General features: G+C 43.2%; 1 protein-coding gene across 1 annotated transcript; it reads right to left on the bottom strand.

Annotated features, from left to right (window-relative positions):
* Positions 1-271,799: 271,799 nt before the first annotated feature.
* LOC141102531 (uncharacterized) lies at positions 271,800-274,062 on the bottom strand. Its single transcript, XM_073591460.1, has 2 exons — positions 273,050-274,062; positions 271,800-272,942 (listed from the first exon to the last, which is right to left on the bottom strand). Exons 1-2 carry the CDS (start codon positions 273,933-273,935, stop codon positions 272,896-272,898), a joined length of 933 nt encoding a protein of 310 aa, XP_073447561.1. The 5' UTR covers positions 273,936-274,062; the 3' UTR covers positions 271,800-272,895.
* Positions 274,063-288,358: the final 14,296 nt, after the last annotated feature.

Raw genomic sequence — 288,358 nt, forward strand, 5'->3', positions numbered from 1 at the left:
TGCAGGTCCTCCTCCTCCTTCTCCTCCAGATCCTACTAGTCCTCCTCCTCCTCCAGGTCCTACTTCTCCTCCTGCCACATCTCCAACAGCAGAGCCACAGCGTGGAAGGAAGCATGGAAGGAAGACCAGAGAGTGATGACCCTTGATCCAGTCTGGTCTGGCAAAAGATGCAGCCTCTTGTGGTACCACAGCCTGGGGACATACATGTCATCTGCTGCTTTCCGGATCTCTGGGACTTCTGAACCAGACTGCACTTCCTTACATATGGACTCCTCAGGCCACTAATTTTGATGTTCAAGAATTGATGTCTGCCCTGGGGGTCAAAGGCTTCGCTAATTTCTGCTGTTTATCCAGCGTTGCCTCCCTCTTTGTTTGGTTCTGAGCCCTTAATAAAGGAATTTTGGTTTGAATTATACTTGCCTATGTGTGTTTTACTTCAAAAAGGACAGTTTGTTTGTGAGGATTCAGGTACATTTCAAAAATACAATGTGAAATTAACAAGGAACACAAACACCAAACAATCTCCTTGAACTTCAATAATAAAAGATATCAATGGTGTTGTGGTAACTTGACACACAAAACACACACAAAAATATTCTGGAGTAAAACTAAAAATAACATTAAACAAAGATCAGCCTTTGAAAAAATACAAACATAAAATCTAAAAAAAAAAATGGCTTTAAATAAAAAAAAAAATTATTTATGTCAGATGTGACAAATAACAATATATTCAGGTAATCCCAATAAAAATAAATAAATAAGTTTGTGAGAAGTGTGTGTGAATAGCAAAACTACTTAATTCTTCTCACATTATAAAAAAGAAGAGAGTGCGCTGTATTAAACCATTTTTAACATTGCAGCGTGATGAAAGTGCTGTATCCATTGCGAACGCTAATTTTACCAGACCGAGCTGTTCCGTGTCGGAATTTTTTCTGAGCATGCGTGGCACTTTGTGCGTCGGAACAGGCCACACACGGTCAGGATTGATGCGATCGGATTTTGTTGTCGGAAAATTTTATAGCCTGCTCTCAAACTTTGTGTGTCGGAAAATCCGATGGAAAATGTCCGATGGAGCCCACACACGGTCGGAATTTCCGTCAACACGCTCCGATCGGACATGTTCCATCGGAAAATCCGACCGTGTGTACGGGGCATTAGGCTTGCATTCCCAGTATGTGGAAAAGCACTTCACCTCCAACAGTGAGACAATGATTTGCCAAAGCAGACGATATAGAAGAAATTGAGGATCTTTCAGCAGCCATTAGGGGCAGAACCTCAAATGTGGTGTGTGGACTGACTTTAAATACTCCTCCAACTACAACCAGTGGCTGTAAGTGGCCCCCCTTCCTCATGTAGTTCTGGGTTCACGTGTTTCGCTGTCTTGTTATGTAGAAGTGTAGGTGAGGTGCCCAGTGGGATCGGTCTTTTCTGTTTCTATATTTTTATTGAAGGTTTTCACAAAAAACAACATTGACAATAACGATTCTGAGCAATACACAATTTCCACCATATAGAATACTCATATATCAACCATAGAAAAAGTTTACCTGGTTATTCAAACAAGAAAAATCTCGAACAGTATCGGTCAAGCCCTTATAACTTACAAAGAGGCTACTGATATGAAGATAACTCAATATGGCAAATCATTGGCATAAGATCAATGTGGATTGCTGGAGCTCAGAATTAGCCTTCCGCTTATGGAAAAGAAGGTTCTCTCCTCCAAAGAGAAGGGGACGTTCTATTTTTTGTTACTGGAATTGGATTAGAATTGCGTTCTGGCGTGCGTCACCTGAAGGTATATTAGTCAGGTATAGTCCGGGGATCAGTAATCAAGTATCAAATCCACGGACCCCAGACTTTTTTGAACACTTTCATTTTGTCATTTAGAACTGCCGAAAGTCTATCATTGATCATAAGCCAGGATAGCTTATGCTTGAGCTGGTCAAATGGGATGACAGCCAACTTCCAGTTTCTAGCTATAGTGATTTTAGCAGAGACAAAAAAAAAAGTGAGGAGTTGTCCCTGGTTTTTCGAAGCTTCATCCACCTTGCAACCCAACAGGGCATGTTTTGGAGATTTGGATAGATTGATTTGAGTGAGGGTAAAAATAAAATGATATACTCTAATTCAGAATCACCTCACTTTGGGGCATTGCCACTATATGTGTTATAATTTTCCTTCCTGACCACAGCCTCAAAAACACTTGGGAGAAGCTACCGGGTAGGGATGAGCTTCGTGTTCGAGTCAAACTCATGTTTGACTCGAACATCGTGTGTTCGGTCGTTTGCCGAATTACGAACGATATGGGCCGTTCGTGCCAAATTCGAGTGGCGCATCAAGGCCCATAATTCTTTCAAATGTTTTTATTAAGATTTTTTATAGGAGTACAATAGAGATAGAGTAGTAATAATATGCATGAACTCTACATACAAACCATGTAAAGTCGATGACAGTATTTAGTGAACCATCATTTAAACATTAAACGTGAACTTTTAACAGAACATGGGGCAGATATGCCTCTATATCTTTAATAATGGTAGCGGAAACACTTCCCCTCACCCCTAACGGGATCAAACTGTGAGTGGGATAGCCAACTTCATGATACAGAGACATAACACATTGTTCTAAAGCTGGATTCTGTAATATGGGTGGGTATAGAGGTGAAAATATAAATGTATGGGGCACTAACAACAAATTTTTAACAAAGAGGGGAATAAAGAGAGAAAAAAAAGAAAAAAAAAGGGTGTTACCAATGCTTCACTCAGGTATAACAGTATTCAGTATATGAGTTGTGGTACCAATTTGTAGCTGTAACTACTGTAGTATTAAGGTGTTAGGTCATTAGCTGCTTCTGGGTGACAGAACCAAGCTTGCAATTTTAGTTTAAATTGGGGCGATTTAAGTTTTTTGAATGCCAGTAATTTTTCGTATTGGCATTGTTTATTGATCCTCGTGCATATTTCTCTTCTAGTTGGTAGGTCAGAAGTTTTCCATTTACACGCTAAAGCTGTCCTGGCTGTGAATAATACATGGGCAATTACTGTTTTAATTGTGAAAGGGTAGGAATCTAGGCCTATGTTTAATAGTGCTAGCTCCGGGGTAAGTGATTTATACTGGCCTTTGATTTCGCTGATGATTCTAGCTATAATTTCCCAGAAGGAAACTATGTGAGGGCATTTCCATAGGACATGGAATATGTTCCCTATACAGTTACAATTTCTCCAACAATATTTTGAGGATTCCTTAAATATTTTTGACAGTCTGTACGGTGTCAAATACCACCTATGATATATTTTTTGAAAATGTTCCCAATGCTCCACACAGGCAGTCATACTAAAGCTCATTTGAATAACTTTCAGCCATTGTTGTAGAAGAAAGAAATTCCACAAATCAATTTGTTCGACCTCCCTTGGAGGAAATCCCAAATAGAGCTTGGAATTTCTATACATTCCATACACTTGATAGTTGAGTGATAGTGTCTAATCTGCATTGACCTATAGGTATCAGTGGGTAGGCTGCTGAGGTATAAAGTATTTGTGAAGTTTATACCTCGTTTAAGGCAGTCTCTCGCAGCAAAGTCTTTAATTAGCCATTCGTATGTTTTAACCGGGATATTTAGTTTGTATGTATTTTCTGTGTACTTTTTGCGGGAGAGTAAAGTACGCCATGCTTTCAAAGTGGCTACAATTGTGGGGTGGCGAACCAAAGAGAGTACTTGGGGGGACATAAGAGAAGCTGATAAAATTGCAAGGGCATCCTAATGTTTCATATAACTCAATTCCATGTCATCCCATAGTATGTCCTCAGTCGGTTTTAGCCAATTTTTAGCTTGGTCTAGTAATGCTGCATTATAGTAGCCCTGCAAATCTGGTAAACCAATACCACCATTTGCTCTCACCAACTGTAGTGATGAGAGGGCAATTCTCAGAGTTTTACCTTGCCAAATAAAGTTCCGTAAGATGGAGTTGCATTTTGTGAAGAATGGGCTAGGAATAGGGATTGGGAGTGTTCTAAACAGGTAGAGTATCTTGGGAAGTACCTGCATTTTAAGGCAGCTGTTCTACCCACCCAAGACAATTGAGATTTGCTCATCCGTTTCACATCATCAGAGATGTTGGACAATAGAGGATTAAAGTTAGTTATATAGAGCAGGCCAATGGGATAAGTAAGTTGGATGCCTAAATATGTGATTGAATTAGCTCCCCATGTAAATGAGAACTCACTTTTTATTTGATTTTTTTGGCATTGAGACAATCCCATGTCCAGTATTTGACACTTATTAGAATTGATCTTGTAGTAGGAGGCTTTCCCAAATTCCTCAATTAGTTGCTGGGTTCTATGTAGGGAATTGAGGGGATTTGTAAGGGACAAAATGATATCGTCTGCGAACAGGCCTATTTTGTGTTCATTGCAGCCCACTCGCAGTCCCTGAATCAGAGGATCTCTCCTGATGGCTTCAGCAAAGGGTTCGATGGCAAGGGAGAATATAATTGGAGAGAGGGGGCACCCCTGCCTTGTTCCATTCGAAAGATGGAATGATCCAGATAGGGTACTGTCGACATATACTCTCACTGAAGGGTTTTTATATAATGTCATAATAGCGGAAAATATGGACCCAGACAGCCCGAATTTAGTTAGCACATGCGACAGATATTCCCAATGTACTCTGTTGAATGCCTTCTCCGCATCCAAAGCAAGGAGAAGAGAAGGCACTCGACAAGTCTCAGCGTGGTGTATTAGGTTGATCATTCTACGTGTACCATCTGGAGCTTGACTCCCCCTCACAAACCCTACTTGTTCCGGCCCTAATAGGAGTGGAGTTAAATCCAAAAGTCTGTTAGCAAGCAGTTTGGAATATATTTCACTTCAAAACCGGCCACTGTATATAAACGTCCTGGACTTTGGGGGGTGATATCTGAATGATGCCTGTAGCTGCAGACATCATTCAGATACCATTATTTTCAGCCGGCAATTCTGTGCATGATAAGAATGATCATAGTGCAGTTCCACCGCTTGATCGTTCTTATAGGCGACGGGAGGGGACAACCCCCCTCCCACCGCCATCCGGTGTTTCTCCGGTCTCTCCCGTGCCATTGGGAGCCCGGAGAATGAATCGGCCGGTGCCAGATGAGGATGATAGAGATTTCTGGTGACCAGATGGTCACCAGTCATCTCTATGACCGTCGGAGGCCCGGGAGCGATGTTATGACGTCACTCCCGGGTACCCTGAAATAACCGAAGCCGCGATCGCGGCTGTCAGCATGAGATCGGAAAAATTTTTTTTCCTGATCTCATGCTTTCCAGCCTGGAGGAGAGATGTGGGGTCTTATTGACCCCACATCTCTCCATAAAGAGGACCTGTCACATAGATTCCTATTACAAGGGATGTTTACATTCCTTGTAATAGGAATAAAAGTAATAAAAAAAAATGTAAAAAAAAGTGTAAAAATAAAAAAAATTAAGTAAAATAAAAAATAAAATAATAAAAAAAAATTTAAAACGCTCCTGTCCCTGGTAGCTCGTGCTCAGAAGCGAACGCACATGTAAGTCCCGCCCACATATGTAAACGGCGCTCAAACCACACATGTGAGGTATTGCCGCGTGCGTTAGAGCGTGTGCAATAATTCTAGTACTAGACCTCCTCTGTAACGCTAAACTGGTAACCTGTAATGAATTTTAAAGTGTCGCCTATGCAGATTTTTAAGTTATGAAGTTTAGCGCCATTCCATGATTGTGCGCAATTTTAAAGTGTGACATGTTAGGTATCTATTTACTCGGCGTAACATCATCTTTCATATTATACAAAAAATAATAATGGGCTAACTTTACTGTTTTGTTATTTTTTAATGCATAACAAAAAGGCGTTTGAAAAATTATTGCACAAATATTGTGCGAGATAAAAAGTTGCAATGAGCGCCATTTTATTCCCTAGGGTGTCTGCTAAAAAAACATATATAATGTTTGGGGGTTCTGAGTAATTTTCTAGCAAAAAAATGATGATTTTTACATGAAGGAGAGAAATGCCAGAATAGGCCCAGTATTGTGGTGGTTAAATCAGAATTTAGCACCGATATGGGCCTGAAATTTTGTGGATGGTCTGGCTCTTTTCCAGGTTTGGGGAGAGGTACAATAACAGCTTCTAACATTTCTCTTGGGAAGTTACTTGTGATGTCAGCTTGGTTGTATAATTCAAACAAATAAGGGTTTAAAATTGGATTAAGGACTCCAATTAAAGTCCATCCATTCCTGGTGATTTACCTAGCGGGAGAGATGTAATAACATTTATAATTTCTTGCCTTTCTATAGGGCGGTTAAGATGGTTCAGTGAGGCATCATCAAGTACAGGTAAATGTATTTTTTTTAGGAACTTGGATATTACCTCAGTGTTGGGTTGGGGGGTGTCATGATCTTCTTTTAGATTGTACAATCCTGCATAATAATCCCTGAATGTTTGGGCTATACCGGAAGGGTCAAGGGCGTATTTGCCTGTTTTGTGGTCACACAATCGGGTAATTTTTTCCCTAGCTCTTTTTTGTTTTAGTTGCTGGGCCATTCTTTTCCATGTTTTATTATTTTGTGAGTAGGCTGTGAGTTTGAGGCCCTTGATATATTTATCATGTTCAGATATCGAAACTATTCTGACCTCCTCTCTAAGAATTACAAGGCGGGACAGTAATGTATGATGGGGAGATTGTTTGTCTTGAGCTTCCACAGATGCTATATCAGCCAGTAGATTAGAGATGTGTAAATTCCTCTTTTTCCTTTCCCTGGAGGCCATCTGAATTAGCACTCCCCTAACAAAGGCCTTATGTGTACACCAGAGATTGAAGATACTACCAGAGGATTCTGAGTTGAAAGAGAAGAATTCCTCCAATTGTGTCCCCAACTCCCTAACACATTCTGGGTGAGACCAATATGTAAGTGTTATTTCTCCATAGCGGCCTATGTGTACCAGTGCCCTTTTCTGCGATTTCTAGCGAAATAGGGGCATGGTCGGACCATGTGATGTTGAAAATATGTGTCCCTGTTACCTTACTTAGAAGAGTTCTATCTGTAATAAAGCAGTCAATTCTCGAATATGTGTTATAGGGATGGGAGAAAAAGGTGTAGTCTCTTTCTGTGGTATGTTGATATCGCCACGGGTCATGTAGGTCCTCCTGCATCAGGAATTGTTGAAGGCCTGGTTTCCTTGCCGAATTTCTGGTGGTAGTGTCTATGTCGGGGTCCATGGGAATGTTGAAATCACTGCAAAGTAAAAAGTGTCCTTTTTGAATTAAGTGAGCTTTGGCCAAGATCCGTCTGATGAACCGTAATTGGTGCTTGTTGGGAGTGTAAATATTGACAAGGGTGTATAGCACTCCATTGAGTTCTGCAACCAGAATTATATATCTACCTTCTTCATCTGACACTGAAGTATGAAACTTGAAAGATAATGAATCTCTCACTGCTATCATAACTCCTCTTTTATTTTTCTTGAAATTAACTTGGTAAACATGACGGAAGTGCTTGTGGGTGCAGCTGGGTGATTTTGTAGACAGGAAGTGAGATTCTTGTACACATAATATATCGCAGTGATAGCGTCCTGCTTCCTTCCAAAGTGCCCGTCTCTTGTAAGGGCTATTAAGACCTTTCGTATTCAACGATAATAACTTAAGTACCATTGAAGATAGGTGAAATGCAGGCGAACTATTTTTCTTCTGTAAGCATATGTTGCAGGCATGAGGTAAAGCAAAAAACGTTCAAAGGTAAAGCAAAAATGTTCAACCGAACAGGATCATAGTATGCAATATGTTGGCGGGTAATCAGGGGCTGCTGTTGTGCAGAAAGCAGAATGGCCCTAACCTGAACATTCAAGAATGCGTCGCTAGGTCCGAGATGTCATCTTCATCTTGTGGAAGGAGACCCTAAGATTTCACCAGCTCCAAACCTTCGGCTAGGGTGGTTACTAGCCAGGTTTTGCTATTCTTTTCAATGGACAGCTTTGTCGGGAATTTCCATTTATAGATAATATTGTTATTCCACAAGATTTTGGTAATGGTGAGGAGATTTTTGCGGGCTTGAATAGTTGCCTGTGATAGATCTATAAATAACGATATTACCGAATAAGGTTCCGGTAAGGAGTCACGTTTGCGGGAGAAGTACATGAGCTGATCCTTAATATGGAAATAATGGATTTAGTCGCTGGGAGCAATTCTGCTATCATTTTCTGCGGATAGGGACGGAGTTCCGCTGGGGGGACTGATTCCAGAATGCCTCTAAATTTCACATTGTTCCGGCGGGAACGGTCTTCGATGTCAGCCATTTTGATTTTCAGGATACGAATTTCTTCTGTTAGATCTTCATGGGCATCGACTACTTCATTGTGTGCTAAGGCATAGTCATTCATTTTGTTCTCCAATTGATCCACTCTATCTCCAATAACTGCTATGTCCCTTTTGTGCCTCATAAAAGTAGTCATATCATGCTGCAGTGCTCCACGGAGGGTAATTAGCATGTCTTTTAAGGCAGAGTCCAAGATAGGCTGGCCCATTGTGGGGAAAGCATCCAGCTTCTCACTGAAGCCTTTTACTATCATCTTGAGTGACCTTATCTAGGGAGACATCATTAACTGTGTCTCCCTTCTCTGTCAGCTTCCTTCTCTGTTTTACAGGGCTGTTGAACGTGGATTGGGGAGAGCGGATTCCAGTGACAGCAGATGAAGGATCGTGCTGATATGAGGTAATCTGCGCTGCTCCTTCTGTCCCCGTTGTGCTCTGTGAGAGAGCCGGTGTGCCGGCGCCATCTTGTGGGATATGAGCGCCTGCTAGCCTGTAGAAATCCGTTAGCCTACGGGCCCCTCACGTTCCTTTCTTTTCCCCCTTATGCCTCCCCTACCTCTCTGGCTTTCCATCTGCTGTCGGGTGATTATTTCAGGGTCTCGCCGTTGCCGTGAGTAGCCTGTCAGATCCTGTTGAGCCGGAGCTTGGTCACAGTGCAGCCATCTCTTCAGGCTGCCGGCCACGCCCCCAAGGCCCATAATTCACTGCAGCATCGCAGTGAATTGCTTGCTGATAATTGGCCAAGCCTGCACTATGACCCGCATGCTTGGCCAATCACAGCGCCGTCTGAACAGAGAGCCGTAATTGGCCAAAGCCAAGGAGGCTTTGGCCAATTATGGCTCAGGGGGTTTAGTACATGCCCCACACTATATAAGGCCACCTGCACGGCGGCCCTGTGTAGTGTGTTCCGGCGTTCAGAGATAGAGAGAGAGAGAGACAGACAGTGTCATTTGATTTAAGTTAGATAGAGTAGGCAGGTCGAGTCAGTTAGCTACAGTGTATTGTGTATATATATATGCATCCCAGGTGTTGTATATATGTAGCGCTAACCCCCAAAGGAGCTGCTGAAATAAATTGGGTTGTTGCCATCACCCCTTACCTGTAGTTTCACCACATCAGGAACCTAGAGTCCATGTTGAGCTTTGTATCCACCAATGTACGCACCAGTCACTTTAGTATTTTTTTCAGTGCTTTAATGAAAGAACTTGAAAGAAGTAGTAGTGAAGAGGTAGAAAAGGAGTTGAAGGAAAATACCTTTGTCAGATCATTGAGGGATTGTAGATCTTAGAAACGATTATACCCTCAGTCCAAAGATGTTTGCCCACCCGGATAGGTCTCTCTCACTGACCTAGCAGCCAGAATGGAGCACGAACAAAAAGTCTCTGCCACAGACTTTAAAGGAACAAAATTACTATACGATCCTCTGCCAAAGGATGTAGTATTAGATGAACAGTTCTCTGCCACAGGACGTAATGGTTTTAGATGAACAGCGACACAGTACCAGAACCTTTAAGCCGACCCGGCAGTACTGTGCGGTAAGTTAGGATGCATCCTCCAGTTGAGTTACCAGGCCCCTCTTGAGACCAGCCTTCCACACAGTCCTCTCCAAGATGAGTCCTCCCCTGGATCTTCTCAATTGCTCGGCTTCTTCCTGCAGGACAGACAGCACAGGACCACTTCTAAACCAGCGGGCCCCCGACGACCTCTGGGCCCACTTATAGTAAAGCAGCCTTGGGCCAGCATGGCCCCGAGACTGAAAGGAAGCCATCACATACCTTTAGGCCAGGAGGGCCAGCAGGTAAAAGAGAACCAAAAATGGCGCCTGCCCCTTAAGTACTCTCTCCCAGAATGCATAGCAGTGGACCACCTCTGCCGAGTTGCTTCTGAGAAAGAAGAGCACTCAATACACTTCAGCCTGTTGCTTTTCAACACTGACCTGTGGTGACAACGACACCTACAGGCGACAGCATGAAACTGCACACAACACAGCCAATGCTGGAACAGAAGCTAATTTAGCCATAGATTGACCTACAGTATAGCAACCTGCAGCCAGGTGCTTGTGTAGGCTCATTGAAGTATTTCCAGCTACTGTACTGTGTACCCTGCACAGTCTGACCTACAGTATAGCAACCTGCAGCCAGGTGCTTGTGTAGGCTTATTGAAGTATTTCCAGCTACTTTACTGTGTACCCTGCACAGTCTCAACTACAGTATAGCAACCTGCAGCCAGGTGCTTGTGTAGGCTCATTGAAGTATTTCCAGCTACTTTACTGTGTACCCTGCACAGTCTGACCTACAGTATAGCAACCTGCAGCTAGGTGCTTGTGTAGGCTCATTGAAGTATTTCCAGCTACTGTACTGTGTACCCTGCACAGTCTGACCTACAGTATAGCAACCTGCAGCCAGGTGCTTGTGTAGGCTCATTGAAGTATTTCCAGCTACTTTACTGTGTACCCTGTACAGTCTCACCTACAGTATAGCAACCTGCAGCCAGGTGCTTGTGTAGGCTCATTGAAGTATTTCCAGCTACTTTACTGTGTACCCTGCACAGTCTCACCTACAGTATAGCAACCTGCAGCCAGGTGCTTGTGTAGGCTCATTGAAGTATTTCCAGCTACTTTACTGTTTACCCTGTACAGTCTCACCTACAGTATAGCAACCTGCAGCCAGGTGCTTGTGTAGGCTCATTGAAGTATTTCCAGCTACTTTACTGTTTACCCTGCACAGTCTGACCTACAGTATAGCAACCTGCAGCCAGGTGCTTGTGTGGGCTCATTGAAGTATTTCCAGCTACTTTACTGTGTACCCTGCACAGTCTGACCTACAGTATAGCAACCTACAGCCATGTGCTTGTGTAGGCTCATTGAAGTATTTCCAGCTACTTTACTGTGTACCTTGCACAGTCTCACCTACAGTATAGCAACCTGCAGCCAGGTGCTTGTGTAGTCTCATTGAGGTATTTTCAGCTACTGTACTGTGCACCCTGCACAGTCTGACCTACAGTATAGCAACCTGCAGCCAGGTACTTGTGTAGGCTCATTGAAGTATTTCCAGCTACTGTACTGTGTACCCTGCACAGTCTGACCTACAGTATAGCAACCTGCATCCAGGTGCTTGTGTAGGCTCATTGAAGTATTTCCAGCTACTTTACTGTGTACCCTGCACAGTCTGACCTACAGTATAGCAAGCTGCAGCCAGGTGCTTGTGTAGGCTCATTGAAGTATTTCCAGCTACTTTACTGTGTACCCTGCACAGTCTGACCTACAGTATAGCAACCTGCAGCCAGGTGCTTGTGTAGGCTCATTAAAATATTTCCAGCTACTTTACTGTTTACCCTGCACAGTCTGACCTACAGTATAGCAACCTGCAGCCAGTTACTTGTGTAGGCTCATTGAAGTATTTCCAGCTACTTTACTGTGTACCCTGCACAGTCTGACCTAAAGTATAGCAACCTGCAGCCAGGTGCTTGTGTAGGCTCATTGAAGTATTTCCAGCTACTTTACTGTGTACCATGCACCGTCTGTCCTACAGTATAGCAACCTGCAGCCAGGTGCTTGTGTAGGCTCATTGAAGTATTTCCAGCCACTTTACTGTTTACCCTGTACAGTCTGAAATACAGTATAGCAAACTGCAGCCAGGTGCTTGTGTAGGCTCATTGAAATATTTCCAGTTACTGTACTGTGTACCCTGCACAGTCTCACCTACAGTATCGCTACCTGCAGCCAGGTGCTTGTGTAGGCTCTTGACGTATTTCCAGTTACTGTACTGTGTACCCCGCACAGTCTCACCTACAGTATCGCTACCTGCAGCCAGGTGCTTGTGTAGGCTCTTGACGTATTTCCAGTTACTGTACTGTGTACCCTGCACAGTTGCACCTACAGTATAGCTACCTGAAGACAAGTGCAGGGGTTATCATACTAATAATACTACAGGCAGGCAGTTGATTCTGGCAGCAGTATAATCGGTATATATATATATATATATATATATATATATATCTATCCCAGTTTTGTGCAGCTCACTGCAGGCCAATAGTATGTCTGGAAGGCCAACAAGGAGAGGCAGACAGTCACAAGCCAATAAAAGAGGGCAAGCAGGCTCTGTGTCTAGAGGCAACAGTGCTGGTCATGAACACGGTGCATCCTCTTCAGCACGTGGCCGTGGGACACGCTTGGCCTTTTTTTTGGCAGCTGGCTGTGTTGAGCCGCAACATGCGGAAGACTTGGTCGAGTGGATGACCAAGCCGTCCTCATCCTCCTCATCCTCTCTCACCCAGGCTCAGGGCACTTTGTCTGGCAAAGCAGCTGCCAACACGGCCTCTTCCCTCAGCTCAATGGACTGCGACTCCTTCCCTAGCCGCACCATGTCCTCCTGAGGAGTCCCTCGAACTGTTTGACCACAGTGTTGGGTACATGCTCCAGGAGGATGCCCAGCGTTTTGAAGGCTCTGATGATGATACTGAGCTAGATGAAGGCAGTAACGTGAGCTAGGACAGAGGAGGTGCCCAAGAAGGACAGCAATCTGGCAGTCATGTTCCCCCTGCTGCAGCATACTGCCAGGTTTGCTCCAGTGATGAGGAGGGAGGGGATGATGAGGTCACTGACTCAACGTGGGTGCCTGATAGGAGAGAGGAGGAGGAGGCACATCACCAACGAGGCAGGATGCCCTCCAGGGGCCAGCCTAAGGGCAGCACACTGACTGCATCACACCTCAGAGCTCCGCATGTGCAGGGCGCTGCTGTCTCTGCACATTATTCCGAAAGTTCTTTGGTGTGGGCCTTTTTTGAGATGAGTGCATCAGATTGCACCGCTGCTATTTGCAACATATGTCTCAACCGTATCTCGCGTGGCCAAAACATCTCCCGCTTGGGCACCACATGCTTGACCAGACATATGTTGACCTGCCATGCAGTTCGTTGGCAAGCGTACCTAAAAGACCCACACCAAAGAACAAAGAGGACCTCTCCTTGCTCCTCATCAGCTGGGATCTCCAACCCCACTATACCTTCAGTCCTCTCTGAAACCTACACTGAGAGGAATGAAGGTGTAGAATTAGGTGTGTCTCAGCCAAGTACTTGCGACCAATCTGCTATCGGTACACCGACATCAGATTGTACCAGGCAAATTTCCCTGCCCCAGCTGCTGCACCGCAGAAAGAAGTTCGCTCCCAGCCATCCACATGCCCAGCGGTTGAATGCTAGCTTGGCAAAATTGCTAGCACTTCAACTGCTACCTTTTCAGTTGGTAGACTCTGCCCCCTTCCATGAGTTTGTGGAATGTGCGGTTCCTCAGTGGCAGGTTCCCAAATGCCACTTTTTCTCACGGAAGGCGATTCTGGCTCTCTACCAGCATGTGGAAGGCAATGTCTTGGCCTCGCTGGACAGGGCAGTCAGCGGTAAGGTGCATATTACCGCTGACTCATGGTCCAACATGCATGGATAGGGACCTTACCTAAGTTTCACGGCGCATTGGGTGACTCTGCTGGCAGCTGGGAAGGATGCAGTACAAGGTACAGTAGTGTTGGAGGTTGTTCTGCCTCAACGCCTCCAAAATGCCACTACTGGTGATTCTGACACACTTATCTCCTCCACCCCCTCCTCTTCTTCTTCCTCCATGGCCTCTTCCTGTGCTTTGTCCTTGGAACCAGCGGTGCTCTGTAGGCGTTCAAGGGGCTACGCAAGTATGCAGGCCAAAAGATGACATGCGGTGCTTAAGCAGGTGTGCTTGGGGGACAGCACACTGGGGCAGAGGTTCTGTCAGCTCTGCAGGGGCAGGGCAGGTTCAGAGGTGGTTGGAGCCACACCAACTTAAGGCAGGAATGGTGGTTTGCGACAATGGCACCAACCTCCTCTCCGCCCTCCGACAGGGACAAATGACCCATGTGCCCTGTTTGGCTCATGTCCTTAATTTGGTGGTGCAGCGGTTCTTGGGCAGGTACCAGGGCTTACAGGATGTCCTGAGGCAGGCCAGGAAAGTCTGTGTGCATTTCCGCCGGTCATATAATGCCAGTGCTCGGCTGGCAGACCTCCAAAAGGAATTTAACCTGCCCAAGAACCGCCTAATCTGTGACATGCCCACCAGGTGGAACTCAACGTTGGCCATGCTGCATCGGCTGCACATGCAGCAGAGGGCCATCAATGAGTACCTGTGTGACTATGGCACCAGGACAGGGTCAAGGGAGCTTGTTTTTTTTTTCCCCACGCCAGTGGGCCATGATCAGGGATGCATGCACTGTCCTGTCACCATTTGAGGAGGCCACGAGGATGGTGAGCAGTGACAGTGCATGCATCAGTGACACTGTCCCCGTTGTCCACCTGTTGGAGCACAGGCTGCGTGGAATAATGGACAGGGCACTTGAAGCAGAACAGAGGCAGGAAGAGGAGGACTTCCTTAGCTCTCAAGGCCCCCTTTATCTAGACAGTGTTCCTACGTACCCGCTAATCACACAGGAAGAGGAGGAGGAGGAGGAGGATTGTGTCAGCATGGAGGTGGAGCCTGGCACTCAGCATCAGTCTTTAAGAGATCATTTACAGTCCCAAGAAACCCATGGACTTGTATGTGGCTGGGAGGAGGTGGCTGAGGATCATGTCGTCCTTAGTGACCCAGAGGACTCCGGACTGAATGCCTCAGCAAACCTATGCTGCATGGCCTCCCTGATCCTGCAAAGCCTGCGGAAGGATCCTCGTATTCGTGGAATCAAGGAGAGGGATCAATACTGGCTGGCAACCCTCCTTGATCCACGTTACAAGGGTAAGGTTGCGGACCTTATCTTGCCATCACAGAGGGAGCAGAGGATGAAACATCTTTGGGAGGCCTTGCAGAAAGGTCTGCGCAACGCATTCCCAGAGACTGGGAGGTTACAAACTCCTGTTCCTGGACAACGTGTTTCTGAGGCTTCGGTCAGTCAAAGAAGGAGCGGTGGAGAAGGTGGCCGTCTGACCGATGCGTTCAGACAATTTTTTAGTCCGCAGCCCCAAGGTATGATCAGTTCCAGCAACCATCACCAGCGTCTGTTTTACATGGTGCAGGAATACCTAGGGGCAAGATCTGACTTGGACACCTTTCCCACCTAAAATCCTCTTGGTTACTGGGTCTTGAGGATGGATCACTGGCCAGAGCTTGCACAGTATGCAATTGAGCTACTGGCCTGTCCTGCATCCAGCGTTCTTTCGGAATGCACATTCAGTGCTGCTGGAGGCTTTGTAACCGATCACAGGGTTCGTCTGTGCACCGACTCGGTCGATCGACTGACCTTCATAAAAATGAATCAATCTTGGATCACCACCAGCTACCAAGCACCTGATGCTGATGTAACCGAATATTTTTTTTTGAAATGTCAGATACCTTCAAAGACTGCCTATGCTGATGCTGAGTAACTATCCTGTTATGCTGAATAATTATCCTCTTCCTCCTCAATGTTTATGCTGATAGCTTGTAAGAACATTTTTGGTTCTGGGCGGCACCACCAGTGCCTAAGGCCCAATTTTTCAGCCCCTGTTTAACAGGGGCGTGTAATTACAATTTTTGATACAATTCTTTGCAGCAGGGCTAGTTCCTGTGCTCCAATTAGAGAATCTGTGAGGGGTTGCAGTGGTGTGGCACCAGCACCAGTGTCTAAGGCCCAATTTTTCAGCCCCTGTTTAACAGGGGCGTGCAATTACAATTTTTGATGCAATTATTTGCAGCAGGGCTAGTTCCTGCGCTCCAACTAGAGTATCTGTAAGGGGTTGCAGTGTTGTGGCACCAGCACCAGTGCCTAAGGCACAATTTTTCTGCCCCTCTTCAACAGGGACATGTAATTAGAATTCTTGATCTAATATTTTACCGCAGGGCCCATTTCTGCGCCCACCAAGAGTAACCGTGAGGACTTATGCCCCATACACACGGTCGGATTTTCCGATGGAAAATGTGTGATAGGACCTTGTTGTCGGAAATTCCGACCGTGTGTAGGCTCCATCACACATTTTCCATCGGATTTTCCGACACACAAAGTTTGAGAGCAGGATATAAAATTTTCCGACAACAAAATCCGTTGTCGGAAATTCCGATCGTGTGTACACAAATCCGACGGACAAAGTGCCATGCATGCTCAGAATAAATAAAGAGATGAAAGCTATTGGCCACTGCCCCGTTTATAGTCCCGACGTACGTGTTTTACGTCACCGCGTTTAGAGCGATCGGATTTTCCGACAACTTTGTGTGACCGCGTGTATGCAAGACAAGTTTGAGCCAACATCCGTCGGAAAAAATCCTAGGATTTTGTTGTCAGAATGTCCGAACAAAGTCCGACTGTGTGTACGGGGCATTACAGTGTTGTGGCACCAGCACCACCACCACCAAAGGCCCAATTTTTCTGGCCCTGTTCAACAGGGGCATGTAATTACAATTCTTGATATAATATTTCACAGCAGGGCCCGTTCCTGCGCCCACCAAGAGTAACTGTGAGGACTTACAGTGTTGTGGCACCAGCACCACCACCACCACCATCACCAAAGGCCCAATTTTTCTGCCCCTGTTCAACAGGGGCATGCAATTACAATTCTTGATCTAATATTTCATAGCAGGGCCCTGTGAGGGCTTACAGTGTTGTGGCAACACCAACACCTAAGGCCCAAATTTCTGCTGAGTATATAGGGCAGGCCCCTACTTTCAAACATCCAACTTACAAACGACTCCTACTTGCAAACAGAAGGAGACAACAGGAAGCGAGATGAAATCTACCCCTAGGAAGGGAAATTCTCTCCTGTAAGAGTTAATATGGGAAAAACGTTTCTCCTTTCCACTGATGCTTATCACCAATCCTTTTTTCACTAAAAACCCCAAATTTTCAAAAAACATTTGTCATTGGGACAAAAAGTTAGGTGAAATCTTCTGAAGAGGAGCACAGACAGCAAAACAAATGTCACAGGGGTGATAACCCTTCCCTATGTTTTCCAAAAAGCTTAAAATAGATTTTTGGCTGGAGCTAAACACGTTAAAAATGTACCAGTTCAAAATTACAAACAGATTCTACTTAAAGTGGGGTTCCACCCAAAAAAACAAAAATACCTGAAAAATTCTAAAAAAAAAAACCCACAAAATTTGGATATTTTTTTTTTTTTTACTTACCTCTAAATGCCTGTTACTAAGTGGTCCCTCGTAGTCTGCCTCTTCCTTTGCCTGGGCTGGTGACATCACTTCCCCCTCGGCACAGGAAGGGCTCGGCTCTGCTCCCTCCCTCCTGTCAATCATCTGGGACCCATTACAGGTCCCAGGTGATTGAGCGGCCAATCACGGCATGCGGCGCCACTCGCGCATGCGCAGTGGGTGCCAGGCTGTGAAGCCACAGCCCGGCGCCCACAGTTGAAATGCCGGCGCCGACAAGAGGAGGGGGGGACGAGCGGGGATTCGATCCCCCGCATCGCTGGACCCAGGGACAGGTAAGTCTCCAATTAAAAGTCAGCAGCTGCAGTATTTGTAGCTGCTGACTTTTAATTTTTTTTTTTTTTTTTTAATGGACCCCCTGGGTGGAACTCCTCTTTAACAACAAACCTACAGTCCCTGTCTTGTTTGCACCGCCTGTATACTGCTGTTCAGAGTATATAGGGCCTGGTGGCCCCACACCTTTCCTTTTTTTAATTTGGGTGCGGGGTTCCCCTTAATATCCATACAAGACCCAAAGGGCCTGGTAATGGACTGGGGGGTACCCATGCCGTTTGTCTCACTGATTTTCATCCATATTGCCAGGACCCGACATTACATTAAAGCCCCCCAGGTACGATATTTAAAGGAATACTTCACTTTTTTTTTTTTTTACTTTAAGCATCATTAAAATCACTGTTTCAGAAAAAACGTCAGTTTTTAAAACTTTTTTTTGCATTGATCTATGTCCCCTGGGGAAGGACTGGGGTCCCCAAACCCTTTTTAGGACAATACCATGCAAATTAGCCTTTAAAATTAGCACTTTTGATTTTGAACGTTCGAGTCCCATAGACGTCAATGGGGTTCTAACGTTCGTGCAAATTTTCTGTCCGTTCGCAGGTTCTGGTGTGAACCAAACCGGGGGGGTGTTCGGCTCATCCCTACTCCCGGGGCATAAGTAGCCAATCTGGCCAGCACCATGTACCATCTCAAGAGTACCTTATAGTATGCGTCTTTCTTTTGCTATATATGTACAAACTGCCTTACGATATTGTTGGTTGGTATTTGTCATGCCTTTCGGACTTATTTATTAACATGTTAATGCAATTATTATTCTGTTCTTTCCTTTCTTAAATAAAGAATGATAAAAAGTAACAAGCCCCCTTAAAATGAATTAACATTTATGTGTGGAATTTATTGTAATTTTTACATAAAGTTCTGTAGGGCTCTGTAAATTTAAGAAGTGTTTAAATTATTTAATTGGCATGAGCAAGGAACATTGGAAAAAATCTGTTCTTTCATTAGAATGAATAATACAAAAGCTATAGGAAAGAAAGGGAGGAAGGAAGCCACAGGTGTTTAAGCATCCATGGTATCGTCACAGCTGCACAACTGATGATCCTATTTTTTTCTTGAGTTTTTTCAGATCCTCACAAGCTTTGCCATATGAACAGAGGCTCTCATTTCTAGATGTTATCTCTTCCATTAAGAATACTGGACTTTGGCCTGAAGTGTGTGAACTTCTCATTAGGGAGGGCAATCCTCTCACAGCTCTCCATTATTTTACTGTGAATCTCTGGTGATTGGCGCCATAGTATGACTTAATAATTATTAAGCTCTATAGTGTAGCTAAGTGCTTTTTACAAGCTAGATGAAATCATGAGTTTTTAGCAAAATAATAAAAGATAATTGACTGAAAACAGATAAATGGGAAGCCCATTTGCTTTCTATTTGCTATGCAAAATAAGACAATTCCGAGAGAGTACAGTTTTGGCCTTGACAGAAAACATTTCTTTTATTAACGGAAAAAAACTGGGTTTGCAGCTGCCTCAATGCTTTGGGCTTTTGGATTGTAAAACAGGCCTCATTTTTTACCTTGCATGCACAGCTTCGGCTATTACACTGTATATGGGTGATTGATCTCTTTAATAAAACAAAGTTCTTTAGCAAGGAAGCGGTGATAAAGGGAAACAAATGGACTTGTTTGTCCGGCGCCTCTGTGCTTACGGTAACACAATGGTATCGAGGCTGCTGCTTTAACTGATAAGTCAGATAAAACCCATTAATCCCGAATCCCTTCTGGATAGGCTTAAGAAACATTTGCTTAAGGAATTTTTGGATATGCATTTCATTTATTATGTTGATAAGTTGAATATTGCATCCGTTATTTTGTTTATGAACTTGGATTTAATGTAGTTTGATACATTCTGTGCTTTACTTTAGCATTTTGCCACCTCATATTTAATACAAGAATATACATCTGGCTTGGTATGCACTAGCTGGCAAAATGAGTCCCTAAGTTCTAATAGCATTTCTGATGGCTGACATACACTGCTAATGCTTCCTGGGAAAAAAACAACTTTTGTCAGCCCTGTGACACCTTGTTTTTTTTTGCTACCTGAATTGGGTATTTCTCTGTTATGTTTTTTTCCATAATGGAATTATTAAAAGAGTAAAGGTAACACAGGTGTTTATTTACTAAAACAAAAGAGTGCAAAATCTGGTGCAGTTGTACATGGTAGCCAATCAGCTTCTAAATTTAGTTTATTCAATTAAGCTTTGACAATAAAACCTGGAAGCTGATTGGCTACCATGCACAGCTGCACCAGATTTTGCACTCTCCGGTTTTAGTAAATCAACCCCCACAATCTCATAACAGATTTTACATCCTCATATGCAATCACTTCACCTATAATAGCTTCTATATCATTAATGTTTAAAGAGGGTCTGTGTAGCCGAATGTACATGGGCTAAACCATTAGCAATCTTCCTATCACTTTTTGGTAGACACTAATGTGACTCTATCTGCTTACTCTCATCCAGATGAGGCTGCCATAATAACGACTCACCATGGGGTGCACACCCTAGGGGCCACACAGCGGCATGATCTGCCACTTTCTGTGTCCTCACAGTGGAAGACAGATCATTGTACCGGAACAGCCCTGGTACCATGTGATTGCTATGACCAATCACATCGATCACATGTCAATAGTATACAGTGTTTTTCATTTAGCCAGCACTGTGTAGTGCTGTACCCTATGCTAATACTCCACTAATGTATGGTAGCATTGGTCATCACAGCCCTTCTGTTTCCAGGCAATGCTGTGCCCCAACTTCCCAATGCAAATGCAGTGAGCCGGCTGCATGAGAGGTATTTTCCGTACTTTATGTCCTCTGTGGTACCCCTACCCAACGAACCCCCCAAAGAAGATGTTGTGTCTGTAGGAAACGCAGATACAGGCGTGACACCCGCTTTTATTGTCCCTCCTGTCCTGACCAACCTGGTCTCTGCATCGGTGAATTGGTGAATTGGGTCAGTGGACCAATATGACTGTAACTCACTCATTTTAGTTTAGTCAACAACATTTTAGTTATGCCCATGAGGAGGGATAGGCCCAGGAAGGTTTTTAATTCGGAAACCGTAATAGGTTTCCAATCTCTGGCAAGGGTCAACTGGGGATTAGCGGCGATGAATTAACCAGCATACAAATTGCTTTGGTCCACAATAGATCTATAGAGATCTTCCATGAAAAACAGCGAATAAAAATCAAGTGACGTTTCCACCTGAATTCCCGGGTTGGCCAGGTAATGGGGGAAGTGTGGGTGCTGCAGAAATGGTGGGCTCCCAATTAGGATTGGCAAATGCAGCAGGAAGGGCACTATGGGCTTGATGGGCCTGTGTTTGTCTTCTTGGCGGCTGTGGGACACTACTTGTGCTAGCCACCGCAACAGCTTAAACTGCACTTATGGGACTCGCCACATCACCACATGATACTGCAGTGCTGGTTTGACTATGACCAGGGTGTACTAGACCGCTGGTGCTTGCCAGTTCACCAGAAGTATGAGTGGCACTAGTACTGGCTCTCTTCTCCATACGAGAACCCTGCGGTTCTTGCACCTCAACAACAGCAGAAGAACGGGGTCGGGTACGCCTGACCTTGGCAGGGACCACTACTCCATTGTCAGAGCTATCTGTCAGGGTGCGCTGCTGTCTACAGGATCGTATTCTAAGCCTGAATCTGACAGATGGGTGACTTCCTCTTCACTCTCATCTGTCATGCTCAGAAATGTGTAGGCCTCTTCACTAGTGTACCTTCGATTGGATATTGTTGCCTCTAAATTTACTGGTACAACTAGTGAGACTCACAGGAAAAAAGAGCACCTGACTGTCAGCGACTGCTTCAAACACTACCAAAAAAATTGTTAGCATTCACAGGGATCAGGCCTGACTCTGCGAACTCTGCAGTTATGTGTTTAGTGTTTGTAAGTGACAGTGATCGATTGATACTGCACTTGGGTGGGCTGGGCTGGGCGGAGGGGCTAAACGCAGCTGCTAGCAGGTATCTGGGCTGATCCCGATAACGCTGCATTTTTGGTAACCCTAAACTACTGGGGTACTAATATAGTTCTGATCAGATCAAAGATATTGATCCGTTCAGACACTATACTACTAAGGGAGGTGTATGGTGCATGCGTGGGTGTTAGTGCTACTGGCACTAACCCTAACTGACGCTAAAACCTAACTGATGTCACCCGTCAGGTGATCAGGGGGTTAAACCTTTATTAGGTAACATATGGCGGGTGCCCCGACGCTATAAATAAATAACTAACTAACCAGCGTCACCTGTGACACTAATACGGTGATCACTGGTGACAGGGGGTGAAAGGGTTAACTGGGGGTGATCAAGGGGTTAAAACCTTTATTCAGTAATATATGGGGGTACCCTGACACTATAAAAGACTGACGGTAAAACTAGCAAACTAACTGGCTAACCCATGACACTAATACGGCGATCAGAATATAGATCTATACACTGTATTAGCATGAGGTCACAAGGAAGTACAAAATATAAATTTTAATTGATCAAGGTTAAAATGGGTGATGTACAATACATAAAAATATATACTGGATGCAGGTACAAATATATGCAATTGAGTAACAACAGTTGACAACCACCATTGATCTGTTGAAAATATGATGAAAACATCATATGTCATGTCATCATATTTTCAACAGATGAATGGTGGTTGTCAACTGTTGTTACTCAATTGCATATATTTGTACCTGCATCCAGTATATATTTTTATGGATTGTACTGTACATCACCTATTTTAACCTTGATCAATTAAAATTTATATTTTGTACTTCCTTGTGACCTCATAGTTATTCACTGCCCCTTAAAAGCCCCATTTAGAGGAATTTCTTTGGATTTATCTAATTATATTTTAGGTATGTGGGTCAGTGCAGCCTTCTGTTCTGTGATCATTTAGCACCACTTATAGATTTATACACTGTATTAGTAACACTGGTGACAGGGGTAAAAGGGTTGACTGGGGGGGCAATCAAGGGGTTAAACCTTTATTAGGGGGGTTTAGGGGGGTACCCTAGACCATACGGGGCCTACTACTAACTGCCCTAAAACTTATTAGTCACAAATGACACCAATGCAGTGATCAGTGAAAACTGCACTTGGTGACACTGTGACAGGGAGTGAAGGGGTTAACTGGGGAGAGGGCACGATCGGGGGTGATTGGGGGGTGACAAGTGTACCTACGTGTACTGGTGTTAGTGTAGTGTTGTGCAGCTCACGGTAAGATGTTCTCTCTTCTCTCTCTGGAACTGATGTCACCCATCAGGTGATCAGGGGGTTAAACCTTTATTAGGTAACATGTGGCGGGTGCCCTGACGCTATAAATAACTAACTAACCAGCGTCACCTGTGACACTAATACGGTGATCACTGGTGACAGGGGGTGAAAGGGTTAACTGGGGGTGATCAAGGGGTTAAAACCTTTATTCAGTAATATATGGGGGTACCCTGACACTATAAAAGACTGACGGTAAAACTAGCAAACTAACTGGCTAACCCATGACACTAATACGGCGATCAGAATATAGATCTATACACTGTATTAGCATGAGGTCACAAGGAAGTACAAAATATAAATTTTAATTGATCAAGGTTAAAATGGGTGATGTACAATACATAAAAATATATACTGGATGCAGGTACAAATATATGCAATTGAGTAACAACAGTTGACAACCACCATTGTTCTGTTGAAAATATGATGACAACAACAGAGATACCCAGAGATATGGGTATCTCTGTTGTTGTCATCATATTTTCAACAGATGAATGGTGGTTGTCAACTGTTGTTACTCAATTGCATATATTTGTACCTGCATCCAGTATATATTTTTATGTATTGTACTGTACATCACCTATTTTAACCTTGATCAATTAAAATTTATATTTTGTACTTTCTTGTGACCTCATAGTTATTCACTGCCCCTTAAAAGCCCCATTTAGAGGAATTTCTTTGGATTTATCTAATTATATTTTAGGTATGTGGGTCAGTGCAGCCTTCTGTTCTGTGATCATTTAGCACCACTTATAGAATTATACACTTTATTAGTAACACTGGTGACAGGGGTAAAAGGGTTAACTGGGGGGGCGATCAAGGGGTTAAACCTTTATTAGGGGGGTTTAGGGGGGTACCCTAGAGCAAACGGGGCCTACTACTAACTGCCCTAAAACTTATTAGTCACAAATGACACCAATGCAGTGATCAGTGAAAACTGCACTTGGTGACACTGTGACAGGGAGTGAAGGGGTTAACTGGGGGGGGCACGATCGGGGGTGATTGGGGGGTGACAAGTGTACCTACGTGTACTGGTGTTAGTGTAGTGTTGTGCAGCTCACGGTAAGATGTTCTCTCTCCTCTCTCTGGAACGAACAGAGTTCCACGAGGGGAGATTACATACTTTCCTCTGGTTTACACTTACAGGCAGAGGACAGTCTCTCATTCGCCAGAACCAATCACAAGGTCCAGGGCAGAAATCATTGGCCTGGAGACTGATCGGTTCTGAAGCAAATCAGATTGCGGCGGGTGCGGCGGGTGCGTTTGCGCCCACTAAGCGACAGCGTGCCCGATGTATACCTACGACGATTTGCCCAGGAGAGCCGACCTGCCGCTGTATAATGGCAGCGGCTGCTCGGCTACTGGTTAAATAGGATTGGTCCCAGGACAGAACACTGGGGGACCCCACTTTCCACACCGGACCAATCCGAGTACTCCCCATTTATCACTACCCTCTGAACTTGCCCCTGTAGCCAGTTTTCAATCCATGTACTCACCCTTTGATGCATGCTGACATACCTTAGTTTGTACAGTAAAGGTTTATGGGGAACTGTATCAAATGCCTTTGCAAAATCCAGATACACCATGTCTACGGGCCTTCTTTTAGCTAGATGGCAGCTCACCTCCTCATAGAAGGTTAATAAATTGTTTTGGCAAGAACGATTCTTCATGAATCCATGCTGATTACTGCTAATGATACTGTTCTCATTATAAAAATCTTGTATATAGTCCCTTTTCATCCCCTTCAAGAGCTTGCAAACTATTGACGTTAGGCTACCTGGTCTGCAATTCCTGAGAATATATCTTGGTCCCTTTTTTAAATATTTGTGCTACGTTGACTTTTCTCCAATCTTCTGGTACCATACCAGTCAGTAGACTGTTCTTAAAAATAAGGAACAATGGTCTGGCAATTACTTGACTGAGTTCCTTAAGGACCCTCGGGTGCAAGCCATTTGGTCCTAGTGACTTATTAATGTTACGTTTTTCAAGTCTATTCCTAATTCTATCCTTTGTTAGCCATGAAGGTGCTTCCTGTGATGTTTCATGAGGATAAACTTTGCAGTTTTGGTTACTGAAGCCTCCCTTTTTCCTCGTGAAGACTGAGGAGAAGAATACATTCAATACCTTTGAGTAACTGGCATTCAAAGTGTGACAGTACTGAAAGCTAAGAATTGGCCTGAGCAGTGGTCAAGGTAGGTTCAGTCAGACAAAGTGATATTGTGGGTAGAAAAGCATATGTAATTGAAAGTGTATTTATTTGTTTTTTAAATGATCCTTTGAAGCTTATTGAGATTTATGTGCATCTGTGAGACTGACACTTGTGACACAGTAATAAGGAGTATTTTGTGACTACAAGAACCATGGCATAGGTGAGGTGTATACAGAAACAAGGCTCAGGTTCTATTTTAATATTCTTCCTTAAGCCACTCCCACTGGTAGATGCAACCTGACCATGACCAACATTTAAAATGCTGCGCTAAGCACCCCGCAGGACTTGTTTTTCTGCTCCATCTCAGGGTCGCCCAGGTCTTTTATAATCATAGTCATGCTCACATTTGGGTTGATTTACTAATGGAAAATAGACTGTGCTCCTTGCAAATGCAGTTGCCCCAGAGCTTAGTAAATGAGGGGTGGCTCTGCTGACTTCCATAGTCCAATCATGTGCAAGCAAAAATGCTGTTTTTTTATTTTCCTTGCAGGTGATTGGGTATTCTTTGTAAAGTAAAGCTTTACCTCATAGCCTCACATTCTATTTGTCTTTAGTAAATCTCCCCATTATGTCATGCTGTTTTGACTTTTTCATTGTAAATATGCACAGCTAACTTGTTATGGTTATTGTTAATGTTACCATATTGTTATCAATTATTTTCTAATAGGAGTTTCTGTCATATTTCAGGTCATCAGTAAAAATGCACTCTGTCTGTAAATGTTCTATGTTTTGCCAGTAAAAAAAAAAGTTGTGGGGGCTTGGCAACCCTGATATTTGCTATGTGGCCCCACTTGGAGCTTCACAGCTTTTCCTCCAACAAACATCCTGCCAAATCCTCTTTTTAGTGCCCATGTGTACCTAGTCCTATTCTCTCATATGATGAGTCATCATCATGGCAGCCTCATCTGGATGAGAATAAGCAGATAGAGTCACCTTATGCCCTGTACACATGACCGGTTTTGCCGTTGGAATAAACTCTGAAGGTTTTTCCAACGGAGTTCCGACGGAATTCCGCTCAAGCTGTCTTGCATACATACGGTCACACCAAATTCAGAAAGTCCAGAACGTGGTGACGTACAACACGTATGACGGGACTAGAAAATGGAGGTTCAATAGCCAGTAGCCAATAGCTTCCGTCTCGTACTTGCTTCAGAGCATGCATAGTTTTTGGTGCGTCAGAACAGCATACAGAAAAGCGGTTTTCCCGATAGTAATTTGTTCCGTTGGAAAAATATAGAACATGTTCTTTATCTAAGTCCATCAGAATTTTTGACAGAAAAAGTCCGATGGGGCATACACACGGTCGGAATATATGATGAAAAGCTCCCATCGGATTCTTTCTCTCAGAAATTCCGCTCGAGTGTACGCGGCATTAGTGTCAAAATATAGTTGAACTCAGGCACACAAATTTATGAGGTGACATACTGTGAGTTCTGGAAGCTAAGAGCCCAAAGCTGAATTGTAGAAGCAGCTTAGATATACCAGCTGCACATAAGCCCCCTTCACATGTAAGAACATGAGTAGCTTAAAGGGGTTTAACCCCATTTTCTTCTTTAACAAAATTTGCCTGACCTTGGTTTATCTTAGAGGCAAAAAAATATTTTCCTATATATTAGAATAGGTCAACGACCAGGTGCCAAGCTGCACCTCCAAAACTTTAGTGTGATATAATATGACTGGCTGGTGTTTAAAGTCTTAAATTAAATGTAATCATCAGAAGTAAAAATGCAATCCCCTTTCTAAAGTAATAGTCATTATGATATTTGATTCCAGGTCAGTGTGCTACTACCCTTGTAATACAATTAAAACAATCATATTTGACCAATATTATCTGATACAGTTTCCTAAATGCGTCTATGCCAGTTTCTAAAAACATTTTTTCTTGTATTATAGATCAAACATCATTAATGTTTAACAGAAAGAAAATCAATGAAATGAGTTATTTTTGTGCCTTAGTGCATTTGGCAGTGTACTCCTGTAGCAAGTCCGGCAAACAGTGAGAATTCCATCATACTAAACCTGCCAAGCCTCATTCAATTCCACCCAGTAATAGCACTTTAATAACAACCAAATATGTTTTATGGGCAATGTTGATAACTAAATGTTTATCCCTTACATGGAAATTCAGATAATTGGAATTTCTCTTAGCCTCAATACAGTTGTGACCACAGGAGAATACCTTGATCCAGGAGATTAATTTGCTTATTTTTCAGAAGATGTCGGCTGTATGTTTAATACTCTGTATTTGTATTATGGACTCCAGTTCCTGAAAGTCTGAAGGTATTTCTTTCTTGAATGAATGAGGAGATAAGCAATTGAATTTGAAAGATACTTTATGCAACAGAAAAGCAATTTTGTTCCCGGTCTTTTGAGATCAAGCAGCATGTAGACATTGAATGCTAAATATATTCCTTTAACGCTAGCTTGCTCCGAGTCCCCTGCTCTTGGAAAGTTGTTTGTAGAGACCTTCACTACATATGCGCACAGGAGGAGCTGGTACTGAAGTACTGCAAAAAATGTTTTATTTGAGAACATTCAATGGCTTATAATTTTAAAAAACATGTTAAAAAAACAGTACCTCTTATCAAGTTAATAAGCAATGAAGCTATTGAAAAATAGCTACTAGAAATATAATTCACTAAGTACACATCAATAATGGGCTATTTTCTGTTTGTATTTGCTAAAGAGAATAGGCAAATAGGATAGTCAATTGTTATGCAGCGTACACACGAGCGGACTTTTTGGCTGGATTGGTCCGACGGACCGAATCCGGCAGACAATCTGACCGTGTGTGGGCTGCATTGGACTTCCGACGGACCGTTTCGGTCGGAAATCCGACAGACTTTAGATTTGAAACCTGCTTCAAATCTTTAAGTCGTATCTCAGCAGGACTCAGCTCCTGACGGAAAGCCCGTTCATCTGTATGCTGGTCTGACGGATCAGATACGACGCAAGGGCAGGGTACTACATCTCGCGCTCGCTGCAAGGGTAAAAACATGGCGGATAGTGGAGGAGCCGGCAGAAGAACCGGACACCGGGAGAAGAGGTCGAACACTGGGAGAAGAGGCCGGAGAGCGGGAGAAGAACTGAACACCGGGAGAATAGGCCGGAGAGAGCGGCGAAGTCAGAAGAAGACCCCCGAAGTCGGAAGAAGACCCCCGGAGCTGTCTAATAAATTACTTTAAAAACCTGTGTAGTGTGTTTTTTTATTGACACTTTTTTCCCCCAGGTGAATGGGTAGGGGTACGATGTACCCCATACTCATTCACATAGGGTGGGGGGCTGGGATCTGTGGGCCCCTTATTAAAGGGGGCTCCCGGATTCCGATAAGCCCCCCCGCCTGCAGACCCCGACAACCAACGGCCAGGGTTGTCGGGAAGAGGCCCTTGTCCTCATCAACATGGGGACAAGGTGCTTTGGGGGGCCGCAGGGTGCCCCCCTCCCCCAAAGCACCCATCCCCCCATGTTGAGGGCATGCGGCCTGGTACAGTTCAGGAGGGGGATCCCCTTTTTTCGGCATAGGGGGTTCCCCTAAAAATCTATACCAGACCTAAGGGCCTGGTATGCCCTGCGACGGGGCTCGCAAGGTGTCAATCTCGCTGATAAAAGCGGCGAGATTGACTTCCTTTTCTAGTCCCGTCGTACCCGAGTCACGTTCAAAATGAACGGACTTGTTCGTGTATGGGCAAGTCCATTCATTCGGAAAGTCCGTTGTAACTCTGTCGGGAAGAGTCCTGTCATGTGTAGGAAAGTCCGTCCGTAGTCCGGTCGTCCGTTCATAAAAAAAGTCAGTCGGAAGTCTGTCAAAAATCTGTCGGAATGTCCGTCGGACCAGTCCGGTCGGAAAGTCCGCCCGTGTGTACGCCCCATAAGAATTATTACAGTGACAAGACTTTTTTTGGTACTCACCCTGCCCTAATCTCTGAGCTCAGAACTAACAATCACTCCCCGTTAACAACATGCTTATATACTTTATGGCCAATAGCCTGTACATACCTGATCTTCACTCCTATAAGAGCTTGTGAGACATCCCACTCCTAAATTATGGGAAAATTCATCTAAAAGGTATTCATTATTGGGATTAGGACAGAGCACTCAAGTTACTCTACACCAGGGGTTGGGTACCTTTGGGAGGTGGAGATCTACCTGAACAACATGAAAGAGATCAAACATTACTGGGGTCCAGTGCTTTTTTAAGAAATCAACTATTAAGGCCTTACTAAACAATAAGGAAAACATAGAAAAATATAGTAAAACAAAACATCGCTGTAAAAATATAAACTTAGCCTACCTAAAAGTGGGCAGTAGTGCAGTGGACGATGTCAGTGTTTTTTTATTACTTTATATTTTTATTATTTTCTACAATTTTTAGAGGCCCCCACTGAGGGGGGGGGGCTTTGGTGAAATATTAAGGGTCTAAACGGACCCTTGATGTCTCACTTTTAAGACAGAGAAAGGGACAGAGGGCAGAGATTCCCCAGCTTTAGGTGCACTGAACAGTGAATGAATGGGAAGTGCTCTGTGCTGAGCGGCCTCCTGTTCATTCATGAACACTATCCTTCAGTTGTGAATAAACACAGTAAGTTATCGGTACTGGTCACTGATTGTATGCATTCAGAAAAGGAAGGGGACTGTAAATGGCATATTTACCAGCCTCTTCCCTGCTCTCCACAGCAGACAGTGGGAGAAGAAGAAAGCTGGCAGTGTTGTGGGGAGGGAAGACAGGGAAGAACACAGGGGGGCAGGGCAACAGAAGAAAGAAGAACGTGGATGGGAGGGGCAGCGGGGGTGACATTTACTAAAACCGATGGTTGTATTTTCCTCCATGTGCCAGCTGAATGCCAGCTTCTCTTCCTCTCCCCCCTGCTGGCATTCAGCTGCTGCAAGGAGGAAAATACAGTTCTAGTAAATGCTATCCCCCTGCCCCTCCTCTCTAGGTTTTGGGGTTGACAACCGAGGGGTGCAATCTATCCATCACCTGTCCGACATTGATGGGTAGATTGCGATTGATGGGTAGCCAATCCCCGATCTACACCATACTTGCCAAACTTTGGGTGCAATTTTAAAAAAATGGTGCAAACACAATCTTGCACCACTCTTTTAAACATAAAAAATGGAACAGATGCTTCTTCTTATTTCCAAAGGGCACAAGACCTTTTGTTAGTTAGGAGCGACCAGTTCTCTGTTCTACTGTGTCTGTAACAGGCAGAACAGAGAACATGAGAGCTGGAGCTGCCATCCGCACCCTCCACTTAGCTCAGAGCCGGAGGGAGAAGCATAAGGATTATTAAAGTGATTGTAAAGGCTCATTTTTCTTAAAATAACAAACAGGTTATACTTACCTCCTCTGTGCAGTTGGATTTGCACAGAGCAGCCTGGATCCTCCTCTTCTCAGGTCCCTCTTCTGCTCTCTTGGCTCCTCCTTCTGGTGGGTGCCCCCTCAGCCAGCAGCTTGCTACAGGGGGCACCCAAGCCAAGTCAGAGCTCTGTGTATCCATTCAGACATGAAGCCCCGACTTGGCCCGCCCCCTCTCTCCCTTGATTGGCTGACTGATTTTGATTGACAGCCGCTGGAGCCAATGGCGCCGCTGCTGTGTCTCAGCCAATCAGGAGGAGTGTCTGGGACAGCTAAGACACTCATGGACAACGCTGCAGAAATAAGGGGCTTAGGTAAGTGATTAGGGAGTTCTGCCACACACAGAAGTTTTTTTATCTTAATGTATAGAATGTATCACTTTGAAGGGGTGAGAGTGTATCCATCAGATGATCTATATGTGATGTTAATTATGTAAATTTATGTGTAAAGTCAATAGGTACCTTTTGGGGTCCCTATATGGATGTATTGTTGATTATTAGAAGGCAAACTTGATTGTATTCCTCTCTGTTTTATTGGTAATGTATTAAAAACAAGGTCCTACAAAAGCTACAGAAGAAGCCATGTTTGTGGTGAAACATGTAGAGGCAATCACACTTTTGTACTTTGACCATTGGGTTGTTTTGGCCCAAATTTTTAAAATAGATTTATACTATCTGTGTAATAAAAGTTCTATATTTTTTGTAAACTTTGATTGATTTTCTTGCACCCTAAAACTCCATTTTCTGCTCTCTGGGTATACACTTTTCTGTCATATTTAAAGGAGGTGGTGTGTTTATTAGAATCTCCAAGCTCCAATACTAATTTGATACAATGTAATGAGAAGATTTACACTGACCACCAATGTAACTGAGATATTTAGCCTCCGTTCACATTTGTGTGTCGAGAATGCGTGCCAAATCGCTTTCCTGACACCACAGAAACCTGTTGCCCTTTAGCAGATACACAACAGTGCCATTAATTGTTATTGACAACCTCACGCATCTGCTGACAAGTGCTGTGGCACCGTGTGATTTTGAAAAAAAGTTTGGGACTTTCTTCCGCATTTGTAGTGCATAGAGCAGCTCATTGAAATGAACGGGCTGCCCTACACATGACCTCCATCTTTATCCACACTGTCACTACACCTTTGCATCCTAAAACCCATGCTAACCTCTGCACCCCAAACCTCCCCCATCCTCTCCACTCTAATCCACCTCCCCCATAACTCTACCTGCCTCCTCTGCTCATCTTGGCACCCACCTTCCTTACCTCCATACATTCCCTCCTTGCTTACCTGTGCACCCCATACTGTAGTTCCTTCTCTGCCTACCTCTACCCACCCCACACTACCCTCCCCCCCACTAATTTGCTTACCTTTGCAGAACAGGCTGATGGTAGGCTTAATGACCACATTTGTAGCCAGGACTTTCAAGCATGCCCCTTTATCTCCCCAGTGGGCAGCATTCAGTATAGGTGATGGTGGACATGACTTCGGGGGACATCATATACATATGAAAACTGCCTCTATTTACATATGAATGCTGAAGGTATTTACATATCAATGCCAGTATTTACAAGTAAACACAGGGTCTGCAGCATTAGTAACAGAATTTTACACTTATATTTCGGGACACGGCACAGGACAAAAACCTCAAGGGATGAGGGAATTTAAACTTGGATAATTGGCAAGTATGAGGCAGCTGCTTTGGGCCCCACAACAATGACAGGGCCCAGGGCAGCTGCCCCTTTTGCCCTGCCTTAAAGATGGCACTGCTTAATTCTGCTCCCTCCAGACAACTGCTGCAAGGATGGGCACCAAATGGTCAAGCACTTACACTTGGCTCATGTAGTGTGATCACCACACGAGCAGAGAGAGGGAGGTGAGCTGTTTTCTGACAGCTCACATCCTGTATGACAAGTTTTGTATATGGCAAACTGCTGTATTCCCTCTGTTATTAGGCACAGACCTGTGCTAGTTTCTATTTCCCTCTGAAATAGAAATTGGTGTTAATAGTGTAGATAGACTTGCTACAGGTCCATCTGCTTAATTAATGTGGCGAGCACCACTCCTGACAGCTTAGTTATTTCACCAGATTGTCTTTATGGATCCAGATTTGTGTACAGGAGCACAGTAATGCTGGAACAAAAAAGGGCCTTTTACAAAATATTGACACATGGTTGTAGGGGGACAATTTTCTAATATGCCTTTGTATGCTATAGCATGAACAATATTCTGAACTGGAAACATCCGAGCTCAAAAATTTAGAGGAGTGTCCATGTAGATTCAGCTATATAGGTAAGCATTGTGGTTTCCACAATCATTAGTCCATATAGTGTATTGTTTCTCAATACATACATACATGCATGCAAAGCCACCAACAAGCGTGTTTTAATACCTTCAATACTATTGCTCATTGACAAGGGATTTGCAGAAGTAAGTCACTGATAAGTATATGTAGGTAGCTGCTAAACTTTTGTTATAGCGAGCAAAGCTGTGCAATTTTAGCAATTGCACTGCAGTACAGCTGGTTTATTGGGGAGCTGCTTGGATCCCATATTCCTGCCCTAATGAGGGCATGTGTGTACTTTGATGCCTAGAATTCAACATGTTTCTGTATACATACTGTTTTACTTTATGGTTCACAGAGATCCAATTGGTCTAAAAAGCATCTAACATTGTCAAGTGCAGATCATAGCATTTTTTAAATTTAACTAAAGGCAACACTTTTTTAAAATTTTTTTATTATAGTTTTGGATAGTGTCCTTTTTACTATTATTATTGACATTGAAAGTACACTTTTTTTCAAAATTTTGGGTTGACCCCCCCAAAAGTAATAGAGGGGAAATCTTCCAATGGGGACATTAATTCTAGTGACTTGGGGGACTCCAAGGGATTCCCTAAATTTGTAGGGCTTTCCTCTTACTTTTGACTAAGAGACAGAAAGTGAAGGTAAATCTGTCCAGTGGGACACGTGACAAAAAAAAACTGATAAGGGTTATAAGTCTCCCCTACACTATCCAAAATGAAAAAAAAAAGTTTTGCCTATAGTTCTACTTTGTTTATAACAAAAACTGTAATTATTCATTTGAATACACCAGACTTAGCATTTCACATTTTACGAAACTACAGTTTTATATCTTTAACTTCAAATATACTTTCAAAAGGATCAAGGACTTATGCACCATAAGGAAAGGTTCATCTCACGTATAAAAGATTGGAAGGCCTGTGGGGAAAGTATAGAGTAGAGGTAGGTACACCAACCTAAAAAACTCTGCGGGAGGAGCCATCCCCTGAAAATGTGTGGCTCCTGTTTGTAAAAAAAAATCACTACAGCACTCCTTTAAGTCATCCCCACAACCACTAGGTCAGGGTTGCGGGGAAGAAACAGAACGTGACTACACATATCACTCAAGGTGGATTAACTCATACTCCAGAATCAATATCTTTCTGGTAGATAAGTGGTTACTGCAGCAGGTGTCTAGCTCTATCATTGCCGACATCACGTGGTCAGACCATGCGGCTGTCACCATCACAATCTCAGAGCAAGATATCTGTCGCCCTACCATATTATGGCACTGCAACAACAACTTAGTCACTGACCCAAACACTAATGACGTGCTCAATCAACATCTCAAAGATTCCTTTGCTACCAACGACATACCAGACGTTAACATTTTTTCCCTTTGGAGTACGCACAAAGCATATATATGTGGCACTTTAATACAGCTAGGCGCCCGTGTCAATCGACTTAAATCCCTCAACCTGCATTGGGTGTTGAACACAATGCGTGACCTGGAGCAACAGAACAAGGCCAACCCAGACGTATAAAGAGCATCCAAAATAACCAAACTTTGCATGGAACTCCGATCCATGTTACAAGACAACCACAACTTCATGCCTCGTCGACTCAATTGACAGTATTACATGTTTCACAATTAAGCAGGGAAATTCCTTGCCTCCAGGCTTAAACTTTGCAGACTTAAGGCTGAAATCCCGTATCTTATTCATCACTCTACTAAACATAAACTGACCAATCCCCAAAATATTGCAGATGCGTTTGCGGACTATTACGGATCACTCTATAACTTAAAAAATGACCCAATTACACCACAACCTTCGACTGCTGCAATCTCTTCATTTCTGGACAAACTAAACCTGCCCTCCTGCCTACCTCAGACCTTACTGACCTTAACCGTCCTCTGTCTACATCCAAAATACAACGTGTTAATCTACACCTAGTGGAAAATCCACTGGCCCTGATGGGTTTACTAACGAATATTATTGAAATTTCAGCCCTATCTTAACTCCCTACCTGACAACCATGTTCAACACTGCTACACTTCAAGCAGCCTTCCCCACAGAGATGTTGAAGGCACATGTTATCACACTCCCTAAACCAGGAAAAAGGCCAGACTCTCCTGACAATTTTCAACCCATCTCTCTGCTAAATGCAGATATCAAATAATATGCTAACATTTTGGCACAACGACTAAAAGGAGTGATACCTAATCTGATACAACCAGATCAGATGGGGTTTTTCCCAGGCAGGCACACATCTGGTGCAACTAGGGGAATGATAAATGTTGTTCACATAGCTGAAAAAGGTTGAGCGCCTTCTCTGCTGCTCTCTATAGACACAGAAAAGGCATTTGACCGCGTGCATTGGGGTTACATGTCGCTTGTTTTACACAAATCAAGGTACAATTCTATATGCTATTCTAGCATTGTATTCATCCTGGTTGGCTCAAGTGTATACGGCAAACTTATTATTTAAACTTTTTTTTAATAACAAACGGCACTAGACAGGGATTCCCACTCCCACCAACAACTTTTAACCTGATAATTGAATCGCTGGCTGAGAGACACCGCTCAGACCCGCTAGTAGCGGGATTTTTTTTCCGAGATAGACATCATGTCATCAACCTGTTTACAGATGATATAATACTAATGCTAACAAACCCCCTAACTTCTCTCCCCCTTCTCTTCTCTCTAATGAGCGTAGCTAGATGTCATACTATAAAGTTAATCATACCAAATCTCTTATACTGGACCTAGGGATTCCCAAATCCATAGGCTCAAAACGTAAAAATACCTTGCCGTATACATGGGCTGAGAAAGGTATATCATATCTCAGATTACAATAACTCCTGAATGTACATACTTAGAGGATGCAAATTACAAACCTCTACTGACTAAACTTGAAAAGGAACTTAAGACGTTTGCTAAGGTCGAAATCACATGGGAGGGTAGACTGGAAACTAATAAAATGCATATTCTCCCTCAAATTCTTTACATTTTCATATCTCTCCACATACCCATAAAACAAATATACAGTATATGAAAGCCTTTACTTCTCTTTTGAGAAACTTCATCTGGCAAGGGAAAAATGCTCAATACTCACATGCCTCTTTAACAAAACACAGAACAGTTGTCGGCATGGGTATGTTAAATTGGAATGATTACTACATAGTGGTGCAAGCAGATCACTTAAGAAACTGGTTCAACTCATCAGCCAAACCGCTGTTTAGATGTTGAGAGAAGTCCTAATAACTCCTCCAATCTCTGCTCCCTACTCTATGCTGATTTGTGGAAGCCATTACATCTTTTCAGCCTGGAGAGTGGTCATAAACCTAAAACCTATCATCCCAACAACGCCAACATCACTATCCTACAATCCACTCAACACTTTAGAACATCTCATTCCAGATTTACCTATTAAGGATTGGGACCAATACGGTACTCATTGAGGATATCTTAAAGCGTGGCTTACCTAGCTCTCCTGAAGCTATTATTGCCCAATTTATTCTCCCGCTATCTGCCTACTTTACAGCATGTTTTTTTGTGAATTGAATATTCCTGAGCTAAATACTGCATGAGTTATTTTAACATAAACACTCATGTGGTATTTTACTCTCTGTGAATTGAGCCCAAAGAGAAAGTTCACTAGGTCCAGCTGATGTGCTCTGTCTATAAATCCATCTTATCCAAGCTGAGCCTTGATCCTTTTAGATCAATAGTTTTGCCAATACAAAATTACATCCTATTCGTTTAACTCAGTTCAAACTTTTTAACTGAATGTTACTTTGGTTGGTCAAAGAGTAGCTTTGCTTGTGTTCATACATTTTTAAATATATACAGCATGTTAATCGTAAATACATACATTATTATTATACAGGTTTTATATAGCGCCAACAGTTTGCACTGCGCTTTACAACATGAGGGTAGACATTACAGTGACATTACAATTTGATACAAGAGGAATCAGAGGGCCCTGCTCGTTAGAGCTTACAATCTAAAAAGGAAAGGTCAATTGATACAAAAGGTAATAGCTGTGTGGGGATGAGCTGATGGAGGAAGTAAAATAGAGTTAGTTAGAAGCAGGATAGGCTTATTTGAATATCTATTTATTTTTTAATTTTGATGTGACTGAGATATTTAAAAAAATTAACTTACAAAAATGTTACCAGCATAATAATAACATTCTAGGTATGTGTAGTAAACAAGCAAACAACTTCCCAGTGCTACCAATTTAGAAACTCGTTTTTCCGACAGACTTACACTAAGGGAATGGCAAGTAAAATATAAATGATTTCTACTTACAAAATAGAACTGGGAGATCTCCTAAGTTTGTGCAAAGAAAAATAATGACAAAGAGCTGGGAGTAGTCAGCAGTGACTGAACCTATGGGAGGGAAAGAGGCATCTGATGGCTATTTCAAAAGGATTTCAAACCTGCAGACAAGGGAGCATCTGGCCTTGAGCAGACTTTTTTCCTTTTCTCTGCGTCTTCATAACCCAAAATAGATGACAAGTAGTATAGGGGAAAAATTAATCACGCTAGTGTATTTAAAAAGCTACACGTGTCTGTAAGCTAATTACCAATTCTGTCAATCAATCCCAAGCCTTAAGGGCCAATAGAGGGAGAGAGGGAGAGAAGCAAAGCCTTGCCTGTGCACCTGCTACTTATCCCATTGATGGACACTGATGAGAAAAACAATCTCTTGTTTAATTTTCAGCATTATACAGTGTATCGTCTTGCCAGGAAGAACATACTGCCTTTTGGAGCCAAGAAGCCTTTGTTGACACTTTATAATGCCACAGGCCAAGAAAATAGTAAACAGAACAAAGGCCCAAGTTGACATATAATATGTTAAACATCACTCTCTTATTCATGACAATAAAATACTCTGAGTTAAGGGAAATATTGTAATTATTATATATTATTTATATCAAATGTGTTCAGCCTATTTTCATACGAGAAATTGGAAGTAAATACATTGGAATGTATTTTCTAGAAGTAAATACATTTTCAAAGTTGTGAATTATAATATCTGGAGATGAATGGAATATACTCCAGTCAAGTTGGTGTGTTCAATATACACACATTATCACATGTACTAATTAGTGAATTTTAGTGGTAATTTTATTTTTTCCTATTGGATATACATATTCAAATGTGTCCAGTCTACAGAGAATAATACACATCATATCTCAGAGGATATCTAGTTAGTGTTTTTGCATATGAAGTTACATTCTTAATGAGGTGCAGCACTGGAACACTACTCTGAAGCATACTATGAATGTTGTTCTTTGATGTTCTTTTTGGAGTATTTATTTGCGCTGCAAAATATTATATGCTGTATGGTTGTAAAGTTTGTTGGAAAGCACTGATTGTCTAACACTGAGAAGAGTAAGGCTGGGTTCACACTTGTGCAAATTGGATGCAGATTTCCCTGCATCCAATTCGCATGACAGGAGTGTGAACCCGCCTCGTAATGGAGCCGGTTCACACACCTCCGGGGTGGCTGCAGTCCTCAATCAGGTGCGAATTCAGGCAAAAATTCATACCTGGTTTGCACCTGAATCAGTGAACAGGGCTGCATCGGACCCCATGCTGTGAGCTACAGCTGCAGCTTATGTGAACCCAGCCTAAGGGAATGTTGTTTGTACATTACAATGTATGCTGAGTTTTTCACAATTGAGTCTATATGCTGAAACCCCTTTGTAGTAATTTTCTTAAAGAGATAAACACACAATTTTTTTTTTTTTATCTCTGCACTTATTTCAGGTTTGATGATGGGAACCATTATTCATGAGCTGGCTTTATTGTCTTTTACCTGTAGTAACATCTGCACTGCTGTCATTCCTGTGTTGGCTGTCTGGTACCTAGGAAAAAAGGAGCACAGACACTTTTAACATATTATTAGTTTTGTCATCATGCCATAACATTTATTTGCAATATTTATTAACTGCTCTTATATAAAAAATTAGTATGTTAGATTTAATGTATACACGTAGAGCACCAAAAAGCAAAGGTCTGCTGTATACTTTGAAGGAGATGGAGGATTACACCTGCATCATTACATCACCCATTGTCAAAGTCCTGCTGGTGGCCTGCAAAGTATCTCCACTTTGTTCTGGGTAAAAAAGCAGACAATTTACCAGGCCCAAGTATTATCATATGAGTGTTGGTGGTGTCTAAGCCTATGCAAATTCTGATTTTCATAAAATCGGTGTTAGCGTTTGCACGGGATATTTTGGAGGTTTCTGTTCTTTAAAGGATATTACAGTAAAGCTAAGGGTATGATCCAGCACCTTTTGATTCCTTATATGCAGCACTGTTTTTAGATTAGTAAATTTTGGGCAGTACAATTGATTTGTTAGGATAATTATATGCATTATCGAAATGCCTAAGGAGCATAGGCAATTATTCTTGCCTCCTCCTCAGAACTGTGATTGGTACTTTCTTTACAGAGGTGACAAACAAACACCACATACAACAACATGGATGCCTCTGAAAGGTTCAAATACTAAGAATTTTATTTCCAATAAAAAATATGTTACGCCAGAATTTAATTTTTCTGATATGTGCCTGCTGTACCATGTACTTGTATGAAAAATTCCATTGAGTGAAATCCTTGTTGCTCCTGCCAGTCTCTCTGCTTTCCTATTAAAAACTGACCATACTAAGCAGGTATTTCCTCCAATGATCAGACTTTTCCAGATACCCCCCCCCCGCACAGCCTTTCACTGGGAAGTTCAGTGTACTGTTGCTCCTCCTCTCCCAGCTCTTATGCAGCTGAGAACAGAGGGAATGTGATCATTTATAAAAAAAGGTGAAAAGAGGTGTTTATAATGTGTGTGTATATATATATATATATATATATATATATATATATAAATAAAACATTTTGTCTCTCATTTCTAGATTTCTAGGTTGTTTTACAAGACGTTTTCTTCCACCACTGCATTTGGAAATCATATCTGGATCCATCTTTGCAAATGGCAGTGACTATATAATATTTGGCCAATGTATGCAATTATTTTTGTTAGTGATAGTTTTTTAAGAGCTATATTTCTTGGGTATATGGGTCAGGGATAAATTGCTGCCAATATAGGTTTTGGCAGGGCAGCCAGGGGTGGCACACAGCCATTCACTCATCACATTACCAACTATCAAACTGTCAGTAACACATTCCTGTACTAGACTACTGCCTGCCAGTGTAACCAATCCAGATTGTTTTTGTGACTGGTTGTTTGTGTATTTTCTTTTGGAGGAATAGTGTAACTTGTGTTTATAGTTTAGTCATTTGGGTCTGCATCCATAAGACAGACCTGCTAGACATGCCAATTTTCCATACTCTTCCAGTCGTCGGTTTTAGGTGAAAAAGAATAGAAAAACTGTCTCTCTGCATCTTCTCATTGAATGCTTTCTGCAGCTATGATGTAAAAACATTTGGCCTAAGAGGGCAGATTATACACTATCTTACCCTTCACTCCAATTTATCCCAAAGGTGTTCTATCGAGTTAAGGTGCAGGCCAGTCAATTTATACCCCTGTACAGACCTTTGTATTTGTGTCCTGGTTATCTGAGTTCATTATCTGCACTGACCTTTGATTTTGTTTCAGGCCACATGAGCCTGCTGCCTGCCCTGATCCTGGAATTGTTTCTGATTAACCGAGTCTGCTGCAGGACCTGACCTCTGACTTTTACCTTTCCTACTGTGTCCACAGCCAGCTCTGTCCTCTAGACTGTCACTGCATTGTATCTTAATTCTCCAGACCTACTTCCTGGTACCTTCTTGTATTTGGGTGAACCTGGAGATCGCAACCTGGTTTAAGGATGCAGCCAAGCCCATCTCCCCATCAAGATCTCTGGTGAATACTGGCTGGTTCCTTAGACTTTGCAACCTGGGGAAACCCATGTCACTTGCTTTTACGAGGGACCATTCAGCATGGCTCCAACTCTGCAGGTGCAATTCCCAGGTATGATCTACCCTGTGGTGTCCTGCTTTACTGTGAACTGGCTGTCAGAGTACACTTCTTGGGTATACCTACCATCTCTTTTTGGTATCCTTTAAAGTGTAGCTAGAGGGTCTACATCTGTAGATCCATAAATTTGACAGTTCTTCTATCAACACTTCATCGTAATGCATAACAGAGTGATGATATAGTATGTTCATTGTGGCCAAGAATTCAAGATCAACTCATTCAGTGGGGAGTTGATGAAATCCTCTCATTTACACTGGAAAAATATTCAGTTGTAATCTAACCATTTTTATTATGGTCATTTTTGATATGGCAAAGGCTGAATACGTATAATATTTCAGATAAATTGACAGCATAAAATTAATCAATTGTGCATAAGCCACTCCATACTTTCCAGCTTGAAAGCTTAGCTAAAGTATCTAAATCTCATTTTAGCATATGCACTTTGCAGTGACGTGTTTGAAAAGATAATGGAGGATAAAGAGGGATTTGTGATCATCATGATAAAATGCTTAACTGCTGCATATATCCAGGGGAAATGGCCAATCTATTCCTAGAAGCTTTCAGCATTTAAATATCTCCTCCAAAACGACTTAGGGGGGTTAAAGCAGAACTCCGAGGGTGGTTGCATTTGCTTAACATTCAGAACTTTCTCAGATGAATTATTGCAGTCAATTCTCTTAGGTATTTCAGAAACCATTTCTGTAATAGTTTCGGCTATTAAGTGTAATTGAAGTTTTGTTTGTATGTTCCATTTTGCATCCATCTGAAAATAGTAAAGAGTTGGGAAGGCAGAGATGCTGTTAATTAACTTTGAATTGCATTGGGTAAATTGGAAGTGAAACTTGATTGATAATTAGTTGCACAATTAAAAGGTTACTGTAAACCAAGTGTTTAATTCAGGGAGAGTTACAGCCTAGGGCAAAGGATACAGACTACGCAGCAGTTCATATCCTCAAGGGATCATATTAGTAAAGTATAAGTTAAACATGCAGGCATGATCCGGACACCCTCAGAAACCACAGTAGGTCAATGTTTCCATAAACATAAATGCTTGGCTGGGCATTTCATGTTACACTTTTGGATAATAAGGTGGACTAGAAGTCAAAGTTATCTCATTAGAACAATCCTGATTGAAACAGTTTTACTCTATTGTCCATTGAGGGACACAGCTTTATCGATAATAAGCAATCATGATAAATGGACACTAGGCACATATAAACCAAAGACCAGCCCCCTAGGGGCTTTGACTTTCCCCCACTTCATTTCCTTTCTATCTATATTTTTTCCTTGAATTGGAATATTTTCTTTTAACAGGCCTAATATTAGAAATCTGAGTTTTCTCCAGAGGTTTTCCCTGTTCATTAGTATTTTGGTGTATAGGTCCCTCTTTTTTAGTCTCCTTCCTCTCCTCCTCTCTCCTTCCCTTCTTTTTTTTTCCATTGCTTCTTTTCATACCCTTCCTTTCCTTTTTCCATTACGTTTTATCTTATCCTTTCATCTTTCCCTTCCTTTTTCCATTGCTTCTTTTCTTATCCTTTCATCCTTTTCTACTATCCTTCCTTTCTTCCTTCTTTCTTCCTTCCTCCTTTTCCACTTTCTTTGCTTTTGCTTTTTATTTCTTTTGTTTTCTTCTGCTCTGTGACATCACTACTTCCTTTTAGAGAATCCCGAACATTAATTATTACCATGGTTGCATAAAAGATAAATGTTAGCATCATATCTATAGAGTATCATTGCTATCTGCTGTTTGAAAAATGAAAGTACCTTGTATATCAATATACAGTATCTCACAAAAGTGAGTACATACCTCTTATTTTTGTAAATATTTTATTATATCTTTTCATGTGACAACACTGAAGAAATTACACTTTGCTAAAATGTAAAGTAGTGAGTGTACATCTCGTACATCCCTGTGTGACCACCATTATTTTCCAGCACTATCTTAACCCTCTTGGGCATGGAGTTCACCAGAGCTTCACAGGTTGCCACTGGAGTCCTCTTCCACTCCTCCATGATGATATCATGGAACTGGTGGATGTTAGAGACCTTGCACTCCTCCACCTTCCATTTGAGGATGCCCCACAGATGCTCAATAGGGTTTAGGTCTTGAGACATGCTTGGCCAGTCCATCACCTTTACCCTCAGCTTCTTTAGCTAAGCAGTGGTCATCTTGGAGGTATGTTTGGGGTCGTTATCATGTTGGAATGCTGCCCTGTGGCCCTGTCTCTGAAGGGAGGGGATCATGCTCTGCTTCAGTATGTCACAGTACATGTTGGCATTTATGGTTCCCTCAAGGAACTGTAGCTCCCCAGTGGCGGCAGCACATTTGCAGCCCCAGTTTATGACACTCCCACCACCATGCTTGACTGTAGGTAAGACACGCTTGTCTTTGTACTCCTCGCCTGGTTGCCAACACACACGCTTGACACAATCTGAACAAAATAAGTTTATCTTGGTCTCATCAGACCGCAGGACATGGTTCCAGTAATCCATGTCCTTAGTCTGCTTGTCTTTATCAAACTGTTTGTGGGCTTTCTTGTGCATAATTTTTAGAAGAGGCTTCCTTCTGGGATGACAGCTATGCAGACCAATTTGATTTAGTGTGCAGCATATGATCTGAGCACTGACAGGCTGACCCCCCACCCCTTCAAACTCTGCAGCAATGCTGGCAGCACTCATATGTCTATTTCTCAAAGACAACCTCTGGATACGAGGCTCAGCATGTGCACTCAACTTCTTTGGTCGACCATGGTGAGGCCTGTTCTGAGTGAAACCTGTCCTGTTAAACCGCTGTATGGTCTTGGCCACCATGCTGCAGATCAGTTTAAGGGTCTTGGCAATCTTCTTATAGCCTAGGCCATTTTTATGTAGAGCAACAATTCTTTTTTTCAGATCCTCTGAGAGTTTTTTGCCATGAGGTGCCATATTGTAGTTCCAGTGACCAGTGTGGGAGAGTGAGAGCGATAGCACCAAATTTAACACACCTGCTCCCCATTCACACCTGAGACCTTGTAATACTAATGAGTCACATAACACAGGGAGGGAAAATGGCTGAGTGGGCCCAATTTGGACATTTTCACTTATGGGTGTACTCACTTTTGTTGCCAGCGGTTTAGACATTAATGGATGTGTGTTGAGTTATTTTGGGGGGACAGCAAATTTACACTATTGTACAAGCTGTTCACTCAATACTTTACATTGTAGCAAAGTGTTATTTCTTCAGTGTTGTCACATGAAAAGATATAATAAAATATTTACAAAAATGTGAGGGATGTACTCACTTTTGTGAGATACTGTATATACAGTATCTGTCTATATCAGTTTATAATCTCTAAGTTAGGGATACTTTCTTATGTTAAGGTTTTATTTAAAGTGATAAAAATGTGCTCTGACATCTTGTATTACTTCCTTAGTCCATCTCCTTGCTCCAGCATATTTTATGTCAGCGTATTAGAGTGCTAATAATAACATTACAAGACACTTGGAAGAGATCTAATTTAGCATGTGTAAGTGATGACTTGGCTGTCATGGTCTATTTTCCATGCAAGTAAGCAATGGATTCTTGGGGTAGAAATTTAATATCAGGTCAGATCCTCAAACTTTATATCAGTTTAAGTATAATAGACAATTCCTTTTAACAGTGCCAATTAAACAGTTTGCCTGCCAGATGCTATTTTCAAGTACCACTTACAGGCTAGGTTTTAATTAGAGAACATGGCCACACCACTTACTGACAGGTAAGAGAAATTTGTCTAATCTTGGAAAGAAACTCAGAGAAAAACTTATTTCATCTCTCAATATATGTATATATATTAGGTGCACAAAGGTCAACATGGAAGAGAGTGTAATAACGTTTACACTAATGTAAGGCTGACCTGAGAAAGATGTGCTATCCCTTACTGAAAAGTTGGTAAAAAAAAAGTTATTATATTTTCCCTATTTTCATCTGATTGACACTCTCTGTCTCTGTCTCTCTCTTCCTCTTTCTCTCTCTCTCTCTATTTATAAACAGTATATACAGTATATTATTTAGTCAAAAATCGTGAGCTCTCTTAGCTTCAGTGCTACATACTGTACGTAAAGCCCAGATAATACAAACATAAAATTATAGTACAGACATAGAAACATCTTAATGTGAGTACAGTCTGGCCAAGATTTTGGACAAATATTTGTCCTTTTACCAAAAGACCAGATGACTGTTCTCTCACCCTTCCTCGTTCAGCATAGCATGTGCTGTGGGTAAAGAGCAAGGCAACACCAGTGGCAAAACAAATAGTATAGTCAGTGGCGTAACTAGAAACCTCAGGGCCCCGGTGCAAGAAATCATGAAGGCCCCCCCCGAAAAGCATAATTTTGATACTATATTTTTTCCACTGGTACTGGAGGGGGTGGTACTGGAGGAGGGGTGGTGGTAGTCCTGGATGGGGGGGTACTGGAGGGGGGGTGGTGGTGGTACTGGAGGGGGGGTGGTACTGGAGGGGGGTGGTGGTGGTACTGGAGGGGGGTGGCAGTGGTACTGGAGGTGGGGTGGTGGTGGTACTGGAGGGGGGGTGGTTGTGGTGGTATTGGAGGGGGGGTGGTACTGGAGGGGTGTGGTAGTGGTACTGGAGGGGGCGGTGGTGGTATTGGAGGGGGGTGGTACTGGAGGGGGGGTGATACTGGAGGGGGGTGGTGGTGGTACTGGAGGGGGGTGGTAGTGGTACTGGAGGGGGGTGGTGGTGGTACTGGAGGGGGGTGGTGGTGGTACTGGAGGGGGGGTGGTACTGGAGGGGGGTGGTGGTGGTAATGGAGGGAGTGGTAGTGGTACTGGAGGGGGGTGGTGGTGGTACTGGAGGGGGGTGGTAGTGGTACTGGAGGGGGGGGTGGTACTGGAGGGGGGTAGTGGTGGTATTGGAGAGGGGGTGGTACTGGAGGGGAGGTGGTATTGGTGGGGGGTGTTACTGGAGGGGGGTGGTGGTGGTACTGGAGGGGTTATGGTGGTGGTACTGGAGGGGGGTGGTACTGGAGGAGGGTGGTGGTGGTACTGGAGGGGGGGTGGTACTGGAGGGGGGATGGTGGTGGTACTGGAGGGGGTGGTACTGGAGGGGGGTGGTGGTGGTACTGGAGGGGGGGTGGTACTGCAAGGGGGTGGTACTGGAGGGGGGGTGGTGGTACTGCAGGGGGGGTGGTACTGGAGGGGGGGTGGTGGTGGTACTGGACGGGGGATGGTACTGGAGGGGGGTGGTGTTACTGGAGGGGGGTGGTACTTGAGTGGGGGTGGTACTGGAGGGGGGTGGTGGTGGTACTGGAGGGGGGGTGGTACTGGAGGGGTGGTGGTGGTGGTACTGGAGGGGGGGTGGTGGTACTGGAGGGGGACCTCTTACTAATACCATCCCCCCACCACCACCAGTGATCTCATCCCTATCCCCCCACCCCATCACCTCTGTTGTAGAGGTGATGGGGGGTGGGGGGATAGGGATGAGATCAGTGGTGGTGGTGGGGGATGGGATCAGTAAGAGGCAGAGCCACAGAGGTGGTGGAGGTTGGGATCAATCGATTGCAGTGCAAAATGGTGACTTACCGCCAATCAATCGATCGATTCCCCCTCCTCAGAGATTATTCTTCATGTCATGGCGTGCCTCCTCCAGGAATCCCTTGCTTGCCTCAGGTCCTCAGGTAGGTACTCCACACACTGCGCAGTCGCAGAGGGGAGAGCTCCTCCCCCGCCTTTACTGGATTGGTCTGCTGAGTTTTTTCAGTGTCCGCCCCGCCTCCCTTAGAGTCTCTCTGTTTCTGGATAGGCGGGGACGGAGCCCACAAACTCAGCGTTTCTCTCACTGTCTCTCCCCTTGGCGTAGCGGGTGAAAACCCCCCTCCCCACGGCATGAACCTGACAGTGAGACTGACACACACCCTGGACAGTAAGGTGGGCCCCTTATGCGGCGGGTGGGCGGGTGGCCGGTGGGCCCCCTGAAGTGGTGGAGAACTACAGGGCCCAGTCGCACCTGCGACTGTTGCGACCCTTATAATTCCGCCACTGAGTATAGTTTATAAACTCCTTTTTCACTGTACCACACTACAAAAAAAAAAATTGAATAACATTTCACAGCATGCACCAATGTGGCTATCTCAGACTTGAGATCTGATGATTCTGCTTCTTTGCATAATCTGGGGGTGGCGATGGTGTCCACTTTGGCAACTTGACCCAACGAGCTGGTAATCCTTTCCATCAGCTGAGTCTTAAAGAATTCAACCTCTGGGTTGCCACCATCTACACTGGCCACTCTGACATCTACTTCCAACTTCTTGTTTTCCAACATGGCCTCCTCTTCCTGCACAATCTGGATCAGATCTGGATGTGTCAAAATGTCCCAATCTTGCTGTGTTCTCAGTAGAAAGGGTCCAAAGGCTAGGCACCCTGCACTTAGAGCTCATGCTTGATAAAGTGTAACTGCAGTATACTGACAGTATCCCGGTCACAAGGTGGAAACTGAGATTGTTCAACAAGGAATAAACGTGACCCAGGTTCAAGCAAGTGTGAGCAAAAGAAAAGCAATGCTATCTGCGTGCAGTGTCCTTGTTTCCTGCAAATGGTCAAGTGCCCTCTCACCTAAACGAATGTCCTGGAACAGGTAGGCTCTTCAGGTAACCCGAATGGTCACCTCACACTGGAACGTCTCATGCTGTTGGTGCAGGTGCGCCTGGATATGCACCTGAGATCCCCTCTCAGGCTAGATATCTGGGACCAGCCCTGGATGCCTGTAACAAATGCGGTGGACTGACCTGGGAGGCAACACCTCTTCCGTAGGTCCAGTCTCTTCTCCCGTCTCGTGGTGACAGTCTCTCCTCAGGTAGACAAGATGGTGTCCTAAGCTCTATGCTCTTCCAGAGCATGCTGGACCTTGTAGTTCCACCCCCATGGGATAGCTTTGGGGCCATTTTGGTTGGGGACTACATTTCCCAGAATTCTTAGCAGCTGTTGGAGCCTCTCCTATAACTGGCCCTCTCTTCCTGTCAATGAAGATGCAGGGGATGGAGCAGAGCGGGCAGCTACCTCTGCGAGCACCTCTTGCAATAACATTGAGTCACTGAGGAAAGGGAGGGGGGAGAAATCCCCCAAAGGAGCTGACAGGCGCGCTCTCCCTCTCTGGAGAGCCTGTCAGTGTAAGTCCCTGCGGGCGGTCAGCGGGAATTGTGGGCTCGCAGGGCACCCGCTACACATACTGTATATATATTGTATTTAATAATAATTATAGTCTAAATACAATTTATGCCCTAACGGTGGGACTTCGAAGGCACAGAGTGGTAACAACAATTTATAAAAAATAGAATTTTAATAGTATCAAAAATAGTAAGTACATATAGAAATGACAATATACAATTGAAAATGTCTATATGTACCTACTATTTTTGATACTATTAAAATTCTATTTTTTTATAAATTGTTGTCACCACTCTGTGCCTTCAAAGTTTGATTAGAATTATAGTCAGGACACTGGAGGCATAGGTGCATGGAAAAACTTATTGCCATAGCCAGCTCGTCTTCCACAATGCAGGAGGAAGGGCAGGCACCAACAAATGTAGGGTGGAAATTCTAAAGCTATAGTCTACCTGTCCTTCCCTAAATCAGGACTGTCCTCCTCCCCCAAAAAATGACAAACAAGCATAAAGGGGAAGGTAGAGGTGCTGCCACATGGAGGTAGTAGGCACTGAACAGAGCATTGCTAATTTGACCTCTCTCTCCTCCTTCCCAACTCCTCCACCTCCTCCTATTGCTTCTCCTCCTCCTCCTTTTGCTACTCCTCCTCCTACTCTTTCCGCTCATCCACTTCCACCTCTTCACGGTGGTGAATGGTTTTCCATTTTCTTTACAAATAAATATGTGAAAAGCGTGGCGTGCATTTGTATTCAGCTCCTTTTACTTTGATAACTAAACTAAAATCTAGTGGAACCAATTGCCGTCAGAAGTTACCTAATTAGTAGAGTCCACCTGTGTGTAATTTAGTATAAATACAGATGTTCTGTGAGGCCCTCAGAGGTTTGTTAGAGAACCTTATGTTGCGTCACACGGCCGGACTTCCAGACAGAAAAAGTCCAATGGGAGCTTTCGGCAGACATTCCGACCGTGTGTATGCCCCATCGGACTTTTTCTGTCGGCATTTCCGACTGACTCAGATATAGAACATGTTCTAAATCTTTCCGTCGGAAATGCCTGATGGAGTTTAGCCCGTTGGCAAGTCCGGCCGTGTGTACGCGGCATTAGTGAACAAACAGCATCATGAAGGCCAAGGAACACACTAGACAGTTCAGGGATAAAGTTGTGGAGAAGTGTAAAGCAGGGTTAGATTATAAAAAAAATTCCAAGCTTTGAACATCTCACGGAGCGCTGTTCAATCCATCATCTGAAAATGGAAAGAGTATAGCACAACTGCAAACCTACCAAGACATGGCTGTCCACCTAAACTGACAGGCTGGGCAAGGAGAGCATTAATCAGAGAAGCAGCCAAGAGGCCCATGGTAACTCTGGAGGAGCTGCAGAGATCCACAGCTCAGGTGGGAGAATCTGTCCACAGGACAACTATTAGTTGTGCACCCCACAAATCAGGCCTTTATGGAAGAGTTACATAGTTAGTCAGGTTGAAAAAAGACACAAGTCCATCTAGTTCAACCAAATAAAAAAAATACAATCCCATATACACAATCCTTCACCCACAGTTGATCCAGAGGAAGGCAAAAAACCCCAGAAAAGCATACTCCAATTTAATACAGCAGGGGGAAAAGTTCCTTTCCGATCCGCCAAGAGGCAATCAGATTTTCCCTGGATCTACTTTACCTATAAATTTCAGTACCCAGGTACATTGGGGGTCATTTACTATAGAGCTGTGGCGCTAATTAGCGCTAATTAGCACTAATAGCGCTAATTAACACTAATTCGCGCTAATTAGCGATAATTAGCGCTAAAACGGTATTCACTATAGCGCTGGTGAGAAAATACTCCCAAAATCGAATTTACTATAGTTCCCTGAAACCAAATAGTGCCCAAACCCTTACTCTGCTAAAACCTGGAGTACTGCACATGGAAATAATGTTTAGAGCATGATATAATTGCCTAAATGGTACTGAAATATGCAGTATATTATTTAAAGATTATCTGCTTATAAACTGTGTGAAAAAGTGATTTCTAGTTCTGGACAACTAGGTGCCAACACAACTGAGCATGCTCAGACCTGAAAATAACTCTCATTTTAACTCAAGTGTCTTTTTTAGCCGGCGCTATAGTAAATACCAAAATGAGAGCTAATTAGAGAGCATTTTTAAAAAATGAAAATCTGCTCTATATTAGTCAAAATTAAATATTAGCCATTGATTTTAATGGAACAATTCTAACTTTCACAAAAAACCTTTTAATGTTGAGATGAAATGTATCTTTCTGTGAAATAAAATTTCCTTTGCAACATTGTTGCTTCTATTTAAAATATTTTGATTTTAAGAATACTAGAATGTGGAATGTTTTGATGTTTTGGTAAAATATATTTTTCTCTGTCACTTTCACTTGTTACTCTCAATCTCACAACAATCTTTACCCCAAACTCACACAGGTGTCTTTATAATCTACAAACAATACCATTGCTGATGCAAATTTAAAATGAATCACAATTTTTTGTGCTTTTTATTATTTCCAAATATTCATAATTTGAGCCCAAAAAATGTGATATGTGTACCAACATCAGAAATCAAAATGTAATTCCCCAACATTTGAGGGTCATATTCTACTCTCACCCACAAAAAAACACCAAATATCACAGAATAAATCAAGAAGAATAACTCTTGAGTAATGTAATTCCATCACTTTTATGTCCAAAGAAATGCAGTATTTATGAGTTTTTATGTGTATTTATGTGTAGTTATGTGTAGTTATGTGTAGGAGATTCTCACATGTGGCAGCTCTGTGGCTTAGAGGTTAGAACTTCTGCTTAGTATCCCTGAGTGTATGGGTTCAATTCCCAACCATGTTGCTTCATGTAGAGAAGTTGTCTCATCTCCCAGCTCCTAGTCCAAATGTAGTATTTATGTGTAGGAGGGTTCCACCACCATTGTAGGTCTTTCCCAGATACACTATTTAGCCAAAAGTATTGGGACACCAGTCTTTACACACACATGAACTTTAATGGCAGCCCAGTCTTAGTCCATAGGGTTCAAAATTGATTTGGCCCACCCTTTGCAGCTAGAACAGCTTCTGGGAAGGCTCTCCACAAGGTTTAGTGTGCCTATGGGAATGTTTGATCATTCTTCCACAAGTGCATTTGTGAGGCCAGGCACTGATGTTGGATGAGAAGGCCTGGCTCACAGTCTCTACTCTAATTCAGCCAAAGGGTGTTCTATTGGGTTGAGGCCAGGACTCTGTGCAGGCCAGTCTAGTTTCTCCACCCCAAACTTGCTCATACATGTCTTTATGGACCTTGCTTTGTGCACTGATGTGCAGTCATGTTGGAACAGGAAGGGGCTTTCCCCAAACTGTTCCCACAAAGTCGGGAGCATGAAATTGTCCAAAATGTCTTGGTATGCTGACACCTTAAGAGTTCCCTTAACTGGAACTAAGAGGCCAAGCCCAACCCCTGAAAAACAACCCCACATCATAATCCCCCTCCACCAAATTATTTGGACCAGTGCACAAAGCAAGGTCCATAAAGACATGGATGAGGGAGTTTGGGGTGGAGGAACTTGACTGGCCTGGACAGAGTCCTGACCTCAACACAACAGAACACCTTGGGGATGAATTAGAGAGGAGACTGTAGGTCAGGCCTTCTCGTCCAACATCAGTGCCTGACCTCACAAATGCACTTGGAAGAATGGTCAAACATTCCCATAGACACACTCCTAAACCTTGTGGACAAGAAGAGTTGAAGCTGTTATAGCTGCAAAGGGTGGGCCAAATGAGTTTTGAACCCAATACTAATACTGGTATGCCATTATAGTTCATGTGCGTTTAAAGGCAGGCATCCCAATACTTAGGCCAATATATTGTATATTGCTTGTGACACTGAACATGGCTATGGACTGAGGGCTGGTTCACACCACATAGATGCAGAGAACATGGTTGGGGCTGCCTTGTGGCTAAGTGGGTAGCAGTTCTGTCTAGCAGCACCAGGGATGTTGGTTCAATTCCCCAATATGCTAATCCTTGTGTTGAAGTTTATATGTTCTCCCTGTGTGGGTTTCTCATCACAATCCAAAGACATGCTGGCATTTTATTTGTCTCCTGTCGAAATAGGTTCTAATGTAAGAAAGTTAATTTTGGACTTTAGATTGGAAGCTCATTGCAGCCAGGGGCTGATGCTAATGTTTATTAGCACTAATCATGCCCAGGGACTTGGACATTTCAAATTTTAGGGTTTACACTGCATGGGTACATATGCTTAGAAAACTGTTGCTTTGTTTATGTGGATGCAAATGGACTTTGATCTTTGTCCTGTAGTTGGATATTTGATGCACATAGTTAAGAGCCAACACAGTTGCGCATACTATTATGTGTTCCTGCTCATCAGGTGCAATCACTTTAGACATACATGAAGAGACAGATTGAAAGATACTGGTGGGCATGTACTTCTATTGGGTGTGTCAGTGTGCTAACAATACAACCTCTCTTATATAAAGGCCTGCAGTAGGAGGGCTTGTTTGGCCTGAGAAGGTCAGGTTTTTTGCTGTGATTTGTGGGGGAGAAGGAATGATATTGGGAGATTTGATGAAATGCTTGTGCATTTTTTCAATCAGAAGTGGGTTTATGTGGCCATGCTGTCAATGTTGTGCGTGTATTGTTCCTGTCTGATCATGTAAACATCGTTTGGAAGCATCTGCTGACCTACTCTTTTTGATCTCGTGTAATCGTGTACACCGAAATGCAGCTTCCAGCAGAACATGGTCACCAATGTATGTATGTGTGGATTGTGGACTGGTGATGGGTGTTTTGAATAAGTCTTTTAATATTATGTTGGAATGCTTTGTAGGAATGACTGTTAAGTATGTTTCTATAATCTTACAGATAAAAATGTGATGTGTTGCCTGTTTACACTGAAATGAAAGCTGTGTCCACTCTAAGGTTTTGTCAAATTTTAGATTGTAAGCTCCTATGAGCAGGGCCCTTAAAATCCCATTGCTAAATGTAGCACCATATATCCTGTCCAAATTTTTTTGAAGCTAGTAAATGTAATTTTTTTTTTTCTGCTGGTAAAATAAAAGTATATTATTGAGCTTTGTTGTGGTGTTTTTTTTCTTCTTTTTTCTCTTTAGTTTTTGTGGGTGGTGGTTTTGGGAAAGTGCAATATCTCTTATATTTTATTTCAATATGTATTTGTGCACCAAAAAACAAATCTCTTTACCCTGGTTCACATTGATGCTACATTGAAATCGCGCTACTTCACTTGAAGTAGCACGATTTCAAAGTAGCAAGGTCAGGGTGATTTCAGTTGCTACTTGATAGACATCTGTGAGGCTTCATACACAAATGTCTATTGAAGTCGCACCTGAAATCGGCAAAAGTAGTGCAGGAACTACTTTAGCCAAGTGGTTGCATCGATTGGAACAGTGCCATTGCTGCCAATAGTCATGCGATTTGATCTCTCAAATCGCTCCAATGTAAATCTAGGCTTCTGAACACCTGTAAGTTAATGATAAAGGTGGAATCTTTATATATAACAGCTGTGGAGAATTGCAGGTAATTAATTCAGCTGGTGGATAGGCAGTGTTGTATGTGTCAGCTTTAGTTCACATTGGTGTGATCTGACATTTCAAAGCGGTGAAAATTGCACTGTTTTGCGAACTTTGGGGTGCAATTTGTATTGATATCAGTGCAGAAACCCGCACAGATGTCTCTGAAATTCCCCCTGCAGTCGGTACTGACATGCAGGAATGAAAGTGTGTGATTTCAGCTGAACGATTTCCTCCCGCTGCTAACCCAGGGACACCATTTCTTATCGAACGCCTTTAAATCTCATAAGTAGAAATACAAATTTGCATATCTGCAAATAAACAAAAATAATAAAATTCTAACAGTGGTTGCAATCAAATATTCACAGCAGCGATCAAAAGAGTGTTCCGCCGCTTGATTGTTCTTACGGGAGGCAAGAGGGGACATCTCCCGCCACCCTCCGGTGCTTGTACTGACTCACCTCTACGATCGGTGAGTCAGTCACAGGATCCGCCAGCCCCGGATGTTTACCATAGAGATTTCCGGCGGACCAGATGGAGTCTCTCTGATCGTTCGGAGGCCGGGCGAGATATTATGACGTCACGCCCGGCCTCTGTATTAAAAAAAAGGCGCAGCTTCGGCTGGGAAGCGGAGATCATTTTTTTTATTTCAGGCTTCTAAGCCTAGAGGTGAGATGTGGGGTCTTATTGACCCTACATCTCACTGTAAAGAGCACCTGTCATGTTTATTCCTATTACAAGGGATGTTTAAATTCCTTGTAATAGAAACCAAAATGATCAAAAAAATTTTTTGGGGAAAAAAAGTGTCAAGCTAAAATAAAAAAAGTAAAATTAACAATAAAAAAAAAATTTAAAGCGCCCCTGGCCCCGTGAGCTCGCATGCAGAAGTGAATGCATACATCAGTCCCGCCCACATATGAAAATGGTGTTCAAACCACACATGTGAGGTGTCGCCGCAAACGCTAGAGTGAGAGCAATAACTTTGGTCCTAGACCTACTCTGTATGTACCCAGTAAAAATTTTTAAAGCGTCACCTAAGGGGATTTTTAAATAGCGAAGTTTGGCACCATTCCACGAGCGTGTGCAATTTTGAAGCATGACATGTTGGGTATCTATTTACTCGGTGTAACTTCATCTTTCATATTATGCAAAAACATTGGGCTAACTTTTTTTTTTTAAAGCCCAAAACTGTTTTTTTTTCGAAAAATTGCTGCGCAAATACTGTGCTAGATAAAAAGTTGCAGTGCCCGCCATTGTATTCTCTAGGGTCTCTGCTAAAAAAACATATATAATGTTTGGGGGGTTTTATGTAATTTTATAGCCAAAAAATTATGATTTTTACATGTAGGAGAGAAATGTCAGAATTGGCCTGGTAGGCAAGTGGTTAAAGTCTATGGGACATGAACATGAATAATCAAAAGTGCTAATTTTAAAGGTTAATATGCAAGTTATTGTCATAAAAAAGTGTTTGGGGACCTGGGTCCTGCCCCAGGGGACGTGTATCAATGCAAAAAAGTTTTAAAAATGGCTGTTTTTTGGGAGCAGTGATTTTAAAGTGCTTAAAGTGAAACAATAAAAGTGTAATATTCCTTTAAATTTCGTACCTGGGGGTGTCTATAGTATGCCCGTAAAGGGGCGCATGTTTCCTGTGTTTAGAACAGTCTGACAGCAAAATGACATTTCAAAGGAAAAAAGTCATTTAAAACTACTCGCGGCTAATAATGAATTGCCGGTCCGACAATACACATAAAAGTTCATTGATAAAAACAGCATGGGAATTCCCCACAGGGGAACCCTGAACCAACATTTAAAAAAAAATGGCGTGGGGGTTCCCCTCAATTCCATACCAGGCCCTTCAGGTCTGGTATGGATATTAAGGGGAACCCAGGCCAAAATTTTTTAAAAAATGGCGTGGGGTCCCTCTCAAAATCTATACCAGACCCTTCAGGTCTGGTATGGATTTTAAGGGGAACCCCGCACCAAAATTTAAAAAAAAAATGGCGTGGGGTCCCCCTAAGAATCCATACCAGACCCTTATCCGAGCATGCAACCTGGCAGGCCGCAGGAAAAGAAGGGGGACGAGAGAGCGCCCCCCCGAACCGTACCAGGCCACATGCCCTCAACATTGGGAGGGTGCTTTGGGGTAGCCCCCCCAAAACACCTTGTCCCCATGTTGATGGGGACAAGGGCCTCATCCCCACAACCCTTGCCCGGTGGTTGTGGGGGTGTGCGGGCGGGGGGCTTATCAGAATCTGGAAGCCCCCTTTAACAAGGGGACCCCCAGATCCCAGCCCTCCCCCCCTGTGTGAAATGGTAAGGGCCTACCATTTCACAAAAAAAATGTCAAAAATGTTAAAAATGACGAGACAGTTTTTGACAATTCCTTTATTTAAATGCTTCTTCTTTCTTCTATCTTCTTTCTTCTATCTTCCTTTGGTTTCTTCCTCAATCTACTTCTTCTTCTGGTTCTTCTGGATCTTCCTTGCGGTGTTCTCGTCCGGCATCTCCTCCGCGGTGTCTTCTTCTTTTCATCTTCTTCTCCGGGCTGCTCTGCATCCATGATGGCATGGAGGGCGGCTCCCACTGTGTGACGCTTCTCCTCTTCTGACGGTTCTTAAATAAGGAGGGCGGGGCCACCCGGTGACCCCGCCCCCTCTGACGCACGGGGACTTGACGGGGACTTCCCTGCGGCATTCCCCGTGACGTCAGAGGGGGCGGGGTCACCCATTATGTAACGGGGTGGCCCCGCCCTTCGTTATTTAAGAACCGTCAGAAGAGGAGAAGTGTCACACAGCGGGAGCCTCCCACCATGCTGGATGCGGAGCGGCCCAGAGAAGAAGATGAAGAGAAGAAGACAACGTGGAGGAGATGCCGCACGAGAACACCGGAGGAAGAACCAGAAGAACCAGAAGAAGAAGAAGATGGAGGAAGAAACCGAAGGAAGATAGAAGAAAGAAGATAGAAGAAAGAAGAAGCATTTAAATAAAGGAATTGTCAAAAACTGTCTCGTCATTTTTAACATTTTTGACAGTTTTTGTGTGAAATGGTAGGGGTACTTTTGTACCCCCTTACCATTTCACACAGGGGGGAGGGCTGGGATCTGGAGGTCCCCTTGTTAAAGGGGGCTTCCAGATTCCGATAAGCCCCCTGCCCGCAGACCCCCACAACCACCGGTCACGGGTTGTGGGGATGAGGCCCTTGTCCTCATCAACATGGGGACAAAGTGTTTTGGGGGGCTACCCCAAAGCAACCTCCCAATGTTGAGGGCATGTGGCTTGGTACGGTTCAGGAGGGGGGGCTGCTCTCTTGTCCCCCCTCTTTTCCTGCGGACTGCCAGGTTGCGTGCTCGGATAAGGGTCTGGTATGGATTTTTGGGGGGACCCCACGCCATTTTTAAAAAAATTTTGGCGCGGGGTTCCCCTTAAAATCCATACCAGACCTGAAGGGTCTGGTATAGATTTTGAGGGGGACCCCACGCCATTTTTTTTTTTACATTTTGGCCGGGGTTCCCCTTAATATCCATACCAGACCTGAAGGGCTTGGTATGGAATTTAGGGGGACCCCCCACGTCATTTTTTTTTAATTTTGGTTCGGGGTTCCCCTGTGGGGAATTCCCATGCCGTTTTTATCAATGAACTTTTATGTGTATTGTCGGACCAGCAATTCATTAATAGCTGCGAGTAGTTTTAAATGACTTTTTTCCTTTGAAATGTCATTTTGCTGTCAGACTGTTCTAAACACGGGAAACATGCGCCCCTTTACAGGCATACTATAGACACCCCCCAGGTACGAAATTTAAAGGAATATTACACTTTTATTGTTTCACTCAAAGCATTATTAAAATCACTGCTCCCGAAAAAACGGCCGTTTTAAAAAAAAATTTTGGCATCCATGTCCCCTGGGGCAGGACCCAGGTCTCCAAACACTTTTTATGGCAAATAACTTGCATATAAGCCTTCAGTGAGAACTTTGGATTTTGCAGGTTTGAGCCCCATTGACTTCCACTATTCCAGCATATGTGATCTGACTGGCATTATTGCCGCAATAGCGCTGCTTTCCATTTGCATTAGCGCTGACTTTCTGAGAGTTGAAGCCTTTTGGCCTTTTTTGACAGTTATTTATTGGTACTGCAGGAGAATTTTTTGGCGCTATAGTAAATGACTCCCATAATGTACATTTAGGATAGAATCCAGGCCTTTTTTAAAGCAATCTACTGAGTTGGCCAGAACCACCTCTGGAGGGAGTCTATTCAACATTTTCACAGCTCTTACTGTGAAGAAACCTTTCCTTATCTGGAGATTAAATCTTTTTTCCTCTAGACGTGAAGCGTGCCCCCTCACCCTCTGTGATGACCTTAAAGTGAATAACTCAACACCAAGTTCACTATATGGACCACTTATGTATTTGTACATGTTGATCATATGCCCCCTTAATCTCCTCTTCTCAAGAGAGAATAAATGCAGTTCCTCTAATCTTTCCTCATAGCTGAGCACCTCTATCAGTTTGGCTGCCCTTCCCTGCACTTTCTCCAGTTCCCTGATATCCTTTTTGAGAACTGGTGCCCAAAACTGAATTGCATATTCCAGATGAGGACTTACTAATGATTTGAACAGGGCAAAATGATATCTCGCTCTGGGGAGTCAATACCACTCTTAATACAAGAAAGGACTTTGCTTGCTTTGGAAACCACAGCTTGGCATTGCATGCTATTATTGAGCTTATGATCTACCAAAACCCCCAGATCCTTCTCCACTATGGATTCCCCCAGTTGTACTTCCCCTTGTATGATGCATGCATATTCTTAGCCCCCAAGTGCATAACTTTACATTTATGAACAATAAACCTTACATCATTTGTTACTTAGTTGCTCAATTAGACAGTGCATTGAGGTCAGCTTGTAAATTGGAGACATCCTGTAAGGACGTTATTCCACTGCATAGCTTTGTGTCATCTGCAAAGACAGAAATGGTACTTTTAATCCCAGACCCTATATCATTTATAAAGATATTAAAAAGTAAGGGTCCCAACACTGAACCTTGGGGTACACCACTGATAACCTTAGACCATTCAGAGTAAGAATCATTAACCACTACTCTCTGAATTTGTTTTTTAGCCAGTTTTCTATCCATTTGCAAATTGATCTTTCCAAGCCTTTCGACTTTACCTTACACATTAGTTGTGTGTGGGGAACTGTGTCAAATGCTTTTGCAAAATCCAAGTATACCATGTCAACAGTTACCCCTCTGTCCAAGGTTTTACTTACCACCTCATAAAAATAAATCAGGTTTGTTTGACAACTTCTGTCTTTCAGGAATCCATGCTGTCTGTTGCTTAAAAGAACTCGTCTATGTGGTCTTTTATTAAACTCTCCAGTATCTTCCAGACTATAGAAGTTAAACTAATAGGTCTATAGTTACTTGGTAAAGACTTTTATCCCTTTTTAAATATGGGCACCACATTGGCCCTACACCAATCCAGTGGTACCATTGTAGTCATTAACGAGTCCCTACAAATGAGAAACAATGGCTTTGAAATGACAGAGCACAATTCTTTTAGGACCCGTGGGTGTATGCCATCTGGTCCAGGTGCTTTATCCACCTTTATTCTGTCTAAATATTTCTGGACCATATCACTTTTAAGCCATTTTGGATCATTTGGGGCTGTGTCAATACTATCCCCATTATGGACATGAGCTCCCCCGTGCTCCTTTGTATACAAAGCTGAGCTGAAGAAAGTACCGTATTTATCGGCGTATAACACACATTTTTTCCCCCGTAAAATCAGGGGGGAATCGTGTGTGCGTTTTTTGCATCCTCGATTTCCTTTTTGCATATTCTGTTATATTCTTTGTAGCATTTAAATGATGATAGTGTTCCTTCATTTTTATATTTTTTTAAAGTTATTTTCTTATTATTTATAGCCATTTTAACTTTGGCCGTGAGCCTCATAGATTTTATTTTTAGCTTTTTAAACTCATGGGAATATACTTTACAGTGAGTTTGCATACAGTCTTTTTAAAGAATTCCCGTTTCTGTTCTGTGTCCATTGATGCCAATATTCCCTCCCAGGCTAAGTCGTGGAGAGCAGCCCTCATCCTTGGAAAATTTGCTCTGTTAAAGTCAAGTGTTTTTATCTTTCCTGTATGTGTTTGTTGCTTACAGCTAACATTAAATTAAATGTTATAGTCACTGCTACCCAGATGTTCTTTTATATGAATATTAGTAATAAGCTCTGCATGGTTTGAGATTACCAGGTCCAGTAAAGCGTCATTCCTAGATGGGGGCCTCAATAAACTGGACCATATTAATTGTTTTGTAATAGGTTTATAAATGTTTGCCCTTCAAATGTCCCAGCAGTGCCATTACTCCAGTCAATTTCCAGGTAGTTAAAATCCCCCGATATTGTTACTGTCCCAGCCCTTGCAGCCCTTTCCATCTGTGCAAGGAGCTGAGTCTCCACCTCCTCATTAACACTGGGAGGTTGTAATAAGAGAGGCAAGAAGAAAGCCATTTTTGAAAGAAAGCCATAAGAAGTCCTGTTTGCAGTTTGCAAGAAGCCATGTGGGGGGCACAGCAAACATGGGAAAGAATGTACTCTGGTCAGCTGAGACCAAAATTTAACTCTTTGGCCTAAAAGCAAAACCCTATGTGTGGCGGAAAACTAACACTGCACATCACCCTGAACACGCCTTCCCCACCGTGAAACATGGTGGTGGCAACATCATGTTGTGGATATGCTTTTCTTCAACAGGGAGAGGGAAGGTGGTCAGAGTTGATGGAAATATGGATGGAGCCAAATGCAGGGAAATCTTAAAATAAAACCTGTTAGAGTCTGCAAAAGACTTGAGAATGGGGCGGAGGTTTACCTTCCAGCAGGACAAAGACCCTAAACATACAGCCAGCGCTACAATGAAATGTTTTAGATCAAAGCATGTTCAAGTGCTAGAATTGCCCAGTCAAAAACCAGACCTAAATCCAATTGAGAATCTGTGGCAGGACTTTGCTGTTTACAGTGGCTGTCTATCCAGTCTAACAGAGCTTGAGCTATTTTACAAAGAAGAATTGGCAAAAATCTCACTCTTTAGATGTGCAAAGCTGGTAAGAGACATATCCAAAAATACTTGCCGCTGTAATTGCAGCAAAAGGTGGTTTTACAAACTATTGACTCGAAGGGCTGAATACAAATGCACGCCACATTTTTCAGATATTTGTAAAAAAAATTTGAAAACGATTTATCATTTTCCTTCCACTTCACAATTATGTGCCACTTTGTGTTGGTCTATCACATAAAATCCCAATTATATACATTTACGTTTTTGGCTGTAACATAGCAAAATGTGGAAAATTTCAAGGGGTGTGAATACATTTTCACGGCACTGTACATACACGCTAACAATATATCCAAGACTTTCAAGGCTTTACAACATATAATAGCGGCAACTGGAAAAAGTCACATACTACAGATATGAAGGTAGATGGTTTCAAATCTGCCTAGCAGCAAAAATGTGCTTTTTGGTTTTCCTTGTGTTTGATTACTCTTACTAAGTTGTACTCTAAAATAGAAATATATAAGAAGATACTTTTGTTAATATATGCTACCTAAAAGATAGTTTTGGAATAATAGTAAAGGAGATGTAATTGTGTCATTTCTGACAAGTTATTCTGACACCAGAGATAAAATGGTGATGAGGGAGGGAGCTCAGCACACATCTTGGCTATTCAGAACAGAGCTATGCATCCTTCCTTCGTTCCTGTGCCAAGGGGTGTGTGTCTCTTTCCTCCAATCAGCTCTCACACATTGTACAAGAGCTCTAAGGGCTTGCTCACACTTGACTAAATTTCTAACGCTTAACAAATGCTCCTACAGCGTTAGTATGGGCTATGACTGGCATTTTACAAGCATTAATGAAGAGTTAAAAGTGCTCCCCAAATGCCCTATGGGAAGTTTTGAAGCATTTCATGAGCATTAAGGCGCATTAAAACTGCTCCACAAACACCTATTCCATTACAGGGAACAAACTAATCTTAACACCCCACAACTGCCTGCCAGAGCGTTTGCGAAGCACTACCATAGACTTGAATGGGTGGCGTTGAAAGGCTTCAAACGCCTCCCGACTGAATTTTGAAGGAACAAGACGCTAATGCTTCATGTTTTGATTGTGTGACCAGCAATGTGTGCTGTCCGTTGTATCATTTGCATAGGCATTTGAGGGGCATGTTTAATGCCTCTCAAACGCCTGCTTTTCATGCCAGGGTGAATTTACCCTAACTGCAGCTCCCTGCCCCCTCTTCTGTGCTCCAGACAGATGAAGAAGGATATTATCTAAATTTAGCACTTTTGATAGGAAAAAAAGGAAAGACTGCAGATAAACTAGTAAAACTTATGTAGGAGAAGTTGTTTTATCTCTGTGTATCATCTGAGGCTATTCACTTTACTGGGTATAACTGAGGGTTTACAACCACTTTATTCAACAGTCATTTTCAGTATTTTAAAATTTTCAGCTTTTAATAAAATATTGCCTGGCAAACCTGTCATTAAGATCTTGTTCTCCTATATTTTCATTCTGTCACACAGCTTCTGATGGAAACCCGCAAGTGTCAAATTCAACACACTTTATCCAGACATGGTCCATTGTTGTCACCTTAAGGAAGCGCTCCCTAAGAAATGTCATGCAACTATCACTGGAGTGCATGCACTAACTGTAAATGCAACAAAGGATTAAAAAGGTTAAATTAAGTATTCTCTTTAAAAAATGAAAATTGTTTATGATACATAGCACTTTGGAAAGCTAAATCCCATTCAAATAGGGTTTGCATCTACATTAAGCTATTATAACTGTATTATATATTGTATATGAAGTCCACTCGCTCCATTCATAGATAGATTTTCATTCATAGCAGCTGTAGTGCTTCTATAAATCGTGGAGCCACATGGAAGGGGTGGGAATAGTTGGGCTTTTTTGATGACAGCTCCTTAGTTCTATTAACCCCTGTTGCTCCAGATGATTATGGCAGCAGGGGTGGGGTGGGGGTCTTTGATGGATGAAGATTACAAGGAATCCAGGTGCCAACTGCACAAGGAACACATCAGACTAGTAAGGCAGCCCATAGATTAGTCTGTTTTTTCATTCAACCACTTGGTTAAATTAAAAAAAACTGACTCAATTCCCCCATCCACAAACTCAATGTGAATGAGGGAATCCTCTCCCCTGAGCTATTGTATTCTGACAGTGGGGAGACTTCCCCACTGTCCGAATCCACTAATCAGAGTTGAAGGCTGTAGCCTACAGCTCTGATTGAGTGGGGAAAAATCCGACAGGGAAGTTGTACAGAAGTCAATTGGTAGATTAACTTCTGTACAACCTCCCTGCCCATACATGGATCTAAATTCATCTAGTTCCTGCTGAACCAGCTGAATTTTGGATCCATGCATGGCCGGCTTTAGTCAAGCCTCTTGTGCCGATTTTGTTTTGGTTTTTTTTTCCGATTTTGTCTAAACTTAAACATTATTAATCAATATATTGTTATCTTTTAAATGACAGACCTGAACACTATAGGTTAGGACAAGCATTGCCCTGACAGGGAGACAGGGAGAAGGTACAGTAGCCACATTCTGTATTTGAAAGCCTGTTATCCACAATATGTTTCAGGGAATTTAATCGCATTACAAGATATTTTATTACAAGCCAAATCTGCCTTGTCAGTTAATTCTTTCCAACTTTTCCTTTCTTATCAGTTTTTCCTATTTACAATTTCAGTGTAATTATCAAAGCTTAAACCCCTATCTCAGAGAAGGGGCTACATAATAGTACTACCTTATCTCCTGCATCCCTTTAAGATGCAGAGAGCTTACTTCTGTGACTTAGGAAAACTAATAAAGTCTTTAGTTTTATACATGGGTTTTGCAATACTTGCCTAGCTGAATAGAGGCTGCTGCTTTAGAGTCTTATCAGTGTTGGATTTAGCAGCAGTTTGAACTCAGGTGTTGAGAGATATGAGTCCTACAGACACGGAAATTAACTTATATCCCATTACATGCTAGACAGTGTTTTCAAAATTTCTTGGCCAGGGAAAAATACATTCTTAATAAAACTGAACAATAAGATAACACATACCAGGCAATCTAAGAAATGGCAACTGTAAAAGGAGGCTTGCACTTTGCTATTGTTGCAGTTTGTCTTAGGTGTTTTAGGAGAAAAACAAGCTTAATATTATCTGGTATATTAAAATGTGATCTATAGCTATTTAAGCAGGTACCCTCCTTCAGTTTTTCTGTTTAATCACACGTGTGACATTGCATTTGCTCAGTAAATTTGGAACCAAAAAATCCTATTTACTCTTAGAGAGATGCAGAATGATAACAGTGTTTGATATACATTGTAAAATTATACCGTGAAGACTACAGCAGCAATCTCTTTCACTTGTAGATTGATGCTGAGTTGCACTAAATGCATCCTATGGATACCTGAACTATTAAAACTGTGCTAAAAAAAGGCAAGCAGAGGGCATAGTCACTTGGGTTGCCTTTGTGCTTTGTCTGCCTGCTTGATCTTTCCCCATTACTGACTTACTATGCTTTGTTTTTCATGTGTGTGTGTGTGTGTGTGTGTGTGTGTGTGTGTAGTATGTGTGTGTGTGTGTGTGTGTGGGCATCTTACTAGAGGGAGCCCTTTGCTTCCGCATCTCGGCGACCACAACATGGAGAACAGTGAGAAGCACAGTAGTGACACCACCAAATATTACTCCAGATTTCTTGAGCCTAGCAGTCATAGGCAGCAATGCATTGTATCTCATACTGTATATGTACAGTTATAAGGCTGTAGGCACATGAGTGGCTAGCTGCACTTACATATTAGGAAGTACACTGCTATTTTCAGGAGGAATTCCAGAAAAAAAAATTCTTTGGTTAGGCACATTTAACATTTCTTGATGTTCCCTATAGCAGATTTTCACTTTACAGCAGACAAGAGCAGTTAGGGAAGATGTACGGTTGGTGAGGTGGGAGAACCATGATGGATTTTTCTGAAAACATGTCTGTGAAGTCTGTCCCAGATAGCAAGGATAACTTTATGGCAGTGTTGAATTGTAAGTCTGTTAACTTGCTGCACATTTTCACTGGCAAGTTGTACACTTGCAGAGCACTTGAAGCACAAGTTCTAGTTGACACTTTCCCAATTTGTAGCAAATTTGCATGGCAAGTCTCTAGCAATAGCAAAGTTACAGTGGTGAGTCTACAGCAAGAGCTCTGTAAGTCTATAGCATGCAAATTCAGCCATACTGACCCTTGTGGTGGGGTGACTTATGCAAAACATAACTGAACCAGAACTTGCAGCAGACTTGCAGAATGTTTGCAAAGAAAGTTGATCTGGAGTCAAGCAATGCATACTTGCTGTAATTGTGCAACAAACTTGTGAAGCCTGCCAAGTCTAGCAATCGCTTAGCAAGTCATTTTCAAACATGCAGCACAATTGCTTGCTATCTGGGGTGTAGCAACATGGAAGGGAAGAAATAGCAAGTTTGGCCATACTTGGCATGCCTTAAGCGGAACAATCCTTAGACAAAGAAATAATATCACCTGAGGCCCAGTCTATGGGTTATGTTACTTAAGCTAAGGGTAAACCAGGCTGAGAGCATAAGCAGGGGAAGCAATCAAGCATAGATTTTTGGTGTAGGGCCCTGGTGGTAAATGTAATGAGAGAAGTGCTCAGGATGCTGATGCCCAAGGACAAAGGAGAACTGTCTATTCTATGACAGTGAAGGAATAGGTCAAGGGGGCTAGAGGAATCTAGAAACATAGAACAAGCACCTTATCAATGATAATGCTAGCAGAACTGGGATCTATAAGGGCAGATAGATAATGGAAAAGAGATTTAACATGTGAGGCATCCTGGAAAAAATAGTTTGTTCTGACCTGGGCCTAACAAAGAATTGTCTAGAAGGGCGGTCAAAGACTCCTTTACATGATGGTGTTTCCCAGCTTGTTGGGACAGTTCGAGATGAGATGGATATTTCCTCCTTAGTATAAATAGAGTCTCTGCATTTTTCTTAGACGTTTTTCTTTGTGAGATGAGCAGGGCTGAGGACCTCGGGTTAGTCTGTGGTATAAATAGGAAGAGATGACTTAGTGTAAAGGACATTATTCAAAATGATTGAAATGATCTTTTCTGTAGGTATCAGTTCACCCAAATGGCTATCTGCATGGCTTCATTAAGGGTTTTGGGCGTGGGGTGATGAATCAGGAAATCTTAAAAGAATCCGCTAATGCTACCCTGAACTGACTTCTCAAGGTGGGGATGTTCCATCCAGATTCAGGTGCCCAACAAAGGAATTCATAATAATTTCACTCAGCATCTCCCTTGCTGTAGAGACCTGTGGTTAGAGTCTGCTGTTTTGGTACTGTCTGGGTAATTTTAAAGTGCTAAAGATCCTTAAATAACTTAAAGCAGAGCTCCACCCAAAAGGGGAAGCTCCGTTTGTTCGCATCTTCTCCCCCTCCACTGCCACATTTTTTAGGGGGGAGCGGATTCCTGTCAAATCCAGCTACCCACTTCCACTTCAGGGTAAGATTACCGCACAATGATCGTGGCACTCTACAAAATTTTCGGCCCCTCCTCCTTCCCTCCTGCTGTCTTCTGGGAGACTCACAGGTCCCAGAAGACAGCGAGACCATTTAGAAAGCGCAGCGTGACTCACGCATGCGCAGTAGAAAACAGGCTGTGAAGCCGGGAGGCTTTACTTTTGGTTTCTCTTGTTGAAGATGCTGGTGCATGTACCCACAACCGATGGATGAATCGGCTAGGGGTGCAGATATCGCGGTATACCTTAAGGTAAGTGTCCTTAATGTAAAAGCCAGAAACTACCGCGGCACTCTACAAAATGCCCCTCCTCCTTCCCTCTTGCTGTCTTCTGGGAGACTCACAGGTCCCAGAAGACAGCAGGACCATTCAGAAAGCGAAGCGCGACTCACGCATGCGCAGTAGGAAACAGGCTGTGAAGCTGGGAGGCTTCACTTCCAGTTTCCCTTAGTGAAGATGCTGGTGCCTGCACCCACAACCAATGGATGAATCGGCTAGGGGTGCCGACATCGTGGGATACCTTAAGGTAAGTGTCCACTTCAATACCGCACATAGTCAAATGACATCCTTTTCCGGGCTCCCGTTTATAGAGGGCCCGGAGAAAGAATCGTCCAGGGCCGGATGATGATGATAGAGATTTCCAGTGACCAGATGGTCACCAGTCATCTCTATGACCGTCGGAGGCCCGATGTAAACAAAGCCGTGATTGCAGCTGTCAGCATGAGATCTGTGAATTTTTTTTCTCGATCTCATGCTTTCCAGCCTTCCAGCCTGGAGGAGAGATGCGGGGTCAATAAGAGGACCTGTCACAATAGATTCCTATTACAAGGGATGTTTACATTCCTTGTAATAGGAATACAAGTGATCAAAAAAAAAAAAAAATGTAAAAAAAAGTGTAAAAATAAAAAAAATTAAGTAAAATTAAAAAAATAAAAAAAACTATTTTTAAAATGCCCCTGTCCCCGGTAGCTTGCGCTCAGAAGCAAACGCACACACAAGTCCCGTCCACATATGTATATGCTGTTCAAACCACACATGTGAGGTATCGCCGCGTGCGTTAGAGTGTGTGCAACAATTCTAGCACTAGACCTCCTCTGTAACTCTAAACTGGTAACCTGTAAAAATGTTCAAAGCGTCGCCTATGGAGATTTTTAACCTCTTCAGATCCGCGCTATTGCCAAATGACGGCAACAGCGCGAATCTACATTGCCGGGACGACGTCTATTGAGGTCATCCCATGCACGAGCGGCCTGTGCGCCCATTGCAGGGCACGCGCGGCGCGCTCGGTGATCAGTGAGTCTATGAGACTCGCCTGATCACAGATCAGAGTAAGGGGTCGGCGCCCACAGTGCCACCCATCAGCGCCCACATCAGTACAACAACAGTGCTGCACATCAGTGCCACCTATCAGTGCCCATCAGTGTCACCTACCAGTGCCCATAAGTGCCCATCAGTGCCCCCATCAGTGCCGCCCATCAGTGCCCCCCATCAGTGGTACCTATCAGTGCCCATCCGTGCCACCCATCCGTGCCACCCATCTGTGCCACCCATCAGCGCCCATCAGTAGCCATCAGTGCCGCCTTATCTGTGCCCATCAGTACCGCCTTATCTGTCCCCATCAGTGCTGCCTTAACTGTGCCTATCAGTGCCACCTTATCTGTGCCTATCAGTGCCACCTTAACTGTGCCTATCCGTGCCCATCAGTGCAGCCTATCAGAGCCCACCAGTGCCTCCTCATCAGCGCATATCAATGAAGGAGAAACATTACCTGTTTGCAAAATTTTATAACAAACTATGAAACATGATTTTTTTTTTCAAAATTTTCCATCTTTTTTTGTTTGTTTAGCAAAAAATAAAAATCCCAGCTGTGATTAAATTCCACCAAAAGAAAGCTCTATTTGTGGGACAAAAAATAAAAATTTCATTTGGATACAGTGTTGTATGACCGCGCAATTGTCATTCAAAGTGCGACAGCGCTGAAAGCTGAAAATTGGTCTGGGCAGGAGGGGGGTTTAAGTGCCCAGTAAGCAAGTGGTTAAGTACCGAAGTTTGGCTCCATTCCATTAGTGTGCGCAATTTTAAAGTGTGACATGTTAGGCATCTATTTACTCGGCGTAACATCATCTTTCACATTATACAAAAAATGGGGCTAACTTTACTGTTTTGTTATTTTTTATTTCACTTTTTTTTTTCCAAAAAAAAGGCGTTAGAAAAATTATTGCGCAAATACCATGCGAGTTAAAAAGTTGCAATGACCGCCATTAATTCCTTAGGGTGTCTGCTAAAAAAATATATATAATGTTTGGAGGTTCTGAGTAATTTTCTTGCAAGAAAATGATGATTTTTACATGTAGGAGAGAAGTGCCAGAATAGGCCCGGTATTGAAGTGGTTAATGTAAAAGTCAGAAGCTACAGTATTTTTTTTTTTTTTACTCTTCTTTAACTACTGATGAAATAGCAGGATCAGTAGGGGGCAAGCTGAAAAACAAATATGTATCACTGCTAGCTCCTAGACATTCATATAATGCTGATGTAGCACTCTCCTAGTTAGGTGCTAGGATTAGATAAGTTAGTAATAGTTGTGTTTTTGACAGTTAAATTTAGTTGCCACACTGTAGTCCCTGTGGCTGCATTTATTTGGTAGGCAAAAGCGGATTCATGCACTCGTGCATGAGTATGCTGTTCCTTCAGAGTGCATGCTGGAGTATGCCATTCCTAAAAGGTGCACGCTTAGGAGATATTAATATTACCTACAAGTAAGCTTTATTATAAGCTTACCTGTAGGTAAAAGCAAAATTCCAGGGTTTATTATCACTTTAAAGCCATAGTAAAAACCAGCACTTATATGGACTTGCTAGATCTCAAACAAAGAAAGAGGCCTACGTTGAAACTACAGCTTGGAACTGTTGACATAGTTCGAGAAGTGTTAGTGGTCACCCTAGAAACAGTCAGGCAGGTGGATCTGTTTTTTTTCTGAGAAATGTGCAAGGATAAGTCCTGATTTTGTTGTGTTAGTTTGCACAATCCCTTTATGAATAATTGGGCCAGTGTCGCATCTTTAACAGTCACCTGTAAGTGGTATTGGACTCGTGATACAAATTCGATATATGTGGCGCTACTTCCGCCTAACAACAAGTAAATATAAGCGATAGTGCATAAATATCATAAATCAGTAAATAATAATTATATAATCCACCAAAGAACGAATTAAACTCTTAAAGAGTGTGGTGCGATTCCACTAAAATGCAAAAAAAGTGCAAAAAAATTCATATAAATCCGTGACTCAAAAATGAGTGTACTAGATATACATAAATTAAAAGGATGTGCAATAATGTATAAATAGCATAAATAACTACATAAATACATAAAATAAAGAACAGAGTGAGCTCATAAACAGTAAAGTGCAGTTGCGCTAAATAATATCAATATATGAATTAAACTCTTAAAGAGTGTAGTGCGATTCCACCAAAATGCATAAAAAATGTGCAAAAAAAGTCCATATAAATCCATGACTCAAAAATGAGTGTAGTAGATGAACATAGATTAAACGAATGTGCAATAATGCATAGGTAACATAAATACATATATAGATTCATAAAATGGAAAATATAGTGAGCTCATAAACAATCAAGTGCAGTTGCACTCAATTGCATAAATAAATGTGCAAAAATATATGTGCAGAATAAAATGTAATAAATGTCCAGATATTAATAAATAAGTGATGAGTATAGTCCAAACACCATGTAATGTAGCTCCCAATATTAGCGAGGTAAAATCTTCTGATCGTATAGGAAAGTGCAAGTGCAGTGAGCAATTACTGGGGTGACGAGTGTTTAAAATAGCGGTGTGCTTCCAATCAGACTCCGGAGTGCGACACCTATTTCCCCCAGCCTCTCACCTTTAGCAGCGGCCCCCAATGGGCCAAGTCGAGCGTCAACCAACAAGTGGTAAGGATATCCAAAGAAATAGCAACTTCCGGTAGTGGTCATGGCACTTGGGGACATCCGATATCTAGCCAGCAATTGCACTCTCCCACATTCAGTAGATATAAGCAGAAGGATGGTAAAAAAGAAAAGATGGCTCCATAGTGTAGTGATTAGGTTTTATTGAAAAAAAAGCAAGTAGTGACTTACATTTAAAAACGATATAAGCAGCAGTAGAAGCGAAAGCTTCCGGGTTCGGCCATTCCCGGAAGCAGCGGCACCTGGCTCCTCACTGACGCGTTGTGTCACAACACACGTGACTTTCTCAAAGGGTAAAGGAGTCAGGTGTCGGCCAGCCAGTTTATACACTCTCAGCCGCTGTCATAGTAACAGCGGATACACAAATAGGTTAAAAACAATATGAATAATACAGACAGCATAATCGATCTATGTAGATAAAAAATATTAGGTAATGACCAGTTAATTTAATAATCAATCATAAAATGTAGGTTTAAAATAAGAAATATAAAACACAATCCATCCAAAACCGAGGCGCCATCTAGTGGAAGGAATTACTAAGACGGATGGATTGTGTTTTATATTTCTTATTTACCTGACTCCTTTACCCTTTGTGAAAGTCACGGAAAGTCAGGAAGTGAGGCAGAGCAGCTCAGTGTGTCCCCCGCACTCGCCCCCACCCCTTCTCCGGTCATGGTCAGTGTTCCCCTCTGCTCGCCCCCGCCCCTTCTCCGGTCACAGTCAGTGTCCCCCCCCGCTTGCCCCCGCCATTTCTCTGGTCAGCAGGGCTAAGATAAGAGACACAGAGTGGGCTGTGATTGTTCTCCTTCCCCCTTCTCCTGTCAGCAGCAGAGAAGGGTGGATTGATAAAGCAGTGGCTGGACCGGAGGAGCTTACAGAGGGGGACACTGTGAGTTACAGAAATCAGTTTGCAGTAACTTCTAGCAACCAATGGGTGAGTAGTGATGATGGTGTGCAGTAACTTCTAGCAACCAATGGGTGAGTAGTGATGGTGTGCAGTAACTTCTATGGTGTGCAGTAACTTCTAGTAACTTCTAGCAACTTCTAGCAACCCAATCAGTGAGCGGTAATGATGTGCAGTAACCTCTAGCAACCCAATCAGTGAACAGTAATGGTGTGCAGTAATCTTTAGCAACCCAATCAGTGAGTGGTGATGGTGTGCAGTAACCTCTAGCAACCCAATCAGTGAGCGGTGATGGTGTGCAGTAATCTTTAGCAACCAAATCAGTGAGCGGTAATGGTGTGCAGTAACTTCTAGCAACACAATCAGTGAGTGGTGATGGTGTGCAGTAACATCTAGCAACCCAATCAGTGAGTGGTAATGTGTGCAGTAACTTCTAGCAACCCAATCAGTGAGTGGTAATGGTGTGCAGTAACCACTAGCAACCCAATTAGTGAGTGGTAATGGTGTGCAGTAGCCATTACTTGGAGGTGCCATACTAAGCTATCCTAAAATATGGTGTAGGTAAACAACATAAGGTTGTTCCTGGGGGTAAATCATATGAGGTGCTGTTAAGGAAATATGGGGGGGTGGAATGAGTTTTATGTGAGAGGTAGATGGTTTTTTGAATTACTACTTTATTAATGTGAATACTGAAATTATGTAGAGATTGAATTTCCCATGTAGACTCCATCCACTCTTAACAATAGAAATCCCCTTAAGAATTGCAGGGTGGAAAATAATTACTGTTTGCATTGATCCCTTGATTTATTTATATTATGTTTGGTGACTAGACTTTCAGGGGGGAATGTACCTAATGTCTGAATTGATGCCCTAATTTATTATATAATGTTTGGTGACAGTTTCCTGTTTATGGGCCTGTGTGGTCTCTGAGCATCCCTACTATGTCCCTCTGAATGATCGGCTTCTTTGATAAATCTTGAATGGTTCTTAGTCAAAAGATGGTGTTTAAACATGTACAGTAAGTTGATTGACAAATTGTAATAATTTATGATATACTAAATTGTGTATATATCTTCAATGATGTTGTTCTGTATACCAGATGTAGTACACTATCCCTAAAGAAAATAAATGCTTGTAACAAATCTGAAACACGTTAGATTTCCTAGTATATAGACTCAAATGTCAATCAAATTTGTATGATTAAAAAAATTGAGCGTCAACCTGTGACGAAACGCGTCTGGAGGAGGATACGTGCTGACGTCACCACGTTGTTGTACTAGGAGGACGGTTTTCTATTGCAGCCGGACGGCTCTGTTTTATAGCGTGATTTTACCTTCATTCTAATGTAAGTGCAATACTGTTTTTTAACAAATCATGTTTAAGCGGTATTATGCTATGGTTGGTCTTTTTCTTATACCCCGCTGAGATACTGAGGCCCATTGGAGATCCACGGCAGTACCGTCAGAAGAGGAGACGCCGTCACACAGCGGGAGCCTCCCTCCATGCCAGCATGGATGCGGAGCGGCACGGAGAAGAAGATGAAGAAGATAAGAAGAGAAGAAGAGAAGAAAAGAAGAAAATGAAGAAGAAGATGAAGAAGAGAAGAAGATGAAGAGAAGAGCGGGAGCCTCCCCCCATGCCATGGGTGCGGAGCGGCCCGAGGAGAAGAAGATAGAAGACGCCGCGGAGGAGATGCTGCACGAGAACGCCGGAGGAAGAACCAGAAGAACCAGGAGAACCAGAAGAAGAAGAAGAAGATGAAGGAAGATAGAAGAAAGAAGAAAGAAGAAGCATTTAAATAAAGGAATTGTCAAAAACTGTCTCTTGTCATTTTTAACATTTTTTGACAGTTTTTTAGTGAAATGGTAGGGATAATTTTGTACCCCCTTACCATTTCACACAGGGGGGCCAGGATCTGGGGGTCCCCTTGTTAAAGGGGGCTTCCAGATTCCGATAAGCCCCCCGCCCGCAGACCCCCACAACCATCGGCCAGGGTTGTGGGGATGAGGCCCTTGTCCTCATCAACATGGGGACAAGGTGTTTTGGGGGGCTACCCCAAAGCACCCTCCCAATGTTGAGGGCATGTGGCCTGGTACGGTTCAGGAGGGGGGACACTCTCTCGTCCCCCCCTCTTTTCCTGCGGCCTGCCAGGTTGCGTGCCTGGATAAGGGTCTGGTATGGATTTTTGGGGGGACCCCGCAACGTTTTTTTTTTTTTTGGCGCGGGGTTCCCCTTAAAATCCATACCAGACCTGAAGGGTCTGGTATGGAATTTAGGGGGGCCCCCACGTCATTTTTTTTTTTTCATTTTGGCCGGGGTTCCCCTTAATATCCATACCAGACCTGAAGGGCCTGGTGTGGAATTTAGGGGGACCCCCCCGTCATTTTTTTTTAAAATTTTGGTTCGGGGTACCCCTGTGGGGAATTCCCATGCCGTTTTTATCAATGAACTTCTATGTGTATTGTCGGACCGGCAATGCAATAGCCACGAGTAGTTTTAAATGGCTTTTTTCCTTTGAAATGTAATCTTGCTGTCAGACTGTTCTAAACACGGGAAACATGCGCCCCTTTTCAGGCATACTATAGACACCCCCCAGCTACGAAATTTAAAGGGATATTACACTTTTATTGTTTGACTTTAAGCATTATTAAAATCACTGCTCCTGAAAAAACGGCTGTTTTTAAAACTTTTTTTTGCATTGATCCATGTCCCCTGGGGCAGGACCCAGGTCCCCAAACACTTTTTATGACAATAACTTGCACATAAGCCTTTAAAATTAGCACTTATGATTTCTCCCATAGACTTTAAAAGGGTGTTCCGCGGCATTCGAATTTGCCGCGAACACCCCAAATTGTTCGCTGTTCGGCGAACTTGCGAACAGCCAATGTTCAAGTCGAACATGAGTTCGACTCGAACTCGAAGCTCATCCCTAGAGGTAACCAATCCAATTTAAATTGTCATATTGTGCTTTGTTTGCCATTTAAGTGTGCCTCTGCTCTTGGGGCCATTCCCAGGTTTGGAATACCCTGAGAGCAGTTTGAATATAGTATTGGTAGCTATATTGCTCTTAATCTCAGTTATTGCTCTCTATTTGATTGAATATATACAGTTAGTGTTTGGTATTCTTCCACAGAAATATTGTAGTAAAGACAATTTCTGTATTTTATCATAATGTGTGTGTTTCTCACTGTTCATTGCACTTACACTATTGCCAGGTGTGCCAGAGGGGGTTGAGGCTGTTACTGGGGTTGAGAGGCAGTGTAACGGACTGAACTAACTTAAGCAGCCCCTGTGGGGGTATCGCTACAAATATGTAAACAAAAATTGATCTTTTATTTAAAGAATCAAATTTTGGTTGCTCTTAAATTCCCATTAGAGGAAAATACAGTTGTAGTTTTGTGCAATAGTAAGGGATGGTATCAACCCCCACCAATTAGTAAATAGACAAACAATTTGGCCACTCCTCTGTTATGGAGAAGAAAAGAGGGACAGAGTCTTGTAGTACTATCCTATTTCTGTTGTCTTGATACAGGAGGGTAAGCGAGCACTGTCATCCTAGGACTAGATGTGTGTTACTGGCAGAATTACCAAGTGACCATAAACGAAAAGAAGCCTGAAGAAGGAAAACAAATGTAACCACCACATCTAAGGGCTGGTCGGCTTCAGCATATATTACATTTTTGTTTTAGGGTTTACATACATTTTCAAACATATCCAAACGCAAGCCTCAGGCTCGGTTCATACTGCCGCGACTTGGGATAGGGCTTGTGAGACCCCAAGTAGCGTGACAAATGAAATCACATTTTAGTCAATGAGAGCTGTCTTAATTAGCACTACTGAAGTCGCTTTGAATTTATAAAAGGTTCCAGCAGTGGCGGTCCGTCCATTAGGGGCGCCGCCCCCCCATCCACACGTCTGGCCCCCTGATCTACATGCAGGGCGCCGGACACATGAATTCCAATCAGGGTTTTTTTTTTTTTGAAGCACGTGATTAGAGCCAGAGGCCGTCTGTAACGAGCCCCTGCTTGCTCGGTTCCACTCTCCCGACACTCCTCTGTGGCTATTGAATCAGATTGCAGATCGCAACGTCTGATGGTTCGGTCATCTGATGCTCTGGGAATCGAACTACAGCTATGTGCCATTGGAATCCAGTTGTGATAGCTCAGAACAAACACCAGGCAGGCTGTATGTAAGTTCAAACAGGAATCTCACTTTTATTGATGCACACAACACATTTTATACCCAACAGCCACTTTCCTATTGGTCAATTGTAAAGTACACTCTAGTCTTCACTCAGGTCCTCTTGTCCATGCAAATGAGGACTTGAAACAGGGTCAGCAGAGATTGGTCCGATAGCTTGAATAGGAGGACTGATATGTGTAATGACACAGAGAAGCCCCAGGGGGTAATTAAAGTACATAAACAAATGGTCAAACACAGAACAATGCCTTCCTTTCAGACCATGGAGCCATCTGGAGGGGGTTAGCCTTAAGACAGGGCAGAAGACCCCCCACTGTGTAATAGAATCAAAGGAGAAATACTTCAGTATTCCAGGCTTCATAAAAATCCAGTATTCCAAGGTTCATGACAATACTCCCCCCTGGGAAACAGTCCAACAGCCACAGTGGGAACCCGAACGGGTCAACTCGAGGATGTTGGAAAAGTAGCCTTAAGGTTCCAACAGTATGAATCGGTCACTCTATGTAATATGGCAAATACAGGGTTCCCAGAGTCTGTGTCTCTTGGGGGGATATGGACCTGAATCCAAAGTAACACCACCTCAAGGGTCCTCAGGCATACAGCTCACAAAGAGCACTGTTCCCCCAAATGCCAGGGCCCCCGATCGGTCAGCAAGAGGCTAGCATTCAGTCCCCTCCAAAAGCCTCTGCCCTGGCTAGGTCTGTCACATTTCTCCCTTGTCAGCAGATGACTAACACAGGAGGAGACCCCAGACGGATTTACTCTGAAGTTAGTCCATAGTTCCAGTCCCCTAATACCTGTACCCACACAGTACCCCAAACAAATTGTTCCAAACAGAGCATTGCTTACCCAGCCAACCTCTGCCTCTCTCAGAGAACATGCCCACCACTGGGGACAGGCCTGGACTGGCCCTTCTCCCTGGAGTCCTTTCAGCCGCTGGAGAGAAGACAGGGTGACTGGGCTCACTCCATCATGCTGTTGGGGATCTGGGCCGACTACCCAGCATCTCTGGGGTATACAATTGGGGACTGAAGTCCCATCCACTTTTAGTAGGTGAACATCCAACAGTGCTTGCAAAGCATGGCTGACAGCCTCCTGTCTCAGTGTCACACAATTTTCTGGGATTGTGTCAGTGGAGACCAAAGTCCCATCCACTATCACAGGAACTCCCTCTTCTGTTAGTTGAGGGCAGAGGCCAGCAGCACTCTGCCCTGTTGCCAGCACTTCTGCTGGGGATTCCACATCCTCCGCTCTGGCTAACCATTGGGGCAGGAGGCTGGCTTCCTCAACTCCCAAACTGTGTAACTGCCATTGGGGAGGTGAGCCAGCTGCTTCCTTTTCCATTCCCTCATCTAGCTGTTGGGACGATATTTCTGTGGTACTGTTTCCCAGGTGCACGGATCTTTGCTGGGGAGGAAAGACCGCTTGCTCCACCCTGGCCAACTGTTGGGGAGGCACGACGAACACCTCCTCTCCCTTCTCCCCCTGTATCCTGATCTGCTGCTGGGAAGTGACCACCTTCTTTTCACCCTGAGCCTCTGGAACTGCCACAGATGTGGGGCAGAGGTCTTGGACCCTCTGTCCAGTGGCCAGCGCTTCAGCTGGGGAAGTTCCTTCTGACTCCACAGATACTGCTGTTGGTGCTGGGCAGAGCACAGTGAAGTTTGGCCCTAATAACAGCTCTTCTTCTGCTGGAGGCTCACAAGGTTGTTCTTCCTCAGCAGAAAAGTCTATCAAATTCCCTGTCTCTGCAACTGGTGTCTGGGGATAAAGGTTCACCCTCTCCTGTCCGTGGGACCCAGAAGATGCTATCAGTGACGGGCAGAGGTTAGCAGAGCTCTGCCCTGTTGTCAGCACTTCAGCTTTGGGGATAGCGATCTCCAGATTTTCCACTGCCGGTTCTCTGGCATTCTGCTGGACAGGCACATTCCTCCATCCTAGATCATCCAACGCAGAAACAGGTTCATCAAGGTCAGTCAGCACTTGCTCCATCTGCCATAAGACCTCCGCGTCCATAGCTGCAGGGGCAGGTTGGCAAAGCACACTGTTACTCTGCCACATTGTCAACTCTTCAGCCAGGATTTCAGAGTTGTCAACTGGTATTTCCTGATAGTCCCAGGCAAAGGGAGCCCCACCCTGCTGCTGAGCAGAGTCTAGCAGCTGTCTGTAGGCAATCTCCAGCTCCCAATCCTGAACGGCCAGAAACTCCAAATCTTCCTGTGCCCAGTGCACTTCCGAGACATTCAGTCTTCACTCTCTGTGCTCCATTATTTCCTCCAAATGCCACTCTCCATCACTCCCAAAGTCAGGGTCCCTGGACAGCCTCCAGTACAACAATCCCAGGCCATCGTAGTCAAAGCCTTCTGTGGGGCTGTCATCCGCTGTCCACGGGCACACTTGGGCTACATACCACTGGAGGGCTCTGTAGCTCTCGTCCAACCGCATTTCTGCCCTGATCAGCCTGCTTAATTCAGCTGTCCACTTCTGGTTCAGTTGTTCCCCCAATAACAGAATTCGTACTTCATACTGTGACCAGTACCTTACATGGATGGAGGGGAGAACTTTTTCCTGGTGTCGCTGCTCATGGGCTAGTGCTTCCTTCCAGAGTTCGCAGCTGATAGAATCAAACCATTCCAGCAGGACCTGCTCTCATACTGGTCCTCTGTGCTGTATCTGCATCTCTCGCAACCTCCTTCTGAATTCCTCTTCCATGACGACGTATCTGTACCTCTCCTCTCCTGCTCTCCGGACCTTGGATCCAGGTGATGGTTTGGATGTGTTCACAGCAAGGAAGCATGATCCCACCGGTCCCTCTACGGCTCTCAAGTAAATCTTTCAGTGTGGCTCTCCTGCAGGCTGCATAGCTGGTCATTCACTGTGGTAGTTTGGAGTGTCCCAGTAACTGGAGAGCAAATCCCACTGCTGCCACCAATGTAACGAGTCCCTGCTCACTCGGTTCCACTCTCCCGACACTCCTCTGTGGCTATTGAATCAGATTGCAGATCGCAACGTCTGATGGTTCGGTCATCTGATGCTCCAGGAATCGAACTACAGCTATGTGCCGTTGGAATTCAGTTGTGATAGCTCAGAACAAACACCAGGCAGGCTGTATGTAAGTTCAAACAGGAATCTCACTTTTATTGATGCACACAACACACTTTTATACACAGCAGTTTTAACACCCCGCCCCCAACAACCACTTTCCTATTGGTCAATTGTAAAGTACACTCTAGTCTTCACTCAGGTCCTCTTGTCTATGCAAATGAGGACTTGAAACAGGGTCAGCAGAGATTGGTCCGATAGCTTGAATAGGAGGACTGATATGTGTAATGACACAGAGAAACCCCAGGGGGTAATTAAAGTACATAAACAAACGGTCAAACACAGAACAATCCCTTCCTTTCAGACCATGGAGCCGTCTGGAGGGGGTTATCCTTAAGACAGGGCAGAAGACCCCCCACTGTGTAATAGAATCAAAGGAGAAATACTTCAGTATTCCAAGCTTCATGACAATCCAGTATTCCAAGGTTCTTGACACCGTCCCTGACCCGAACGACCGGGTTCCTCTACTACTTTAAGACGAAATCTATCTGACTTTTGCCCATGGACATCAATGGCAGTTGTCTTCAAATGATACCCTCATCTTAATTAAAGTGATTTAGATCTGACATTATAGGAAGATTACCCAGGCATTCTCTGAAGTTGCTTCAAAGGCGCATTAAGTCGTACAGAAGTCATACTGAAGTTGCCTTGCAAAGTCGCACTGTAAGTTGCTTGACTTTTAGGTCACGGCAGTGAAAACTGAGCCTTAAGGGCCGTACACACGATCGGACTTTGTGACAACAAACATGCGAATTAGCTGTTTTGGAGCAACATCTGCCCGTGTGTATGCTCCATTGGACAAACTTTTTCAGTTTCCATCTGACTTTTGTTGGCTGTGTGAACGGACAAACTTTCCGGCAACGAAAGTCCATTGGAGCAAAGTCCGATCGTGTGTACACAAGGCCATCAGACTTTTGTACAATTTACAGTACGCAGCCGTGAGAATGTTTCCAGCGTGATCGGATTGCGCTGGTTGTCCGCGGCAGGGTACTGTACATCTCGCGCTAGCTGCAATAGGAAAAACACATTTTCCTACTGCGGCGGGCACGAGAGGGAATTCCCCTCTGGAGAATACCAAGCCCTTCGGTCTGGTATGGGTATTAAGGGTAACCCTCTACGCGAAAAATTAGCGTGGGGATCCCCCAAAATCCATACCAGACCCTTATCCGAGCACGCAGCCTGGCCGGTCAGGAAAGGGGGTGGGGACGAGCGAGCGCCCCCCCTCCTGAGCCGTACCAGGCCGCATGCCCTCAACATGGGGGTGTGGGTGTTTTGGGGGAGGGGGGCGCCCTGCGGTCCCCCCCACACCAAAGCACCTTGTCCCCATGTTGATGAGGACAAGGGCCTCTTCTCGACAACCCTGGCCGTTGGTTGTCGGGGTCTGCGGGCGGGGGGCTTATCGGAATCCGGGAGCCCCCTTTATTAAGAGGGCCCCCAGATGCCGGCCCCCACCCTATATGAATGAGTATGGGGTACATCGTACCCCTACCCATTCACCTAGGGAAAAAAGTGTCAATAAAAAACATAGTACACAGGTTTTTAAAGTAATTTATTAGGCAGCTCCGGGGTCTTCTTCCGACTTCGGGGGTCCTTTCCGACTTCAGGGGTCCTCTTCCGACGTCGGGGGTCTCTCCGGCGTCTTCTCCCGGTGTCCGTATCTTCTGCCGGCTCCACCGCTATCTTCTTCCGCTCTTTTGCCAGCGGTGGCCCGGACTTCTGGATCGTCTTCTTCCCACTTCTCTTCCAGAGATGTTGACACGACGCTCTCTCCAGCTGGAATGCTCTCTGAGCTCTCGGCAACGGACTTATATAGGCGGTGACCCGCCCCCCTATGACATCACAGTCCCGGGGCATGCTGGGACTGTGAGGTCATAAGGGGGCTTAGTCATAGGATGACATGACCACACCCCCTTATGACCTCACAGTCCCAGCATGCCCCGAGACTGTGATGTCATAGGGGGCGGGGTCACCGCCTATATAAGTCTGTTGCGGAGCGCTCAGAGAGCATTCCAGCTGGAGAGAGCTTCGTGTCAACATCTCTGGAAGAGAAGAGGGAAGAAGACGATCCAGAAGTCCGGGCCACCGCTGGCAAAAGAGCGGCAGAAGATAGCGGTGGAGCCGGCAGAAGATGTGGACACCGGGAGAAGACGCCGGAGAGACCCCCGAAGTCGGAAGAGGACCCCCGAAGTCGGAAGAGGATCCCCGAAGTCAGAAAGGACCCCCGAAGTCTGAAGAAGACCCCGGAGCTGCCTAATAAATTACTTTAAAAACCCATGTACTGTGTTTTTTATTGACACTTTTTTCCCTAGGTGAATGGGTAGGGGTACGATGTACCCCTACCCATTCACATAGGGTAGGGGGCCGGGATCTGGAGGCCCCCTTATTAAAGGGGGCTCCTGGATTCCGATAAGCCCCCCGTCCACAGACCCCGACAACCAACGGCCAGGGTTGTCGGGAAGAGGCCCTTGTCCTCATCAACATGGGGACAAGGTGCTTTAGGGTGGGGGGGGCCCGCAGGGCGCCCCCCTCCCCCAAAGCACCCACCCCCCCATGTTGAGGGCATGCGGCCTGGTATGGCTCAGGAGGGGGGTGCTCGCTCGTCCCCACCCCCTTTCCTGACCGGCAAAGCTGCGTGCTCGGATAAGGGTCTGATATGGATCCTGGGGGACCCCCACACCGTTTTTTCGGCGTAGGGGGTTCCCCTTAAAATCCATACCAGATCTAAGGGCCTGGTATGCCCCTGGAGGAAACGCATGATGGTTTTTTATTTAAAATTTGGCGTGGAGTTCCCCCTCAAGATTCATACCAAACACAGTGCCTGGTATTGGTGGGGATCCAAATCGGATCCCCGCACCAGTGTGAACCCGGCTCGCAAGGTGTCAATCTCGCCAATAAAAGTGTCGAGATTGACACAATATCAGACAATAATAAAGAAGTTGACCAAAGGGTGGCGGTAAAGAGCTGAAAAACCACGTGATTTGGTGAAAGTTGGCTGGAAAAGTCCTGTCTGTATGCAAGACAAACTTTTGGGCAACGCCCTTTGTACAAAAATCCAAGGGAAAGTTTGTACAAAGTCCTATCGTGTGTATGGGGCTTTAGATGTGGTGTTTGCTTGGGATTTTTCCTTTTATTTTCAGGTGATTATCCTGCCTTCTTCTCTGTGATATAGAGGGGCGAGGTTCTGAAGTCCTCAGGGGTTAGTAGGAACAGTGTAAAAAAGAAAGATATCAGCTGACAAGGGTTTACATACCCTTTAATAATGTTGCAGTCTGATCACTGGAAAAAAGGAATACATTCATCCTTTCTGAAGAGGACTAATGACATCACTTGAGCCTAGGCAAAGCCGATTAACAGAAGCTCAGTTACTGCTCGAGAATGATAAAAGGTAGAGCCTTTTTGTAAAAACTGAAAAAAAAAGCTTTTGCTATATAGTGTGACATGTCAGGAATTTATTCATATAGACTTATGAAGTTACTAAACAGGTCCACTTGAGACAGAACTTAGTATTTCTCTGTTTTCAAGATAGCTGTTGAATATTTATTACATGTTAATGCTAGCACAATGAATATTAAATGAGGATGATAGTAAAAGGTCACTTAACATGTAAACTGTTTAACAGAGAGAGCGACCTTTTACAACATTACAAGAGCTCATTGTTTACCATATAAATATGATTAAATGTAATGTGATGATTATATCCCAAGCAAATAATGCACTCTTCAAATAACTTGCTGAACAATTTGCTAATTTTGCTGTACTTTTGTTGTTACTAAAGCTAAGATCATAGAGACTACTTTTATTGAGGGGTTTTGCTAAACAGCTAGATTGTGCATTGGCTTTTAAATCCATTACTGGCACAATAATATAGCCCTCCTTTTTGTATCAAATTTCTTGCTAATATACATAGCAGTTAAGATAAAGGGATATATTCTTAAAAATATTTGTTGTATAAATGTCTCCAGCATTTGTTCAGCTGTCACAAAATAATCCTATATACTACTCAATATCTTTATTTCCTATGATCGTTAGCTCCATCTACAACCCCTGCCAAAAAAGTATGGAATCACCACTCTTGGAAAATGTTCATTCTATTGCTTAATTGTGTAGAAAAAAAAATGAATCACAGACATGCCTCAAAACTATTTTCATTTACCATTACAACCACCTGGCTTTAAGAAACACTTAAAAAAAAGAAAAAAAAAGAAAACTGTAGTCAATTGCAACTGTTTTTGCAGATCAAGCAGAGAAAAAAAATATGGAATCACTCAATTTTGAGGAAAATATTATGGAATTAAATATTATGGAATTATGAAAAAAAACAAACACTGCAGTACACCACTAGTATTTTGTTGCACCACCTCTGGCTTTTATAACAGCTTGAATTCTCTGAGGCATGGATTTAACTATCGACAAACAGTATTCTTTAACAATCCGGCTCTCTTCTTGCAGTTGCCAGATTAGCTTTGCAGGTTGGGGCCTTGTCATGGACCATTTACTTTCATTTCCACCATAGATTTTCAATTAAATTGAGGTCCGGACTATTTGCAGGCCATGCCATTGACATCACATGTCTTTCTTGAAGGAATGTTTTCATGACTTTTGCCCTATGGTAAGATACATTACCATCCTGAAAAATGAATCAATATAAACTTGTGCATTTTTGAAGATATAACGACTGTCTTCGCCCCTGTACCTCTACCTGACATGCAACCCCATATCATCAAAAACTGCAAAAATTTTCATGTTTTCTTCAGGCAGTCGCCTTCATACATATCATTGGAACCACACCAAACAAAACTTCCAGCATCATCATCCTGCCCAGTGCAGATTCCTGATTCATCGCTGAATGTCACCTTCATCCAATCATCCACAGTCCATGAATGCTTTTCTTCAGCCCACTGTAACCTTTTTTTTTTTTTTTTTTCAGTTTTTTTCTGTTAATAATGGTTTTCGCTTGGCTTTTCTGTATGTAAATCCCATTTCCTTTGGCCGATGTCTTACAGTTCGGTCACAGACATTGACTCCAGTTTCTGACCATTTGTTCCTCATTTGTTTTGTGAATTTTCTGTTTCCAGGGCATATTGTAGCCATAATGCAATATTTTCCTTAAATAGGGAAAATACCACATTACGGCCACTAGGTGAAGCCGATGATCTTAGGAAAAACATTCAAACGAATATTTACGTTGGCAGAATGGCACAGACAGGCAAATGGGCGTACAGTGTGTAACATGAACAATCTGCGCTACCCCCAATCAATTGTGATATCAGAAAAATCTGTTATCAAAAAAGGGTGAACAAACCTAAAATTGTGATAACCTAAAAGTGCTGCAACCTGAAAAAACCTGAATATTCGGTTTTAACAAAAAATATAAATAAAATCAGGTGCGCTACCTGTGTCAAACACACTCATAATAAAGTCAACATATGAAATTGACATACAAACATAGCTATACTCTGGAAATGAAAATGTGAGTAAAAATAAAAAAATAAAATAAATCATGTGCAAAGTCCATCAGGAGGCTAATTAGCGTCCATATTAAGTGATCCCCAGCGATGTGCACTTTCATTGAAACAAAATCTTTCCTTCAGATACGGAATGTAGTCTTCATTAACTGTTTTCATAATCCAAGTAATGATAGAAAAAGCAGCTTACCAAATATGTAGGACCCCTATTACAGAGATCTTAAGGGCTCAGATATGCCAGATTTTACGAGCAGAAATGAGCAGGAACAGCTGTGGTGACGTCAGATCCATAGCTCCACCCGACGCTGCGTTTCTCCGTATGAGGCATTGACTGGGAGAGGAGACTTTAAAGTTGTATCTAGCTTAAGAAATTGAAGGTACGTCCCTTTAAATTTGCCACTGTGTGGTCGCGTGCGTGCCACCGGCGGCACGCACGTGACCCTGCCACGAGCTCCGTGAGCGTGATCGCGGGTCCCGCGGACTCGATGTCCACGGGGATACCCGCGATCGTCTCACTGAGAGGAAGAATGGGGAAATGCTAATGTAAACAAGCATTTCCCCGTTCTGCATAATGACACTGACCCTGATCACAGCTCCCTGTGATCGGGAGCGGTGATCAGTGTCGTGTCACACGTAGCCCATCCCCCTACAGTTAGAATCACTCCCTATGACCCTCTTAACCCCTGCAGTGCCCCCTCCTGGTTAACCCCTTCACTACCAGTCACATTTACACAGTAATCAATGCATTTCTAATCGCACTGATCGCTGTATAAATGTGGATGGTCCCAAAATAGTGCCAAAAATGTCCGACCTGTCCGCCATAATGTCGCAGTCACCATAAAAATTGCTGAACACCGCCATTAATAGTAAAAAAAAATTATTAACAAAAAGGCCATAAAACTATCCCCTATTTTGTAGACGCTATAACTTTTGCGCAAACCAATCAATAAACGCTTATTGCGATTTTTTTTACCAAAAATATGTAGAAGAATATGTATCAGTCCAAACTGAGGAAAAAAATTTTTTTTATATATTTTTTGGGGATATTTATTATAGCAAAAAGTAAAAAATAATGCGTTTTTTTCAAAATTGTCGCTTTTTTTGTTTAAAGCGCAAAAAATAAAAGCTGCAGAGGTGATCAAATACCACCAGAAGAAAGCTCTATTGGTGGGAAAAAAAAGATGTCAATTTTGTTTGGAAGTCCCACGACCGCGCAATTGTCAGTTAAAGTGACGTAGTGCTGAATCGCAAAAAGGGCTCTGGTCTTTGGCCAGCCAAATGGTCCGGGACTTAAGTGGTTAACAAATGCTTGAGACATTTGCACAGCATTTTTAAAAATAAATATTGTTGAATACACTTAAGAGATCTGCTTAAAGTTTAACTAAAGGCAAAACTTTGTTTAGTTTTGGATGGAATGCAGAGAGTTTAGAACCCCTGTCAGATTTTATTGCTGTCTGTGCCTCCCGTTAGGTGAAAGTAAAAGAAGATTTCAAAATTTGGGCTGCCCCAGAAAAGTATTAGAGGGGAAATCTACCAATGGTGACACTAATTCTGGTGGCCTCGGGATCCCTAAAGAATTCCCCTAATTTGCTGAGATTTCCTCTCATTTCCTGTTTTGCTATGGGACACAAATTGCAAAAAAAAATCTGACATGGGTTATCAACCTCCCTTACTCGTTCTAAAATTTAAAAATAAAAGTTTTGCCTATAGTTCTACTTCAATTTCTTAAGCTAGATATGACTTTAAAGTATAACGAAAGGCAAAACTTTTTTTTTTAGTTTTGGTTAGATTGGGGATTTGAATGTTTGCCAGTTTTTATTGGTGTCTGTCTAAACCTTTGGGTAAAAACTTCTGGGAGGTTTAGTACCCGAGGTTATCTTTGAACATCTTTAGTAATTTTTGGCCACTTTTTGTCATATGCAAATTCTTTAAGTATTTTCACTGTGAGTTATTTTTACCTTTATATCTATAACTTTTTCCACATATGTGTTTATTTTATTCATATTATTATTTTATATATATTATATACATACACATTGTTTTATCTTCTGTACAGCCCTGAGGAAGGGGGAGTCCTTCATGCCTCGAAACACTTTAGCTTTGTTCTATCATTTGTACTCTCAGTAAAGCGGTTTAATTCACAACTACTTACTATTTACTTCTTTTGATCACTATGGGAGTGACCACTAGGCCGCACCCTGAGGTAGCAGCCCAGGTCAACAACAGGGCTCACCATCTCCACAAAACAGCCGGGCATCAATCTCTGGAAAGGAACCTTTCATTTTCGGCCCATTTGACATTTCACCCACAACCAATGACCAACCAAGTCAGTCCAGCACAATCTCTACCCTTCAAAAACATGCTCTGGATGTAAGGATGGCAAGGAACAGTCTGCTCCCTGATAGGGTAACAGAGTATCAAGTAAGTAAAACTGTTTCTCCTAGACAAAATGAGCACTGTTTGCACTGTACTCTTGCAGTGCAGGCCCAGCCCCACTGCAAGGGATTTTTTTTCTGCTTGGAGTTGGGCTTTAAGCTCAGCATACATCTTAAACTCTGATTCTACAACCTCTGTACAGTCTGCTTTTTAGCTACCAAAAATATGTAACAGGAGGACCGCCTAACCTATCTAATGAATTTGTATCAAGTCAGGTAAGCTCTTGCACTACATAGTTGTTGGTAGATTGTTGGAAGGAGAACATACACTCATATTATAACATGTACGGTAAACTTTAGATTTACCAAAACAATATCATATGAGGCCATACCTAAACTATCCAACCAATTGCTGTTACATTGGGCAGGCCCTGGCACTACTTAATTTTTTGTAGCTCTAAAGAAGTTTGGACAGTCAGAGTATAACAATGTGATTAAAGAATCTGATTTTAACCTCTCTGCTCAAATATGATGTACCCATAAGCTTGGGCTCTCTGAAAATGGTTCACCCTAGATGTTGGATTCTTGAAAGATAATGTTTTTGAAGAGAGAATTTGTTTCCTTTCAGTCTGTCCCTGTCTTGTTGAAACTATGTAGGGAACCTTCTGAGCAGGTTTGAAGAGGGGCAGACTAATTCAGTTTTGCTACTAAATTTCACATTGAGATATGATATTATAAACAGACTTCAGAAATAAATATGAAATATTCCCATTTATTCAAGTTAATTAAAAAAGACAAATATATATATATATACATATATATATATATATATATATATATATATATATATATATATATATATATATATATATATATATATATATATATATATATATATATATATATATACATACATATATATATATATACATACATATATATATATATACATACATATATATATATACATACATATATATATATATATATATATATATATATATATATATATATATATATATATATATACACACATATATCTATATATATATATACCTACATATGTATATATATATATATATATATATATATATATATAAGCTCTGAATATAATAAAGAAAACGTAGCAAAAAAAAATATCCCCTGTAAAGTGAAGTGCCATAGAATGACAAGAAATGTAACAAAATAAAAAAACGGTCTGTCATGTTCCCAAATGTACAACATGTGTTTTCATTAATATAAAAGAATACGTTTGCATCATTTAGCAAAATGTTGATTTAAAATGTAAATAATCAACCTCTCAACAAGAGCCTGCCCTGTAATTCAAGGAGTGCTCGAAAGACAAATTATGCAGTCAAATGCAACCACTTTATGGACCTGTGCCAGGGACTTATTAGACTGCATTTATTGTAGACCTGGATACACTGCCAGTGAACAACACCTCCTGGAGGTCTCAGGACATTGCTAGTGAAACCAGGCATTCTATTTAAAAAGCAAATAGAGCTGCCTCGTGTTTTTAGCTTTCCTTACATGAGCTTAATATGCTCTGCTGAGCTCAGTGCGTATTTGGGCAAAGCTGACTAATGAACCCAGTCAACATGTTTGTACAGGAGACAAATTTAGCTGCTTTGATTTTGCAAGCATCCGTTTGCTACTACATAAATCATTTTGTTCTCGATATTTCTTCCACAAAAAACACAAAAATAAATATATAAATGAGAAATGCAGGGTGAATATGTCACATATCATGGATGTTTTTACATAATAAGGGTATAGAAAACCAGGAAAAATAACGTTCAATGCAGTTTCAGAATATTTTAAGGTATTAGGAGTTCTGGTCTGAAGAAAAACATTTCTATAATTTCTACTGTTCAGAGTTGCTTAGCCTTCCAAATATTAACTGTTAAAGGGAAACTGTAATGTTTATGGCCAATTTTAATTTATTTTTCTTACATTTGTTAATGTTTAATATCAGTGTTTTGCTTTCCTTCTCTTTATTCCCTCTTCTGTTTCCACTATCATTATTTTCCTCTTTTCATGCATATTCTCTCTGGCCTCCACTTGCTTTTTTCTACTCTGAGGTCTCCACTCTTCTCCTCCAATGTGCCTGCTTTTCACTGTGCAACTTTCCAGTCTCCTCCTACCCTGAACATCAGGGCCGGTGTCTTGTCAAATACAGTCCCCTATCCAGAAGTGTCCGCCCTGTACTGCGCAGGCGCAGTACGGGGGACAAACGAGACGCCGAAAGTCTCCGAAGTTCAACAGCTGATCGTCAGCTGTACACGGCGCCTGCGCATTTATTCTTACCCTATGTCCAGGATCATTCCCTACTATCCAAGTGGACATAGAGTTAGAATAAATAGTTGCCGAGCTCAGCGAGGCCGTGCCCGAAGCGTGGCGAGCGAAGCGAGCCCGCAAGGGGCCCTCTTACACAGCCATCGCTAACAGGTGCCCGAGCGCCGTGTACAGCTGATGGTCAGCTGATCAACTTCGGACATTTTCGGCATCTCCTGCTCCTCCGTACTGCGCAGGCGCTGCGCCTGCGCAGTACGGGGCGGACACTATCTGATAGGAGGACACTATATGTCAGAACACCGGTACAAGGCAGGGGCGGAGAGGGCACGTGCCCTGGGCGGTACCATTTGGTATAGGGGGGGCGCAGCTGTGCGCTCCTGCATGATCCTCCCTTCCCTTCCCTCAGCACACAACTACACTTTTACTCCCCTACGGAGGAGTCCCGTTGTCTCTGCCAGCGCCGTGACGTCACTCACGGACGGAGGCGAGGTGGGAGGACGCAGAGAGGAGCGCAGGGAGGCGGGAGCTGAGAGCTGAGAGCTGAGCTGTGTCGTGTCGGCGCGCTGTCTGTCTCAAGCGGAGCCGAGCTGAGGAGCTGCTGCCTGGCTGGATTCAATCTGGAAGGTAGAAGAGCGCAGTGCCAGTGTTCTGACTCAGATATTTAGCAGTGGTGGTCACTGGTCATTAACCTCGCCTCTTCCCCTCCCCCCAATCCAGACATTTATTAATCTGTTTTTTAGTGTTTACTTACACAAGTTCAGACTCATAACTTCTGAGTCTGAACTTGTGTAAGTAAACACTAAAAAACAGATTAATAAATGGCTGGATTGGGGGGAGGGGAGGAGGCGAGGTTAATGACCAGTGACCCCCACTGCTGAATACTCCACAATACTGTGCAATACTCTGCAATACCCCACAATACTGTGCAATACTCTGCAATACCCCACAACACTGTGCAATACTCTGCAATACCCCCACAATACTCTGCAATACCCCACAATACTGTGCAATACTCTGCAATACCCCACAACACTGTGCAATACTCTGCAATACTCTGCAATACTCCACAATACTCCACAATACTCTGCAATACTCCACAATACTCTGCAATACCCCACAATACTGTGCAATACTCTGCAATACCCCACAACACTGTGCAATACTCTGCAATACCCCCACAATACTCTGCAATACCCCACAATACTGTGCAATACTCTGCAATACCCCACAACACTGTGCAATATTCTGCAATACTCCATAATACTCTGCAATACTCCACAATACTCTGCAATACCCCACAATACTGTGCAATACTCTGCAATACCCCACAACACTGTGCAATACTCTGCAATACCCCCACAATACTGTGCAATACTCTGCAATACCCCACAACACTGTGCAATACTCTGCAATACCCCCACAATACTGTGCAATACTCTGCAATACCCCACAATACTGTGCAATACTCTGCAATGCCCCACAATACTGTGCAATACTCTGCAATGCTCTATAATACCCCGAAATACTCTGCAATACCCCACAACACTGTGCCATACTCTGCAATACCCCGCAATACTCTGCAATACCCCGCAGTACTCTGCAATACCCCGCAATACTTTGCAATACTCTGCAATAGCCTCCAATACTCTGCAATACCCCGCAACACTGTGCAATACTCTGCAATACCCCGCAATACCCTGCAATACCCCGCAATACTTTGCAATACTCTGCAATAGCCCCCAATACTCTGCAATACCCCACAATACTGTACAATACTCTGCAATACCCTGAAATACTCTGCAATACCCCACAATACTGTGCAATACTCTGCAATACCCCACAATACTGTACAATACTCTGCAATACCCTGAAATACTCTGCAATACCCCACAATACTGTGCAATACTCTGCAATACCCCACAATACTGTGCAATACTCTGCAATACCCTGAAATACTCTGCAATACCCCGCAACACTGTGCAATACTCTGCAATACTCCACAATACTGTGCAATACTCTGCAATACCCCGCAACACTGTGCAATACTCTGCAATACCCCCACAATACTGTGCAATACTCTGCAATACCCCACAATACTGTGCAATACTCTGCAATACCCCGCAATACTGTGCAATGCTCTGCAATGACGACATTGATTCTTTATTAAAACCGGGGGGGGGGGCGCAGTTTGCCATCTTCGCCCTGGGCACCAAATGGCCTTGTCCCAGCACTGCTGAACATACTCTTCAGTCCCCACTAGGGATGAGCCGAACACCCCCCGGTTTGGTTCACATCCAGAACATGTGAATGGACCAAAAGTTTGCGAAAACATTTGAACACTGTTAAAGTCTATGGGACTCGAATGTGAGAAAACAAAAGTGCGATTTTTAAAGGCTAATATGCAGGTTATTGTCCTAAAAAGGGTTTGGGGGCCCGGGTCCTGCCCCAGGGGACATGTATCAATGCAAAAGAAAGTTTTAAAAATGGCCGTTTTTTCGGGAGCAGTGATTTTAATGATGTTTAAAGTGAAAAAATAAAAGTGAAATATTCCTTTAAATATCGTACCTGGGGGGTGTCTATAGTATGCCTGTAAAGTGGCGCGTGTTTCCTGTGTTTAGAACACAAAATGACATTTCTAAAGGAATAAAAGTAATTTAAAACTGCTTATGGCTGTAATATAATGTCGGGTCCTGGCAATATGAATGAAAATTATTGAGAAAAATGGCATGGGTAACCCCCCAGCCCATTACCAGGCCCTTTGGGTCTTGTATGGATGTTAAGGGGAACACTGCACCCAAATTAAAAAAAAAGAAAAGGCGTGGGGGCCCCGGGCCCTATATACTCTGAACAGCAGTATACAGGCGGTCCCCAGGTTACAAACAAGATATGGACTGTAGGTTTGTTCTTAAGTTGAATCTGTTTGCAATTTGGAACAGGTATATTTTTTAAGTGTAGCTCCAGCCAAAAAATCTATTTTTAAGCTTTTTGGATAACATAGGGAAGGGTTATCATCACCCCTGTAACATTTGTTTTGCTGTCTGTGCCCCTGTTCAGAAGATTTCACCTCACTTTCTGTCCCAATGACAATTGTTTTTTTTAAATTTCGGGTTTTTAGGGAAACAAGGATTAGTGATAAAGCTTTAGTGGAGACACCTTTTTTCCCATTATAACTCTTACAGGAGAGAATTTCCCTTCCTAGGGGTAGATTTCCTCTCGTATAAAAAGAAGAAGCAAAAAATACTCTTGCGCACAGGTGTATTGGCTAAAAAGTCCCGAGGGTTCAAGAAGAACTATGGATTTCGGCCTTGCTGCTCTCAAAGAATGGGATTGTCCTAGTGTTAAATGAAAAGAAGAAAAAGAGCGCACCAGCCTAGTGCATTATCCTTGACAGATTTATTAATTAAAAACAAGATAAAAACTACTCACAAAGGTCGAAGAAAAAAATCGCATGGTATATGGCACAGAGGCAATTATTCCAGTGGTAGCAGTTTTCCAGGTCCCAGGAAGGAGGCATACGGACTACTGCTGGCTAACGCGTTTCGAAGGTTACCCTTCTTCATCAGAGCCTTAGTAGTGTTGGTCTCATGCTGGCTTTTTATACACATGTCAAACTAAACCAGACTGGTCGGGTTGGTTCTAGGGCTCCTCCCTTAATTGATGGGCGGTCCTTTAGGGAGGGTGGGTCTTGGCTTGGTTGTCATTATTAAAGGGCCATAGTATATTGATTTATTTATTTAATTGGTTTTTATTATTATTATTATTGTTAATGAATTTTGTTGTGTATACTAGAATTTGGGTTATAGTTATGATTTCTAGTCCCTAATTCTAGCTCTAGTATTAATTTAAAATTGAAATTAAAATTGAACTTTAGTTTTTTCCTTGTCAAAAGAAGTTTATTGAGTATACAATGTTATAAAGATACATAAAGTAAGTTTACAAGGATCTATAAAGTAAGCTCATTGTTTTACAGTAGGGTTTATATAGGTAAATATCATGAAATTTCAAATATTAAACATTGGGTTCACGTAAACCTAAATTAAAGATATATATCATTTCCTTAGTTACTTTTGTAGGTATTTAAATGATTTATAAATGACCTGCTATACATATTGTTTACAAGTAGAGTGTATATAGGTCAAATAAATTCTGATAATGAGCTTTAATCGTAAGGTGGAGAAAAGGAAAGAGAAAGAAGAAAAAGGGTTGAAAGGTAGAGGTATGGTCCACAAGGTTGTCCCGCTCGTCAGTTTATTATTCTTTTTAGTTCTCTTTGAAGCCTTAGAATGGGTGTCTCTGTAAGTCATTTAATCTGTTACCATGGCAACAGGACAGAGTCATTGAAGTTTGACAGGAACTGTTGTTTTATCCAAGGATGCCAAAGTTTTTCAAATTTTGGAATTTGGTTTTGATCGATGGCTACCATCTTAGCATGGGACATTGTATTATTCATTCTGTGAATTGTTTCTGCTAGTACCAATGTAGGAGATTTCTATGCCTTGGCCACTGTTTGTTTTGCAGCCGTTATTAGTTGGATCATAAGTTTGAATTGAGAGAGTGTTAACCATTCCGGTTTTAGATTAAGTAAAGTTAAATATGGATCTGGTTGTATTATTTTTTAAAATATTTTAGATGCAATCACGAAGACTTCCTTCCAGAAGGTTTGGATTACTGGGCACGTCCACCATATGTGTAAATATGTGCCTATTTCTGGGCATCCTCGAAAACAAAGAGCTGAGGTATTAGGTGAATATTTTGCCACTCTAGCGGGTACAAGGTACCAGCGAGTTAGGACTTTATAATTTGTCTCCAGTGCTAAGATGTTGGGTGAAGATGACTTAGATGTGAGCCATATGTTAGACCAGTCCGTGTCTTCTAAAGTTCGTCCCAGGTCCTCCTCCCACCTCTGAACGTAAGAGGGTCTATTAAGATTTGCTACTCCATATAATTGATTATAAAGTGATGAAATTGTACCTTTAGCAAATGAATCTTTTGTACAGATTGATTCAAAAATGGATAATTGGGATAATGGTGTATCCCCCTTTAGGAATGGTGTATAGAAATTTTTGATTTGGAGATATCTAAATATCTCAGAGTTTGGTAGATCATATTTTTCTCTAAGCGATGGGAATGAAAGGAATGATTTAGATGCTATGAAGTCATTTAGTGTCTGAATGCCTGATGTTGTCCAAGCTTTAAAAGAATTTGGGTAGATCCATGCCGGATAAAAGGCCGGATTTCTGATAAAAGAAAGGAGAGGATTGTGTGGAGATTGTAACTGATATTTGGTTTTTAGTTTATCCCAGAGAGATAAGAAGTGTTTAGTTATGGGATTATGAATTTTAAAGCGGTCTTTAGGATCAAGCCATAATAAATTTGATATTAATAGAGGGTCATTTTCTGAAGCCTCTATAAATACCCATAATGGGATTTCCTGTTTTGCATGGTATTTGGACAGACTGGCCAAATGTGCTGCTCTGTAGTAGTTAGTAAAATTAGGGTATCCCAGGCCTCCTTTATTTTTGGGAAGATGTAGTGTGTGTATACGTGGTTTAGAAGAGCCCCATATAAACGAAGTTGCTCTTTTTTGTACTATTCTCAATAAATAGGAAGGAATTGGAATAGGGAGGACTCTGAATAGATAAAGCAATTTGGGTAGAATAGTCATTTTGATTGCATTAATCTTCCCTATCCAGGATAAAGGAAGTTGCGACCATTGTTTTATTAGATTTGTGATCTGTCTTAATACAGGAGGATAATTGGTTGAGAATAAGTCAGAATGAGATGCTGTTAAATGAATTCCAAGATATGGGATTGATTTTTCTGCCCATGTGAATGGGAGTGCAGCCCTAGCCGGGATCAATTCCATGTTTGTGAGTGAAATATTAAGCACTAGGCATTTCTTAGGATTAATCATAAGGCCGGATAGGGCTGCAAATCCATCAAGAGCTGGTATTAAGTTAGGACCAGAGACCTGTGGTGATGATAGAAAAAGTAATATATCGTCTGCAAATATACATAATTTGTGTGTAATACCTCCTACTTCAATGCCAGTTATAGTTTGGTTTGTTCTGATGTATTAGGCCATGGGTTCGAGTATAAGGGCAAATAATAAGGGAGATAATGGGCAACCCTGTCGGGTACCTCTTTCGATATTAAAGGCTTCAGATTTGTATCCAGCATATTTTATATAGGCTTTGGGTTTATTATATAATGCTTTGATCCATGTTAAAAAGTGGGGTCCAAAACCCCATTTTTGTAATGAATATTGCATATATTGCCAGGATACTGTGTCAAATGCCCTCTTAATATCGAGAGATAGAAAACATAAAGGGATTTTCCGTTTTTTAGCAATATGTGCCAATAACACTGCCCTGCGTATATTATCGCCTGCCTGTCTATTTGGCATGAAGCCTACTTGATCTCTATGTATTAATTTTCCTATAATGCTATTGAGGCGTTTTGCTATTATTTTTGCTAATAATTTAATATCGAGGTTTAACAGAGAGATAGGCCAATAATTCACACAGGAAGTATCATCAGAAAGGGGTTTTGGGATCATACAAACAATTGCCATTAGTGTTTCTTGCCGAAAAGAATGTCCATCTAGAAGTTTGTTAAAAGTGTCAGTGAGAATGGGAGAGAGTATTTCTGAGAATGTTTTATAGTATAAAGCCGAGTAGCCATCTGGGCCTGGTCTTTTGTTAAGTTTTAGGGCTTTTATGGCGTTAGCAACTTCATCTATAGTTATAGGCTCATCCAAACTGCTTTTTTGATGCTGAGATAACTCAGGTAAGGTTATTTTTGAGAAGAAGGATTCAGCCTCTGTAGGATTAAATTCATTGTTTGTCTTGTATAAAGTTGCGAGATGTGAGTGAAATTTATGGACTATTTTAACTGGATTACAAGTGTAAACATTTTTTGATAATTTCAAACGTATTGGTTTGAAAGATTTGTTAGTTGAATTTAATGCCCGAGCCAAATATGTACCTGGTTTGTTTGTATTCATGTAGAAATTGTGTTTGGAGCGTTTGAGGGATTTATCAACTGACTCAGTGAGAAATAGATCGTATTCCAATCTAGATTTTTCCAGATGAGATTTTGTACTCTGAGATGGATTATCTTGAAATGATATGTAGGCTGCATTAAAATTGAGTTCTAGTTTTTTTGCTAGATTTTTGCGTTCCCGTTTAAATAGTGCCATTTGTCTTTGTATTGTACCACGCAAGACAGGCTTATGAGCTTCCCACAGTGTTATTGGGGAGGTGTCTGTTGTATTATTAATTGATATGTATTCCTTTAAAGCTTGTTCAATGGCCATCTGATGTAGTGGGTGTTTGAGCATTATGTCCGGTAAGTACCACGTTGGGTCATGCGCTTTTGGTATGGCTGAGGCTATAGTAGTGTATACTGCATTATGGTCAGACCACGGAATCGGAATTATATCTGATGCAATAATTTCTGGTATCATTCCTATTGTTAGAAAAATATGATCTATTCTGGTGAAGGTTTGATGAGGGTGCGAGAAATAAGTGAATTTCTTTTTCATTGGGTTACTTTCTCTCCACGAATCTACCAGATTGTATTTGGAAAGAAGTTGAGAAAAAGGTAATCTAGAGGTTATTTTGGATGGTGTAAAAGGTGATTTATCTAGAAATGGGAGGAGGACCTGGTTCGAATCCCCACACATTATCACTGTTCCTATTTTGTGTGTATTAATCACTTGTAATATATGTGAGAGGAATGGTGTAGGTTGTTTGTTAGGAGCGTAGTAGGAAATCACCGTGATTGCTGTATCCATTATATAACCCATGAGTATCAGGTATCTACCTTCTGGGTCTTTAATTTCTGATGATAAGGTGAACGGTGTGGATCGGTGAAATGCAATTAGAGTTCCCCTTTGCTTGGTACAGGCAGAAGCCGTGTAAATTTGTTGATAAAAAGGAGAAATATAAGAAAAATAATTTTCCCCATGGGGCTTTAAAACAGCAATGCACATAATGAAAGGAAGTTCTTAATAGATGTATAAAAAGTTTTATCCAATATCATGGTTTGAAGTACAGTATAGAGAATCATCTGGTACAGTAACACACATCTTATTCCCCAGTGCAGTAACAAACACATATTAATACACATAATTAGGTTACATAATGTTACATAAATAGCAAGCCCCGACGCGTTTCGACCTGTATATGGTCTCTTCAGGGGGACAGTTGTATCTAAAAAAGAATTACATAAATTAAATTCAAATAGATAAATATATATATTATTGTGCATCACTTGGATTAAACCAAGATAATGAGTCTTTACCGCTAAATGGTGGAATGGGTGTTCTCTAGTCCAGGATATGTGCTGAGGGCCAATGGAAACACCGGAGGGCTCGGGGGGCCACCCTCACTCTCCCAGGAGAGCCAGCCTCAAGGGGCTTACAAGGAGCCACACTTAGCGCGCCCCCCGGGAGGGGGGGGGAAGGGGAGATGAGGGGGAGGAGCCCACACCTGCAACAGAAACCCAAGAATAGCCATGTATTAATTAGAGGAAGTTTGATAATTAACTTGGTAATGTACTGAGTGTTTCCAATTTGTCTATGTGGAGACTGGCGTTGGATAGGATTTTTACTATGTAAATATATTGAAATGTTAATTCCATTCCATAAATGTAATCGATAAGATTAAATGATCGTGTGATCCAACAATGCAGTGGTATGGTAGGTCTATTATACTATTGTAATGGATAGGTAAATAAGAAAGATAGAATGGGTGAAAAAGAGGGAAAAAGATGTGTGTGTGAAAAAAAAAAAAAACAAAAAAAAAAAAACACAGCAACAACGATAGCCTAAATGGAGAGGAGTGCATTGTGTGGTGGAGAATGGTGTGAATGAGGTGGTGCATGGTGTGGTAACATGACATGGTGCTTGCTGGGTGCCTACTGTGTGAAAACAAAAATGAAAAGTAAACTAAAAAAAGTCTAAAAATAAGTGAAAAGCCAATCAAAATGTGAAAGTGTGTATGTAAGATGGTGGAGAGTGCTGTGTGGAATGAAGGTGAAATAACAAAAAGTTTACCTTATCAGTTGTATAAATCGTGTAGGCTGGAGGTAATGTTGGACTTGTTGATAGGTTCAATGTGATAAGCTTGGTGGCGATCATGCAAAAATAAGGGCTCTAGTGTAGAAAGAACCTGGCAGCAGTAGCATTCATCCTGGCCTGTAGGAGATCATGATCTGATTATCAGGCCTCCAGTCTCCCTTTATATCCAAATTCAGGCAAATGGGATAATCATGTGCAGGTGCAAACCCCCCACCCACACCGCCCCCAAGAAAAAAAAAAAAAAAAACCCGGAGGGATTGGCGCTGGAACCGCTGATGGAGCGGCCCCTGTGTGGCTCCCTCGGCGTCCCGGAAGGCCTACAGGCCCCGACCACTGTCGTCATCTCCGCCGCAATGCGCGTGACATCATGACGTTGTGCGCAAGCCGGGCCCTTACAGGCATGCGCACTCCGTCAAACGTCCGGAGATGAACACGGGACGCCGCCGGCAGGATAGAGCTCACCTTAACTGCAGCGGTGAGCAAAAAAGGGGGCACGCAAAGGAATTCGCATGCCCCCCCCTTTTCCTGCCGGGAAGCCGCGAGGGGTCAGACTCACCCCAAGAAGGGAGAGGAGGCACCACCAACTCCCGCCAGTCCCCTCCCCACTTTGACTCATTAGAGATAAGACATGGGCTGTGTGTTTCCTGCACATTGTTAATCAATTGTTCCCACTCGGTCAACTTTTAACAATCCCATGCATGAGGGGGAATCTAACTTAGACCCCCACACTGCATGATATTCAATTGCCTTATATGGCAATTGTTGACAAACTTTATTTATATTCTATCTATTTTCATACTGACATTCGATGCAGGAACGTGGGGACCAACACACAGCCCATGTAAAAAATGTAAAAAATGTTAAAAATGCAAAATAAACAAAAAACATACCAGACCATCAACATTTGCTGTGTGCTATGTTGGTGATCCCATGAAGTCAGTCATTCATGTCCTACTGACACCATCCCCAGTGTTTTTGTTTTTGTTTTGAGGGCCATTTTTTGGACTGGCGGGTGTTGGTGGTGCCTCCTCTCCCTTCTTGGGGTGAGTCTGACCCCTCGCGGCTTCCCGGCAGGAAAAGGGGGGGGGCATGCGAATTCCTTTGCGTGCCCCCTTTTTTGCTCACCGCTGCAGTTAAGGTGAGCTCTATCCTGCCGGCGGCGTCCCGTGTTCATCTCCGGACGTTTGACGGAGTGCGCATGCCTGTAAGGGCCCGGCTTGCGCACAACGTCATGACGTCACGTGCATTGCAGCGGAGATGACGACAGTGGTCGGGGCCTGTAGGCCTTCCGGGACGCCGAGGGAGCCACACAGGGGCCGCTCCATCAGCGGTTCCAGCGCCAATCCCTCCGGGTTTTTTTTTTTTTTTTCTTGGGGGCGGTGTGGGTGGGGGGTTTGCACCTGCACATGATTATCCCATTTGCCTGAATTTGGATATAAAGGGAGACTGGAGGCCTGATAATCAGATCATGATCTCCTACAGGCCAGAATGAATGCTACTGCTGCCAGGTTCTTTCTACACTAGAGCCCTTATTTTTGCATGATCGCCACCAAGCTTATCACATTGAACCTATCAACAAGTCCAACATTACCTCCAGCCCACACGATTTATACAACTGATAAGGTAAACTTTTTGTTATTTCACCTTCATTCCACACAGCACTCTCCACCATCTTACATACACACTTTCACATTTTGATTGGCTTTTCACTTATTTTTAGACTTTTTTTAGTTTACTTTTCATTTTTGTTTTCACATAGTAGGCACCCAGCAAGCACCATGTCATGTTACCACACCATGCACCACCTCATTCACACCATTCTCCACCACACAATGCACTCCTCTCCATTTAGGCTATCGTTGTTGCTGTGTTTTTTTTTTTTTTTCACACACACATCTTTTTCCCTCTTTTTCACCCATTCTATCTTTCTTATTTACCTATCCATTACAATAGTATAATAGACCTACCATACCACTGCATTGTTGGATCACACGATCATTTAATCTTATCGATTACATTTATGGAATGGAATTAACATTTCAATATATTTACATAGTAAAAATCCTATCCAACGCCAGTCTCCACATAGACAAATTGGAAACACTCAGTACATTACCAAGTTAATTATCAAACTTCCTCTAATTAATACATGGCTATTCTTGGGTTTCTGTTGCAGGTGTGGGCTCCTCCCCCTCATCTCCCCTTCCCCCCCCCACCCGGGGGGCGCGCTAAGTGTGGCTCCTTGTAAGCCCCTTGAGGCTGGCTCTCCTGGGAGAGTGAGGGTGGCCCCCCGAGCCCTCCGGTGTTTCCATTGGCCCTCAGCACATATCCTGGACTAGAGAACACCCATTCCACCATTTAGCGGTAAAGACTCATTATCTTGGTTTAATCCAAGTGATGCACAATAATATATATATTTATCTATTTGAATTTAATTTATGTAATTCTTTTTTAGATACAACTGTCCCCCTGAAGAGACCATATACAGGTCGAAACGCGTCGGGGCTTGCTATTTATGTAACATTATGTAACCTAATTATGTGTATTAATATGTGTTTGTTACTGCACTGGGGAATAAGATGTGTGTTACTGTACCAGATGATTCTCTATACTGTACTTCAAACCATGATATTGGATAAAACTTTTTATACATCTATTAAGAACTTCCTTTCATTATGTGCATTGCTGTTTTAAAGCCCCATGGGGAAAATTATTTTTCTTTAATCCAATTCCGGGGTGCGCAGCCTTTCTTATCTCTTTTATGTGTGTCTTCCTTTTTTCATATTTCAATTTTGGGTGGTTAAACACCCCTCCCCACCTTGACACATTAGAGATAAGACATGGGCTGTGTGTTTCCTTCTCTTCACGTATCCTGCACATTGTTAATCAATTGTTCCCACTCGGTCAACTTTTAACAATCCCATGCATGAGGGGGAATCTAACTTAGACCCCCACACTGCATGATATTCAATTGCCTTATATGGCAATTGTTGACAAACTTTATTTATATTCTATCTATTTTCATACTGACATTCGATGCAGGAACGTGGGGACCTGGAACCAACACACAGCCCATGTAAAAAATGTAAAAAATGTTAAAAATGCAAAATAAACAAAAAACATACCAGACCATCAACATTTGCTGTGTGCTATGTTGGTGATCCCATGAAGTCAGTCATTCATGTCCTACTGACACCATCCCCAGTATTTTTGTTTTTGTTTTGAGGGCCATTTTTTGGACTGGCGGGTGTTGGTGGTGCCTCCTCTCCCTTCTTGGGGTGAGTCTGACCCCTCGCGGCTTCCCGGCAGGAAAAGGGGGGGGGGCATGCGAATTCCTTTGCGTGCCCCCTTTTTTGCTCACCGCTACAGTTAAGGTGAGCTCTATCCTGCCAGCGGCGTCCCGTGTTCATCTCCGGACGTTTGACGGAGTGCGCATGCCTGTAAGGGCCCGGCTTGCGCACAACGTCATGACGTCACGTGCATTGCGGCGGAGATGACGACAGTGGTCGGGGCCTGTAGGCCTTCCGGGACGCCGAGGGAGCCACACAGGGGCCGCTCCATCAGCGGTTCCAGCGCCAATCCCTCCGGGTTTTTTTTTTTTTTTTTTTTTTCTTGGGGGCGGTGTGGGTGGGGGGTTTGCACCTGCACATGATTATCCCATTTGCCTGAATTTGGATATAAAGGGAGACTGGAGGCCTGATAATCAGATCATGATCTCCTACAGGCCAGGATGAATGCTACTGCTGCCAGGTTCTTTCTACACTAGAGCCCTTATTTTTGCATGATCGCCACCAAGCTTATCACATTGAACCTATCAACAAGTCCAACATTACCTCCAGCCTACACGATTTATACAACTGATAAGGTAAACTTTTTGTTATTTCACCTTCATTCCACACAGCACTCTCCACCATCTTACATACACACTTTCACATTTTGATTGGCTTTTCACTTATTTTTAGACTTTTTTTAGTTTACTTTTCATTTTTGTTTTCACACAGTAGGCACCCAGCAAGCACCATGTCATGTTACCACACCATGCACCACCTCATTCACACCATTCTCCACCACACAATGCACTCCTCTCCATTTAGGCTATCGTTGTTGCTGTGTTTTTTTTTTTTTTTTCACACACACATCTTTTTCCCTCTTTTTCACCCATTCTATCTTTCTTATTTACCTATCCATTACAATAGTATAATAGACCTACCATACCACTGCATTGTTGGATCACACGATCATTTAATCTTATCGATTACATTTATGGAATGGAATTAACATTTCAATATATTTACATAGTAAAAATCCTATCCAACGCCAGTCTCCACATAGACAAATTGGAAACACTCAGTACATTACCAAGTTAATTATCAAACTTCCTCTAATTAATACATGGCTATTCTTGGGTTTCTGTTGCAGGTGTGGGCTCCTCCCCCTCATCTCCCCTCCCCCCCCCTCCCGGGGGGCGCGCTAAGTGTGGCTCCTTGTAAGCCCCTTGAGGCTGGCTCTCCTGGGAGAGTGAGGGTGGCCCCCCGAGCCCTCCGGTGTTTCCATTGGCCCTCAGCACATATCCTGGACTAGAGAACACCCATTCCACCATTTAGCGGTAAAGACTCATTATCTTGGTTTAATCCAAGTGATGCACAATAATATATATATATTTATCTATTTGAATTTAATTTATGTATTTCTTTTTTAGATACAACTGTCCCCCTGAAGAGACCATATACAGGTCGAAACGCGTCGGGGCTTGCTATTTATGTAACATTATGTAACCTAATTATGTGTATTAATATGTGTTTGTTACTGCACTGGGGAATAAGATGTGTGTTACTGTACCAGATGATTCTCTATACTGTACTTCAAACCATGATATTGGATAAAACTTTTTATACATCTATTAAGAACTTCCTTTCATTATGTGCATTGCTGTTTTAAAGCCCCATGGGGAAAATTATTTTTCTTTAATCCAATTCCGGGGTGCGCAGCCTTTCTTATCTCTTTTATGTGTGTCTTCCTTTTTTCATAAAAGGAGAAATATATTTTGAAGTAGAATCTTTGGTGAAGTGTGTTTCTTGGAGGCATACTATGTGAGCCTTCTTGTTATGGAAAGTACGGAAGGCTTTGGTCCTTTTTTGAGGGACATTTATTCCCTGAACATTCAGGGAAAGTATATTCAGTGGTGCCATGGCAATAGATCAAATAGTTTTGACTTACTTTTTGTTATGCAGAGCTGACTGCGCAGATCAACCTGTGTGGACTGAAGAGATGAATAGATGGAAAAGAAACCCGTGAATTCTGGAGTTGAACTTTAGTTTTTAAGTTTTTTAAGTTTTTGAGTTTTTAAGTTTTTAAGTTTTAAGTTTCTTGACTTCTCAAATATTTTTATATATATGCATGTGTATGATCTGAAGTACAAACACCCCATAACAGGTAGGCTGAAAGGATAATGCCAATGGTTATCTATAGACAAGCCAAGGCATCCCAGAGGATCTGCTCATCTCCCCTCTCATCAATACATTACTAATAATAGAGAAAGCTGGACAATGTTTAGGAGTTTAAAATCAGGGATGTACCTTATGGTGTATGGATCAGATGGCATCTCCTCTGCTCAAGTGCGTTGTCTCTGTGGGGGCTGTGACTGTGTGGGCTTCCATTGCTGACAGGACCTGGCCAGTAGCACGTTCCTGTGCCCTGTAGGACCTGGTGGAACGCACGCCGCTACTTTACTTCCGGGTTGCGGTCCACAGGGCGGAAGTGCGGTCGTGATGTCATATCCCGTGCGCCCTTCGGCGCACGAGAATGACTCAATATGGTAAACAGTGGCCTCCATTTTGCCGTAGGCATAGATAGAGGTCAAAGTCAGACAGAAACCGTCTGACTTTAGGCTAGAAGGAGATGGACTGATGAAAATGAATATATGTATACAATACACGAAAAAAATTAATAATAATAATAATAATAATAAGGGAATTGAAAGGGACCAGGGGAGGAGAGGATAAACTAGATGGCCCCAATGCTTGACATGGTAGTCTAAAAAGGGACTAAGTGGAAAAGGGGGGGGGCTGTTATAGAATCAGGTCTAGAACAGTAGCTAGAAGGTGGCAGTGTTCAGAACATATGTATTTAGAAGCCAGCAGGAGATACACTAGAACTGATACTAAAAGGTAGTAATATAAAATACATATATATATATATATATATATATATATATATATATATATATAGAGAGAGAGAGAGAGAGAAAAGAAAACCCTATACACATCCATCTCATATACATATACGTGCATACAGTGATTATTTAAAAAACAATATTGTTAAAATTAAATCCGTATCAAAGTACATAGATCTTTGTACTTTTATACGGATTTAATTTTAACAATATTGTTTTTTAAATAATCATTGTATGCACATATATGTATATGAGATGGATGTGTATAGGGTTTTCTTTTATATATATATATATATATATATATATATGTATTTTATATTACTACCTTTTAGTATCAATTCTAGTGTATCTCCTGCTGGCTTCTAAATACATATGTTCTGAACACTGCCACCTTCTAGCTACTGTTCTAGACCTGATTCTATAACAGCCCCCCCCCCCCCCCTTTTTCACTTAGTCCCTTTTTAGACTACCATGTCAAGCATTGGGGCCATCTAATTTATCCTCTCCTCCCCTGGTCCCTTTCAATTCCCTTATTATTATTAATTTTTTTCGTGTATTGTATACATATATTCATTTTCATCAGTCCATCTCCTTCTAGCCTAAAGTCAGACGGTTTTTGTCTGACTTTGGCCTCTATCTATGCCTACAGCAAAATGGAGGCCACTGTTTACCATATTGAGTCATTCTCGTGCGCCGAAGGGCGCACGGGATATGACATCACGACCGCACTTCCGCCCTGTGGACCGCAACCCAGAAGTAAAGTAGCGGCGTGCGTTCCACCAGGTCCTACAGGGCACAGGAACGTGCTACTGGCCAGGACCTGTCAGCAATGGAAGCCCACACAGTCACATCCCCCACAGAGACAACGCACTCGAGCAGAGGAGATGCCATCTGATCCATACACCATAAGGTACATCCCTGATTTTAAACTCCTAAACATTGTCCAGCGTTCTCTGTTATTAGTAATGTATTGATGAGAGGGGAGATGAGCAGATCCTCTGGGATGCCTTGGCTTGTCTATAGATAACCATTGGCATTATCCTTTCAGCCTACCTGTTATGGGATGTTTGTACTTCAGATCATACACATGCATATATATAAAAATATTTGAGAAGTCAAGAAACTTAAAACTTAAAAACTTAAAAACTCAAAAACTTAAAAAACTTAAAAACTAAAGTTCAATTTTAATTTCAATTTTAAATTAATACTAGAGCTAGAATTAGGGACTAGAAATCATAACTATAACCCAAATTGTAGGTTACACAACAAAATTCATTAACAATAATAATAATAATAAAAACCAATTAAATAAATAAATAAATCAATATACTATGGCCCTTTAATAATGACAACCAAGCCAAGACCCACCCTCCCTAAAGGACCGCCCATCAATTAAGGGAGGAGCCCTAGAACCAACCCGACCAGTCTGGTTTAGTTTGACATGTGTATAAAAAGCCAGCATGAGACCAACACTACTAAGGCTCTGATGAAGAAGGGTAACCTTCGAAACGCGTTAGCCAGCAGTAGTCCGTATGCCTCCTTCCTGGGACCTGGAAAACTGCTACCACTGGAATAATTGCCTCTGTGCCATATACCATGCGATTTTTTTCTTCGACCTTTGTGAGTAGTTTTTATCTTGTTTTTAATTAATAAACCTGTCAAGGATAATGCACTAGGCTGGTGCGCTCTTTTTCTTCTTTTCATGTAGATTTCCTCTCACTTCACTTCACTCATTTCACTTCTCCCTCTGTTTGTAAGTAGGAGTTGTTTGTAAGTCAGATGCTTGAAAGTAGGGGACAGCCTGTATATACTAAACAACCTGCCCTATATACTCTGCAGAAATTTGGGCCTTAGGTGTTGGTGGTACCAGAACAATGTAAGCCCTCACAGTTACTCTTGGTGGGCACTGGAACGGGCCCTGCTGTGAAATACTATATCAAGAATTGTAATTACATGCCCCTGTTGATCAGGGTCAGAAAAATTGGGCCTTTGGTGGTGGTGTGGTGGTGTTGCCACAACACTTAACCCCTCACAGATTCTGTTGTTGAGCGCAAGAACGAGCCCTGCTGTGAAATATTAGATCAAAAATTGTAATTACGCACCCCTGTTAAACAGGGGCAGAATAATTGGGCCTTAGGCACTGGTGCCACAACATTACAACCCCTCACAGATACTCTAGCTGAGCACAGGAACGAGCCCTGCTGCAAAAATATTACAGCAAAAATTGTAATTACACGCCCCTGTTAAACAGGGGCAGAAAAATGGGCTTTAGGCACTGGTGCTGGTGCCACAACACTGCAACCCCTCACAGATACTCTAGTTGAGTGCGGGAATGTGCCCTGCTGCGAAATATTACAGCAAAAATTGTAATTACACCAGCCCCTGTTAAACAGGGGCAGAAAAATTGGGCTTTAGGCACTGGTGGTAGTGCCCAGAACCAAAAACGTTCTTAGAAGCTATCAACATGAACATTGAGGAGGAATAGGATAGTCACTCAGCATAACAGGATAGTCACTCAGAGTCAGCATAGGCAGTCTTCAAGGGATCTCACATTCATAAAAAAATGAAAAATTTACATCAGCATTAGGTGCTTGGTTGGTAGCTCATGATCCAAGACTGATTCATTTTTATGAAGGTGAGCCGATCAACTGAGTCTGTGGACAGGCGCACTCTGTGATCGGTTACAAAGCCTCCAGCAGCACTGAATGTGCGTTCAGATAGAACGCTGGATGCAGGACAGGCCAGTAGCTCAATTGCATACTGTGCAAGCTCTGGCCAGTGATCCATCCTCAAGACCCAGTAACCAAGTGAATTTTCGGTTGGAAGGGTCTCCAAGTCTGATCTTGCCCCAAGGTATTCCTGCACCATGTAAATCAGATGCTGGCTAAGGTTGCTGGAACTGATCAGACCTTGGGTCTGTGGACTAAAAAATTGTCTGAACGCATCGGCCAGATGGCCACCTTCTCCACCGCTCCTTCTGTGACTGACCGAAGCCTCAGCAACAAGTTGTCCAGGAGGACCTGGAAGTTGTAACCTCCCAGGCTCTGGAAACGCATTGCACAAACCTTTTTGCAAGGCCTCCCAGAGATGTTTCATCCTCTGCTCCCTCTGCGAAGGCTGGATAAGTTCTGCAACCTTACCCTTGTAACGTGGATCAAGAAGGGTTGCCAGCCAGTACTGATCCCTCTCCTTGATACCACGAATCAGAGGGTCCTTTCAGAGACTTTGCAGGATCAGGGAGGCTATGCAGTGTAGGTTTGCTGAGGGATTCGGTCCGGAGACCTCTGGGTCACTAAGGACAACATGATCCGCAGCTACCTCCTCGCAGCCACGTACAAGTCCATGGGTTTCTGGGGACTGAAAACGATCCCTTGAAGACTGCTGCTGAGTGCTAGGCTCCACCTCCATGCTGACACAATCCTCCTCCTCTTCCTGTGTGATAGGTGGGCCTAATACTGTCTGGATAAAGGGGGCCTTGAGAGGTAAGGAAGTCCTCATCTTCCTCTCTCTGTTCTGCCTCAAGTGCCCTGTCCATTATTCCACACAGCGTGTGCTCCAACAGGAAGACAAGAGGGACAGTATCACTGATGCATGCACTGTCACTGCTCACCATCCTCGTGGCCTCCTCAAATGGTGACAGGACAGTCTATGTTCTGTCTCTGGGACAGACAGCTAAACCTTCTTATCCTAATAACTTCAGATACCATATTTCTTTGATCTCAGTTTTTAGAACAAGCCAGGTAAAACTACAAAATAACAGAAATAGACCTCAATAAGTATAATATTGCATACAATACAGCATACATTGCATAAACAACGATATACAGTAGGGATGAGCCGAACACCCCCCGGTTCGGTTCGCACCAGAACCTGTGAACGGACAGAAAATTCGCACGAACGTTAGAACCCCATTGACGTCTATGGGACTCGAACGTTTGAAATCAAAAGTGCTCATTTTAAAGGCTAATTTGCATGGTATTGTCCTAAAAAGGGTTTGGGGACCCGGGTCCTACCCCAGGGGACATGTATCAATGCAAAAAAAACTTTTAAAAACGGCCGTTTTTTTGGGAGCAGTGATTTTAATGATGCTCGAAGTAAAAAAAAAAAAGTGAAATATTCCTTTAAATATCATACCTGGGGTGTGTCTATGGTATGCCTGTAAAATAGCGCGTGTTTCCCGTGTTTAGAACAGTCCCTGCACAAAATGTCATTTTTAAAGGAAAAAATCTCATTTAAAACTGCTTGCGGGTTTAATGTAATGTCAGGTCCTGGCAATATGGATGAAAATCAGTGAGACAAACGGCATGGGTACCCCCCAGTCCATTACCAGGCCCTTTGGGTCTTGTATGGATATTAAGGGGAACCCCGCGCCCAAATTAAAATAAGGAAAGGTGTGGGGCCAGGCCCTATATACTCTGAACAGCAGTATACAGGCGGTGCAAACAAGACAGGGACTGTAGATTTGTTGTTAAGTAGAATCTGTTTGTAATTTTGAACGGGTACATTTTTAACGTGTTTAGCTCCAGCCAAAAAATCTTTTTTAAGCTTTTTGGAAAACATAGGGAAGGGTTATCACCCCTGTGACATTTGTTTTGCTGTCTTTCCTCCACTTCAGAAGATTTCACCTCACTTTTTGTCCCAATGACAAATGTTTTTTGAAAATTTGGGTTTTTTTGTGGAACAAAGATTGGAAAGCATCAGTGGAAAAGAGAAATGTTTTTCCCATATTAACTCTTACAGGAGAGAATTTCCCTTCCTAGGGGTAGATTTTATCTCACTTCCTGTTGTCTCCTTCCGTTTGCAAGTAGGAGTCATTTGTAAGTTAGATGTTTGAAAGTAGGGGCCTGCTCTATATACTCAGCAGAAATTTGGGCTTTAGGTGTTGTTGTGGCCACAACACTGTAAGCCCTCACAGGGCCCTGCTGTGAAATATTAGATCAAGAATAGTAAATACATGCCCCTGTTGAACAAGGGCAGAAAAATTGGGCCTTTGGTGGTGGTGGTGCTGGTGCCACAACACTGTAAGTCCTCACTCGCTCTTGGTGGGTGCAGAAATGGGCCCTGCTGTGAAATATTAGATCAAGAATTGTAATTACATGCCCCTGTTGAACAAGGGCAGAAAAATTGGGCCTTTGGTGGTGGTGCTGGTGCCACAACACTGTAAGTCCTCACTCGCTCTTGGTGGGTGCAGAAATGGGCCCTGCTGTGAAATATTAGATCAAGAACAGGGGCTGAAAAATTAGGCCTTAGGCACTGGTGCTGGTGCCACAACACTGCAACCCCTCACAGATACTCTAGTTGGAATGCAGAAATGAGCCCTGCTGCAAAGTATTGCATCAAAAATTGTAATTACAGGCCCCTGTTAAACAGGGCCTGAAAAATTGGGCCTTAGGCACTGGTGCTGGTGCCACAACACTGCAACCCCTCGCAGATACTCTAGTTTAGGGATGAGCTTCGAGTTCGAGTCGAACTCATGTTCGACTCGAACATTGGCTGTTCGCAAGTTCGCCGAACAGTGAACAATTTGGGGTGTTCGCGGCAAATTCGAATGCCGCGGAACACCCTTTAAAAGTCTATGGGAGAAATCAAAAGTGCTAATTTTAAAGGCTAATATGCAAGATATTGTCATAAAAAGTGTTTGGGGACCTGGGTCCTGCCCCAGGGGACATGGATCAATGCAAAAAAAAGTTTTAAAAACGGCCGTTTTTTCAGGAGCAGTGATTTTAATAATGCTTAAAGTCAATCAATAAAAGTGTAATATCCCTTTAAATTTCGTACCTGGGGGGTGTCTATAGTATGCCTGTAAAGGGGCGCATGTTTCCTGTGTTTAGAACAGTCTGACAGCAAAATGACATTTTGAAGGAAAAAACTCATTTAAAACTACCCGCGGCTATTGCATTGCCGACAATACACATAGAAGTTCATTGATAAAAACGGCATGGGAATTCCCCAAAGGGGAACCCCGAACCAAAATTAAAAAAAAAAAATGACGTGGGGTTCCCCCTAAATTCCATACCAGACCCTCAACATTGGGAGGGTGCTTTGGGGTGGCCCCCCAAAACACCTTGTCCCCATGTTGATGAGTACAAGGGCCTCATCCCCACAACCCTGGCCGGTGGTTGTGGGGGTCTGCGGGCGGGGGGCTTATCGGAATCTGGAAGCCCCCTTTAACAAGGTGACCCCCAGATCCCGGCCCCCCCCCTGTGTGAAATGGTAAGGGGGTACTTATACCCCTACCATTTCACGAAAAAAGTGTCAAAAATGTTAAAAATGACAAGAGACAGTTTTTGACAATTCCTTTATTTAAATGCTTCTTCTTTCTTCTATCTTCACAGGGGGGTGTTCGGCTCATCCCTACTCTAGTTGTAACGCAGAAACGAGCCCTGCTGCAAAGTATTGCATGAAAAATTGTAATTACACGCCCCTGTTAAACAGGGGCTGAAAAATTGGGCCTTAGGCACTGGTGGTGGTGCCCAGAACCAAAAATGTTCTTACAAGCTATCAGCGTGATGATTGAGGAGGAAGAGGATAATTACTCAGGGATAGTCACTCAGTATCAGCATAGGCAGTCTTTGAAGGGATCTGAGATTTCAAAAAAAATTATTTGGTTACATCAGCATCAGGTGCTTGGTAGCTGGTGGTGATCCAAGACTGATTCATTTTTATGAAGGTCAGTCGATCGACCGAGTCGGTGGACAGACGCACCCTGTGATCGGTTACAAAGCCTCCAGCAGCACTGAATGTGTGTTCTGAAAGAACGCTGGATGCAGGACAGGCCAGTAGCTCAATTGCATACTGTGCAAGCTCTGGCCAGTGATCCATCCTCAAGACCCAGTAACCCAGAGGATTTTCGGTGGGAAAGGTGTCCAAGTCAGATCTTGCCCCAAGGTATTCCTGCACCATGTAAAACAGACGCTGGCGATGGTTGCTGGAACCGATCATACCTTGGGGCTGCAGACCAAAAAATTGTCTGAACGCATCGGTCAGACGGCCACCTTCTCCACCGCTCCTTCTTTGACTGACCGAAGCCTCAGCAACACGTTGTCCAGAAAAAGGAGCTTGTAACCTCCCAGTCTCTGGGAACGCGTTGCACAGACCTTTCTGCAAGGCCTCCCGAAGATGTTTCATCCTCTGCTCCCTCTGCGATGGCAAGATAAGGTCCGCAACCTTACCCTTGTAACGTGGATCAAGGAGGGTTGCCAGCCAGTATTGGTCCTTCTCCTTGATACCACGAATACGAGGATCCTTCCGCAGGCTTTGCAGGATCAGGGAGGCCATGCAGCATAGGTTTGCTGAGGCATTCGGTCCGGAGTCCTCTGGGTCACTAAGGACGACATGGTCCGCAGCCACCTCCTCCCAGCCACGTACAAGTCCATGTGTTTCTTGGGACTGATCCCTTAAAGACTGCTGCTGATGCTGAGTGCCAGGCTCCACCTCCATACTGACACAATCTTCCTCCTCCTCCTCTTCCTGCGTGATCGGCGGGCACGCAGGAACACTGTCTGGATAAGGGGGCCTTGAGAGCTAAGGAAGTCCTCCTCTTCCTGCCTCTGTTCTGCCTCAAGTGCCCTGTCCATTATTTCACGCAGCGTGTGCTCCAACAGGTGGACAAGGGGGACAGTGTCACTGATGCATGCACTGTCACTGCTCACCATCCTCGTGGCCTCCTCAAATGGTGACAGGACAGTGCATGCATCCCTGATCATGGCCCACTGGCATGGGGAAAAAAAAACAAGCTCCCCTGACCCTGTCCTGGTGCCATAGTCGCACAGGTACTCTGATGGCCCTCTGCTGCGTGTGCAGCTGCGGCAGCATGGCCAACGTTGAGCTCCACCTGGTGGGCATGTCACAGATTAGGCGGTTCTTGGGCAGGTTAAACTCCTTTTGGAGGTCTGTCAGCCGAGCACTGGCATTATATGACCGGTGGAAATGCACACAGACTTTCCTGGCCTGCCTCAGGACATCCTGTAAGCCCGGGTACCTGCCCAAGAACCACTGCACTACCAAGTTAAGGAGGTGAGCCAAACAGGGCACATGGGTCATTTTGTCCCTGTTGGAGGGCAGAGAGGAGGTTGGTGCCATTGTCGCAAACCACCATTCCTGCCTTAAGTTGGCGTGGCGTCAACCACCTCTGAACCTGCCCCTGCAGAGCTGACAGAACCTCTGCCCCAGTGTGGCTCCTGTCCCCCAAGCACACCAGCTCAAGCACCGCATGGCATCTTTTGGCCTGCGTACTTGCGTAGCCCCTTGAACGGCTACGGAGCACCGCTGGTTCCGAGGACAAAGCACAGGAAGAGGCCATGGAGGAAGAAGAAGAGGCGGGGGTGGAGGAGAGAGGTGTGTCACAATCATTAGCATTTTGGAGGCGTGGTGGCAGAACAACCTCCAACACTACTGCACCTTGTCCTGCATCCTTCCCAGCTGCCAGCAGAGTCACCCAATGCGCCGCGAAACTTAGGTAACGTCCCTGTCCATGCCTGCTGGACCATGAGTCAGCGGTAATATGCACCTTACCACTGACCGCCCTGTCCAGCGAGGCATGGACATTGCCTTCCACATGCCGGTAGAGAGCCGGAATCGCCTTCCGTGAGAAAAAGTGGCGTTTGGGTACCACGGAAGGGGGCAGAGTCTACCAACTGAAAAGGCAGCAGTTGAAGTGCTGGCAATTTTGCCAAGCTAGCATTCAACCGCTGGGCATGTGGATGGCTGGGAGCAAACTTCTTTCAGCGGTGCAGCAGCTGGGGCAGGGAAATTTGCCTGGTACAATCTGACGTCGGTGTACCAAAAGCAGATTGCCGACAAGTACTTGGCTGTGACACACCTAATTCTACACCTTCATTCCTCTCAGTGCAGGTCTCAGAGAGGACTGAATGTATAGTGGGGTTGGAGATCTCAGCTGATGAGGAGCAAGGAGAGGTCCTCTTTGTTCTTTGGTGTGGGTCTTTTAGATACGCTTGCCAACGAACTGCATGGCAGGTCAACATATGTCTGGTCAAGCATGTGGTACCCAAGCGGGAGATGTTTTGGCCACGCGAGATACGCTTGAGACATATGTTGCAAATAGCAGCGGTGCGATCTGATGCACTCGTCTCAAAAAAGGCCCACACCAAAGAACTTTTTGATTACGCGCAGAGACTGCAGCGCCCTGCACATGTGGAGCTTTGGGGTGTGATGCAGTCAAGGTGCTGCCCTTAGGCTGGCCCCTGGAGGGCATCCTGCCTCGTTGGTGATGTGCCGCCTCCTCCTCCTCCTCCTCCTCCTCCTCTCTCCTATAAGGCACCCACGTTGAGTCAGTGACCTCATCATCCCCTCCCTCCTCATCACTGGAGCAAACCTGGCAGTATGCTGCAGCAGGGGGAGCATGACTGTCAGATTGCTGTCCTTCTTGGGCACCCCCTCTGTCCGTGCTCAAGTTACTGCCTTCATCGAGCTCAGTATCATCATCAGAGCCTTCCAAACGCTGGGCATCCTCCTGGAGCATGTACCCAACACTGTGGTCAAACAGTTTGAGGGACTCCTCAGGAGGACATGGTGGGGCTAGGGAAGGAGTCACTGATGACATTGAGCCAAGGGAAGAAGCCGCTGCTTTGCCAGACAAAGTACCCTGGGCATGGGTGAGAGAGGATGAGGAGGATGAGGACGGCTTGGTCATCCACTCGACCAAGTCTTCCGCATGTTGCGGCTCAATGCAGCCAGCTGCCGAAAAAAAGGCCAAGCGTGTCCCACGGCCACGTGCTGATGCGGATGCACCGTCTCCACGACCAGCACTAGACATAGAGCCTGCTTGCCCTCTCTTATTGGCTTGTGACTGTCTGCCTCTCCTTCTTGGCCTTCCAGACATACTAATGGCCTGTAGCTGCACTAAGCTGGGATATATATATATATATATGTATGTACTGATACTGCAGCTAGCAAAATCAACTGCCTGCCTGTAGTATGAGAACACCACCAACCTTCTACAGGTAGCTTTAGCTGAACACTGTGCAGAGCTCGCAAAAAACTAACTTGTAGCTTTTTTAGCTGCCTGCGGTAGTGATAGGATCAGGAAAACACCACCGACCTTCTACGGGTAGCTTTAGCTGAACACTGTGCAGAGCTCACAAAAAAATAACTTGTAGGTTTAGCTGGACACTGTGAGGAGGACGCACCACACTAACTTGTAGTTTTAGCTGAACACTGTGAGCAGGACGCACCGCACTAACTTGTAGGTTTAGCTGAACACTGTGAGGTGGACGCACCGCACTAACTTGTAGTTTTAGCTGAACACTGTGAGGTGGACGCACCACACTAACTTGTAGTTTTAGCTGAACACTGTGAGCAGGACGCACAGCACTAATTTGTAGTTTTAGCTGAACACTGTGAGCAGGACGCACCGCACTAACTTGTAGGTTTAGCTGAACACTGTGAGCAGGACGCACCCCACTAACTTGTAGGTTTAGCTGAACACTGTGAGCAGGACGCACCCCACTAACTTGTAGTTTTAGCTGAACACTGTGAGCAGGACGCACTGCACTAACTGTAAATAGTCTAGCTGCCTGACTGTGGTACTAATAGGATCAAAAGAACACCAGAAGGTGGACGCACCGCACTAACTTGTAGTTTTAGCTGAACACTGTGAGCAGGACGCACCGCACTAACTTGTAGGTTTAGCTGAACACTGTGAGCAGGACGCACCGCACTAACTTCTAGGTTTAGCTGAACACTGTGAGGTGGACGCACCACACTAACTTGTAGTTTTAGCTGAACACTGTGAGCAGGACGCACAGCACTAACTTGTAGTTTTAGCTAAACACTGTGAGCAGGACGCACCCCGCTAACTTGTAGGTTTAGCTTAACACTGTGAGCAGGACGCACCCCACTAACTTGTAGTTTTAGCTGAACACTGTGAGCAGGACGCACTGCACTAACTGTAAATAGTCTAGCTGCCTGACTGTGGTACTAATAGGATCAAAAGAACACCAGCAATTTTCTTCAGGTAGCTGTAAATACTGTAACAAGACAAGCCTGCCTGTCAGTAAGAAGATAACAGGAACGGATCTAGCTAAACTGAATACAGTGTGTATATATATGCAACACCTGGGATGCATATATATATACACAATACACTGTAAGTGCAGCTAACTGACTGACTGTTCTGCCTAATCTATCTAACTCAAATCAAATGACACTGTCTGTCTCTCTCTCTCTCTCTCTATCTATGAACGCCAGAACACACACTACACAGGGCCGCCGTGCAGGCGGCCTTATATAGTGTGGGGCGTGTACTAAATCCCCTGTGCCATAATTGGCCAAAGCCTCCTTGGCTTTGGCCAATTACGGCTCTCTGTTCAGACGGCGCTGTGATTGGCCAAGCATGCGGGTCATAGTGCATGCTTGGCCAATCATCAGCCAGCAATGCACTGCGATGCCGCAGTGAATTATGGGCCGTGACGCGTCACACGAATTTGGCGCGAACGGCCCATATTGTTCGCAATTCGGCGAACGGGCGAACAGACGATGTTCGAGTCGAACATGGGTTTGACTCGAACATGAAGCTCATCCCTAATATACAGTACAAGATGAGATAATAAAAACTTACTTTTTAAGTTCTCTAAGGGGTGATGACAATAGATTGAGAAAGACATGACTTGCTTCCTGCAATGTGTTGAAAAGAATGGTGGCTGGTTCACTTCCTGTTAAGATTCTACGCAGAATTCCCTGCTTGCTGACAACTTCCTTAATTACACATACAATAAAACAATAAAACAGAACTGCAGCAATACCAAAAAGGAACGCTAGATGGAGCCTGCACACCACATATGATTGTCTTAAGTAAATTACACATTTTGCATGTAAATTTAACAACACAGGTACAAATATGGTACAAATAATCAGCAAGACATCTGGTGGACAGAACACTCCCCGCCTGACATCAAGTGATGTCACTAACAGAGTCCTCCGTAGAGAGCAACAGAATAAGTTTGGTCACTGGTCTCAAGAATACTTTAACCTCATTCTGTTGAAAGATCTTGACCTCGACCTTACAGACGTGATTATCCTTGCTTGGCAGTATTTTGGTGATCAAACCTAAAGGCCACATATTCCTTAGTGCCTGGCAATCTAACCATAACCAGGTTTAAGATTAGGCTTTACAGTGTGCCACTTTCTCCTTACTTGTAGAGTAGATATATATTGTTTCCTCCACCGGTTCCAGAAGGTATTGGCAAGGGTTTGTACTTGTCTCCATTGACGTTTGTAAAGGTCCTTCTCACAAAACTCTCCAGCTGGAGCACCGGCAAGATTAGTCTTTTGAGTAAGTAACATGGCAGGTGTGAGGACCACTGGATCTTCAGAGTCACTTGAAATGGATGTCAAAGGTCTGGCGTTAATGATAGCTGTAACCTCTGCCATAAATATCACTAAACATTCGTGAGTAAGCCTTGCAGAAAGATAGAGTAAAGAATTCTGCGGGCTATGCCTATCATCCTCTCCCAAACACCTCCCATGTGAGAAGAGTGGGGTGAGTTGAAGATCCACGAGCAGTCTTGTTCACTAAAGTATCTTTCTACTCTAGGAACGTCCAAATTAGAAGGAATTTGAAGTTCTTTTACTGCAGCACAAATTTCCAACCTGGGTATGGTGTGTTCGGGAAGTGGTGCAAGTTTTGCTTTCTCCATTAGGAACCCTATGTGACATTGTCCTTTAGTGTCTATGGTTTTCAGGTAAGCTACAGCAGCAATTGCTTTAACAGAAGCATCCGAAAACACACAAAGTCTTTGCATCTGAACGTCAGCAGATGACAGAGGAGCAAATGGTCGTGGAATTTTAAGGTTGGATAGAGCTGTTAGTGACTCCTTCCACTCTAGCCATAGTTTCTTCTTGTCAGTGGGGAGATGGTGGCCCCAATCTAGCGACTCACAGGTTAAGTCTCTCAGTAGTGCTTTGCCCTGGATGGTGACAGGTGCTGCAAAGCCTAAGGGATCATACAGGCTGTTTATGGTAGACAGGACACCTCTACGGGTAAAGGGTTTTGTCTTTTGTGTTTACTTGGAAAGTACACGTGTCAGATCTTAAGTCCCAAAGCAAACCAAGGCTGCCTTGCATGGGAAGTGAGTCTGTGCCTAGATCTAAGTCCTTTAACTCATTAGAATGATCTTGGATAGGAAAGACTTCTAAAACTTCTCTACTGTTGGAAGCAATCTTGTGGAGTCTTAAGTTGGAACACGCAAGCATTGCCTGAGTTCTTTTGAGGAGACTGATTGCGGCTTCATTTGTGGGTAGTGATTTCAAGCAATCGTCTACATAGAAATCCTTGTCCACAAACTGTCTGACATCTGACCCATACTCTGACTCTCCCACTCTAGCAGAATGTCTGAGGCCATATATAGCAACTGCAGGGGAAGGGCTGTTGCCAAATATGTGCACCCTCATGTGGTATTCTGTGATGTCTCCAGAGGGGTTGTTGTCCCTGACAGTGCTGGGACAAGGCCATCTGGTGCCCAGGGCGAAGATGGCAAACTGCGCCCCCCCCCCCCCGGTATAAAGCAAAAGCCAGTGTCCTTTCAAAACCAGAAAACACATAAAACAATACAACACTACAATACAACAATACAATACTGTAGCTGCAGCACTGTCGCAGTATATGTGGTAGCGGGAGCTGAAGGGGGCTGGTGGTGGCAGGAGGTGACGGTAGTGGAAGGAGCTGGAGGGGGCTGGTGGTGGCAGGAGCTGGTTGGGGCAGGAGGTGATGGGGGCAGGAGCTCCTGTCACCACCAGCTCCTGCCCCCATCACCTCCTGCCCCAACCAACTTCTGCCACCACCAGCCCCCTCCAGCTCCTACCACCATCACAAGCTCCTGCCACAAGCTCTTCCTGCCCCCACCAGTTCCTACCACCATCACCAGTTCCTGCCACAAGCTCTTCCTGCCCCCACCAGCTCCTGCCACCACTAGCCCCCTCCAGCTCCTGCCACCACCGTCACCTCCTTCCACCACCAGCTCCTCCTGCTACCTCCTGCTCCTGCCACCATCACCAGCTCCTGCCACCAGCTCCTCCTGCCACCATCAGCTCCTCCTGCCACCACCGTTACCTCCTGCCACCACCGTCACCTCCTGCCACCAACAGCCCCCTCCAGCTTCTGCCACCACTGTCACCTCCTGCCACCACCGTCACCTCCTGCCACCGCCAACTTCTCCTGTCACCTCCTGCCACCACCAGCTCCTGCCACCAGCTCATCCTGCCACCACTGTCACCTCCTGCCCCAACCAGCTCCTACCACCACTACCAGCTCCTGCCACCAGCTCCTCCTGCCACTACTGTCACCTCCTGCCCCAACCAGCTCCTGTCACAAGCTCTTCCTGCCCCCACCAGCTCCTGCCACCTCCTGCCACCATCACCAGCTCCTGCCACAAGCTCCTCCTGCCACCGCCAGTTCCTCCTGTCACCACCAGCTCCTGCCACCTCCTGCCCCCACCAGCATCACCAGCTCCTGCCACAAACTCTTCCTGCCCCCACCAGCTCCTGCCACCTCCTGCTCCCACCAACTCCGGCCACCATCACAAGCTCCTGCCACAAGCTCTTCCTGCCCCCACCAGCTCCTGTCACAAGCTCTTCCTGCCCCCACCAGCTTCTGCCACCATCACCAGCTCCTGCCACAAGCTCCTCCTGCCACTAGCCAGTTCCCCCTGTCATTACCAGCTCCTGCCACCTCCTGCCCCCACCACCATCACCAGCTCCTACCACAAGCTCTTCCTGCCCCCACCAGCTCCTGCCACCATCCCCAGCTCCTGCCACAAGCTCCTCCTGCCATCACCAGTTCCTCCTGTCACCACCAGCTCCTGCCACCTCCTGTCCCACCGCCATCATCAGCTCCAGCCACAAGCTCTTCCTGCCCCCACCAACTCCTGCCACCATCACCAGCTCCTGCCACAAGATCCTCCTGCCACCGCCAGTTCCTCCTGTCACCACCAGCTCCTGCCACCTCCTGCCCCCACCACCATCACCTGCAACTGCCACAAGCTCTTCCTGCCCCCACCAACTCCTGCCACCATCACCAGCTCCTACCACAAGCTCCTCCTGCCACCACCAGTTCCTTCTGTCACCACCAGCTCCTGCCACCTCCTGCCCCCACCACCATCTCCTGCCACAAGCTCTTCCTGCCCCCACCAGCTCCTGCCACCTCCTGCCCCAACCAACTCCTGCCACCATCACCAGCTCCTGCCACAAGCTCTTCCTGCCCCCACCAGCTCCTGCCACAAGCTCTTCCTGCCCTCACCAGATCCTGCCACCTCCTGCCACCATCACCAGCTTCTGCCACAAGCTCATCCTGCCACCGTCAGTTCCTCCTGTCACCACCAGCTCCTGCCACCTTCTGCCCACACCACCATCACCAGCTCCTGCCACAAGCTCTTCCTGCCCCCACCAGCTCCTGCCACTTCCTGCCTCCACTAACTCCTGCCACCATCACCAGCTCCTGCCACAAGCTCTTCCTGCCCCCACCAGCTCCTGCCACCTCCTGCCCCCACCAACTCCTGCCACCATCACCAGCTCCTGCCACAATCTCCTCCTGCCCCATCACCTAATGTATTTATTACCTTAAAGCAAGGGAGTCTAAGAATGCAGGCTTGTCCTGAGCTGGTCCATTTGTGCTGTGGATGCCTGGGCAGCTGCTTGGCTGTTACTGAATTGTCTGGGCAGACCACCGCCGGTACCACGAAGGCAAGACACCTCCATTCCGCGTCCGCCTGCTCAGCTACTGTATTTTCAAAGGCTGGCACGCCTGGCGGGATGTGCCATGACATCACTCGCATTGCCACCAGTAGCGTGCCATACAGCTTCTGTCAAATCCGCCCCCTGGGCCCGGGCGGAATACAGGATCGGATCAGCTCGACAGCTCAGCTCGGGAGTCGGGTGTGACAGACCTAGCCGGGAGAGAGACTTTTGGAGGGGACTGAATGCTCGTCTCTTGCCGATCGATCGTGGACCCTGGCATTTGGGGGAACGGTGCTCTTTGTGAGCTATATGCCTGGGGACCCTTGAGGTGGTATTACTGTGGATTCAGGTCCTGGTCCCCCAGGACACACAGACTCTGGGGACCCTGTGTATGCCATATGGGAAATGGTGACTTGGAGGGTATGTCTTGGATTGCTTAAAATGGGACAGTAATATTTATCCCCAATATCTCCCAGGATATATATGTAAAGACTATTATTGGTTTGTTTGATTTTGAACTCAGCATGTTAATTGAGTGAGCTGATCACACTAGCCTCCAGGACTGGCTAGGAGACGAACAGTCTACTCCTACTATAAGTGTTGATGACTAGGCTGAGGAGGGGGGAGAACACTGTTTGTATTGTTAATTGTAATTAGCTCCTGCTATTGTGAAAATGTTCTGTGGTTGTACTTATGATAATGTATAATGTACTGTGTGAAGCTCGGTGACCACAAGTCTGGGCAAATGGTCATGTTAGTAAACTAGCTCATGTTAATTAGGTTAATTAGGTTACAGGTGTATTGTTAGAGTAATATGAGCAGGAGGTATACACCTCCTCTTATACTGTATAAAAGAGCCTGTATTCCTGTCAATTCCTGTCAAGCCTGTATTCCTGTATTCCTGTCAATAAGGGAGATTCCTGGTTGAACTTACATACAGCCTGCCTGGTGTTTGTTCTGAGCTACACAACTGGATTAGAACGGCACATAGCTGTAGTTCTAGTCCCGGAGCATCGGATGACCGAATCATCAGATGTTGCGATCTGCAGTATGATTCTATAGCCGCAGAGGAGTGTCGGGAGAGTGGAACCGAGCGAGCATGGGTTTGTTACATCGGGCAGCTTGCCGGAACTTCAAAGCCGACCCAGTCACGGCTGTTATTTACGGGCACGTTTGTCCTATCATGTCGTAACAAGAAAGTGCCTTGTTTTTACGGGCGGTTGGCAACACTGGTTTAACAGCACACTGCCAGCACTGCGCCCCCTTCCTACAATAAATTGCCCTGCCCAGGGCATCCGCCCACCCCTTGTAGCGGCCCTGGTCCCTGAACCAGAGAAACCTCAGAAAGTTACAGTGTTCTTCTTTAACAAGAAAGCAATAAAACATTTGCTGTATGTCTACCATGAATGCGACTGAATCCTTGCGAAAGCGAAGAAGTACTCCTAATAGTCTGTTGTTAAGGTCAGGGCCAGAGAAAAGGACATCATCTAGAGAGACACCCTCATATTTGGCGCTGGAATCGAACACCACTCTAATCTGCCCTGGCTTCTTAGGGTGATAGACCCCAAATATAGGTAAGTACCAGCATTCCTCTGAGTCTTTGAGGTTTGGGGCTATCTCAATATGACCATTCTGGAATATTTTCTCCATGAAGAAAAAGAAATGTTCTTTCATCTCTGGTTTCCTTTGAAGATTGTGTCTTAGGGAAGTGAGACGTTTATATGCTAGTTCTCTGTTGTTAGGCAAACGTCGTCTTTGTGGTCTAAAGGGAAGAGGTGCAACCTAGCTATTAGTCCCGTCTTTTTCCATACTCCTTTCCATGACTTCTAAGAAGAGCCTATCCTCAATGGACATTGCTACCTGGTTGTATTCCTTTGTTCTCCTGAACACTGTGCTTCCTAAGTCGCTTTGGTCGTCCTCATAGGTATTGCTGTCACAGAGGGTACTTATGAAGGGAAGAGGTACAGGGTTGTTGTGTGGTAGCTCCTTTATGATTTTGACAGGGTTGGAAAAGAGAAGTTCAACCATTCTTGAGGGTACTAGTGAGCAGGTTATTAACAGATGCAGGTTTGTGTGCACCTCCCAGGCAATAATGACCCACCTATAATGACCCACCCGAGATCCAGTTTTTGGGCATATGGGGCATTTTTAGGACCATTGATCAGTTTTCTTACTTTGTGGACTTGCAAGATATCCCTCCCTAGGAGTAAGATTATCTGAGCCTGATCATCTAGTTCTGGTATGAGATGTGCTATGTGATTCAAGTGAGTCTGGTGAGCTGCTGTGTCTGATGTGGGAATCTCTGATCTGTTGTCTGGCATCTGGTTGCACTCTATTATGGTTGGTAAGGGTAGGCATGTCTTACCATCCATAGATTCAATTTGTAGGCTGTCAGCTCTTCTCCCCGCCGTTTCCACTGTACCTGCACAAGTCCTAAGAGAGTAAGAACTGCTGGGGCCTTTAAGGTTTAGAATGTCAAAAAACATAGATCTAGCTAGTGATTTGTTACTCTGATCATCCAAGATGACATAGAGCTTGACTGCTTTGTCCCTGCGTTCTTTGGGTAAACTCTCAGGAGACAGATTTTAGAGCAGGATCTGCCACCTGTACTTCCTTTGCAGACTTCAGTGCACTTTGAAGTGATTGCTATGCTTGTCTGTCTACAAAGTCCACAAACTCACTAAAGGGTGGAAAAGGCACATTGTTTTCATTTGTAGTTACAGCCATGAGTAATCCATCTTTCGTGTAACTCATAAGGAAGTTTTTGTGCTAAGGAGTTAATACCTCTAGCAGAGTCAAGATAAAAAAGGCCAGGTAAGTCTCCTTCTGCTTTAGCAACTTGTAACTCCATACACAGGTCACTGAATTCTCTGAGTTTTTGGTAACCTCTGTTAGGTATTTTTGGGAAGTCTTCTATTCTTTTAAACAGTGTACTCTCTATAGCCTCTGGTGAGCCATAACATCTATCCAGTCTGTTCCAGAAGTTTGCAAGGCCTATCTCAGGGTGGTTTATGTTAATGTCTCTGATCCTTTTAGCATGTTCAACAGAATCATTGCCAAGCCACTTTATGATGAGGTCTATCTGGTCCCTGCAGGATAGATCTAGACCTTGAATGGCACTCTGGAAAGAGGATCGCCACGCCCTGTAGTGTTGGGGGCGATCAATGAATTTGACAAGTCTTTGGGCAACGTCTTGTTGCTGCTTTATTTGATGTGACTCACTGACGTCATGTTTAATTTCTTGTTGTGGGATGCTGCTTGGGTCCCAGTGCTGGTAGACATAATCTGACGTGCGTTGTGAAGAATCTTGTTGGTTCTCCTCTAGACCAGGTATGCTACTGCCCACTCTTGGCTCATCGTAGACGGCTGCTTCTAAAGCTTCTTCTTCTGCAATGGCGGTGGCAGTGTCTCTTTCTACTGCCAGCTTCTCCATGTTAGCTTCTAAGATAGCTTGCTGCAATTTCAGAGATACTTCCTGCTAGGCTAGCTCTTCCTCCAGGCGTATTCTTTTCTTCTCTCTCTTGTTCCATGCATACTCGTTCTTGCTCTCTCTCTTGTTCCATGCATACTCTCTCTTGCTCTCTCTCTTGTTCCATGCGTACTCTTTCTTGCTCCAAGCGTACTCTTTCCTTCTCTCTCTCTTGATCCAAGCGTACTCTTTCTTGCTCCAAGCGTACTCTTTCCTTCTCTCTCTCTTGCTCCAAGAGTACTCTTTCCTTCTCTCTCTCTCTCTCTTGTTCCTGTCTCGCCTTTTCTGAATCAAGGTGGGCCTTTTCTTTTTTCATCTGCAACTCTTGGTCTGCGAATGCAGCCCTGGCTTTTGCTGCTTCGGCTTTTGAACGGGCGATAGCTGCTGCATTTGCGACAGATGACTTAGATGAGCTTGCTCATAAACGTGTTTTGTAAAAAGATGTCCCACTGTGAGACATGGCTGCGGGGAAGAAGCTGTCTTGCTGTATAGAAACCGTTCTAGTGTCGATGCTGCTTGACAGAGCGTGTTTCTGTGTAGCGTGGCTGCTTGCTTCGCCTGCCGCAGGCCTGTTCCTTTAAGGCTTCTGACTGTATGAATACTGCGTAGCCCCGGGCTGTACAGACTTCTGAAGTCAGCTTATCTTCCTTCAGAGGTCAGCTTACAAATTTCACTGTTCTGTCTCTGGGACAGATAGCTAAACCTTCTTATCCTAATAACTTCAGATACCATATTTCTTTGATCTCAGTTTTATTAGAACAAGCCAGGGGAAACTACAAAATAACAGAAATAGACCTCAATAAGTATAATATTGGCCAAGCATGCGGGTCATAGTGCATGCTTGGCCAATCATCAGCCAGCAATGCACTGCGATGCCGCAGTGAATTATGGGCCGTGACGCGCCACACAAATTTGGCGCGAACAGCCCATATTGTTCGCAATTCGGCGAACGGGCGAACAGACGATGTTCGAGTCGAACATGGGTTCGACTCGAACATGAAGCTCATCCCTAATATACAGTACAAGATGAGATAATAAAAACTTACTTTTTAAGTTCACTAAGGGGTGATGACGATAGATTGAGAAAGACATGATTTGCTTTCTGCAATGTGTTGAAAAGAATGGTGGCCGGTTCACTTCCTGTTAAGATTCTACCCAGAATTCCCTGCTTGCTGACAACTTCCTTAATTACACATACAATAAAACAATAAAACAGAACTGCAGCAATACCAAAAAGGAACGCTAGATGGAGCCTGCACACCACATATGATTATCTTAAATAAATTACACATTTTGCATGTAAATTTAACAACACAAGTACAAATAAGGTACAAATAATCAGCAAGACATCTGGTGGACAGAACAGTGTATGCATCCTTGATCATTAGCCACTGCGTGGCGAAAAAAAGCCAAGCTCCCCTGACCCTGTCCTGGTGCCATACTCGCACAGGTACTCATTGATGGCCCCCTGCTGCATGTGCAGCCGCTGCAGCATTGCCAACGTTGAGTTCCACCTGGTGGGCTTGTCACAGATGAGGCGGTTCTTGAGCAGGTTGCATTCCTTTTGAAGGTCAGCCAGCCGAGCACTGGCATTAAATGACTGGCGGAAATGCCCACAGACTTTCCTGGCCTGCCTCAGGAGATCCTGTAAGCACGGGTACCTGCACAAGAACCGCTGCACCACCAAATTAAGGACGTGAGGCAAACAGGGAACATGGGTCAAGTGTCCTTGTCGGAGGGAGGAGAGGAGGTTGGTGCCATTGTCGCAAACCACTATTCCTGGCTGAAGCTGGCGTGGCGTCAACCACCTCTGAACCTGCCCCTGCAGAGCTGCCAGAATCTCTGCCCCAGTGTGGCTCCTGTCCCCTAAGCAGACCAACTCAAGCGCCTCATGGCATCTTTTTTGCCTGAGTGCTTGCGTAGCCCCTAGAACGCCTACGGAGCACCACTGGTTCTGAGGACAAATCTGCACAGCAAGAGGCCATAGAGGAAGAAGAAGAGGAGGGGGTGGAGGAGAGAGGTGTGGCAGAATCACTACTACCAGCATTTTGGAGGCATGGTGGCAGAACAGGCTCCAACATTACTGCACCCTGTCCTGCATCCTTCCCAGCTGCCAGCAGAGTTACCCAGTGGGCCGAGAAAGAAAGGTAACGTTTCTGTCCATGCCTGCTGGACCATGAGTCAGCGGTAATATGCACCTTACCGCTGACCTCCCTGTCCAATGAGGCCAAGACATTGCCTTCCACATGCTGTTAGAGAGCCAGGATGGCCTTCCGAGAAAAAAAAATGGCATTTGTGAACCTGCCACTGAGGTACGGCACATTCCACAAATTCACAAAAGGGGGCAGAGTCTACCAGCTGAAAAAGCAGCAGTTGGAGTGCTAGCAATTTAGCCAAACTAGGATTCAGCCACTGAGCATGTGGATGGCTGGGACCGAAATTTCTTTCCACGGTTTAGCAACTGAGGTAGGGAAATGTGCCTGCTACAATTGGATTTAGGTGTACTGCTAGCAGATTGCCCGCAAGTGCTTGGGACACCTAATTCTACACCTTCATTCCCCTCAGTGCAGGTCTTTGAGAGGACTGATGGTATAGTGGAGTTGGAGATCCCAGCTGATGGGGAGCAAGGAGAGGTCCACCTTGTTCTTTGGTGTGGGTCTTTTAAGTACTGTTGCCAATGGACTGCATGGGAACTTGACATATGTCTGGTCAAGCATGGGGTGCCCAAGCGGCTGCTGTTTTGGCCATGCTTGATACACTTCAGACATATGTTGCAAACAGCAATGGTGCAATCTGCTGCACACGTCTCAAAAAAGGCCCACACCAAAGAACTTTTGAAAAAACATGCAGAGTCAGCAGCACCCTGCTCATACGGAGCTCCTCGGTGTGATGAAGTCGGTTGGCTATCCTTAAGCTATCCCCTGGAGGGCATCCTGCCTCATTGGAGATGTGCCTCCTCCTACTCCTCCTCCTCCTCTCTTCTATCAGCCACCCACATAGAGTCAGTGACCTCATCATCCCCTCCCTCCTCGCCACTGGGGCAAACTTGGCAGTATGCTGTAGCTGGGGGAACATGACTGCCAGTTTCTTGTCCTTCTTGGGCACCCCCTCTCTCTGGGCTCATGTTACTGCCTTCATCCTCAACCTGGGTACCATCATCGGAGCCTTTAAAATGCTGTGCATCCTCCTGCAGCATGTACCCGACACTGTGGTCGAACAGTTCGGGGGACTCCTCGGGACATGATGGTGGGGCTAGGGAAAGAGTGACTGATGCTGTTGAGCCAATGGAATAGGCCGCTTTGGCAGCTGCATTGGCAGCCAGACTTTTCTTAGCCTGGGTGACAGACAATGAGGAGGATGAGGACGGTTTGTGATCCACTCTACCAACTCTTCAACACGGCCAGCTGTCGAGAAAAAGGACAAGCGTGCCCCACGAGGATGCACCGTGTCCACTACCAGCACTGTTGGCTGTAGACACAGAGCCTGATTGCCCTCTTTTAGTGGCCTGTGAGCATCTGCCTATCCTTGGTGGCCTTCCAGACATGCTGTAAAATTGGATTAGCAAAACACCACCTGAAGTTTACTAGAAAAATTACACCAGGAATGGCCTGCAGTCAGGTGTAGGCTTGGCTAGACTAGAATGCAGTGGGTATATATGTAGGAGACTGTATACATATTTTATGCACCGCAGATCACTGAATCACCTGCCTGCCTGCCTGAAAGGGTTGTTCAATACGTACACCAGGAATGGCCTGTAGTCAGCTATAGGCTTGGCTAGACTAGAATGCAGTGGATATATATGTAGGAGACTGTATATATATCTTTATGCACTGCAGATTACTGAATCATCTGCCTGGCCTGCCTGCCTGAAAGTGTTTTTGAATACGTACACCAGGAATGGCCTGTAGTCAGGTATAGGCTTGGCTAGACAAGAATGCAGTGGATATATATGTAGGAGACTGTATATATATCTTTATGCACTGCAGATCACTAAATCACCTGCCTGGCCTGCCTGCCTGAAAGTGTCTTTGAATATGTACACCAGGAATGGCCTGCAGTCAGATATAGGCTTGGCTAGACTGGAATGCAGTGGATATATATATATGCTTGTGTATATATATTTAATGCACTGCAGATCACTGAATCACTTGCCTGCCTGCCTGAAAGTGTATTTGAAAACGTACACCAGCAATTGCCTGCAGTCAGATATAGGCTTGGCTAAACTGAAATGCAGTGGATATATATGTTGGATACTGTATATATATTAATGCACTGCAGGTCACTGAATCACTTGCCTGCCTGAAAGTATATTTGAAAATGTACACCAGCAATGGCCTGCAGTCAGATATAGGCTTGGCTATACTGGAATGCAGTGGATATATATATGTTGGAGACTGTATATGTATTTAATGCATTGCAGATCACTAAATCACTTGCCTGCCTGCCTGCCTGCCTGAAAGTGTATTTGAAAATGTATACCAGCAATGGCCTGCAGTCAGATATAGGCTTGGCTAGACTAGAATGCAGTGGATATATATGTAGGAGACAGTATATATATTTTATGCACTGCAGCTCACTGAATAACCTGCCTGGCCTGCCTGCCTGAAAGTGTATTTGAATACGTACACCAGGAATGGCCTGCAGTCAGTTCTAGCTACACAGAATACAGTGTATATATATATATATATATAATATATATACTGTATATATATATATATATATATATATACACAGTATATACTAAATAAACTGCAGCTAACTGAATCAACTGCTTGCCTGAAGTATATTAGAAACAGTACACCAGGAACGGTCTGCAGTGAGATCTAGCTAAACTGGATACAGTGTATATATACATATAAATAAATAAATATATATATATATATATATATATATATATATATATATATATATATATATATATATATACACACACAAAACCGGGATATATATATATATATACTAAATGCACTGCAGCTAACTGAATAAACTGCCTGCTCAAAGTAAATGAAATGACACTTTCTCTCTCTCTATCTCTCTCTCCACCAAGAACACACTACACAAGGCCGACGTGCAGGCGGCCTTATATAGTGTGGGTCGTGGACTTAATCCCCTGAGCCATAATTGGCCAAAGGCACCCCGCCTTTGGCCAATTAAGGCTCTCTTTGCTGACGGCGCTGTGATTGGTCAAAGCATGCGGGTCATAGTGCATGCTTGGCCAATCATCAGCCAGCAATGCACTGCGATGATGCAGTGCATTATGAGGCATGACATGCCGCTCGAATTTGGCGCAAACGCCCCATAATGTTCGATCTTCGTCAAACGATTGAACAGCCGATGTTCGAGTTGAACTCATGTTCGACTCGAACAGAAAGCTCATCCCTAGTCCCCACTCTCTATCTCCTCCATTACACCCAGTTTTTTCTCTCTTTCGCCTCCTGCTTTAAAGCTAATATTCTCCTCCTCTGGGCCCAATTTCTAGTCCACTCTTTTCAGCACACTCTCTCTCTCTCTTTCTCCTCCACTGCACTCAGTGTTTTCTGTCATCCATCTGCACTTTCAAACCTACTTTCCTTCCTCTCTGGGCCCAGTTTCCAGTCTCCTCCTGTTTTGGGCACACTCTCCAGTCTGCTCTCTCTTTCTCCTCCACTGCACCCAGTGTTTTCTGTCATCCGTTTCCTCTTGCAAACCTACTTTCCTCCTTCTCTGGGCCCAGTCTCCAGCCTCCTCTTGCTCTGGGGATACTCTACGGTCTGCACTCTCTGCCTTTTCCACTGCACTTAGTATTTTCTATCATCCGTCTCCGTAACCACTGTCCTTCTCCTTCTTTGTGTCTAACTATTTAGTCTCATTAATCTCTGTGGCTACTTTGTAATCTATTCCTCCTATATTAAACTCCTAAATTTTCTTACTTTATAAACTACACTATTTCCCAATATGTAGTTCATGAAGCTGCACTGCAGAAGATTCAGAATTTTTTTCACATATCTACTCCAACATAAGTCTGGGGATGAATGATCAAAAAATAACAAATATATTTAAAGCAGAACTCCAGCTTTTCCTCCCCAAAACAACAGATGCAATGTGCATGTAAATGAATCACAACCCCAGTGTCATATTGTGTGTAACTTACCTCATTTATCTGTATACAGCAGGTTTCTGTGTCTGTGATGTCACTCCTCCTGGCTGAATTTCAAAGTTCTCTGACCTCCTGTTTCCTTCCTTTACCAGTTCTGATACTACATGTCCCATGATCCTTTGAGTCTCTGTAGTTTTAGGGCGGGCTATGGGAGTTGCTTGTACCAGTTCTGGGAGTTGATATGGGTGGGTCCTAGGGTTACTGTGGGTGTTCTTCATGTGGCCTTCATGTGGGTGGTGAAAAAACAGTATTGGAATTCTGCTCTCACCAATCACACTCCATTCCTCTCTGCAGTGAACACAGTGCTGTACAGCAGGAAGTGTAACCTTACAAAGCATCTCTTGGCAAAGAAATGTGCTATTCTAGCTACAAAGGGCACACAAATATAAGACTGATCACATGATCATGGTTTTTCTGCTATGATCTCAGAGAAACAGCAATTTTTCATTGTTGAAGGCATGATTTGTAATGTGTGTATATAGTGTTTGCACACACAACACACACACACACAAAACTCTATTTAGTCACACAGAAATCTTTGCTTGTTGTACACCAGTGTTAATTTTGTCGACTAAAACGACTAAAATATTTTAGTTGACTAAATGAATACTATTTTAGTTGACTAAAATACGACTAAAACTAAAACAATTGAGATGACTAAAATATGACTAAAACTAAAATGACATTTTAGTCAAAAGACTAAAATGAGACTAAAACTAAATTGAAATTTGACTTCAAAATGAACACTGGTCTGTAGTGCATGTTCATACCTCAATACCTTAAATAATAACATATGAGATTTTTCACTCCAGCAGTATATAATGAGTTTGGAAATTGTGGAGAAATGTTACAATTTAATTACACCCATTAGATTTTAGATGACTAAAATGAGTTTGAGTTGACTAAAATGTACTGGAGATTTAGTCGACTAAATACAACTAAAACTAAAACAATTGCAGAAGACTAAAATAGGACTAAAACTAAAATGCCATTTTAGTCCTAAAACTAAATCAAAATGTGCTGCCAAAATTAACACTGTTGTACACACACTAAAATTATTGCGAGCAGAAATGTTCACTCCTACACAAAGTGTGAACAGGGCCTTAGATGCAAGAGATCACTACCATACTAGAATCATTTCAGGCTTAGGGCTTGTTTAAATTGATGGTGTAAAATGTAGCAATTCTAATGATTGGAGCCACACTGCAATTCAGCACAATGTGCCTGTTTGCAGTACACTACAGTACGGAAGCATTTAGGGGGTTAAAATAGGTGATGAAGAGGTGATACAACTCCTTCTCGCCGCCTGTCAAATCTTCTCTGAATAGTGATCCGAATGCAGATCCCTTTTCAGTCTGCAAAGTAGGTGTAAATGTGTAATTCCTGTGTTGCAGCATGCTAAAGAATAATGACTTACTGCAAGACTACAGAGGTAGGGTTATGGGAGGGTAATATGAAGGTATTCACTTCACACATATATAAATGAATTAGGAGGGAGGGAGAGGTCTGAGGGGTGGGACTCTCCCTGCTCACACTGGTTGGCATATTTAACTGGGAATTGATGTCTTTTTTTCCCCACAAATAGAGCTTTCCCTTGGTGGTATTTGATTGCCTCTGCATTTTTTATTTTTTGAGCTATAAACAAAAGAAGAGCGACAAATTTGAAAAAAACACAATGGGGGTTATTTACTAAAGGCAAATCCACTTTGCACTGCAAGTGCACTTGAAAGTGCACTAAAAGTGCACTTGGAAGTAAAGTCACTGTAGATCTGAGGGGGACATGCAAGGAAAATAAAAAACAGCATTTTAGCTTGCACATGACTGGATGATAAAATCAGCAGAGCTTCCCCTCATTTCAGATCTACCCCTTAGATTTAGAGTGACTGCACTGCCAAGTGCACTTGCAGTGCAAAGTGGATTTGACTTTCGTAAATAACCCCCAATATCTTTTACTTTTTGCTATAAAAAATATCCCACATTTAAAAAAAACAAAAAAACAATTTTTTCCCTCAGTTTAGGCCGATATGTATTCTTATACATATTTTTGGTAAAAAAAAAAAATAAGCGTATATTGTTTGGTTTGTGCAAAAGTTATAGCGTCTACAAAATAGGGGATAGATTTATGGCATTTTTATTATTATTATTTTTTTACTAGTAATGGCGGCGATCTTTATCAGGACTGCGATATTGCGGGGGACAAATTGAACACTTTTGACACATTTTTGGGACCATTTACAATTATACAGTGATCAGTGCTATAAAAATGCACTGATTACTGTATAAATGTCACTGGCAGGGAAGGGGTTAACACTAGGAGTCGATCAAGGGGGTAGCTGTGTTCCCTAGGTGTGTTCAAACTGTAGGGGGATGGGACTTTCAAGGAGGAGAGAGAGATCGGTGTTCATACTTAGTATGAACTTAGCATGAACACACTCCCCTGAAAGAACTGGGATCTGTGTGTTTACACACACAGATCCCGATTCTCGCTCTGTTCGGTGGTATGAGCGCACCCCTAATGGCCAAAAGGGACGTAAGGTAAAGTAAAATGTGACGTACAGTAAAACTGCGGCGCCTGGTCGGCAAGCGGTTAATAATGCTTAAAGTAATGCTTAATGCTTAAAGTGAAACAATAAAAATGAAATATTCCTTTAAATATCGTGCATGGGGGGGTCCCCTTAGTCTGCCTGTAAAGTGGCGCATCTGTCTCATGTGTTTTACTGTGCCACAGCAAAATGACATTTTGCTCGTGGCTGTAATGTATTGCCGTATCCCTGCAATATAAATAAAAAAATTAAGGAAACCCTTTGGGTCTGATATGGATTTTAAGAGGAACTCCATGCCAATTTTTTTTTATAAAATGGCATGGGGTCCCCCCAAAATCCATATCAGACCCTTATCTGAGCAAACAGCCTGGCAGGCCAGGAAGGGGGGTACAAGTGAGCAACCCCCCTCCTGAATCATACCAGGCAGCTTTCCCTCAACATGGGGAGGGTGCTTTGGGGTCCCCCCAAAGCACCTTGTCCCCATGTTGATGGGGACAAGGGCCTCATCCCCACAACCCTGGCCATTGGTTCTGGGGGTCTGCGGGCAGGGGGGCTTATCGGAATCTGGAAGCCCCCTTTAACAAGAGGGTTCCCTGATTCCGCCCCCTCATGTAAATGGGTAAGGGCAGGGCCACCTGCTGATGTAACCAGATGACCCTGCCCCCCTCTGACGGCACATGACATGACGTGACCCCACCCTTGCCTATATAACAGCTGTCACAGCAAAAAGACAGGACGCCTCCCATGGAGGCAGAGTATTTTTTTTTTTAGAGTCAGTCGGCGCCGTGATTAAAGATGGATGGATATCGCGGAACACTTTCTTTTTCTTTTTTAATAAAGGGATTGTCAAAAACTGTGTATTGTGGTTTTTACTTTCTGACACTTTTTTTGGTGAATGGGTACAATGTACCACTACCCATTCACAGGGGGGGCTGGGATCTGGGGGCCCCCTTGTCAAAGGGGGCTTCCTGATTCCGATAAGCCCCCCACCTGCAGACCATCACAACCACCGGGCCAAGGTTGTGGGGATTAGGCCCTTGTCCCTATCGCACCAAAACACCCTCCCCATGTTGAGGGCAAGTGGCCTGGTATGGTTCAGGAGGGGGGCACTCCCTCGTCCCCCCCATCCAGACCTGCTAGCTTGCTTGCTTGGATAACGGTCTGGTATGGATTTTGGGGGGTCCCCACGCTATTTTTTTTTAAATTGTGGAGTGGAGTTCCTCTTAAAATCTATGTTAGATCCAAAGGGCCTGGTATGGACTGGGGGGGTACCCATGCTGTTTTTTCTTAATTCTGTCATAGGGTTCCTCTTAACCACTTCAATAGACTGTGTATATATATATATATATACTACACTGACTGCACTGTATATATATATATATATATATATATTACAATGCCTGCACTGTATTTATAGTCTACACTGACTGCAGAGTATATATATATATATATATATATATATATATATATATATATAATTACACTGCCAGACTGTATATACAGTCAGGTCCATAAATAGGGGGACATCGACTAAATTCTAATCTTTTTGGCTCTATACACCACCACAATGGATTTGAAATGAAACAAACAAGATGTGCTTTAACTGCAGACTTTCAGCTTTAATTTGAGGGCATTTACATCCAAATCAGGTGAACGTTGTAGGAATTACAACAGTTTGTATATGTGCCTCCCACTTTTTAAGGGACCAAAAGTAATGGGACAGATTAATAGGACAGATTAAGTAATGGGAAAGATTAACAATCATCCATCAAACTTTCACTTTTTAATACTTGGTTGCAAATCCTTTGCAGTCAATTACAACCTGAAGTCTGGAATGCATAGACATCACCAGACGCTGGGTTTCATCCCTGGTGATGCTCTGCCAGGCCTCTACTTCAACTGTCTTCAGTTCCTGCTTGTTCTTGGGGCATTTCCCTTCAGTTTTGTCTTCAGCAAGTGAAATGCATGCTCAATCGGATTCAGGTCAGATGATTGACTTGGCCATTGCATAACATTTCACTTATTTCCCTTAAAAAAACTCTTTGGTTGCTTTTGCAGTATGCTTTGGGTCATTGTCCATCTGCACTGTGAAGCGCCGTCCAATGAGTTCTGAAGCATTTTTATGAATATGAGCAGATAATATTGCCCGAAACACTTCAGAATTCATCCCTGCTGCTTTTGTCAGCAGTCACATCATCAATAAATACAAGAGAACCAGTTCCATTGGCAGCCATACATGCCCACACCATGACACTACCACCACCATGTTTCACTGATGAGGTGGTATGCTTTGGATCATGAGCAGTTCCTTTCCTTCTCCATACTCTTCTCTTCCCATCACTCTGGTACAAGTTGATCTTGGTCTCATCTGTCCATAGGATGTTGTTCCAGAACTGTGAAAGCTTTTTTAGATGTTGTTTGGCAAACTCTAATCTGGCCTTCCTGTTTTTGAGGCTCACCAATGGTTTACATCTTGTGGTGAACCTTCTGTATTCACTCTGGGGAAGTCTTCTCTTGTTTGTTGACTTTGACACACATACACTTACCTTCTGGAGAGTGTTCTTGATCTGGCCAACTGTTGTGAAGGGTGTTTTCTTCACCAGGGAAAGAATTCTAAGGTCATCCACCACAGTTGTTTTCTGTGGTCTTCCGGGTCTTTTGGCGTTGCTAAGCTCACCGGCGCCTTCTTTCTTTTTAAGGATGTTCCAAACAGTTGATTTGGCCACACCTAATGTTTTTGATATCTCTCTGATGGGTTTGTTTTGTTTTTTTCAGCCTAATGATGGCTTGCTTCACTGATAAAGAATATATAAAACACAAAGCGCTGTGATGCTAAATAGCTAATAATTACACATAAAACCAAGTGAGGCTGCTATCAAAAGAGAGTGTTTTCAGAGACACTTAAAAAGAATAAATAATGATATTTGAAGCGCTTCATAATGTGCATAAAAATGAATATATATGAATAAAAATAAATAAATAAATATAAATACTCAAATAAATCCAGAGGTGAGTAAAATTTCCTAAAAAATCCAGCAATCAAAATAGTGTAAAAAAATTAGTGCCACCAAATGTGTAAAAAAATCCACATAAAAAATCAACATAAAAATAAATATATAGGGATGTATTCAGAAGGTTCAATTATACAAGTGTAGAATCCGATTGGTATAAAGCTTTGATCCGGTCCCACTAGCAAAGCTGTTTAAAAACACTTGCTTAATTAAGGTGCTCTTTGACATTTATAGTAACAATGTTTCTTTTGCTTCTGTTCACAACCAATGTGAGAATCATAAACAGATCTCATTTAACAGGCAGATAAGAGAAAAAAACAATCATTGTGCAATAGTTAGGATACCAAGGTACACAGGCAAACTTCAATCCACTCACGTGTGCCTTATAATGATAAGGCATATGCAGGTTTTACTATAGCAGTCAGCCGCCTTAGACAGGAGCAGATTCACTGCAGTACACTGTGTGATACTGCTGATCTGCACAGAGCGTCCTTGGCTCCTCCCACGCATTGCATCACAGCACGTGACTTTTTCAAGGAAGACTTTTTCCTTGAAAAAGTCACGTGACTGTGATGCACCCGCGATTACCGGTAACACAGCAGGACCGTGGATCTGTGTGTGTAAACACACAGATCCACGGTCCTGTCAGAGGAGAGGAGACCGATGGTGTGTTCCCAGTACAGGGGAACACCGATCGGTCTCCTCCCCTAGTGAGTCCCCGCCCCCTACAGTTAGAATCACTCCCCTAGCAACACAGTTAACCCCTCCATCACCACCCAGTGTTAACCCCTTCACTGCCTGTCACATTTATACAGTAATCAATGCATTTTTATAGCACGGATCGCTGTATAAATGTGAATGGTCCCAAATATGTGTCAAAAGTGTCCGATGTGTCCGCCGCAATATCGCAGTCACAATAAAAATCGCAGATCGCCGCCATTACTAGTAAAAAAATAAAAAAAAATAAAAATGTTATAAAACTATCCCCTATTTTGTAGACACTATAACTTTTGCGCAAACCAATCTATATACGCTTATTGCGATTTTTTTTTTTACCAAAAATATGTACAAGAATACATATCAGCCTAAACTGAGAAAAAATTTGTTTTAAAGAAAAAAAAATTGGATATTTATTATCGCAAAAGGTAAAAATTATTGTGTTTTTTTTAAAACTTGTCACTCTTCTTTTGTTTATAGCGCAAAAAATAAAAACCTCAGAGGTGATCAAATACCACTAAAAGAAAGCTCTATTTGTGGGGAAAAAATTATAACAATTTCATTTGGGTCGAGTGTTGTATGACCGCGAAATTGTCATTCAAATTGCGACAGCGCTGAAAGCTGAAAAATGGCTTGGGCAGGAAGGGGGCGAAAATGCACAGTATTGAGGTGGTTAAACAGCTTTGCTAGTGGGACCGGATCAAAGCTTTATACCAATCGGATTCTACACTTGTATAATTGAACCTTCTGAATACATCCCTATATATTTATTTTTATGTTGATTTTTTATGTGGATTTTTTTACACATTTGGTGGCACTAATTTTTTTACACTATTTTGATTGCTGGATTTTTTAGGAAATTTTACTCGCCGCTGGATTTATTTGAGTATTTATATTTATTTATTTATTTTTATTCATATATATTCATTTTTATGCACATTGTGAAGCGCTTCAAATATCATTATTTATTTTTGCTTCACTGATAGTGACAGCTCTTTGGATCTCATATTAAGATTTGACAGCAACAGATTCCAAATGCAAATAGCACACTTGAAATGAACTCTGGACCTTTTATCTGCTCCTTTTAAATGGGATAATGAGGGAATAACACACACCTGGCCATGAAACAGCTGAGCAGCAAATTGTCCCATTACTTTTGGTCCCTTAAAAAGTGGGAGGCACATATACAAACTGTTGTAATTCCTACACCGTTCGCCTGATTTGGATGCAAATACCCTCAAATTAAAGCTGAAAGTCTGCACATCTTGCTAGTTTCATTACAAATCCATTGTGGTAGTGTATAGAGCCAAAAAGATTAGAATTGTGTCTATATCCCAATATTTATTGACCTGACTGTATATATATCTATATCTATCTATATATATATATATATATATATCTATATACATTCTATATTTATTTATATATATATATATATATATATATATATATATATATATATATATATATATATATATATATATATATATATAGTGTGGGGCATGGACTTAGCCCCCTGAGCCATGAATGGCTAAAGGCACCCTGCCTTTGAACAATCAATTCTCTTTCAGCAGAGCGTGCTGTCATTGGCCAAAGCATGCAAGTCAGATGCATGCTTTGGCTAATCATCAGACTTCACTGCACTGCTATCTCGCAGTGCATTATGGGGCATTCCACAGTGCTCAAATTTGCCTTGAACGCCCCATAATGTTCAAGATTTGCTGAATGGACAAACACCCGATGTTTGACTCGAACGTCAGGCTCATCCCTACACATTAGTATCAACATTAATAGCCAGTCATTCTACCAGCATGTGGTATTATTGTCTGGGGAAAGCAGACCACTTAAGAGGAAAACACACATAAATAGGATCACTGATAAAGACACCAATACAATCTAGACCACGCTTAAACATAATGTGGACCTTTTTTACCTGAAAAACAATCATCAGTCACACTATTTAAATCTATGAACCTGTTACTAAAGGTTGCCTTATGCCGCGTACACACGAGTGGACTTTACAGCGGACTTGGTCCAGCTGACTTTTCTACGGACTTTCCTAATGAACGGACTTGCCTACACACAATCAACCAAAGTCCGACGGATTCGTACGTGATGACGTACGACTGGACTAAAACAAGGAAGTTCATAGCCAGTAGCCAATAGCTGCCCTAGCGTCGGTTTTTGTCCATCGGACTAGCATACAAACGAGCGGACTTTTCGACCGGACTCGAGTCCGTCGGAAAGATTTGAAACATGTTTCATTTCTAGGTCCGTCGAACTTTTGGGAAAAAAGTCAGCTGGAGCCCACACACGATCGAATTGTCCGCCGGACTCCGGTCCGCCGGACCAAGTCTGCCGTAAAGTCCACTCGTGTGTACGCGGCATAAAAGTACTCAAAAACAATTTTTTTCCAGAACTTCTGCTCCCCAGCTGATTTTCTTAGACATTGGTGACATAGCCAGCGCCTTCCAATCACCTTCTGGGAATACAACATCACCAGTGTCTTTCTGGCCTCTCATTGTACCTGCAAGATCCTCAAAGATTTCTGGAACTCATTCTAGAGGTGTTTCTACCTTTTTCGTGAATAATGAATGCACAAGATCTGGCAGGCAATTTAACGGAGGGTTGGCTCTGAGAATCAGGAAAACAAAGCTGTCCACTCATGACACTAAAGAGGATGGTGGTGTGGAATTCTGGAGCACTGGGTGGGATTAAAGGTGGACTACATGAAAAGAAAGCAGAGGGGAGGAAGGCAGAAAGACTGAACAAATCTGCATAACTGGATTCTAACATGAGGATCTGTGCATGGATAGTCCTGTGTCTCGGTGCAGGAACACACGTAATCACATTCGTCTTGCGATGTGCTTGTAGGCGTGTGTGTAAGTGAGATATTTTTGGCTCTACTTATGAGAGTAGTAATTTTGCCTTCAGATGTTTCTGATCCTGGCTTGTTTCTGATCTGCTCTCATCAGTGACCCACATCCCCTGTCATATCTAGCTGCTTGTTGACAGCATTTCCAAGTTCCACCATTCATGTTATTTTTTTAATCCCTCTGCTTCCTGTTCTTCAACCCAGGGGTGCTTGGACTGGCTCAGTTAAAGAGGCTGTCCTTGTCATCTCAGGCTTCCCATCTAGGTATGTGACAACAAGTATAAAATCTAATTTATCTGGCTAACAAGACTTTAATGGGATGGATTAGGCATGGGGAGGATGTCTGCTTTTAAAATAATGATCTGCACAGAGGCAGTAAGAAGACATACAGTACGTTGCACAGGTTAACTGAAGGCTAAACCTCATTTGGGAGTTTTTGGACTATGTTCTATGAACCTCTCTGGCAGTGCTTTTGGGAATCGTAAATTCAACTGGGACACCATTTGAAAAACATACCCAGGCAGTTGCACTTCCTACCTTAAAGTAATTACTTTTTTTTACAGGAAGCTGAAAAATATTAGATCTACTGGCAGCATCAGCAGGTAATAAAACTATGGTATTGGGGGTTCTTTAAAACAAAAAACATTGTGTTAATTCAATTAACAGACTGCATCATAATGTATATACCATTTTTGATTTTGCCCAAAGGTCCATTTTAGGGGACAAGCAATCAGAATCATTTAGCCCCTGATATAGTACTGTGACTGCATACTGTATGTACAAGGAGGTTTAAGGCATAAACAGACATCTTTCACCTGCTAAATATACAGAGTCCATGCAGTTGTTGCCCTTGATGGCAACACAGGACTCTGTGCTGCAAAGTTTAAATGTTAATCACTTAACAACTTACCATAGTCCACTTTATATAGGATTCAAGTGCAAGTCTGAGTATATGAACATAACCAGAAAAATGTATGTTCCTTCTTGATCCTCAAACATATTAAAATGAGTTGTTGCTAGCTAACCAGTGTAAAACATTTATGCATTTGTTTTCAGTGTCAGTCTATTTCTTCATATAAAATATTTCCATCACATAGGTCTGCTGGAATAACCCATGATGAATAAAGCCAAGCATTTCAATTCAGTAGTTAACATTTTAACATCCATTTTGCCCATTACTGTTCAGTATATTAATGCACATATCCATTTAAAATATGATGTTTAGATTTTCATTGAAGCTTTGGGAACAATCAAGGCAGCAATGCACATTTTGTCTATGAACCACACAGTAAATTGATTTGCACTAGTTCATATTTGTTTCACTGCCTTGAATTTCAAATCAACAATGAAGTCTTATTTTTAAGAAATGGCATATGCGCTGCAGGGATGAATTGATATTGTAGCAGAGCCCTTGGCATGTTGTTGTTGTAGGGCCAGCATCTATCAGAGAAGGTGTTAAAGCATTGTCATTCCCTTTACATTCAAATAAATGCATTTGATTGAGTGCTGGGGTCAAGTCATACATCTGTTTCACACTTCTTATGACTTCTTTTGAAAGAAAACTTATCTTATGCAACTTCAAAACAATCTACGGTTTACTGATTCTAAAGAATTATAGAAGCAAAAATGTATAACTGCAACATTTTAGATGCCTGTTACACTGTAATGCTTTAGACAATGGTTTTGGGAGTATAATGAAATAGCAATTATAAGAAAAATTGAAGTATGAAATTAGATAAGAGCAGCAGCCTAAAATCAAACAATTAAGTTTAAAAAGTACCATCACAAAAAAAAATGAATGGTCACTGATTTTGTCTATTATAGTATATTTTATCGCCATCCATCCCTTGATTCAAGAAATGTTCTCACCAGGCATGTAACTGCTTTAGTTGAAGTGTGCAGCGTAACTTTCTGAAAATGCAGTCTTACCCAAAGACTTATTCGTCCATCGCTCCATCAATCCATGTATACATACCTAAACCTGCTTAAAATTGTGGGAGAAGTAAGCTGGGACTTTGTTCTTTCCAGCCATGGACTTCCTGTGCATTTTCAGACATACCAATACCAGCTTGTTGTTATGATCCTGTGAGTATGTTCTGAGTTTTTATCAGGCTTACTTTCCAGTTGGAGTTGATGGTAGAGCTTGCAGTGGCCTGTCAGAAAGTATTTGTATACGATAGCCAAATCATGTCAACTGGCATTGAGAGTAATGCCCTGTACACATGGTTGGACATTGATCGGACATTCCGACAACAAAATCCATGGATTTTTTCCGACGGATGTTGGCTCAAACTTGTCTTGCATACACACGGTCGCACAAAGTTGTCAGAATTTCCGAATGCCAAGAACGCGGTGACGTACACCACGTACTACCAGACTATAAAAGGGCAGTTCATTACCAAGCGCGGCACCCTTTGGGCTCCTTTTGCTAATCTCATGTTAGTAAAAGTTTGGTGAGAGACAATTCACACTTTTTCAGACTCGTGGTTTTCAGATCGTATTTCTGCTGTTCGGTTTGTGCTTGTGGGTTTGTATCTGGTCTTCAGTGTGTGCAGCAAGTACCATTGATTTATCATTGTGTTCTTGTCCGTTCGTTACTGATTTTCAGGTCGCTCTTCACAGGCCTTGCTGTTCTTCAGTGCGTTCTGTTACTTCGTTCTGAGCAGCCGACCGTTTTCTAGCCATGTTGCGTGTACGTACTCATCGTAGAGTTCGTGCTGTGTGGGGGCTTTGTGCTGGGGTCCTTACTTTGACACAAAAATAAGTCCATGAACAGGGCGAGGAGGAGTTCATGGACCAAGAATTGGTTGTTCCAGCGTGACCAATTCTGTCACATGCCTTTGCTCCGTGAGATCCGTGAGAATAATCCTGACGATTTCAGGAACTTTCTCCTGGATGACGGACCCCGTATTTCACTGTTTGTTGGCTTTGCTGACCCCTTATATTAGCAGGCAGGATACCTGCATGAGGCAAGCCATCACTGCGGAGCAGAGGCTAGTCGCCACCCTGCGGTACTTGGCAACGGGGAGAAGCCAAAGCACAATCACATGTGCATTTATAAAAGGTTTTTAAAACCAACATGTTTGTTGTATAACAATTTTTTAGGTGACATTAAAAGTACAAATTTCCTTTTAAGGTAAAACAGGCATGTTTAAAACCAACAAGAAATACACAACTCTGGAACTTACAAAGTTCAACTTTTATAGAAATTGAAGGCAATATCAGACTTGAGTATTTATATACTGTGTTTGATATTGCGTTCAGCAGATGGCGTGAAGTCACCCCTGGAAAAGCCAAATTTTGAAGATGCACACAAATTGCCGAATGTCAACATGTGCTAGCTTCCATCATGGGGGATTGATGGACGTGTTTTGTGGGTGCAACCCCTTCCTCTCAGCTACTTTATTATTGATGAAGGGGTTGCACCCCCAAAACGCGTATATTGATCTCCCGTGATTGCAGATAGCACATGTTGACACACTGTGTGCATCTTCAAAATTTGGCTTTTCTAAGATATGTCAAAAATTTGTCAGAAAAACAAAGCAGAAATAAATTAGGGATTTCGAGGGGTTTTACACTCTCCCTAAAACATCAATCATGTTCTTCATTTTGTTTTGAACATCACTGATGTTTTGCTTGATGTTTTCCAAGTCCCTATTACACCCCATGATCTCCCCGATCAGGATCTGGGCACTTTTACTGGCGAAATGACCTTCATCCACAACATCACGATCACCTAAAAATAGATAAAAAAAAACCACCATGTATTATAAATATGCCGGCATCCATCTCTTACCTGAGCCTGTGATCGCAGACACTCACCTGTTGTGGTGACTATTTCCACCACGTCTCCCCCCTCCTCCTCCTGTTGTGTTTGTGGGATTTCCACTTCTTCATGAGGTGGGGGGTCTGTTGTCTCCTCTGATGAGTGGTGTCCTCCTAGTCTTTTCTCCCCCCCCTATGTAAAAAAAAAAGGTATACTTAGCACACAGATATTTGATGGCAGAAATAGTAATATGAAACATTGCTTGGAAGTGGGGTACAATTGTCTGTTTTGGCAGAGTTGCAAGATGAAGAAATATTTTTTTCCTTTGTCAAGCTTGAATACTTACCTGTTTTGTACAAGCTTCACAGATGGAGTCACCCCTATAGTATACACTGGAGCACCTGTGTGGACCCCCTAATAAAAAGGGTGTTCTGGTGTTCCACACTAGTGCTCCAGCGTCCAGATGTGTAAACAGCTGCTGAGTGTCCTCTCCTTACACAGAATCTAGTTTTCATTTCATTCTAGTTACAAACCCATCTAGACAAAAAACTTATTTTAAGAGAAGTAGGCCAGAAAAAATGTATTGAAATGCATCTGGACAAAACATGGTGTTTTATTGGCCGAACGAACAATGTTTCCTACGAACGAATAATGTGTCCATATACATGAAAGTTGCCATTTTAAACTGTACAACAGTAAACAAAAGCACATGGAGCAGCACGAACGTAATAAAAATAAAGAATAGGAACACAGGACAACTACCGTATTTATCGGCGTATAACACGCACCCCAAGTTTAGGAGGGAATTTTAAGGAAAAAAACTTTTAGGAGGGAAGTTTAAGGAAAAAAAACTTACATTTAAATGCCCATCAATGCAGCCTCATCAGTGTTCATCTGCAGCCTTTCCCCAGTGTCCAGTGCAGCCTTGTCAGTGCAGCTTTGCCCCAGTGCAGCCTTGTCCCCAGTGCAGCTTTGCCCCAGTGCAGCCTTGTCCCCAGTGCAGCTTTGCCCCAGTGCAGCCTTGTCCCCAGTGCAGCTTTGCCCCAGTGCAGCCTTGTCCCCAGTGCAGCTTTGCCCCAGTGCAGCCTTGTCCCCAGTGCTCCGTGCAGCCTTGTCGCCGCCGACATACAAACGTTTAGTTTGTATTTTTAAACATGGCGCCGCGGAGTTCGGAGGGACTCGGGGGCGCTCGTTCAGCTGAACGAGCGCCGCCTAGGACACAGTGACTGGGCGGAGCCGAGATACACATAGCCGAGGCTTCTCGGCTATTCTCGGCGCCGTTCACAGTCACGCCCAGTCCCTATGATGGACATAACACAGGTCCAATGGCGGGACTGGGCGTGACTGTGAACGGCGCCGAGAATAGCCGAGAAGCCTCGGCTATGTGTATCTCGGCTCCGCCCAGTCACTGTGTCCTCGGCGGCGCTCGTTCAGCTGAACGAGCGCCGCCGAGTCCCTCCGAACTCCGCGGCGCCATGTTTAAAAATACAAGCTATGTGAATGTCGGCGGCGATCGCTCCGACAGATCACAAAATAGCGGGGATCGGCGTATAACACGCACCCACGATTTTCCCCTTATTTTAAGGGGAAAAAAGTGCGTGTTATACGCCGATAAATACGGTACTTACTTTTTTGCAGCACTCTCCTGATCCTTCAATACTGATCATGCTCCCTTAATTTGAGGTCCGACCACCGTTTCCTCAGTTGATCCTTGGATCGACGTACCCCAAAATTCCTGTGCAGACTCTTCACAACTTTCATCATGATCTTGGTCTTTCTGACATTTGGGTTTGGGTAAGGTCCATACTTCCCGTCGTAGTCGGCCCTCTTCAGTATGTCGACCATCTCCACTATCTCAACAAAGGACATATTTGATGCCTTAAATCGTCTCCTCTGGGATAGTGATGTTTCTGGCTCCAGGCTTTCCTCCTCCTGCTCCTCCTCGTTGCTGTAATTAGCACACACCTGCTCTGTCTCCGCCATGTGCTCTTCCCCCACTGCGCCAAATGAGAAGGGGCGGGGAATAGACTAGAAAGAACGTCAGGGGCGGGCAGAGTTTCACGCATGCACAGTGTATAAAAAGCATAACACGCGTACGTTGTACATACGATCTGTGAGCGTAGAAAGGAGTATAGGAAGCGCCAATCGTGATAACGAAGGTAACAGTTAAACTTGGGCCTATACTTCTTAGAGATTGAGGCCTATATTGGGACAAGATTAGGAGACTTTAGCCTGACATTAAGGTTTGTCTTGTGTTGTGTATTGCAGATAAAATGGATGGCTTCAATGACCACAACTTCCTCCCCCTGTTCATAGACAAGTACAGGGAGCTGCCCTGTCTGTGGCAGGTGAAACATCTGCATTATAATCATAAACAAAAGAGGCAGGCAGCGCTGGAAAAACTGCTGGAGTTGGTGAAGCCGGTGGTCCCCACAGCAACCATCCCCTATTTAAAAGCCAAAATTGGTGGCCTGAGGAGCACTTATCTTAGGGAGCGCAAGAAGGTCCAGCATTCCCAGAGATCCGGAGCTGCAGCAGATGACATTTATGTTCCCAGGCTGGGGTACTATGAGAGACTTTGTTTTCTGTCAAACCAGCCTGAAGTCAGGGAATCCCTCTCAACCCTTCCTTCCACTCTTCCTTCCACCCTATCTTCCACCCCAGCTGAGGCTTCCGATGTCCAACCTGGGACTTCCAGCCAGGAAGAGGTAGAGGAGCCCAGCTTGAGACAGGTATAGCATTGTTCTACAGATTTCTGATCAATAAATTAATGATGTTTACTAGATGTTATTATTGATCACTAATTGCAGATTAAATAAAGGTGTTTACATATCAATAGACAGTAGTGAGCAAAAATAATTGGGACAAGAATTAAAAATGCTAGGCTCAGAATGATAATCTTTTATATTTGTTAACATTCGATTTGCAACAGTCATGAGATGTAAATTGTGTGTGATTGATGAAGAAAAAACTAAAACTATGTCCCTTTTTCATACACAGGAAGACCTTAGCCAGGAGGAGGCTGTGGAATGTGGCACACAGGAGGAGGCTGTGGAATGTGGCAGCCAGGAGGAGGCAGGGGTTAGTAGCAGCCAGGAGAAGGCCGGGCCCAGTAGGAGCCTCACAGAATCGCAGGTTCCTCCCCTCCGCCTTCCAAACAAAAGACCCAGGAAGGGGGGTAACATGGAGTATTCAGCACTCAGGCTGATTCAGGCGGCTTCTGCATCCCTCAGAGCCACCCCTACTCGTGAAGAGGCCTTTGCCTGCATGGCTGCCACAAAACTGCAGGACATGCAGGAGGGCCAACGCCTCATGTGTGAGGACATCCTTTATCAAACATTAACTAAGGGGGTGAGGGGTGAAATCACACCCAATACCCACCTGGGTGAGTTGCATCATCCTCCTCCTCCTCCTCCTCCTGCCACAACTCCACCACCACAGACACAACGTGGAAGGAAGCGTGGATGGAAGACAAGAGAGTGATGACCTGGGTTCAGTCTGGTCTGACAAAAGATGCAGGCTCTTGTATGACCACAGTCTGGGGACATGTATGTCATCTGCTGCTGTTCATGATCTCTTGGACTTCTTGACCAGATTGTACTCCCTTATATATGGACTCCTCAGGCCACCAATTTTGCAGTAAAATAAATTATGTGTGCCCTGGGGGCCAAAGACTTTGCCAACTTCTGCAGTTTCTCCAGCGTTGCCTCCCTCTTTCTTTGGTTAGGACCCCTTAATACATTTTTGCTTTGTTTTAATATACTCACCTTTGTGTGTTTTCCTTCAAAAAGGACAGTTTGTTTGTGAGGAGGCGGGTACATTTCAAAAATACAATGTGAAATTAACAAGAGACACCAACACCAAGCAACCTCTTTGAAATTAAATAATACAAGATAATAATGGTGTTGTGGTAACTTGACACAAAAAACACACCCAAAACTATTCTGGAGTTAAAGAAAACAAAAAAAAACAAAAAAAAAAAACACAAGATCAGGATTTAAAAAAACAAAAAAAAATGTTTTTTCTAAAAACATCAAAAACAACATTTTTTTCGGTAGATGTGACAAATAAAAATATTATATCGATGAAACCATGAAAAATAATAAAGAAAGAAGTTTGTGAGAACTTGAATATGAAGTTTGTGTGAATATGAGCAGCAAAACAACTTCATTCTTCTAGCATTATAAAGAAGAAGAGAGTGTGCTGCATTAAACAATTTAAAACATTGCAGCGTGACAAAAGTGCTATATCCATTACGAACGCTAATTTTACCAGACCGAGCAGTTCCGTCTTGGAATTTATTCTAAGCATGCGTGGCACTTTGTGCATCGGAATTGGCCACACACGGTTGGAATTGACGCAATCAGATTTTGTTGTTGGAAAATTTTATAGCCTGCTCTCAAACTTTGTCTGTCGGAAAATCCGATGGAAAAAGTCCTATGGAGCCCACATACGGTCAGAATTTCCGACAACAAGCTCCAATCGCACATTTTCCGTCGGATAATCCGACCATGTGTACGGGGCATACGTTTTAAAAATGCTTTGTTTTTCAGTAATTATTTTAGCTCATGATGAGTGAAAAGTGGATCAGTTCTTCCAAACCAGGGTCGGGATGAATTGTGATGGTTAAAAGTTTGATGCTGATCACCAAACTGCCAGGCAAATATATCCCTAATACTAAATTGGTAAAGGGATTATTTGAGTTTACCTGGTGAGTTTGCACTCTACTACGTAACTCACAGATCTCCAACAAATCAGTAAAAGTGGGATTCCCAATGGATCCTGGTCATTATGTAACCTTTGGGTGTCTACACTAGTTTACTACATTCTAGATTAAATGAAAATATCTGCTATTTGAAGCAAATGTCAGTATCCAATCCTCTAAATCATTAGGTCTGTTGACCTTTAAGGCATTACTAATGACCATAATTTTGGATAGATATAAATAAACACTAGAGTTGGGCGAACGTTTCGGCCCGAGCAGGTTTACTGCAGTAGATTGAGGTGAGTTAGTGCATGTTTACTGCAGTATATTGGTTGCATTAGTGCACTTTTACTGCAGTATATTGAACTGCGTTCATGCACTTTTACTGCAGTATATTGAACTGTGTTAGTGCACATTTACTGCAGTATATTGACATGCATAATGCACATTTATTGCAGTATTTTGACCTGCATTAGTGCACGTTTACTGCAGTATATTGAACTGCGTTTGTGCACTTTTACAGCAGTATATTGAAGTGCGTTACTGCACTTTTACAGCAGTATATTGAATTGCGTTACTGCACTTTTACAGCAGTATATTGAATTGCGTTACTGCACTTTTACAGCAGTATATTGAATTGCATTAGTGCAGTTTTACAACAGTATATTGCAGTGCGTTAGTGCAGTTTTGCTAGAGTATATTAAATTGCGCTTTTACTGCATTTTATTGAAGTGTCTTAGTGCACTTTTTCGGCAGTATATTGAAATGCGTTAGTACACTTTTATAGCAGTATATTGAAGTGCGTTAGTCCAGTTTTACTGCAGTATACTGAAATGCATCATTGCAGTTTTACTGCAGTATATTAAATTGCGTTAGTGCACTTTTACTGCAGTATATTGAAGTGTGTCAGTGCAGTTTTACTGCAGTAAACTGAAGAGCGTCAGTGAGTACTCAAGTTAAAGTGCACCAAACACCACTTTTCATTGATTACAGTGCATCCAAGTAGACATTTCCCAGCCTCTATTACATTTCGGTAACAACCCCCCCCCATCATGTCTGGGAGGCCAACAAGGAGAGGCACTGTGAGGGGGCCAGCAGCATCTGTGTCCACAGGCAAATGTGGTCCGTCCTCAGGCAGGGCACCATTGCCGCTGTTTAGTGATGTTGCCAGTGCTATCCAGCCACAGCATGCAGAGCGGGTGGTGGACTGACTTACTAAACCATCTAGGGCCAAAACAACTAATCGATTAATCAACAACTATTTACATAATCGATTAATCGGCCAGCCGATTAGTTGGTCTTCGTATATAGAGTTCATTATTTGTTTACATATCAGGAAATACAGTGCAGCACACATACAGCTCAGTACACCATCCATACATGTAAGTAAGTGCCTGAGAATCTGTGAATGTGAATTTGTAAGGAGCAATACCTCACGGGACATGTAGTCCTGGGCAGGAAGTGAGTGGTTCTAAAGACAGAAGTCTTTTTTACCTTGCTATAGGAGCACTCTATATTACACTTTGCAGCTTTCTATTGGGGCACACTGAAGGCAGGAGGAGTCAGAAGAGTCGGTGGGGGGACCCCAGAAGAGGAGAATCAGGGCTGCTCTGTGCAAAACCATTACACAGAGCAGGTAAGTATGATATGTTTGTTGTTTAGAAAAAAAATACTTTAAAGACTGTGTGCAGGGAAGATCAGCATTTGAACCCAGAGAAGGTGGAGGCTGATAGACTGGAGGTAATAGAAGGAATTACAATTGCATTTACAGTAAACTTTTACCAGTATTGTGCATTATATTTAAAATGATATCCATGAAAAAAAAAATAAAGTCTCAGCTTTTAGTACTACTTTAATATAAAATATTTATATCTCCCTTCCACCCTTCGTATAGCTTCATGTCCGACTCCTAGTTATAAAGCCCATATATCCTACTTCTGGGTGTATTTATTATTATATACAGTATATGATTTAAGTAATATATATTATTACTTTCACTGTTTCACAGTATAAATGAACCCCTTATAGTAGTGATTATTTGCCCTTTTTGTACTATAAAGGGCTAATTTTATTTTTTTTTTTAACCCCATGATGACAGGTGATACAAAAAGAAAAGCATGCTGCTGCTGCTGCTACACGTCTTAGGCCTGGTTAACACCTTTGCGTTTTTTGGTGTTTTTTGCAGAAACACACTACAGTTCATTCTACAGTGCATGTTTTTTTTTCATATTTGGAAAGGGTCAAGGACTTTTTTCAATGCAAAATTGTGCTTTTTTTGGTTCAATAGACTTCAATGGAGAAGCTGCAGAAAAGCATGTAGTGCTTTTTGCAGCAATATGCCTTTTTTAATCTGCCCAACAACAAATTGGCCAAAAAAAAGCATAAAGGATGCAAAATGCCAATCACAGCAAAATCGGGTGTGCAAAAATGCAAAACACACAGCAAAAAGCACTGTAGAAACAGATTAAAAGCAAACTGCATAGCTGTGAACCGAGCCTTATGCTGGCCATACATGTATAGATTTTCGGACAAGAATATTCATAAGAAAAATCTTTGTATATTTACTGAACGGAAGAATGTAATTTGAAAATTTCACTTGCTTTTAACATTCAGTTTTAAAATTAATGTCATTCAGAAAGAAAACCACATACACTGTCTGAAAATTCCTTTCACCAAGAACTTTTCTATTCTGCTCCTTCAAATTTTCCCATCACTGTGGTCGAAAAGAACGTCAATTTGATCCCACTAACGATTAGAAAATCAAATGAACGTTCTTAAAATGAAATGTTTTTTGAAGGAAAACATTGTTTTTGTATGGCCAGCATATAATATATTACAGTTCTGTCTGAAAATTGGTTTTAGTCTTTCCCGTGCGCAGTCCCTGTTCTTGGGCTGCTCACAGTGCTGATAAGAATGGGAACCCCTCTGTGGATCTGTTGGGGTCTTCTTGCAGAGTTTCCTCACAAGAACGCAGTCTGCCACCATATCCTATGATGAATGCAAGTGGAGTCGCAAAAGGATCAGCTCCCATTTTCCCAGGCTTGTGGTTTTTCGTTTTATTATTTAAAAAAAAGGAAGCATATGTTGTTTTTTCTATTCTCTCCCCTCTTCCCTCCCCTTTTTTCTTTCCCTTTTCAAAAAAAAAAAGAAAGTTTTTTTTGTTTTACCTTACTGGTCTGCTATGGTGCTTTTATCCCATAATGCTCCCATTACTGTGTCTTTCATTCTGCATTCCTTACTCCTTGTGCGACGGGGGGGGGGCTGCAGGTGCCTTGTCTTCCCTTATTTCAGCTGCTCAGTATTGCGCATGTGTGATCCGGGGCAAGGTAGAGATTGGCACCGGCTCTACTGCGCATGCGTGGGCGCACGCGTGGTCTCTCGGCGTTGTGGTGGCCATTTTGGTTTCTGGAAAAAGGGCCAGTTTTGCCCTTTCTTCCAGAATTAACTATAAAAAAAAGAAAGACAGTGGTGGTTCATGGGATTAGCTCGCCCACCTAGAGGGTATTTAAGGTCTACATCAGGGTTAGCTGTCAGAGTCTCCTCGGCTGCGCCATGCTAAGTTTCTCTGATGCTGCTCTGTGGTAGGTGTTCTTTTACTTAAAAAAAATAATAATAATAATGTGTTCTTTAAAAAAAAAATACTCCATTTCCATTTCCCTTTCTTGCTATATTTCCGCAGCTGATCCTTGTGCTCAACTCCACAATGAGCCATTCATCTCGCAACAAAGATCCTCACACTTCTATCAGGTATAGGACCAACTATACGTGAGTAGGGATGAGCTTCGAATTCGAGTCGAACTCATGTTCAACTCCAACATCAGCTGTTCGCAAGTTCGCCGAACAGCGAACAATTTGGGGTGTTTGCGACAATTTCGAATGCCGCGGAACAACCTTTAACAGTCTATGGGAGAAATCAAAAGTGCTAATTTTAAAGGCTTATATGTATGGTATTGTCATAAAAAGTGTTTGGGGACCTGGGGCCTGCCCCAGAGGACATGTATCAATGCAAAAAAAAAGTTTTAAAAACGGCCGTTTTTTCGGGAACAGTGATTTTAATAATGCTTAAAGTGAAACAATAAAAGTGTAATATCCCTTTAAATTTCGTAGCTGGGTGGTGTCTATAGTATGCCTGTAAAGGGGCGCATGTTTCCCATGTTTAGAACAGTCTGACAGCAAAATGACATTTCAAAGGAAAAAAAGTCATTTAAAACTACTTGCGGCTATTAATGCATTGCCAGTCCGACAATACACATAGAAGTACATTGATAAAAACGGCATGGGAATTCCCCACAGGGGAACCCCGAACCAAAATTAAAAAAAAAAATGACGTGGGGGGTCCCCCTAAATTCCATACCAGGCCCTTCAGGTCTGCTATGGATATTAAGGGGAATCCCGGCCAAAATTAAAAAAAAAAAAATGATGTGGGGGGTCCCCCTAAATTCCAAACCAGGCCCTTCAGGTCTGGTATGGATATTAAGGGGAACCCCGGCCAAAATAAAAAAAAATGATGTGGGGGTCCCCCTAAATTCAATACCAGGCCCTTCAGGTCTGGTATGGATACTAAGGGGAACCCCGCGCCAATTTTTTTTAAAAAAAGGCGTGGAGTCCCCCCAAAAATCCATACCAGACCCTTATCCGAGCACGCAACCTGGCAGGCCACAGGAAAAGAGGGGGGGATGAGAGAATGCCCCCCCTTCCTGAACTGTACCAGGCCACATGCCCTCAACATTGGGAGGGTGCTTTGGGGTAGCCCCCCCAAAACACCTTGTCCCCATGTTGATGAGGACAAGAGCCTCATCCCCACAACCCTGGCCGGTGGTTGTAGGGGTCTGTGGGCGGGGGGCTTATCGGAATCTGGAAGCCCCCTTTAACAAGGGGACCCCCAGATCCCGGCCCTCCCCCCTGTGTGAAATGGTAAAAAGCTGTCAAAAATGTTAAAAATGACAAGAGACAGTTTTTAACAATTCCTTTATTTAAATGCTTCTTCTTTCTTCTTTCTTCTATCTTCCTTCATCTTCTTCTTCTTCTGGTTCTTCTGGTTCTTTTGGTTCTTCCTTCGGTGTTCTCGTCCAGCATCTCCTCCACGGTGTCTTCTTCCCTTCTTCTCCTCGGGCCGCTCCACATCCATGGCATGGAGGGAGGCTCCCGCTGTTCTCTTAATCTTCTTCTCTTCTTCATCTTCTTCTCTTCTTCAGCTTCTTCTCCGGGCTGCTCCGCATCCATGGTGGCATGGAGGGAGGCTCCCGCTGTGTGACGCTTCTCCTCTTCTGGCGGCTTTTGTACCCCCTTACCATTTCACACAGGGGGGAGGGCCGGGATCTGGGGGTCCCCTTGTAAAAAGCAGTAATAAGCCCCCTGCCCGCAGACCCCCACAACCACCGGCCAGGGTTGTGGGGATGAGGCCCTTTTCCTCATCAACATGGGACAAGGTGTTTTGGGGGGCTACCCCAAAGCACCCTCCCAATGTTGAGGGGGACCCCGCGCCGTTTTTTTTTTAAATTTTGGTGCGAGGTTCCCCTTAAAATCCATACCAGACCTGAAGGGTCTGGTATGGAATTTAGGGGGACCCCCTACGTCATTTTTTTTTTTTTGGCCGGGGTTCCCCTTAATATCCATACCAAACCTGAAGGGCCTGGTATGGAATTTAGGGGGACCCCCCACGTCATTTTTTTTTTTTTAATTTTGGTTCGGGGTTCCCCTGTGGGCAATTCCCATGCCGTTTTTATCAATTAACTTCTATGTGTATTGTCGGACCGGCAATGCATTAATAGCCGCAAGTAGTTTTAAATGACTTTTTTTCCTTTGAAATGTCATTTTGCTGTCAGACACGGGAAACATACGCCCCTTTACAGGCATACTATAGACACACAAGGCTACGAAATTTAAAGGGATATTACACTTTTATTGTTTCACTTTAAGCATTATTAAAATCACTGCTCCCGAAAAAACGGCCGTTTTTAAAACTTTTTTTTGCATTGATCCATGTCCTCTGGGGCAGGACCCAGGTCCCCAAACACTTTTTTTGACAATAACTTGCATATAAGCCTTTAAAATTAGCACTTTTGATTATTCATGTTCGTGTCCCATAGACTTTAACGGTGTTCGCATGTTCGAACAAATTTTTTTCCTGTTCGCATGTTCTGGTGCGAACCAAACAGGGGGGTGTTCGGCTCATCCCTATACGTGAGTATAAAAAAAAAAAGTGCGCTCACCTGTCCACTCCAAGAGGTCCATAAAATCCTCAAGGCACTGTGATGACGACAGCCCAGGCTGCAGGTCTTATTCTTCACGCCACCGGTCCCGCTCGTCAGGTCGTAGGTCCCATTCTTCATGTCATAGATCAAGATCCAGAAGACGAGATTGGTCCCCCTCTCCTAGGACCTATACAAAGAAGAAATGCTGGACTTGTGGGGCTACTCCGCTGCCAAACAAAGTGGTCTGTAAGGACTGTTTTGTGGACTATGCGTCCATCCACGAGCTAGAAAGTCAACAGGTTGTGGATCTGCTCAAAAGAACAATGAAGGACTCCTTCTCTGAGCTTGTGGCTTTGGTCCCAGCTCAGCCGGTCCCGCAGGTGTCCCAGGTTCAGGATACAGAACCTAATCTTCCTGGTCCTTCTGCAGTCAGTACTCCTCTGCCTCTGTCAGGCCGACCGGCTAGAGATTCTCCACCTGAAGATCTTTCGGGGGATTCTTCAGAAGAGTCAGATCCTTCTGGCTTCAGTCATTGCTTGGTGAAACCATTCATCCAGGCAGTCAGAACTTCGATAGCCTGAGAGGACGCAGAGGAACCTCCCCAAAAAACTAAGAGCTACTTCCCATTCCTCAAAAGGAAGCAGGTTTTCTTCCCGTTGATGGGCAAAATTAGTCAAGACATTCAAAATGAGTGATCAAAGACTGATAAAAAACTTTAATTGGGCCGTTTCAATAAACTATATCCCTTACCAGAGTCGGGAACGCAGTCGCTAAACTCCATGCCAGTGGTGGACGCATCGGTAGTGCAACTTGCAAAAAATATAACTTTGCCATTGGAGGATTCCGCTTCCTTCAAGGATCCTCTTGACAGATGAATTGACCTGGACCTCAAGAGGAGCTACTTAGCCGCAGGAGCAGCGTGTAAGCCAGCGATCACCCTCACCTCTGTGTCTAATGCCATCAGAGCCTGGACAGATAATATTGAGATGGCCTTGCGTCAGGATGTCCCCAAGGAGGATATAATTAAAGCCTTGGAAGAGATTAAATTGTCGGCAGACTTTGTCGAGGTAGCAGCCATAGACACGATTAGGTGCTCAGCAAGGTCCATGCTGCACTCAGTAATGGCAAAAATGGCATTGTGGCTGAAACCCTGGATGGCTGACTTAACTTCCAAACAAAACTGGTGCAAAATCCCATTCGATGGGAAGCCATTATTCAGAGACAAGATGAATAAAGCTATCTCCAGGTTGTCAGGAGGAAAGTCCGGTATGCTTCCCCAAGACAGAAGCATGCAAAGATCTAGAGGGGGTTCTTCTAGGTTCCGCCAGTCAAATCCTAGGGATTTTAGACAATCAAGGCAGCTCAGAGACAACGGAAGACCCTGGAAGGGCACTCAGATATCCTTTTTGAACAGAAAGATGAAGACCCTTCGGCTCCACAGGAGCAGAAGCGGTCTTTTTGATGCCAGATTAGCTCAGACACTCCCGGTGGGAGCCAGGCTAAAGTTCTTTTTTCCAGTCTGGACCGATGCCAGGATTCCTGGGTCCTGTCAACAATTCAATGGGGGCACTTTTGGAGTTTCTCTCATTCTCCACCTCAGAATTCTTTCAAAAGAACAGAGATTCTTGGCTGAAGGCTCAAGCCCTAAGACACTTCATAATGTCACTCCAGCTTCAGGGGGCAGCTGTGCCTGTTCCCTTGGCAGAGCACTTTGCAGGCTTCTACTCCACCTTATTTCTGGTCCCAAAGAGGACAGGTGGGTGGAGGCCTGTGATAGATCTAAAGAGGCTCAACAGGCACATACATCCCGAAAGCTTCAAAATGGAATCTCTGCAAACAATTATTCAGGCAGTTCAGCCATCAGATTGGATGATTTCAGTTGATCTACAGGATGCGTACCTACTCGTTCCAATTCTACCTACCTTTCAAAAGTTTCTAAGATTTGCAGTGGGATGGGCCCACCTGCAGTTTCAAGCCCTGCCCTTCAGTCTGTGCACCTCCCCCAGGGTATTCACCAAGATTCTAATATTCGCTTTGGTTCCCCTGCGGGAGAGGGGTTTGAGGATATACCACTATTTAGACGACATCCTCCTCCTAGCAAGCAATCTGGATCAGTTGGTATATCACTGAGACATTCTTCTCCAGTCCCTGAGAGAGCTAGGGTGGCTGATAAATTCCAAAAAAAGTCAACTGGCACCTACACAATAGATGATCGTTACCATCTCCGAAGATGAGGATCATCATCCAGAGAATGGTCAAGGTCATCCGGAGCCCGTATCTAACGGCTTCACAATGTCTGAGCCTCAGTGGCACAATGTCTGCCTGCATATCAATGATTCCTTGAGCCCATTGGCACTTGAGGTATTTCCAGATGGGTTTCTTGGCGCAGTGGAAGAATCAACAACTCTCTCAGACGATCCTGCTGATGGTAGTAATGCGCAGGAGTCTTCACTGGTGGACCTTTCCGGAATACCTTTCCAAACCTCGTCATCTGGGCTCCCTCCCCTGGATCACAATTACATCCGTCGCAATTGAACAAGGCTGGGGAGCCCATTGCGGGGCAACCAGGATACAGGGAAGATGGTCCTTTTCCACCCAGGGAGTGGTATCCAACATCCTGGAGATGAGGGCAGAATTCTTGGCATTGACTTCGTTGGCATCTCAAATCAGAGGCCAGAGAATACTTATACGCCTGGACAACAAGGCAGCTGTCGCGTATCTGCAGAAGCAGGGGGGCACTCGCAGCAGATCACTCCTCAGACAGGTAGAGTCGATTATGCTCTGGGCAGAGAAGAACCTCCTAGACCTCAGAGTGATGTATCTCCCGGGCAGGTTGAACGCAGAAGCAGACACATTGTCAAGGAACTTCCTGGACAACAACGAGTGGGTCCTTCATCCCCATGTCTTCCATCAAATTGCCAGCCTTTGGGTTCCTCCTCAGGTGGACCTGTTCGCCACTCTGGAGAATGCCAAACTGACCAGAATCTTCTCTCGCCTGCCGCATGCTCAAGCCGAGGAAGTGGATGCCCTGTCATGCCCCTGGAGGTTCACCACGGCATATGCCTTTCCTCCCCAGCCATTAATATTCAAGTTCCTCCTGAGGCTTCTCAGAGAGACAATCCAGGTACTGGTAGTACTTCCATGTTAGCCTAAAAGACCCTGGTTTCCTCTAGCCATGCGCCTCAGTGTGAGCTCTCCAATCAGGATCCCTCTTTTCCCTCAACTTCTGGCGCAGGACATTCTAGTTCATCCAAACCCTCAGAAGTTGAATCTTTGAATCTGGAGGTTGAAAGGCGAAGGTTCGAGTCCCTAGGATGTTCCCCAGGGGTCATAACAACTCTCCTAAGAGCCAGAAAGCCGACAACCAATACCATGTATTCAAGAATATGGGACAAGTTCTTGCCGTTTGCTACCACAAATTAATTTGATCCAATCCTTCCTTCTACGTCAAATGTTCTAGGTTTTCTCCAGACAGGACTTGATCTGGGGCTTGGTCTAAGCTCCCTCAAAGTGCAGGTAGTAGCAATCTCTGCCGCAACAAATAAAAGATGGGCAGAGGAGCCTTTAGTAGTCACTTTCCTCAGAGGAGTATTAAAGATTTGCCCACCTGTCAGGCGGTCTTTTCCTAAATGGGATTTGTCCCTGGTCCTTGAAGTCCTATCTGACCATCCCTTTGCTCCAGTGGAATATGGTATGGTAGGTAGAATAGCAATATGGAAGATGACACTGAAAACAGCTTTCCTGCTAGCCATTACATCTGGCAAAAGTATTTCAGAACTTCACTCTTTAGGGATAGGTGATGACCACATCTCTTTCTTCCCCGATAGAGTGAAGCTTCGTCCCCTTCAGGGGTTCACACCTAAGGTCGCTACTCCAAGCCACCTTTTGGAACCTTGGGCATTACCAGTATTTACTGAAACAGATTCGGAATCTTGGCACGAGCTGGACATATCCAGAGTGCTCAGGGCCTACCTAGAGGCTACCAGACCCTTCAGAAGCTCGGAGAGACTTTTCATTGTACCATTCGGTAAATACAGGGGCAAAGAAGCTTCCATCAGAACTCTGGCATCTTGGGTTGTAAAATTAATCCAGAATGCCTATAGGGTGAAGAATATGGAGCCTCCATCTCGAGTGAATGCTCATTCTACAAGGGCAGTCTCATCTTCCTGGGCAACAAGGGCTAATGTTTCATTGGAGACGGTGTGCAGGGCCGCCACCTGGTCTTGTCACAATACTTTCCTCAGACACTACCATATTGATCCAGGAGCTCTCACGACTGTTGAGCTTGGAAGGAGGGCAGTTCAGGCTGCAATGTCCCTTTCTAATTAAACATTTATTGTTAAGCATTATCCCACCCATGTCAGCTAGCTATTTATCACCAGTATGCTGCCATGGAGGCACCAGAAAAACAGAAAATTGTATCATACTTAATGTAATTTTCCTTTCCTGGTGCCCATCCATGGCAGCATACGCTCCCACCCTCTGTATTCTATATTATGGAGAATGTTGGGGGAGGGACTATGCCTTTAATTTATGCTATTCACTAGTCCTGAGGGAGGAGTCGAGGCGGAGCTCTATCACCAGTATGCTGCCATGGATAGGCACCAGGAAAGGAAAATTACGGTAAGTATGATACAATTTTCCGTTTTTGCTAACACATGATTGGTAATTCAATGTAAATACAGATTTAGCGTATTTACTAACATTCTCTTTGCTAGTTGAACAGCCCTCTCCAATTTAGGTAATCAAAACCAATGAGTTAATTTCTTGTAATTTTCTATATTTTAGTTTAATCTCATATAATTAAAGATTAGATTATACAAAGAACAAAAATAAAATAAATAATTCACAGTGATATTCCACTGTAAGGTACAGAGGCATATATATATATATATATATATATATATATATATATATATATATATATATATATATATAGTTATCTATCTATCTATCTATCTATCTATCTATCTATCTATCTATCTATCTATCTATCTATCTATCTATCTATCTATCTATCTATCTATCTATCTATCTATCTATACAGTGGGGATGGAAAGTATTCAGACCCCCTTAAATTTTTCACTCTTTGTTATATTGCAGCCATTTGCTAAAATCATTTAAGTTCATTTTTTTTGCTCATTAATGTACACACAACACCCCATATTAAGAGAAAAACACAGAATTGTTGACATTTTTGCAGATTTATTAAAAAAGAAAAAATGAAATATCACATGGTCATAAGTATTCAGACCCTTTGCTCAGTATTTAGTAGAAGCACCGTTTTGATCTAATACAGCCATGAGTCTTTTTGGTAAAGATGCAACAAGCATTTCACACCTGGATTTGGGGATCCTCTGCCGTTCCTCCTTGCAGATCCTCTCCAGTTCTGTCAGGTTGGATGGTAAACATTGGTGGACAGTCATTTTTAGGTCTCTCCAGAGATGCTCAATTGGGTTTAAGTCAGGGCTCTGGCTGGGCCATTCAAGAACAGTCACAGAGTTGTTGTGAAGCCACTCCTTCATAATTTTAGCTGTGTGCTTAGGGTCACTGTCTTGTTGAAAGGTAAACCTTCGGCCCAGTCTGAGGTCCTGAGCACTCTGGAGAAGGTTTTCATCCAGGATATCCCTGTACTTGGCCGCATTCATCTTTCCCTCGATTGAAACCAGTCGTTCTGTCCCTGCAGCTGAAAAACACTTCCACAGCATGATGCTGCCACCACCATGCTTCACTGTTGGGACTGTATTGGACAGATGATGAGCAGTGCCTGGTTTTCTCCACACATACCCCTTAGACTTAAGGCCAAAAAGTTCTATCTTGGTCTCAACATACCAAAGATTCTTATTTCTCACTATCTTGGAGTCCTTCAGGTGTTTTTTAGCAAACTCTATACGGGCTTTCATGTGTCTTGCACTGAGGAGAGGCTTCCGTCGGGCCACTCTGCCATAAAGCCCCGACTGGTGGAGGGCTGCAGTGATGGTTCACTTTCTACAACTTTCTCCCATCTCCCGACTGCATCTCTGGAGCTCAGCCACAGTGATCTTTGATTTCTTCTTTACCTCTCTCACTAAGGCTCTTCTCCCCCGATAGCTCAGTTTGGCCAGATGGCCAGCTCTAGGAAGGGTTCTGGTTGTCCCAAACGTCTTCCATTTAAGGATTATGGAGGCCACTGTGCTCTTAGGAACCTTAAGTGCAGCAGAATTTTTTTTGTAACCTTGGCCAGATCTGTGCCTTGCCACAATTTTGTCTCTGAGCTCTTCAGGCAGTTCCTTTGACCTTATGATTATCTTTTGCTCTGACATGCACTGTGAGCTGTAAGGTCTTATATAGACAGGTGTGTGGCTTTCCTAATCAAGTCCAATCAGTATAATCAAACACAGCTGGGCTCAAATGAAGGTGTAGAACCATCTCAAGGATGATCAGAAGAAATGGACAGCACCTGAGTTAAATATATGAGTGTCACAGCAAAAGGTCTGAATACTTCTCTGATAATTCAGTTTTTCTTTTTTAACCACTTCAGCCCTGGAAGGATTTACCCCATTCCTGACCAGAGCACTTTTTACAATTTGGCACTGTGTTGCTTTAACTGCTAATTGCGCGGTCATGCAATGCTGTACCCAAACAAAATTTGCGTCCTTTTCTTCCCACAAATAGAGCTTTCTTTTGATGGTATTCGATCACCTCTGCCATTTTTATTTTTTGCGCTATAAACGGAAAAAGACCTAAAATTTTGAAAAAAAATGATATTTTCTACTTTTTGTTATAAAAAAAAATCCAATAAACTCAATTTTAGTCATACATTTAGGCCAAAATGTATTCAGGCCACATGTCTTTGGTAAAAAAAATAAGTGTATATTTATTGGTTTGCGCAAAAGTTATAGCGTCTACAAGCTAGGGTACATTTTCTGGAATTTACACAGCTTTTAGTTTATGACTGCCTATGTCATTTCTTGAGGTGCTAAAATGGCAGGGCAGTACAACCCCCCCCCCCCCCCGAAATGACCCCACTTTTTGTTTACATGAAAAAATGTTTTTATTTTGCTAGAAAATTACTTTGAACCTCCAAACATTATATATTTTTTTAAAGCAAATGCCCTACAGATTAAAATGGTGGGTGTTTCATTTTTTTTTTTTCACACAGTATTTGCGCAGCGATTTTTCAAACACATTTTTTGGGGAAAAAACACACTTTTTAAATTTTTTTTTTTGCACTAAAACACACTATATTGCCCAAATGTTTGATGAAATAAAAAAGATGATCTTAGGCCAAGTACATGGATACCAAACATTACATGCTTTAAAATTGAGCACAAACGTGCAGTGGCAACAAAATAAATACATTTTTAAAAGCCTTTAAAAGCCTTTACAGGTTACCACTTTAGATTTACAGAGGAAGTCTACTGCTAAAATTACTGCCCTCGATCTGACCTTCGCGGTGATACCTCACATGCATGGTGCAATTGCTGTTTACATTTGACGCCAAACCAACGCTTGCGTTCGCCTTAGTGCGAGAGCAGGGGGGGACAGGGGTGCATTTTTTTTTCTTTATTATTTTTTTGCTTTTTTATCTTATTTTTAAACTGTTCCTTTCATTTTTTTTTTAATCATTTTTATTGTTATCTCAGGGAATGTAAATATCCTCTATGATAGCAATAGGTAGTGACAGGTACTCTTTTTTGAAAAAATTGGGGTCTATTAGACCTTAGATCTCTCCTCTGCCCTCAAAGCATCTGACCACATCAAGATCGGTGTGATAAAATGCTTTCCCAATTTCCCAATGGTGCTATTTACATCCGGCGAAATCTAAGTCATGAAATGCTCGTAGCTTCCGGTTTCTTAGGCCATAGAGATGTTTGGAGCCACTCTGGTCTCTGATCAGATCTATGGTCAGCTGGCTGAATCACCGGCTGCATTCTCAGGTTCCCTGTTGAGACAGGAGAGCCAGAGAAAAACACGGAAGACGGTGGGGGGGCATTCCCTCCCACTGCTTGTAAAAACAGTCTAGTGGCTAATTAGTCACTAGGATTGCTTTTACATGAAAGCCGACCGCTGGCTGAAAAGAATGATACCAAGATGATACCTAAACCTGCAGGCATCATTCTGATATAACCACTCAAAGTCGTGAATGGCGTACCTGAAGACAAAAAAATGATTAACAATAAAACACAGTAAACGGTAAAGTATAAAAAATTGCATACCTGAAAAGCAAACATAATTAAACATAATAACAATAAAACATTGCAGAATAGAATACAGTAAAAAAGAGCAGAACAATAGAGAGAGAATAGAGAGAGAGAGAACAATAAAACGACAATTATTATTTTTTTTTATAAATATATTATTTTTTTTTACACTTTTTTTTGTAACTAAGTTTTATAACTGTAACCGGTTCCAGGTTCGGGTCTCTCAAAATGCGATGGCATCTTGGGAGACCCTGTGAAAGTGTGCCTAGTTTGTGCAATGCTGTACCCTACGCTAATACTCAACTAGTGCATGGTAGCGTTCAAAACATTCACCAATGCAAAGACCAGGATTGTCAGGACAGGAGGGACAATAATAGCGGGTGTCACGCCTATATCCACGCTTGCTGCAGACACAACATCTTTTTTGGGGGGGTTCGTTGGGTAGGGGTACTCGGGAGGACATAAAGAAAATGCCTCTCATGCAGCCGACTGCATTTGGTTGGGGATGTGAATGGGGGAAGTACGGGCGCTGCAGAAGTGGTGGGTTCCCAATTATTAGGATTGGTGAATGCAGCAGGAAGGGCATTATGGGCACGACGGGCCTGTGTTTGTCTTCTTGGTGGCAGCGGGACACTACTTGTGCTTGCCACCTCACCAGCTTGAACTGCACTTATGGGACTTGCCACGTCACCAAGTGTTACTGCAGTGCTGGTTTGACTACGACCAGGGTGTACTAGGCCGCTGGTGCTTGCCAGTTCCCCAAAACGCTACCAAAAAAACTGTTAGCGATCGCAGGGATCAGGCCTGACTCTGCGAACGCTGCAGTTATGCTTTTAGTGTTTTGTAAGTGACAGTGATTGATCGATACTGCACTTGGGTGGGCTGGGCAGAGGGGCAAAACGCAGGTGCTAGCAGGTATCTGGGCTGATCCCGCTAACACTGTGTTTTTGGGAACCCTAAACTGCTGGGGATGCTAGTATAGATCTGATCGGATCAGATATTGATCCGTTCAGATACTATACCACTAAGGGAGGCGTATGCTGCGTGCGTGAGTGTTAGCGGTACTGGCGCTAACCTGACGCTGCCTGGGGAGACGCATATCACCGCCGGGCGATCAGGGGGCTAAACCTTTATTCGGTAATAAACGGCGGGTTCCCTGACACTATAGAAAATAAACGAACTAACCAGCGTCACCCGTAACAGTTATACGGTGATCAGTGGTGAAAGGGTTAACTAGGGGGCAATCAAGGGGTTAAAACATTTATTAGATAGTATATGGGGGTCCCTGTTGCTATAAAATGCTGACGGCGAACCTAAATATTTACCTCCCTAACTAGCGTCACCAGTGACACTAATACAGCAATCAGAAAAATGATCGCTTAGCGACACTGGTGATGGGGGGTGATCAAGGAGTTAAAACTTTATTAGAGGGGGTTAGGGGGGTACCCTAGACCTAAAGGGGGCTAACACTAACTGCCCTACCACACTAACTGTCACAAACTGACACCAATGCAGTATTCAGAAAAAAAAAAACTGTTTGGTGTCAGTGTGACGGGGGGGGGGGAGGGGTGATTGGGGGGTGATCGGGAGGGATCGGGGGTGTAATGTATGCCTGGCATGTTCTACCATATGTGTGTGTGTTGTGCACTCACATTACAGTCTTCTCTCCTCGGCACTGGAATGGAAAATGCCGAGCCGAGGAGAGATGATATCATTTCCTCTGCCTCTGTGTACAATACAGAGGCAGGGAAATGATCCCATTGGCTGGGAGCGATCGCGAGGGGGGGCCACGAATGGATGGCCTCCCCCTCACCTCCGATCGCCGGAGAAGATTTGCCGACCGCCGCAGGCACCGTGGGGGGGTCTGATTGGACCCCCCACCCGCGGGCAGGCAAGGACGTACCTGTAAGTCCTTTTGCCTGCCCGTGCCATTCTGCCGACGTACATCGTCGTGCGGCGGTTGGCAACTGGTTAATATATCTGCAAAAATGTCAACAATTCTGTGTTTTCTGTCAATATGGGGTGCTGCGTATACATTAATGAGGAAAAAAATGAACTTAAATGGCTGCAATATATATATATATATATATATATATATATATATATATATATATATATATATATATATATATATATATATATATATATATATATATATATATATAATATAACAAAGAGTGAAAAATTTAAGGGTATCTGAATACTTTCCGTCCCCACTATATATATTATATATTTTTATATATATATATATATATAGATATATATCTATATATATCTATATATATATATATATATATATATAGATATATATAGATATATATATATATATATATATAGTACATTGTACTTAAGAAGTGTAGTACTTATGTGTTGAATTCAAGAAACAGAAATAAAATAGCATGCAAATATGCAAAACTTGTAGACTTACTTCTCTATATTTTGACAGTTGGTGTAGGTATATTTAAAAACATATTCCTAAAAACAAGCAAAACCTATGTGGGACTGACATCAAACTTCAGTTCACCAGGTATGCAATGATTGCTGAGAATGTAATAGAAGGGCTGCTGGAATTTTACGCATGATACAGTTTAAAAACTGTTCACCAAATATATACACTACACAGAACTCATCACATCTTAGCACTCTGTTCAGTTGTTGGTCTTGGTGATGTAGACCTCTTTTTCATTTTCTGTTTTTGCTATTTGATTGCACTACAGCACATATCAGCAACTTGGGTATAAACAGACTAAGTTAAATAAACATTGGACAGAAATTCTGTTTTAAAGTTCCTATACGTGGATTCATTTGAGCTGATTTACTAAAAGAGTTGATAATTTCCCCCCAATAAGTTGCCTGAATATTCACATCAATTGTCCAATCATGTACAGCAGGGACGTGCAGTGAGGTCAGTGGCTGGTGAGGCACTGACTAGTATCAGAGCCAGATACACACAGGTTACATACACCGCAATCGTTTAAGCGAGAGCAATAATTCTAGCACTAGAACTCCTCTGTAACTCTAAATATGTAGCCTGTAAACATTTTTAAAGCATCACCTATGGAGATTTATAAGTACTGAAGTTAGGCGCCATTCCACAAGTGTATGCAATTTTAAAATGTGACATGTTAGGTATCTACCGTATTTATCGGCATATAACACGCACTTTTTTCCTCTGAAAATCAGGGGAAAATCGTGGGTGCGTGTTATAGGCCGATCCCCCCCCAATTGTGTGTGATCGGAGCGATCGCGGCAATTGCCGCGATCACCGCCGACATACACAGCCGTGTGGAAATTCAAATACGGCGCCGAGACTGCAGGGACTCGGCGGAGCGGAGCTACACATAGCCGAGAGTCCTCTGGTTTTCTCGGCGCTGCTTACAGTCCCGCCCATAGGGCGGAACTGGGCGGGACTGTAAGCGTCGCAGAGAAAACCCGAGGACTCTCGGCTATGTGTATCAGCGCTCCGCCGAGTCCCTGCAGTCTCGGCGCCATATTTAAATTTACACAGGGCTGTGTATGACGGCAGGGATCGCGGCGATCCCACAAGGCTGCACGGGGGGGCAAGGCTGCACTGGGGCAAGGCTGCATGGGGGCAAAGCTGCACTGGGGCAAGGCTGCACTGGAGAAAAGTTGCACTGACATGGCTGCACTGACATTGCTGCACTGACAAGGCTGCACTGACATGGCTGCACTGACAAGGCTGCACTGACATGGCTGCACTGACAAGGCTGCACTGGGGCAAAGCTGCACTGACAAGGCTGCAATGGACACTGGGGCAAGGCTGCACTGACAATTCTGCACTGGGGCAAAGCTGCACTGACAAGGCTGCACTGACAAGGCTGCAATGGACACTGGGGCAAGGCTGCACTGACACTGACAAGGCTGCAGATGGACACTGATAACGCTGCATTGATGGGCATTTTAATGTAAGTTTTTCTTCCTTAAACTTTACTCCTAAAAGTTTTTTTCCTTAAAATTCCCTCCTTAACTTGGGTGCGTGTTATACGCCGGCGCGTGTTATACGCCGATAAATACGGTATTTACCCGGCGTAACATCATCTTTGACATTATACAAAAAAATCAGGCTAATGTTAGTGTTTTTTTTTTTATACATGAAACAGTTAAAAAAAAAAAAGTGTTTACAACAATTGCTGCGCAAATACCGTGTGACATAAAAAGTTGCAAAGACCATCATTTTATTCCCTAGGGTGTCTGCTAAAACAATATATTGTTTGGGGGTTCTGAATAATTTTCTAGCAAAAAAAAAAATAAGGTTTTTTTCATGTAGGAGAGAAGTGTCAGAATTGGCCTGGGTGGCAAGGGGTTAATTACCATAAGTATGTGGTATACAAATAATTATTATATATTGTTTTTAAGGTAATTTACTATATTTTCAAAATCTATACTCAAACAGGTGGTTTAATGGACAAATTACTGAAGTTTGAAGTTATAACTGCCAACCAGTAATTTGACAGTAAATAAATAAACAATAAATTATTATGTTATAAAATATAGCATATAAATATATGATTTAGCTTGAATATAACAGTACCTTTTCAACAAAATCAGTTCCTCCCTCTTAAATGTGTGAGAAAAACATGGGATTGTGGGTAAATCTTATACCCATAAACCCATGTTTTTTCCTTGTAGTTAAGAGGGCTGGGCTGGAAGGGAGCATTTGTCTTGTAGACATATGCCCCTTCTATGACACTGCAGTGAGAGGCGTGCCTCCACTGCAGCATTTTTATTGGACAGCTGGGAAAAAAGGTACTTTACCATCGATCCAAGACTCCAAGCTGTTCATTGACCTCAGTGTCTCTGACAAGAATTGAGAGGCACTGTGAGCTCAACCTCTCAGTCTGCTGCAAACAGAGTGTGTCAGCTTGCATTTAAAGTGACCGCTCTGTATTTAGCTTCTGACAGGCTGTGCAAGGAGCCCCATATCTCTGGAACCATAGGTCGTAGGAGCCTTCTGTACATCAGGAACGTCCCTGATGTACAGATGAAATAAGTAAACAGGAATTTGCCTTTCCCGTCAATCGATATTTGAAAAGAATATTCAAATAATGTATTGTGTGATTATTCTCAACTCCTTCTGTAAATCAGCCTCATGTCTATTTTAAAGGGGTTCTAAAGGCAGAACATTTTTACCTTAATGCATTCCCTGCATTATGGTTAAAAATTACCCATTATTTGTATCGCCCCCTCACCCCCTTTGTACTTACCTGAGTCCTATCTTGATCCAACACTGTGCCCATCTGTAGTCGGGCTGGTCTCTCTCTCTCCCCATAGGACACAGAGGCAGCTGCAGGAATCTTTGGCTGCTGCCGCTGTCAGTCAAATCCTGTATAGTAGGAGCAGGGGTGGGCCTGAGGCATGCTGTGTGTGTCTCTGGATGCACATAGCCCAGCTCGGAAAGCAGCTTGCTATGGTGGCGCACACAGAAGGGGTGAAGCCAAAAGCACCAGGCAGGGGACCCTAGAGGAGGAGTTTAGGGGCTGCTCTGTACAATAACCTGCACAGAGCAGGTAAGTATAACATGTTTGTTATTTTAGAAACAAATTGAAGCCTTTACAACCTTTAAATTTCACCAGAGTAATCATGATACTAACAAAATGTCTTTTACTTAAAGAGCATCTCCAGGGGGCAGATAAAAGCATCTAGTTTGCTACTAATTCTAAAAAACAAAACAAAAACAAAACACTACTCTCTTTTCAAATCACCAAGTCTCATTTGGTTACCTTAACCACTTCCTTCGCAACCTATAGCAAAATGATGTCCGGGAAGTGGTTCAGTTATCCTGACTGGGCGCCATATGACGTCCAGCAGGATAAGCACGGTGATCGCTGTTGTGGTCCATCAAATAGAGGCAAAGGGAATGGGATTATTGCGGTGCCACAAATAAAGTAGAACAAATTTGTAATAAAATTTCTTTTTTATTTTATTAGTATCAAAAGGCTAAAAAGTGTATATAAATCTTACATATATAGAAAATTTCAAAGACAAGAAAACCATAATACAATACAAGATAATGACCGCCACCACTGATGTTGAAAGGTGATCGCTGGTCACTTGTTCCCAACTAGTTTCGCCAAAACATTGGCTTCATCAGGGGAATGTACAAATTAACACAGAAGTAAAAACACTGAAAAAAGAAGAAAATGTTATATTATTGGATTGAATCCACATAATCTAGTATAATAGAGGCGAACTGTCATATCACAAAACGGTCAAAATACTGTCCAGCCCATGTCCCCGGTCTCCCAGTCCCCACACCCGAGACGTACCGTGCAGAAGTCCCAGGACACGAGGAGAGCACCACCAGACCACTGAGAATAATGGTCACACTCAGCCCTGTATTTGGCTACAGGGGAATCAGAAGGCGCCTGAAAGAATGGAAATGAGCATGTAAGTATTCAATTATTCATTAATTAGTAAGGGGAGCTAAGCCTCAATTATACCCTAATTATATGCGGAAGAGACACCCAATGGTGCACGGGAAGAGTCACGGCACATTGGTTGGATGCAGAAATCACGAAATATATGTATAGCCAAAAGAACTAGAAGATAGTACAAAATAGTGGTATTGGTGGGATGACAAAGATTTTATATAGGCTGAATAAATTAATGACAGATACTTATAGTGGATTTGGGGAGCTAATTAGATAGTTAATTAACTATGAGTGCTTACCAAAAAAGCGCATATCGCTGAGAACAAAGGTACACACTAAATATGAGATTCCGCCATTATAAAGGCTGAGCACTGGAACCTCCCCGACATATCCTTCAGATTGCACCAACTGAATTGGTGATCTATGTAAGAATCCAATGCAAATAGAAGTACTGTCAGCATGGAGACCAACCAACATAACAGGATTAAACAGCAGTGTAAGAGATGAAAACACTTCGGCACAGAGTAAGAGAGAAGGAGGTACAGAACTTTTACCTTTAACAAGTATCGCCTGGCCACCGCACTTATCCCACAGCAGGTAAGTAAAGATTACTGAGATGTGGCAGCCTTTTAAAATCCCCCACCCGATCAGCATGACGGAGTCAGCCAATCGGGAGCGGACGATCTCTGACACACCGCAACACCGATCTCGGTAAAGAGCCTCTGACGGAGGCTCTTTACCACGTGATCATCCGTGTCCGATCATGGCTGATCACAGTGTAAACAGGAAGAGCTGTTTATCGGCTTTTCCTCACTCGTGTCTGACAGATGTGAGTGGATGGGAGCCAATCGGCTGCTCTCCTGACAGGACTGTGCTGATTGTTTATCAGCACAGCCCCCCTCGCGGATGCCTGCCCAGGACCACCAGGGATGCCACCAGGACCACCAGGGATGCCCACAATAAATGCCCACCGGGTATGCCACCCTGGACCATCAGGGATATGCTAATTATTGCCCAGGCAGATGCCAACCAGTGCCCATCAGCAATGCCTGTCAGTGCCAGTGCCATCAGTGATGCCTATCAGTGTTATCTATCAGTGCCTCTCATCAGTGCAGCCTATCAGTGCCCATCAGTGACGCCTATCAGTACCCATCAATGCCCATCAGTGCCACCTATCAGTGCCACTCTTAAGTACCCATCAGTGCAGCCTTTCAGTGCCCATCAGTGTTGCCTATCAGTGCCCATCAGTGCCCACCAGTGCCACCTATGAGTGCCCAGCAGTGCCGCATATAAATGCCCATCAGTGCTGCATATGAGTGCTACCTATCAGTGCTGCCTATCAGTGCCACCTCATCAGTGCCACCTTATTGGTGCCACCTTATCAGTGCTCTTCAGTGCAGCCTCATCAGTGTCCATCAGTGAAGGAGAAAACTTACTTATTTACAAAATTTTATAACAGAAACAAAGAAAAACTTTTTTTTCCCAAATTTTTGGTCTTCTTTATTTGTTTAGCAAAAAATAAAAACAGCAGAGGTGATCAAATACCACCAAAAGAAAGCTCTATTTGTGGGAACAAAATGACAAACATTTTGTTTGGGTACAGTGTAGCATGACTGTGCAATTGTCATTTAAAAAGTGACAGTGCTGAAAGCTGAAAATTGGCTTGGGCAGGAAGGGGGGAAAGTGCCTGGTATTGAAGTGGTTAAAGGAGAAGTATGGCCAAAGCTCTTTTGACCATACTTCTCCTGTGGTTCACACTTGTTCTGTGACCCATATTCAGCCAACAGTGGGCTAAAGTCACTCAGCAAGTCCAGGCACTGAAGAGATCCCGTTTCTGAAGAGGCTGGATCAGCCTCTCAGAGCACTGCTAAGAGCCTGAGCCAGCTGCTCTCATCCCTTCCACATGACAGTGTTCCAGTGAGCACTGGAGAGCCAGAGCAGAGAGCTGGTGACTGACATTCACCAGCTCCCTGCTCACTGAAAACCAAGAACCGATCGATCAGCGGTCTTTGATCACTCGGTTCTAAGTCTTAGAGGAAGTGATGGACAGATGCTGCATCCACCTAGGTGAATATGTATGTTTGTTTTGTTCAAATCCCATACCTCTCTTTTAATTTGAGATCTGTGTAATCCAATGCACCCAGATTTCACAGACCATCTAACAGGTTGAGTAGGAGGAACAGAAGTATTAGTCCACCTGAAGCTTGCTTTTCCAATTATAGGCAGATAAAAATCTGTTGTGTGGCTGTAAAAGAGTTTTTTACTATATCAGCAAGTGTCATTATACACAGAAGTTTTTTTAGGATGTATCTCTTATGTTTTTTGTTTTTTTTTTAGAGGTAAGATTATGTCTTATATTTAAAATCTTCAAGTGGTTGCTAACCAAAACTCTATGTGTACAAAACTACTGATCATTATCTGTAGGGCGTCCTGTTCAAATGCTGCATTTGCTATTTAAATTTTAAAAAATGCATTTCAATCGCAAACGCGAGTTTGACACAAAAAGCTGTGTTTGACCTGCTTTGCCTGCAGTTCAAATGCATCTCAATAGGACATTCTGTGTTCAAGGAATCACTGTGCAGTGTAAAGCAAGTCAACTGCAGCCTCTGAACTGCCTGAAATGTGCTGCTTAATTAAGGTCATTTGGGTTTTGCTCACCTGCTTTTGACGAGCATTCCAAATGCATGTTAAAGGATAAATTCCCTTTTAATAAATAAATAAATGCACATTTTTTTGCAGGTAAAGAAATATTGTGCACGCACAATGAACTAGAGATCTGGGGGATTGGAACTGCCAAATGCCCATATGATGGGTATATCCCCATTCAGATATCCTTCATACCAGCAGCTGTTGGGAAAGTGGAAGCATTTGATACCTTGGCAGTTGTGAGCCCCAGGCCACCAGGGGCCAGATGGAATTTGATATTGATTGGGACAAACACTGACTTTGTGAGGAGACTGTTATCGTCTGTATTGGGAGAAGATGGCTCCATCCCTAACAAGATCCATCCTCAGTTACTTCAAGCTTGCTGACGTGTGGCAAGAGAGCAGAGTGCCCCTGCTGAGGGAGTAGGATGCCTGTGGAAGTTGGAGACCAGGGAGAGAATGTTGCAGCCTGGAGAAGTTGCTCATTTGAAGTCCACAGTCAAGCTGACCTGGGACCAGTTGGGATCCTTTGTTGTATTAGAAACTGATGAACAAGCTCAAGCTGTTGGATTAGAGATGGTTGGTCCCCACCAAGGACCTGTCCCGAACTGGGAAAAAAGGTGCCAATTAGTCTTCGTAATGTCACCGGGGCCGGGATCTGGGGGTCCCCTTGTTAAAGGGGGCTTCCAGATTCTGATAAGCCCCCACCCGCAGACCCCCACAACCACTAGGCAAGGGTCGTGGGGATGAGGCCCTTGTCCCCATCGCCCCCTCTTTTCCTGCGGCCTGCCAGGTTGCATGTTCAGATAAGGGTATGGTAAAAATTTTGAGGGGGACCCCTACGCCATTTTAAGAAAAAAATTTGGCGCAGGGTTCCCCCAGGATTTAGGAATTATTAAAATCACTGCTCCCAAAAAAACAGCCTTTTTTAAAACTTTTTTTGCACTGATACATGTCCCCTGAGGCAGGACCCAGGTCCCCAAACACTTTTTATGATAATACCAAGCATATAAGCCTTTAAAATTAGCACTTTTTATTTTTCCCATAGATTTTTAAAGGGTTTTCCGTGGCTTTCAAATTTGTCATGAACACCCCAAATTGTTCGCTATTCGGTGAACAGGTGAACACCCGATGTTCAAGTCGAACTTGCGCTCAACTCAAACATCAGGCTCATCCCTAATCAGTACACAACCCCTCGCATTGCAGATGCTAGCCAGTGTCTTACTGGAGCTAAATGGTTCAGTGTACTCCACTTGAAGAGTGGGTACTACCAGATCCCCATGCACCCGGAAGACAGGGAAAAAAATGCATTAATCTGCCCTTTGGGGTTTTATGAGTTCAGTCGAATGCCTCAGGGATTGTCAGGTACCCCAGCAACCTTTCAGCGATTGATGGTAAGAACAGTAGGAGACATGAACCTAATAGAAGTATTAATGTATTTGGACAGCATCATTGTGTTTGGAAAAACATTAGAAGAGCATGAAGCCCGGTTAGAGAAGGTTTTTTTCACGGCTCCATGAAGAAGGATTGAAGCTGTCATTGGAGAAGTGTCAGTTCTACAGAACTTCTGTTACGTATTTGGGTCATGTTGTCTCTGCATAAGGGGTTGCCACGGATCTAAAGAAGTTGGAGGGCGTTACTACATGGCCTAAAGATAAATTGTCAAAGGAAGGAAACTATACCAGAGATTAATCCTAAAGGCTTCTGCCACATCCCAAAAACAAATTTGTGAGAGAAAAGGGAATGCCCCCAAGGGTTAGTGTGGGCAGAAGACCAGTAAAGGATAGTATAGAAAAGGGTACCAAATATGTAAAAAATTACCAAATTTTATTCAAAATACAACATTGATCATTATAACATGATAACCCTGTTTGTCAGTATGACAGTAATGATGATGAAAACAATCAAACTATAGCAAATAGAATCCTATTAAAAATTAGGACCTTCTATTTCATATGAGGACCCCATCCGCCTGCATTGGTGTTACAAGTGGGTAGTATGATGAGAAATCTACAAAAAACCACAGAGAAATATGAATATATTATTTACATATCCAGCAGTTGTCATTTAAGACAATTTAAATAAGAGTTTAAGTTATTAAATTCAGATCAACAATTAGAGTATTTAACTTCTAAAAGTCCAAGCATATAAAGCATAAAAAGAACATGGGGGAAAAAAAAAGGGAAATAAAAGAAAGATTAAGTGAATAGGAGGCGTAAAAATAATAATAAGACAAAGGAACATCATGAAAAATAGATGAAATATGGGGCTCATAGGTCTTTATCAAAGTTATATTTTTCCTCTTGTTTCTGATAGAATTGCAACAACATAACCCACCTAAACCCCTGAAGAAGGAAGTATATTTTTCATAGAGAGGAACTTAACTTTCTGTGATTTTTCCGAAACATGTAGGGTGGTTGGTTTTATAACAGCTGCGCCGTCAAGCGTTGGTTGTAGCATTCATCAGTTGTTTACATTACTTGCATTTATGATTATGTTCTCTTTTGTTTTTAACTAAACATTTTTGTATTTTTGTAATGTATTTTCTTCTAATTGTATTTTGAATAAAATTTGGTAATTTTTTACATATTTGGTACCCTTTTCTATACTATCCTTTACTGGTCTTCTGCCAACACTATCCCTTGGGGACATTCCCTTTTCTCTTACTACATGGCCTAGGCCAAGGACTGTGACTGAATTAAAATCCTTCCTGGAATTCTGCTCTTATTATCGCAGGTTTGTAGCAAATTTCGCCAGGATTGCTCCGCCTCTTAATGAACTGTTACAAGTGGCTATGGGGGAAGGAGAGAATGAATTGAAGGCAAAGAAGTTGGGGTTGTCATAAGAAGGGAGAATCAGTACAAGATCAATGGAATTATCAGTGTGAAGGGGCATTTTGGCATCTAAAGAAGAGTCTCAGTGAAGCCCCGGTTTTGGCTTATGCTGACCCAGGCAAGCCTTATGAATTTCATGTAGACACCAGTAGAGATGATCTGGAAGGAGTTCTCTATCAAGAACAAGACGGTGGTCTCAGACCAGTGGCTTGTGTGAGTTGTAACCTTACTCCATCAGAAAGAAACTACCCTGTCCACAAGCTGGAGTTCTTGGCTCTAAAATGGGCTGTAGTAGACAAACTGAAGGATTACTTGTATGGAGCCAAGTTCATAGTAAAGACGGATAATAATCTTTTGACCTACCTTCTGACTTCAGCCAAATTGGATGTGACAGGACACGGATGGCTGGCCGCCCTGGCTGGATTCCAATTCAGCCTAATGTACCGATCTGGGGCAGAAAATTGAGATGCAGAAGCCTTATCTCATAGACCTCATAGAAGGAAGGAAGAGTCAGGGGATTGGGCCTATGTGACTGCAGAAGGCGTGCAGGCCTTGTGCGAAGGCATGGCTTGGAAGATGAAGGGAGATGTTGCAGCCGAATCCATTGGAGTCCACCCCTCTGGGATACCCAGATGCTACTGTGGGCTGACGCAAGTCCGAGGTGAGGGCCTTCCTCAGTTGTCCAAAAGAGATCTAAGAAATGATCAGGATCAGGATCCTCAATGTCATCTGGCTATTCAAGCCCTGAACAAGCATGATGAAGAGCTCTGTGATTGGAGCAAAGATTCTACATCGGGAATGGAACAGATTGCAGTTAAGGGATGGAGTATTGTATAGGGGAGATACTTCAGAGAATAGGGAGGAAAAGTGGCAGTTATTTCTTCCTGAGAAATATCGTTCAACCATCCTGATCTCTTTGCATGATGACCATGGGCATTTAGGAACCGAGAGGACTTTTCGCCTATTTACACCTAGGTTCTACTGGCCCAATATGAGAGGAGAGATAGAAAGTTATTGTCACTCCTGCTTAGCATGTATCCAGCGTAACACATTACCAGTTAGGGTTGCTCCCATGGGACATTTGAAGAGCCAAGAGACTTTTAGAGTTGGTTTGCATTGACTTCCTGTGCCTGGAACCTGATACAGGTGAAGGAAATAATATCCTGGTGGTGACTGACCATTTTACCCGTTATGCGCAGGCCTATCCCACTAAAGATCAGAAGGCAACCACTGTGGCCAAAGTCCTTGTCGAGAATTTTTTGTGCATTATGGGTTGCCTGCCAGCTGTGTACCTTGCTAGGCATAAAGAAATTCCAGACCACGCCTTACCATCCACAAGGGGATCCTCAGCCTGAGAGGTTTAACCAAATTTTGTTGAATATGTTGGGCACTCTGCCCCCAGAGAAGAAACAGCACTGGGGAAATCATATTGCAGCTGTGGTACATTAATACAACAGTGAGCAATGCCACTGCCTATTCTCCATATCGCCTCATGTTTAGGAGAGAAGCTCGCCTTCCTATTGACTTCATTTTTGGCACTTCCATTGGCAACACCTCTTTGACCTCTCACAGAGGTTATTTTGAAAGGCTAAGAAAGAACCTGCGGCAAGCATATGAGAAAGCAATGGAAAATACCTCAGCCAGGGAATTACGGAACAAAAGGAATTTTGATATAAAAGTGAGAGTACATGATTTACAACCAGGAGATCGTGTGTCATTGAAGAATGTGGGGGTACCAGGGAAACATAAGCTGGCTTACCGATGGTGACCGTAACCTTATGTCATTTGTAAACAGCTTCCCGGGCTACCAGTCTACCAAATCAGACCTGACGGGAAACAAGGGCCATTGAAAATGTGGCATCAAAACCATCTGCTTCCATCTGCTTCCATTTTCTGATGAGGTCAGGGTGCCTCAAGTACCCCCTTCACCTCCTCCAAAGCCAACTCCACCTAGGACTCATTCACAGCGATGAGCTTCTATTCCCCCTGTATTATCAGAAGAAGATGATGACGGAGAAGAATATGTACAGCGACAAGTTCCTACTCCCACTGTATTACCAGAGGAAGAAAAAGATGATGAGGAAGAAGAAGAAGATGTGGAAATAGTGCCTTTCTGGATGTGGCTTACAGAAACTGAACCTGATGCGGGAACTATGAATGTGAAATGAGGAGGAGAGCAGACTAAAGTGTCGACTAACATGATGACCAAAGTGCTGAATAAAGTGCCTCAAACAATACAAAGATCGCTCAGTCCAGAACTGGAAATCCTACCATCAATTAGGGAAGCTGTTAGGATCAAGGTTGAGAGTACTAGCCCAACCAAGAAACAAGAGACTTGATCAATTTCGCTGATGAATCTTTGCCTTTGCCTGAATCAGATTGCCCTGCAGAGGCAGAAGTTCCCTGTATGGGTGTGGAAAACTGAGAATGCCAGATACCTATTTCTACACTCTTTGGAGAGGTTTGAAGAGACTTTCCTCCCCACTGCAAAGTTCTGCAAGCTGCCAAGGCTATGGATCTCCCTTTGGAGCCATGCAGTCCTGATTATGCCAGGAGCCCAACAGAGAATCCTGTTCAACCAGCTGAGAAGTATTCCCTGGTTTGGCTGAGATGAAATATACATCCTCCAAAGAGACTCACTTATGACACTCTAGGAGAGAAATCTGATGAACTGATTCATACTATTCAAAGGCAAGTTCTAATGCCTATTCCCTCTACTGTCAATTGGGTAGGGGGCGACTCTACTCTGACTTCTGATACCAGTAGGTGGGACATGGCAATTGCCCTGGCCTGTTCAAAAACTGATTTTGAATTAACTGAAAGGATATATAAATGGTTTCAGCAAAACCCAGAGGTGTGTCAATATCTGTTGAATTTAGATTGTGCTTGATGTCATTATAAATGTGTTAGTAACCTTTTCTTCCCATAAAGTTAATTAAGTTTAATATCTGAGTCTGTGGGGACCAAATAATTCAAGTGGGGGGAGAATGTAGCCAGGAGCTGGCTATTATGCCTGCAATTCAGAGACATTTTTTTGCTGTGTTATTAATGTGGGGTTGGCTCCCTCTAGTGTTTGCTGGACTCTATGTGTCATTTCCTTTTCTTGTGACAAAATTCAGAGCAAAGCATTGTGGGGTGTGTAGTTCAAAATGCTGAAGTTTCAATGCCAACAGGACTGATTTTAACTACAATTAACCGAATGCTGAGTGGACAGAACAGACTGCTGGGAAAGGATATAAAAGGGCTAGCAAGGGCTAGATCTTTCTCTTGGGACACGGTTTGACTCTGCCAGCAGGAGGTCTGTGTGACAGTGAGCGAATGTTAATTTGCGGGTTACACAGGTCATCCAGAGACGCCTGCACTTCCGATCCAAGCAGGCTGCGGTATGGTGCGGCGGGTGCCATTTCCCAGAGCCAGGATACAGAGAGAGTTCCTGATAGAGTCTCCATCACCTACATTGTTGCCAGATGTATCTGAGTTCCATTGTGATAAGCGGCATAGCCCATCTTGTTGTTATAAGACACTGCTTTCAGACATCATTCACACAGTTCTGCTTGTAGTTTCACTGGAAGTCAGTTCTTATGCTATAATGAATTCTGAAAGCAGACATCTATGCCTCATTCACATTATTGATTCTTGTAGCTACACTGGATAACATCATTAGGATCATATGAGAGGAAATTGCAATATAACAAGGATACCTTAAAGTTCTGACAAATTTGCTATACCCTATTATCAAGGATTACCTTAGTTGCAATACAACAAAGCTAGCTGAAGACATCTGGATTTCAAGGAATACCCTTTTACCTTTTGTTGTCCTTTTTCTTATCTGCTTTAATTTTATGGGCCAGACAATTTGAATATAATATTCTGCATATTGTTTTCTTTAGGTTGTACAAGTTTTAATGGCCAAGTTTTAATGGTTTTAATGGCCTATGGGTTGAGGAGACAGAAGGGAGGAGCTTGACACAGAAGATACAGTGCCAGTTCTCCACCCTACTTCTGACCTGTTCACATAAGTGTCTGTGATTGGGTCTCCCCCCCTCCCCCCTTCTCCCCCCTCCTCCCTCTTGGTTCTCCTCTGGCCAGTCCACCACAATTTTCACTCTACCTGGGTGGTTCTCATTCATTTATAATTGTTCCAATTATCTAACATTCCCCTATTCTTTTTTATACATTAGTGTGTCCTGCCGTAATTAGCCCCCCGTGCTCGCCCCTGGAGGAACGCCCAATTTTGGGCTTCTCACAGTGCCGTTTTAACCCGAATTGGGCATCGGTTGGTGAGTTTATACACACTTATTTCAAATGTATTACCACTCCAATGTTCATGTTACTGTCAATGTGTTTTTCTTGTCTCTATTGTTATTTATCACATATGTTATGTATTACATATGTAACTGTAGTTATTTGATCTTTAGAGAATTCCCTTGGACGCCTCCTGAAGAAGCGGTCAATCCGCGAAACTGTTGAGGTTACGTTTTTAAGTATTCTAAATAACAGCTTTCAACTACCTTTGTTGGCACTTTACAATGTTACTATAATTTTTGTACTGTAAACAATTGTTATGTGTGAAATCTATATTGCATTTATATAGATGTTTTAATATTCGATGTTTTTTGAATAAATTGGAAATTTTATCTTTAACTGTATCAGTGTATGTGGTACCAGTATAGTCCAAGTAGTTCCTTTTGGGGGGGTGAGGTGGGACTCAGTTGGAGTAGTTCCTTTGAAACCTTTTCTCCTTCTCCCCTCATTTTTCCTCATCAGAATCTATAGCCAGTGTTTGATAGCAAGCAGCATTGTGCAAAGTGAACGCTTTGCAGAATTTCATTTTGTGGCTCCCTATTACAAAAGACCCTTGAACCTAACCTACACCATTCTGCTCCTGAGCTCTTCTGATTAGAATCATGTAACAGTTACACAAACTCTTGTCAAGAGTTCACTAACTTATGACCTGGTGATTATCATCAGAAAGATACCTAGGTTCACAAGAAGATGTCTACGGGGTGATCCTACAGAACATGTATACCAAAGTCCACCTCAGGAACACACACCTGTTCCCTTTAATAGTTATGTATATTTGCTCTTATTCTGCAAAAACACATTGCCGGCCTCAGTCTAAAAGTAGCCATATGGACCACAAATTTTTGGAGTGACAAAAAAAAAAAAAATACACATATTAATCGGTGCTGATTTTGACCTTACCTCCGTCTAGTGGGAAACATAGCTTATTGCAGTTTTCGTTTGTCATAAACGTTTTCAATGCCATAATTTGCAGATGAAAAATGGGATATCAATCTCTAAGGAACAAGAGCTAATAAATCTTTATATAAAGACAAATAATCAATATCATAACCATTTCATCGGAGGGAAGAAAATTATTTTAGAGAATACAAAGTAATACCCTCTGTCAAAAGAAATAGCGGCAATAAACTTGCCATACACACAAAGACAACTTCAAATAAGCTGAGATTTGCTGTGACCCAATGATAGCTGTAGCAATGAGAAATGACAATAAGATTCTTTCTTACATTTTATTTCCTATGACAATACCTAATCCCTGTGATGTGATTAATATGGAGCATTCAAAAACAATGCTAGGCAGAAATCATAAGTAGCAATCATCTCTGCACCTCAGTGGGTTTCCATAGCAACAGGGCTAAAAACTGTGTACTAAAATCATTCCTAGCTATCGATGAAGACGCAGATCAGAAAACAAGGGATCACACAGTTAAAGAGAAAACACAGCTTGTTTAATATTGCTGACTTTGGCTATGACAGATGTACAGATAATTAGCATATTGCATTTGCTAAAAGGACAAAAAATGAGATATGCCACTGTTTGGCTATTAATCCTTGAAAACAGGAAATATATCAGATCAGATTGTATCTACAATGGTTAAGGGTTGATTTCTTGCATTTAAAAAGAACTTTATTGTAATTGCTTTAATAGAATTTAAATCATCCCTAAATACAGAAAGAAAACAGATCAATGTTGAATTAAGGCATAGAGTCTTGGATTGCAAAGGAAATCATTTGATGTGATAGTTATTTTGATGTGTTAAATGCTGGAAGGAGTAAAACACACCTCAGGTGACTTAATCTCAAGACACAAGGAAAGAATAAACAAACACATGAGGTGTTGTAACTGAACAGTACTGAACAATGGGAGGAATGTTGCTTGCAGCAACAGTATAATGAGTCATAAGCATAACTCCTAACTTTTAAAGTAGATCTAAACCCTTAGATAATTTAGTTTGGTAAAGCACTGTGTCTGTATCTTAAACAATTGCTATGTTTTAATAAAATACTCCTCCAGCCTTTTTCAGTCACTTCCTATGTGCATGCATTTGCTCCAACATCAGCTGCAAATTCTAGTTTTGTTTTGGCTTCCTGAATGTAACAACCATGTGTGTGTAATTTGTGTCCACATGGCCACCTACAGACTTAACGAGGTGTTCATGTGACAGAGTGAGAACCCAGTAGCACCGAAATAGGGTTACACAAGCAATGATCCACGCTAAGATAGAAACTGTGCTTCTGGATAAAAAAGCCAATTTTAAGAAACCCTGGGACCCTCGGGAGTCGGGTGACAAATTTTCTATCACCCAATTTTGACCCCACATTGTAATTTTCCTATTTGGAAATTGATCTACCTATACCATAAGCCTGATAACACTTTTTGGTAAACCCAGTCTCACCCCGGGGACATTCCCTTCCCCTTCCTCACTCTCATTAGGGAATTCCCCTCACCCATTTCTTACTTTTTCTACTTTCAACCCATCCTTTCCTTTTTAATTTCTTACAACTCATCACATGTCCTTTTTGGTTCCTCTAAGTACTGAAGCCTTTGTATGTTACCATCTGCACCCTACAATCCAGATAAGCCCCTGCCTATCAGAAGTCTATCTCCTAAACTAACATCAGACTGCTTACCCCCATGGGACACTACCTATAGTTACACTTCGGTACCTTTATATAAGTTCTATCACACTTGCTATTCTATTGGTTTATTTTATATCTTAGACTACCTTTGTTTAATATTCTGAACCAGCTAGCAAAGTTTCTGGACTACTCACTTCCTCTGCTGGCTTCTGTGTTTACCAGTGACAGTGTGCCCTGCCCAATGGTTCATGCACAAAACTCTCTCTGTTCATATAACACAAAGTAGGAGATGGGCCTCACAGTAGTGACTTCTCCTTCAGCCCTTGATGACACTGAAGACTTCTCCCTGGCATTCTCAGCTAAATAATAACTGCTCTTACACTGCAGCCCTTCTCTGTGCCACTTTGTAGTGGGAAGGGGGAAAAGGAATTGGGAGAGGAGCTCTGTACTGGGGGGAAGGGACAGTTTGGGAAAGAACCCTGTACTTTTGGGTGAGCTCTTTGCTAGGGAGGGTACGTTGGGGAGAAGGATCTGTACTGGTGGGGATTGGGGGGTAAGAACCTGCACCTATTTTCTTAAAAAAAAAAAAAAACACCCTGACAATGACCAACATAGAAAAAAGGGTCTAACAAAAGAGCTTTGGACAATAGATGGCATGACCAGTAACTTGGTGAATTTTACCCCTTTCCTTACACAAAAAAGATTTGTGGAAAAAAAAGCACCTCCAGAAGTAGAGTTGTATTAACCATAATTACCCTTGTCGGCCAATACCCCTTATTACAGTGTTACAAGAAGCTGCACCAAACCTCAAAATATACAAAGTGGGACATTTGTTTTTCTTATTTTGTTTTCTTCTTCTGGCCACCTATGGATATTTATGGCTAAATTCAGCAAGACAACTATTGGGGAAAAATGCTGCAGGGGATTTTGAAAGGAGTCAGAAGACTAACTATAGTTAAACAAACGTTATGCCATCCCTGCTTTCTATTGTTTGGTGGTTAAAAAAATGTTTTGAATAAAAAATAGACCACATGCTGCCTCCAATACTGCATTCTATAATTAGTATTCTTCTAAATAATCACATGAGAGCTTGTTCAAAACAGTATCAACATTCAGGGGAGTGTGATGTTTAAATTCAACTGAGTAGAGGTAAGTTCAATGTCTCTAATAATCCCACTTTAATACATTTCCACTAATAGTATCTTTAAGGATAAAGGCAAAAGAGATTTTTTTTCTCAATAAAACAGAAGTCTCACTTTGAATAAGAATTGCCTTTGTTTAATATTAGGGCTGAGCTTTGGGTCTAGCATGGGTTGGAGGTGAACCCAACAGGTTCACAGTTTTGCGTACCAGTGAACAAATGTAATTTCTGGCCTCTGAACTTCGGTCACATGGTTTAGAAATAAAAATGAATGGGTCTTTTTTATTTACCAGCCCCTTATAATAAAAGGGCAGGGCTCTCAGCAGCCCTATTCACAATAGATTTACCTGGGATAAGGAAAGCACATAGACTGCTGCTGATAAGGGGAATTAGGGGAGAATAAGTTTAATGTTTGTAGTCGTTCCTCATAACTGATGTCCTCCAGTCCCCTTATTAACTTTGTTGCCCTTCCCTGGACTCTCTCCAGCTCCAGCAGATTCTTTCTGAGGATTGGTGACCAGAACTGGACAGCATACTCCAGATGTGGCCGAACTAGAATTTTATAAAGTGTCAGTATTATAATTTTATCTGTTGTACTGTAAATACTCTTTTTATGAATGCTAATATTCTGCTAGCTCTGTTTGCATGCCATTCCTGTGTCTGTCATCTACTAGCATGTCCTAAAGAAGTTCCGGGGGGCGAAACGAAACATGTAGATAGACCAGACATAGGAACGGACTCTTCCCCCATCACCTGAAGCACCACATGTCCTGGCTACATAGCTGTTTAAGAGTTCCATAGTGACTCTGAACCAAATTATTTCCAGTAGAACTTTTTCATGTGACCTTGTTGATTACCTGCCTACCGCTTTACTACAACTTCATTCCACTCTTTGCTACTCTGCATGTCTGCTGGATTGAACAGACCACACAGATCTTTGGAAAAACCTCCCTCCTTCCCATGAGACTATGATTCAGCATGGGAGCCATGAATGATTAGGCATTCACAGAGAGAGAATCAGCTGTGCGGTATCAGCTACCTAACACACGGTTCTGCTGCTTCACTTTCACACAGCTTTACACAGCCAGCAGATACCTGATCCTGGAAGTGGAGGCTTTCAATCTATATGAGCGGACTTGGAGGAAGAGGGACAGTGAGTAATTATTCACAAGATATTACAAACCGATCATATCGGCAGCTGCTTCAAGGGTACCTGAAGTGCTGGGATCCAGCTTTTGCACTGGTCGGATGTAATGAACCTGTTGATATGCTACATGTATAACATCAATTGTGTTTTTGAGCTAAAAGCTCCTCACTGACTCTATGATCTGAAGTGCTACATTGTTGAATTAGCAGAGTATAATCAAACAAGAGTGTGGACATAACATCTTTATCTAAAGTGAATGGCCATATGAGCTCTAACTCACGGATCTGATATAAGGCATACTGAGATTCATTGTCACCCACTGAGTTGGGATAGGACAGACACTGTAAATTTGTGGTTTAGTGATTTGAAGCAACGTTTCAGGGAATTACATTTGCTGAGGTGCTTATTACATTCGCCCATTGTGGCTATAAGGTGTAAAGGCTCCCTACATGCATTCACAGGAGGTCACATGGACTGGTACCCATTTTGGAATATTTGGTATAGTGCAGGTGCAAATCCGGGGTAACATCTGCGGTAGTGGTCCCAGTCGCGCTGTCCCAGCTCCTAGGGGAGGCTCTAGTTAACATCATTGGGGTCAGGGAATTATTAGGGGTGGATAATCATATCAATTTTTTTGGGGTTTGGTTTCATGGAAGAGTAGGGATGTGGAAGTTAGAGGGTGGTAAAAGATTATGGGGGGGCGCATGCAGTCTATAGTGGAGACTGCCTGCTTCCACAAGCATGTCTCCGATGTTGTAATATTTGTATTTAATCAATAAACAGTTTTGGGAGATAGCCTTTAGGTGTTCACTTTTTTTCTTTTTTCATTTTTTCTAAACAGTATATGCTTGTGAATACATCCTGCCCCTCTGATCGGCGGCACCCTGACTCAATTATTATAAGGTTCCCAGTAATTTTTCTTTTTTTGGTTTTTATCTATTAGGACCCCCTGATCTTTTCCATCCTGGATTCCCCCAGATGTTCTCTCCCTAGTGAGTAACTTGTTAAACATTAAACCTAATTTGCCATGTAGCTGCCCACCCCTTTATTTTATTGAGGTCTTCTTGCATAGCTTCTATATTGTACTGTGAAGTTATTGTCCTGCTTAGCTTTGTATTATCAGCAAACACTGAGAGCTACTTATCCCATACTCTATTTCACTTATGAATAAATTAAACAGAATTGCTCCCAGGACAGAGCCATGGGGTACCCCACTTACCACCTCAGACCAGTCTAAGTATATAGTATTTATCACCACCCTTTGGACGTGCTCCTGTAACCAATTTTCTATTCATGTACAAACCCTATGATCTATGCTTACAGACCACAGTTTGTAAATTAAGCGTTTATGGGGGACTGTATCAAATTCTTTTGCAAAATCCAGATACACCACATCCACAGGCCTTCCCTTATCTAGATGGCAACTCACTTCCTCATAGAATGTTAACAGGTTGGTTTGGCAAGAACGATCTTTCCTAAAGCCATGCTGATTACTACTAACTAAACTGTGTTCATCAGCAAAATCTTGGATATAGTCCCTTATCATCCGCTCCCATATTTCACATACTATCAATGTTAGACTGACTGTCCTGTAGTTTCCAGTGATATATCTCTGTCATTTTCTAAATATTGGTACCATGTTGGCCCTTTGCCAATCCACTGGTACCATTCCTGTTCTTTGAGGACTCTCGGGTGTAAGCCACCTGGTCCTGGTGATTTATTTGCACTAAGCTTTTTAAGTCTTTTTTTTGTAAGCCACAAGGTTACACTCTGTGATGCGTTACTAATAATACAGTCTTGATTACTATACCCCTCTTTTTATTTAATAGAAACAGAGGAGAAGAATGCATTTAGTAAAGCTGTCATTTGTAACCAACTTCCTTTCATCACCCTTTATGGGGCCAATATGTTATGAACTTGCTTTTTTACTATTATGCCCTGTACACACGGTCGGACATTGATTGGACATTCCGACAACAAAATCCATGGATTTTTTCCGACGGATGTTGGCTCAAACTTGTCTTGCATACACACGGTCACACAAAGTTGTCGGAAAATCCGATCGTTCTGAACGCGGTGACGTAAAACAAGTACGTCGCAACTATAAACGGGCAGTAGCCAATAGCTTTCGTCTCTTAATTTATTCTGAGCATGCGTGACACTTTGTGCGTCGAATTTGTGTACACACGATCGGAATTTCCGACAACGGATTTTGTTGTCAGAAAATTTTATAGCAAGCTCTCAAACTTTGTGTGTCGGAAATTCCTATGGAAAATGTGTGATGGAGCCTACACACGGTCGGAATTTCCGACAACAAGGTCCTATCACACATTTTCCATCGGAAAATCCTATCGTGTGTACAGGGCATTAATATATTTAAAGGATTTTTTTTTGGTCTCCTCTGCTATGTGTCTCTAGTGGTCTATCTGAGCTGCACCGATTGCGCTCTTATGCCGCGTACACACGATCAGAATTTTCGCCGGAAAAACCTTGGATGGTTTTTCCGATGGAATTCCGCTCAAGCTTGGCTTGCATACACACGGTCACACAAAAGTTCTCTGAACTTTCGACCGTCAAGAACGCGGTGACGTATAACGCGTACGACGGCACTAGAAAAGGGAAGTTCCATACAAAGCGTGCCACCCTTTGGGCTCCTTCTCTTAATCTCGTGTTTATCTCATGTTAGTAGAAGTTTGGTGAGAGACGATTCGTGCTTTTCAGCCTCGTGCTTTTCCAATCTTTACAGCTCTTCAGTTTGTGCTTGTGGGTTTGTATCTGTTCTTCAGTGCGTGTAGTCAGTTAGCATTTGGGTTTCAGTGAGTATTATTATAGTAGGTATTTGTTTCTCAGTGCGTTCTTGTCCATTCGTTTTTGATTTTCAGCTTGCTCTTCCCAGGCCTTTCTATTTTTCAGTGCTTTCTGTTAGTTCGTTCTGACCAGCCGACCGTTTTGAAGCCGTGTTGCGGTTACATACTCGTCGTAGAGTTTGTGCTATGCGGAGGGCTTGGTGTTGGGGTTCTTGCTTTGACCCAAGCCCAGTCCATGAACAGGGTGGGGAGGAGTTCATGGACAAAGAAATGGTTGCTCCAGCGTGACCAATTCTGTCATATGCCTTTGTTGCGGGATATTCAGGAGAAAAAAATCCTGATGATTTCAGAAATTTTCTCCATATGACGGACCCCGTTTTTCACCATCTGTTGGCTTTGCTGTCTACTTATATTATGAAGCAGGACACCTGCATGTGGCAAGCCATCACTCCTGAACAGAGGCTAGTCGCCATGTTGCGGTACTTGGCGACAGGGAGAAGTCTGCAGGACCTCAAGTTCTCAACAGGCATCTCCACCCAAGTTCTGGGGATCATTATTCCAGAGACTTGTTCTGCCATCATTCAGGTCCTGCAGAAGGACTATATTAGGGTAAGTTTTCTCTTTTAACATCACATTTTATGTACTTAATTAAGATTGACATTTTTAGTTTTATATTTTGCAATAACAGACCTGTTTCAAACCATAACATACACAACTTCGGAACTTACACAGTTCAACGTACAAAAAGTGAAGGCAATATCAGACATTATTATGTCAAAACTGTGTTGATATCGCCTTCATCAGATGGGGTGATGTCACCCCTGTAAAAGCCAAATTTTGAAGATGCACCAAAATTGTGATTCAAAATGGGGCTTTCCCTCCTGATCCCATGCCTAATGTCAACATGTGCTAGCTCCCATCATGGGGGATCAAAGGACGTGTTTTGGGGGTGCAACCCCTTCCTCTCACCTACTTGAGTTGTGAGGAAGAGGTTGCACCAATAAAACACGTACATTGATATCCCATGATGGCAGATAGCACATGTTGACACATTTATTAAAACTTTAGGAAATTTCTCCCAAAAATTATAAAATGGTGTCATTTTGTTGTTATTTAGATTCTCCCTAATACATCAATGATGTTCTTTAGTTTTTGTTCAACATCATTGATTTTTTGCTTGATGATGTCTAAATCCCGACTACACACCACTATGTCCTGGATTAGCATTTGTGCACTTTCACTTGTGAAATATGAATCTTCTTCCACAACATGCACATCACCTAAAATCAAAAAACACACCATGTATTATAAATATGCAGGCATACATCTATTACATGAAGCTGTGGTCTCAGACACTCGCCTGTTGTGGTCACTATTTCAACCACCTCTCCTTCATCCACATCCTCTGGTTGTGTGCTGAGTTCCCCTTCTTTAGTAGGTGGGGGGTCCCTGGTGTTCTCAGACGTCCCAAGTCTTTTCTCCCCTCTGAGAATTAAAAAAAGGTATACTTAGCACACAGATATTTGAGGCCAGAAATAGGAATATGAAACATTGCTTGGAAGTCTGGCACAATTGTCTGTTTTGGGTGTTCCAAGCTAAAGACATATTTTTTCCCTTTTTAAATCTGGAATACTTACCTTTTTTGGACAATATTCACACATGGAGACACCCCTAGTATCCACTGGAGCACCTGTGTGGGACACCCTAAAAAAGTTTGTTCTGGTGTCCCACACTAGTGCTCCTGCGTCCAGATGTGTAAACAGCTGCCTCTCCTTACATTACACTGAATCAAGTTTGCATTTCATCCTAGTTACAAACACATCTAGACAACAATGTACTAAACTTATTTTAATACAAATAGGCATGACCAAATGTAGTTAACCTGCATCTGCAAAAAACATTATTAAAATGTATTATTAGTGGGCAAACGAAGGATGTTTACTACGACCCATTACTGTTCCCACGAGGCTGAAAGTTGCCATTTTAAACTGTACAACAGTAAAGAAAAGCACATGGAGCAGCATGCAAGTAATAATAATAATTGGAACACAGGACAAATACTTTTTAGAAGCAGTTTCTTGATCCTTCTGTACTGATCCTGCTCCCTCAATTTCAGGTCTGACCATTGTTTCCTCAGTTGCTCCTTGGATCACCGTACCCCAAAATTCCTGTGCAGACTTCTCACAACTTTAGACATGATCTTGGCCTTTCTCACATTTGGGTTTAGGTAAGGTCCATACTTCCCATCATAGTCGGCCCTTTTCAAGATGTCCACCATCTCTACCATCTCTACAAATGCCATATTTGAGGCCTTAAATCTCCTTCAGAATCGGGACATTTCTGGCTTCGGGCTTTCCTCGTCGTTACTGGAATTATGCACCTGCTATGTCACTGCCATGTCCTCTCCCACTGCGCCGAAAGAGAAGGGGGGGAATATTCTAGAAAGAACGTCAGGGGCACGCGCAGAGTTTCTTGCATGCGCAGTGTATATAAAACAAAACGCACGTGCATCGGACGTACGATCTGTGAGTGGAGGAACTGCCGATCGTTAAAACGAAGGTAACATTTTAACTTGGGGCATCAGTGGCCTATACGGCTTCCAGATTGAGGCCTATATTGTGATAAGATTATGAGAGTTTAGCCTGACATTAGGGTTTTTCTTTTGTTTTTGTCTTGCAGAAATAATTAATCTGTTCAAAAAGCCAGAGTTTATGAGCCAGTTTATAAATAGGTACAGGGAGCTGCCCAGTTTGTGGCAAGTCAAACTTAAATTTATACCATAACAGACCAGCTAGGAAGGCAGCGCTGGAGAAACTGCTAGAGTTTGTGAAGACGGAGGTCACCAACGCAGACAGCGATTTTTTGGAGAGGAAAATTGGTAGCTCGAGGAGCACATACAAGAAGGAGCATAATAAGGTCCTGGCATCCCAGAGGTCAGGAGCAGCTGCAGAGGACATGTATGTACCCAGTCTGTGGTACTATAACAAAATGCATTTTCTGGAAGACCAGACTGAAGTGAGGGCATCACTTTCCACACTTCCTTCCACCCCAGCTGAGGCTTCTGAGGACCAACTTTGGCCTTCCAGCCAGGAAGAAGTGGAGGAGCCCAGCTTGGGGCAGGTATAGTATTTTTCTACATATTTATTGTCCTAAAATTAATGATGTTAAGTAGATGTTATTTTTGCTAAGAAATTAATGATTGAACTAAAAGTGTTTTACATATCAATAGACAGTAGTGGACAAAAATGATTGGGACAAGAATGAAAAATGCTGGGAGAATGATAGTCTTTTAATTTATTAACATTCAATTTGCAACAGTCATGAGCTAAAAATTGTGTGTGATTTATGAAGCAAAAACTAAAATTATGTCCCTTTTTTATACACAGGAAAGCCTCAGCCAGGATGAGGGTCTGAAATGTGGCAGCCAGGAGGTGGCAGGGGGAAGTGGCAGCCAGGAGGTGGCAGGGGGAAGTGGCAGCCAGGAGGTGGCAGGGGAAGTAGCAGCCAGGAGGTGGCCCGGGCCCAGTGGACTGACCCAATCCCAGGTCCCTCCCCTCTGCCTTCCACCCAAAAGGCCCAGGAAGGGGAGGAACCTGGAGGAGGCAGCACTTGCCCTCATTCAGGATATAAAAAAGGAAAAGAAAGGCGCCTCTAAGTGCAGTATGTAAAATTTAATAGAGTGCACAAAGGGTTAAAAGCACTTACAAGATTGTTGAGTGTTAAAAGACATGATAAAATCAGGAGTCCTCATCTGTGGTATGTGTCCATCCTCAGCACGGTGGTAGAGAGCAGTGTAGAGCCATCCAGCAGCTGTAAAGCGTTCTCATGCGTGTTGGAAAGAGGAGGCAGCAGGGAAGCCTGTATTCACTGCGGGACACACAAGGCTGATGGTGTCAGTGTAGAGAAGGGGGTGGTAACGCATTTCGGAGCATGTGCGGCTCCTTCGTCAGACCTACGCCCACACTCCTCAAGCTGGCTTATAAATGGGGAGGGGGAGGAGCAAGGGGAGGAGTGTGGGCAGATACTAAATATACAATGATAAGGGAAGTGACAGATGTATTATGAGGACGGCCAAGATGACCGTGCACTCGCAAAATGGATTATTAACGTCAGTGCTATATACAATGAAGTCCTGAAGGAATTTGACACAGAGGTACAGGGCACAGATGGCAGTGGTCAAATTAACAATAATAAATAAATAAATATACAGGATCCCCATCTCAAAGACAGTATATCAAATAAACCTAAATTTTCATATAGGAAAGCACCTAACATTAAGGGAAAGATTGCCCCAAGCAAACTCAAAAAGAAAACAAATACGTCATCTTCACTCCAACTCTTTTTTATGATTGGGATGTATCACTGCCGCAAATCCCTTTGCCTTACATGCAGTTTTGTACAACATGGTCAAAAAACATTCACGATTAAAAATAAAACATACAAAATTTCAGAATTCTACACCTGTTCTACAGACCATGTAGTATACTGCCTGACCTGCCCCTGCGGCCTCCACTATGTAGGTCGAACTATACGCCCCCTACGCCAGCATTTTTGAGAGTACCGCCAATTCATCGAGGCCGGTAAAGACCATCATAGCGTCCCACGACATTTCACCCAACATCACCCTAAATCTACCATAGGCCTAAAAGTATGGATCATCGAATCCATACCAGCCACTCTCCCTGCGGCAGAGAGATTTAAACGTCTCTGCCAACGGGAGACTTATTGGATATACGCTCTTGACGTACTTTCGCCTGGAGGGATCAATGAAGAATTGGAAATTAGCACCTTACTCTAGATGATACCACATTTAACATACAGACTAATATTATGGTTCATTTATCATTCATCCCTCCTTATTATCATATCCATACGTCATGGTGTTTGCCTGTTATACATGTACATATCTGCCATCTGTCACAATCAAATACTATTTGTAGAGCATCCATTACATCTTATTACCTATTCCTATAAGTTAATTCCTTATAGTAGATTTGTGACCTTAAATGCCCGGCCACCCCTGTAACACACTCACAATTCGTACAACTTGTATAAGCATCCACTATTTTCCTCTATCTGTCTTTAGTGTATAGACGCCCGGCCGCCCTTGTAACACACCTATACACTTATTCATAGTAAAGTAATATTCATCACTGTTTTATCATTGTTACAGACATAATTAGTAATCGCTTATTCCTTTTTTTTTTTTATCCCCTTACAACAGATTTATTACTTTATTTGCATGTGTACAGATGCCTGGCCGCCCCTGTAACACAGGTGTATAGCTCCCCGGCTGCTCTTGTAACACGGCTACATATTTATTTATTATTTATTCATTGTTAATTCAACATTAGACTTACGACCTTATTTGCATGTGTACAAACACCCGGCTGCCTTTGTAACACGTGCACATAGATGCCTGGCTGCCTCGGTAACACATGTGTATATACGCCTGGACGCCACGGCTGTAGATTTATTCATTGTCAACTCAACATTAGACTCATGACCCTATTTGCATGTGTACAAACGCCCGGCCGCCTTTATAACACATTCATATAGACACCCGGCCGACCATGTAACACACCTGTATATTAATTCAATGTCAACCTTATGTTTGTATATTTATTTATTTATTATTGTTAATTTAACCACTGCCATCTGTTCCCTGTACCCCTGTGTCAAATTCCTTCAGGACTTCATTGTATATAGCACTGACGTTAATAATCCATTTTGCGAGTGCCGTCTTGGCCGTCCTCATAATACATCTGTCACTTCCCTTATCATTGTATATTTAGTATCTGCCCACACTCCTCCCCTTGCTCCTCCCCCTCACCATTTATAAGCCAGCTTGAGGAGTGTGGGCGTAGGTCTGACGAAGGAGCCGCACATGCTCCGAAATGCGTTACCACCCCCTTCTCTACTCTGACACCATCAGCCTTGTGTGTCCCGCAGTGAATACAGGCTTCCCTGCTGCCTCCTCTTTCCAACACGCATGAGAACGCTTTACAGCTGCTGGACGGCTCTACACTGCTCTCTACCACCGTGCTGAGGATGGACACATGCCACAGATGAGGACTCCTGATTTTATCATGTCTTTTAACACTCAACAATCTTGTAAGTGCTTTTAACCCTTTGTGCACTCTATTAAATTTTACATACTGCACTTAGAGGCGCCTTTCTTTTCCTTTTTTATATCTTCGGAGTTGCTTCTCCTCTAACCAAAGTGCTGCCAGAAGTGCCATCTCATCACTATCGTCCCTCTGACCGGCTGCCCACCTCCACCAGAGCGCCCTTATCACCTTTCTGTTTTAGCCCTCATTCAGGATGCTCATGGGACCCTGAGAGACCCCCCCAGCTTCAAGAGGGCTATGACTGCATAGTTGCTGCGAAAATGCAGGAAATGGAGAAGGGACAACGCCTCTTATGTGAGAACATAATTTTACAGACCCTAAAGAAGGGGTTGAGTGGACAAATTACATATAATACACACCTTTCTGAGTTCGTCCATCCTCCTCCTTCTCCTACAACTCCTCTACCTCCTGCCACAACTCGACAAACAAAGCCACAGCATGCAGAGAAGCATGGAAGGAAGACAAGAGAGTGATGGCCTGGGTTCATTCTGGTCTGACAGAAGACGCAGGCTGTGGTAGTACCACAGCCTGGGGACATATATGTCATCTGCTGATGTTCCTGATCTCTCGGAGTCCAGGACCAGATTGTGCTCTCTATTGTATGGACTCCTTAGGCTACCAATTTTAATTTTCAAATAGTTGATGTCTGCCCTGGGGTACAAAGTCTTTGCAAATTTCTGCAGTTTCTCCAGTGTTGCCTTCCCTCTTTCTTTTGTTATGACCCAGAATAAATGGTAATTTTGTTTTTAACAAATACTTGGCTATGTGTTTTTATTAAAAAAGGACAGTTTGTTTGTGAGTAGGCAGGTACATTTCAAAAATACAATGTCAAATTAACAAGGGACACCAACCTCCTTGAGGTTAAAAAATACAAGATAATAGTGTTGTTGTGGTAACTTGACACACAAAAAAATAAAAAAAAAATGGCGATCACTATAAAACAATTTTAAAATAATCAAAAAAAAAGGAGATCTTGATTTAAATAAAAAGAGGAAAAAAATCACTAAAAAAATAATTCTAAACATTATTATGGAGATTTGGCTTCAAAAACTAAAAATATTATTAAGGAGATCACAAGAAATAATAAAGAAATACATTTGTCAGTGAATATCAGCAGCAAAATTTCCTTGTCAAAAGAAGTTTATTGAGTGTACAATGTTATAAAGATACATAAAGTAAGTTTACAAGGATCTATATAGTAAGCTCATTGTTTTACAGTAGGGTTTATATAGGTAAATATCATGAAATTTCAAATATTAAACATTGGGTTCACGTAAACCTAAATTAAAGATATATATCATTTCCTTAGTTACTTTTGTAGGTATTTAAATGATTTATACCTACTATACATATTGTTTACAAGTAGAGTGTATATAGGTCAAATAAATTCTGATAATGAGCTTTAATCGTAAGGTGGAGAAAAGGAAAGAGAAAGAAGAAAAATGGTTGAAAGGTAGAGGTATGGTCCACAAGGTTGTTCCGCTCGTCAGTTTATTATTCTTTTTAGTTCTCTTTGAAGCCTTAGAATGGGTGTCTCTGTAAGTCATTTAATCTGTTACCATGGCAACAGGACAGAGTCATTGAAGTTTGACAGGAACTGTTGTTTTATCCAAGGATGCCAAAGTTTTTCAAATTTTGGAATTTGATTTTGATCGATGGCTACCATCTTAGCATGGGACATTGTATTATTCATTCTGTGAATTGTTTCTGCTAGTACCAATGTAGGAGATTTCCATGCCTTGGCCACTGTTTGTTTTGCAGCCGTTATTAGTTGGATCATAAGTTTGAATTGAGAGAGTGTTAACCATTTCGGTTTTAGATTAAGTAAAGTTAAATATGGATCTGGTTGTATTATTTTTTTAAATATTTTAGATGCAATCACGAAGACTTCCTTCCAGAAGGTTTGGATTACTGGGCATGTCCACCATATGTGTAAATATGTGCCTATTTCTGGGCATCCTCGAAAACAAAGAGCTGAGGTATTAGGTGAATATTTTGCCACTCTAGCGGGTACAAGGTACCAGCGAGTTAGGACTTTATAATTTGTCTCCAGTGCTAAGATGTTGGGTGAAGATGACTTAGATGTGAGCCATATGTTAGACCAGTCCGTGTCTTCTAAAGTTCGTCCCAGGTCCTCCTCCCACCTCTGAACGTAAGAGGGTCTATTAAGATTTGCTACTCCATATAATTGATTATAAAGTGATGAAATTGTACCTTTAGCAAATGGATCTTTTGTACAGATTGATTCAAAAATGGATAATTGGGATAATGGTGTATCCCCCTTTAGGAATGGTGTATAGAAATTTTTGATTTGGAGATATCTAAATATCTCAGAGTTTGGTAGATCATATTTTTCTCTAAGCGATGGGAATGAAAGGAATGATTTAGATGCTATGAAGTCATTTAGTGTCTGAATGCCTGATGTTGTCCAAGCTTTAAAAGAATTTGGGTAGATCCATGCCGGATAAAAGGCCGGATTTCTGATAAAAGAAAGTAGAGGATTGTGTGGAGATTGTAACTGATATTTGGTTTTTAGTTTATCCCAGAGAGATAAGAAGTGTTTAGTTATGGGATTATGAATTTTAAGGCGGTCTTTAGGATCAAGCCATAATAAATTTGATATTAATAGAGGGTCATTTTCTGAAGCCTCTATAAATACCCATAATGGGATTTCCTGTTTTGCATGGTATTTGGACAGACTGGCCAAATGTGCTGCTCTGTAGTAGTTAGTAAAATTAGGGTATCCCAGGCCTCCTTTATTTTTGGGAAGATGTAGTGTGTGTATAGGTATACGTGGTTTAGAAGAGCCCCATAAAAACGAAGTTGCTCTTTTTTGTACTATTCTCAAAAAATAGGAAGGAATTGGAATAGGGAGGACTCTGAATAGATAAAGCAATTTGAGTAGAATAGTCATTTTGATTGCATTAATCTTCCCTATCCAGGATAAAGGAAGTTGCGACCATTGTTTTATTAGATTTGTGATCTGTCTTAATACAGGAGGATAATTGGTTGAGAATAAGTCAGAATGAGATGCTGTTAAATGAATTCCAAGATATGGGATTGATTTTTCTGCCCATGTGAATGGGAGTGCAGCCCTAGCCGGGATCAATTCCATGTTTGTGAGTGAAATATTAAGCACTAGGCATTTCTTAGGATTAATCATAAGGCCGGATAGGGCTGCAAACCCATCAAGAGCTGGTATTAAGTTAGGACCAGAGACCTGTGGTGATGATAGAAAAAGTAATATATCGTCTGCAAATATACATAATTTGTGTGTAATACCTCCTACTTCAATGCCAGTTATAGTTTGGTTTGTTCTGATGTATTGGGCCATGGGTTCGAGTATAAGGGCAAATAATAAGGGAGATAATGGGCAACCCTGTCGGGTACCTCTTTCGATATTAAAGGCTTCAGATTTGTATCCAGCATATTTTATATAGGCTTTGGGTTTATTATATAATGCTTTGATCCATGTTAAAAAGTGGGGTCCAAAACCCCATTTTTGTAATGAATATTGCATATATTGCCAGGATACTGTGTCAAATGCCCTCTTAATATCGAGAGATAGAAAACATAAAGGGATTTTCCGTTTTTTAGCAATATGTGCCAATAACACTGCCCTGCGTATATTATCGCCTGCCTGTCTATTTGGCATGAAGCCTACTTGATCTCTATGTATTAATTTTCCTATAATGCTATTGAGGCGTTTTGCTATTATTTTTGCTAATAATTTAATATCGAGGTTTAACAGAGAGATAGGCCGATAATTCACACAGGAAGTATCATCAGAAAGGGGTTTTGGGATCATACAAACAATTGCCATTAGTGTTTCTTGCCGAAAAGAATGTCCATCTAGAAGTTTGTTAAAAGTTTCAGTGAGAATGGGAGAGAGTATTTCTGAGAATGTTTTATAGTATAAAGCCGAGTAGCCGTCTGGGCCTGGTCTTTTGTTAAGTTTTAGGTCTTTTATGGCGTTAGCAACTTCATCTATAGTTATAGGCTCATCCAAACTGCTTTTTTGATTCTGAGATAACTCAGGTAAGGTTATTTTTGAGAAGAAGGATTCAGCCTCTGTAGGATTAAATTCATTGTTTGTCTTGTATAAAGTTGTGAGATGTGAGTGAAATTTATGGACTATTTTAACTGGATTACAAGTGTAAACATTTTTTGATAATTTCAAACGTATTGGTTTGAAAGATTTGTTAGTTGAATTTAATGCCCGAGCCAAATATGTACCTGGTTTGTTTGTATTCATGTAGAAATTGTGTTTTGAGCGTTTGAGGGATTTATCAACTGACTCAGTGAGAAATAGATCGTATTCCAATCTAGATTTTTCCAGATGAGATTTTGTACTCTGAGATGGATTATCTTGAAATGATATGTAGGCTGCATTAAAATTGAGTTCTAGTTTTTTTGCTAGATTTTTGCGTTCCCGTTTAAATAGTGCCATTTGTCTTTGTATTGTACCACGCAAGACAGGCTTATGAGCTTCCCACAGTGTTATTGGGGAGATGTCTGTTGTATTATTAATTGATATGTATTCCTTTAAAGCTTGTTCAATGGCCATCTGATGTAGTGGGTGTTTGAGCATTATGTCCGGTAAGTACCACGTTGGGTCATGCGCTTTTGGTATGGCTGAGGCTATAGTAGTGTATACTGCATTATGGTCAGACCACGGAATCGGAATTATATCTGATGCAATAATTTCTGGTATCATTCCTATTGTTAGAAAAATATGATCTATTCTGGTGAAGGTTTGATGAGGGTGCGAGAAATAAGTGAATTTCTTTTTCATTGGGTTACTTTCTCTCCATGAATCTACCAGATTGTATTTGGAAAGAAGTTGAGAAAAAGGTAATCTAGAGGTTATTTTGGATGGTGTAAAAGGTGATTTATCTAGAAATGGGAAGAGGACCTGGTTCGAATCCCCACACATTATCACTGTTCCTATTTTGTGTGTATTAATCACTTGTAATATATGTGAGAGGAATGGTGTAGGTTGTTTGTTAGGAGCGTAGTAGGAAATCACAGTGATTGCTGTATCCATTATATAACCCATGAGTATCAGGTATCTACCTTCTGGGTCTTTAATTTCTGATGATAAGGTGAATGGTGTGGATCGGTGAAATGCAATTAGAGTTCCCCTTTGCTTGGTACAGGCAGAAGCCATGTAAATTTGTTGATAAAAAGGAGAAATATATTTTGGAGTAGAATCTTTGGTGAAGTGTGTTTCTTGGAGGCATACTATGTGAGCCTTCTTGTTATGGAAAGTACGGAAGGCTTTGGTCCTTTTTTGAGGGACATTTATTCCCTGAACATTCAGGGAAAGTATATTCAGTGGTGCCATGGCAATAGATCAAATAGTTTTGACTTACTTTTTGTTATGCAGAGCTGACTGCGCAGATCAACCTGTGTGGACTGAAGAGATGAATAGATAGAAAAGAAACCAGTGAATTCTGGAGTAAAGAGTAAACAAAAAACATATGAGATTAGATGATACATTGTATAAATTATTTTTTGCAAGTAATCACAATTTACCCGTGAAAGAGAATAAATATCTCTCTCAGGGGAATAAGTGCCTTCGTCACACTCCCACATAATATGGTTGGGAGAATGAGGAGGGCTAATGGGGGTACACGGATCTTCCGCTTACAGGAGAGAAGTGCTATGTCAAAAGACATCAAAATGATGTTTCATTAATTGGAGTGCAGAATATAGTTTTTGTTGAAATTATTTATTCCAGGGTGGTTGTATATGGTTAGTCTTGCCCTAGGCTAAATAATTCTGTTAGAAAGGTACTGTTAATAACTTTGGTATTGATGAAGATAGTTTGAATTATTTTGGGATTTTAACCCTTTTAGAGTAAACAATTACATATTTTATTCATACGTAACTGTTTAGATATGTTAACTCATAAAATTGAGGTTGTATTGCTTCAGATTAGAATAAACAAAAACATAATTCTAGGAACTAGTTAGGTAATAATATATTTGTTTTAAGAAAAGAAAGAAAAAGCTTCCATTACTTCTGGATTATTGAACATATTTGTCCTAAAAAGTAATAAATCTATTGTTATTACCTGATAATATATAACTGAACAAGAATTTCCTTATTTCACTTATATATTCTAAGGCTATATGAATCAGAAGCAATAAGAAATATAACTGGAATGTAACATGATCCCACACAGTGTGTGACTATCAGAATGCAGTTACATTCAGTTATAAATATAGGTTTTTTTATAGAGAACCATCTCTTAGTATAATAAATGAAGAGATATCAGGAATTAGGATGTCAGTCCATTGAATCTTCTTGGTCCATGGATGATGTGGCATAACGGCCTCTTTTGTGAGAATGATGTTTCCCATTTTGTTCTGAAATTTTCTGGGTGCTGCCTGAAGGTGAAGATGATGCCATTCTTCTGCGTGTGGGAGTGTTGCTGCTTGTGGGTTCTGTCAGATTTAATTTTAAAAGGGTTTGTTGTAGTTCATCTGCTGATCTGCTTCTGTAAATTGTACCTTGGTAGTTAAATCTGACTGAAAAGGGGAAGCCCCATTGATACATAATGTTGTGGCGTTGCAGTTCCATTAGTTGGGGTTTCATGGATCGTCTTTTAGTAATAGTAAGTTGGGATAGGTCAGCAAAAATTTGATAATTGTGTCCTTGAAAATTAAGTTCCTTTTTTTCTCTTGCAGCAATTAGTATTTGTTCTTTCGTTCTGTAATAATGAAATTTTGTGATTATATCACGTGGGGGTCCATCTTTCTTTTTGGCTGTGAGGGCTCTGTGTACTCTGTCCAGTTCTAAACGTTCAATAGGGATATCTGGCTTTAGTTCTTGTAATAGAGCAGTAATAGTAGATTGCAGGTCTGTCACAGTTTCAGGTATTCCCCTTATGCGTAAGTTTGAACGTCTGGCTCTATTTTCGTAATCTTCAAGCTTAGTTTGAAGTATTAAATTCTCTTTTTTTAATTGTTCCAATTCTGTTATATTTTCTTGGGTTGTAATTTCAATTTCATCCATTTTTATTTCTAAGGCTGCAGTGCGGTTTCCCAGCTCTCTTATTTCTTTGGTTAGGCTTTTTGTTATTTGGTCTGAGGTTTGTTTTAAAGCCTTATGAAGCATCTTTTCAAATTGTAATAATATTACTGGGGATACTGAGGAGGCTTGTGGAGAAGTTTGTGAGAGGATTTGTTCTGTATCTGACTCAAATGGAGAGTCTTGCTGTGACATTTTCTGTCTGTGAGAGCGCCCTGATGCTGTATCTTGTGAGGTGACTGGAGCTGCTTCAGCTGCAGTGAGGGCCTGTGAGCTCTTTGTGAGGTGATTTTTATTTCTGCCACGGTTTCCTCCCAGTACCATATTTCCTGCCCAAACTTTCACAGTTTGTTCCCTGGGGCAAAAAGGTTCAAATGGATACCTTTTGAGCCTGCAGGCTCCGCTTTGTCCTTCTCTTCTCTCCTCAGCGGTGTGGAGCTCTAACAATGCATGTCTGCTCTGCTAGGCTCCGCCTCCTGCCCCTCCAGCAGCAAAATTTTATTCTTCTGGCATTATAAAGAACAAAAGAATGCACTGCATTAAAAGATCCAAAAAATGCGTGACGAATGTGCTATCTCCATTACGAATGCTAGTTTTACCAGACCAAGCGCTTCCGTTTTGTACTTGATTCTGAGCATGCGTGTTTTTTTGCGCGTTGAAACAGCATACAGACAAATGGAATTTCCGATAGGAAATAGGAATAGAGAACCTGCTCACAATCTTTTGCTGGTGGGAATTCCGCCAGCAAAAGTACGATGGAGCATACACACGGTCGGAATTTCAGACCAAAAGCTCACATCGGACTTTTCTGGCGGAATTTCCGATCATGTGTATGGGTCATTACACTTTCTTTTCCATTCCTTGTAGTGTTCAAATGCCAACAATGACCCCTCTGTCTTATATTTTTTAATGGACCTTTTTTACATTAAAGTTTAGTCACCCACGTTTAGGGATGAGCCGAACACCCCCCCGGTTCGGTTCGCACCAGAACCTGCGAACGGACCGAAAATTCGCACGAACGTTAGAACCCCGTTGAAGTCTATGGGACTCGAACGTTCGAAATCAAAAGAGCTCATTTGCATTGTATTGTCCTAAAAAGGGTTTGGGGACCCGGGTCCTGCCCCAGGGGACATGTATCAATGCAAAAAAAGTTCTAAAAACGGCCGTTTTTTCGGCAGCAGTGATTTTAATGATGCTTGAAGTGAAAAAAATAAAGTGAAATATTCCTTTAAATATCGTACCTGGGGGGTGTCTATAGTATGCCTGTAAAGTGGCGCGTGTTTCCCATGCTTAGAACAGTCCCTGCACAAAATGACATTTTTAAAGTTATAAAAGTAATTTAAAACTGCTTATGGCTTTAATGTAATGTCCGGTCCCGGTAATATGGATGAAAATCAGTGAGACAAACGGTATGGGTACCCCCCCCCCGGTTCATTACCAGGCCCTTTGGGTCTTGTATGGATATTAAGGGGAACCCCACACCCTAATTAAAAAAAGGAAAGGCGTGGGGCCCCAGGCCCTCTGAACAGCAGTGTACAGGTGGTGCAAACAAGACAGGGACTGTAGGTTTGTTGTTAAGTAGAATCTGTTTGTAATTTTGAACTGGTACATTTTTAAAGTGTTTTGTTTTGCTGTCTGTGCACCTCTTCTGAAGATTTTACCTCACTTTCTGTCAATGACAAATGTTTTTTGACAATTTGGGGTTTTTAGTGAAACAAGGATTGGTGATAAAGCATCAGTGGAAAGGAGACACGTTTTTCCCATATTAACTCTTACAGGAGAGAATTTCCCTTCCTAGAGGTAGATTTCATCTCACTTCCTGTTGTCTCCTTCCGTTTGCAAGTAGGAGTTGTTTGTAAGTTGGATGTTTGAAAGTAGGGGCCTGCCCTAAATACTCTGCAGAAATTGGGGCCTTAGGTGTCGATGTTGCCACAACACTGTAAGCCCTCACAGTTACTCTTGGTGGGCGCAGGAACGGGCTCTGCTGTAAAATATTAGACCAAGAATTGTAATTACATGCACCTGTTGAACAGGGGCAGAAAAATTGGGCCTTTGGTGGTGGTGGTGCTGGTGCCACAACACTGTAATCCTCACAGTTACTCTTGGTGGGCGCAGAAACGGGGCCTGCTGTGAAATATTAGACCAAGAATTGTAATTACATGCACCTGTTGAACAGGGGCAGAAAAATTGGGCCTTAGGCACTGGTGCCACAACACTGCAACCCCTCACAGATACTCTAGTTGGAGCGCAGGAATGAGCCCTCCTGCAAAATATTGCATCAAAAATTGTAATTACACGCCCCTGTTAAACAGGGGCTGAAAAATTGGGCCTTAGCCACTGGTGGCGGCGCCCAGAACCAAAAATATTCTTACAAGCTATCAGCATGATCATGTAGGAGGAAGAGGATAGTCACTCAGCATAACAGGATAGTCACTCAGCATCAGCATAGGCAGCCTTGAAGGGATCTGACATTTTAAAAAAAATTATTCAGTTACATCAGCATCAGGTGCTTGGTAGCTGGTGGTGATCCAAGACTGATTCATTTTTATGAAGGTCAGTTGATCGACCAAGTCGGTGTGATCGGTTACAAAACCTCCAGCAGCACTGAATGTGCATTCCGAAAGATTGCTAGATGCAGGACAGGCCAGTAGCTCAATTGCATACTGTGCAAGCTCTGGCCAGTGATCCATCCTCAAGACCCAGTAACCCTGAGGATTTTTAGTGGGAAAGGTGTCCAAGTCAGATCTTGCCCCTAGGTATTCCTGCACCATGTAAAACAGACGCTGGCGATGGTTGCTGGAACCGATCATACCTTGCGGCTGCGGACTAAAAAATTGCCTGAACGCATCGGTCAGACGGCCACCTTCTCCACCGTTCCTTCTTTGGCTGACCGAAGCCTCAGCAACACGTTGTCCAGGAACAGGAGTTTGTAACTTCGCAGTCTCAGGGAACGCGTTGCACAGATCTTTCTGCAAGGCCTCCCAAAGATGTTTCATCCTCTGCTCCCTCTGCAATGGCAAGATAAGGTCCGCAACCTTACCCTTGTAACGTGGATCAAGGAGGGTTGCCAGCCAGTATTGATCCCTCTCCTTAATACCACGAATACAAGGATCCTTCCGCAGGCTTTGCAGAATCAGGGAGGCCATAGAGCGTAGGTTTGCTGAGGCATTCGGTCCGGAAACCTCTGGGTCACTAAGGACGACATGATCCGCAGCCACCTCCTCCGAGCCACGTACAAGTCCATGGGTCTCTTGGGACTGTAAATGATCCCTTAAAGACTGCTGCTGATGCTGAGTGCAGGCTCCACCTCCATGCTGACAAAATCCTCCTCTTCCTCCTCCTCCTCCTCCTCCTCCTCTTCCTGTGTGATCGGCGGGCACGCAGGAACACTGTCTGGATAAAGGGGGCCTTGAGAGCTAGGGAAGTCCTCCTCTTCCTGCCTCTGTTCTGCCTCAAGTGCCCTGTCCATTATTCCACGCAGCGTGTGCTCCAACAGGTGGACAAGGGGGACAGTGTCACTAATGCATGCACTGTCACTGCTCACCATCCTCGTGGGCTCCTCAAATGGTGACAGGACAGTGAATGCATCCCTGATCATGGCCCACTGGCGTGGAAAAAAAAAAAACAAGCTCCCCTGACACTGTCCTGGTGCCATAGTCGCACAGGTACTCATTGATGGCCCTCTGCTGCATGTGCAGCTGCTGCAGCATGGCCAACGTTGAGTTCCACCTGGTGGGCATGTCATAGATTAGACAGTTCTTGGGCAGGTTAAATTCCTTTTGGAGGTCAGCCAGCCGAGCACTGGCATTATATGACCTGCGGAAATGCACACAGACTTTCCTGGCCTGCCTCAGGACATCCTGTAAGCCCGGGTACCTGCCCAAGAATGGCTGCACCACCAAGTTAAGGACGTGAGCCAAACAGGGCACATGGGTCAGTTGTCCCTGTCGGAGGGCGAAGAGGAGGTTGGTGCCATTGTCGCAAACCACCATTCCTGCCTTAAGCTGGCGTGGCATCAACCACCTCTGAACTTGCCTCTGCAGAGCTGACAGAATCTCTGCACCAGTGTGGCTCCTGTCCCCCAAGCACACCAGCTCAAGCACCGCATGGCATCTTTTGGTCTGCGTGCTTGCGTAGCCCCTTGAACGCCTACTGAGCACCGCTGGTTCCGAAGTCAAATCAGCACATGAAGAGGCCATGGAGGAAGAAGAAGAGGAGGGGGTGGAGGAGAGAGGTGTGGCAGAATCACCACTAGTAGTATTTTGGAGGCGTGGTGGCAGAACAACCTCCAACACTACTGCACCCTGTCCTGCATCCTTCCCAGCTGCCAGAAGAGTCACCCAGTGTGCGGTGAAATATAGGTAATGTCCCTGTCCATGCCTTCTGGACCATGAGTCAGCGGTAATATACACCTTACCACTGATCGCCCTGGACAGCGAGGCCAAGACATTGCCTTCCACATGCCGGTAGAGAGCCGGAATCGCCTTCCGTGAGAAAAAGTGGCGTTTGGGAACCTGCCACTGAGGAACCGCACATTCCACAAACTCACAGAAGGGGGCAGAGTCTACCAACTGAAAAGGCAGCAGTTGAAGTGCTAGCAATTTAGCCAAGCTAGCATTCAACCGCTGGGCATGTGAATGGCTGGGAGAGAACTTCTTTCGGCGGTGCAGCAGCTGGGGCAGGGAAATTTGCCTGGTACAATATGACGTCGGTGTACCGATAGCAGATTGCCCCCAAGTACTTGGCTGTGACACATCTAATTCTACACCTTCATTCCTATCAGTGCAGGTCTCAGAGAGGACTGAAGGTATAGTGGGGTTGGAGATCCCAGCTGATGAGGAGCAAGGAGAGGTCCTCTTTGTTCTTTGGTGTGGGTCTTTTAGGTACGCTTGCCAACGAACTTCATGGCAGGTCAACATATGTCTGGTCAAGCATGTGGTGCCCAAGCGGGAGATGTTTTGGCCACGAGAGATACGCTTGAGACATATGTTGCAAATAGCAGCGGTGGGATCTAATACACTCATCTCAAAAAAGCCCCACACCAAAGAACTTTTGGAATAACGTGCAGAGACAGCAGCGCCCTGCACATGCGGAGCTCTGCGGTGTGATGCAGTCGGTGTGCTGCCCTTAAGCTGGCCCCTAGAGAGCATCCTGCCTCGTTGGTGATGTGCCTCCTCCTCCTCCTCCTCGTCTCTCCTATCAGGCACCCACGTGGAGTCAGTGACCTCATCATCATCTCCCTCCTCATCACTGGAGCAAAGCTGGCAGTATGCTGCAGCTGGGGGAACATGACTGCCAGATTGCTGTCCTTCTTGGGCACCCCTTCTCTCTCTGGGCTTATGTTACAGCCTTCCTCTAGCTGGGTACCATCATCGGAGCCTTCAAAACGCTGGGCATCCTCCTGGAGCATGTACCCAACACTGTGGTCAAACAGTTTGGGGGACTCCTCAGGAGGACATGGTGGGGCTAGGGAAGGAGTGACTGATGCCATTGAGCCGAGGGAAGAGGCCGCGTTGGCAGCTGCTTTGCCAAAGTACCCTGAGCCTGGGTGAGAGAGGATGAGGAGGACGAGGCTTGGTCATCCACTCTACCAAGTCTTGTTGCGGCTCAACACAGCCAGCTGCCGAAAAAAGGCACAAGCATGTCCCACGGCCACGTGCTGATGAGGATGCACCGTCTCCACGAGCAGCACTGTTGCCTCTAGACACAGAGCCTGCTTGCCCTCTTTTATTGGCTTGTGACTGTCTGCCTCTCTTTGTTGGCCTTCCAGACATACTAATGGCCTACAGTGAAAAATAGCTGCACAAAGCTGGGATGTATATATATACTGATACTGCAGCTAGCAGAATCAACTGCCTGCCTGTAGTATTATTAGTATGAGAGCACCAGCAATTGTCTTCAGGTAGCTTTAGGTGCACACTGTGCAGAGGATGCAGTACACTAACTGTAAATACTGTAACTGCCTGCCTGTGGAATTAATAGGAGCAGAACAACAGCAATTGTCTTCAGGTAACTTTAGGTGCACACTGTGCAGAGGATGCAGTACACTAACTGTAAATACTGTAGCTGCCTGCCTGTGGTATTAATAGGATCAGAAGAACACCACCAATTTTATTCAGGTAGCTTTAGGTGCACACTGTGCAGAGGACACAGTACACTAACTGTAAATACTGTAGCTGCCTGCCTGTGGTATTAATAGGAGCAGAACAACATCAATTTTCTTCAGGTAGCTTTAGGTGCAAACTGTGCAGATGACGCAGTACACTAACTGTAAGTACTGTAGCTGCCTGCCTGTGGTATTAATATAGGATCAGAAGAACACCACCACCTTTATTCAGGTAGCTTTAGGTGCACACTGTGCAGAGGAACCAGTACACTAACTGTAAATACTGTAGCTGCCTGCCTGTGGTATTAATAGGATCAGAAGAACACCGCTATTTTTCTTCAGGTAGGTTTAGGTGCACACTGTGCAGAGGACACAGTGCACTAACTGTAAATACTGTAGCTGCCTGCCTGTGGTATTAATATAGGATCAGGAGAACACCACCAATTTTATTCAGGTAGCTTTAGGTGCACACTGTGCAGAAGACACAGTACACTAACCGTAAACACTGTAGCTGCCTGCCTGTGGTATTAATAGGAGCAGAACAACAGCAATTGTCTCCAGGTAGCTTTAGGTGCACACTGTGCAGAGGACGCACTACACTAACTGTAAATACTGTAGCTGCCTGCCTGTGGTATTAATAGGATCAGAAGAACGCCGCTATTTTTCTTCAGGTAGGTTTAGGTGCACACTGTGCAGAGGACACAGTGCACTAACTGTAAATACTGTAGCTGCCTGCCTTTGGTATTAATAGGAGCAGAACAACAGCAATTGTCTCCAGGTAGCTTTAGGTGCACACTGTGCAGAGGACACACTACACTAACTGTAAATACTGTAGCTTCCTGCCTGTAGTATTAATATAGGATCAGGAGAACACCACCAATTTTATTCAGGTAGCTTTAGGTGCACACTGTGCAGAAGACACAGTACACTAACCGTAAACACTGTAGCTGCCTGCCTGTGGTATTAATAGGAGCAGAACAACAGCAATTGTCTCCAGGTAGCTTTAGGTGCACACTGTGCAGAGGACGCACTACACTAACTGTAAATACTGTAGCTGCCTGCCTGTGGTATTAATAGGATCAGAAGAACACCGCTATTTTTCTTCAGGTAGGTTTGGTGCACACTGTGCAGAGGACACAGTGCACTAACTGTAAATACTGTAGCTGCCTGCCTTTGGTATTAATAGGAGCAGAACAACAGCAATTGTCTCCAGGTAGCTTTAGGTGCACACTGTGCAGAGGACACACTACACTAACTGTAAATACTGTAGCTTCCTGCCTGTAGTATTAAAGTGATCAGAAGAACACCACTAATTTTCTTCAGGTAGCTTTAGGTGCACACTGTGCAGGGGACGCACTATACTAACTTGTAAATACTGCAGCTGCCTGCGGTACTGTACTAATATGATCAGAAGAACACCGCTAATTTTCTTCAGGTAGCTTTAGGTGAACACTGTGCAGAGGACGCAGTAAACTAACTTGTAAATACTGCAGCTGCCTGCGGTACTGTACTAATAGGATCAGAAGAACACCACTAATTTTCTTCAGGTAGCTTTAGGTGCACACTGTGCAGAGGACGCACTACACTAACTTGTAAATACTGCAGCTGCCTGCGGTACTGTACTAATAGGATCAGAAAAACACCACTAATTTTCTTCGGGTAGCTTTAGGTGCACACTGTGCAGAGGACACACTACACTAACTTGTAAATACTACAGCTGCCTGTGGTACTGTACTAATAGGATCAGAAGAACACCACTAATTTTCTTCAGGTAGCTTTAGGTGCACACTGTGCAGAGGACGCACTACACTAACTTGTAAATACTACAGTTGCCTGTGGTACTGTACTAATAGGATCAGAAGAACACTAATTTTCTTCAGGTAGCTTTAGGTGCACACTGTGCAGAGGACGCACTACATTAACTGTAAATACTGTAGCTAATATGACTAATAGGATCAGAAGAACACCAGTAATTTTCTTCAGGTAGCTGTAAATACTGTACCTGCCTGCCTGTCAGTAGTAGGAAGAGAATAACAGGAACGGATCTAGCTAAACTGAATACAGTGTATATATATATATATATATATATATATATATATATATATATATACAACACCTAGGATGTATATATATATATACACAATACACTGTAAGTGCAGCTAACTGACTCGCCTGCCTACTCTATCTAACTTAAATCAAATGACACTGTCTCTCTGTCTATCTATCTCTCTCTCAATTCCAGGACACACTACACAGGGCCGCCGTGCTGGCGGCCTTATATAGTGTGGGGCGTGTACTAAACCCCCTGAGCCATAATTGGCCAAAGCCACCCTGGCTTTGGCCAATTCCGGCTCTCTGTACAGACGGCACTGTGATTGGCCATTGTGCGGGTGATAGTGCATGCTTGGCCAATCATCAGCCAGCAATGTACTGCGATGCCGCAGTGAATTATGGGCTGTGACGCGCCACTTGAATTTGATGAGAACGGCCAATATCGTTCGGAATTCAGCGAACGACCGAACAGGCAATGTTCGAGTCGAACACGCGTTCAATTCGAAAACGAAGCTTATCCCTACCCACGTTTAATCTTAGCTCTTTTATATTTGTTGCCTATTGGAATGCACTGGCTAATACCTCTATTTAATATTTTCCAAAAGTACTCCCATTTATCCTCAGCATTCACTGTTTCTAGGATTTTGTCCCATTTAATATCTTGTAGTATTTAGCGCAGTTTAGAAAAGTTGGCTCTGAGGGAGGGAGGTGCCTGATGATGACGCAGCTAGGAGCCAATGTTGAGCTCATGAAGCCCCTACCCATATGTGGCTAACAGGCTAGGAAGCCTGTTTTCCTCCTGCACCCCCCCACTCCCCCGGCGCCTCTGTTTTCTGTGACCCCCCCTATGAAGGATGGCTCCACTTACCTCCACTTGGAGCCCCCTGGTTTCGGTGGTAGGGGACGAGTTGTGAGCGGCGAGCGGTGGGAGTGGGGTCAGCAGGGTGGCGGGGGTGGTGAGCACAGCCAGCCAGCTGGAAGGAGGAAGTGAAAAGACAGCATACAGCATGCAGGGAGACTCAGAGAAGGTGCATGAGCTGCAGGAGAGAGACGCAGAGAGAGAGAGAGGAGAGCGCTGCTCTTAGGCGGCGGTGCCACAGGAACGGACAGCCATTGGCTCAAACCACGGGGTCGTTCAGCGGCTCTGGTAAAGGACGGAACCTCTGGATCCCAGTCACTGGCTCCCAGCCCAGCCTCTAGTCCCTAGCCCCACTTCAGGCTACACAAGGGACATTAACAGATGGTCCATTGGAAGGAACAGCCTGAATCTGACTGCAAGCCCTGAATCCAGTACCAGCAAGATCTCAACTGCAAAAGGGGTGAGTTAAGCTTGCTTTCTTAGTGTATAAGCTGTTACTGTGATATACCCCTAAAGATGTGCCCGGTTACTATCAAGAAACAGTCTGTGAGAGAGACTGACTTGAATGAGAGACTGTAATGCCCCGTACACACGGTTGGATTTTCCGACAGAAAATGTGCGATCGGAGCGTGTTGTCGGAAAATCCGACCGTGTGTGGACTCCATCGGACTTTTTCCATCGGATTTTCCAACACACAAAGTTTGAGAGCAGGCTATAAAATTTTCCGACAACAAAATCTGATTGCGTCAATTCCGACCATGTGTGGACAATTCCGACGCACAAAGTGCCACGCATGCTCAGAAGAAATTCCGAGATGGAACAGCTTGGTCTGGTAAAATTAGCGTTCGGAATGGATAGAGCACTTTCGTAGGCTGCAATGTTAAAAATTGTTTAATACAGCGCACTCTCTTCTTCTTTATAATGCTAGAAGAATGAAGTAGTTTTGCTGCTGATATTCACAGAGTTCTTACAAACTTCTTTCTTTATTATTTATCGTGATTCCCTCAATATATTTGGATTTGTTACATCTGACAACATTTTTTTGGGGTTTTTTTATTTTTGTTTTGTATTTTTTTCAAGGATAATTTATTTATTTATTTATTTGTTTTATTCCAGAATATTTTTGTGTGTGTTTTGTGTGTCAAGTTACCACAACACCATTATTATCTTGTATTATTTAATCTCAAGGAGGTTGTTTGTTGTTGGTGTCTCTTGTTACTGTAATTTCACATTGTATTTTTGAAATGTACCTGCCTCCTCACAAACTGTCCTTTTTTGAAGGAAAACACACATAGGCGAGTGTAATTGAAACACAAAATCCCTTATTAAGGGGTCCTAACCAAAGAAAGAGGGAGGCAACGCTGGAGAAACAGCAGAAATTGGTGAAGCCTTTGGCCCACAGGGCACACATTAGTAATTTTACTGCAAAATTGATGGCCTGAGGAGTCCATATATAAGGGAGTGCAGTCTGGTGCAGAAGTCCCAGAGATCCTGAAAGCAGCAGATGACATCTGTGTCCCCAGGCTGTGGTCATAAAAGAGCCTGCATCTTTTGCCAGACCAGACTGAACCCAGGGTCATCACTCTCTGGTCTTCCTTCCACGCTTCCTTCCACGCTGTGGCTCTGGTGGTGGAGTTGTGGCAGGAGGAGGAGGAGGAGGAGGGGGAGGATGGTCTAACTCACTCAGGTGGGTATTGGGTGTGATTTCGCCCATCACCCCCTTAGTTCACAGCATATTCCAATCATGGTAATTAGGGAATGAGGAAAGAAATACAATATATTAACAAACATTAAATACAATAAAATGTGATATTAAAGGATAAATCTTACCTTTAATATAGTCCTTCTGCAGGACCTGGATGATGGCAGAACAGGTCTCTGGGATAATGATCCCCAGAGCCTGGGGGGAGATTCCTATTGAGAACTTCAAGTCCTGCAGGCTTCTCCCCGTTGCCAAGTACCGCAGGGTGGCGACGAGCCTCTGCTCCGAAGTGATGGCTTGCCTCATGCAGGTATCCTGCCTGCTAATATAAGGGGTCAGCAAAGCCAACAAACGGTGAAATACAGGGTCCATCATCCGGAGAAAGTTCCTGAAATCATCAGGATTATTCTCACAGATCTCACGGAGCAAAGGCATGTGACAGAACTGGTCACGCTGGAGCAACCAATTCTTGGTCCATGAACTCCTCCCCACCATGTTCGTGGACTGGACTTGTGTCAAGGTAAGGACCCCAACACCAAGCCCCCACACAGCACGAACTCTACGAGGAGTACATATACGCAACATGACTAGAAAACGGTCGGCTGCTCAGAACGAAGTAACAGAACGCACTGAAGAACAGCAAGGCCTGTGAAGAGCGACCTGAAAATCAGTAATGAACGAACAAGAACACAATGATAAATCAATGCGAACTCACTGCACGCACTGAAGAGCAGATACAAACCCACAAGCACAAACTGAACAGCAGAAAACGATCTGAAAGCCACGAGTCTGAAAAAGCGCGAATCGTCTCTCACCAAACTTTTACTAACACGAGATTAGCAAAAGGAGCCCAAAGGGTGCCGCACTTGGTTCGGACCTGCCCTTTTCTAGTCTCGTCATACGTGGTGCGACCGTGTGTATGCACAACAAGTTTGAGCCAACATCCGTCAGAAAAAATCCATGGATTTTGTTGTCGGAATGTCTGATCAATTTCCGATCGTGTGTACGGGGCATAAGAGATTGTGAGAGAGGATAAAGATGATTAGGAGGCTTAGGTAGAGGCTTCACAAAACCGAGTGGACTAAGTGGACTGGGATCCCTAGTTTTACTCTCTGTGGATCCCCCTTTCACACCCTCCACATACCCTTCATATACTCTCTGCAGTAAAAAAAAAAAAAAAAAAAAGGAGGGTAGGCCTATGGATCAAGTGGATGCAAGGAAGCCTGAACTGTGATACTGATCCGTGATAAATAAAGTGTGATGAACTTCTGAGGCCTTGAAGTTACCAGAATTAAGTAAAAAGAAAGAAGGTGAGGGAGTCTTATGCCCTGTACACACGGTCGGACATTGATCGGACATTCCGACAACAAAATCCATGGATTTTTTCCGACAGATGTTGGCTCAAACTTGTCTTGCATACACACGGTCACACAAAGTTATCGGAAAATCCAATCGTTCTGAACGCTGTGACGCAAACCATGTACGTTGGGACTATAAACAGGGCAGTAGCCAATAGCTTTCGTCTCTTAATTTATTCTGAGCATGCGTGGCACTTTGTGCATCAGATTTGTGTACACACAATCGGAATTTCCGACAATGGATTTTGTTGTCGGAAAATTTTATAGCAAGCTCTCAAACTTTGTGTGTCCGAAATTCCTATGGAAAATGTGTGATGGAGCCTACACACGGTCGGAATTTCCGACAAGGTCCTATCACACATTTTCCATCGGAAAATCCTATCGTGTGTACAGGGCATAAGTGTGGAAGTATGGTGCCCAATGTTAACAACTAAAAATACATGAAAATAGTATTCTGTTTAGTGGCCCTGGTTTGTGCGGCGACTGCAACACCTCTTACTGGAAAAATAAAGAGGGAACATCATCCCCCAGGGTAATAATATCAAGTTATAAAAAGAAGCAAAAGACCGGAGAACAGTAAAAATTTGATACCGCAGACAGTATACATATAGTTCCTGTCACGCAGAACAAAATGAGAGGCAAATTAGTCAGAGGAGCAGGAGCAAATCCCCCTAAAGTAAACGCCAGTCCAGGTATAATTAAGAAGTACATGAGACAAGAAGGGGATAAAGAAAGTCCTTATAAACAACTGTGGACCAGTGGTGGCCGGTGATGAAAATTTTTTTTTTTTTTTTGGGGGGGGGGGGGCGCAAACCCCTCCAGGTCCATCCTCGGCTGTCACGGCTCCCAATACCCGGACACACTATACACAGAGAACACATTGTATATTATACACAGAGCACACACTGTACACTATACACAGAGCACACATTGCATATTATACACAGAGCACACACTATATACACAGAGAACACATTGTAAATTATACACAGAGCACACACTGTACACTATACACAGAGCACACATTGCATATTATACACAGAGCACACACACTATACACAGAGCACACACTGTATATTATACACAGAGCACACATTGCATATTATACACAGAGCACACATTGTATATTATACAGAGCACAAACACTATACACAGAGCGCACACTGTATATTACACACAGAGCACACATTGCATATTATACACAGAGCACACATTGTATATTATACACAGAGAACACATTGTAAATTATACACAGAGCACACACTGTACACTATACACAGAGCACACATTGCATATTATACACAGAGCACACACACTATACACAGAGCACACACTGTATATTATACACAGAGCACACATTGTATATTATACACAGAGCACACATTGTATATTATACACAGAGCACACACACACTATACACAGAGTGCACTCTGTATATTATACACAGAGCGCACACTATACAGAGCACACTATACACAGAGAGCACACACTATACACAGAGAACACACTATACACAGAGAACACTCACTATACACAGAGTGCACTATACACAGAGCACACTATACACAGAGAACACTATACACAGAGCGCACACTATACACAGAGAACACTATACACAGAGCGCACACTTTACACAGAGCGCACTATAAACAGAGAACACTATACACAGAGAGCACTATACACAGGGCTCACTATACACAGAGAACACTATACACAGAGAACACTATACACACAGCGCACTATATACAGGGGTGGAGGGGATTCAGCAGAACTCACATTAGTTATATTAGCACCTCAGTGAGGATGAATTACCCTTAATGCGATGGAGTTGGCATGTTGTTCTCACCCTCCCCCACAGACCATATTCTCTCTCTCCTCCCATACAGTTAATGTTTGGTAACTTCTTCACTGTCTGAATGTCCGTTTTGACACAGTTTAAAACTCAGCCTGTTGCTGTGAAACTCACCCATCTTCTTCAGGCAGTCAGGCAGACTCCCACACAGTAGCTGCCTGCCATGATGCAGACATCCCAATCTGCAAAAACTCATTTCAGGGAGATGGCAAACTAATTTCAGGGGGATGGTGCTTCGTGCCCGCAACCCCCCCTGATCCCCCCCCAACCCATGGCAAATATTTTTTAAATCACTTTTTCAATCTTTTTTCGCAGTGCTTCTGAGGAATGGGGTGGGGGTTGGGTGGTATGTGTCAGTGGACAGTGTCACTAGTTTTTTTTATTTTTAATAATTAATTTTTTTACAATTTAATTTGTTTTTAATTTTTTTTCACAATACTTTTTGGGGGGAGGGGGTTGGGGAAGTGGACAGTGTTGGTAGGGCAGGGGAGAGTGGTGTCAGTAGTTTATTTTATTTTTTTACACTTTTTCAATTTTTAAAATATTGTTTAAAATATTTCTTGGGGGGCTTTGGTGAAATGTCAGGGGTCTAAACAGGACCCTGACATCTCCCCTTTGAGACAGACAAAGGAACTGAGTACACAGATTACCCTGTCCCTTTCTCAGCAAGAGGAATGAATAGGAGACAGAGACTCCTGTTCATTCATAAACTGAGCAGAGTAAACACAGTTTACTCTGCTCAGTTATCACAGGACACAGGAGCGATCTCGCTCACGGTGTCCTATTCCTGAGAGACCCCCCCCCCCCGCAGCCGGCAGAAGAGGAGAGAAGGGGAGCCAGCTACGGGGGACGAGGGGGGGCGGAGGAGGAGGACAGGAGGGGTGGAAGAGAATACGGGGGCTGGAGGAGAACACGGAGGCCAGAGGAGAACAGGCGTGGGCAGAAATGGACAAGGCGGGGGTTGGGGAGGAGCACACAGAACAGCTGGGTATGATTGGTGCAGCAGGAGGGACAGCTGTGAACACCAATCTCCCTGTATAGCTTTTTAGCTAACAGCCACAGGAGGGAGAGAAGGAGAAGCGGCTGTCAGCTAAAAATTGATACAAAGCTGTTCCCCGCCGCACCGATCATTCCTGGGAGTTCGCAAAGCACTTGCGGGTGTGCGGGAGGCGCCGCAGAAATGTGGGAGACTCCCACACCTCGCAGGAGACTTGAGATGTCTGCCTGATTTACTGCATGTGCAGGAGAGACGTCCAGCTGAAGCAGTCTGCCGGGAGGGGGGCGGGGGAAAGAGCAGCAGCGTGACAGACAGACTGCCAGTGCTCTGATTTGCAGAGTGCTCAGAAGTGCAATGCAGTGCATAGGTGGGCGCCCGTCCTTAATGGAGCTTGTTCCTGTTCCTCCATCCCCTGAACTGGTCCACGCCAGTCCAACACACAGCATAGTGAGTGATGGCCAGGAAACCGGAAGTGACGCCACAAAAAGCACCGCCCACCATCCTCCGGTCCCCGCCAATCAAACACAGACAAGGAGCCAAATGGACAAATGAGTGTAGAGTGGGGAGTGTTCGGGGCGCATCGTTTGCGACCTAAACCCTACCGAAACATGGTCAAATCAGCTTCCCAGCTTGCTCGGAAGCTTCCCATAGACCGCAATGTGTCCAATGCCTGGTCACTCTTAAAGTGACCACTTTTTTTTTTAATTCATTTTTTAAAATAAGAATAGCTTGGGGGGGGGGGGCGGCACCCGTGCACCCCCTATGGCCAGGCCACCACTGCTGCGGACTAAGAGTAAACAGACAGATGGAACTATTAAGGATGGGAAAAGCAGACAATCCATGGGAGCAAATAGCTCTACGCATATAAACAAAGAATATGAGGAAGAAAATGAAGAAGTACAAAGAATAAAAAAAAAAACTTCCAACTAAATGTGAAATGACAGATATGTTTCTAAGATTATTGGTTGGTATGGATAGGTGACAATGTCAAGGAGGGGGCACCACCATCCCTGAATAGTAAATATAGTCAGGAGGATAGTTTAGTGGGACTTTATGGGTGCCGAGCAAGTAGTTTTCAACAAACATTAACGTAAAAATTAAAATTCATATTTTATTCAACATATACAAAATTTAAAAAATTTATGCTGACTAGACATAATATCATGTAAAAACATACAGCAGTATATATCAAATTAGGTTGGAAGTAAACAGTCACTCAGCACTGTAATCCCTACATGTTTCACCCAATAGGGCTTCCTCAGGGGATATATGTTGAAGGACCAGAATGGATATATCACAGCATGAAATAGGATACAATTAGAAGCCATCAAAATATTCACAAAAAATATATTTAAAGAGAGAAAGCATTGACGATTGTCCAAAGCTAATTTGTTTGGCTGCCATCTGGTGAATAGTTACCTGTTATAGAGATCAAGCCAGGTGTAGGAGAACGGACTTTGTCTCTGTACAGAGACTGTTTAGTCTAGGTGGGCCCAAATGAAGGCCATGAGATCTGTGGGTGCCATATGAAGAAAGGGTTAGAGTGGAATAAGGATGGGAAATGAAAAGGAAGAGAAAAGGAAAAGAAAAGGGGGGGGAAGGGGGGAGAGTTGTGGTAAGGAAGGAGAAGGTGAGGGATTGGGGAAGGAAAGAAGGGGAGGGGGGTGGAAGAGAGGAGGGGAGAGGGGGGAAAGGAGGGGGGAAGAGGAGGGAAAGGAGTGGGGGAGGGGAAGGGGGGGATAAAGAGAAAGGGGGGAGGGGGAGTGAGTGCAGGGGAAGAAGTGAGGAAAGAGGATATGTGTTGAAAGTGTAAGACCCCGATGTGGTGGTGAACAAGGTGGGAACATGCTATAACAAAAAAAGAAGAATAGTAATGAAGATGGGCTAGGAGGGCAAAAGAAATACTTACAGAGAGCCCGGCTATGTCTAAAGGAGAGCAAGGGCTGCCAGGTAATGATGTTTATCTAATAGGAAAAATAGTAATAATAATAGTAAGGGCTACAATAATTAACTACTAAGTGTAGGAAAGAGAATGTAAGAGGACAATGTATAGCCATAATGAGGTTAACATTGAGAATTGAAAATGCTAGCTAGCAGGTAAGTATGTTGGTTGTCCATATAATAGATAACCAAGGTCTTGTTTACAGATCGTCTCCCCCACTATAGAAGGGGGAAATTTGGAGACGGTAACAGGTATTTGAAAGATATGGATATTTGACATATTGAGCGTCGCTGCTTAAAAAATAAAGAAGCAGAGCAGTTGAGGCAAGATTTAAAATTCGGAAAAGTAGCAAAGACGAAATTAGATAATTAAATTTACCTTGTGTGAGAAGAGATCCCTGGAATGGCAGCCTGTCCGTGATCTAACCTGGTGTGTAGTGGAGATGTTTTAATATGTACGTGCGTGCAGGACATGTGTCCGCCTGTATCCAATGAAAAAGAGGAGGCGGGGGATCGGCGCGAAAGGCAAGTAAGGAGGAGGGTAGGAAACTACACTACCCAGAAGGTGGTGCGAGTTGTGTAGGGAGAGGGAGGGGCGGGCGCTTGAGCAGCTGACATAGCCCAATTAAGTGGGCGCGTTCTGTCCTCTGTCTCCGTTCACATGATCGCAGCAATCAAAGTGAAAAATAGTGAGATAAATGCTGGGGAGTGTTAGTGGTGAACTGGATCATGTGGGTAGGGAAAAGATCAGAGTGAGTGAGTAGGTAAATACATCGCTAGACCGATCTCCTCACTGGTATGAAAATGTTGAATACTAATAACCGTTTTGGAAATGGCATAGGGCAACTCTGATGAGACTGGTAGTTGAGAGGGCAGACAGCTATTGGACAATTGGCAGGCATAAATTATGCAATATATAAACAGAACACTTTATTTTTCTTCAAAAATATATATAGACAAGAGTTCATACTACTTTACAGTATATATATCAGTACGAGAAAAATATATACAATGGTGTTACATATAAATAAAAAAACACTGTAATTCAATTGATACAAAAAGAAAAGAAATAACAATTGTATAGGCAATGGGGGGGAAACCATAGGAAGGGGAAGGGGGAAGGAAAGGCAGGTGAAGGAGGAACAGGACAGGGAATGGGTGGGGGGAGGGGGAGGACAAGAGAGGGAGGGACGGAGGGAATTTGCTGGCTCTAACTGGTGGAATAGGTAGACCAATGGAGTCATAGAAAAGGCTTGAAACTAACTGTAACTGTCATTGAGGCCAGGATAGGTCATGGCTTGGAGGTCATGTATTTATCTGGCCTCTAATTGAAGTAGGGTACGATCCACACTACCTCCTCTGGCGTTGAGGGACAGATGGTCAAGAGCGGAAAAAGAAATCATTTGGAAATTAAAATTAAGGTATAAACCTACATTTGTGCTAACGGGCGTTACCATTTTTCTTTTGGCAATGGGACCTACAGTACATGGTCACGGATCCTCTTAAAAAAGGGGCGTTTTTTTTTACCAATGTAGTAGCACCCACATTGGCACTGCATGATGTAGATTACGCCAGGGGTTTGGCATGTCACTTTATGTCTAATAAAGTGAGTTGTGCCATTGGGAAGAAGTATACCAGAACTGTTGCTGATGAACTTACACACATCACAACCACCACAGGAAAAGGTTCCTGTCAAAGTAGGGACTGAGGTGGGTGCTATGTTGTGGTGGCTGTGGACTAACCTGTCCTTTAGGGATTTAGTTCTTTTGAAGGTGATAACCGTGTGAGGTTTGATGTATTTATTAATTACAGGGTCTGTTGAGAGTAAAGGCCAAGACTTTTTAAGAATTGTACAGATTTGTTGATGCTGTCTGCAGTACGGGGTGATAATTCTAATGCATTCATCTGTTTTCCTATTTCAATTAGAATAAATTAAAGAATTCCTATTTTGCCTTTGGGCTTCGTTGAGGGCTTTTTTAAACAACTGTGATCATATTCTTTATTACGTAGTCTTGAATAAAGATTACAGGCTTCCCTATGGAAGTCTTCGTTGTTAATACAGTTCCTACATATACGAACGTATTAGCTGTATGGTATACTTCTCTTCAACGGAACCAGATGTGAACTGGTTGCCTGTAGGATGGTATTAGCAGGTGACAGTTTACGGAGAAGAGAAGTACCCAAGGAGCCATCACTATTGAGAAAAATTTCAAGATCTAAGAAGTTGACTTTGATAAGATTGCAGTTCATCGTAAACTTGAGGTTGTAATGGTTGTTTCCAATGATGGTCATAAAGAGGTCCAGTTCGTCCCTCGTGCCAGTCCAAAACATCAATATATAATTGATATATCGATGCCAGGTGGCGACGTGCCCAAGTAGAGTGGGCATATCGTCCCTGGCAAATAATTCTTTCTCCCACCCCCCCAGGTACAGGTTGGCGCACAGCGTGTCCCCATCGCAAGCCGCTGCACCTGGAGGTAGTGGGAGGATCCAAATACAAATACATTCCGTGTAAGAATGAATCTTAGGAGTGCAATAACAAATTTATTATAGTCGTTGGCTAATTTACCTCTATCCCTTAGTTGACCTTCAATGACTGCTAAACCTTTTTCGAGCAGGATGGTGTTGTATAGGCTTTCTATGTCAATAGTCACTAACCATGTGTTTGGGGGAAGAATTGGAACAATCCTTAAAAGGAGATATGGCAACTTTACCCTGAGATCTGAATCAAATACTAAAAAAAGAGAAGAAACAGAGGAAAAACTGAAAATACAAGTGGTAGAAATAAAAGAACTTAAAGAACAGATGAAAAGGGTACAGAGGGAACAGAGGAATATGATGTATAAAGTTGAAGACCAGGAAAACCGCAACAGAAGGAAAAATCTAAGAATCTGGGGTTTACCCGAAAAACTCAAGAAGAAGATTTGCAAGATAAAATGGATAAAGTTTTGGGCAAACTGCTGAGAGGAACAACAACCAAAAAAATAAAGTTTGAAAGAATACACAGAATTAGAAAACCTGTAGACATGGCTGGAGAAATCCAGAGAGAAGACAGATTTGGGAAGGTTTAAAAGCCAAACATCCTGTAAAATATGAAGAAACTGTACTACAGATATTCTCAGACCTGGCATCAGAAACTTTGGCAAGGAGAAGAGTACTCAAACATCTACTTGAACACATGAAAACTCATAATATCCAGTACTCTTGGGGTTCCCAGCTTGCCTATTAGGGTGAAAGTGGGGTTGTTCAGCAACTTTAAGGTTCTCAGAGAAAGATTTTGTAAAAAAATGGATATGCCAACCCTGGAGATTCCAGGTTGGTGGGCAGTACAAGAAAAAACAGCAAATACTGATGAACAATGACAATGTTACCTGGTCCCAAAGAAGAAGAAAGCATAAACGAAGAAAAAAACATAGGAAAAAACATAGACGGAAAAGAACAACAGCAATTAAGAAGAGTGGACATGACTGGGGGTGGGGGTGGCAGGGAGGAAAAGAAAAAAAGTAATGAATAGGAAACAGGATATGGGGAGTAGAGCGGGCCCTAGGGGTACCCTTAAGTAGAAGGGGCAGAGGCTCTACCTGGGGTGCAAAAACATAGGTCAACCTCAAGGGGAGAGAATCGAATGGCAGGAGTGGGAGGGATAGCCTTTGGTCCATTGGTTATGGGTCAACCAAAATTCCCCAAAAGGTGGGGGGAGGGAAGGGGTGGGGGGGGATAGAAAACCTCTCATAAGTTAACAAAGGTCTACCATGGACCTGTCGACTCCTCTTTGCTCAAAGTACACCCACCAAGGCAAATATTTCTAACAGTCGGGTATAACCATTCCAACTCAGTGGTAGAGCTGAACGAAGAGGGCAGAAATAGGAGAGGGGAGTACAAGGAGCAAACATGACAAACATAACAACCTTTTCAGATCATGCCCCAGTGATGATGAAAATAAGGATATCCGGTGTCCAAAAAAGGTTGAATGTATGGAGATTAAATGAAGAACTAATCCAGGATAAAGAAGCTGAGAACAGGATAAAAAAAGAATTAGAGCAATACTTCAGAATAAATGATACCAGAGAAATACCAGAGAAATAACAGAAGCCACGCTGTGGGGGGCCCATAAGACCTATATAAGAGGTATTCTGATGGGATATGGGAGCCAAAAAAAAAGGAGAGAATAAGGAAAATGGAAGTATTAACAAAAGAAATGCATGCATTAGAACAGCAGCATAAAAAAGGACATGAATTTGAAGTATATTATGCTATTCTAAAAAGGGACCAAATTTAATGGAACAGGAAACAAAAGATCTTTAATAGAATTAAGAAGGAGAGGTATCAATGGGGGAACAAGATGGGGAAGTATTTAGCTAAAATATTAAAAAAGAAAAAAAATGCAAATTATATAGAGAAAATACAGAATAGCACCCGGGAAATGGTATATACAACAACGGAAATAGCAGGAGTATTTCAGAAATACTATGGGGAATTGTACTCAGTAAAACAGAGGGGAAAACAGGACTCTGAAATGAGGGGGTAGAAAAAATAAAATAAAAATAAAGGAAGCAAGATTAAATAAAATTCCATAAGATAAACTAGGCGCCCTTGAAGAACCTATAACAGAAGAAGAGGTCAGCCGAGCCCTAAAAAAACTCACCATCCGGGAAAAGCCCAGGCCCAGATGGGCTCACGATATACTATATTAAAAAGTAAAAGGAAATCCTAATTCCTAAATTATGCTCCTATATAAATGGGATAGGAAAATGAGAAGGGAAGCTTTAACGGCCGCAGTTATCCCAAAAGAAGGAAATGATATCACCCTATGCTCAAGTTATAGACCCATCTCACTATTAAACGCAGACACAAAGCTATTTGCTAAAGTGTTGGCCAGTAGGATGAAAGTTGTAATGAAAGAATTGGTACATGCTGACCAAGTCAAATTTATTCCAGGTAGGGAAGAGAGAGATAATGGGGTAAGAATGCTACTGCTGCTACAGATAATGAAAGAAGGTAGATCCTCAGGACTACTCCTGTCAATAGATGCCAAAAAAAAGTGTTTGATGGGGTAGACTGGGGATTTATGATGAATACCCTGGAGGCAATGGGAGTAGGCCCAAAGATGACACACTAGATTAAGGCATTATATAATCACTCTACAGCTAGGGTAAAGATCAACGGGACATCATCATTACCTTTTGAGATGTATAACGGAACGAGACAAGGGTGCCCCTTATCCCCTCTATTGTTTGTACTGTCACTGGAACCGCTCTTAGAAGGGATTAGAAGGAACCCAGACATAAGGGGATTTAAGATAGGTGACGAAGAGCATAAAATAGCTGCATATGCCAACGATATATTGTTCTACGTAGACAGGCCCAGGGTAACATTGCCCAACCTAATGAAACTATTAAAATCTTATGGAGAATCTCAAATCTTAAAATTAATCCCTCTAAATCAGAGATCCTGAACATCTCACAACATCCTCAAAACGTGAGGAAACAGGAGGAACAGATTTTTAAACAAGAGTTCCCATTTACATGGAGAAAAACAGAACTAAAATAACTATGAGTAAAAATCTATGGGGACAATATATCAAATAAATGTTATCCTGCTATTGAACGAAATAAAAACAGAAATAAATAAAACTGCAACAAGGTATCTTTCCTGGATAGGAAGAATAAATCTCATTATACCTATAATATTGGCGAAGATTATGTATAAGATGCAAATATTACCAATCCCTCTCCCACAGGTTTATTTTTAAACATTAAAAACTATAATATTAAGGCTTATATGGCAGAGAAAGAAGCCAAGAATAAGTCTCTTGGTCTTGAACAAGGATAAATTGCAAGGGAGACTAGGGGTACCAGACTTCAAAAACTATTATAACTCAATATTGTTATCACAGGTGTTAGAATGGGTAAAAAATCATTAGGAATGGGCGAACGGTTCGGCCCGAGCATAAGTTTGGGCCGAACTTTGGTTGTTTGGCAAACAACGAACATTATGCAGTGTTCATGGCAAAATCGAACCCCATGAAAGTCTATGGGACTCTAACATGAAAAATCAAAAGTGCTCATTTTAACCACTTGAGCCCCGGACCATTATGCTGCCTAAGGACCAGAGGTCTTTTTCCAATTTGGCACTGCGTCGCTTTAACTGCTAATTGCGCGGTCATGCAATGCTGTACCCAAACGAAATTTGCGTCCTTTTCTTCCCACAAATAGAGATTTCTTTTGATGGTATTTGATCACCTCTGCAGTTTTTATTTTTTGCGCTATAAACGGAAAAAGACCGAAAATTTTGAAAAAAAAATGATATTTTCTACTTTTTGTTATAAAAAAAATCCAATAAACTAAATTTTAGTCATACATTTAGGCCAAAATGTATTCGGCCACATGTCTTTGGTAAAAAAAATGTCAATAAGCATATATTTATTGGTTTGCGCAAAAGTTATAGCGTCTACAAACTAGGGTACATTTTCTGTAATTTACACAGCTTTTAGTTTATGACTGCCTATGTCATTTCTTGAGGTGCTAAAATGGCAGGGCAGTACAAAACCCCCCCAAATGACCCCATTTTGGAAAGTAGACACCCCAAGGAAATTGCTGAGAGGCATGTTGAACCCATTGAATATTTATTTTTTTTGTCCCAAGTGATTGAATAATGACAAAAAAAAAAAAAAATATTTACAAAAAGTTGTCACTAAATGATATATTGCTCACACAGGCCATGGGCCTATGTGGAATTGCACCCCAAAATACATTTAGCTGCTTCTCCTGAGTATGGGGATACCACATGTGTGGGACTTTTTGGGAGCTTAGCCGCGTACGGGGCCCCGAAAACCAAGCACCGCCTTCAGGATTTCTAAGGGTGTAAATTTTTGATTTCACTCTTCACTGCCTATCACAGTTTCGGAGGCCATGGAATGCCCAGGTGGCACAAAACCCCCCCAAATGACCCCATTTTGGAAAGTAGACACCCCAAGCTATTTGCTGAGAGGCATATTGAGTCCATGGAATATTTTATATTTTGACACAAGTTGCGGGAAAGTGACACTTTTTTTTTTTTTGCACAAAGTTGTCACTAAATGATATATTGCTCACACAGGCCATGGGCATATGTGGAATTGCACCCCAAAATACATTTAGCTGCTTCTCCTGAGTATGGGGATACCACATGTGTGGGACTTTTTGGGAGCCTAGCCGCGTACGGGGCCCCGAAAACCAAGCACCGCCTTCAGGATTTCTAAGGGTGAAAATTTTTGATTTCACTCTTCACTGCCTATCACAGTTTCGGAGGCCATGGAATGCCCAGGTGGCACAAAACCCCCCCAAATGACCCCATTTTGGAAAGTAGACACCCCAAGCTATTTGCTGAGAGGCATGGTGAGTATTTTGCAGCTCTCATTTGTTTTTGAAAATGAAGAAAGACAAGAAAAAACTTTTTTTTTTTCTTTTTTCAATTTTCAAAACTTTGTGACAAAAAGTGAGGTCTGCAAAATACTCACTATACCTCTAAGCAAATAGCTTGGGGTGTCTACTTTCCAAAATGGGGTCATTTGGGGGGGTTTTGTGCCACCTGGGCTTTCCATGGCCTCCGAAACTGTGATAGGCAGTGAAGAGTGAAATCAAAAATTCACGCCCTTAGAAAGCCTGAAGGCGGTGCTTGGTTTTCAGGGTCCCGTACGCGGCTAGGCTCCCAAAAAGTCTCACACATGTGGTATCCCCGTACTCAGGAGAAGCAGCAGAATGTATTTTGGGGTGTAATTTCACATATTCCCATGGCATGTTTGAGCAATATATCATTTAGTGACAACTTTGTGCAAAAAAAAAAAAAAAAAAAAAAAAAATTTGTCTCTTTCCCGCAACTTGTGTCGCAATATAAAGTATTCCATGGACTCGACATGCCTCTCAGCAAATAGCTTGGGGTGTCTACTTTCCAAAATGGGGTCATTTGGGGGGGTTTTGAACTGTCCTGGCATTTTATGCACAACATTTAGAAGCTTATGTCACACATCACTCACTCTTCTAACCACTTGAAGACAAAGCCCTTTCTGACACTTTTTGTTTACATGAAAAAGATATTTTTTTTCCAAAAAAATTACTTTGAACCCCCAAATATTATATATTTTTTTAAAGCAAATGCCCTACAGATTTAAATGGTGGGTGTTTCATTTTTTTTTTTTCACACAGTATTTGCGCAGCGATTTTTCAAACGCATTTTTTGGGGAAAAAACACACTTTTTTAAATTTTAATGCACTAAAACACACTATATTGCCCAAATGTTTGATGAAATAAAAAAGATGATCTTAGGCCGAGTACATGTAGACCAAACATGACATGCTTTAAAATTGCACACAAACGTGCAGTGGCAACAAAATAAATACATTTTTAAAAGCCTTTAAAAGCCTTTACAGGTTACCACTTTAGATTTACAGAGGAGGTCTACTGCAAAAATTACTGCCCTCGATCTGACCTTCGCGGCAATACCTCACATGCATGGTGCAATTGCTGTTTACGTTTGACGACAGACCGCCGCTTGCGTTCGCCTTAGCGCGAGAGCAGGGGGCGACAGGGGTGCTTTTTTTTTTTTTTTTTTTTTTTTCTTTATTATTTTTTTGCTTTTTTATCTTATTTTTAAACTGTTCCTTTCATTTTTTTTTTTTAAATCATTTTTATTGTTATCTCGGGGAATGTAAATATCCCCTATGATAGCAATAGGTAGTGACAGGTACTCTTTTTTGAAAAAATTGGGGTCTATTAGACCCTAGATCTCTCCTCTGCCCTCAAAGCATCTGATGACACCAAGATCGGTGTGATAAAATGCTTCCCCAATTTCCCAATGGCGCTATTTACATCTGGCGAAATCTAAGTCATAAAATGCTCGTAGCTTCCGGTTTCTTAGGCCATAGAGATGTTTGGAGCCACTCTGGTCTCTGATCAGCTCTATGGTCAGCTGGCTGAATCACCGGCTGCATTCTCAGGTTCCCTGTTGAGACAGGAGAGCCAGAGAAAAACACGGAAGACGGTGGGGGGGGGCATTCCCTCCCACGGCTTGTAAAAGCAGTCTAGAGGCTAATTAGCTGCTAGGATTGCTTTTACATGAAAGCCGACCGCTGGCTGAAAAGAATGATACCAAGATGATACCTAAACCTGCAGGCATCATTCTGGTATAACCATTCAAAGTCGTGAATGGCGTACCTGAAGACAAAAAAATGGTTAACAATAAAGCACAGTAAACGGTAAAGTATAAATAATTACATACCTGAAAAACAAACATGATAAAACATAATAACAATAAAACATTGCAGAATAGAATACAGTAAAAAAGAGCAGAACAAGAGAGAGAGAATAGAGAGAGAGAGAACAATAAAACGACAACTATTTTTTTTTATTTTATATATATTTTTTTTTTTTTACACTTTTTTTGTAACTAACTTTTATAACGGTAACCGGTTCCAGGTTCGGGTCTCTCAAAATGCGATGGCATCTTGGGAGACCCTGTGAAAGTGTGCCTAGTCTGTGCAATGCTGTACCCTACGCTAATACTCAACTAGTGAATGGTAGCGTTCAAAACATTCACCAATGCAAAGACCAGGATTGTCAGGACAGGAGGGACAATAATAGCGGGTGTCACGCCTATATCTGCGCTTGCTGCAGACACAACATCTTTTTTGGGGGGCGTTGGGTAGGGGTACTCGGGAGGACATAAAGAAAATGCCTCTCATGCAGCCGACTGCATTTGGTTGGGGATGTGAATGGGGGAAGTACGGGTGCTGCAGAAGTGGTGGGTTCCCAATTAGGATTGGCGAATGCAGCAGGAAGGGCACTATGGGCACGACGGGCCTGTGTTTGTCTTTTTGGTGGCAGCGGGACACTACTTGTGCTTGCCACCTCACCAGCTTGAACTGCACTTATGGGACTCGCCACGTCACCAAGTGTTACTGCAGTGCTGGTTGGACTACGACCGGGGTGTACTAGGCCGCTGGCGCTTGTCAGTTCAATAAAAAGCTACCAAAAAAACTGTTAGCGATCGCAGGGATCAGGCCTGACTCTGCGAACGCTGCAGTTTAGTTTAGTGTTTTGTAAGTGACAGTGATCGATCGATACTGCACTTGGGTGGGCTGGGCCGGGCGGAGGGGCAAAATGCAGGTGCTAGCAGGTATCTGGGCTGATCCCGCTAACACTGCGTTTTTGGGAACCCTAAACTGCTGGGGACGCTAGTATAGATCTGATCGGATCAGATATTGATCCGTTCAGATACTATACCACTAAGGGAGGCGTATGCTGCATGCGTGGGTGTTAGCGGTACTGGCGCTAATCTGACGCTGCTTGGGGCTGGTGCTTGCCAGTTCACCAAAATACTACCAAAAAAACTGTTAGCGATCGCAGGGATCAGGCCTGACTCTGCGAACGCTGCAGTTATGCATTTAGTGTTTTGTAAGTGTCAGTGATCGATCGATACTGCACTTGGGTGGGCTGGGCTGGGCCGGGCGGAGGGGCAAAACGCAGGTGCTAGCAGGTATCTGGGCTGATCCCGCTAACACTGCGTTTTTGGGAACCCTAAACTGCTGGGGACGCTAGTATAGATCTGATCGGATCAGATATTGATCCGTTCAGATACTATACCACTAAGGGAGGCGTATGCTGCGTGCGTGGGTGTTAGCGGTACTGGCGCTAATCTGACGCTGCTTGGGGCTGGTGCTTGCCAGTTCACCAAAATACTACCAAAAAAACTGTTAGCGATCGCAGGGATCAGGTCTGACTCTGCGAACGCTGCAGTTATGCGTTTAGTGTTTTGTAAGTGACAGTGATCGATCGATACTGCACTTGGGTGGGCTGAGCTGGGCCGGGCGGAGGGGCAAAACGCAGGTGCTAGCAGGTATCTGGGCTGATCCCGCTAACACTGTGTTTTTGGGAACCCTAAACTGCTGGGGACGCTAGTATAGATCTGATCGGATCAGATATTGATCCGATCAGATACTATACCACTAAGGGAGGCGTATGCTGCGTGCGTGGGTGTTAGCGGTACTGGCGCTAATCTGACGCTGCCTGGGGCGACGCATATCACCGCCGGGCGATCAGGGGGCTAAACCTTTATTCGGTAATAAACGGCGGGTGCCCTCACACTAAAAAAAATAAACAAACTAACCAGCGTCACCCGTAACACTTATACGGTGATCAGTGGTGAAAGGGTTAACTAGGGGGCCATCAAGGGGTTAAAACATTTATTAGATAGTATATGGGGGTCCCTGTCGCTATAAAACGCTGACGGCGAACCTAAATATTTACGTCCCTAACTAGCGTCACCAGCGACACTAATACAGCGATCAGAAAAATGATCGCTTAGCGACACTGGTGACAGGGGGTGATCAAGGGGTTAAAACTTTATTAGGGGGGTTAGGGGGGTATCCTAGACCTAAAGGGGGGTAATATTCACTGTCCCAACACTGTAACTGTCACAAACTGACACCAATGCAGTAATCAGAAAAAAAAAAAAAAAAACAACAAAAAACTGCTGGTGTCAGTTTGTGACAGGGAGGGGGGGGTGATTGGGGGGGGATCGGGGGGCGATCGGGGGGGGGGGGGGATCGGGGTGTTTTGTGTACCTGGCATGTTCTACTATGTGTGTAGTGTTAGTGCACTCACAGTGATGTCTTCTCTCCTCGGCGCTGCAACGGAATACCGAGCCGAGGAGAGATGACATCATTTCCTTTGCTGCTGTTTAGCATACAGCAGCAAAGGAAGTTATCTGATTGGCCGGCGGCGATCGCGAGGGGGGGCCACGAACGGATGGCCTCCCCCTCATCTCCGATCGCCGTGGGACCAAAGACGACCGCCTCGGGCACCGGGGGGGGGTCCGATCGGACCCCCCACCCGCGGAAGGCAAATCACGTATATATACGTGATTTTGCCTGTCCGTGCCACCTTGCCGACGTAAATCGGCGTGAGGCGGTCGTCAAGTGGTTAAAGGCTTATATGCAAGTTATTGTCATAAAAAGTGTTTGGGGACCTGGGTCCTGCCCCAGGGGACATGTATCAATGCAAAAAAAAGATTTAAAAAGGGCTGTTTTTTTCAGGAGCAGTGATTTTAATAATGTGAAACAATAACAATGAAATATCCCTTTAAATATCGTGCCTGGGGGGAACCCATGCCATTTTTTTCAATGAGTTTTTTCTATATTGCCGAGACCCGACAATTCATTACAGCCGCGATCAGCTTTAAATTACTTTTTTTCCTTTAAAAATGGTATTTTGCTGTGGTACTGTTCTAAACACGGGAAAACTGTGCCACTTTATAGGCATATTATAGACACCCCCCAGGTATAAAGAAATATTTCATTTTTATTGTTTCACTTTAAGCATTATTAAAATCACTGCTCCTGAAAAAACCCTCAGTTTGAAACTTTTTTTTTGCATTGATACATCTCCCCTGGGGCAGGACCCAGGTCCCCATACACTTTTTATGACAATAACTTGCATATAAGTCTTTAAAATTAGCACTTTTCATTTTTCATGTTCGTGTCCCATAGATTTAACGGTGTTCGTCCAAATTTTTTGCCTGTTCACAAGTTCTGGTACGAACCAAACCGGGGAGTGTTCGGCTCATCCTTAAAAATAATAAAGAAAAAAGATGGGTGAAATTAGAAAACTATCAGTAATGAAACGTATAGAATAATTATTCCTGCGCTATCATGTACAGAGAGACGAAGTGAGTGGAAAAGCTGCTTGCACCGAATAGGGTCCAACCAAACCCAAGTGATCAGTGAAAAACAATAAAGGTGCTGCGCTAATCCAGCAACAAAGTAATGTTGCTTAAGGTAGCAGTATAGATAAATACTGAATACTGAAATCAAAAACAATCCCAAAAGGAATAAAAAGCATACCACTAGCATTGACTATAAAGACAAATGTTATGTGACATCATTCTATGTAGTAATATCAAAGTGCAAAGTGCAATCCAGATGTATAAATAACACTAACAGGTGTAGTTAATAAAACATAAACTAAAAATATTGTGCAGTATAATAAAAGTGCAATCTTCTGCAAGGAAGAGACTTATTGTGCAAAGTGCAAGCATTCAGTGTAGGCAATGCGATGCTGTGCGTAGCATACACGCATCAAAACGCACCATAGTAACAAAGTGTCCAGTGCAAAATCAACTCAGTGACAAAACTTCAAATCAGTCCATATTGTGCAAATGCAGTATTATCCAAATCCAAACAGATAAAGGTATTCCTCCGCAGAGTAAATAAGCATTCTGTTAGGCAGATAATAGTGTGAAGTGTTTAAACCAGGAAACAATAGTGACTCCTCTTCGTGAAAAAATCGTACACTGATAGGTAGTGGCCCCTTACAAAAAGGACCTCTCCGAGATCAACTGGGAATATAGAGGACATGACAACCTTAGTAGAGAAGAAAGGAGGGCCCTAAGGGAGTTGGAGGACGCTAAGGACATAGTTATTAAAGCAAGTGATAAAGGAGGTAACACGGTCCTCATGTCTCACACTATGTATGAGGAACAAACTATGCGTCTCCTCCAAGATGAGACCACCTATCTGAGGTTACACCAGAACCCCTTTCCCCAAATGGTATCAAATCTCAATTTCAAGCTTCAGCTGGCCCAAGAGGCAGGCCTTATCATCACCAAAGAATGCAAACATCTCAGTGTATATGAGTTCAATACTCCTACTCTATATACTATCCCTAAACTCCATAAGTCCATTACCGACCCTCCAGGGAGACCGATAGTATCGGCTGTCAAGGGTCCCCTTGAGAGGGTCGGGAAATATGTGGACTCACTGATTAAGGAGTTAGTACATGAACTACCGTCATTCGTTCAGGACACACGGGATGTGCTGGGGAGATTGGATGATATTTCTTTACCAGCGGGGGTGCTACTTGTCGGTGTCGATGTGGAGTCGCTGTATACGTCGATTCCGCACAAGTGGGACCTCAGGGCAACACAATTTTTCCTAGATAACAAATTTCCACTTCTGGCGGCGCAAAACGAATTTATCGTTGATCTTCTTCAGTTTATGCTGGAAAATAACTACTTCCAGTTTCTAGGAATATACTATAAGCAAATTAGGGGTACTTCGATGGGTGCTCGATGGGCCCCCTCATACGCCTGTTTGCACTTGGGATTGTGGGAACTCGAATGCGTGTATCCCTCGTCGATGTACCTCAGCCACTGTCGTCTGTGGCTGAGGTACATCGATGATGTGATCATGGTTTGGGATGGCCCATCGGCCGACCTGGTACTATTCATCGATGAACTTAATAAAAATGATCGAAACATCAGATTAACATATACATATGATGCCAATAGACTTTCATTCCTAGACCTCACTGTGTACATCAAAGATGGGAAATTACACACTAAAACATTTAGAAAGGACACGGCAGCCAATACATTGTTATTGGCATCAAGCCATCACCCTAATCCCTTAAAACAGGGAATTCCAGTGGGCCAGTTCCTTCGTGCAAGAAGGAACTGCTCGGAAGAAGATGACTTTCACAGAGAGATACATGATCTCTATGGGAGATTTCGTGACCGGGGCTACTCACATACATGTATCAGACGTGCCAAAAAAAGAGCCCTGCATACAAATAGACAGTCCCTATTGACAAATTATACTGACAGGAAAAAAGAAAAAACTTCAAATCAGTCGCCTAAAAGGATCGTTACCAAGTTTGGCGCACAGTGGGATCTAATTAGGGATGTGTTGGGTCGTCATTGGCACATTTTATCTGAGGCCCCCATCTTGGGAAATTTTGTAAGCAACAGACCATTGCTCAAAGCTCATAGAGCCATCAATTTGAGGGACCGTTTGGCACATTCAGAGTACAATAGACCTAAAAAACGTAACTGGTTAACCGATCTCTCACCCCTTAAGGGCATGTACCCTTGCGGTAGATGTCATGTGTGTAGATATGTAGATAGGACGGACGTGTTCACCAGCTCTGATGGTAAAAGACAGTTTAGAATCAACAGTTTTATAAACTGTACAACCACACGGGTAATCTATATGTTAACTTGCCCGTGTGGTCTTATTTATGTGGGTAAAACCAAAAGAGACCTAAAAATCAGAGCTGGTGAACACGTCCAGAGTATCCTTAATAAGGAAGACGATCGGCCCCTGTCCCTGCATTTCATTGAAAAACATGGTGGGAAACCAAATGGCCTCAAGTGTAAGGGCATCTATAGGCTCAATTTACCCCATAGACGTGGAGACTTTGATAGGATATTGTATCAGAAGGAGAAGATGTGGATTTTTTATTTAAAAAGTATGCAGCCCTCCGGATTGAACAATGAGTTCAATCTGTCCCCTTTTTTGGAGCAATAACTTGGCTGTAAATTACATTTGATAGTATGGACTGTCTACACCCAGGAAATTAAATTTCCCCATTGAGAATCCACATCTTTTCATGGTGATGCACACTAGGATCGACACTACTTAATGGCAACTGGCTGCTGACAGCTTAATATCAGCACTCTTACCTTTCTACCATAATAATAATACATAGATACAAAATTCAAGCTATACTAGCCATAAACTTTCCCCTTTACTCCTCCTTGGCTTTACCCCTCTCATTTTACAGTTCCCATCGGGTCTATCTCTGAGCCATACATGGGCTGATAAGAATAAAATTGTAGTAACCTTAGGAACCTATTAGTAATTGTTGTTTGTGCTCTATCTGGATCTACAGCACGGTTGCATGTATTTGTGTGATTGCACCAGTGGTGAATGTGAATTTAGGTTAGTCTGCAGTGCCCAGGTGTTACCTATAATTAATGTATACCGAGCATTAGCTGCTCGGCTATTTAAGCATACAGCTGCGGGTACTGCGCATGCTCTGAAGAAGCTTAGCAACAAGTGAAACACGTAAGCGTCTAACCTACGCATTGGTGGGACACTGAACTCCACACACAGATGAGGAGTTATCTCCGATCATACAGGAGTGATTTACCTGACTCTGAGATGTTGGAGTGAGCTTTGCGGTTGCTGCTGGGGCTAAGCTCTTCCATTGAGAACCTGACAGGCCAAGTCCGGAAGTTTTGGACTTTTTGGCACACCGTACATTCCTACAGGAAGATCGGAAGACAACAGTTCCTGTCAGCAATGGATGAACATGCTGCATAAACGCTCCCCCACACCAAGTCAGTGCAGCTATCATAATCGATTACGGGCTCTGTTATTCATCTTTAGAAGACGTCAAACGGTGAGCTGTGTAGTGCTCCAATATACAGGAGGCACACTGATTATTGCTTCCCACCGCTTGTTTCCTTGTTTAAGATGTAAGCCTGTTACTTGATTTCTGCTAACAGCCTGCAACACGGGGATATCCCACTTAACACTCTGTTTGAATTTGAGTTAGTTTTCCTCCCAGAATAAATCTGGACGGAACTTTTTCTTCAGTCACCAGCACTTGCACTCTACTTAATAAGGACCGAAGGGACAGTAATCAACCCATCCATAGCCTCACTGAGGAACTGTATCATTTTGTAGATTAGACCCGGGTCTCTGATACCTTTTTACATGTGTGCAAGTGGCATGAGTGATTGATGTGTGTGGAGTGAACCGGTGGCCACCAGTGTCATATAGGACCATCGTCCTATTTTTAACTCATGGTTTATGGATAGGTAATTTGTTTTATTGGGATAATCAATAAAGATATTTAGGCATACACCTGATTGTTCTTGCAGTGGACTGTCTTTTGGAGGCTCTTCCTCCCCCCCCCTCTCTTTGTATATGCAATTTCGGTCCGTAGGACAACCATTTTCTGATTGTGGATCATCCATTGTTAAATCCAATCAGTAATGGACTAGTGGTATATAAGGGTATAATAATCAAGGCGGGCAATCTATAGGCCGGCAATCTAGCCTTGGCTATACCATAAACCTAATTTGGATGATTCTAGGTGTCCCCCTCCCCCTTGTGTTCTTTGATTAAGGTAATGATGTATCAGCATAAACAGCAGTGCTGGTAATAGCTGCCTCTATTACTATTCCTGGACCTGGATCCGTTCTCCAGAGACCTTGGTCCCTCATTAGGTGCAGGGGACGTAAATGAAAAACAGGGGGTATCACATAGTATAGTATTGTTTGACCACGGTAAGTGTTTATTTAAAACAACATGAGGTACTCACATAAAGCAGAGCAAAAACAGCATATCTCCAACGAGCGGCGAGCTCGTACACATCAGTCAGCAAAGAGTGCCTGTCCCGTCCCTACGCGTGATGTCACACACCACGTGATTTCATCAGGGGATCCACCAGTTGGAACTTAAAGTTGTCCTGTAAAACATCTAAGTTATGATGAGCTTTGAATCTGTGAGCAGTTCCTTCTGCCCGGTCAATATCTGGATAGCTGAAGTCCCCCATTATGATGATGTTACCTGCCGCAACACCATTTCTATTTGTGAACAATGATCCTACTCCTCCTCATCCTTAAGGTTAGGGGGCCTGTAGGATACCCTGACTATTATTTTTTCGCTTGTTTCTTCTTTTTGAAGTTCCACCCATAGGGTCTCCACCTCCCTCCTTACCCCATTTGCAGTGTTGTCCCTCACATTCACCAGTAAATTATTCTTAAAAAACAGGCACACCCATCCCCCTCTACTACCCTCTATGTCCCTCCAATACAAGGAATACCCCTGGATAGTTGCCAGCTAGTTGTGTGAGCTGTCAAACTACGTTTCTGATATTTCCATGAAGTGGAAAAACCTCCTCATGTATCAACAGCTTCAGTTCCTCCATTTTATCAGCTAGGCTCCTGGCATTTGTCCCTTTGGGGAGGGACCAGTCAGAATGAGAACCAAGCTAAGCCGCTGTTTTAGGGAAATTAACATGGGGGGCTACAGCTTGGGATGGAAATACTTTCACTATCAATAATGTACAAATGATTGTATATTCACTTTCTGAATTTGTGTTTGGTTATGCCAATGTAGAAGGCCCCATGCTGGCATGACATCAAATATACAAAACCAATGGAGCCACAAGAAGTTAAGTGAAAGGGCTTAAAGGTAAGGACATTAGATAGAATGAATGACCTTTACTTAGCCAGGGGCATCATCATCAGTTCAATGCAATCAATGACAGAAATTGATTGAGCTCATTCAAGATCTCTGTCCAGAGCATGAGCATGTCATCAATATACCTGTGCCACAATAATATGTGGTACAGATGTATTGAGAGGGACTTGTTGGCAAATAGTTCATGCTTCTTTACTCCCAAGGTACAAGTTCACATACAGTGGGGCACAACAAGTCTGTTGATGTGGTGCCTTCTACATCGGTAAATCCAAATGCCAATTTGGAATGTGTATGTACGATCACATGTATGCTATTGACAGTGGACATATATCCACCCCTAATTGTAGACATCTAGGCCTGAAACATAAATTTGACCCATCATTTATTTCTTTTTTGCACTGAATCACATGCATATTTCAAGAGGGGGTGAATTCAGCAACATTATACTGCAATGGAAAGCTTGTTGTTTCTATACCCTTAAGGCTACACAGTTTCCTGGCCTAAATGATGTTCTATAAGACTTTTTTTAAGTACAGTGTTAAATGTATCTGTAATGCCCCGTACATACGGTCGGATTTTCCGATGGAAAATGTCCGATCGGAGCGTGTTGTCGGAAATTCCGACCGTGTGTGGGCTCCATCGGACATTTTCCATCGGATTTTCCGACACACAAAGTTGGAGAGCAGGAGATAAAATTTTCCGACAACAAAATCCGATCGTGTGTACACAAATCCGACGGACAAAGTGCCACGCATGCTCAGAATAAATAAAGAGATGAAAGCTATTGGCCACTGCCCCGTTTATAGTCCCAACGTACGTGTTTTACGTCACCACGTTTAGATCAATCTTCCGACAACTTTGTGTGACCGTGTGTATGCAAGACAAGTTTGAGCCAACATCCGTCGAAAAAAATCCTAGGATTTTGTTGTCGGAATGTCCGAACAAAGTCCGACCGTGTGTACGGGGCATTAGAGTTTGTATCACATTGGTATCCTCAGATTTGCATTGTAAGACATCAAGTAATGAATTGTTGTAAGTTTTTATTATATATGTGTATCTATGTGCTGTTTTGTGCCTGGAAAAAAAACTAAAATTGAAAAGCACAAAAATCACTAGTGTCAATCATGAGTAAAGCGAACAAACAAAACCATAAAGATGTGTAATAATGATAAACACCAGGAAATAAAGTTGAAAAAAATAGGATGATAAATACTACAGTCTACACAGGCAATAATGGTCTAAAGTCCTGAGGGCAAATGGAAGGCAGGCAGTGGAGGTGCACATCTGCATGGTTTGTTTGTTCGCTTTACTATCTCTAGTGATTTTCATGCTTTTCAGTTTTGTTTTTTGAAGTATGCCAGACTCCACTGGCTATTTCTAGCAGCATTTGTATTGTTTTAGCTTTCCAGAAGGTAGGAGTGGACTCTGGAGAAGTATATGGCTGTCTTTTGTGTCTGGGAGACTGTAAGCATGATCTTTTTTTTTTTGGTCTGATCCATACAAGGTTAATTCCCCTGGTACATTCACTGAGCTTGGTTCTCATCCTGGCCAGTCTTATCCTCCCAGGGGAATGCTCTGGGGTGCAGGGGGAGTGTATTAATGCTTATATCATATTGATGGTGGCAGGAGATGGTACATTTTCTTATTTTTTAATATATGTTCTACATTAGCTATTGGAGTGTCCGCTGTTCTGTTATTTGACCATATGAGGGCTCCATAGTCCCTACATAAACCTTTTAGCAACATTATTAATCTAAATGCCATAAAATTGACACTACTCATGGGATCTGGGGCTCCCAGCATAATCTGTTGCTCTCTGGAAAAAAAAATATGTACAATATTGTGAAAAAGTATTTGCCCCTTTCTGATTTTTCTTTTTTGCATATATGTCACACTTAAATGACTCAGATCATCAAACAAATTTTTATCATTACACAAAGATAACCTGAGTAAATACAAAATGCAACTTTTAAATGATGGTTTCATTTATTAAGGCAAAAAAGCTGCCCAAACCTGCCTGGCTTTATGTGAAAAAGTAATTGCCCCATAAACCTAATAACTGGTTGTGCCCTTGGTGGCAACAACTGCAATCAAGCATTTGCAATAACTGGCAATGAGTCTTTCACATTGCTATGGAGAAATTTTGGCCCACTTTTCTTTGCAGAATTGTTTTAATTTATTCACATTTGGAGAGTTTTCCAACATGAACAGCCTGTATAAGGTCATGATACAGCATCCCAATTGGATTTAAGTCCGGGCTTTGACTAGGCCACTCCAAAACCTAAATTTTGCTTTGTTTGAACCATTTGAAGGTGGACTTGCTGTTGTATTTCGGATCATTAAAAAATAAAAGTGTAGCGCTATATTACACATCCATGAACGTGTATATCACATTACATTAGTGCATATATAAAGTGAATGTATATGACCGAAAATGTGGATAATATCAGATAATTGTACAATTAAACAGTGTTGATCACAAGGAGGATTATATGAAACAGTGAAAATACTTTGTTAGCAAATATATCAGTGACTAGTAATAAAGTGCCCATGCTGGTTCTATGAACTAGACAGCATCTATTGCTCTGCTGATACAGGATTGTCCATGGGTGAGGAAGCTGTGCTGTTACCTTTGTCTCCACTACGTGCTGATGACATCTGACCAGACGCACTCCTCATAACCGTGGGTTATTAAGCCTTTCCGACTTGTTTGGCGTACGCCATTTTAGGTCATATTGCTCCGGTAAGCCTCCTCTACTCCTGGTGATGGCCCCGGCACTGATGTAAAAATTCTGCACACTTGTGGTCTTCTCATTTTCTACCTATCCGCTAGACCTGGTAAAATCATCCATCTGTGAATTTGGGAGTTTTTTCCATCTCTGGGCACCTATTACCCCCATAGACTTTTTGTGACGTTTTCTCCACCAAAAGAAAAATATATTTTTTCACATAATTTTTATGTACATAAAATGGACTGTTATGTTTTATGTTTTTTATTCGTGTCTAGTTCATAGAACCAGCACGGGCACTTTATTACTAGTCACTGGTATATTTGCTAACAAAGTATTTTCACTGTTTCATATAATCCTCCTTGTGATCAACACTGTTTAATTGTACAATTATCTGATATTATCCACATTTTCGTTCATATACATTCACTTTATATATGCACTAATATAATGTGATATACACGTTCGTGGATGTGTAATATAGCACTACACTTTTATTTTTTGATGTTATTTTTCGCCTAAGTCTATAGGTGTGTTGGCTGCTATTTTACCTTTCTTAGATTTAAACGCGGCGCTGAACATAATTTTTACTTTTGCTTCCTATTTCGGATCATTGTCCTGCTGCATAAGCCAAGTGCACTTGAGCTTGAGGTCACAAACTGATGGCTGGACATTCTCCTTTAAGATTTTCTTGTAGAGCTCAGAATTCATGGTTCCATTAATTATGGTAAGTTGTTCAGGTCCTGTAGCTGCAAAGCAGCCCCAGACCATCACGTTACCACCAACATGTCTGACTGTTGGTATGATGTTCTTGTTTTAAAATGCTGTATTTGTTTTATGTCAGATGTAACGGGACAGACACCTGCCAAAAAGTTACATTTTTGTCTCATCAGTCCACAGAATATTTGCCTAAAAGTCTAATCACAATGTTTGTGTGGTAAATGTGAGATGAGCCTTTGTGTTCTTTTTGGTCACCAGTGGCTTTGGCCTTGGAACTCTCCCATGAATGCCATTTTTGCCTAGTCTCATTCTTATTGTTGAATCATGAACACTGATCTTACCTGAGGCAAGTGAGGCCTGCAGTTGTTTAGATGTTGTTCTGGGTTCTTTTATGACCTCCTGGATGAGTCGTCATCTTGCTCTTGGAGTAGTTTCTGTAGACCACTCCTGGGAAGGTTCACCTCTGTTCCAAGTTATCTCTGTTTGTGGATAATGGCTCTCCCCATGGTTCACTGGAGTTCCAAAGCCTTAGAAATGGCTTTGAAACCCTTCCTAGACTGATATATGTACATTACTTTGTTTCTAATCTGTTCTTGAATTTTTTTAGATTGCGGCATGATGTGTGGCTTTTTGTGAGCTGTTAGCGTGCTTCACTTTGTCAGACAGCTTCTATTTATGTGATTTCTTGATTCAACAGGTCTGGCAATAATCAGGCCTGGGTGTGGCAAGTGTAATTTAACTCAGCTTTCCAAAAAATTGTGGTTAATCACAGTTCATGTGTGAGTCAGCATGGGAGGGGGCAATTATTTTTTCACATAGGGCCAGGCAGGTTTGAACAGCTTTTTCCCCTTAATAAATGCAATAATAATTTAAAAACTGCATCTTGGATTTACTTGGGTTATCTTTGTGTAACAAGAAAATTAGTTTGATGATCTGAATAATTTAAGTGTGAGAAATATGCAAAAAAAAAAAAAAATCTGTAAAGGGCCAAATACTTTATACTGTATACATATATATAATATATATTATGAATGTTTATTACACGGTCTTTATATATCCCTTGCAGTCTCCCAAAAGACATACAGTGTATATACTAATAACAATAATAATAACAATACATTTTATTTATAATGCACTTTACATCAAAAGATCTCAAAGTGCTACAGGTTAAAATGAGCAGTTTATACAAATAAACATCTAAAAAGAACAAAAAGCTTTCCTAAAAAGAAATGTCTTAAGACCTTTTTTAAAACAGTCAGTGGATTGAGGAGCCCTCAAGGTGTCAGGTAGGGCATTCCACAGGCACGGGGCAGCTGCACAAAAAAATATACTGACATATGACATTATGTGTAAGTGTATATATTGAATCTGAGTGTCTAAGGAACATGTAAAAAGCTACCACTATCCATTTGTAATTATTGTTGCGGCTTTGATAATTAAACCACGGAGGTAAAGTAGTGGTTGGTTAAAGGGCAATCCATATGCATGCAACACAGTGTGATGTCTGTATGCACTGTGGCTTTGCGCTTCTCTATTCTGTATTGCTGTATTTTCATTTGTTTTATTTTTGAAACTGTATGCCATTACTAATAGGTAAATGAAAGTTATTTAGTAGCTGCCTTAATTACTTCCCGCCAGTAGGATGTACCCATATGTCCTCAGGTTGAAGTGGTTATACCGGGGCCATGGCTGCAGCTGCAGTCATGACCTTGGTATCAGTGTTTCCAGCTGGTGATGCTGAATAAAGTAAAAGTGATCCAAGCTAAATAGCGGCTTGCCATAGAGATGACCGAGGGCCAGAACTTTTGTGATCATCTTTATGGTCTACGAAACTGGAAGCGACAATGATTTTGTCACTTTGGATTTCGCTCAGATGTAAACAAGCTGTTACTGGCTAGTGAAAGCATCTGATCAAACTGATCTCAGTATGATCAGATGCTTTTAAGGGCAGATAAGAGATTTGGGGTCTAATAGACCCCAGATGTCTCAGTAAAGAGAACCTGTAACTGTCCATGCTATCACAAGGGATGTTGCTCATCCCTTGTGATAGCAATAAAAATGATAACAGTGACAAAGAGACAGTGTAAAAAAAAAAAAAAGAATTAAATCATCCCTGCCCTGTGCTCGCACGCAAAGTTTAAAGCATACGTAGGTCCTGCACCCATATGTAAATGGTGATTGCACTACACATGTGTGGTATCGCTGTGGACATTATAGCGAGAACAATAATTCCAGCACCAGACCTCCTGTTTAACTCTAAACTAGTTAACTAGTTAAAAGCATCACCTATGGAGTACGCAATTTTAAAGCATGACATGATAGGCATCTATTTACTCTGAGTAACATCATCTTTTATATTTTACCAAGCAATTGGGTATTAGATTGTGTTTTTTTGCACTAAAATTAATTAAAGTGTATTTTTTCCAAAAAAAAATTGCGTTTAAAAAAATGCTGCGCAAATACTGTGTGATATAAAAAACAAAAAAAGCAAAAAAGTTGCGCTAAATATTGAGGCTATTGGAGCAATGTAATATAAGCCCCCAATAGTTTATGCCAATATAACACACTAAGTGTACATGGATGATATAAATAAAGTAGATTCAACTAAAGTAGTGTGAATAAAACATCAAGCATACATGAATACAAAAATGTCATAACATAAATAAACAAATGATGAAAAAATGTGTGCAGTGACAAACTAAAAATATAACTTACTCCATAGTGAGAAGGAAATCAGTCCATATTCAAATGAAAAAAACGAGCGGCGTTCTGATGCACCGCTTAAAGCGGAGCGCCGCCGAAAACATTTTTTTTAAAAGTCAGCAGCTACAAATACTGCAGCTGCTGACTTTTAAAACATGGACACTTACCTGTCCAGGGCGCCCGCGATGTCGGCACCCGAGGCCGAACCATCTCTCCGTCCTCGGGTGCTGCCGCCTCCATCTTCGGTAAGGGAATCAGGAAGTGAAGCCGTGCGGCTTCACTTCCCGATTCCCTACTGTGCATGCGCGAGTCGCGCAGCGCAATACGGATGGTCCCTGCTGCCTCTGGGACCCGTGTGTTTCCCAGCAGGCAGCGGGGAGGGAGCAGGAAGTGGCGTAAATAACCGCAGATTCTGCGGCTATCTATGCCGGAAGTGGGTACAGATACCTGTAATATACAGGTATCTGTACCCCCCTCCCCCCTGAAAGGTGCCAACTGTGTCACCGGAGGGGGGGAGGAATCTGATGAGTGGAAGTTCCACTTTTGGGTGGAACTCCACTTTAAGTAACAAAACATCTTAACCCAGCCTCTGTATGGATCTCGAGGGGAAGACCACAGGGCGCCATCCCACTCAAGGGAAGGAACTATGGGCAAAAGATGTCTGGAAACTTGTATGTTAAAAACCAAAGTAGAACAACAAAGGTGCTCACAACCTCTGGTGTATGGACATACAAATAAACACCTATGAATACAAAAGCATATACAGGTATTATAGATAGACAAAATTAGTTAAAAAATATAAAGTTAAAAATTATGAAGAAACCCAATTTCCAAATTTTTTTTTTTCATTTGAATATGGACTGATTTCCTTATCACTATGGAGTAATTTATATTTTTAGTTTGTCACTGCACACATTTTTTCATCATTTTCTTTATCATGTTTATTTATGTTATGACATTTTTTGTATTCATGTATGCTTGATGTTTTATTCACACTGCTTTATTCTCAATTGACGTTATATTCACTCTGCTTTATACTTAGTTGAGTCTACTTTATTTATATTATCCATGTACACTAAGTGTGTTATATTGGCATATACTATTGGTGACTTATATTACTTTGCTCCAATAGCCTCAATAATTAGCGCAACTTTTTTGCTTTTTTGTTTCTGTTTTGTGTCGTATAACACTCTAGTCACAGCTTTCTCTTTTACACTTTTAGCGCAATTTGTTTTTTTGTTATATTTACGTTCTTATACCCATTATTGCTGCTAGTGTTGCTTTTCTATTCATCAATTGAAGATTATGGACATCTTTGAATTCAGAGCCACCAGGGTGGTTAACACCGAAGGGGTTATTGAACCCTATAAAAACGGGGATGGAGATTTAGGGGGTCTATTCATGAGATTGAAAAATTTGACTGTCTCCAAAATCCATACCCAATGGGATATAGTGTTTCTTGAAACCTATGTCAAGAATCACATGGTACCCCGCAGTCTTAAGTGGGATGTGTGCCCCCAGAAGGGGGAAGTGGTACAAGCATTTTTTTTTTCAAATAACATTTTTTATTGAACATATATGTAGGTAAATAAACAGAGCACTGACATTGTTTCATACAGACTTCAACAGGCCAGCAATAAGGCCAGTAAACATCAAACGTCAGTAGACAGTAAATCAAATGAAAAGGATTCATAGCTGGTTCCATATAAGAACTCGTAATTAACAGGTAAGTTCCAGCATAGACCTCAGTAAAATCCAGAGAAGAGAGAAAAGAAAGAACACAGTAGAGAAAGGAAAGCAGGGATAGGGTGGGAAGGGAGGGGGAGGGGTGGGGAGGCTCAGCCATCAGCTCAGCTCAGCTCAGCACATACTTTGTCATGTGCTTCCAGTCTGTCTTGCAATCTGGCTGTCATTTTTTCCATCAGCTCTATGTCTTTTATTCTGGTGTATAAATCTGTTTGGGTGGGCGAGTCTCGTGATTTCCAATGAAGGGCAACAAGACACCTCGCGGCCGTCAGGACATGTCTAAGGAGTTTTTAGGAGTGTTTGGGAATCTGCAGCGTAGAAACTCCAAGGAGAAATGATTTAGGAGTTCTGGGGACCTGTACACCTAGAAGGCGAGTCAGTAAGAGCTGTGTCTCCGTCCAGAAAGGCACTATCTTAGGGCAGGTACAATAAATGTGAAACAGGGTCCCCCTGGCTCCCTGGCAATGCCAGCATTTATCTGAACTGGAAGGGTAAATGGCATGGAGAACATGTGGTGTCAGGTACCAAAAAAAAATTATTTTGTAGGCGTTCTCCTTGTAGATGGTGCACAAGGAACTCTTTGCTGCCTGAGAACAGATCATCCGCCACGTCGTCTCTGGGATTTCCTCTCCCAATGTCCTTTCCCAGCGAAGCATATATGTATGCTTACCCTGGGTGGTAAAAGAGTAGGAGTTCAATACCCGGTATATATCTGAGATTAAGCCTCGGTGTGCAGAGCCCTCCAACAGCAAGGTCTCAAAGGGCGTTGGGGCTGAAAATTGGAGGTTCGGGGCAAGAGATTTGGCGTAATGCCTTATTTGCAAATACCCATAAAACACCTGGCGAGGTAAATCAAATTTTTTTGGAGTTCAGCGAATGAGAGCATTCTACGTGTACAGGGGTGCACTAGATGGCCAAAGTGGAATAAATTCCATGACGCCCATAGAGAGGACTTCTGATGCGTAAGGCCTGCAGGCAATCTGGGGTTATAAAGGAAGGACAAGAGTGATCTCTCTGAGCCCAAGCCATGTACTCGAGATAGCCTGCACCAGAGTGATCTAGGGTGAAGCATGGGACCTAAAAGCCTGGCTGAGTCCACCTCAACGTTTACATTCCAGAGCAGGCTATTTGGAGGTATAGGTGCCATCCATATTTTTTCGATTTCTGTCCATCTGTTGTAGGAACGCTGGGGAAACCAAGAGGCCAGAGCAAGCAATTGGGCAGCTTGGAGATATTTATTTAGGTCAGGAAATGCTAACCCACCCTCGGAGTGCGACGCCGTCAGGACTGACAAAGAAATTCTATGTCTCCTAAAATTCCAAAGCGCACAAAATCTGCCTGAAGTTTTCTCAAGTCTGCATTTGGAATTGGGATGGGCAGCTTTTGGAAGAGATAGAGGAGTTTAGGGAGGATGGCCATTTTAATAGAGGCCACCCTCCCCAAGAGGGAGATATGGTGAACATTCCATTTCTGTAACAGATCCCCTATGGACCTGAACAGAGGAGGAAAGTTAGCTCAGTACAGGGTAGTGTAGGAGGGGGTGATCTGGACTCCCAAATATTTCAGGGCTGTCGTCTTCCAGTGGTATGGGAAGCATTGCTGCAGGTGTTGGGTCTCTGCTGGTGGCATATTAACGAGAAGGGCCTCTGATTTAACCGCGTTTATTTTATAGCCAGAAAAGGATCTATAGCGGTCTAATTCAGCGTGTAAGTTGGGCAGTGAGGTCCTAGGCTGGGTCAGGGTGAGTATGATGTCATCAGCGAACAGTGCTAGTTTAAATTCCCTTCCCCGCACCGGGACCCCATGTATGTCTGGGTTTCTGCGAATGGAAGCCGCCAGGGGCCCAACACACAATGCGAACAGCAGTGGTGAGAGTGGACACCCCTGGCGCGTCCCATTCGCAATCGGAAAGGCAGAGGACAGGGCAAAGGGGGTTTTAACCTGGGATGTGGGGTATGTGTATAAGTGCTGAATGGCTTGGAAGAAGGGGCCTCGGAACCCCATGCATTTCAACGTGGCGAACAGGAAGGGCCAGCCAAGGCGGTCAAAAGCCTTTTCGGCGTCCAGCCCAAGAACTAGGGTCTCCAACCCATCCCTATTCGCCACGTCTATTAGGTCAATGATCCGTCTCATATTGTCCCCTGCCTGATGGAGGGGGACAAAGCCCACCTGATCCTTATGTATCAAACAGGGCAGTATCAGGTTCAATTGCATCGAAAGGAGCTTAGTAAAAATTTTCAGGTCAGAGTTTAGAAGTGCGATCGGCCTGTAACTAGCGCATAGGGAGGGGTCTTTGTCAGGTTTGGGGATTAACATGAGGAAAGACCTTTGCATGTCCGAGGGGATAGGAGTTTGCTGAAGAAAAGCATTAAACAGCTTGCACATATGTGGTAGGAGAATCAGGAGGAATGATTTGTAATATTCATAGGGAAGGCCATCTGGGCCGGGGGATTTATGGGATGGCAGGATTTTAATGGTGGCTGTTAGTTCTTCTACGGTAATAGGGGCATTGAGGGAAAGAAGGTCCGACGCCTGAAGCTTAGGGATACCACTATCCTCCAGGTAATGTTGCAAGTGGTCGGTCAGGTCAGGGGGGAGAGGATCATGTGGGATCTCGGGGTCACTATAAAGTACTGTGTAGAATTCCTCAAAGGCTTGAACTATATCTTGTGGGTGTGATTGGAGGGTGCCCCCTCTTCCTTTATTTGATGGGGGTGGTCGCGTGGGAGTGTTCTGACAGTTTACACGCCAATAAAGAGTGGGCTTTGTTACCTTTGTCATAGTAGGTTTGCTATAATCTAAGGAGTGCCTTCTCTACTTGGCCCATTGCCAGGTCTCGAAGAGTGGTTTGTAAGCAGACATTTTTTTTTTTTTTTATGAGAGATATGGACAGTGAGGTTTGCAATTGGAGCTCTAGGGCCCTGAGATCCTTTTCAGCTTGGAGTTTAGAAGCTTTTGCATCTTTCTTCATGGCCGAGGAGATCACTATACAGCGCCCCCTGAGGACTGCCTTGTGGGCCTCCCAAAGAGTTGAGGGGGAAATATCAGGAGTATCATTCTCAAGGAAATAATGTTGTAATACAGACTCTAATTCCGATTTAGAGGGGATATTTTGGAGGAGGAAGTTGTTTAGTTGCCAGTTACATAGTTTGCGGGTAAGGGCATCCATCTCCAAGGTCATAACCACGGGGGCGTGACCAGCCCAGGAAATGGGTATGATCCGTGCATCTCTAGTGGCACGAAGGGTAGTATTGTTGATGAAAAAGTGCATGTGGTGGGGGGCAGAAAAGAATGTGTACTGTCTATCTCCCGGGTGTAGGACCCGCCATGTATCGAATAAGGCATAACGTCTGGTGATTTGGCGAAATAATTTTGAGTCCCTGGCAGCTCGGGTTTGTGGGTCTGTGGGGTTTAGGACGTGGCGATCCATAACGACCGAGTGAGATAAGTCCCCGCCGATTATCAGATATTTATTGGGGGTCCTAAACAATCGTGCAAGTACTTTAGTTAGGAAATGTATTTGTCGTGTGTTAGGAGCATATAAGGTACAAAAAGTAACAGCCTGCGTTTGCCACTGTCCTTGCAAAATAATGTAGTGTCCCCGTGGATCTACAAAAGACTCAGAGCATGTGAAGGGGGAGCCACGCTTAAAATGGATGGCCACTCCTGTTCGTTTGCTAGGGTTAAATGCCTGATAAACCTGAGGGTATTGTCTGGAAGCAAAAGTGAAGGAGTCTCCTTTGTTAAAATGATTTTCCTGGAGTAGGACAACGTCCGCTCCAGAATGCCTGAGCTCCCGCAGCGCAAGATGTCTTTTTCTATTTGAGTTCAGTCCGTGGACATTAAGTGACATAATCTTAGCCATGATCTTGAGTGTGTGTGAGCTCGAGATTACTTAGCTGATCCAGCCGCGAGGATGCCTCGACATCCAGGAAAGGAGGAGACCCATTATCAAGATACATCCCAGTATTCATCCAGAGCCCTTGGTAAGCCAGGACAGGGATAGAGGAGAAGGGGAAGGAAACAAAAGAGAGAGGCGCCTCTGAGTGTAGACTTAAAACTATTTATTCATAAAAGATAGTGGCGGTCAAACTCACATTTAAGAAGTCATCAAAAGGCATGTGAATGTGAGCAGTCCATAAAAACATCATCCATCATGGGGGGTACATCAGGTCAGTCAATGCTCCTAAACGCTGGCTGGAGGCTCTGCCCGTGTGTGGAGAGAGGCACCGCTGAGATGTGAAGCCGGCCGCAGTGGTGACAGGACCCAAAACGAGGCTGGGAGCGCAGGAGGAAAAACAACTGGCGAGGAGGAGTGACGTCACTGGTAGAGCGACGCGTTACAGGGCGTACGAGCTGCGATGACCTGACAGCCGCGCCCCTTCATCAGGCTGTGGATGGATGGGACTGGATGCTATAAAAATAGGAGGTGGAGGGAGGGGCCGGGACAAGGAGTGTAGTGATAGGTCTGAACGGAAGGAAGAGGAGGGGCAGAACCAGAACTAGGGGGAATGGCCACAGTCAATGATGATCGGAAGTGTCAGCAGTGGGGTATAGAGCAGAATAATAGACACAAGCGAAATGAAAAGCATAAAAACGATCGAGAAAACTGTTGTATAAGGAATTGAAATGAAGATTAAATATTAAAGAAGGGGAATGGAATATATATATACTATTTAATAATATGTAATATGGAACAATAAGTACTTATGATTGAAAAAAGGGAAAGGGGGAGGGAGGGGGGGGATTTTTGCAGCATGTGTCTCCACCACACACAGGACAGGCCTCATTCAGACATGATCATATAGAAAATTTATATATTAAAATAATAAAAAATATGAACATGTGTGCATGCGTGCGTATATACGCCACGCGCGCGCGCGCACATATACATACATAAATATAAATATAAATACAGTGACGTAGCCTGATGAGGGACCTAAAATAGACATATAGATCATATGTAGGTAAAAATAGGAAAAAAAAAAAAAAAGGGAGGGGAGGGGGAAGGAAAAGGGTAATGATAAAAACCACTGTTAAAAACAATGAAAAAGGGAGATTTTTTACAGAATGGTGGAAATCTCGATACTTTCATTAATTCCTCCTGGCGACAGAGCATCTAAAGTGTATATCCAGAAGGTTTCGCGGGCACAGAGCTTCTTAAATCTTTCAGCAGGGGAAAGGGACTTGGGGATCTGTTCGATCACCCACACCTTGAGACCCATTGTGGAGCTCTGATGGGCCACCGTAAAGTGTCTTGGGACACTGTGCGGATCTGTGCCACCTTCAATAAGCCTTCTGTGCTCACCGAACCTCTTTCTAAGGGCCCTGATGGTGCAACCTACATAGATCAGCCCACAAGGGCAACCAAGGCCATAGACAACGAAGTCCGATGAGCAGTTAAAGAAGTCCTTTAACATGTAGGTTTTACCTTTGGTGGAAAAGGACTTTTGTCCATGGTGGACAAATTGGCAAGTTTTGCACACGGCCTTACGGCACTGATACATACCCACCAAAGGTATTAATATGGGTGCATTCATTTTTTTTTTTTTTTTCTATTTTCCTTTTTTCTATTTTTACCTACATATGATCTATATGTCTATTTTAGGTCCCTCATCGGGCTACGTCACTGTATTTATATTTCTATTTATGTATGTATATGTGCGCGCACGTGGCGTATATACGCATGCATGCACACATGTTCATATTTTTTATTATTTTAATATATAAATTTTCTATATGATCATGTCTGAATGAGGCCTGTCCTGTGTGTGGTGGAGACACATGCTGCAAAAATCCCCCCCTCCCCCCCCTCCCTTTTTTCCATCATAAGTACTTATTGTTCCATATTACTTATTATTATATAGTATATATATATTCCATTCCCCTTCTTTAATATTTAATCTTCATTTCAGTACCTTATACAACAGTTTTCTTGATCGTTTTTATGATTTTCATTTCGCCTGTGTCTATTATTCTGCTCTATACCCCACTGCTGACACTTCCGATCATCATTGACTGTGGCCATTCCCCCTAGTTCCGGTTCTGCCCCTCCTCTTCCTTCCTCAGACCTATCACTACACTCCTCGTCCCGGCCCCTCCCTCCACCTCCTATTTTTATAGCATCCAGTCCCATCCATCCACAGCCTGATGAAGGGGCGCGGCTGTCACGTCATTGCAGCTCGTACGCCCTGCAACGCGTCCCTCTACCAGTAACGTCACTCCTCCTCGCCGGTTGTTTTTCCTCCTGCGTTCCCAGCCTCGTTTTGGGTCCTGTCACCGCTGCGGCCGGCTTCACATCTCAGCGGTGCCTCTCTCCACACATGGGCAGAGCCTCCAGCCAGCGTTTAGGAGCATTGACTGACCTGATGTACCCCCATGATGGATGATGTTTTTATGGACTGCTCACATTCACATTCCTTTTGATGACTCCTTAAATGTGAGTTTGACTGCCACTATCTTTTATGAATAAATTGTTTTAAGTCTACACCCAGAGGCGCTTCTCTCTTTTGTTTTCTTCTCAGGATTTGGAATCTGGTTTCAGTTCTCGGTGAAGGCAGCCCTATTTGTGGACTTACCATCCTGTTCCTTTGGACCCCTGGACCTCTCTTTGCACTACTATGACTGTGATATAAATGTTATAACATATACATATATATCCTCAACATGGTTTCTCCCTATACACTCATTTACCACATTTACTAGTTTATAAAGATATATATATATTTTTTTACATATTTTTACAGCTTCATATGTGGTGCTGCTGTTGTTGCTTAGAGATACCTCTTCTTCTCTAATTATTCATGTAGATATATTTTTTTGGAAGCAGGGGGGTTATTGTTTTGTTTTGTTGTTTTTACTGCCATCTCCAGTGTTTTGCACCTATACTTGCATACTGAGAAGGGGAAGGAGATGGAAGGAGAGAGAAAAGACACATTAGTTAGAAGCATAGCAAACAAAAATAAACAGTGCAAAAAAGCCCCAAGCAGTTTACACCGCCCAGGACCTAATAAGTTCCAATAAGTCCTCCCGGCCAGGGCCCAAAAGGAGGACCCAGGCCGGGGGTACATAGAGAACCGTAAAAATCGGTAAACAGGTATCACAACAGAGTAATAGTGGAACTTTAATAGGGTGGTCCTATAGGGGGACTAGTGACCGGAACAATTACCACTTAAAAGTCTCCAGTGGAGGGTGCCCAGTAAACAAAACAAGGTAACGAGCAGAGGGGCCTAAGGGGAATGCAAATAAAGCTGATGAGTGGGTCAGGAGAGACAAAAATAACTGTCAACCGTGCTTAGGTTTAGTAGGCCCACAGGGAGAGTCCCGTTCCCTGAGGCGTTTAGACGGGGGAATCTTCTGCCAAACCGAGGGAGGTGGCGTTGGTGTATCCACTAAATCCCATTCTTGAAGACGGGGAACAGGGATCTCCAAGGTGTTACAGAAATTTTCCAAGTCCTCAGGGAAGCGCAACACTGCAGATTTTCCCTGCGGGCTGTTAGGCTGAAAGGGAAACCCCAGCGATAGACTATGTCATTTTCTTGCAGCAAGATGAGTAGAGGTTGGAGGAGTCTACGTTTCTGTAAAGTAATCCAAGAAAGGTCTGGATATAGTTGTAGCTGCGTATTTTTAAAGACCACCTTCTTGATGGTACGGGCCTTTCACGTGATGTCTTCCTTTAAGGGAAAAGAGTGGACCCTGCATATGACACCGCGGGGCCTGGAAATAGGCCCTTTAGGATGCAGGGCACGATGTGCATGGTCCATCTCTATGGGTTTATTCGGGGGGTCCCCCAAGACGTTGTTAAATAGAGTTTGCAGGGTGTTGTGTAGATCTTCTGGGCCTTCTGATTCAGGCAAACCAGGACTCGGATGTTGTTTCTGCGCTCCCATTATCCAAATCTTCAATATGGCGCTGCATGTTCCTTAACATTAAATGGTGATTAGCTCCCTGTATTTGGGTGCGATGTACAGCCAGCTTAGTCTCCTGTATTTCCTCCTCTGCCATCTCCACTCTCTCAGAAAGATGTTTAAGATTAGCATGAATTACTTGGATTTCTGCCCGGCAGGCAGACTTGACCTCCTCAATAAGAAGTTTAAAGTCCTCTTTGGTAGGGATGGCTTGGAGGCAGGCCTGCCACGAAGGGGGCTGCTGGTATCGGGGATCAATCCCTATTTGTTGGTGAAAAAATGCTGTGGAGAGGGTTCTCGCTGAGGGTAAATGGGGGCGCAGACTGTGTTGGCACCCAGGGCTGCATTTGGGGATCCCGCAGGTCACTCCACGCAGAAGGCTGTGGAGGAGAGGGATGACTGCTTGCAGGTATATCCAGGGTGGTCAGGCTTGGGGAACTGGTTGCCTGAGCGTAAGACATCGGCTGGCCTGCCCCCCTCTCTGTGGATTTAGGGTTGCTGTGACGAGATTGTCTCTGTGGCTGGGGAAAAGCTGGGCCAGGATAATGTGCTTGGGGAGGTGTGCATCCTCCAGTTGGATCCAATCGACAGGGATCCCAGACCCAGACACACTCCGGACCCGGCAGCGGGGGGAGATCATCAGACTGTAGAGAGGGAGTGGGGAAAACAGCTCTCCCCATAAGCAGGTCCGGGTCTGAGGCTGTGCACAGCAGCTGTGGAAAGGCCTCAGAGCACTGTGTGTATGTGGCTGCAGTGTGGCCTAGTGCTGAATCCTGGGGATCGTGCTGCGGCTCTGCCTGGGAGGCGAAGGGCGGAGATGGACTCACCACTCCAGGGTCTCGGATTTGCTGCCCATCCGTCTCATGGGCTGGTATGGAAGCGGTCCATGGATGGGCTTATGACGGGGAGCTTGGCGGTTGCGGAGGCCGTGTGGAGGAGGCGGATTTGGTCGGCACCATTTTGTCCCTCCCGTCGCTGAGTGTTGAGGGCCACTTAAAATACCCACCGAGGGTCGTGGATGAGCCGGAAGGTGGCTGGGAAGATCCTCTGGCTTTAGAGGATCGGGTTCTCCTGATTCCACCCATATACAGCTGCTAAAAATCCCCTTGTGAGGTCGTTAGGCTGTGGGCTGATGGAGAGCTAAGAGCTCAGGCTTCCATGCAGGGCAATTTCCGGTCCTGCCCCCGGTACAAGCATTTTAATGAAGCAGGGATTAGCCTTTTGAAAATTTTAGTTGAAAGGAAAACAAGTAAGTTAGCCAGGTTGGATGGGGAGATCAAACTCATTAAAAACAAGCTTACCCCCCTCCAGTCAGGAGAAGAATATCTTGAGAGATCCAAAAATTTACTCAAAATTATTAGAAAAAGAGGATAGGGAACAAAAAATCAAGAAGAAAAAGAAATACAATAGGGATATAGCTGATTATGAATCACATATGGTTTTTGAATGGCAAAAGAAACTGCTCGCTGAACAGGTCAGTGAGCCCGGTCAGTTAATGTATACCACTTCACAGGTGGCAAACCAGTCTGAGATGCAAAGTTTTCCTGTCAATACCACCACTTCTAGTTTGGGGCCGCCACAGCGTGCTCATTCTCCTGCTGTGATGGCTCAGCCACAGCCACAGCCACAGAGGGGTGGTAAACACCCCCCGTTCTCTAACCCTAACCATGTTAATACAGCTAGAGGTGGGGGTCGCCTTTATGATGGATTTCCACCCCCTCACCAGGGCCCTCCACGCGGTCGGGGAAGAGGTTGGATGCGTGGCCCATCTCCCTCACGTGGGCAGGGCTCTACATCCAAACACAATTATGGTTATCCTGATGGTCGTATTTCTGTTCCACCCCAATTTTGGGTTCAACCATGCAGGCTATAATGTGACCAATAATGCTGGGAACTATGTGCAGCAGAATTGGGGTTTTCCCAGACCCAGCCAAGGAATAAAGAGGGTGGTCGAACTCAGAGAGGAACTAGAGAGGGGAGGCATATTAAGTCAAAAAGACCAAGGACGTAGATGGTACGGGAATTTTCAATCTCAGTTCACAGACCCTGACTGAATCTGAGATTAGAGTTCCAGACAAGGGTCTAAAGTTCGCCCCACCCGTAACATTAGCAAATTCCAAACCTATATGGATATTCATAAGTATGTCTGTAAACTCAATGTCCAGAGATATATGGCTTGAAATCCCTTTAACCCTTCGAGGACAGCTGTTTTGGATTTTTCGCATTCAGGTTTGTCGAATGCACCCCTGTTTAATCCTCCAGGCCATTTACCCCCTTCATTGAAAGTATTTAGGGATCTGGCTCTGAAGGATTTGGATGATATGCAGATTAAATTTGTGAAAAATAAAAAAGATGGTACGGGCATTTTCAATCTCAGTTCGCAGACCCTGACCGAATCTGAGATTAGAGTTCTAGACAAGGGTCTAAAGTTCGCCCCACCCCGTAACATTAGCAAATTCCAAACCTATATGGATATTCATAAGTATGTCCGTAAACACAATGTCCAGAGATTTATGGCTTCAAATCCCTTTAACCCTTCGAGGACATCTGTTTTGGGTTTTTCGCATTCAGGTTTGTCGAATGCATCCCTGTTTAATCCTCCAGGCTAGGGATGAGCCGAACACCCCCCTGTTCGGTTCGCACCAGAACTTGCGAACAGGCAAAAAATTTGTTTGAACACGTGAACACCATTAAAGTCTATGGGACACGAACACGAATAATCAAAAGTGCTAATTTTAAAGGCTTATATGCAAGTTATTGTCATAAAAAGTGTTTGGGGACCTGGGTCCTGCCCCAGGGGACATGGATCAATGCAAAAAAAAGTTTTAAAAACGGCCGTTTTTTCGGGAGCAGTGATTTTAATAATGCTTAAAGTGACGCATGTTTCCCGTTTTTAGAACAGTCTGACAGCAAAATGACATTTCAAAGTCAATTTAAAAAAGTCATTTAAAACTACTCGCGGCTATTAATGAATTGCCGGTCCGGCAATACACATAAATGTTCATTGATAAAAATGGCATGGGAATTCCCCACAGGGAAACCCCGAACCAAAATAACCAAAAAAAATAACCAAAAAAAAAATGATGTGGGGGTCCCCCTAAATTCCATACCAGGCCCTTCAGGTCTGGTATGGATATTATGGGGAACCCTGGCCAAAATAAAAAAAATGGTGTGGGGTCCCCCTAAAAATCCATACCAGACCCTTATCCGAGCAGGCAACCTGGCAGGCCACAGGAAAAGAGGGGGGGGCGAGAGTGCGCCACATGCCCTCAACATTGGGAGGGTGCTTTGGGGTGGGCCCCCAAAGCACCTTGTCCCCATGTTGATGAGGACAAGGGCCTCATCCCCACAACCCTTGGCTGGTGGTTGTGGGGGTCTGCGGGCGGGGGGCTTATCGGAATCTGAAAGCCCCCTTTAACAAGGGGACCCCCAGATCCCGGCCCTCCCCTCTGTGTGAAATGGTAAGGGGGTACAAAAGTACCCCTACCATTTCACAAAAAAACTGTCAAAAATGTTAAAAATGACAAGAGACAGTTTTTGACAATACCTTTATTTAAATGCTTCTTTCTTCTATCTTCTTTCTTCTTTCTTCTATCTTCTATCTTCCTTCTGTTTCTTCCTCCATCTTCTTCTGGTTCTTCCTCCGGTGTTCTCGTCCGGCATTTTCCTCCGCGGCGTCTGCGTCTTCTTCCCTTCTTCAGCTCGAGCCGCTCCGCATCCATGATGGCATGGAGGGAGGCTTCCGCTGTGTGACGCTTTTCTCTTCATCTTTTTCTCTTCATCTTATTCTCTTCATCTTATTCTCTTCATCTTCTTTTCGGGCAGCTCCGCATCCATGATGGCATGGAGGGAGGCTCCCGCTGTGTGACGCTTCTCCTCTTCTGACGGTTCTTAAATAATGGGGGGTGGGGCCACCCGGTGACCCTGCCCCCTCTGACGCACGGGGACTTGACGGGACTTCCCTGTGGCATTCCCCGTGATGTCAGGGGGGGGCGGGTCACCCGTTACATAACCCAGCCCCCTTCTGACATCACGGGGAACACCACAGGCAAGTCCCCGTGCTTCAGAGGGGGGCGGGGTCACCGGATGGCTCTGCCCCCTGTTATTTAAGAACCGTCAGAAGAGGAGAAGCGTCACACAGCGGGAGCCTCCCTCCATGCCATCATGGATGCGGAGCAGCCCGAAAAGAAGATGAAGACAAGAAGATGAAGAGAAGAAGATGAAGAGAGAAGCGTCACACAGCGGGAGCCTCCCTCCATGCCATCATGGATGCGGAGCGGCCCGAGGAGAAGAAGGGAAGAAGACGCCGACACCGTGGTGGAAGATGCCGGACGAGAACACCGGAGGAAGAACCAGAAGAAGAAGAAGATGGAGGAAGAAACCAAAGGAAGATAGAAGATAGAAGAAAGAAGAGAGAAGAAAGAAGATAGAAGATAGAAGATAGATGATAGAAGATAGAAGAAGCATTTAAATAAAGGAATTGTCAAAAACTGTCTCTTGTCATTTTTAACATTTTTGACACTTTTTTAGTGAAATGGTAGGGGTGCTTTTGTACCCCCTTACCATTTCACACAGGGGGGAGGGCCGGGATCCGGGGGTCCTCTTGTTAAAGGGGGCTTCCAGATTCTGATAAGCCCCCTGCCCGCAGACCCCCACAACCACTGGCCAAGGGTTGTGGGGATGAGGCCCTTGTCCCCATCAACATAGAGACAAGATGTTTTGGGGGGCTACCCCAAAGCACCCTCCCAATGTTGAGGGCATGTGGCCTGGTACGGTTCAGGGGGGGCGCTCTCTCATTCCCCCTCTTTTCCTGCGGCCTGCCAGGTTGCATGCTCAGATAAGGGTCTGGTATGGATTTTTGGGGGACCCCACGCCGTTTTTTTTTTAATTTTGGTGTGGGGTTCCCCTTAAAATCCATAGATTTTGAGGGGGACCCCACGCCATTTTTTTTTTAATTTTGGCCAGGGTTCCCCTTAATATCCATACCTGACCTGTAGGGCCTGGTATAGAATTTAGGGGGACCCCCACGTCATTTTTTTTTTAAATTTTGGTTCAGGGTTCCCCTGTGGGGAATTCCCATGCCGTTCTTATCAATGAACTTTTATGTGTATTGTCGGACCGGCAATTCATTAATAGCCGCGAGTAGTTTAAATTACTTTTTTTCCTTTGAAATGTCATTTTGCTGTCAGACTGTTCTAAACACGGGAAACATGCGCCCCTTTACAGGCATACTATAGACACCCCCCAGGTACGAAATTTAAAGGGATATTACACTTTTATTGTTTCACTTTAAGCATTATTAAAATATCTGCTCCCGAAAAAACGGCGTTTTTTTAAAACTTTTTTTTGCATTGATCCATGTCCCCTGGGGCAGGACCCAGGTCCCCAAACACTTTTCATGACAATACCATGAATAAAAGTCTTTAAAATTAGCACTTTTGATTTCTCCCATACATTTTAAAGGGTGTTCCACGGCATTCGAATTTGCCGCGAACACCCCGAATTGTTCGCTGTTCGGCGAACTGGCGAACAGCCGATGTTCGAGTCGAACATGAGTTCGACTCGAACTCGAAGCTCATCCCTACTCCAGGCCATTTACCCCCTTCATTGAAAGTATTTAGGGATCTGGCTTTGAAGGATTTGGATGATATGCAGATTAATTTGTGAAAAGTAAAAAGGATATAGATGCAGGTATTGAGTCTTTATGTACTAACAAAAATTTGGTTGTCCGCCCGGCGGATAAAGGGGGCGGCATAGTCATCTAAAATAAAGATGACTACTGTATATGCAGGAAATGTACCACATATTGGGGGATGGTGCCACTTATACCCGGTTACCCTCTAACCCTAATGAAAAATATAAAAATGAATTAGAGGTTATAGTTACTAGGGGTTTCGCTTCAAATATCTTAAACAAAAAGGAAAAGGCATTCTTGGTGCCCAAGACGCCAAGGATCCCAATAATCTACTACTTGCCAAAGATACATGAGAGTCTTACTTGCCCCCCGGGACATCCCATAGTTAGTGGGATTGATTCCATTACTTCCCGGATGGGCAAGTATATAGACTTCTTCCTACAACCTTTGGTGCGATCAATGTGTTCTTACATCAAAGATATCTGGGATGTCATTAATCTGCTTTCCAATCTGAAACTACAGGCAGGGACTAGACTTGTAACGGCAGACGTTACCTCCCTATACACAATTATTCCTCACCAGTTGGGTTTGGATGCCATTTCTCTTTATTTGAATCAGTCTTCCAACCTTCCTCAGGAACAAATTGAATTCATCATGGTTTTGTTAGAGTACGCAGCCACCCACAACTTTTTTTGGTTTGATGGGTATTATTATCGCCAAGATAAAGGGGTGGCCACAGGGGCAAAGTATGCCCCTAGTTTGGCAAATTTATTTATGGCCAAGTGGGAGGAGGATGTCGTCTATGCCCAGCTAAGGCCCCAGCTGACCTTGTGGGTTCATTACATAGATGAAATCCTCCTCCTGTGGGATGGTAGCAATTCCGACCTTTCTGAATTTATGAATTCCCTTAACAGTAATGATAGGGGTATTCACCTTAATTACGAGGCTAGTTTGGAACAGATTCATTTCTTGGACCTTATGATCTCTGTCTGTAATAACGATTTTTTTACTTCCACCTATTTCAAGCCAACAGACAGAAACTCATTTATCCCCAGCGATAGTTGCCATCACTCCACGTGGCTCAGGTCTGTACCTAAGAGCCAGTTTCTTAGATTGAAGCGGAACTGCACCAATGTTAATACTTTCCAGGCTCAGGCACATATTTTGACACAGAGGTTTGAAGCTAAGGGATATTCTCCGGATTTCTTGGTTAGTACCTTGGATTAGGTTAATAACGTAGATCGCAAGGATCTACTTGTTGAGAAGGCTGCTGGTCCAGCTGATGCTTCTTATCGCTGTCCTTTTATTACCAATTTCTCCTGTCAACATTATAGGGTTAACCATATAATCAACAAGCATTGGCACATCCTGAAGAACGACAGAGTGTTAGCACCTATTCTACCAGATAAACCTCAGGTAGTGTTTAGGGGTGCACTGTCCCTTAAGGATAAACTGGCACCGAATATCCTGAATCCCCCTATCATCAGACCCGGTTTCTTCTCTGAATTAAGCAGATATTATCAGTGTAGGAGGTGCCAGGTTTGCTCACTTAACAGTTGTAGGACCAGGAGGACTGTCAGCTTTGCTCAACTTGTACCTCCAAATCCTTTGTCATAGAGCCTTTCATTACCTGCTCCACATTGGGAGTCGTATACATGCTGCAGTGTCCATGTGGCCTAAAGTACGTGGGCAAGACTAAGCGACCTTTACTAGTGTGATTAAACGAACATATTAACAACATACCAAGGGGGTTTACTAAGCACTCTGTATCTAAACATTATCTTACGACACATAATAGAGATCCATCTAACACCATTTTTTTGGGTATTGATAAATTTAGACCCCACTGGAGGGGTAGCAGTTTAGTTAGAAGCATCTCAAGGTTAGAGATGTCTTGGGTTCATAAGATTAAGAGCTATACCCCCTTTGGCCTCAATATTGAGGTCGATGTCAATTCTTTCGTTGACAATTCTTAGGGCTTTAATTTTAAAACCATTCTCCCTGGTTTTCAACCACTTCCTGTATCGGTCACAATCTGGATTTATCTGCATATCCTGTACTAATTAATTTATGTTTACCTTTATATGTGTCTTGTTTTTATTACAATATACATATAAGGGGATTTTTGTGGAATTTTTTAGAATTAATGTGAAGTTGTATCCGTACTTCTAAATGTCATTTTTACATATTTACTGTATGGTACTTCCGATATGGCACCCCTGATGTAAACCCTTTTCCCTATACTGCCTTTTGTGGTTTTTGTATGGTTTGGTTTATGGAGAACTGTGGGGCGCCCCTATCAAGGGTGGATGTTGATTTATTTCCCTTTTTTTTTTTTTCTAAGTTTTTTTGAGTTAGTTTATCTTCACATTTTTTGGAGAAACTATACCATATGGCTATCTTTTGTGCCTGTCAATTGGGTTGTTTTTTTTCATAATTTTTAACTTTATATTTTTTAACTAATTTTGTCTATCTATAATACCTGTATATGCTTTTGTATTCATAGGTGTTTATTTGTATGTCCATACACCAGAGGTTGTGAGCACCTTTGTTGTTCTACTCTGGTTTTTAACATACAAGTTTCCAGACATCTTTTGCCTATAGTTCCTTCCCTTGAGTGGGATGGCGTCCCGTGGTCTTCCCCTCGGGATCCATACCGAGGCTTGGTTAAGATGTTTTGTTACTTAAGCGGTGCATCAGAACGCCACTCGTATCCCGTGACCACGTCCGCTAGTGACGAAATGACGTAGGGAGGAGGAGCTACGTTCTGACGTCACCGCTGTACGTTCAGTCCCGAGAGGTACGGGCTGTGTAGGAGCCGGTTGGCTTATAATCCTATTTCGCTTATTAATGCTCGCCTATTTGTAAGTGTTCAATTGGCCTTTTTTTATACTACAATAAATGTAAGGTTTTACGCTATGTGAGGCTTTTTATTTTTTCATGATGAATACTATGTCTACCATATCGATCTGTTCACGGATTGTCTACTTTGGTGCTGAGGAATACGGTGCTTGCCAGTGAGATCCCAGGCTGGGGTTGCAGCCATCTGCTCGGGACGGTCCCATGTAATAAGGAACCATTGATTTCTGGTAAGCGGCAGTCCTTTTGTGGTGGAGGAATTGTTCACCTGTCACTTTAGTGTGGACTTCAAGGCACTTCATTCATTTTAATTTTTCTGGATCACCACTAGTTTTTATGGACTTTCACTTTTATTCTCTTTTTTTTTTTCATTTGAATATGGACTGATTTCCTTCTCACTATGGAGTAATTTATATTTTTAGTTTGTCACTGCACAAATTTTTTCATCATTTGTTTATTTATGTTATGACATTTTTTGTATTCATGTATGCTTGATGTTTTGTTCACACTGCTTTATTCTCAATTGACATTATATTCACTCTGCTTTATACTTAGTTGATTCTACTTTATTTATATCATCCATGTACACTTAGTGTGTTATATTGGCATATACTATTAGGGGCTTATATTACATTGCTCCAATAGCCTCAATATTTAGCGCAACTTTTTTGCTTTTTTGTTTCTGTTTGGTGTCGTATAACACTCTAGTCGCAGCTTTCTCTTTTACACTTCTAGCGCAATTTGTTTTTTTTATATAAAAAACTGCAGTAACCACCATTTTATTCTCTAGAGCTTCTTCTTAAAAAATATATAATGTTCGGGGGTTCTAAATAATTTTCTAGCAAAAAAATACAGATTTTTTTCATGTAATAGAGAAGGGTCAGAAATGGCCTCAGGGCTAAAGTGGTTGTTTTGGAATAAAATAAATAAAAGCCAATATCTACAAATACTGTAGCTGCTGACTTTTAATAAAAAGACACACTTGTCCAGGGATCCAGCACCATTCTTACCTGGGCTAGATATTTACTAACCTTCGTGTTCTTGGTGATACAAGCAGAAGTGGAAGCGGGTACCAAAACTAGGTACCCCCCCAAAAAAATGGCATGCCAAAGATGGGAGGGGGGGGGGAGCAGGACGTAAAGCAGAACTTCCCCTTTTGGGTAATTAAAAAATGAGCTGTATAGCTAGATAAAATATATTTCCACAACAAAAAAGGGATTCTGCCTCAATGATTGGATTATTTAAATCATAAATAAAGGCAAAACATTATTTTTTTAGTTTTAGATTGGAGAGGGATTAGAACACCTGTCAGTTTTCATTGTTGTCTGTATCCCTGTTAAGGAGATTCATCCTCTCTATTTGTCCTGTTTACCAGTATCATTAAAAGTGAAAGTAAAAGAAAATCCTAAATTTTGGGATGTTAGCAGAAAAGTAATAGAGGGTAAATCTTCCAATGGGGGCAATAGTTCTGGTGACCAGGAGGTCAATTGGCACGAAGTATATATAGCCTTTTGTCACATCCCAGTCAGTTAGCTTGAGAAAGGAAAGTGACGGCAGCTACATCTGCAGTGCGCATGCTTGGAAACGCGTCACACAAGTTCACGCCCTAGGTCCCACACTGTGCTCCATGAGCACCTCAAGCCTCGTTCCAGGATCCTACCATATACACGGCCAAATTCCTGAATGTGAGGGAGAGGAGTGGATAGCCACGGCTGCAGCCAGCGTTTATGGAAGATGATCACTGCTGACAGCTATATGGGTTACATAGACCTTTGATGTGCTTTTTCTACACTGACTCCACTTAAGTTGCCATTTGTCAGACTTTGTAATAAATTGTTTCTAATCTCCTACACCTAGAGGTGCCTCTCCCCTTCTGTTTTAAAGCAGATATGCTACCTTTGATTATATTAGCATGTGGTCTCTCATCCCTTGATACAGTATGCTTTTATTCAGAACTGGGAGAGATAGGCAGCCTGGGACTTACCTGCTGGTTTATGTAACACCTGTCAATCAAGCTAACTGTTTCTCTGTGCTCAGACCAACACTTGTTGCTTGAGCATTAGGTTAATTTCCTAGCCCTTTGATGCTTTATGCTTTCCTGTTTCTTCATTCATTCATTTATGCTTGTATCTGACTATGCTTGTTTGAAACCCAACCTGACATTTTGTCTGTAACTGTTTCTGATATAGCCTATAACCATGTACCACATTATGATTCTATACCTCTTCAGCTGCCATCTGCACAGGTGTATAACAATCTGATAGAATTTCCCTCCTCCATTTGTTGCTGCCTGCCTTTCATCCAGTGTTATGGAAGGGAGGGTAGCCCTTTTTTTTGACTAGGTACAAGGTGACGTATAAGCCTAGGACTTTCTTTACTTTAATACTCCTTTAACACTCCTGCTCTTTATATTTCTTCTCTGACTTCTGTGGCCTTTTGGCATTCTGTTATTGGGAGGGAGGGATGGCCTTCTGTGCAAAGTAATGTTGGCTGTCGTATGCCTTTTTGGGCAAAATAACGACTTCTTAACACTCTGTTGTAGAACAGGCCACAATAAAATGGAATGTTAGACAAAGATAGCATGAATATGCTGGATACAGGGGTGATTTGAGAAATAAACGGAATCAAAAACAAGATGCAAATAAAAATTGTTCATAAAAATCCTAATAAAAAAACTTTTGTGTAGTATCCTTTTTTTAAACAATAAGATTTTTATTAAGGTATGTTGTTTACATAAAATAACATACGCAGTTCAGCATCAGTATACATAAAAGGGAAAAAGGATGCAAAAAACAAACAAAAAAAAACTGTGTGATAAACATTGAAGTTGCCATAAAGATCATCAATGACAAATATGTATCCATTGTATTGAAATGTCAACTGTAAGCATAATAGAGATTTATAAACAAAGATATGGTATTGAAGGTTTGGTATATGAATAAGCTCCATGAACAATCTTGTTAAGAGTACAGTCTCATTTAAGAGATATTTAGTCAATGTGCGTTTTATCTATCCAAAGGATAGTCAGAGATGTGTAGAAGGCAGCATACTGGGATCAACATAATCTGTGTCTCTGTTATGCATAAAATCAATTCTCATACCCTACTCCAGAAGGGGATGATTAGACCAAAATCCCACCAGATATGTATCATATCTCCCACTGCTTGGTGACATCACCAGCATTGGTCCGAGGTCTGTGGAAACTATCTCCGGAGTTTGAAAGGCACTGCATACCACTGTATTAACAGTTTGTAGCAAGCCTCTTGTAGACGAATGCTAATAGAGCACTTGTGTGCAAGAATGCATGCGTTTTCCCTCTGGGAGTCAGAAAAATTAGTATGTAAAGCAGTTTCCCACAGGGCTCCGAAACTGTCCATGTCAGCTGAGTCAGAATTTTATAGCCAGAAATATATTAGTGAAGTGGATTTCTCTACGGCCTCCCTTTTCTGGCATAAGGATTCAAAGGATGTGAGAGGTCTATGAAAATCTCGCTTTTGTGGGTGTGAAGAAAGGAAGTTGTGTATTTGTCTATAAGACCAAGGTGCACATACAGCATTTTTTTTGAAACGTAGTAGCCCCTCATATGATAGAATGCGCCCATTCCTCACACAATGCAAGTTAAAGGGTGTTGTTGATTTGAATAGTGATGTAATGTTAAAGACAGAAGGGAAGTCCTGCTTATTATTTAGGGACGTTAGTGGTCCAGGGGAAGTGGAGCTAGACCCATGGCGGATCGCCTCATGGAATGTGCAGTATCCTTATTCACTCATGTGCTTCTATAAAATAAATAAATGTGTTCCTTTCCACCGTGTCCTCTGCACTCACCGGACCAATTTGACTTTTTGTATAAAATAAGAAAGCCAAAATGCGCTCCTTAATGTGACCATACACCAATGGGTTATGAAAGAAAGGAAGCCTTTATCATCATACAGCCAGCAAAGGTGCCAAGAGATATTGTTTTCAAGACTGCTTCAAACGGTCCCACTTTACTTTTAATCGGTCCTCTCAGAGCCTCTAAACCCTCATGGAAAGAAGTGAAGGTAAAAGAGCGCCTGGTATCCAGTAAATGCAGGTATTAAAGATGTTTTATTTGAAGTTTCAGCAATAAAATGAGGCCAACATGTTTCGGGTGACTAAGGACTCCCCTTCATCAGGGATGCTAATAAAAGTTGTTAAAAAATGGTCCTGTTGGCGGTGACTTTGGAACATAGATCAGACCGATATATTTCCAAACGCTTACTATGGGGGTCATTTACTACAGCGCTGAAAAATGATCCTGCAGTCCCAGAAAATAGCGCCCAAATAAGGCCAAATAAGACTTAAACTCTCAGAAACTGAGCCCTAATGGAAAGCAGCGCTATTGTGAGCAAAAATGCCTGTCAGATCACATATGCGGGAATAGTGGAAGTCAATGGGGCTCAAAATCCAAAGCTCTCACTGAAGGCTTATATGCAAGTTCTTTGCCATAAAAAGTGTATAGGGAGCTGGGTCCTCCCCCAGGAGACATGTATCAATTGGAAAAAATGTTTTTAAAGTGGCCGTTTTTTCGGGAGCAGTGATTTTAATAATGCTTAAAGTTAACCAGTTGCCGACCGCCGCACGAACATATACGTCCTCAGAGCGGCACGGGCAGGCAAAAGGACTTACAGGTACGTCCTTGCCTGCCCGCGGGTGGGGGGTCCGATCGGACCCCCCCCGCCGGTGCCTGCGGCAGTCGGCAAATCTCCCCCGGCGATCGGTGGTGAGGGGGAGGCCATCCATTCGTGGCCCCCCCCTCGCGATCGCTCCCAGCCAATGGGATCATTTCCCTGCCTCTGTATTGTACACAGAGGCAGAGGAAATGATGTCATCTCTCCTCGGCTCGGTATTTTCCGTTCCGGCGCCGAGGAGAGAAGACTGTACTGTGAGTTACACAAACACACACACACACACACAGTAGAACATGCCAGGCACACATTACACACTGTCACAAACTGACACCAAGCAGGTTTTTTTTTTTTCTGATTACTGCATTGGTGTCAGTTTGTGACAGTTATGCCCCGTACACACGGTCGGACTTTGTTCGGACATTCCGACAACAAAATCCTAGGATTTTTTCCGACGGATGTTGGCTCAAACTTGTTTTGCCTACACGCGGTCGCACAAAGTTGTCGGAATTTCCGATCGCCAAGAACGCGGTGACGTACACCACGTACGACGAGACTAGAAAAGGCCGGTTCAGAACCAAGCGCGGCACCCTTTGGGCTCCTTTTGCTAATCTCGTGTTAGTAAAAGTTTGGTGAGAGACGATTCGCGCTTTTTCAGACTCGTGGCTTTCAGATCGTTTTCTGCCGTTCAGTTTGTGCTTGTGGGTTTGTATCTGCTCTTCAGTGCGTGCATTCAGTTCGTATCAGAGTTTTCTGTGTGATCTTGCCTGCTCGTTGCTGTTTTTCAGGTCGCTCTTCACAGGCCTTGCTGTTCTTCAGTGCGTTCTGTTACTTCGTTCTGAGCAGCCGACCGTTTTCTAGCCATGTTTCGTATGCGTACTCCTCGTAGAGTTCGTGCTTTGCGGGGGCTTGGTGTTGGGGTCCTGACCTTGACACAAGTCCAGTCCATGAACAGGGTGGGGAGGAGTTCATGGACCAAGAATTGGTTGCTTCAGCGTGACCAGTTCTGTCATATGCCTTTGCTCCGTGATATCCGTGAGAATAATCCTGATGATTTCAGGAACTTTCTCCGGATGACGGACCCCGTATTTCACCGTTTGTTGGCTTCGCTGACCCCCTATATCAGCAGGCAGGATACCTGCATGAGGCAAGACATCACTCCGGAGCAGAGGTTGGTCGCTACCTTGCGGTATTTGGCCACAGGGAGAAGCCTGCAGGACCTCAAGTTCTCGACAGGCATCTCCCCCCAGGCTCTTCTTTGTGGACATTTACTGCTTGTGTTTGTTTTAGCTGACCCTGACAGAAATGTGTGGAGTGGGAGTGCAGAAAATATCGTGATTGTGTAACCTTATACAAAGCACTTTCATAACATAAAGTGTATCACAGGGCCTAAATACACCACTCAGCGCTACAGAACACAAAAAAATTCTTCACAGCATAAATATAAGAAATGGCATAAAAAAATTGAACATCAACCAAGACCCCTAAATATGCACATTAAGGGTGTTGGTATGAGCTGCTGTTTAAAACCAGAAACCATATGCAAACAATAGTATAACACCATACAATGATATTCAAGGAATAGTTATATATTAAAACAGCGCTGTTGTTGAGCAAAATAAACAATTGTGTGGCCAACTACACACAGAGCAATGTCCATAAGAGTGATATAGTAACAGTAGTGGTTCAGAGGTTGTTCAAGGCAGATCACAAAGTTGTCAAAGCATGCACCATCCCCCGATCACTCCACTCCACCAGGTGTGAACACACTCCCCTCAGGGGGTTAAACTCACCAGAGATAGGTATATCTCAAGCCTCCAAATAACAGATATCCTGGGATAAATAAATAAGCACTTCTCCAAGTGATGGGTAGAAAGAGGGGTTCCAGAGCAATAAAAACAAAGGAGAGCGCACATAGCGTAATTCCATTTATTATTAAAACAGACCCATCACATTAAAAATCCCCCCCATCACTAGCTACGTACTAAACATATGCAGTCAATAAGCGAAAAAGGATGACATCACCGTGCACCGCAGCGTAGGATCTCCGGTCACCGCCTCAGCAATCAAAGAGCGGAGTCACTTCCTAGTTCCGGGTCCACCACGATGAAGCGCACGTGTCACTTCCGGCGTCGTGTAGGTCACGCCCTTATACAAAGCACTGTTGGCTGTTATTTACTAAATGCAAAGACACTTTTCACTACAAGTGCACTTGCAACTGCACTGAAACTGCACTTGTAGTGCAAAGAGGATTTGCCCTTAGGAAATTACCCCCATTTTCTCATAAAACAACAATTACATCACCCCAAAAGTGTTGTAGTGTTGAGACAATAATCAACACATTCTTGATGAACAATCTTTTTAATACCTGCACAATCACATGTGCATTTACCAAAGGTTTTTCTGACAAACCAACATGTTTGTTGTATACCAATTTTTGTGGTGTCATTATCCAAAATCAAAATGTGCATTTTATAGAAAACAGGCCTGTGTAAAACCAACAAGAAAGACACAAATCTTGATCTTACAAAGTTCACATTTGGTAGAACTTGAAGGCAATATCAGACATGAGTATTTAGGAACTGTGTTTGATATTGCGTTCAGATGGGGGGAAATCACCCCTGGAAAAGCCAAATTTGGAAGATGCACACAAATTTCACAATGTCAACATGTGCTATCTGCCATCACGGGGGATCAAGGGACGTGTTTTGGGGGAGAAAGCCCTTCCTCACCGCTAATTTATAATTGAGGAAGGGGTTGCACCCCCAAAACGCGTCCATTGATCTCCCGTGATGGCAGATAGCACATTTTGACACATTGTGTGCATCCTCCAAATTTGGCTTTGGGAAAAATCACAAAAACATTTCGCACATTGTAGCAGACAAAAGAAGAAAGTGATTTGGAGGGGTTTTAAACTCGCGCCAAAACATCAATGATGTTTTTATATTTTGGAATAACATCATTGATGTTTTGCTTGATGTTTTCCTATTGTAAATTACACCCCATGATCTCCCCGATCACAATCTGGGCACTTTGTGATGTGAAAGGATCTTCATCCACAACCTCACGATCACCTAAAAAGAGAGGAAACCCAAAATAAATTAGGTCTAAAAAAAATGCCGCCATCCATCTCTTATCTGAGCCTGTGGTCGCAGACACTCACCTGTTGTGGTGACTAGTTCCACCACGTCTTCTTTCTCCTGCTCATCTTGTGTTGGGTGGATTTCCCCTTCTTCCAGAGGGGTGTCCTCCAAGTTTTTTCTCCCCTATGTAAAACAAAAATGGTATAATTAGCATACAGATATTTGATGGCAGAACTAGAAATAGGAAACATTGCTTGGAAGTGGGGTACAATTGTCTATTTTAGCCGAGTTCCAAGATGTAGCTTTTTTAGTGTCCTTTGTCAACCTGCAATACTTTACCTGTTTGGTACAAGCTTCACAGATGTAGCCCCCCCCTATAGTATACACTGGAGCACCTGTGTGGCCCCCCTAATAAAAATGGTGTTCTTGTGTCCCACACTAGTGCTCCAGTGTCCAGATGTGAAAACAGCTGCTCAGTGTCCTCTCCTCACACAGAATCTAGTTTGCATTTCATTCTAGTAACAAAGCCATCTACACAACCAAATTCTTTGAAGACAAGTATAGGGCCTCAAAATGGTGGCCAAATGCATATGGCCTAAACAATGGTATTTTATAGTCCGAAATAAAAATGTGTGATCCGAACGAATAATGTGCCCATGAACATGAAAGTTGCCATTTTAAACTGTACAACAGTTCCTAAAAGCACATGGAGCAGCACGAACGTAATAAACACAAAAAGAATAGGAACACAGCACAACTACTTACTTTTTTGCAGCACTCTCCGGATCTTTCTGTACTGCTCATGTTCTCGTAATTTCAGGTCCGACCACCGCTTCCTGAGCTGATCTTTCGATCGTCGTACCCTGAATTTCCGGTGCAGACTCCTGACCACTTTCGCCATGATCTTGGCCTTTTGGACATTGGGGTTGGGGTAAGGCCCATACTTTCCATCATAGTCGGCCTTCTTCAGGATGTCCACCATCTCCAACATCTCCCCAAAGGACATATTTGAGTCCTTTAATCTCCTTCTGGATTGGGACGTTTCAGACTCCGGCCTTTCCTCCCCCTCCTCCTCGTTGCTGTACTTAGCATGATCCTGTTGTCTATCCGCCATGTGCTCTTCCTCCACTGCGCCGAACAAAAAGGGGCGGGGAATAGAATAGAAAGAACGTCAGGGGCGGGCGGAGTTATACGCATGCGCAGTGTGTATAAATCGTAACGCGCGCGTCTTACGTACGATCTGTGAGCGGAGGAAGGAGCATCGGAGACGCCGATCGTGCTAACGAAGGTAGGATCTAAACTTGGGCCTATACTGCTTCGAAATGGAAGCCTATATTGTAACAAGATTAGGGGAATTTGGCCTGACATTAGGGTTTGTCTTGTGTTGTGTCTTGCAGAGAAAATAGATGGGTTCAACGACCACAATTTCCTGCCCCTGTTTATTGACAAGTACAGGGAGCTGCCCTGTCTGTGGCAGGTGAGACACCCCCACTATAACCATAAACAAAAGAGGCAGGCAGCGCTGGAGAAACTGCTGGAGTTGGTGAAGCCGGTGGTCCCCACAGCAACCATCCCTTATTTAAAAGCTAAAATTGGTGGCCTGAGGAGCACATATCTTAGGGAGAGCAAGAAGGTCACAGATTCCCAGAGATCCGGAGCTGCAGCAGATGATGTTTATGTCCCCAGGCTGTGGTACTATGAGAGACTGCGATTTCTGTCAGATCACACTGAAGTCAGGGAATCCCTCTCTACTCTTCCTTCCACGCTTCCTTCCATCCCAGCTGAGGCTTCTGATATCCAACCTGGGCCTTCCAGCCAGGAAGAAGTGGAGGAGCCTAGCTGGAGTCAGGTATAGCATTCTTCTACAGATTTCTGGTCAATAAATAAATGATGTTTACTAGATGTTATTATTGATCATTAATTGCTGATTAAAAAAAGTGTTTTACATATCAATAGACAGTAGTGGGCACCCAAAATTGGGACAAGAATGCAAAATGCTGGGCTCAGAAGGATAGTCTGTTATATTTGTTAACATTGAATTTGCAGCAGTCAGGAGTTGAAAATTGTGTGTGATTGATGTAAAAAAAACTAAAACTATGTCCCTTTTTCATACACAGGAAGACCTCAGCCAGGAGGAGGTTGTGGAATGTGGCAGTCAGGAGGAGGCGGGGATTATTAGTGTCAGCCAGGAGGAGGCGGGGATTAGTGGCAGCCAGGAGGAGGCGGGGATTAGTGTCAGCCAAGAGAAGCCTGGGACAAGTCGCAGCCTGACTGAGTCTCAGGTTCCTCCCCTCCGCCTTCCATACAAAAGGGCCAGGAAGGCCACTCCCAGTCCTGTGCAGGATTCAGCATACAGGCTGATCCAGGAGGCTTCGGCGTCCCTCAGAGCCTTCCCCAGTCCTGAAGAGGCCTTTGCCTGCATGGCTGCCACCAAATTGCTGGGCATGCAGGAGGGCCAACGCAAGATCTCTGAGGACCTGATTTATAAAGTCCTACGTAAGGGGGAGAGTGGGGAACTGACACACAAGACGGATGTCATTGAGATCGACGATCCTCCTCCTCCTCCTCCTCCTCCTGCTGCCACAACTCCACCACCACAGCCAAAGCCTGTAAGGAAGAGTGGAAGGAAGACCAAAGAGTGATTGCCCTGGGTTCAGTCTGGTCTGACAGAAGATGCAGTCTCTCGTATGACCACAGCCTGGGGACACAGATGTCATCTGCTGCTTTCCGGATCTCTGGGACTTCTGGACCAGACTGCCCTCCCTTAGATATGGACTCCTCAGGCCACCAATTTTGCTTTCAAATAATTGATGTCTGCCCTGGGGGTCCAAGGCTTCATCCACCTCTGCAGTTTCTCCAGCGTTGCCTCCCTCTTTGTTTAGTTGTGACCCCTTAATAAAATTTTTTAGGTAAATTCTACTCTCCTGTGTGTGTTTTCATCCAAAAAGGACAGTTTGTTTGTGACGATTTAGGTACATTTCTAAAGTACAATGTTAAATTAACAAGGGACAACAACACCAAACAATCTCCTACAGATTAAATAGAACAACATATCAATGGTGTTGTGGGAACTTGTCACAAAAAACACACAAACATTTTCGGGAGTACAAATCAAAATCACCGAAAAAAAAAAAAATTAAAAAAGAGAAACACAAAAAAAGATTCTACATTAAAGTAAAAAAAAAAAAAAAAAATTATGTTGTCAGATGTGAGAAATCAAAATATATTGAGGGAATCCCGATAAATAGTAACGAAAGAAGTTTGTGAGAAGTGTGTGTGAATATGAGCATCAAAACTACTTCATTCTTGTCACATTATAAAGAAGAAGAGAGTGCGCTGTATTAAACCATTTTGAACATTGCAGCGTGACGAAAGTGCTGTATCCATTGCGAACGCTAAGCTTACCAGAACGAGCTGTCCCGTGTCGGAATTTCTTCTGAGCATGCGTGGCACTTTGTGCGTCGGAACAGGCCACACACGATTGGAATTGACACGATCGGATTTTGTTGTCGGAAAATTTTATCTCCTGCTGTCCAACTTTGTATGTCGGAAAATCCGATGGAAAATGTCCGATGGAGCCCACACACGGTCGGAATTTCCGACAACACGCTCCAATCGGACAATGTCCATCGGAAAATCCGACCGTGTGTACGGGGCATTACAGTGTTAGGTCAGTGAGTGTTAGCCCCCTTTAGGTCTAGGGTACCCCCCTAACACCCCCTAATAAAGTTTTAACCCCTTGATCACCCCCTGTCGCCAGTGTCGCTAAGCGATCATTTTTCTGATCGCTGTATTAGTGTCGCTGGTGACGCTAGTTAGGGAGGTAAATATTTAGGTTCGCCGTCAGCGTTTTATAGCGACAGGGGCCCCCATATACTACCTAATAAATGTTTTAACCCCTTGATTGCCCCCTAGTTAACCCTTTCACCACTGATCACCGTATAACTGTTACGGGTGACGCTGGTTAGTTCGTTTATTTTTTATAGTGTCAGGGCACCCGCCGTTTATTACCGAATAAAGGTTTAGCCCCCTGATCGCCCGGCGGTGATATGCGTCGCCCCAAGCAGCGTCAGATTAGCGCCAGTACCGCTAACACCCACACACGCAGCATACGCCTCCCTTAGTGGTATAGTATCTGAACGCATCAATATCTGATCTGATCAGATCTATACTAGTGTCCCCAGCAGTTTAGGGTTCCCAAAAACGCAGTGTTAGCGGGATCAGCCCAGATACCTGCTAGCACCTGCGTTTTGCCCCTCCGCCCGGCCCAGCCCACCCAAGTGCAGTATCGATCGATCACTGTCACTTACAAAACACTAAACGCATAACTGCAGCGTTCGCAGAGTCAGGCCTGATCCCTGCGATCGCTAACAGTTTTTTTTGTAGCGTTTTGGTGAACTGGCAAGCACCAGCGGCCTAGTACACCCCGGTCGTAGTCAAACCAGCACTGCAGTAACACTTGGTGACGTGGCGAGTCCCATAAGTGCAGTTCAAGCTGGTGAGGTGGCAAGCACAAGTAGTGTCCCGCTGTCACCAAAAAGACAAACACAGGCCCGTCGTGCCCATAATGCCCTTCCTGCTGCATTCGCCAATCCTAATTAGGAACCCACCACTTCTGCAGCGCCCGTACTTCCCCCATTCACATCCCCAACCAAATGCAGTCGGCTGCATGAGAGGCATTTTCTTTATGTCCTCCCGAGTACCCCTACCCAGCGAACCCCCCCAAAAAAGATGTTGTGTCTGCAGCAAGCGCGGATATAGGCGTGACACCCGCTATTATTGTCCCTCCTGTCCTGACAATCCTGGTCTTTGCATTGGTGAATGTTTTGAACGCTACCATACACTAGTTGAGTATTAGCGTAGGGTACAGCATTGACTAGGCGCCATTTCACAGGGTCTCCCAAGATGCCATCGCATTTTGAGAGACCCGAACCTGGAACCGGTTACAGTTATAAAAGTTACAGTTACAAAAAAAAGTGTAAAAAAAAAAAAAACACATACAAAAATATAAAATAAAAAAAATAGTTGTCGTTTTATTGTTCTCTCTCTCTCTATTCTCTCTCTATTGTTCTGTTCTTTCTTACTGTATTCTATTCTGCAATGTTTTACTGTTATTATGTTTTGTCATGTTTGCTTTTCAGGTATACAATTTTTTATACTTTACCGTTTACTGTGATTTATTGTTAACCATTTTTTTGTCTTCAGGTACGCCATTCACAACTTTGAGTGGTTATACCAGAATGATGCCTGCAGGTTTAGGTATCATTTTGGTATCATTCTTTTCAGCAAGCGGTCGGCTTTCATGTAAAAGCAATCCTAGCGGCTAATTAGTCTCTAGACTGCTTTTACAAGCAGTGGGAGGGAATGCCCCCCCAACGTCTTCCGTGTTTTTCTCTGGCTCTCCTGTCTCAACAGGGAACCTGAGAATGCAGCCGGTGATTCAGCCAGCTGACCATAGAGCTGATCAGAGACCAGAGTGGCTCCAAACATCTCTATGGCCTAAGAAACCGGAAGCTACGAGCATTTTATGACTTAGATTTCGCCGGATGTAAACAGCGCCATTGGGAAATTGGGAAAGCATTTTATCACACCGATCTTGGTGTGGTCAGATGCTTTGAGGGCAGAGGAGAAATCTAGGGTCTAATAGACCCCAATTTTTTCAAAAAAGAGTACCTGTCACTACCTATTGCTATGATAGGGGATATTTACATAAATGTATGACTCAGAGGGTTGGCCGTGTCATTGCCAGCATCCCTTGTAATTTTTAGAACTAGATGTGTACCTCAAAATGGGATTTTAAGGGCAATGCAGAAATTGGCAGTGTTGAATTATAGTTAAAAAGAAGTTTATTGATACAAAAACGAATAGGATATACATGAACATACACATTGATCTAGTTAAGAATAATTATAAAAACATCAGATATATGGAAACATATGATGCATCCTACTGCTAGTTACAAGTACCACCCCCGATAGGTGTGATGGCGTCCTGATAGCAGATTTCCAACGCGTTTCAACTTATTGTAAGGATAAAGTCTTCCTCAGGGAGGAACTGCATCACATTCTAAAATTTTAAGTAACAGCATGATTATTGGTATATACTTAAATATTTGTTTGTTACCTATATCTACAGAAATCGCATTACAACAGAAAAGTATTATATGCGACTTACATTTGCGACTACAGAAATCGCATTACAACAGAAAAGTATTATATGCGACTTACATTTGCATTTAACTGTGAAAAATCGCTTTCCCAGTGCTGGCAGGGGTCCTAACACGTGATTGTCAATGCTGCTCAAATATCCTCTATGGGATGGCCTGGTATATTGTGAAGAAACCAGTATTTGGCAGTCGTGATAATTAAACAACTGAAAAACATGAAGGTATAAGGGAAATGCTAAGAAATTGAACATCAAAAAGGTCAAAGAATGGAAATAATAGTGATTCGTAGGGGAAATAAGGTTCCCCAGGGCCATCATAGAGTAAAAGAGATCAAATACCTTAAATTGATTATGTCAGGTGTATTGTTCTAAGTGGCAGGGAGCTCTGGTCCTGGAGTACCTCTCTGTAACAAAGCCAGTTGTGGAATGCTGTCTGTGGCCATCCCTGGCGTCCTAATATATGGGGTGTGGGCGTGGCTAAGTGATGGGCGTAGCCCTATTCTAGGTAGAGTCTCACATTCATTGGTGGTGCAGTTGAGGGGGTGCGACTTCAATTAGCTGCTGTCACTGTTTAGAGGAAGCACCTTTGTACAATGTATTGAGGGGAAGCGTCCAGAAGCTTCCCTGTTGTCTAGGTAGCAGACGCTTGGACCTCCTCCAAAAAAAAAAAAAAGTATCAGACTATGCACAGCGGTATATGGGGTACTGTTCTATGCTGATGTCATAGATGTCACCAAGATATACAGTGACAAGTAAGACAAAAAGTAGCAGGTCTATATTCCCTCATTAGAGATGGAAAAAGGAAGGAAGAAAAAATTGTATAAAAGAATTGCAAAGAATTGATTGAAATGGGGATAGTACTGATGAAATATGAAATATATATAATAAGAGAATGTGAAGGGAGATTTTTATTCTTAAATATGCCCAAACCTCTTTATGATGATTGTACTGTCATTGAGCGAATGGCAGAACGTCAAAATTAGGGCTTATAACCACCGGCACAGTAGGAAATCCCGGGGCATCAAAATAAGATCTGACGCCTTCGGGGTATTCGGGCCATGATGTTGCGTCATGGCCCCCCCCGTGCCGGGTAGGGATAGTGGGCAGAATGGCAACGGTATCATTGGCCCTTTGTTTCAGCACTGAGAGGCGGATTCATATGGCACAGTCGCATGAAAAAAATGCATCTGCAGAAATAACAGCAATTAACATAATACTGTATAAAAAATAGTTACACAAAAGAGATTACAGTAATTACAGTAAATAAGTTTAGTTAGAAAAACTCTCCTATATAGTTTCTGACTGGGTAGGGTGTAGAGTCTTAGCAGTTTAAGACATATGATCATCAATGGGGAGATAATGGGCCTATGGTGTTGTGGAGGGAGCCCTCTGTTTCTCCGCAAGGGGTACTGGAATGGAACTCCAGTTCTAGAAAAGCAGAGGTGCAAGAGAACAAAGAAGGTGAGATAAAAATTATGTTAATCCGTTTTCCCCAAGCTGAAGCCCTCCAAGAAGGGTCTGAAACTTTCGGTTTCATTTAGGCCTGGGGGGGTAGTGGCCCTAAGGTACCTTATCCAGCGCATTTCACGCTGGAGGAGGACCTTGTTCCAGTCTCCCCCCCTGAGTGGCAAATGAATCCTATCAAGGACTGTGAAGTTCACCGAGGGTAATCGGTAATTGTGATATCTGGCAACATGCCTTCCCAAAGGCAGATACAAGTTGCCGATTTGCATACTTTGCATATGTTTGTCGACACGTTTTCTAAATTCCTGTCTTGTTTTGCCCACGTAGAAGGCACCACACTGGCACTGCATGAGGTATACCACACCCTGCGTCTTGCAATTGGCAAAATGACGCAGGGAAAAACTTTCCCCATTAGGCAGTGCCAGTGTGGTCCTCCTACCGATGACTGGACATTGGGCACAGGAACCACATGGGTATGTACCCCATGTTTTACAGGGGTCCTTTCTTGCCGTGCCCTTGTATTCACTTTGGATGAGTGCATTTCCTATTGAGCCAGGTTTTCTATAGGTGATTTGGGGTTTAGGACCAATTAGTCCTTTCAGGATTGGATCATCTGTAAGGATGGACCAATATTTGGAGATAATTTTATTAATTTTAAAATGCTCATTAGAAAATCTCACAATAATCCTTGTAGTGTCGTCTTCTTTGGTTGGTTTCTTTGAGAAGATTAAATCCCTTCTATTGGTTTGCTTAACTCGGTTGAACGCTTTTTTTAAAGAGGATTTGGAGTAGCCTCTGTTCATGAGCCTAATGGTAAGTTTGTCCGCTTCGTGTTGAAAGTCTTCGTTGTTACTGCAGTTTCTTTTAAGGCGGAGAAACTGGCTATAGGGAATGGATCTTTTCAGAGGTTCCGGGTGAAAGCTGTTTGCATGCAACAGGGTGTTGCCAGCAGTCTCCTTTCTGTAAAGTTTACTTGATAGTCCGCCCTCAGAGTTTTTAAAGATGGTAATGTCCAGGAAATTTACTTCATGGGTATCCGAGGTCATAGTGAAAAACAGGTTAAAAGCATTGTTGTTCATCAGCTTTAGACAGTCCCTCAATAATTCAGGGGGGCCGTCCCAGATGATGAAGAGATCGTCTATGTACCTCTGCCACATACATATGTGGCGAGTGTACACAGATGCTGCCTCCCCCTGTAGGAACTCCCTCTCCCACTCCCCCAGGTACAGGTTGGCATAGGAGGGTGCGCAGCACGTCCCCATAGCCACTCCCTGCACCTGGAGGTAGTGGGAGCCCTTGAAAAGGAAGGTGTTGTGTCTGAGGATGTAGTCCAGCATAGTTAGAATGAATGCATTGAATTTCCAGTCTGTTGTTGCTCTTTGTTGTAGGACACGTTCAATTGCAGCTATGCCTAAGTGGTGTGGGATACTATTATACAGCGATTCCACATCCACTGTAACAAGTAGAGCTGAACTGGGAATGGATATTCCGTCGAGGATTTGCAATAGATGTATGGTATCCCTTGTATACGATGGAAGTTCCATTACATGGGGTCTCAGGTATTGATCTATTATTTGGCTGATCCCCTCTGTGATGGAACCATTCCCGGAAATGATAGGTTTCCCTGGTGGGTCATTTAGTTTTTTATGCACTTTGGGTAGTGCATAAAAAGTGGGTTGACGTGGATGTCTAGTGCGTATAAAATCCCACGTGTCTTTATCTATTACCCCTTCATTGACAGATTCATCCACCAGGGAGAAGAATTCCTGGTTGAATTTGTCTACTGTGGAGGGAGAAATCTTTTTATAGCATTTGGTATCATTCAATATGTTAAAACACATTTTTTCGTATTTGGCATTGTCCATAAGGACGATGTTCCCTCCCTTGTCCGATGCTTTGATTGTAATTTCTGTGTTGTTTTTAAGGGAGTTTAATGCCTTTTGTTGTTCCCGATTTAGGTTGCTTTTTTTGTTGTATTTTTCCATCTTGTTGATTTCTTTAGTGATCTGTCCTACAAATAGAGCTATGGCTGGATTCTGATTCAGTGGTGGAAATCTGTGTGATTTCCTTTTGTATTTTTTGGTGGTTTGGACTCTGCTGGATTCCTCATATTCTTCTTCACTGCTTTCACTGTCAAGATCCCTCTCACAAAAATCCTCTATTGGGCCACTTTCTTGCAGTAATAGATTAAGATCTCTGAGAGCTCTAAAGTCTGCTGCTTTGAGATTAGGTTCCACTTCAGGTGTAGCCGTGGTTTTTTTAGTCGCATATAAGCTTTTGAGTAGAAGTTTTCTAGCGAACAGATTTATATCTTTGATGGTTTCAAAGCTGTCTAAACTCCCTCCACTGCACCACCAATGAATGTGAGACTCTACCTAGAATAGGGCTACGCCCATCACTTAGCCGCGCCCACACCTCATATATTAGGACGCCAGGGATGGCCACAGGCAGCATTCCACAACTGGCTTTGTTACAGAGAGGTACTCCAGGACCAGAGCTCCCTGCCACTTGGAACAATACACCTGACACAATCAATTTAAGGTATTTGATCTCTTTTACTCTATGATGGCCCTGGGGAACCTTATTTCCCCTACGAATCACCATTATTTCCATTCTTTGACCTTTTTGATGTTCAATTTCTTAGCATTTCCCTTATACCTTCATGTTTTTCAGTTGTTTAATTATCACGACTACCAAATACTGGTTTCTTCACAATATACCAGGCCATCCCGTAGAGGATATTTGAGCAGCATTGACAATCACGTGTTAGGACCCCTGCCAGCACTGGGAAAGCGATTTTTCACAGTTAAATGCAAATGTAAGTCGCATATAATACTTTTCTGTTGTAATGCGATTTCTGTAGTCGCAAATGTAAGTCGCATATAATACTTTTCTGTTGTAATGCGATTTCTGTAGATATAGGTAACAAACAAATATTTAAGTATATACCAATAATCATGCTGTTACTTAAAATTTTAGAATGTGATGCAGTCCCTCCCTGAGGAAGACTTTATCCTTACAATAAGTTGAAACGCGTTGGAAATCTGCTATCAGGACGCCATCACACCTATCGGGGGTGGTACTTGTAACTAGCAGTAGGATGCATCATATGTTTCCATATATCTGATGTTTTTATAATTATTCTTAACTAGATCAATGTGTATGTTCATGTATATCCTATTCGTTTTTGTATCAATAAACTTCTTTTTAACTATAATTCAACACTGCCAATTTCTGCATTGCCCTTAAAATCCCATTTTGGGGATATTTACATTCCCTGAGATAACAATAAAAATGATTTAAAAAAAAAAAAATGAAAGGAACAGTTTAAAAATAAGATAAAAAAAATAATAATAATAATAAAGAAAAAAAAAAAAGCACCCCTGTCCCCCCTGCTCTCGCGCTAAGGCGAACGCAAGCGTCGGTCTGGCGTCAAATGTAAACAGCAGTTGCACCATGCATGTGAGGTATCACCGCGAACGTCAGATCGAGGGCAGTAATTTTAGCAGTAGACCTCCTCTGTAAATCTAAAGTGGTAACCTTTAAAGGCTTTTAAAGGCTTTTAAAAATGTATTTAGTTTGTCTCCACGGCACGTTTGTGCGCAATTTTAAAGCATGTCATGTTTGGTATCGATGTACTCGGCCTAAGATCATCTTTTTTATTTCATCAAACATTTGGGCAATATAGTGTGTTTTAGTGCATTAAAATTTAAAAAATGTGTTTTTTCCCCAAAAAATGCGTTTTAAAAATCGCTGCGCAAATACTGTGTGAAAAAAAAAAAATGAAACACCCACCATTTTAATCTGTAGGGCATTTGCTTTAAAAAAAATATATAGTGTGTGGGGGTTCAAAGTAATTTTCTTGCAAAAAAAAAATATTTTTTTATGTAATCAAAAAGTGTCAGAAAGGGCTTTGTCTTCAAGTGGTTAGAAGAGTGGGTGTTGTGTGACATAAGCTTCTAAATGTTGTGCATAAAATGCTAGGACAGTTCAAACCCCCCCCCCAAATGACCCCATTTTGGAAAGTAGACACCCCAAGCTATTTGCTGAGAGGCATGTCGTGTCCATGGAATATTTTATATTGTGACACAAGTTGCGGGAAAGAGACAATTTTTTATTTTTTTTATTTTTTTTTGCGCAAAGTTGTCACTAAATGATATATTGCTCAAACATGCCATGGGAATATGTGAAATTACACCCAAAAATACATTCTGTTGCTTCTCCTGAGTACGGGGATACCACATGTGTGAGACATTTTTGGGAGCCTAGCCGCGTACGGGACCCCGAAAACCAAGCACCGCCTTCAGGCTTTCTAAGGCCGTAAATTTTTGATTTCACTCTTCACTGCCTATCACAGTTTCGGAGGCCATGGAATGCCCAGGTGGCAAAAAAAAACCCCAAATGACCCCATTTTGGAAAGTAGACACCCCGAGCTATTTGCTGAGAGGTATAGTGAGTATTTTGCAGACCTCACTTTTTGTCACAAAGTTTTGAAAATTGAAAAAAGAAAAAAAAAAATTTTTTTTCTCGTCTTTCTTTATTTTCAAAAACAAATGAGAGCTGCAAAATACTCACCATGCCTCTCAGCAAATAGCTTGGGGTGTCTACTTTCCAAAATGGAGTCATTTGGGGGGGTTTGTGCCACCTGGGCATTCCATGGCCTCCGAAACTGTGATAGGCAGTGAAGAGTGAAATCAAAAATTTACACCCTTAGAAATCCTGAAGGCGGTGATTGGTTTTCGGGGCCCCGTACGCGGCTAGGCTCCCAAAAAGTCCCACACATGTGGTATCCCCGTACTCAGGAGAAGTAGCTAAATGTATTTTGGGGTGCAATTCCACATATGCCCATGGCCTGTGTGAGCAATATATCATTTAGTGACAACTTTGTGCAAAAAAAAAAAAAAAAATTTGTCACTTTCCCGCAACTTGTGTCAAAATATAAAACATTCCATGGACTCAACATGCCTCAAAGCAAATAGCTTGGGGTGTCTACTTTCTGAAATGGGGTCATTTGGGGGGGGGTTATGCCATCTGGGCATTTTATGACCTTCAAAACTGTGATAGGTAGGGAGGAGTAAAATCAAAAATGTACGCCCTTAGAAATTCTGAAGGCAGTGAATGGTTTTCGGGGCCCCGTACGCGGCTAGGCTCCCAAAAAGTCCCACACATGTGGTATCCCCATACTCAGGAGAAGCAGCTAAATGTATTTTGGGGTGCAATTCCACATATGCCCATGGCCTGTGTGAGCAATATATCATTTAGTGACAACTTTTTGTAATTTTTTTTTTTTTTTTGTTGTCATTATTCAATCACTTGGGACAAAAAAAAATGAATATTCAATGGGCTCAACATGCCTCTCAGCAATTTCCTTGGGGTGTCTACTTTCCAAAATGGGGTCATTTGTGGGGGTTTTGTACTGCCCTGCCATTTTAGCACCTCAAGAAACAACATAGGCAGTCATAAATTAAAGGCTGTGTAAATTCCAGAAAATGTACCCTAGTTTGTAGGCGCTATAACTTTTGCGCAAACCAATAAATATACACTTATTGACATTTTTTTTACCAAAGACATGTGGCCAAATACATTTTGGCCTAAATGTATGACTAAAATTGAGTTTATTGGATTTTTTTTAGAACAAAAAGTAGAAAATATAATTTTTTTTCAAAATTTTCGGTCTTTTTCCGTGTATAGCGCAAAAAATAAAAACGGCAGAGGTGATCAAATACCATCAAAAGAAAGCTCTATTTGTGGGAAGAAAAGGACGCAAATTTCGTTTGGGTACAGCATTGCATGACCGCGCAATTAGCAGTTAAAGCGACGCAGTGCCAAATTGTAAAAAGTGCTCTGGTCAGGAAGGGGGTAAATCCTTCCGGGGCTGAAGTGGTTAAATAATAAAAATGAAAAATTCCTTTTAAATATCGTGCCTGGGGGGTGTCTGTATGCCCATAAAAATCAAAGAAAAAAATGGCGTAGGTTCCCCCCCCAAATTTTTTTTAAAAATTGCGTAGGGATCCCCCCAAAATCCATACCAGACCTGAAGGGTCTGGTATGGATATTAAGGGGAACCCTGCGCCAAAATTTTAAAAATAATTGGCATTGGGGTTCCCCCCAAAATCCATACCAGACCCTTATCCGAGCATGCAACCTGGCCGGCTGCAGGAAAAGAGGGGGGATGAGAGAGCGCCCCCCTCCTCCTGAACCATAGCAGGCCACATGCCCTCAACATGGAGAGGGTGCTTTGGGGTCCCCCAAAACAACTTGTCCCCATGTTGATGGGGACAAGGGCCTCATCCCCACAACCCTTGCCCAGTGGTTGTGGGGGTCTGCGGGCGGGGGCTTATCAGAATCTAGAAGCCCCAGATCTCGCCCTCCCTATGTGAATGGGTATCAGGTACATTGTACCCCTACACATTCACCAAAAAAAGCAGTAAAATATGACAAAAGACAATAGCCCGCTTCTTCCTCCCGTCTTTTCCATCTTCCTCCGGCTTCTTCCTTCCCTGGTCCGTCCTCTGGTCTTTCTCCTCTGCCGCTCCCGCTGAACATTCAAAAAACGAACCTCCTCCGATGCTGCAATGGGGCGGATGACGTGACTCCACCCAGAAGGGGCGGGGTCTCCTGATGACGTCATCCGGTGGCCACGCCCCATAGTTATATATGAAATGGGCGCTATGGAAACGGACAGATCGGTTGGCCACAGTGTCGGAGGAGGTTCGTTTTCATAGCAGGTTGGTGGCGGGAGCAGCGGAGGAGAAAGACCGGGGGAAGAAGAAGCCAGAGGAAGATGGAGAAGACCGGAGGAATAAGCGGAGGAAGACGCAGGAAGAAGCAGGGGGAAGAAGAAGCCGGAGGAAGATGGAGAAGACCGGAGGAAAATCGGGGAAAGAAGAAGAGCTATTTTACAATAAATTGTCAAAAACCGGCCACTGTCTTTTGTCACATTTTACTGCTTTTTTTTGGTGAATGTGTAAGGGTACAATATACCTGATACCCATTCACATGGGGGGGCCGGGATCTGTGGGTCCCCTTGTTAAAGGGGGCTTCCAGATTCCGATAAGCCCGCTGCCCACAGACCCCCACAACCACCGGGCAAGAGTTGTGGGGATGAGGCCCTTGTCCCCATCAACATGGGGACAAGGTGTTTTGGGGGGCCCAAAGCACCCTCCCCATGTTGAGGACATGTGGCCTGGTATGATTTGGTATGGTTCAAGAGGAGGGGGCACTCTCTCTCCCCCCTTCTTTTCCTGTGGCCTGCCAGGTTGCATGCTCGGATAAGGGTCTGGTATGGATTTTGGGGGGACCCCTACGCCATTTTTTTTATACATTTTGGTGCAGGGTTCCCCTTAATATCCATACCAGACCTGAAGAGTCTGGTATGGACCTTGGGGGGACCCCTATGCCATTTCTTTTTTTTTTTTTTTTTTACATTTTGTCGTAGAATTCCCCTTAAAGTCCATGCCAGATCTGAAGGACCTCGTATGCACTGGAGGGGGGGACCCCACACCATTTTTTTCCTTGATTTTTGAAAAGCTGATTTTTTAAATTCAACGCCATAATATTATTGAATAATTAATACCATTGCATTTATTTGAAGAGTTAAAATGATGGAATAAACTAACGTGCATTCGCTAATTATGCTGCTGAGTACAATATATGTTTTCAGGAGGTGAGACCATTGGTGGGATTCAAACCCATGGCTTGAACCTTTGAAGGTAGCAGGGCATACCACTACGCTATGGAGCTGAGCACAATTATACTTAGAAAATACTATTACTAATGTTTGATTCTTTTCATTGTATACAATAATGTTTTGCATTTGAGGCATTAATATTATGGTGCCAATCATGCTCATGTGCCATTGGGTAGGGATGAGCTGCACGCCCCCGATTCGGTTCGCACCAGAACTTGCAAAGAGGCCAAAAATGTGTGCGAACATCATTAAAGTCTATGAGACACGAACATGAAAAATCAAAAGTGCTCATTTTAAAGGCTTATATGCAAGTTACTGCCATAAAAAGTGTATGAGGACCCGGATCCTGCCCCAGGGGATGTGTATCAATGCAAAAAAAGTTTGAAAAACAGCAGTTTTTTCAGGAGCAGGTAAACAATAAAAATGAAATATTCCTTTTAATATCGTGCCTGGGGTGTGTCCTTAATTTGCCTGTAAAGTAGCGCATCTTTGCCATGTTAGAACAGTACCACAGCAAAATAATATTTCTAAAGGAAAAAATTTAATTCAAAACTGCTCGCGGCTTTAATTTATTGTCAGATCCTGGCAATATAGATAAAAATCATTGAAAAAACGGTGTGAGTTCTCCCCCAGTCCATACCAGGCCCTTTGGGTCTGGTATGAATATTAAGGGGAACTTCACATTAAAATAAAAAAAATTGCGTGGGGGTCCCCCCACAATTTATACCAGGCCCTTCAGGTCTGGTATGGATATTAAGGTGAACCCCGCATCAAAATAAAATAAAAATTGCATGGGATCCCCCCAAAATCCATACAAGGCCCTTCAGGTCTGCTATGGATATTAAGTGGAACCCTGCATTAAAATAAAAAAAAAATGGCTTGGAGGTCCCCACAAAATCCATACTAGACCCTTATCCAAGCCTGGCAGGCAGCAGGAAAAAAAAGGGGGCGTCCCCCCTCCTGAACCGTACCAGGCCACATGCCCTCAATATGGGGAGGGTGTTTTGGGGCCTTGTTGATGGCAGAAGCGGAGGAAGCGGAGGAAGATGGAGGAAGAAATGGGGGAATAAGAAGCCAGAGGAAGATGGAGAAGACTGGAGGAAGAAGCGGGGAAAGAAGAGCTATTTTACAATAAAGGAATTGTCTTTTGTCACATTTTACTGCTCTTTTTGGTGAATGTGTAGGGGTACAATGTACCCGATACCCATTCACATGGGGGGGGGCCAGGATCTGGGGGTCCCCTTATTAAAGGGGGTTTCTAGATTCTGATAAGCCCCCCGCCCGCAGACCCCCACAACCACTGGGCAAGGATTGTGGGGATGAGGCCCTTGTCTCCATCAACATGGGGGCAAGGTGTTTTGGGGGTGCCCCAAAACACTCTCCCCATGTCGAGGGCATGTGGTCTGGTATGGTTCAGGAGGAGGGGAGGCGCTCTCTTGTCCCCACCCTCTTTCCTACGGCCTGCCAGGTTGTGTGCTCGAATAAGGGTCTGGTATGGATTTTGGGGGATCCCCGCGCCATTTTTTTAATAAATTTTGGTGCAGGGTTCCCCTTAATATCCATAGCAGTCCTGAAGGGCCTGGTATGGATTTTGGAGGGACCCCCATGCAATTTTTTATATTTTAATGTGGGGGTTCCCCTTAATATTCATACCAGACCCAAAGGGCCTGGGGGGAAATGGGGAAGCTGCTGACAGCTGAAGATTTATTGGTTGTTAAGGACGCAGCAGCTGGCTTCCCGGGCCCCCAGTTAGCAACCAGCTATTTACAGTGTAAAAAAAAAATAATCGCAAAACACATCACAAATGCAACAGTTGCATTTCTGGTGCAGTGCCATTGAAATCTGTTACCCGCAAATCGCGTGGAAAAAGTCCCCGACCATTTTCAAAAAGGTACTGGCCGCAAAACGAATAGATGTGAACTAGTACCATAGGAAACCATGTTAAATGGACTGTAGAGTGTTTCTGAAAACAGCAAAACGCACTAGAAAATACGTAGGTGTGAACCTAGGGTCAGGGCCAGTTCACACTGGAGTGAGAGGAGAGGCTTTTTACAGGCGCTGTTTTTAGTGTGAAAGCAGCCTAAGCTGTAAAAGATCTTGCACTTCCCCAAAATCACCCCCCCCCCCCCCAAAACTAATTAAAAAGAAGAAAGAAAAGAGAAAAAAAAACACAACAAACAAGCTCAGTAATTTACTTTTATTTTGCCAGCAGAAACAAAATTATGTACATTAATTTACTAGCTTCAAAAAAATGTTTACAGGATATATGGTGCTACAGTTAGCAATTGGGTTTTAAGGGCCCTGCTCATAGGAGCTTACAATCTAAAATTTGTCTAAACCTTAGCGTGGACACAGCTTTACTTTCAGTGTATAATGGGCAACACATCACATTTTTATCTGCAAGATTATAGAAACATATTTAACAGTCATTCTTACAAAGCATTCCAACATAATATTAAAAAAGCCACATGTTCAAAATATAACACCACCCCACAAATCCACACACATACATTGGTAAGTATGTTCTGCTGGAAGCTGCATTTCTGTGTACATGATTAAGCAATGAGATCAAAGAGTAGAAGGTCAGCACATGCTCCCAAACCATGTTTGCATGGACAGACAGGAACAACACACACAACATTGAAAGCATGGCCACATAAACCCACTTTTGATTGAAAAAATACACAAGAATTTCAGCCAACAAACAGCCCCTAGTTGGGCGTTTGTCAATAGGCACAATATCATTCCTTCTCCCCCACAAATCACAGCAAAAAACCTGGCCTTTTCAGGCCAAATGAACCCCCCCTACTACATGCAGCCCTTTATATAAGGTAGGTTGTATTGTTAGTACACTGACACACGCCCAATAGAAGTACACGCCCACCAGCATCTTTCAATTTGTCTCTTCGTGTATGTCTAAAGTGATTACACCTGATGGGCAGGTACACATAATACTATTTGCAACTATGTTAGCCCTTTGCTATGTGCATCAAATCTCCAACTACAGGCCAAGATCGAAGTCCATTTGTATGCACATAAACAAAGCAACAGTTTTCTAAGCATATGTACCTGTGTAGTGTAAACCCTACAATTTTAAATGTCCAAGTCCCTGGGTATGATTAGTAATAACAAACTTTAACATCAGTCCCTGGCTGCAATGAGCTTTCAATCTAAAGTCCAAAACAAACTTTCTTACATTAGAGACTATTTCGACAGGAGACAAAAAAAATGCCAGCATGTCTTTGGATTGTAGTGAGAAACCCACACAGGGAGAGCATATCAACTTTGACGCGAGCATTAGGATGTTGGGGAATTAAACCAGCAACCCCAGTGCTGCTAGACAGAATTGCTACCCACTTAGCCAACAGGCAGCCTCACACATGTTCTCTGCATCTCTGTGGTGTGAACCAGTCCTAAGTCCATAGTCATGCTCAGTGCCACAAGCAATATACAATATATTGGCCTAAGTATTGGGACGCTTGACTTGAAATGCACATGAACTGTAATAGCATCCCAGTCTTAGTCTGTAGGGTTCAGAATTCATTTGGCCCACCCTTTACAGCTATAACAGCTTCAACTCTTCTGGAAAGGCTGTCCACAAGGTTTAGGAGTGTGTCTATGGGAATGTTTGACTATTCTTTCAAGTGCATTTGTGAGGTCAGGCACTGATGTTGGATGAGAAGGCCTGGCTTACAATCTCCACTCTAATTCATCTCCAAGGTGTTCTGTTGTATTGAGGTCAGGACTCTGTCCAGGCCAGTCAAGTTCCTCCATCCCAAACTCACTCATCCAGCTTTCCTGGAGTTCCCAGAATCTGTTCTAGCTGCAAAGGGTGGGCCAAATCAATTTTTAACCCTATGGACTAAGACTGGGCTGGCCATTAAAGTTCATATGTGGCAAGAATTACAATGGAAGTGGAACCCTCCTACGCATAAATACAACATTTAGCTTTAGGATCTGGGAGATGAGACAACGTCTCTACATGAAGCAGCATGTTTGGGAATCAAACCCAGACACTCAGGGATGCTAAGTAGAGGTTCTAACCTCTAAGCCACAGAGCTGACACATGTGAAAACCTACTACACATAAATACACATAAATACTGCATTTCTTTGGACATACAGGTGATGGAATTACATTATACAAGAGTTGTTCTTCTTGACTTATTTTGTGACATTTTGTGTTTTTTGTGGGTCAGTGTAAAATAGTGATATTACCCTCAAATTTTTGGGAATTACATTTTAATTTCTGATGTTGGTACACATATCACATTTCAATTAGAAATAATTCCATAACAGTTTTGACGAGTCAGATATCGGGAGTTTGGCAGAGTCTCCAGAAGGAACCGCGCTTCAATCCGGATCATCGGGAAATGCAGACCTCAAATGCTGGGTAGGTAAGCTGCCCTTAAGCTTGTTATATTTCTGCCTTTCCTATGTATCCTATCTGTCGGTTCTCAATGAAAACCAAACCACTCTCGGACCTTTCTGGTTGGGTAATGTGTGTGTGTGAATGTGTTTGTGTCCTCCTTCACGGGTTGGACAGTGTGTGGATAGGGAAAATGCTCTGCATTTCCCTGCGTTGACTCCTTGTGGGTAACCTGGGTCAGAGGCGCATGGTAGGGTCAGATAAAACTCAAAGAGAAGAGAAGAGACGAGGAGGGTCTCTTAATGAGTGTTTTGTCTATTGTCATATAAACCCCTTCTATCCACGTAGATAAGTGGAGACTATTCTTGTAAATCTGCAGATTTGCTGTACTATTTGGTTTAGAGGCAAGAGGGTATAGGCACAAGTAGAGAAGACTGGCCAGTCATTATGGGCATTAAATGAATTAAGGGAATGAAGGGAGAGAGGCCTTCAGAAAATGCCCAGCGCAAGATGAGCGCTAGAGAATATATGAACCGAAGCTACGGTTCCGCCTATACTGAGCCCCTAGATAAATGGATAGAATGGACAAAGGGAACAGCTAAACCTATAAAATCTGAAGGGACTTTTAAAAGTATGGCAAACTTTTCTGAACAATTATGGCCCACTACTGTGCAGTGAAGGAACATGGAGAATAGCTTGCACATGGGAGACAGAAGCTAAAGTAGCAAATCAAACTGGCTTGACGGAGATGTTTAATAAAAGTACTGACCAAATTTACTATGTTTGGCCAGAAGACCCTGTACCCCCACCTTATGTGGCTGCCAGTTTTGCTTTAAGGGGTCTACGCACAAAAGCAAAAGAATTAGATTACATGGAACACACAAAAGATGAGCTGGGAAATATAGTAGAGAGCAGAGGTTTAACAGCCCCATATCAACCTACAAAAAGAGTTTTGGCTCGTATCCTAGAAACAGATGATTGGCATAAATCAAAAAGGCACATATGCAAAATTAGATCTCTCTGAACTTAAGGCTTTGGCCAGAGAAAAAAAGATAGAGTCTGAACTTCCAGAGCAAACCATAATTTCCAAATTGTGGCAGCAAAATGAAGAGAGAAAGAAGTGAGACGCCACCCTTTCTGCCCCTGGCACAGAGCAATCTGTTGCAGTTTATTCTGTCAGAACCCAATTAGTTTTTGAAGGTAATGCTGTTGACCGTAAGTCTCAAATTAAATGGCATATACCTTTTAGTCCCCAAGATATGAAAGCCATATTAGAAGGATTGGGAGATCCTAGAAAGAATCCAATTGGGTTTGCAAACAAACTTAGTGCTGCACAGGAAGCATATGAGGCTTCTGCTACTGACATTCATCAGCTTCTTATTAAAGCTTTGGGAAGCAACGTGTCTGGCTATATACTTAAAGAATGTGGTGTAGACGTCAAAAATCTAGGTAAGATGGTTAGTGGATGGGAGGTTTGTGAGAAATTGAAGGAAAAATTGCCCCAAATATATGGACAAACCAGACATGCTGAATTTATGAATGCCAAGCAAGGGAAAGAGGAAACAGCAGGGGCTTATTGGAGGTGGTTAAGCGATATGGCTGAGGAAGCAGGCATTAAAATAGAGGAAGAGAAGGCAGGAGAAACTGCAAGTCCATCTACACAACTGGTGAAACAAAGGTTTCTTGATGGTTTAATACCCCATTTGAAAGAAAAGTTGTTCACAGCAAGGCCTGAGGGAAGGCAATATGTCTATTTGAGACATCCTGCCTATCCTGTTATCCATAGAAAACATGATTAACCAAAAAGACAGCAAACCCAAGGTTATGTACATGGGGAAGCAGAGAGGAAGAGGAAGAGGCAAAGGCAATTTCAGAAATCATGGCAATCAGGGACCAATTATATTCTACAATTGTGATGGGGAAGGACACATAGCCAAATTCTGCCATCTTCCTGACCGTAGACTGGAAAAGAGCTTAGAGGCACCTCATGCTGATCCCAGTTCTGTGCCAAAAGCAGTGGATCAGGCATAGGAAAATGGCATGCCAGTATCAATCATGTTAAATAGGGGAGACAATGGTCCCGAGGCCAGAGTAAAAGTATTTTTACAAGAACTCCCCTATCCTGGAGGAGAAACAGAAATAACCTGTTTAATCGATACTGGTGCAAGCCGAAGTGTTTTTAATATAGAGGACTTACCTCCAGGATTATTATCTACAAATGTTATCTCTGGTGTTGGCCTAACCGGGACCTCTACTGATTTGGTTGAGTCCAGGCCACTTAAACTCAGGCTAGGACAGCAAACAGAAAATGTCACTAAAGTGTTAGTTTCCTACCAATCTTTTGGGAGCTGACATTTTGAACCAAATTTTAGCAAACATAGACTATACTGCTACAGGAGTCCAAGTGGTCAGTAGTCTGTCAGGAGAAGTTTTAAATTCTGCCTGTGGAGTATTTTTAATCCAAGACTCCACTCCGCCATTTCCACCAGAATTGAAAGTGATTCCAGGTGAATTATGGGTCACCAGCAAATATTATGTAGGTCTGCTGGATTGCACCCCAGTCATGATAAAAATTAAACCAGGAGCCCATCTCCCACAGATTAAACAGTACCCACTGAGTATTCCTCAGACTGAGGGGATAAAGGATCAAATCACTCAACTGAAAGCAGCATGGGTTGTTGTACTAATTAAGTCCCAAGTCAATACACCCCTGTTCCCAATTGCAAAGAAGCCAGACAAGGTGGGTAGGTGACATACCGCATGGTGTATGATTTGAGAGACATTTACAATATAGTTGAGGCAGATACCCCGATCATGCCCAACCCCCGCACTTTACTAAGTGGAATACCTGCCTCTAGCACCTGCTTTACAGTGATTGATCTTGCAAATGCTTTCTTTCCGGTGCCCCTGCAACCAGATTGCTGGCACCTTTTTTCATTTACCCATGATGCCCAAATGTTAGCACGCACAAGATTGCCCCAAGACTGTGTGAGTAGACCCTCTGAATATAATACTGCGTTAAAGCAAGTATTGGACCAGTGGTCCCTCTCACACCCAAACACAGTTTTGCTTGAGTACATAGACGATTTGCTTATTTGTTCTGATACAAATGACATTTGTAGCAGAGAAACAGTAAGCCTTCTCATGTTTCTCTATAACAGTAACAACAAAGTTAGCAAAGATAAGCTACAATACTGCCAAGAGAAAGTGATCTTCCTGGGTCACTGCATTTCACATGGAATCCCTCACCTAACCCCAGATCGAGTTAAAACTCTACAAAAATTTGAAAAGCCAAGAAATGTACGGCAACTACGTGCCTTCCTGAGGTTAGTGGGATATTGTAGGGACTGGATTCCAAATGCATTAGAACTTATGGCTCCTCTATATGAGGCTACCACTAGAAACCCTTTCAAACTCACATGGGACGATGAATTGCAGATGAAGGAGCTTATTAAAATTTTGGCTGAAGCTCCCGCCATTGGACTTCCTGACTATACTAAGACTTTCTCGTTGTTCTGTCATGAAGTCAATGGATTTGCTGCAGGTGTACTCACCCAGCTACATGGAGACAGAGGCCTGTGATGTATGTATCAGCCTCATTAGACCCTGTCATCAAAGGCTCCCCCAGTTATATGCGAGCCATAGCAGCCTGCATTTTGCTGCTAGACAAAGTAACTGAGCTTGTACTAGATTCTGCTCTGA

This window comes from Aquarana catesbeiana, linkage group LG07 (genome assembly GCF_042186555.1).
Source record: "Aquarana catesbeiana isolate 2022-GZ linkage group LG07, ASM4218655v1, whole genome shotgun sequence".
Classification (NCBI taxonomy): Eukaryota; Metazoa; Chordata; class Amphibia; order Anura; family Ranidae; genus Aquarana; species Aquarana catesbeiana.

Bases quoted from the DNA above. Each gene is read 5' to 3' on its own strand.
- LOC141102531 (XM_073591460.1), bottom strand. From the start codon at position 273,935: ATGCTGGACTACATCCTCAGACACAACACCTTCCTTTTCAAGGGCTCC. The intron at 272,943-273,049 runs GTCCAGTCATCG...TACCTCATGCAG, and splicing joins ATGTGGTTCCTGTGCCCAAT to TGCCAGTGTGGTGCCTTCTA.